Source organism: Paralichthys olivaceus, chromosome 17, assembly GCF_024713975.1.
Source record: "Paralichthys olivaceus isolate ysfri-2021 chromosome 17, ASM2471397v2, whole genome shotgun sequence".
NCBI classification, from domain to species: domain Eukaryota; kingdom Metazoa; phylum Chordata; class Actinopteri; order Pleuronectiformes; family Paralichthyidae; genus Paralichthys; species Paralichthys olivaceus.
The window spans coordinates 19,820,776-20,076,982 of NC_091109.1; the positions used below are offsets into that span (position 1 = coordinate 19,820,776).

At 43.0% G+C, this 256,207-nt stretch overlaps 1 protein-coding gene and 1 long non-coding RNA gene across 6 annotated transcripts; one reads left to right on the forward strand and one right to left on the reverse strand.

The window, feature by feature from the left end:
- Nucleotides 1–42,124: 42,124 nt before the first annotated feature.
- LOC109640516 (uncharacterized) lies at nucleotides 42,125–46,722 on the reverse strand. 2 transcript variants are annotated; one of them, XR_011239014.1, is made up of 4 exons: nucleotides 46,692–46,722; nucleotides 44,907–45,153; nucleotides 44,646–44,699; nucleotides 42,125–42,646 (listed from the first exon to the last, which is right to left on the reverse strand). It is a non-coding gene; the product is annotated as an uncharacterized lncRNA (long non-coding RNA). The 2 variants fall into 2 exon arrangements; XR_011239013.1 differs by lacking the exon at nucleotides 42,125–42,646 and adding an exon at nucleotides 43,862–44,079.
- Nucleotides 46,723–54,792: 8,070 nt separating this feature from the next.
- Nucleotides 54,793–179,694, forward strand: LOC109642232 (cadherin-18). Of its 4 annotated transcripts, none has more exons than XM_069512923.1 (12): nucleotides 54,793–54,945; nucleotides 131,076–131,648; nucleotides 142,941–143,235; nucleotides 147,051–147,170; nucleotides 154,908–155,075; nucleotides 156,046–156,233; nucleotides 156,718–156,971; nucleotides 160,900–161,036; nucleotides 163,840–163,961; nucleotides 165,907–166,024; nucleotides 173,400–173,651; nucleotides 178,791–179,694. In XM_069512923.1, exons 2-12 carry the CDS (start codon nucleotides 131,418–131,420, stop codon nucleotides 179,294–179,296), a joined length of 2,391 nt encoding a protein of 796 aa, XP_069369024.1. In that variant the 5' UTR covers nucleotides 54,793–54,945; nucleotides 131,076–131,417; the 3' UTR covers nucleotides 179,297–179,694. The 4 variants fall into 4 exon arrangements, with proteins under 4 accessions (XP_069369024.1, XP_069369023.1, XP_069369022.1 ...); XM_069512922.1 differs by lacking the exon at nucleotides 54,793–54,945 and adding an exon at nucleotides 96,827–96,980; XM_069512921.1 differs by lacking the exon at nucleotides 54,793–54,945 and adding an exon at nucleotides 114,417–114,685.
- The last annotated feature ends 76,513 nt before the right edge of the window (nucleotides 179,695–256,207 follow it).

Consider the following 256,207-nt stretch of genomic DNA (forward strand, 5'->3'; position numbering starts at 1 on the left):
AGTCCGGACTCCAGAGCCGACAGAAGTTCGTACTGAACAGATGATGAACAGAACGTAAACATGACAGAAATAATGGAAGACGACATATGACGATGAAAACCTGTGAAAAGAAAGTGGATGTTTCTTTCAACCATGAAATAACCGTGAAAGCTCCAGCAGAACCAAAACGTACACATGTGAAGATCAGTGCTGATCAGATTCTTCAGGCGTGCCAGCGAACCATCCGGTAACCTTGGTAACAAATTTGATTTGGACACGAACAAGTTTCCTCGAAAAATCCCTGATTTCATTTTGTCGTCGTTTTACATTTTTTACAATATTTCATCTATGTCCCATCATCCTTAGCTGCACTTTGTGGTCGTTGCAGTTCATTCTAATGAAAACACTCCTTCAATCGTTACAACAAGGGGATTTGATCACTAACCCCCCCCCACCACCACCACTGTTTCCCCAAACACCCCATTTCCACAGCTCTTATGATTCATCCAGTCTAGTGGCACTTGGCTGCATCGACAGACCAAACAGAGACATCGGCACCAACAGGGAGGAGAGGTGGGAGTGGGAGCGTTCGTCCAATGCATAAACATGAGTGAACTGGCACCGTGTGCGGGAGGATCGAACCATTACTACAGACCACGGGCTAAAAGAGAAGTGATGGCACCGCTACTGTTTGTGTTGGATCAGGTTCAACCGTTTGTGCTCCAGTGAGCAGCCCTGTCCAGTCTCATTGTTCACTTCGCTCTCCAGCCTGTTTACCGCTCCAGTAAAACTCAAGACTCTCGATACGATCCCCTTTCTTTCATTACCCATCGATGGAATCATCGGGAGGAGAAAATAAAAAATAAAAAAAACAGGATTTAAAAGAATCATTGTTCGGTTGTGAAATTCTGCTGTTTTGATTTCTGACTGACACGAGTCTGAGCGAGCGTAGCTGTCACAATTCGACAAAGACGAGTTGTCACCGCGCCTTTTGAATCAACCCTCCTATTGTTGCAGGCACTTAACAATTTGTTTAGAGTGAAATGAATGAATGCACGACACAGAGAGACCCCTCTTTGTTATTAGCTCTCGGTTTGCCGGGGAAATATGCCTCCATTCCTAATGAAACCCTGTATTGCAGCGCGGTTAGGGATTACGCCGCTGATACATATGGGCGCTTTAATTAAAACCAGTCACTTTGTATTATGCTGCATCTGAGGTTCTTTTCTCAGAGTGTTTATGCATGTGAAAATAAAGCTGTCACCGCGGCTGCCGAGCGCTCTCTAAGCTGACAGCCTCGCTTTGCAGGAATGTGCTGATCTCCGTGTGCAAAGCTGCACACGTTTGTGGCCACTAACCTTTGTTAACCCCGTTAATTATGCAGGAGCAGCGGTGACGGCCCCCGAGACGCTGGTGTGCGAGTGAACACAGCAGTCATCGCTCTCCAGGAACATGTTTACTGAGCGTTGGGCAATGATCAACACGTTAACTAACGGAGGAACAAAAGCGTTGACGATAATGAGCAATTTGCACACAGCTGCCAGTTTATTAGGTACACCTAGATCATGTAAGTCTGATGTGAATCAATTGAAAAGGTCTCATCGGTGCTGAATGTGTTTCCTGTTGCAGCTTTCATGTGAAGACGGGGGAAATTACACCCTTTATTTCCTTTGTGAGTCAAAAGCCAGCGATGACACTCTTCGTGTTCACGCTCAGCTCATATACTCGTTAATCACTTCGAGTCGTCGCAGCTCCGAACGCAACGCTATCTGTGGAGTTACACAGGGTTGAAGAGAACAGGGTGAAAAAGGCAGCGAGGGGATGAAAAGCATTGTGTTTTCCCTTTGAAGGAATCACATCAAACTTCAGCAAATGTTTTAAATCCATCCTTAAACTTTTTAAAGCCCACGTGGGGAGAATGTATTTATCCTTCTGCTCTGATGTTCCGTCTTTATTTTCCAACTTGTTGCTGCTTGTCAGTGTTGAACAATGGTTGTTACTTGAGAGACTGTCCTCCTGTAAAAACACAAAATATTTTCATTTATGTCTCAATCTCTAGTTTGACGTCTTCATCACAGATTAAATTAAGATTGGATGATGTGTGATTGACAGCTCCGCCCTCCGCTCCCTCCAAATATGGTTACTTCCGTATTTTAAAAAAACAAAATGGCGCTGGACAAAACGCCGAGCTCCAAAGTTTCAAACACTTCGTTTAATGTTAGGGTGACCTCTATCTGCTGGAGTTGTTATGGCTGGAGCAATAATCAGGTAATCCACGTACGTATTATTATAACCATGACAACAAAGTACCTCTAACCCTGAGTATTATTTTAAATCAAATAATAAAGTTTTACTCGAGATGCAGTTTTAAAGCCGAAACCTAAACAAGCTGCGACGCTGCCACAAGCAGCTTCTACAGACAAAGAGCTGAGCACAAGACAGATTACATCATTTTGAAATGTATCACCTCCCCTCACAGCACTTATTGCTTTCTTTCCTTGAAATACACACATAGAATTATTATTTCAATACTGGGGAGACAAATATTTACGGAGAGACAAACCAGACGAGGCGAGTTTATTTGTTTTGCACCTTTCAAACACAAAAACAAGACAAGTTGCTTTTCGTCGGGAGAAAGAAAAGTGGTTGGAAACAGACGTAAATAAGATCTGAAAACAAAACGTCTCCGATAAAAAAGTTTGCTTTGGCGATATCTTGTGATTGAACAAGCGACGACTGTGTTACGTGTCAGAATGTGAGCCCCACCTCCCCGACACGTCTGGAGCTCCTGGATATTACAGCTGCAGGTGACGGACGAGAAGAGACTGGAAACAGATGCATTAAACATCAAATGCCTCAGCAGCTCGGTGCGGAGCGTGTTCTCTGCACCGTTCACACACAGGACGACGATATGAAGTGAAAACAGAATCGCTCTGCAGATCAACAGAAGGAAATACAGATGAATTCTTCCAGGAACATCTGCCTCTTACCTTAAAAACAATCATCTCACACTTCTGCTCCTGTTTACCTGATTACAAACTCAAATATGAAGCGTGTGACCCTGTACGTTGTTCACTTCACTTCCACCGGGAAATCAAAGGTTCCCACTCTGCGTATGTTTTCATGCAACGACTGAGAACATTTTATTTAACACTGGAAAATCCCCAAATAATCATTTTCCATTAATTTAAGATCATTGACTTCTTTTTGCCCCGACTGAAAGAGTTGATGCTCTTATTTTCTTCCCAAAAAGTGACGACAAAGTGTCTCGATCGCCCCCTGGTGGCTGGCTACAGTATCGTGCCCCACCTCCTCCATGTTCGCAGATGGGACCAAACTGAAAAGTCAAAATACACTTCAAAATGTGGTGGTTTCCGTTATTTCTGGTAGTTTTTCATCACTCTGATTAACGTCTGGTTTGAATCGGTTATTTCATGATATGAAAACAAAACAAGAACATGTTGAGCTGGTGAGATATACAAATGTGCAATTACTATAAAACAAAAGGTAAAGAGAAAAGAGAAAGGAACTCTCACTCGTCATCTCATCCATTTCATATTTTGACTTTTCTGGAGGGAGGGAGGGACTGCGGCGTGCTGCCTCGCTGTAAAACCCTGAAAAGTCTTGATGAAGTACAGGATCAGGCTCAGGATCTATTCAACGCGCCTGAAGCAGTTCAGACCTACAGCAAACAAAGTGAATGTTGTTGAGATCCAGCAGCAACTTACTCGAGTGTGAATAATTAACCGAGGCCGAACCACAGCGTTAACTGCTGTGAACACCAGTTGGCCTCATTATCTGAGTCGGAGGTTTGTGTGGGAACTCTCGTTACCGGAGCACCCGGTCCGGACGTGGATCTGCTGAGAGCTTATTGAATTTAGCAGAGCGTCTCCGAGACGCCGTGAGATTTCCTCCCGAGCGCTGCAGCCACAGCGAATGATTCGGCGTGGACGAGGCAGATCCCCCGAAAAAGATTTGAACACAGATCTGTGAAATTGAGCAGATTACTGATGAACCCTGCAAAGCTCCCACACGGTGCGTGATCCTTTAACTCTGCTGTGTTAATAAAACTGTCTGGGAATATTGGAATTTGTTGATTGGGGTTGAAACAGCACTAAACGTTACTATCTTTAAATCAGCAACACGGTTATTCTCTAATCTTGATCTTTCCCTCAGTGAGACATGACTCAAGATAGAAACCTTTAAATGTTGGTGCGGATCCAGATCAGGAAGTGGATCCAGGAATTCGTTTTCAGTTTGTTCAGCATCGAGCGTTTTTTGGGACATTTCCACAAAACTTCACGAGACGGATCCAAATAAAAAAATTGTTTAAATTCAGTTTTGCATTATTCTGCTGAAAAACAAAACACAAATTGACGGGAGCTAAAAACAAACCTCCTTGTTGAAGCTAATAACTCGTGTGTCGCTCTCACGATGAATTAAGATGAAACTTTAGTGGAGGAGTATATTCTCTTCTCTTTGTTTCCTGCAGGTTCATATATTTCCATGTTTTCCTGCAGTTTTAATTTGATCTCCTGCAACAAGCAGACGTGAAAAATGTGATATTGGTTCACGTCAATATTCAATCTTGAGACTGTGCGAGATGGAAAATGAGCCGAAGATTAGAAGTAACATGACGGAGATGCTGAAATAAATAAATCGAGGCAGACTGTATTTATTGAACTCTCTCTTTAAAGGCTGGATGAATTTACCTTGATCACAATCATGGTAATAATGTTCTCAAAGTAATAATACACGACTCTTCAAGTAAACGTCACTGATAATAACATGCTGTGAATCTGCTGACGTCCACTGAACAAACACAAACTGATCAAAATAACATGTCCAGTGTACAATAGTAATGTGATTAACTCGGTGAAATGCCACCTCCTCCATTAAACTCCGGGTGAAACGTTTATTCTGACGCTCCGAGCTAATGTATGTTCCAGTCCGGTCTGGGAATAGAAACAGGCAGTGATGGCTGCCCTCAGGGGACTCGTGTTGAACAGCAGGAGAAAAAAAAAAAAATCACAAGAGGTGATAAACGTTCCACTTATTTATTCTACTTCTGCTTCACAATCCTGAAACATGCGTCTCCACACGTCCGGGTTCACACTCGTCTGTTTGCTCGTGGTCTTCAAAATGTAAAATGTCTCACTCGCTTCTCACATGTCTGACCTCCTGTCTCCTGATTCCACTGTGAGAGCCCCGGGTTCATTCAGCCAAAGGCTGTTGTCTGCCCCCTGATCCGAGACCAAGTGAAGAGGAACTGTCTTCGGTCTCCGCTTCAAATCTCTCCGGACATTCCTTCCTCCTGTTAAACATTTATTCACTCTGACTGAAACTTTTCAAATCAAAATTAAAAGATAAAGTTTGTCTCGTTGGTTTCGATTTGAGGTTTTTGCTCAGCAGGGAGGACTCGGAGTCCGTTGTGTGTAAAGTGCTATTTTGATAAAGCTAAATCACACTGAGAAGGTACAAAGTGATTTTATGATCAGAATTAGACACCGAAAAGAAACGCAGCTGAAAAATGTTAGTTACTAAACCTGAGAGAAAAGTATTTTATTTATCTTCGCCCAATAATTAAGGCAGTTTGTGCAAGAACTGAAAATACCAATCCATCAGAAATACCATTAATACCGTCAACACGTTTTTAAGTACTTACAGTAAAGAAAAGAAAATTCATTTGTTGCGATGGTCGACTTCTCCGGGATCCAGACGAAGACGTGACAGGTTTGTTTTCCTGCTTCATGTCACGGTGGAGACGTGACACGTGACGTCCGTGAACAACTTGATAACAGTAATTATGTTTTCATCATTCAATCTGGGACAGTGACGAGAATCTTTGTCCCGACACTTCGGTAAATACAGACATTTGATAATGTCTGTTTTTGCTTGTGATGCATTGCAGTGAAATAATATTATTATATAATATATTATTATTATCATCATCAGTGTGGGATTAAGTTGTGTTCGAGGTACCTGTTGATTTTTCGGGGTCACGTTGAGGATTCACATTCTACGATCGGAGCAAATCCTCGTTAACGGCCCGGCTAATGACCAAATCAGACCGGTGGATAATCACAGTGATAATCCCTCTGTGATCCCGACAGGAACCAAAGGGTTTACAATCAAACGATCAATAATAAAGATAATAGATTTTTTTTTTTCTCACAGACCAGTCAGAGTGTTTGAAGCTCCCAGTGTCCGCTGCGATCGCTGTCTGCTCACAAACGGATAAATAATAAATAAATGCACAGTAATTATTGCAACTTGACTTTAATTGAACAAAAGATCCTTTGATTCCCGACAGCGGCGACGCTTTCACTCTGTTATTCTATCGCTGCAGCTCAGAAGAGCAGGATTGGACCACGTGATGGAAATAAAACATGTCTTTTAATAGAACACACACACACAATATTTCCCATGATTATAAAAACTCAGACATGAGTAAAAATACTCGCTTAATCAGAACGCATGTAATTATTTACGTTTGAGCTTTTTGCATTAATAACTGTTAATCTTTTAAAGTGTTCTACTCTCATTGTGTGATAGTGTAGTTTAAATCTCACAGAAGTGATTGTCACTGTAACGTGGCTGCAGGTACCACCTCAGATTCTATTTACAGTTCTGATTAACAGCTCCATCTTTTCTGGATCCACACGTAGACGGAGGCTTGAATAATACTGAGACAGGAGAGAGGGAGCTGATATCCTGCTTCTCTCTACAGGTGATCCAGTCAATATTGGGCTCAGTGAAGCCACATGATGAAAAGAAATCCTCTCCTCAGCTTTCCTCCACCAACATTCATTCGTTTCTCCCTCAGTCTCCTCGTCGTGTCCGTTCCCAGCGCTGAGCTGCGACCGGTGCCTTTGTCTTTTTATCATCGTCTGTGTCGGCAGAGAAATCCAAACGCTCGCTCAGTTGATGTTTATATGCAGATTTAACCGACCTCCTCTCAGAATGAAAATATTCATGTGGAATCTCCTTTTTTTTTTTTTTTATTTCACGCGTTTCAACAAAGTGAAGTGAAGAGAAAACCTTTTGATTTCAGATCAAAGTGTAATAGTCTCACACTGGACGGGAGAAATCGACGTTAGCTGGTTGGATCACTCAGGCGTAACTAACCAGCGGGCATCATGATGGATGACGGCACAGGAGCCGATGGTCAGATAATGTCTATGAACTGTGAGCGCTCCGCTGGTTAATGTGTCTGGTTACGCTTCAGTGGATTCAGCTGCTCGTTCACATTAAAACAGAATCAGAGATCAGAGGAGACAGTGGATTAACTCAGTGATGGGATTGTAGGTACACAAACAAATCCTATGTTTGGACTTTCAGACATTAGAGTTTAGTCAGAACCAGAACGACAGATGTGAAAGGTTCCTGAGACCGTGGTCCAAACCAACAAGTCACAATTTAGTCCCACCACATGTTTCATTTTATGTAGTTTGGGTCAAATAGTCACTGATCCGCTCACACTCTTAATCAGTATCTTGCTAAAACCTCGTGTGTTAAACTAAATCAGATTCTGCAGGAGGAAGCCCTGAACTCGAATCTGTGACCACAGCTTCGATCGCTCATTAGTTTCATATGTATTTTGTATTTAGGTCGGGGTGAAAGAAATTTAGAGACCTTCCGTTAAACTGTTGGAGAAAACAGCGGCGGACGAGATCATCTCTAATGACTTTGCCAAAAGCAGCTCCATCGCTGAAACAGAACCTCGCTGAGAGAAAACGAGGAAACTCATGACCCATGTCAGTTTTCTTCACTGATGAGAAGCTCACTACACTTGCTCAACAATCGCCACGGGGGGGGCGGAGAGAGGAAGAAGAAGAAGAGGTAATGGAAGAAATAATTTAGTTACCACAAAATTGGCCACTTCATTCAGGTGTAAGTGTCGACGTTTACAGTGTAATTCTGTTCTGCATGAGGAAAGTCTCATTATCGCTCGGGCAAAAGAGGAGGAGAGTAACTCTCGATGCCGAAACCGAGATGGTTTTTAAAACCGGAGCAAACAGCGCGTCCTCTGCAAACGACCTCACTGGAGACACTTAAGTGGAAAAGCAAATGTTTGTGTCGGGATTGGAAGCGACTTCTCCCTCTGGAACTACTAATCACTTACTTTACGGTGGTTTTACAAACGTTTGCAACTCGTTTCTAGAAACTAATAACTCTGTTAATCTGTCGTGTTCTTGTTGTTTCTCCACCTGCTTTAATTTATACTTCAGATTAATACCGGTTTAATTTCTCACAGGTGATTGTCTGAGCAGTTTTGTCTCTGTAAATATTTGTATTAACTCTCACAGTTATGTGTTATAATGTTTGTGTTAAATATATATTTATTTATTATTTCATTGATATATATATATAAAATGACTGCACCAAATTAAATTCTAGTTCAAATAACAATCAACATCAGTGCAGTAAAACTTATCAACCCCGAAAAATGAATACAATCAAAAGAACAAAATAAAATGAGTCAACATCCATATAAAAGTCTCACTCGTCCTCGTGTGGTTCTGTTTGATAGAAGCCGTGTAAAGTAGAGCGTGAGGTTCCATTGAAGTTTGAATGTGGAGACGGAAACATAATCCTGTTTGAAACGAGCGCGGCGCAGCTCGGCCTCCCCGATATCAAACACACAGCAAACAACTGATTTGCTGCCGCTCCCGTCGATGAAGGGACCCCGGGAGGAAATAACCAGCGAACACCTTCGCAATGTGAAGAAGAACATCAGGGTGCCTTTGAAAGCGAAAAATGGAAAACGAACCGCGCATAAATCTGTTGTGGGCAGCGCTTCACCGGCCGCCCCTGAACGTCAATTGCAGAAAAAGATCTTCCTTTTGATGTGACCAAGGTTGTTCGGGGGAGAAGAGGGTTGTTAGGCCGAGAGGTAAGATTCAGACGAGCCCAGTTTCCAAGCAACAGAAATACACTGAACGTCTGGACCGGTGATGCTGAGGGGGTGGGGGGAGGAGGGGGAGGGGGGGGTGGCGGTAATGAGCAAGGTCACAACATGTGAACTTGTGATAAATCAAGTGATCTAATTGGTGGTGAAGACGTCCTGCAGTCGTACTGAAATGGAGGAAGCTGTGATTAAAGCTTTATTGACCATTGTATTATGGCGCTAACTCGGTACGAGATGACCTCATATTTTCTGCGTGGCCGCGTTAAGCGGTTTTGTCAAATGGACGGTCGTGGTAGAGAAGTTCCCGAGCACACTTTCTAAAAAAAAAATAAAAAAAATAAAGGAAATAGAAAAGGATCGTCTGCCCTTGGATCGAGTGAGCTCGAGTAAAAATAACTGACAAGAGAGCGAACAGACAACATCATGTTGGGAACGGACAAATGATTTGATGTTATTAGAAGGAGTCGTGATCCAGACTTCATTTGGAGCAGCCGAGTTTTTATTGCATCAAATTATAAATTAAAACCAAAGTTATCAGAAACATGAACACTATCAGCAGCGGGATCAGAACGAACCTGAAACTACATAAATCATATCCCACAAAGTATTTTACGTGTGTTTTAACGTATTAGTTTGGTACCATCTGCTAACATGGAGGAGTTTTTGACGTATACTGCAGATACTTTGTGGGGGGGGGGGGGGTATAAAAGGACTGAGTCACTGTCGACGAGTTATAATCGTCAGGATCTAATTTAAAGCTCTGTGATGTGTCAGGTTAATGTTGCATTCGGTTGTTAAATTCCACTTTCGTGTCCTCTTACTGTTACATTAATTAACTCTAACATTAGAGACCTCGCCAGCAGAGGAGCTCTGCAATCATCATTACAGGAACAAGGGGACTTGATGAAAGAGTTAAGCGGAGTTCTTTTTTAGTTTTGTGGATTTGTGTGTAGTCAGTCTCCCTGAAGATAAATTATACTTTGAAGACCGGCGATAAAAGACTGAGAACTCGGAACAAAACGATTCCTCATATTTAGTTTTGTTTTATTCCCTTTCCCCAGACCAACCGGGATGAGGGGGGGGGTGGGGGGGGCTATAACTCAAGTAGAGATATTTGTTTGTTCTCGCTCTTTGTGATTCCGTTGAGTGTAATCTGAATTTAGCGCCGCTCGGGGTTCGGTGCATCCACGTCAGTGACGGAGCAGCTGAAAAATGCAGAATCATTCTTCACAACTTTCGCTGTGGTTAAAAAACGTGTGGACTTCCACCTGAAGTCTTTTTGTTTTATCAGCACCACGGAGGCAATGGCAGCCTCACATAGACGGCAGCAGAGAGGGAACCTATGATTTCAGGACTTCCTCCTGCCTGGTTGAGCTGTGAACCAGCTTCGAGTCGACCAAGACTGACGGAATATATAAAAAAGGTCCTGTGCTATTTGATCCTGCATTAGACGGCCCGTCTGGCTGCACACGGGTGTGCGTATTGTCTGCGTGGGCTGTAAATTCTTTATGACACAAGTTCTCCATTTTTCATTCTGTCGGCTTTTCTTTGCTAAATTCTCCCTTTTCACGAATAAGCGAGCTAACGCTGACAGACTGATTGCTTCCTGTGCTGCAGAGAAGCAAACGAGTATGGGCTCTGTCTGCTTTCCACAGTGTTTGTTATAAATTCCCAAAATGGGTTTCATCCTTCATAATCCTTTGTCATAAGTCTGTAAACACGCTGTGAAATGTGGGGCGCTGCAGTGAAGCACCGGTGGGTTGTTGTGAAGGGTCAGACCGGGTCAAACTCCCTCAGACATTCAGTCATCACAGAGTCCAACTGAGCCATGATGTAATGAACCAGACTGAAAATAAAAATAGGATTTTCTTCTTGAGCATGAAAATATTTTGTCAAATATCTGCTTTCGTACCCAGACGGCGTTTTTTTTCCCCCCCATCACCACCGTTCACACACTCGTCACAGCCTTCAGGGGACATCTGGGGTTCAGACTGAGGAAGTTGGAGATCAAACCACCAACCCTCTGGTTAGTGGTCGACCCTCTTTACCTCCACAGTCGCCTCGAACCCCCGCCATCAACGGGGCCCCCGGCTGAGTGGGGTCCCTGAGAACAGCTGATTAGTCCATGAGACGACAATTTGTGAGAACTGCCTTGAATTTCTATGAACGTTTTGTGTTTGATTACAAACAGATGAATTTGTATCAGGGAACCAAAACAAAATTAATCACCGTGTTTGTTCCTCTCAGAGAAAAGTTGCACGAGGTCGTGAGAATTATTTCTAATCACCACGTCCTCTCTTGCTCTTAGTCTAAAATATCTTTTTATCATCAGAGATTCAAACGTTATTTCTGTCCAACAGAAACATACAAAGTTAATTGATGAATATGTTTTTTCAGTTCGCGAATAAACCACTCATTAAACCACTCATTGGCCACCTCCTATTTTCTGAGTACGAGTGAGCTAACTAGAGTTTTAAGCGTCTGCAGTTTGTTTACCTGCAAAACAAGTTGCACCAGCAAAGCTCGTTCTGCGAGGATTTGCTTCTGTCTATGCAAAACCACTTTGTAAACCAAATAAAAAAAAACAATGCTCCATTGTATTCCGCAGAGTTGGTTTCTTTCTTCTCCAGAAGCTTCATGCAAATCATCTCATTGTGAGATAACAAGCAACTCCAGCGTTATCAGCGTGCACGTGTGCCCCGTGCGCTCGGGGTTGCCACCTGGGTGTTGTAGGTGTGGATCAGTGCGGGAAGCTTTGCCGGCGTCGCTCGAGCGCTGCGAGTCTGCGAGCGCCGTGTTTTCAGAGCATGGGAGTAAATGGCAGATTATGCATGAAGCCCCTTGCAGCAGAGCAGTAAGACAAGGTGACCCCGGAGAACGAGGCTGTGTTTGGAAGATATGGAGATCAGCGTGGTCATCCATGACCGCCAGTCTCTTACTTTGCACACGCGCCTTTTTCCAATTCCAATCCGACGGCTGGATTCAAGATAGGCTGCACCACACGTTTGGCATTTTATTCATACACAGATGGTTATTTGCCTAATGAAGAGAGAGACTCATTTAGGATTATAATTATGGTTTAAATCCCACTGAGAATCATTTTTTACAAAGAAGCACATGAGGAATTAAGTTTATTATAAGACGCACACATGATTATTACATGTTTACATTGACAGTATCACAGCCAGAAGGTTTTCAGTTGGAATTGTTTGTAAAAATCCTGAACGGCAGCGGCTGCGGACATGCGCTGCCAACATGTTGAAATGAGAAGGTCAAACTAATGCGGTGCATATGGCAGAACTAAACTCGCATTACCGTTTCCAAGTAATTAGCAGATATACAGCTGTGAAACATCGCACGTGGAAAATTACAAGAGGCGCATTGAGTCGGTGGATTTGAACCTCGTGTTTTTCTCTCTGGACCGTTTCCGCAAGTGTTTTATCTTCATTATTTACACATTCACCATGTTAGAGGATTCTCATGTCGTCAGACTCTAAAAACATTTCCTTTCTTTGACACTACTTCGGACACAAACCTTGAATTGTATGAAAAGACGAATCGATAACAAAAGTTTGAAGTTGTTGCTACAAAACTCTACATTTTTCTGTGAGTCTGGAACAGAAGTGAGTGGAAATGTCGGAGACTCTTTCAGAGCAGAACAGTGTCGGAGTCTGCACAGTGAACATCATTGATTGAGATGTTGTGTTCATGCTTTTGGGCAGTTCTGTAAATCTCAGTTAACCATTGACAACACTCAACAACCGGCACGCAGCTCAAAATAGTCGGCGGCAGAGCAACAAACTTTCAACAGCCCTCAACTTTATTTCTGCCTTTGTTCCGACACCTCTGAGAGATCATTTCTTATGTTTCTGCTCCCTTAAGACGCCTCCCAGAAATCATGTCAGAGTGTTCAAAGCAGCTCTGGCTAATGCCCTATTTCAGTGACAAGACAGGCAGAGGAGAAGTATTCCGCTCCAAAACAAAGAATCGCTGTGGAGCCTCTCTGGATACTGTCTGTTTGTGGGTTGCGAGCGCGCGAGGGTGGATTCACTGGCGGCGCAACACAGCCGAGCCTCGGTGAAATTTAAACGTCAAGACGGGATCCCCTCACTCGACTGACAACCTTTGAAAGTGAGGTTCTCATCCTTTTCTTTTGTTGGCTACTTAGACCGCAGCCTCGTTCAGTCAGACTCTGTCGAGCATCCACAGTCGCACCGGGATGAGTTAAACCATTTTCTGACGCGTCATCAAAGTCCTCCGCCAAACCTTCACCTGCTCGACCCCCCCCCCCCCCCCCCCGTATTAGTCTTGTCTGAAAATCACCTTATTGCAGTGGAACTCACCACGGGCCCCCCCCCGCTGACACTCTTCTCATGCAGGAGAAAATTACCAACAGTCCGCTCTTTGCCTTCCAAAGGTTTTTAAAGCCAAGTAATTATTGATGGAGGTATGAGTCAAGGGCGGCAGCCTCCCTGAGTGAAGTCACAGAGCGGTGACCTGCGCGGGTCGCTATTATGCAGCGCTTCTATTGTGAAGAAACGGAGGCAAAGTGCTGCCGTGGTTTCTGTTTCGAGATGTGGTGACAAGGGCAGAGCCCCTGCTCATATCAAACATCTCCACAGTGCAGGTCTGCTGAACTGGGATTGTGAACTCAAACTAAAAACCGACCTAAAGGCTCATTTCGCTCACTGCTGCATACTTTCACAGAAACGGACAAATATGAGACATCATTTGAAATGGACGTATCTTTGTTTTTGCATTTAAAGTGAATGAGCCTTGAACATTAAACGCTTTAACTGAAATTCATCCATATATTTGACTTTTTACGTTTTGCAGCTGCAGGATTTATAAAAGTTCTGATACGATCACAACTCGTTAGTTGTTAAACTAACAGAAGCTTTCACTGTAACACAGCGTTTTCATGTGATTCTCTTTCTCTTTCTCTTCTTCCTGTAAGTTGTCAGACAGATTAGGTCACATTGGGTTTTCAGCAGCAGCAGTAGTATTTAGACATTTTGTGAAATACACATATTTAGAGTGTGTGGAAGTTGCAGCAGGAGTCATGACAGGAAATGAATTTTTCTCAACAAGCTTCTCTAAAGCTCACTAATCAACAAATCTTTGCTTTTGTCTTCTACAGAGAAAAAGAAAACCAGAAGCATCAGAGATTTATCTGTGTTTCTAAATTCCATTATGTTTATAACAGTGAATCAAAGCAACATATTAACGCTGGTATGTTCATCCTCAGGGTCTCTGTGTTATTTACTTTAAACCGAGAGACATTAAAGAGATCACAGTACATGCAGGGACGTATTGTGTGAGAGCGAGAGCATCCATCAGATATCCCCGGCAGAGAGACTGCAGCATCGGTAACTAAAGTGTGGAGGAGATGCAAGCAGCAGTGTAGCATGTTCACCGTGTTCTAGATGGAAAATCTCATTTCCTGGACACGCTCGAGACCTTTATGACAAACACAGAATAATTATAATGAAACTTTGCGAGCACACGTCTTTTCATTGTCATGCCAACATGCGGAGAGGGAGCTAATGGGATTTTGGAACCCACGGGTCCTGTAATGGCTGCGACTCCAACAGTTTTTGGTGCGGCCAGGAAATTGTCTTGCCGTGGGGTCTGCGCTCTGCTGAGCTTTGATTTCACAATCAGCAAATCTAGCACCTTTATGATCTCAGCTCCTCTGAACGATTGTTGCTGCACAGACACTCGTCACTCGTTGTGTTTGCTTGTTTCCTGCTGTTTCAGTGTGTAAATGTCAATTATAGACAAGGTGGGTTTTTTTCCATGTGTTTAAACTCAAAGCGGTGTTTCGTGTCCTTTCATCCTCAAAGGGAGATCAGATAAAGCTCTCACGCCATAAAGAGGCCAAACAGATTGTTAGGATGTGACTCGCATGCATCTGATCCTTCTTGACCAGAACAAGCCAACAAAACAAAAGTCCATAAATCCTCCTCTTCTTTTCCGTCATGACAAACTTTATTAGCAGGAAACTTTCTCCTACATTCCAGTGTTCAGTATGAGGTGCACAATGTTTCCCTCCAACTCCGGTTTCCTTCATTCCTCCCTTTTCTCTGGGACGTATTAAATATCTAAATGAACAGCGAAACTCTCTACAGAGCTGTTTTGCAAAAAAGCGAACAAAATTAAAATTCGCCTCACAGTGGACAATAATTATTCACTGAGGGCTTTTCTCTGAATGCCAGTCGCTGCACAAGCGGCCTGAATTCAAGTTGATTCAAATGAAATACCCAAATGAAACTGGTGTGCTTGTGTTTGTGTGAATGTGCCAAGAACATTTTTTGAGATATATGCAAAAGGACGTCTTACTGTAAGCTGGAAAACAGGCTTGTCATTGGGTGTTCTCTCTCAAGCACCTTAAAATAACATACAGGGGGGTGGACATTATATATATATATATATATATATATATATTATACAATCCTGTACAATACCCTTAAACATCTGCAGCTTTGTGAAGTTAGAGTCGTCGGTTTTTGTCACGTCAACATCTGGTGCATATTGTGGGCGTACAGTTTGTATCAGATTGCATTTTGTTGCATGCTGTTCCTGTTATTTCGTCCATGTTCTGGAGGTGGACGTGGCTGCCAGTTCCGTGTCCAGCACAACGCCCACAGAATTCCTCAGGGAACGAGGTTGTGAACGTCTTGAAGATCCACAGAACGTTTCCGGACTGGATTAGAAAAATTCCCCTGACGTGAGCTTTTGGAAACTGGTCCAAACGTCAAACACTGTAAACGTTAAGTTAGAGAGTGAATCCAGTCAGGAGGCGCTGTTGTCTCTAAAGACGATCAGGAGGAAACAGAGAATAGGCTTCATAAGAATTATGATCCAGCTCATCAACACATGGACGTTCTGACTCATTCATTCTAAACCCTCAGTCGTCATTCCTACCTCATTACTTCCGCTAGATTTTAATGAAACTTGCTGGAAGGATACGACGTAAAGAAAAATTCCTGGATCCACATACATCCTGAATTGTACTGGGTTCTTTCTTCTCTTAATATTGCTAGATGGTTTCTTTTTGACATTTTTAACAATTTCCCGAGGAATAACATTCAGAACTTACTGAAATAAATCAGACGTACTTAGGGAGCAGGTTTCTACCAGTGTGTGCAATTTCGTTTGGCTTCGTTGACTTTAAGGGGACTGGTGGGCTTTGGGCGGAGGTACCACACCAACCTTAAACCGTCTCCTGCCTGTATATTTCACAGTTGTGACACTATAATGTATAAAAATCCATCCACAGACATTGACTAACGCTGAAAATCGTCCTCTGTGGTGTCTCCAGAGACACATTATCACCAGCCATGCTGCCGCAGCAGGTAGTTAAGGAGCCAAACAGCCTTTGACCATGTGAAGGCAGAGTGTGAGTATACCAACAACCTCTTCATCTGCATGTCAGCTTAATTGTCATTCAGACATAACAGCCTGCGCTGGAGCATATGGGTCCGGAGGAAGAGAGCGCAGAAGGTGTCGACACATGGGCGCTTCATGAGCCTAACCAGCAGGAAATCTCAGAGGAACCTGGGAAATGTGATTGCACTGAAACTGACAGCTTCCAGGCTTATAGAAAGAATTCAGCTGAGCGATTACACAAAATCACTCCTGAACATCCTGAAAAAGCTGCTGTGTTCATAACAAAAACCCAAAATAAGTGTACTGTGTAAAAAAAAACGAGTATAAAAAGCTGATGTGACGTTGCACGAAAACAACAACAGTGCTCGATGTGTGTTTGCTTGTTGTGGATCTCCACATGCAGGAAGTGTTACCCGGGGCAGTGAACACACAACTAATGAGATCTTACCTGCATCGCCTGGGGCTCTGCAGCTGCATGAGACTCTCTGCACATTATGTGTGTGCACAATATTACATGTGTGAATATAAACCCACGTGTCAGGTATCGTAATTTAAAATTTGAATTGGAGCTGCGGCGTGTTGCAGACGAGGTTTCGGCGGCAGATTGAAATTAACTCCATAAAATATATTTTTTAAATACATGTTGAAGTTGTTGATTGCAGAAACATTTTACGTGGGAATGAACACAGACTGAATAAATTTCCCATTGCAGACAAAATCCAGATGTTCGTAATCACGTAATCACTACTTGAAACTACCTTGAAGTTAGAATAAGAAGAATATCTCAGTGCACACAAGACTTGTGATGTTAGTAGAGTAGTGAATGGCTGCTCACTGGACTATTTCAAACCTTAATCAAAAGTTAACAATGATCATGAGTCACCGGCTTGAAGATTTTCTTGAATAACTTTTGTTCTGAAGGTCATAGAGACTTGGAAGTTGGTTCCAGCTGAACTAATGTGGGGATGCCCAATCCATTGGTACCATCCTCGAGAGGCTACGACCTCCGCAAGGGGTCAAACCACCACATCTCGAAGAAAAAGTACGAGATATTTCTCAATAACTTTTTGTCTGAACGTCGTAGCGACTCGGGCATTTCACACATAGTCAAGGGGAGACAGCCACGCACCCACACCAAATTTCAGCACGTTTCGAGCAAGCGGCGCCGAGTTATTCACCCTAAGGTGATTGGGGTTAGGGCTGAAATGAGGGTTAGGGTTAGGGTTAGGGTTGCAATTAGGGTTAGGGTTGCAGCCAGGGCTAGGGTTAGGGTTGGGGAATGAAGCCCATTGGAGATTGAAGATTTTCTTGAATAACTTTTGTTCTGAAGGTCATAGAGACTTGGAAGTTGGTTCCAGCTGAACTAATGTGGGGATGCCCGATCCATTGGTACCATCCCCAAGAGTCTACGACCTCTGCAAGGGGTCAAACCACCACATCTCGAAGAAAAAGTACGAGATATTTCTCAATAACTTTCTGTCTGAACGTGGTAGCGACTCGGGCATTTCACACATAGTAAAGGATAGACAGCCACGCACCCACACCAAATTTCAGAACGTTTCGAGCAAGCGGCGCCGAGTTATTCACCCTAAGGTGATTGGGGTTAGGGCTGAAATTAGGGTTAGGGTTAGGGTTGCAATTAGGGTTAGGGTTGCAGCCAGGGCTAGGGTTAGGGTTGGGGAATGAAGCCCATTGGAGATGGAAGATTTTCTTGAATAACTTTTGTTCTGAAGGTCATAGAGACTTGGAAGTTGGTTCCAGCTGAACTAATGTGGGGATGCCCGATCCATTGGGACCATCCCCGAGCGTCTACGACCTCTGCAAGGGGTCAAACCACCACATCTCGAAGAAAAAGTACGAGATATTTCTCAATAACTTTCTGTCTGAACGTGGTAGCGACTCGGGCATTTCACACATAGTAAAGGGGAGACAGCCACGCACCCACACCAAATTTCAGAATGTTTCGAGCAAGCGGCGCCGAGTTATTCACCCTAAGGTGATTGGGGTTAGGGCTGAAATTAGGGTTAGGGTTAGGGTTAGGGTTGCAATTAGGGTTAGGGTTGCAGCCAGGGTTAGAGTTAGGGTTGGGGAATGAAGCCCATTGGAGATTGAAGATTTTCTTGAATAACTTTTGTTCTGTAGGTCATAGAGACTTGGAAGTTGGTTCCAGCTGAACTAATGTGGGGATGCCCGATCCATTGGTACCATCCCTGAGAGTCTACGACCTCCGCAAGGGGTCAAACCACCACATCTCGAAGAAAAAGTACGAGATATTTCTCAATAACTTTCTGTCTGAACGTCGTAGCGACTCGGGCATTTCACACATAGTAGAGGTGAGACAGCCACTCACCCACACCAAATTTCAGAACGTTTCGAGCAAGCGGCGCCGAGTTATTCACCCTAAGGTGAGTAGGGTTAGGGCTGAAATTAGGGTTAGGGTTAGGGTTAGGGTTGCAATTAGGGTTAGGGTTGCAGCCAGGGTTAGAGTTAGGGTTGGGGAATGAAGCCCATTGGAGATTGAAGATTTTCTTGAATAACTTTTGTTCTGTAGGTCATAGAGACTTGGAAGTTGGTTCCAGCTGAACTAATGTGGGGATGCCCGATCCATTGGTACCATCCCTGAGAGTCTACGACCTCCGCAAGGGGTCAAACCACCACATCTCGAAGAAAAAGTACGAGATATTTCTCAATAACTTTCTGTCTGAACGTCGTAGCGACTCGGGCATTTCACACATAGTAGAGGTGAGACAGCCACTCACCCACACCAAATTTCAGAACGTTTCGAGCAAGCGGCGCCGAGTTATTCACCCTAAGGTGAGTAGGGTTAGGGCTGAAATTAGGGTTAGGGTTAGGGTTAGGGTTGCAATTAGGGTTAGGGTTGCAGCCAGGGCCAGGGTTAGGGTTGGGGAATGAAACCCATTGGAGATTGAAGATTTTCTTGAATAACTTTTGTTCTGAAGGTCATAGGGACTTGGAAGTTGGTTCGAGCTGAACTAATGTGGGGATGCCCGATCCATTGGTACCATCCCTGAGCTTCTATGACCTTCGCAAGGGGTCAAACCACCACATCTCGAAGAAAAAGTACGAGATATTTCTCAATAACTTTTTGTCGGAACGTCGTAGCGACTCGGGCATTTCACACATAGTAAAGGGGGGACAGCCACGCACCCACACCAAATTTCAGCACGTTTCGAGCAAGCGGCGCCGAGTTATTCACCCTAAGGTGATTGGGGTTAGGGCTGAAATTAGGGTTAGGGTTAGGGTTAGGGTTGCAATTAGGGTTAGGGTTGCAGCCAGGGCCAGGGTTAGGGTTGGGGAATGAAGCCCATTGGAGATTGAAGATTTTCTTGAATAACTTTTGTTCTGTAGGTCATAGAGACTTGGAAGTTGGTTCCAGCTGAACTAATGTGGGGATGCCCGATCCATTGGTACCATCCCTGAGAGTCTACGACCTCCGCAAGGGGTCAAACCACCACATCTCGAAGAAAAAGTACGAGATATTTCTCAATAACTTTCTGTCTGAACGTCGTAGCGACTCGGGCATTTCACACATAGTAGAGGTGAGACAGCCACTCACCCACACCAAATTTCAGAACGTTTCGAGCAAGCGGCGCCGAGTTATTCACCTCAAGGTGATTTGGGTTAGGGCTGAAATTAGGGTTAGGGTTGCAGCCAGGGCCAGGGTTAGGGTTGGGGAATGAAGCCCATTGGAGATTGAAGATTTTCTTGAATAACTTTTGTTCTGTAGGTCATAGAGACTTGGAAGTTGGTTCCAGCTGAACTAATGTGGGGATGCCCGATCCATTGGTACCATCCTCGAGCTTCTACGACCTCCGCAAGGGGTCAAACCACCACATCTCGAAGAAAAAGTACGAGATATTTCTCAATAACTTTCTGTCTGAACGTGGTAGCGACTCGGGCATTTCACATATAGTAAAGGGGGGACAGCCACGCACCCACACCAAATTTCAGAACGTTTCGAGCAAGCGGCGCCGAGTTATTCACCCTAAGGTGAATAGGGTTAGGGCTGAAATTAGGGTTAGGGTTAGGGTTAGGGTTGCAATTAGGGTTAGGGTTGCAGCCAGGGCTAGGGTTAGGGTTGGGGAATGAAACCCATTGGAGATTGAAGATTTTCTTGAATAACTTTTGTTCTATAGGTCATAGAGACTTGGAAGTTGGTTCCAGCTGAACTAATGTGGGGATGCCCGATCCATTGGTACCATCCCTGAGAGTCTACGACCTCCGCAAGGGGTCAAACCACCACATCTCGAAGAAAAAGTACGAGATATTTCTCAATAACTTTCTGTCTGAACGTCGTAGCGACTCGGGCATTTCACACATAGTAGAGGTGAGACAGCCACTCACCCACACCAAATTTCAGAACGTTTCGAGCAAGCGGCGCCGAGTTATTCACCTCAAGGTGATTGGGGTTAGGGCTGAAATTAGGGTTAGGGTTGCAGCCAGGGCTAGGGTTAGGGTTGGGGAATGAAGCCCATTGGAGATTGAAGATTTTCTTGAATAACTTTTGTTCTGTAGGTCATAGAGACTTGGAAGTTGGTTCCAGCTGAACTAATGTGGGGATGCCCGATCTATTGGTACCATCCCTGAGAGTCTACGGCCTCCGCAAGGGGTCAAACCACCACATCTCGAAGAAAAAGTACGAGATATTTCTCAATAACTTTCTGTCTGAATGTGGTAGCGACTCGGGCATTTCACACATAGTAAAGGGGGGACAGCCACGCACCCACACCAAATTTCAGCACGTTTCGAGCAAGCGGCGGCGAGTTATTCACCCTAAGGTGATTGGGGTTAGGGCTGAAATTAGGGTTAGGGTTAGGGTTAGGGTTGCAATTAGGGTTAGGGTTGCAGCCAGGGCCAGGGTTAGGGTTGGGGAATGAAGCCCATTGGAGATTGAAGATTTTCTTGAATAACTTTTGTTCTGTAGGTCATAGAGACTTGGAAGTTGGTTCCAGCTGAACTAATGTGGGGATGCCCGATCCATTGGTACCATCCCTGAGAGTCTACGACCTCCGCAAGGGGTCAAACCACCACATCTCGAAGAAAAAGTACGAGATATTTCTCAATAACTTTCTGTCTGAACGTGGTAGTGACTCGGGCATTTCACACATAGTAAAGGGGGGACAGCCACGCACCCACACCAAATTTCAGAACGTTTCGAGCAAGCGGCGCCGAGTTATTCACCTCAAGGTGATTTGGGTTAGGGCTGAAATTAGGGTTAGGGTTGCAGCCAGGGCCAGGGTTAGGGTTGGGGAATGAAGCCCATTGGAGATTGAAGATTTTCTTGAATAACTTTTGTTCTGTAGGTCATAGAGACTTGGAAGTTGGTTCCAGCTGAACTAATGTGGGGATGCCCGATCCATTGGTACCATCCCCGAGCTTCTACGACCTCCGCAAGGGGTCAAACCACCACATCTCGAAGAAAAAGTACGAGATATTTCTCAATAACTTTCTGTCTGAATGTGGTAGCGACTCGGGCATTTCACACATAGTAAAGGGGGGACAGCCACGCACCCACACCAAATTTCAGAACGTTTCGAGCAAGCGGCGCCGAGTTATTCACCCTAAGGTGAATAGGGTTAGGGCTGAAATTAGGGTTAGGGTTAGGGTTAGGGTTGCAATTAGGGTTAGGGTTGCAGCCAGGGCTAGGGTTAGGGTTGGGGAATGAAACCCATTGGAGATTGAAGATTTTCTTGAATAACTTTTGTTCTGTAGGTCATAGAGACTTGGAAGTTGGTTCCAGCTGAACTAATGTGGGGATGCCCGATCCATTGGTACCATCCCTGAGAGTCTACGACCTCCGCAAGGGGTCAAACCACCACATCTCGAAGAAAAAGTACGAGATATTTCTCAATAACTTTCTGTCTGAACGTGGTAGTGACTCGGGCATTTCACACATAGTAAAGGGGGGACAGCCACGCACCCACACCAAATTTCAGAACGTTTCGAGCAAGCGGCGCCGAGTTATTCACCTTAAGGTGATTTGGGTTAGGGCTGAAATTAGGGTTAGGGTTAGGGTTAGGGTTGCAATTAGGGTTAGGGTTGCAGCCAGGGCCAGGGTTAGGGTTGGGGAATGAAGCCCATTGGAGATTGAAGATTTTCTTGAATAACTTTTGTTCTGAAGGTCATAGAGACTTGGAAGTTGGTTCCAGCTGAACTAATGTGGTGATGCCCGATCCATTGGTACCATCCCTGAGAGTCTACGACCTCCGCAAGGGGTCAAACCACCACATCTCGAAGAAAAAGTACGAGATATTTCTCAATAACTTTCTGTCTGAACGTCGTAGCGACTCGGGCATTTCACACATAGTAAAGGGGAGACAGCCACGCACCCACACCAAATTTCAGAACGTTTCGAGCAAGCGGCGCCGAGTTATTCACCTCAAGGTGATTTGGGTTAGGGCTGAAATTAGGGTTAGGGTTGCAGCCAGGGCCAGGGTTAGGGTTGGGGAATGAAGCCCATTGGAGATTGAAGATTTTCTTGAATAACTTTTGTTCTGTAGGTCATAGAGACTTGGAAGTTGGTTCCAGCTGAACTAATGTGGGGATGCCCGATCCATTGGTACCATCCCCGAGCTTCTACGACCTCCGCAAGGGGTCAAACCACCACATCTCGAAGAAAAAGTACGAGATATTTCTCAATAACTTTCTGTCTGAATGTGGTAGCGACTCGGGCATTTCACACATAGTAAAGGGGGGACAGCCACGCACCCACACCAAATTTCAGAACGTTTCGAGCAAGCGGCGCCGAGTTATTCACCCTAAGGTGAATAGGGTTAGGGCTGAAATTAGGGTTAGGGTTAGGGTTAGGGTTGCAATTAGGGTTAGGGTTGCAGCCAGGGCTAGGGTTAGGGTTGGGGAATGAAACCCATTGGAGATTGAAGATTTTCTTGAATAACTTTTGTTCTGTAGGTCATAGAGACTTGGAAGTTGGTTCCAGCTGAACTAATGTGGGGATGCCCGATCCATTGGTACCATCCCTGAGAGTCTACGACCTCCGCAAGGGGTCAAACCACCACATCTCGAAGAAAAAGTACGAGATATTTCTCAATAACTTTCTGTCTGAACGTCGTAGCGACTCGGGCATTTCACACATAGTAGAGGTGAGACAGCCACGCACCCACACCAAATTTCAGCACGTTTCGAGCAAGCGGCGGCGAGTTATTCACCCTAAGGTGATTTGGGTTAGGGCTGAAATTAGGGTTAGGGTTAGGGTTAGGGTTGCAATTAGGGTTAGGGTTAGGGTTAGGGTTGCAATTAGGGTTAGGGTTGCAGCCAGGGCTAGGGTTAGGGTTGGGGAATGTAACCCATTGGAGATTGAAGATTTTCTTGAATAACTTTTGTTCTGAAGGTCATAGAGACTTGGAAGTTGGTTCGAGCTGAACTAATGTGGGGATGCCCGATCCATTGGTACCATCCCTGAGCTTCTACGACCTTCGCAAGGGGTCAAACCACCACATCTCGAAGAAAAAGTACGAGATATTTCTCAATAACTTTTTGTCTGAACGTCGTAGCGACTCGGGCATTTCACACATAGTAAAGGGGAGACAGCCACGCACCCACACCAAATTTCAGAACGTTTCGAGCAAGCGGCGCCGAGTTATTCACCCTAAGGTGATTGGGGTTAGGGCTGAAATTAGGGTTAGGGTTGCAGCCAGGGTTGCAGCCAGGGTTGGGGATGGAAACCCATTGGAGATTCGGCTGCATCTCAGAGATTTAAATCGACTGCGAAACTGATTATCGAGACCAAAGAAAAAGAAACGACTGAAACACTCACATTTTGTCTCCGAACAGAACGTGTGAGTTAATAAGAAAAAGTTTTCACCGTGACTCGCAGGCACAAAACTAGCTTCCCGCGGACTTTGAAACACTCAAAGTATAACTGTTCCAGGAAAAACTTGACTGATAATATAAATGCATCACGCAGACAGGAACGTCATCAACGTCGTCCAGGAGCTTGTTTTCGAATGTCGAGATAAAATATCCTGCAACAAATTAGATTTTTTGTTCGACCAGACCAGGACATGACTTAATGTGTCCCTCACACAGACTCGGTAATTCTTTATTTCAAAGAGTGAACCCCAAAGATCTTAAATAATGAAGGGAGCTCTTACTATTTCAAAAGGAGCTTTTCACGATTCATTTCACCGAGATACGTCAGAAAGGCGGCACTGTGTCAAAGACGTACATTTTTTATTAACTTTCATTAACTTGATTGAATAATTCAGCCATCGCTCTGATGAAAGCCAAATCCTTCCCATTGCTCTCATGGTTGTCAGTTTTTTTCTTCTCACCCTTTGTCTAAATAAGATTCCCCAAGTGCGTTATGCAACACGGCAACCACATGTGACAAATCAGCTTTTTCATCCCATTGTTTGCCCTCATTTTTTTTTTTTCTTATGCTTTTCATTAATTGTTCAAATGCAAATATTTGATACGTCCATCAATTTCAGTGAAAGTTTTCGGATGATGAGTTTTTGTCCTAAAGAGAATGAAACAATATTCTCCTTGTGTTTTTTTCTGTTTGGAGGGAGGTGCAGCAGATTTCTCAGAATAACTTAGTGCTCGGAGGAGTGAGTATACATCACTGCTGTTTTCACACGTTCAGCCCTTGTGCTGTTCATTATAATTTCATACATCCTCTTTATTGGCTCAGATGTATTTGTTATGCGTTAATATATCCAGGCTTTGTCTTTAAATATTGATTTTCTTCCACTCAAGCGACGTCTATGATGTATTTTCCTCCCTAATTGCTTTCCCCATATGTTGTCTTAGAAATAAAAGCGTGTAAAGTTGAAAGCGCTCCTCGTGACCTTGCACACTCATAATAATCTTGTCTCCGTAGCAACCTGCCAATTATTTTATATGACGTGGAAGTTCAAGCTTTATCCTCTGATTCCTTTTGCATTTATCAAAAATAAACTAATGCAGCCTTATTATTATCAGAGCAGCAGAAGAGATGCTGGTCGCCTGTTTGTTCAGTCTTTATAAATGCTGATTATATTCGACCCTGCTTTTCCCTGAGGCACTAAAAACACATGTGCCAGAGAAAGAAGTGTGAAGTTCCACATGTATACAGACAGATGATTAATTAGATAACATAATAATTAGGTAGATGCGAGATTGTAAGATTAGATATTCCTTCTCTCTTGTTTTATTAAACCCAGTGTTTGCTCACCTGCTGGATTATGTCTGAGTGGGAAAGTATCTGCTGTACAATCCAAACAAAGTTTCCCCCTGTTTTCAGTTTCTCTTCTCGGAGCCACATTGGCAGGTTGTGTACAGGACTGTATAGATTGCATTGTAATAATCGAGAACCTGGTCCGTCCGATCCAATAAACCGGCCTCTGCTGTGTGTGTGTGTGTGTGTGTGTGTGTGAGAGAGTCCAGGTTTGACCTGGTGCTCCACAGCCGCACTATTCAGCGTTCGTCTCTAACTTGATTTTCTCCAGAACGAGCCGGTGTTGTGGCTGCGTCAGTTTGCTGCCGGTGTGATAGATGGCCCAGCTGCTGATTGAACGGATTCAGAAGTGCATTTCTGAAAGGGACAAATGTTTGGAGTTTGAACACCAGGAGAAAGTTTTTTAAAGTCTTAAACTTTATGAAAAATGAAAAATACCACATTTACTGTTTTATTTGTTTACAACGGAACTTGTCCCTTCAGTAGCTGCAGTCATTTCAAGCTTAAGTGTATAGGCTGAACAAAAGTGCTTTCTGTTACACAAACATAATGAGGGTGTAATTAACCTCGGCAACAACAAACAATTAAAAATATTTGCCCTAAATCAAATCTACATTTCAAAAAAGCAATTTAACCAGCAAGCTTTCCCATTTTATTTGAAATACAGAAACTATAAACTAGCGTATCGTCACATTTAACAGCCACTCCTTCACTCCGGCTTAATGAAAAAGAAAAGGGGGGAGGCTGAGAAATGAAATGCAATTTTAATTATTTTGCAAACTGCTGAATGGAGCTAAAACACCGCTCTCATTATCAAGCTGAGTGATGCACGGCGAACGCAGAGCGGCGATCTGCTGCGGTCGCTCTCGAGTTGAAACTCTCCGAGCTGTCTGCTTAACGAACTGCCTGCCGCGGCCCCGCCTCAGTGTTTAATAGATCTTTAACTCACAGCCACAGCTCGGCCCATAACCTCCTAATATCACCAGAGCTTTTAACGCTGCACCTCGGTGCAGCATCTGCTTTTGGCTGGAAACATAATGAAGTCTTGAGTGAACAGGAAGCGTTTGAAATGAACCCATTTTTGTCTTTAATGACCAACTCGAGGCCACATCTCCACTTCCTGAAGCTAATTTGTTATTTACTTAGCACCTCTAAATAAAGTTTTTATCTTTATTGTTCCAATTTAAGATGTGTATCTAGATTTTATTAGTTTGGTCCATGTCCCATCTGCTAACATGGAGAAGGCATGAGACAATTTCCTGTAGGTAACATCTGGAAAAATCTCATTTAACCACCAACGTACTTCTTATTATGATTAAATTTACTGAATCTTTTTTTTCCTGCTTCGATCTAGAGATAGATTTATTTCCACCAAACCAGTCCTCTGCTCTGTTTCCAGGACGGTGCTGGAGGTGTAGCTGGGAGATTTGTAAATGCAAATGCAGAGTCTCTATATGAACGTGCTCGAGAGCGTGCGGAGCACATATGGAACTATTAGCGAGTGATCTATGAGGATTCAGCAGCTCTGAAGTCTGATCTTTATAAATATAGTGAACGCAGGACGTATTCAAACCACTTCACTGTTTTCACATGATTCTTTCCTCCACTCGTCTTCACTATATATCTCATGATGACAAAGAGAGACAATATTTAAAGGAAAACTGAAATATCACACAGACGGAGGCATCCAGAGCCTTTGCTCAGCGCTCAGTCGAAGCACCTCAGCAGCGATTACAGCCTCCAGTCTCCTCGGCTGTGACTTGACAAGCTCTGCACAGCTGGATTTGAGGGATTTTCTGCCATTCTTCTCCGCAGATCCTCTCAAACTCTGCTGGGTGGGTCGGTGGGCAGCCATTTTCACGTGTCTCCAGAGATGTTCGATTGAGTTCAGGTCGGGGCTCTGCCTGCGCTCACTCAAGCACGTTCACAGTTTTATCTTTGTAGCTTTCAGCAGATCGAGTCCCAGAGCTCTGCAGGGGACCTCGTAGTTTGGGTTTTACTCTGAGATGCACGGGAACTTTTGCACACGTGTGTCCCTTTCTAAGTCATGTCCAATCAGTTGCATGCACCGGTGGACTGAAGCGTGCAGGTTCGATTCTCTGTGTAACGTGCACATGTTCTCTGTCTTCCTACACAAACACACAAACATTAAAAGCCTGATTCTGCTTAAAGTGACCTGAACGTGAATAACTGGATTGTGACGGAGATTCTGGATTTTAAATCTTATCGGATGGAAATGTTCCTGTTATTAAATATATCCTTTTGTATTGTTTTTCATTTATTTCCTGAACTCATGGCAGAACCTTCAGTACGTCTTTGCTGCTAAAACGTCGCCTGAGATTATCAAACAATCAGTTTGACAGTCTGTGGTTGATTTACTGTAAAACAAAGAACATGTCTTATTTACTCGTATGAAACACTTTGTCTGTTCGGGTGTGTCGTGTGTATTTGCAGAACATTTGCAGACGTTCTCTTAATTTGCTCGTCTTCTGTCTTTATGCTTCTGTTATCTCCGGTTGCAGAGAGTTGAGGTCTCTGGGCAACATTATCTGTCTTCAAACAAAACAGCCTGAGCTTTTATAATTTGCAAACCGGGTTAATAATTGATCCGTGAACCAGGTGCCGAGTCTTTATGACTCCCAGCCGATTGCATTTAAATGAAAGAAGTATGGAGAATGTGTATCAATGAGAGATGATGCCCAGAAGCAGCAGAATTTATCAGAAACATCCATGAGACATTTAAAATCAGGCCTCTGTCATTGCTCATTAAATTTATATCGGGAGAATTAAAAATTGAAAAGCTGAAGACAATGGCCTCGGGGTGAACCTTTACCTCGACGTGACATCATCCATGAGCTTCCCCGTTTGCCCGGAGAATGTTTGTATCCCAGAGAAACGCTGCTGCTTCTTATTTATACGTGAGGGAGCTCTTCCTCAAACAGACTCTGCTCTCACCATTTCATTATTTACCTGATTCCCATCCCGCAAGACAACATCTTCTTAATCTCAAGTAGAGGCAGAGAAATTTGAGATGCAGCGGAGCATTTTGTCTTCAAGTCAGGTTTGTGGTCAATATTTCAGCAGCATTTATTATTACTTTTTACAAAAAACGTCTCTTCTCGGACAAATTCAAAAGTATTGCACTTAAAAATAGATTATTTTGATTTCTTTAAGCAAATATGTTTGGAGTCTTTTTCATTAATACATAAGTTGTTGTATTTATGTGACCAGGGTGGCTCAAACAAATATTTATAATGCTATAATGATGGAGAATTGTTTTATCACCAAAAACATTGTGTTCATTATTTGTTTAAATACATTTTTCATGGACATTTTTTTGATATGTTCTCTATGAAGTTTTCTTATATTATATATTATTAATATATATTTTAACATCAACCCCTCGTTCATGGAAACACAAACCAAACTGTGGGTTGAAATCTGAGCTTTCTCTCTCTCTGCTGAAAATCTTTTTTATTCCATCACTTTATCTTTGAATAATTTCATTTTGGTAGTTTAAGAAATATACAAGACTTGTATCTTTGTCTTGTGTCGTGTAAATGTATGATTCAGTAACTATATATGTATTTTTTAACACCATCCCCCCCCGTCCTTCAGAGGGGAGGAGATCATGTGACCTTTGTAACGGACGTTTCTGTCCCTGACCTTCAGCAGAAATTGTCAGACCAAGACCAGATCAACCACCATGATTCTTCTCATGGATATTAAGCTCATACTTATACACTACTCATATCTTGGCTCCTGCACAAACAGTTATCGGTGAAATCTACAGTATTGGAGCAGACTTGTCTCCTGTGTCTCTGTGGGACAGATGTTGTGTTGTTGGTTCTCCGTCCTTGCACGCCGAGACAAGGAGGGAAAAGGTCGCACACGAGTCCCAGGTGAGAGCGTCGGTGGCAGGCTGCGTTTGTGCAATAGACTGATGATGCGGGAGGGAAAGAGTCTGACGGAGGAGAGAGAAGTGTGGGAACACATGGAGGAGGAGGAAGGTGGAGATGTGTGGGTGGTGGCGGGCGCTGGGGGTGACCTCTCCTGTCCCTGTAAAGCTGCACTTTACTTTGTAATCCCCCACAGAGCCGCTGAGGGGACGTTCACACTGCACCTCCCTGCAGGAGTGAAGGCCACAGTGGAAATATTCCGTGCTCAGTGGGTTAACTGAGCGATCGCTGCTCATGTATCTGAAATCAGAAACGATCAGAATCCTCATCAGCCGCAAAAAGAGAAGTGCACTGTGCTTGCTTTGCACTTATGGCAAAGGATACTGGGTAATTGTGTTTCGATCAGCTCCGTGTGTGTGTGTTATTATTCTTGTTTTGTAGCACGTTAATACTAAAGTGCAGGCTAATGAAAACCCCCTCAAGCTTGCTCATAGCTAATGATGGGTACTGCACGGGGGGCCTGTATTTATTCAGCCACTTTATTAATGTAAGGGATTATCGTTCTTAGAAACCTTCCAGCTTTAGGTTTCAAATTTGCTTTGTGGCGAAAATAATCTTCAGAAATCTTTCGAGGTCTTCTGGATTTTAGTTTGAGCAGGTAAACAGCCCATTTACAGAAAAGCATCTTCCGGGACCTCAAACACGTACAGAAGTATTTTAGTATATTGCTTGTTTACAGTCTGACTACTTGAGTAGAGTCTTGACCTGGACGTCCGCCGTCAAGCCCCAAAATATTGGCCCTTTCCCCCCCGGAGGCTTATTCACCGTAATGCCGACGGGCTGCAAGTTTTTGGGAAAAATAACATTTCTAGAGTCAACTGCAGCGAAAAGCTGTGGAAACCAGCAACATCAAGGTGTTGCAGCGAGATATCAGAAGACTCAGCGAGGTCGATATGCGGTAGTGAGGAGAAATAAGAGAAATCTCTCGCAGCAGATCAGATCGGTCTCGAGCGGCATAACCCCGAGAATCGGCTGAAAGAAAGAAAGAATGTCAGAGCTGGCAACTTGACATCAAAGTGGAAATCTACCCCTCAGATGTTTTTCTCCTTTTACCTCAAAGGCCACAAGATGTTCCTCCTGTTGGAATGAAAAGGAAAGTTGGCTGAAGCTCGCTCAACTATTGGAAAAAGCCGCAGAACGCACACGGTGAATCTGAACCTGATCACTCTCCATGAGATTGGATATTGATTCGTCTTCCAAATTGACTACGACGAGATCTCTCTGCAGATGATTAGGTATTTATGCTTCATGCTATTACTTCCTTTTCCCCTGTGCGGTGCCGAACCGTCAAGCATCTGAAATCAGCTTATGGTGTGGAAATCTACATTAAATACATTCAATACAAGGACTCTTTATTTTTATAGTATTCTTGTATTTGTTCATGTGCCACAAGCTTTTAAGAACCAGCCGACAGAGTGATGGAGGAGTTCAGCACAGCGCTGCCACCCGGGAGCTTTCTGATGTTTAAATCTCATTTCTCCAGCCGCAGGAAGATTTACTCTGGACAAAGTAACGTAGAAAGATGGTGGGGTCACTCCGAATGTGGAGGATCCATGAAGCTGCTGAAGAAGTCCCGCGGCAGGACGTCACGACACAGCACCTCTGTACACTGGTGAATCATGGATGTGGAGTAAGAATGAAACGGATGTTTCCGCAGGAGGAAACACCTCAATACCCGTAAGTTCACTTACTGCAGGTGAGTGATTGTCTGACTGACTGACTGAATAATATTTGCTTTCTTGCATTATTTGATTTACTATATGCAAAAGAAGCCACCCGACGCTGAATATACCTGCCCTTCAGCTGCTTGCATATTATGAGTCATGAAACATTCTGGCAGGTAATTCTAAGAGACCTAAGGTCCATACATTTTTCATAAGATTCATTTTTCCTGCAGCGGCCTGGTGTCTAAACAAAACAAATTACTCTCCTCTGAACTTTTTTTTTTTATGCCGTTTTCCAAATAGAAGCACGAGGCTCGTTTCTGGTTCCTTGTTCCCACTGAATAAAAAAGGTTCAAGGTTTTAGATCAGCAAACTATAAAAGAGTTAAATGTTCTCCTCCTTATTTTACGACGCTGAGTTTTGATATTTCATTTTGCACATCCACGTCTTTTACTCAGTTTAAACTTCCTGATGTGTATTTTCACCTGGTGGGGTCGGATAATGTCTCACACTTGTTGTTGTTGTGATCATAAGTTACCCAACTGAAGCCATCTTGATGCTTTTACTTTGCCCATTTGCCAAAAACAAATGGACAATATAATATCTCATTAACACATAATTTTCTTTGGGATGATAAAGAGCAGTAGCCTCCCGCTGAACAGATTATATTCTATATGCTACACGCAGCGTGGCTATGCTAATGATCCCTGCTAACTAGCTGCTGGTGGTCATGCAGGCCGAGCGTGCTGCACCCCGAGCTGCAACAGTGAGTGCGTCTAATCAATCATTTAATTGCGCCCGCGGGTAAACAGACATTCATACCAGAAAAAAATAAACCTGGCTTTTATTTGCTCGTTATCTAAGAGATGATTTCGGTTATTCTGGGATTTTGCTGCGTAGTCGACACAGAACCAAAGATAAACGGGTCATTGTTCGAAATCTCAACCAACTAATTGTTTAATAGATAATTACATAACGAGATCATTAATGAGGGGGTTGAACCTCAGAGACACACAAAGGTTTGTTCTATCTGTTATTGTCCGAAACAGAAAGTGGCAACAGATTCGCTGACGCTGGTTTCACAGCGAGTGTCAGTTTGAGGCTATTTTTCAATTTGGAGAAACAGACTTATATTTTTAATGTAAATCCGAAGTATAAAATTGTGTCTGCTCACTCCACCGCTGCATAGAGGCCGAATTAAGATGGAACTGATTCTGATGCAGGTGATTTTTTGCCGCTCGGATGAAGAGACGGTTTGGTTTGTAAATAAACTCCAACTTTCTCCTCTGGCTTATTTTAATTTACTGCTACTGACACCTGACAACATGGAGACGGAGCTTTGGTTTCTCTTCAATTATACAAGACAATCTCTCCGCCGCTCGCTCGGTGCCTCGTGTCTCCGCACAGTCACACCAACGTTGATGAATATCCTCAAGCTGTTTTTGCAATTTTGTTTGCTTATTTATTTATTAACCGAGCAGCAGATGCACAGGTAGGATGCGTGGGTTTGAATGGCAAATGATGAACGTTAAACAATCCCAACCTCCAGGCGATAACTAGCTGGTTTACAGAGTGTGTGATAATGGACATTTATCCAGGTGACTTCCTCTGCAGGGGATTAACTTTCCCAATACGTTAAAAGGAGATACATCTTTCTTGTCACCTTTTATTTGACTTTTGCGTTTATCTTTTTTTGTCATATTACTGCTTTAATGTGACATAGTTCTATATTTATTCATTTAATTTCAACACCATCTCATTTCCACCTAAACGTGGTTGTCTGGGTTCCTCGTCACACATTGCATCTCTTACATTTCCTTTTCTTGCTTTGCTGTCATGACAATTTTAAAACACTTATTATTGATATTATTATTCTTTCCATTGCTTAAGATTTGATGGAAATTGCGTGGTTTCTTGTACCTGTTAATAAAAAATGAGATTTAAGTGCGAAGAAAAAAACCCCACCAACTCCCACGTGGATTTTAGTCATGGAATTAATAATACACCAGGAAGGAAGTGCACATACATACATCGACATACAACTGCGTGTTATTCCTGCAACCATATTCACTCAGAGCGTAAAACGTGGAAGATGCTCCCGTGTCTCTTGTGGCGTCAGTCATAATTTAAGGGGGCAAGGTCACAGAGAAGGAAGGTAAAGAGGAGGTGAGGTGGAAAACAGGCCCTGGTATGGACTCACTTTCACATCTGACCTCTGACCCCCACCACCTCCGAAGATATCTGGTTTAGAATCGCCCGTTTGGTACCAAACAGGAAAACTCCAGCCTCGGATCACACATGAAGCCTTGAAAAAGAACCGTATCAGATCCCAGTGATGAATAAAAAGAAACCAGGCGCCGCTCATTATTCACCTCGGAGCAGTGTCTTATGCGGAGGGAAGCCAGCGCACAGCGTGGATTGTGGAGGGATCCCAGGGAATATGAGCCAAGCAGAATGTGGATTTGAAGCAAGGAGCAGGGATACGGATCTGTGAGTTTCCAGCTCCATCCAATACCCCCGATGAATAAATATGGACCCTGGTGTTCTTACATTCTATACTTGCTTTTCTGCGTGAAGGGGTTTACTGTGTACGAACCATGACAGGGACAAGAACATGTTATTACTGCAGAGAAGTTTAAGACATTTCCTGGAGCGGCCACACATGATATAGAGCATATAGTCATGATATATATATATATATTTTTTTATATTTGTGCACGTTGGACTTTCCTCACAGAATATTTCGAGTAAAGGCTTTCATACATTTAAAAGGAACAAATGAACAATTAAGTGAATAAAACATCCAAAAGCATGAAAGAAATAAAAAAATAACTGGGATATCTGCAATTTTAAAAAAAATAAGGGACACTTTCACGGATCTGAGAGTTAATTACCGAGACAATAAGTGAATTTACTGAATCACTTGCCGGTGGTTTTGATATTGTGGCTGAGCCAATTTTCTGAATTTTTCAGGCTCACCACGTTTAACTAATCTGTCGTCGAGATATTTCTCTGTTGAGCAAAATGTTGCACCTGCAGCCTGATGGACCAGTGAGCTGACATTTCTGTCCCCTGAGCCATAAGACAGTTCTATATTATTTAATACGTTTCCCAAAGCTTGCTATGAATCCTGGTCAGGTAACATCTCATGTGGGATTTTGACCCTGAGGATGATGTGATATGATTTGTGGAGCGACAGTTTTTCCAACATTGCGTCAGGACACAGTCTGTGGTGAGATCTGTGACCCGGATTTCCACTAAGCAGTGGGATGGTGCGTTTCATGCCAGTTCCTTTAAAGGGAACATCAACTGAGGAGATGGGGTGGTAACTCCCCTTTGGGACGCCCAGGAGGTTGATTGGTTGACATCTCCAAAAGGCACAGACACTTCAAACCTCAGCACAGATGTGTTTTATCTCATAGACGGCAAACAGTCGCTGGCACCAAGAACAAAAAGCTGCAGGAAAAACTGAAACACCAGGAACACAAATATTAAACTGCAAAGAAACATTGAAAAGCATTTCTTGACAAATGTATGAAACAAGTCACAACTTGGTTTATTGAGACAAAATTAAATGAGCACATGCTAATTGGCATATTTATGATTTCTTTGCATTTAGTCAAAACTAAAACGGCTTCAACCAAGATTTTAAAACATTTACGTCTTCTGACACTGAGAGAGATGCATCTGTATCTTAACTCTTTCCACTTTATTTTATCGTCGACTTGTTGGACGTTCTTAAACTTTGATCGGGAACTTTTGGTTTCGGAGAATCTACGTTTGAACCCTTTGTGCACCTGTTGGTTTTTGGTGCGTCCCGACTGTAAAAAGTAAAGCTAACTCAAGGGCGACTCAAACAACCTGCCCTACTTTCATTAATAAGCATTTGTCACAAAGCGACCCGGTGCCACGCTCTGCACCGACGCTGGAGACTCACCACTTGCTGGTTTAGGTGACGTGAACCTGAAGACAAAATTGAAATGTCTGCCGAGGTGTTGGAAAGAAATAATCAGGAGCAAGGGGACTGAAGCGCAGGTTTGATTTCAGGTCATCGATTGCTGGGAGGTGCAGATGGATGTCTGCTCGGGCAGCGGCTGCAACCAAGGTGAATAGCCAGTGGACCGGTCAACTATTATTTTCCGGGGGCCACGGTACCACCTGTTCGCTGATATCCTCCATGTTGGATATTCCCCAGCCGCAGCCGCCACCTGCCCGCTAAGAGAAGCTGCTATGCATAATAAATGAGGTGGCCCGCAGCCACACAGGCTGAGCATCCAAACTGAAACCTGCAGACCTGAGGAGGATTCTTCAGGAGAGCGGAAGCTGGAAGTGAAAACTAGACGTCAAAGAGATGAGTCCTGAAGCTTTGGCCCCTGTAGATAGAGAACAAGTGAAGCTACAGAAAAAAACATGTCCTCTCACAAAGACTGTAAAAAAAAAAAACATACTTGAGTTTGTTTTTTCCTGTAGAACGTTTAAAACCATATCGTTTTTTTCTCCATTTGCGTGTGACATCTATACCAGACGCCCACGGTTGATGTTTAAGATGACACATTTTATTTCTGCTGCGGAACCGACGCCGCAGGAAAAGTCTCAATCTCAGATAAGAAAGAAAAAACCGACTGGATCAAGGAATCTAAGGTGCAGGCCGCTAAAGCTTTCTTACATCTCGACGTTTCATACAAGTGCATGTGTGGAAAAGAACGTGAATAAGAAACGCCACAACAGGGACGTGACAGTGACGAAACAATCGCAACTACACAATCCAGGTGATTGTGAGTAAATCTGTTGTAGCTCACTTCCACTATTGCAGCTGTTTTTTTGGCTTTTGCTGTATTCGTGGTTGTGTTGATACCGTTAGCGGTTGTGTTGTGGCTTTTGCATTCTCTGTCAGCACACTCGATGCCGTCCAGGTTCAACAGTGCGACATGAATAATCCATCGTTTTTGTTTCTGCAGTTTATCATCTCATGGTTGTTGCATGTTACCGAGCTGTCAAACGCTGGATGACGTTCTTGTTGCATAATAAATTGCGTGTGGAAGGGACGCGGACGTCTGCAGATCCGTCTCTGGCAGCGGAGACTCAGCTTGTGGCCTGTTCCGCTGTGATAAAGGAGATACCGACGCACAAAGACTCTCAGTTCTGGCTCCAGCGCAAAGATTAGCGCTCGGCGAAGATGGTCTTTACAAACACCGGCCAAAAATCCTGAGTGAACGCATCTCAACATCTGACAGCGCTTCCTGCGCCCGGGCTGGAGGAATGCTGAAAATTTCAGGTGTCGCTAAATTTTTTATTTATTTGCATCATGCCATCGAGCACAGTCACGGAAAAAAATTCCTCGGAAAAAAACCTGCGATGCCTGAACAGTTCCACTTCTGATAAAAATCCTCTTTGAGCTCCAGGTGCTATTTTTGAGGGGTGATTTAAAATGTTAATGGTTTTGGTTTTTGATGGCAGAATGAAATGACGCAGACCAAAAGGAACTGGAGGTTCTTTGTTCTCCACCTTGACAGCTTTATGTTTATTTGATGAGGCTGAACTGAAATAGAAGGAAACAGAGTCTGTGAAGCTGGACTGAGGTGAGTCGATCTCCGTGACCACATGATACAGACCGGAGGAGACGAGGCTTCAGGTAAACGCAGTAATTGCATTTTTATTATTGTTCAACCTTCACGTCCACGAGGATCAGACACAGGATGAAAACCGGATCATGCAGATGAAAAAATCCTCAATAAACACATTTAAAATTCAATAAATACATTTTTGAACGGCCTATTTTTGCTGCTATTGTCCAGCAATTAAATTTTTCCTGCGGCTACGTTGTCTCCAGATAAAATACACTTTACCCACCAGTTATAGGCTATTTACATAATATTATATATTTATGAAGCCATTATATTTTCGTTTTTGTACATATTTCCTTCCTTTCCTTTAATTTTAATCGATTTTATCAAAAAGGGGCAACACAACTTTGGATTTTCTGCCTCTAGAATTTATCAGGTGCATGTTTATGGATGAGTCCACTGATATTTGGTTGTATAGTTTAAGTATTTTCACTGCAGGTTGTATATTTGAATGTTATGTAATAGAACCTGGTCTCACAGTTGAGAGACACACTTTCTGATTTTTCTCCATAAAATCTTTTTCTCAAGCAATTTCTTCTTTGTGTGTTCAATGAACTGAGACTCATTTAAATCCACTGGTGAGGATTTGAAAAACAACCAAAAAAAAAAAAAAAAAAAGAGCAAGGACTTAAATTAGTGCAACCGTCCATCAACCACATGGCCCGGATTCAAACACCCATGACAGCAAAGCGTCCGACCGCCCTTGAACAAGATGCTAAATCCCTTTGAGGAGCAATCAATGAATTTGGTTTTTGTACGGTCTCATTTTTCTGAGGAAGAACACGGAAACAAAAACACCTTTGAAAAATTAATTTCCCCCCCTGGGCATCATCGACAGCAACAGAGACATGAAGTTGCACTTTTTTTTTTTTCCCCCCCAAATTCACAAAATTAGAGAATAAGCGTTTATTGCATTGAAGTTGCATTTCGGCACCCTGCAGTGTGTTTCCTGGTATCAATCGTTCGTCCTCTTATAGCAGGTGTCAGCACATCTTCTCAAATGGTAGCTTTGTCTTGTGTCGGGGAAAATTGTTCCTGCGTCGTATCGAGGGGGGGGGGGGGGGGGGGGGGGGGGGGGGGGGGGGGAACCTGACTATTTCATTGTCATCCTGTCATTCACCCGCAACAAACATGTTTGCGCTGAAAGGATGACCCGCTGTCATCTCTGTCACTCACCGGGGAACCACAGAGCTGCCATTGTTCGTTTGAAAAAGGGAAAAGGACGGAGGACGAGCAGAGTGCCCAGGCTGCCAATACTTTGTATGTTCTCCACAAAAAAAACCCAACTACACAACCCTCATGTCTCGTATACGTTGGCTCGGAGCCGGTATCTCGACTACACAGGCCGATTGGAAGTCAGACATTCACAGATGGTGGCTCGTGTTTAAAGCCTCTGTGCAGTCCAACGATCCAAGTGGAGAAACGTGGAGGTTTTTCTCCCCTGCAGATGTTTGTCCAAGCTGGTTTAAGGTTGTGTTGCATTTGAAATATAAACCAAACAAATGTGTTATTGCGAATCAGACAAATTGTTTTTACGTTGTCAGACAAAGGCATTAAAAAACGTGAACCAGAATCTTTATTTTTCTTTATTTTCCCCTGCACCGCTGTTCAACCCCTGAAGCGAATGTTTCTTTCAGGAGCTTTTCCAAAAAAAAAAAAACCAAACGAGATTTTTATACCTACCGACATAAAAAGAAGGAAAACTAGAGAAGCTGCAGCGAAACAAAGGAAAGGAAATGAAAGACACACATTCACAGTTAGTGGGTCACATTACAAACTGTCTGTTATCCTCATCCAACTCGGAAGAACATGGATTCCTTTGATTCTCCCAGAAATTCTGTTTCCAAAAGCAGTTATTATACTGGAATATAATTTAACCCATAAAAGAAACTCCTCCATTAACCAGGCGGTCGTGGTTCGATCCCCGCCTCCTCCAGTCTGCTGAAGATATTGAATCCAAAATCTCTCAGCGACAACGTGTGTGAAAAACACAACATAGCAACGCTGAACGTGGCTTGTTTTGTAAAACGCTTCAAGTTGTTGACTAAAAAAAGTGATTCACCATAAATATATTATACTAACAGTGACTACTCTGATTTCACAAGACAAACTACACTTCTTTAGGACGTGATCGACTTTAAAGACGATGAATCTCGTGAATCTGCAAAAGAAAGTTATTTCAGCCTGAAAGGCTCAATGACTCTTCGTCTTGTTTTTAGGGGCCGCGCAGAGAAAAGAGTGAAAGTGCAACATAAACACAAAGGCAGCCTCCACAATGAGCTCTTAGCTGTTATATAGAACCGGTTATAGCAGCAAAGTGGTCTTGTAAATTTAGTTTCGGGGCCAAAATAAAAATGCATCTAATTGCTCAATAACTCAGCGATGAAATCCAGCTGATGTCTGCAGACGAGGAGGTGAAGAACAAAGGCCAAGACAGAAAAGAATGAAAACTAAATCTGACGTAAATAAATCAGGAGTTCACCATAAACAGCTCAGCAAGAGAAAAACAAAAACCACAGCAACATTAATATGTTAGTTTGTTTAAAGAAGAAATTAGAGAAGTGAAAAACTAAATGACAGACGTGATTGTCTTTTCCGTGGAGGAAGTTTAAACCTTCTGACATTTTGATAATATATTTATTGTTGTGTTCACATTTCCAACCCCGGTGTCCTTTATCAATAATTACCCGCTGATTATATAATAATTCAGTAAATAGCTTTCTGTGTGGGATGTTGTTTATTGCTTAAAATGTGTTTAAAATAATTTCATTATGCAAATCAAAAAGTGTTTTGAGGTCATTTCAGTAGAAAAGCATGTGCAGTGTAAACACTTCATTATTATTTTCTGGCCTGTGTACAAAACACAAACCCAGTGGAGAAGCCGACAGTCAGAATGCTACGGCTCAGTATTCAGTATTATATGAAGCTGGGCTCTACCCCCTGCAGGGACGAGTGATTTACATGGCGAGCCGTGCATTCAGAGCATGTCTCCCTCCACGTAGACAGATTTATGATGGTGCGAATGTGCGTAGAGGTCAAAGAAGAAGATTTGCACTCAACACCGCACTGAATTCACAAAGTGGAGATACAGAGATGCAGCCGTAAACATCTCGACGAACGTAAACACATTAGAGAGAAGTGTGATTACGACCCCCGGCCGCTCTGTGTGAAGCCAGTGGTGCTGGGACACATCATGCATCTGCTTTCCTGCTAATTGAGGAAACACAGATTGTAATTACTGAGCATGTAGGAGATAAATAAGAAGGGGCCTTCTTAAGGAAATGTAAAGTCTCGTCACTCCAAACAAGACGGGAGCTGTGCTGACAGGAGATTCTTTATTTTCATGGTTACTCGAGTGTCTGCATTCGTACCGGATCATAATTTATACAAGAAATAATTCAAATCCAGGGTAGTCACCTTTATAATTTAACACAGTTTCCATCTTTGTCGGGGAAATGTTGAAACATTGATGAGGGGGTTTTTGTAATATGACTCAATACCAATGCAAAGAAAAGTTTTACTCATAAAAACAAACTGAAATGCAAAAAAAGATTTTTGTTTTTTCGACACATAACTTTAAACCCGTTAAACGTCACCTGAAGGCAGCGACAGTGAATCACCAGGCACACACCCAACAGGCCGGAGGGCAAACACAACACTGCAATACCTGAAAATACCTGGTCCACAAGATGAAATCTTCAGTTTGGGAAATAAACATCTGAATTTATAGTAAATGTTCTGCACGTTCCACATCTCAGGGGTATTCAGCCCAATTTAAAGTTCAATAATCATCATCATATAATTCTTTCGTCAGTGAATTACAAGGAAAACTTTCATTTCATTCAACGCATCACGTGAGGAGGCTTCTCTTCGTGAGGGAACTTAAGTTGGGAACTTGTTTTTTTAAAGCATTAGCCCTCCATCCCCAGAAGTCGTGTGATTTGATATCAGCAAACTGCACCATGTTCCCTCCTGCGATCGGGAAGAGAGGACGAGAGGGAGAAGGTCTAAAGTGAGATGGAACAGATAAAGTGTCTATACCCGATGAAAACATTTGATAGTCTCATTTAGAAAGATTCAGAAGCTTTTAGACCAAATGAACCTCGTTAGAAAACAGTGAATAGTGACCAGAACCACTTTATATTTTTTACCGGTTTTCTCTTATTTCACCTATAAAATTTGCCAAGTTCAGCTTTGACGAAGACGCGAAACTCTTTTTGATTTATTGCGATATGAAATCCATTTCAAAATATGCTGATCTCACCACAGAAGAAGAAGAAGAGTGATTTATATGTACAGCACAGGGAAGCCATCTTTGCACGCTGCTAAATTAATTATCCTCTCTTGATTCTACAATAAAGAGAAAATTGAAAACCAGTGCAGGATGATTTATCACCTGAATGTCTGTTTTTTGTGTGTGTGCTGGCAGAAATGCATTAGTGATGATGCTGCAGGATAAAACCTCTCTTCAACTCTATTGAAACATCAGGCGGCGGAAGCTGTGCAGGCTAAGTGCAGCGCTCGCATTGATGTGACAGCTAATTCACACGGTTTGTAGAGTTTATTAAATGTTGGGACGCATTAGGCCTCGGACGGTTTGATCGTGGGAAGCCTGTGTTCAGCGCCAGTGAAGAGGAGGTCAACTCAACCTGACGATTTTCTGTTTTCGGGGGCAAATTATACGAACAACACGGATCCTATTGAGCGGGAGCTTTCTGATTTTTATTCTCAACGCTCTCACCACAGAGTCTCTGGCCCCGTTTCCGAGTCATTAGTGATGCATTTATGCCGTTTGCCTCCTTTGTTTTATTATCCATTATTGTTATTTGGTCTTTTAAAGCGTCCGCAGCTTTTGTTTCCTCTTTAAAACGCCTCTTGACAAGTCTGTTTCAAGTGCTCTGGGATTGGATTTGACCCAATTGGACTCGTCTTTCTCGCCACAGTCTGTGTTTAGCTCATCAAATCGGAGGGAAACAGTTCGTTTAAGGACAATGAAGATAAACTTCCATCTTTGTTGCACGTTTCACAACCTCTGACCAAAAAGCAGAAATTGAGTTGTCGGTGTATTCGGGTCCTGCGGCCCGTAAAACCCGTGAGCGGCTTTAAAAAGAAAACGATGAGGGAGCAGGACACTTCTGATACATTCAGATTGTTTCAGCCTTAAGGTCAAGTTGCCACGATGAAGATGCAAACACATTTAAAACAGTAAATCTTTGAGAAAATGGCTGCACTTTATAGTTTTGAGGTTTGGTTGTGGAATATATATATATATATATATAGACATGCACGGAATAAACTCTAGGGTTGGTGAGACTATTACTACTTTTCTATTTCTATGTATCGATGCTGTCGGGACATGAGGAGAATTTCAACAATAAAACCTTTATTTTATTTATCACACCCACTGACATGTGCTGGATACTGTGCATGTGAATTCAGATATTCTTCAGCTCACAAAATAATCACATGCGTCGACACAGGCATCAATATTCATTATGTTAAATGATTCAAATATTTATCCTGTTCCTAGAAAACGTGTTAAATCATCAAATTTGCTGTTTTGCTGTTGATCTTGATGCTGCGTCTTTTTATTCGAACTCATTACGTGTGTGTTGTATTTCAGAATTGGCCTCGGACGATATACGTGTGTGGACGGGAGCAGGAACCTATTTCTAGTTTCTCCTGATCCAATGTTAAACAAGAGCCTGTTCAATGAAATCAAAAAGAACTGAGCCTGGATCTCAGAGGATTTAGAAAATATCTAATACACGATACTGAATTATCTTTTGTCAGGTGGGCACAGCGAGCAGCTGTGAACAATTATACACCAATTCAGCTCCATCTTTTTCCTCAGTGCTCCGTCATAAGCAAGTCACAGAGTCTAATTTTCTTCTTTGAAACTTGGAGTCACGGTCCCGCTGTGAGTGAAAGAAAGGCAAAGGGCTTTAAAAAGGGTGGAAACAGATTTTGCACTGCGGCTCTAAAAATTGTCAGCCCGCTCCAGAATGAAAGCTCGTTCGTCTCTTGACACTTTAATGCTCATCTCACAACAGGTCTGTCATAAAGCCGCTCTGTGGAATAAAGATGAAAAGCAACTGAAATCACAATGTAAGTCATACGGAGGATGCAAGTTTCCTCCGCTTCGCCCGCTCTCTGCACGTTCATGTGATATCCGGCGGGAAAGCAGGGATTAGTTTGAGGGTCAAGCGTCAGGTTTAAACTCGATATCGTCTGAATATGTAAATCCACGAAAGTGATAAGTTTTATAAAACAGCAACTTTTGTCCTGACGTGACTTTTGCAGCTTCATTGTTCTCAGGTCAGTGTTTGAGCCCTGCGGACAGGAAGTGATGATAAGCTGTGTGCATATAAAAGTTAAATACATTGAACTCTTGATGCAAAAAACTATTTCAAGTTCATAAAGGAGGTTTTGTCTTCGCCTCCTCTGTTTGCCAAGATTACATAACAAGTACTTGACAGGTCAACAAGTAAACTAAGTATTTCACTCCGTTAAAGTTTTGCTCCTTGATTTCTCAAAGAATGATTCATCAAATAAAATAAAATGAAACAATAAACCAAACTGTTCTTGGGCCAAATTATTGCTCCAGCAGCAAATAACACACAGACACAGAAAAACGATGCAGAATGAAAAGTTGAATATTTCACCTGCACAAAAAAACCCTTTGATAAAGATAAAACATGATGAAGTACACAACTCACGACATTTAAGTGCTTTGAGTTCATTCAGGTGAAGTTTGTGTGTAACTGAAATATCAGAGATACTTTGGATCAGTGCAGTTTTGATTTGTCGCAGGATTCTTTCTGCGTGAAAGGTCAAGTTACCGAGAGGAAGATGCATCGACTGTGCAGGAATACTAAATCCAACTGTGAACTTTATTGTTGCTCTGTTTAATTCCAGTGTCATATTTCTTTTAGCGGCATGTCATTCTTATTTTATTCCTCCAAACGTTCGGAGTTATTTCTTAGCAGAGAGCGTTTAAAATATAAACATTAAAACCAAATGTCTCTCAGGCTGCAGGCGACAACCGAATCACAACTTTGATTCCCCTCGATAAACAACTAATAAGAACTTAATTAAAAGTATGAACAAGCACGCTAAATATAATCTTACGGCTTTATTATTGTGATTCATTTCATTTCCTTAACAGCAGTCTGTGCTGAGAGGTGACGGAGCCGCACGCCCACTCATGCACAAACCGATGTGTCTGGAAAATCAAAACAAATCTGTGCACTTTACAAAGAATCACTTGAATTCTTTCACTAGACATTTGGTTTCTTTAAAATACCGACGATGGTCGAGGAGAAGCTGAGCAGAGTCTAAATCCTGTCAGCTGAAAAGAAAAGAAGAAAGAAAACAGTTTTATATTTCAGTGAGTGTTACTTCTCACTGAGAGTGGACACCCACCACATTATGCGAGCTGGCTGCTAAAACACAATATTTGACCGGGAGACAGCCACAGCAGCTGTCAATCACTTTCCTGCAGCCTCAGTGGAACAACGGGCTTAGTGCAGCAGTTTAAATTAAAGTCCTCCTCATCAAACGTGGGCCTTCTCGCTCACGGATGTGCTTGCGCGTTAAAACACGCGCACGTCTGCAGCTAAGCAGCGCCAGCTTTTTGAGAAATGTCTGTACCTGTGCATTTCCTTTGTGTGTAACGAGTGATGACATCGGGGGGGAAAAAAAAAAGAAAAGCAAAAGGAGGGAGGCATTAAATAACTGCCTGCTTCAGTGTGGAAAAACAATTACTGATCAGTCAGGTTTAGTGTAGAGTCTCATAAAAAGGATAGATCTGCTGAGCGAAAGAGAAATGTATCCTCGAAATTAAAGAGAGGATAAATTTGATTATATGCTAAAATAATCGTACACCTCATCTAATTCTGTTTGAAATGACTTTACCTTAAATATCCCGCTCACATTTCACCGTGGAGGCTGAGAAGCTTCGATGAGAAACTGCATTAACATAAAAAAATATATAAAATATGTGTAGCTGCCACAAATAATGACTTTTGTTTGAATTTGCACGATTTGTAATTCCCACTGTCTCATGAAATGTATATCATACAGTGGGCAGCGAATGGAACCTGCCGGTATGAATAAAACAACCATTATACGCGCAGACATGACAAGACAAACATGCTAAGGGAAAAGTTAAATTACCTTTGCGGGCGAGGAAATGGATTTCGTCCACCGTTGCGTGTCATGTATGCAGTTTTCTTTCATTGGTGCCGCAGCGTGACCCTTGATGATGTCACGGTGTCGTTACCCTGCGTCGCCCAGAGGGAGTCTCCGAGCGGCGAGATTCACCCGCGAGGACTCAGACGGGGAACAAAAGATTCCTCCATTTATAATTAAATGTGAATTGAATTTCTTTGTGAGCGTTAATGTGGTTTTGTCCCCTGCAAACCTGCCAACACAGAGCAAAATGAAAAATGGTCAAAAAGCCAATAAATATTCAACACACACTAATATAGATGATTATTCGGAATAATAAGTTGTTTTTACGGGGAAAAAAAAATCTAAATGTCAAGTATTTACAGTGTAAAGTATTTATTCTTTTTTTTTTTTTTTTGCTTGTTCTGGAGAAAAATGCTATCATAACCCAGAACTGGCCTTTTTTTATTTATTTTATTGCAGCACTCGTCTATAAATCCAAATTTTAATCTGAGTGAGCAGCCGGAGGTTTTGGGGAAAAAACAACTTATATCGTCGACACAAAATGGTTTCCTCCTATCTTTCTGTGAAGAGGGAAAGAAAAGGTTGATTCGTTGGAAGCGTTCGACGGGTGAGTTAATGACTCAGGGCTGACTGATGCTAATTCTGGGTCCTTATGGATCCAGTGACCTCCCGCTGCACGATGCAGACATCTAATCAGAGTCTGAATTACACCAGAGGAGCAAGGTGATGTAATTATCTGTAATCAGCTACCTGGCAGGACTGGCAATGAACTAAGAGCACTGCTTTATTTTGAAGAGTGTCAACACGTCAGGTTTTCTGCTTCTTATTGGATAACTCACCGATATTATTCACATGACATCGGTGCAACAGACGTGGCCGCTGGTCGTGATGACACTTATTGTAAGATCAGAGTGAATATTAGTGACTTGGAGACAAACTGAACATTACTTTTTCCCCTTTTTGATTCTGATAATGTGAAAACTAGATATTGTTGTTAGTGTTTGAAGTCATTACTAATTCCTCTGACCGGTTCACTGGACACAACAAAAGGAAGAAGGTGCATAAACCTTTGTCTATGAGAAGATTCAAATTTAGTTTCATGAGGTGTGAATACTGTTCGTGTCAAACACTGCGCAGCGTTCGAATATCTCAGTCTTTTTATCTTCACAGCAACAAAGAAAATGTGAATCGCAAGTTTTTGGTGATGCAATAATATTCAATAGTAAGAAAAAAAAACACTAAGCAGGCACTCTCGGTCTGGAGTTTACAAAGTGAAACCGTCACTTAAACGATGCACTTGATAAAGGAAGGAAAAAGATTTAAGTGTTTTGGATGAAATAAAAGCTGGTGTGAATTTTACAGGAGAAAGAATTAGCCATGGTTCTGTCACAGTCGCTCTTTAATGGGGTCACGAAAAGCCCTCAACTGGTAAATTACCATATCAAGCATCAATTCAAAGGAAAGGAGAAAGGAACAGAGCCCAAAACTGAAGATATTTGTGGTTAGAAGATCTGAAATGGTGCGAATGTGAGAGTGAAGAGTGTGACGGCGTGTGAACACGCCGAGGGGCCGGACGTGGACGAATTCAGCGTTACATAACACGATGGTGACATTTCAAACTGTCGTCATATTAGATTAGTTGGGTTAAACCCCTTCACCCATAGTTTTTAAAGAAGATCTAATAGTTCAGGACTTTCAGAGTTTTAATTGTTGATGCTACACAGCTCGAAAACATGCAACAAGTGAGCGGCTCAAACAGAAACATACATCACAGCAACAAAACCAGCAAACACGTGAGTGAACTCGAGAGGAGCAGCGTGCCCTGCAGCTTTTATGGAGCCTGAGGAGCGCGGGGCCCAGGTGCTTGCAGTTGAAGTGACGAGGCAGCGCCGCCCCCCCCCAATAAAATGCAACGAGAGGAAGCCAATGGGAACGTGTGGAGAGGCCAGAGGGTCGTCACTGTGATTTCAGACAGGTTTGCAGTCAGGGAGGTTCGCACTTTATATTCCCTCCTCAGAGTCCAGAGCTTGAAATGATCATTTTGTGTTCTGGGTGTTTCACGTGAGCAGAGGGCGACGAACGTGATCCGTCTGTATGGAGTTTAAAACAACAGTCTGCTTTGTTATCTAGAACAGGAAGCTCTACTGCACAGGGAGCTGATGAGATATCAGATCAACATTAGTTTATTTTTTCTGTGGTAATCGTGTTGATGTGAAGTATTTTCTTTACAATAAACCAACGAAACAGTTTAATGTCACAGCGGCAGGGACAGGAAACGAGCTGGAGACGACAATGTTTCTGAATCACTCTTATTGACACTAACGCCTAAACCTCCTGCTGCACCCAGGAGGTTTATCAAAACTGATTTTAAAAACACCGGAGACCACGAACATGGCGACAAATGTTGCAGGTTATTAATCTTTTATCATCCTTTGAGGTTTTGTTGAGACAAACTGTGACTTGTGAATGTGATCTATACAAATTAAATTTAGACCATGCACCTCTGATGACTTCTGAGCAGCGCTTAGTGGTGGCATGTGTGCACACATGTTGTGTAGGCAGCCATGTTTTGTTATGCAACACAAGTGCACACTGGTCAAAGTTTTCCTGGAGGACGAACTTTAGAAAAGATCTGAATACGTGATGCACACAACGTGACCTTTACCACACAAACAACATTCATCAGACATCGCACACTGAGAATGTTATAATAATAATAATATGCCAATTTAATTTTTAATTTATTTCTTTTTAAATCGGACGCACATCTTTCATTTCCGTGTTTTTACATTTCATCCCTTTTTCATGAAGCTATTTGTTGGGCCTGTTTTGATGTGAGCGCGGAAATAAATCATTCATTACACTCCTGGTATTTTATGGTAATTGATAAATCACTGCTGCTTTCTGGTACCTGTGATGAATTTTTGATAACGTGGGAGTTGAATAGCCACAGTATGGCAGCTGTAACTCAGGTAACAGAGTCAGTCAGCTATTAACCACAGGGTTGGTGGTATAATCACATCAATTTACATCAGTTCGCCTGAGCTGTCACACACAGGGACGCCGTGCGTTGTTGTGCTCGCCATCGTTGGCTGTTTTTGATGAGTAAAAGCTGAAATCATGAAAATTACTTTACTCATGCCGGAGCTTTCTTCTTCGATACAGATCAACAAGTCCATCAAGTACCCCCCCCCCCCCACGTATATATATTTCAGACATTTTGACTAATGCACAGTAAAATCTTGGTCTTTCCTCGCGGAGCTGCAGGGAGCAGGTGCGACTCACGAGCCACAAGTTGCCCATTGCTGAAGAAACACAATGGGTCACAGGTGAAGCAGGAAGCGTCCACGGGCTCGCACCTCGCTATCATTAGAGCCAGATGAGCCTCTGCGGGCCGATCTGAGGCAGACAGCCGAGACAGCGCTCCGACCCGTCTCCCGGTGACTAATGGTTCGGACGGTGCTCACTACATCTCCCGGGCAGAAGTGTGTCACCAGTTCCAAAATGCCTCAGGTTGTGCAAACCGGAGGTTCCTGTGGGTCACGTTACCCCACTCTGATCTGTGAAAACACGATAAATCCTGGATCTGTTCTTAGCGGCGTCAAGACTAAGACAATAAATAGAGATGTTGCGATACCATTTCTTTCCTTCTGGATTACGATGCCAAGAACAAACCTGTCACCAGTGCATTTAATAGAATATAGAAACATCTAGTAAAAGACAACAAGGAATATGAAGATTATTGGTCGTCTTTCTAGTTTCGGAGCAGCCATTTTCAATTTATTGCATCGTTGAAATCAGTTTGCTGCTGCAGTTTGTCCTTGTGTCACTTGTGCTCTTTCATTTATTGGTTCTACAAACTTTGTGCAGCTGCCACCCCTTAAAAACTGAACTCTGTCTAATGGTACACATCATCATTTTACTTCAGTGACATACTGCTATATTATATATATATATATATTTGCTGACATTTTAGTTAGCTCAGGCTAACGCTACACAACCGGAAATCACTTCTCCTTCTTCTTCTCCTTCTCTGCCACTGGCTGAAGAGTGCAACAGCTTTTTTGGAGTGTTGAAGAAGAACATCAGCTCGTCTTCTCTCGTGACTGGAGGTAAAATAAATAACTTTTACCCAAAAGTAGAACATTAGGCACAAATTTAAACAAGGGAATAGATCATCATCAAAAAATATCAGTTTTAACTGGACATGGACGCATCAAGACGTTGTAGTGAAGACGACGCTGCTCGGTCCAGAGTGAAATATTGATGACTTCAATAAATTTAGGACTTGCCATAAAATCCAGCAGACTGTGATAACTCAAGTGATGACATTGGTAAACATAACTGCTGCCATACTGGCCACGACCACTTTTATATTTATCTCCCCTCAAACTCTCCACAAGCCATCCTTCAATTTCATTTTCTTTACTGCGAGTATTACAGCCTCACGGAGCCACTGCCACGGCCGCAGACTGTTATTTCAAGTTTTGTCAGTGATGTCTTACTCTTGACATGTTTGCTGTGAGGTCGAGCCTCGCAAAGTGGAAAGATTCCCTGCAGAGGGTACACCCACACATCCTCTGCTGCAGACGAGCCAATTCACTCATCTTGTCAACTTCTGGGACAAGTAAAATTACAAGAACATCTTTCTCGGCCGTGACGTTAATGATTTTCTGACCTTTTTCAAGCACATGTGGTTTTAAGAACATGGAACCTTGAGGCTTTCCAGAATAGCTTTAGGTCAAATGCTTGGGTGTTTAATATGAATTTTTGTTATGACAGTAGGAAAACACAAAATAGAAATGCATTAATATGAAAATGTCATGAAATTGAATTAACCAGGACGTTGGGCTCTGCATGCCCAGGTTGTCCTTTTTACATTCCGCAGTTATCTTGAAAGGTGAGGGAAAATATTTCCTCGGGGCGACAGGGCTGTTCCCTGCAGGCGTCCACATGCACGCACACACAATAGCTCACACACAGACGTAATGTTTATGGATGATACAATCTCGCCATGACCGAGCCGTAGGTAAAGAGAAGAGGATTTAGAAAACCTCAATTAAGTGCGGGTGCAGCGCGGGATGATTCTGTGGGGGAGGATTGCATTCGGAGTCGAGGGCTAATGGTTTTTACAATGGGTCACAAATGGAGAGTAGAAGAGGTAGAAAGAGAAGTAGGTCCCGATGCCACTGATTGGCCTCAATCATGGTGGGTGATTGGGAGACAGGATGATGGAGAGTCCTGCTCCATCCTCACTCATCGTTCCTCCACCTTGTTTAGATTCATTTATTTGTGTCAGGGACATTTCGGCGTCGCAGGTACGGTGAGTGGATGTAGAGACGCGGGCACAGAGGACACAATTTCGGTCGCATTTTGTCGTATTAATGCAGTGTGGGATAAACGTAGAGCACTGTCTGTGCTGAGAGAAGCAGTAGAGCCAAGCTGACGAGAGAGGGAGACTTTACCGAGCGCGTTAACCTCAGAGACCGGTCGAGAAGTGCGTCAGAGTTTAGTCGTTGTGTGCAGACAGTGACCCTGATAGAGCGCAGGGAGGGAGAGCACCAGCGAGCACAACCACACTTGACATCTAATAAGTGTGTGCGTTGCTCAGCTTTATCTTCTTAACCAGCAGTCGTGATGTAAGTTGTTCTTCGGTGGTGTGACTGTACATGCAACTTTAATTTGGAAATAAAAAGGTGGGAGGTTGTGAAGTTTAAAAATATTGATTATAGAAATAAGTGAGTTTAGATTCTATGATTATCTTTCTTGATGATAGATTTAATGCTGTGGGTGCACGATGCAATACATACAAAATGTACGCTCTAATAGCATGGGCACACAGTTTCTGTGTTGCTCCAGGACAATGAGGAGAACTGTAAAAAACATAAATTACATATTAACTTCACGGTTGCAGCCAGACTTGGTGCAAAGCAAATGTCAGTGTTGATGATTTGCACGGATTCAGTGTCAGATTTAATGTTTTTTAATTCATGATGAAAAGACCGAACAGCCATTTCACTGGACCGTGTGAACCATGTGCAAAACACAGAAGCCTGAATACCACAAACGGACGAAAACCGGGCGATGACTCGCTCATCGTAGACAAAACGGACGAGTCATCTGCAGCCCACAGTTGCATCACATGCGTCTTAGGCCTTAATTGAGGACAATTGCGAGATTTGCTTTCACAACATTTCCAAAACCGTGCAAATTAATTTGGCATCACGTTGATCATTTCCTGGATGCATTGAACGATTGTTTCATCATCCTGAACGCTGCGTTCTAATCCAGAGCATCATCAGAGTGAGAGCTTTGCTTCTTGTGACGCAAGGTAAGATTCAGTTCTAAAATAGGTATGGCATTATGCAAATTGTGAGGACATCATCCATGTAAAACATTATTACCTAAAACAACCTCGGGGGGATGTTTTACAAGCGCTGCAAAGTGAGAACACGTGCCCGTGTCGCTGTGCTGGAGTGTGTATCCCTGCTAGCCGTGCATTATCCATTCTGCTGCTGGATTAATGGGGCAATTGATCAACGGCAGACTTGTGTATCCCAGAGAACGGCTGATCACTCACCTACAGCGGGGCCCGACACAGGAGCACCAATCGGCACTGCAACAGCCAGAATGATTACAGACGCATGGCTAGGGCCGAGCAGCAGAGGAGCCGACGCCGCCGACTCCCTCCTCCTCCTCTGACAGATTGACATTGATAGGGGGGGAAGGAGCTGCGGCGGGGAGCCCGGCAGAAGCTGAGGAAAGGTTCAACAAGGCAGAAACCTAACGCAGGTGTAAAGCTCAATCACGGCGCCGAGGGGCATGCTCCGAGGGAGACGATTGCTCCTCCGTGCCTTCACTATAATGATGTACACCTGAAGAGGCATCACAGTTGATCGTATGGATTGAGATAAAGATAGAACAGTTTGCTTCATTGGCTGTAGCTGGAATAGAGCGTGGGACGACGGTTTCCACTTATTGTCGGGCGCATGTGTCCGACCATCTGTTAAAGCGCAAGACTGCAATCAGCCCAGTCGCCTCTGTCTTTTTTAAAAATGTGCACAGTCTGACATGCAGTGAAATGCTTTGATAGACTCTCTTGGGAGTATAGATTAAGAAATGAATATGAATTTACAGTTTACGGCTTTAGCTCTGTTCCCGCCGGCAAATCCAGGGAACACTCGCTTCCCTCCCGCTGACTTTAAAGATCCATGGAAGGGGATGTTCCGGGGTCGGCCTGCGAAAGAGCCATTTAACTGGAAGATGAAAAACACCAATATCAAATCACTATTCTATTTATTTTGCTGTAGTTATATAATTTGGCGGTTGCCACACAAACACACATCTACTCAGATTATTAGTCACCATAACTTGTTTGCTCACACGGAAGCATATAAAACAGAATCCCACTCATCCACCATGTCACAATTTCTCATTTTCTTTTTTCATGTGTTGTCTCGTCTTTTATCGCCGTGTCCTTGTGCTTCACTTCCCAGCCATCACTTGTCTCCTACATGATAAAATATTGCGCTCTCGCTCAGAGCTGAATATTGCTCTGAGATGGACGACAGAGAGCTGGCTCACAGAGCTCTGCCATAATGCAGTGTGGAGTGTGCTGAGACGTTCAATCAATGCAGGAAACGATCGCTCGCACCACTTTATTCCATTCCACTGTATATTAAAGCTTTCGCACTGAGCACGACGGACGCAGTAAGAGCTATGATAATGCAGCGTAATATGAGTAACACTGAAATACAAGAGGGGACTGGATTCAGGTTGCAGATCACAAAGCCTTCAGTCTGGGCTGGGGCAGCGGCGGAAATGCATTTCTTTAGATTCTCGTTGATGGCGCTCTTGTTTGACTATATTCATATATTGACCAATACATTTGGCTGCAACACATCTGCATTCAAACCACGTTGAAAGAGAAACAGTGGAGATGATGTTTGAGGAGGTTTTAATGGAGATTTACTCGAGGATGTCGGGGGACCAGTGTGGTTTCTGCCAAACTAACTGACGACCAGATCACTCACAGGAAACTGGCACAGCCGAATTCCTCTGCGAGCTGTTTACTAATGCAGCCAGTGTTTGAAGTTGGGTAGTGAACTAGTGAGTCTGCCAATTAAAAGCTGCGCTCATCAGTGTCTTCCAAATGTGTGAAATGCTCAAAATGTGAAATCCTCAATAGATTCTAACAGATGTGATCTTTGTTTCAGCTCTACAGATCATTTTAGCCTCTTTCAGCTCATTGTTTTGGTTTTGGTGCCAGGATGTCCGTCAGAATATAGCGCGTGAAGTCCTCATGTACAAATATTGAGTTTTCCAGTATTTCTTTGTGGAAGTGGAAGTAAAATGATTTGTTCTGTATGTACAGTAAACAAAAGGACGAGTTTGACGTCTTCAGGCAGCATGAGATCACAGGAGTTCTGGTACGAATCCTGTTCTCTTGCTCCAGGCTGTAACCAATATACAATGGATTCCATGCTTTGATTTGCATTATCAAAGCCGCGCACTGGTTGAGTTAATGATGCTTGTGCATCAAGGGCCTCTGGAGGTAATTTGGCAGAAGTTATTTTGTAATATTCCGATGCACATTATCTTCTAGCTGGAACTCAAGCCAGATTGTAGAGACTCTCAGGGACCTTCTCTCAAGAAAGTTCTGTTGGTTACAAGTAATGTCGACTTTGTTCTCTGCGAGTATTCCTTTCAGGTAATTAGAATCAGGAACACGATTCAAATTCTTCAGTTTTTCCTTTTACTGGTTTGAATCCCAGTTTGGCTCGAGCCTTTCTGTGGAGTCTGCGCCTTGTTGTGTTGTATATTTTCTCTGGATACTCGGGCTCCCTCCCACAGTCCAACGATTGGTGTCAGGTTAATTGGAGACTCTAAATTGACCGTGGGTGTGAAGGCTGTTTATCTCTGTGAGTGTCGGCCTTGTGATGCGCTGTCGACCTGTCCAGGATGCACCCCCGCCTCATGCCAAAGGCAGCTGGGATTGGCTCGAGCCCTCCTGTGACCCCTGGAGGATAAGCAGTGCAGATAATGGATGGATGAAAACAACAGATACAATCTGACCAGAAACTGGAGATAGCCGTTCACTTTTTTAAAAGTTTGGAACATGTTTGCAAACAGCAGGAAAACACACTGACAAACCTCCCAAAGACTAAACAGTCAAACTGGAACGTCAAGTCAATCAGGAACAAAATCAGATTTTCCAGGTTCCTTAAAATCTCTTTACAAATTGCTCAGCTAGGACTTTAGCAAGAGTAACAGTGAAACGCTGGAACAAACCGATTTAAGGAGCCTGGATGAGACGAGAGTAAATCGCTGAAGGAGGAGCGCTGGGGTATTGAAAGCCAGTTACCATAAGGAGTCTCTGGTATTGATTAGCTGGTTACATGGGAGACTGTTAGCCACAGACAGAGTGTAAACTGATTAGACCAATCTAGATTGACGCCGCATGCTTGTGTATGTGCTCGGTTTAACAGGTAGAGACAGCGGTCGGCCAAACTGAATTTCTCTGAGCTGGAGAACGGCTCCTTATGCTATCTATAATACCACTGTGCTGTGCCGCTGTGCTGCTTCTCATATAGCAGAAACCTCCACCCCCCCCACCCCCCCCCCCTCCTCTCCACCGCCTCAACCCCACCACCATTACATCCTCTCCCAGTCTCGCAGATACCCTCTGCTCTGCTCGCAGCGCCGGCCCAGCCCATCAGTGGACTGTGCCATTTGATCCATGCAGAAGATGATTCACGCTCTGCGATCTTGGGAGTAAGAGCGGCCGAGGAATTCCTCTCACCCCCACCACCCCCCTCCCCTCCATCCCCTCCACATCCATTATTCAGAATCTGTGCCTTCCTTCTCGCTTTTTTCCTCCACTCGCTCTGGTCTCCTTTCCTCCCACTGCTTTTGCTGCTGCTGTACTCACTATCGGCTGCATCCTAGCTCAGCATCAACAACCTGAGGTATCAGTCATCTAGGAACCACCCATCTGGAACTCTAATGTCCGGCTGCACAGGTAAGGACAGAGTGAAACTAAGGACTGCTTTGCCTTGGTGACATTCACAGTTTGTGTGTGTGTGTGTGTGTGTGTGAAATGTGTGTCAGTCGCATGCATCTTTTGAAAGTCGTGGCAGATTCGCTTCCTAACTTTCTGCCTAATTTATTCATGTAAGACTGAAAACTGTTGCTATGGCAGCTTTCTGACGCAGTCGGACAGTTTTGGCACACGAGGACGAGCATCAGAAGGTGTTTGACATGCGATAAAGTTAAATGTCCCCACACATTCTATGTTTATCGTGTCATAACAAGTGCTGCTAATAGACGTATTGTGTGAATGGGTGTGTGAATGGGTGAATGGCAAAACTGTCGTGTGAAGCGCTGTGAGTGGTCATCAAGACGAGAAAAGACAAACCATTTACCGTGAAACGAACCAGTGAAGTTCAGTCACTGGACTCTTGGTGGAGCTCGAAGGAATCAACGGCCAAAACAGAAAAATCTGCATTTTAATTATATTTGGGCAAAACTTTGACGTTTGCAGCTTCAAACCTCAAAGATACGATTGCATGATTTTTGTGATGTTCCGCCGGATTAATGTTTCCAGCTTTTATTTAGATTTTTGTGCACGCTACTCTTTCTCCGTCTCGCCCCGCGTACACACATATCACTATGTGGCCAGAGATTGATATGCGACCCCAGTCTGAGGGAGGCGAATTGATCTGATACACTGTGGCATACCTCCAAGTTGACTTTCTGTTTCATAATGCAGCGGCTGCAGAGCGGGGCTGCAGGAGCGAACAGAAAAAGGAAGAGGGGGGGGGGATACAAGAATGTGTAACATCTCACCGAGACGGGCTGTTGATGTGTCGCTACATGAGACCGTGTCGAGGTGCGCTGGAGCTGAAGTCTGACGCAGGATTGTCAACGCAGCTGGATTTCAAAGAGGCAGATTTCAGAGTGAGGAGCTGCTGCAGTCGAGTGAGGCAGGAGGGATGTAACTCAAACAGGGAGGTTTAATGGAGAGATATAACTCTCACATCGTAATTGGTTTGATTTGGATTTTTTGGTTTATTTAACTGAGCTCCATCAGATTTTATCACACGGTTCGTCCATAGCATGAATTTCATTTGACTATTTTTCAGCGAGTTGGTGAAAATGCAGGGGTTTTTTCACTCTGGCAACACATTTAGTTCGACAGCTAAGCTGCTTATCTGTGTTTTAGGAGGTGTTAATGAATTGCACTTCCAAGAATCTCCTGTCAATCATTCTGTGTGGGTGGATATCTTCTTTGCTTCCATTTCCTGTTGTTTTTTTTCTGTATTGGGGTCAAAGCCAAAGATGATGCCGGAGCTGGCTGAGGCTTCATTTCAATCTTTGCCAAAGAATTAAGATTTTTGCAAAATCCCAATAACCTGGATGTCATAGAAAAACTTCAAGTTAAAACAAGCCTGTGACAATGATGCAGCCATAAAAAAAGTCATGGTTACTTCCCAGTTTTCCTTTTGATTACCAGCAAACTGCTTTTTCTGAGCATTTACTGTTCATCTCGCTGTTTTAACTCCAACAAAACAACCAGAAAGCTTTGAAAAATAATGTTCAGTGAATCCATTATGGTCTTCACGAATGAAAGAACGTCCTGATGTATAAGGTTTGTTTTACGTTTCTATTGCAGATGCTAAAGTAATATTAGCGTGTCGCTGTTACTCTGCGGCTCAGGGCGCCGTGTTGCACCTTAGCTCAAAGTGGCACCGACCAGGTTTCTTTGCTATTTTCTGTCTAGTCCAGCACTCATGTTGTTTTTCAAATAGCAAATGCACTTGTGCCCTTCATGGCAACAAGTGGTTGAAGTTACATGTAGTCAGATGCAGTGTTTGGATGCTAGCTTGGTGAAGTGGAAAATTATCCAACTACAACAACCTCCTATACAGGTGCTTTCACTTTGTGCACAAACAGACCGTCGGTGTGTTTCCATCCAGAGACCAGGGTTCATAATAAGAACAACATAATAAGAATAATCTTCCTGTTTGTAGTTTGGTTTAAGCAACACACACACATGTGTTGGTTAGGATCAGGTGACTGTTGTGATTTTGATTAAATATAGAAATTAGTTTTGCGAAAATTAGTTTTGAAAGTTTTCCTTCTGCGAATGTGCGATGTGTGATTTAAAGAGATCACAACCATCTGCGTGTCAGGAGACAGGTTTCAGATGTTTTATAGAAGACAAATATTCTATTTTGTCATATCGGTATGAGCAATTATAATCTAACAAAGCACATACATGCATTTGTGTAACATGTCGACAGATTGGCCTCACTCACTCGTATCTATGCAACAAGAAGATCGGGAAATGTCATAATGTGAATGAAATCATGCAACACAGGCTGAGAGAGTCATTCATTAACAACAAGCAGAACGCTGCTGTGGTGTGAATGGGGCCATTAGCTGGTCTGCATCTGGGTTTTCTGAGTTAACAGGATTTCATTGTTGCATCTCTTATACGGCTGTTGATTAAAAGAGCCTCCAGCAGATTTGTGTGATTACGCAGCTGAGACCTGACTGAGGAACACAATAAGCACAACGAGGGCAAAGGTGCATGTTAGTGCAATGTTCTTTTGAGTCTTTGTTGTTACTCACGTCACAAGTTCAAAAGTTGAAGTGAGACCAGAATGAGATATGTAAGTACTTGAAGTTTCAAGATTGTGAGTGAATCTTGTGTTTTCACGTTGTGTTGTATAAAAAATACAGCTTCCATTAACAGTCACCGGTAGGCGGCCAAGGTCACACGTGTGTCTATGTCCCTTCTATGATCTCAAGTCTCGTTCTCCCGTCCGTACACAATAGATGTCCCTCAGTTTGAAACGCTTTCTTCTAACATGTCGAGCTGCGTTCACAGGAACTGAAACCTCTTCTCTAGGCTCAGGTTGACGTCTTCTCGACCCTATTTCCTTGAAACAAAATGACTTCTATGGATCTCTCGCGCTTCTCCTTTGGGATAACACAGCGAACCATCCATAAATAAAACGATCTTCAGAATACCTCTTCACTCTCAGCAGCCGGGCCGAGATTCATCTTAAGAGTTCATGGCAAACTGATCATTGACTTTTACCGAAGGAGTGATGCATGGACGTTTCACTTCATGTTTCGTAGGAAAAACTCAATTTAGGAACGCCACGACAAGGCCGTCCCATTTCCAAGATGTATCCTTCCACCCCCGATAAACAAAAGCTGTAGCTGGTGGATCCTTACGTGCCAAACATATCCCAGGATTCATTGCACCTTTACTTACAAAAACCTGGTAACGCCAGTCATGGAAATCCTCTTCAGACCAGACCCTCTCATTTCGGTTAATTTAATTTAAAACATTTAAAAAGTATGTTTTTGCTTTTTTAGGAATAACCACATGCGGAAACAAATCTGACAGCGTTAAAATTCATGTTCCAGACTAGATAACATTTTATAGCTTCTTGCCCCGACCACTATAAATAACAGCGCATTAAAAGTATTTTCAAAAAAGTAAATAAAAAAAGTTAGAGAAGTACACAGCTCCGCATTGTTTTTTACCTTTTTTTTTTTAATCTGCTCTTAAAGTGAGCGAAAAACCTCAAAGATGTCTCCCCGGGGAGCGTCGTAGCACCGGAGCCTCAGAGTGGGTGTGGGGGGGGGAAGTGCCCTTTAAAAGAAGACTTTGATGGCATTTCTTCATCATTTGTCTGCTGGAAGTGAAAAGACAAAAGCTGAGTGAGAGCGAGGGGGAGTGTAACAAAGCAACAACGGTTCCAGGCAAACTCAAGATGCTGCTTTCACTTTGTAGACACCGTCAGCAGCCGAGCCTCAGTGCTTCACACTGGTTAGGCTCTATTATAGAGGTTATCACCACCTGCACATCAATGCACTGCGTTCAGGTTTTTAAATCCAAAGCTTCTCATTTCAATATTTTCACGGTGACTTTTAATTAGATGCTTATTATTCTGCTGTGATACATTTCTATTCCAGGCTAACTGACCTCTGATATTTACAGGCTGCAGCCGGTTTGGTCTGATTTCATTGATCCCCATTGATTCCCTCCACACGGGGCGTCTCTCTGAGTGTGTTTACTTTGATCAATGAGTCTAGTGGGTAAATACGAATGTCTGCTATCTCCCTCCTACTTGAGCCGGTCCATACTAATCTCCTCATATGGTCTGAAGGTGATAAGATGTTGCTCAGATACCAATCCTCTGTTTTCTTTCTTTCTCTTTATTCCTTCGCTTTCTTCTGTCTCACTCTTGCTCATTTCTTCTCAAGAAGTTTGGCACCATTACGACGATTCTCCTGCAGATTCCACAGGAAATCCAAATCACAAAATGTCTGATCCCTAGAAAATCACAGCTTCGAGCTAATATAGCCTGCGATGCCTTAATGTGGCCGGAGGAGCCGATCCTGTTTCCAAACGTTGACTTGCTGAGAGAATCTTTCGAACAGATCTCCACTGAGCTGTGGGGGATGAAATCAAAGCCAAAAGACGGAGTAATATAACTATATTTACACAGACGAGTGCCGGGGGGGACGGACGCAAGCAAATGTTGTTGTCTCAAGTGTGTCGACCATAATAGGACGCAAAGATTTTGATCTGGGTTTGTTTCATTAACATTTCACAATAAAAACCTGACTCAGACATTGACAGATTGAGCTCAGCCATAAACTAGATTCGTGCTTTACAGTACGAAAGGGGCTTACGTCCGTCCACTGTGGGGATTCCACTGGAAGTGACAGTTATGAACACAAGTTTTAGTTGAACGGCTTAATGAGATACTTTAAATAGTCCAGGTCACCGGGGCTTTGATTAAACGTATTCTCTGCAGCACATACTTTAAAAGGTTTGTTATGAAAGTTAATGCAAGGAGGTAACGTTTCTTATCTCCGTCGCAGCTTCGCTTTTGAAACAAAAGACCGTCTCACGACTAATAAGGGAGCGACACGCATATAAACTCTTGAAAGTGGATTTAATGATTGTTGTAAAAGCAAGATTCTTTATGACGAAGCCTGAGATGAAGTTTTTGATCATCTCACTACAACGTCACATTTTTTTTTAAATAGGCCCTCACTTGAAATGTGTTCAGAAAAAAAACCAGTCGGGGTAAGATAACTAAATATTACGTGCATATAGTGCATTTATTTTTATATGCACTAAAATGAAGACGAGGGTGAGCATGTGGTACTTAAGCCTGCCTGACAGACCTTAAAGCTGTCATGATAGGCCGCGACAGCGTGAGGTGATTTTTACGTTCACCGCTGACATCTCAAATGCTGCAGCGGTGCGATAAAGTCTCAGTTTAAATTGCCTCCAATTCTAAATTAGCTCAGAATCTAATAACTACCTCCATGATTTCTTTTCTCCACATGAGAAAAGTCATTATCCGGTATCAGCGCGTTATGTCAGCAATATTGCCAGCGGTAGCGATGCAGCAGTTTGGCTCGAGGTCAGGGGGCTTTTGACGACATCTGGGCTTGTCGGCTGTGAGTCGAGTCTTTTAAACACTGAAAGGACCACAGGGGCATTTCCAGACCTTGTTTTTTTTCCGGCCTCAAATATGTGAAAGAGTGCAGCGAACAACAAACAGCAGCGGTTTCACTGTAATCTGCCCTTAGAACCGAGCCAGTTCCCTGAAGGTGACATGGAACAACTGCATTTGTGAACATGGAGATTGAAAGGCTGCCACGCTGAAGGTGAATCTAAAAAAAAAAAAAAAAAAAAGACAGGAGTCACTTTCTCTCGTCCTGAAAGATTACGCTCGTGAACACAAGCGCTGAGTGTCACTTTGTTTCCAAGGCAATTTAATTTGTGTAGAGTTCTTGTGGATCGATCGAAGTCCTTAAACGCGTGAAGTCGCCCGAGATATTGACGTGAACAGGAATCGCCACGTTGTGAAAAATGAAGGTGTCTGTTTTTCCACTTGAGAAGAACTTTAGTTTTTCCGTCCAGAGGTTAAATCACTTGGGTTTAATTTGACTTGTTTTTGAGTTTCCAACACGTAAAGAGATTCCTCAGTCACAGGAGAGAAGAGTCCCACTCATCCATCATGTGTTTGACACACGCTGCATTTTTAAATAACTTTTCATTTAATAGGTTGTAATTTGAACTAGATATTCGAAAAATCCTCATCTCCTCCATGTGGTTTTATTTTCAACATGTTAACTCAGGTAATTTCACAGGACTGCTGCTACAAATCAGCCCAAATGGCCTTGAGTAGGTGGAGGGGGGGTTGCATATTCACCGGCGGTGTGTGGAGGTGCAGTCTTTAGCCATGACCTATTCTGTTTGGCCAATGGGAAAAAGAAGAGTGCCAGCATGATTAATGGTCATGATTACCTGCTCAGAAAATGTGGTTTTCTGGCCCAGCAGCTTCACTTTTATGACTTAAACCCGGAGCACGATGCTTCATCATGGGAGCAAAAGCTGCAGACAGTGTGTGGTGATGAGTTAACGTATCACCGATAAAGTGTTTACCATCGGAAGCTGAAGCCTCCTGTGGATTGTTATGCCGGCACCTGTGGTGAAGTTTCAATATTGGCCTCGGGAGTTTACAGTCGGGCCGATGTTGAATTTCAGTCTGGCTGTGTGTTGGTGTGTGTGTGTGTGTGTGTACGAGAGCAAAACAGACTAATTAAATTACAGATTGCACTGAGCAAATCAGCCGGAGCAGAGAAGCGCTCTGAGCTTCAAAGGCTTCAAAAAATCTCCTCCAATACCCGATTTGAGTCTCGAGCACCTGCTTCGTACAACAGGCAAGCTGCTGACCAAATAATAATCCCGCAGAGCCTCCAGGGTTGACAACACCACAAGATTGATACTGTGCATTTACCCAACGCCTCGCTGAGACTCTGGCTGTTTGGCGTGTGCATGCAAGCATTAAAGCCTGTGGATCTGTGGGGGCTTGTGCGTGTGGTGCTTTCTGCAGCCCTCTCGCGCTCAGGAGCTGTGAGATGACGCTGCCCAATCATTAACCTGAAGTTAATTTCTGTCACAAACACCACTGTGGCCCTCGTTACGGCTCGGCACGACTCCGCCTCGACCAAACAACTCTCCATCTTGCCTGGGAGCCTTCAAAGGTTAGCCTCTCTAAAAGGTTACGGCGCCCCGTGACATTTTCCTTGATGACTTCTTTGGCCCTTTTGTTTCTGATAAATATCAACTAGCTTGTTGTTGCCACTTGGAATTACTTACTAATTAAGCCATAATGAGGGAATTTGTCGTGGAACTGTTAATAAGGGAAATCGTGATTCATGGAACTTGTCACCGGTCGCGCGTCTTGACGGGGGAATGAAGCCGTCTGTGTTTTGTCGAGCTCTTACAGCACCTGACATAAATATTGAGTCACGTTAATTAGAGCGGATAACAGGAGAGGAAATATATCACATGCTAAATACTCTGATAAACTTCCTTTGCTGTTTTTGGCTCAGGAGCAACATTTCTTGAGATGCAGTCACAGCATCATCCATCACCGAGCTGCTGAAAATATGAGAGTGGCCGATGTTGTTCCAACTGTGCGGGGAGAGAGTTTTGAAAGTGAGAAATCTCCGTGCCTGGCTCGGTCGCAGCTGACTCACCGGTAATGATCAACAACCCTATCAGAGTCCGCAGATACATCACGGTCATTTTTGTTCTCAGGGACCTTAAAATCTCACTTAGAGCACTTTTTAAACCCTTTAACTATGAAGGTAGCGTCCATTAAATCCGTCAGCTGAAGCTTATACCAGTGAAATGCAGCTGCAAATTCATCGAGACAAACGGCAATCCTATCTCCAAGAGCAGAGGGACGGAGGCCTGGCTGCACGGATGCCAGCTTCAAACACTGACTTGACTGAAATGCAAATGAGAAAACTATAAATATATGTATATATATATACATGTAAATGTGTGTGTGTGTGTGTGCACGGTTTAAGATATATCATCGTAATGTTGCAGAAAATGCAGAAAACTATCAAGACGCTGTGCGTGTATGGATCCAGTGTTTCTATCAGCAACATGAAAGTAGAAAGACTTTGCTTTGGCCCGAGGAAGTAAAAGCGCCAACGAGAAGATTATGTCGAACAAAAGCACGTCGTGTCGTAGCCTCGTCACACGTGCAACACTTTCCCTGTTAGACATTAAACTCATTCCAGTTGCATCCCCACTGAAGCTATTTATAAACATATTTTTAAGTAGCCCATACGATGCATCATAAATCCCTTATGAAGCATGCAAGTAGCACATTACTGCACCAATACAATTCAGCATTAACGTGTTTAAAAAAAGTAATTGAGTGTCACGAGCAGCACACAGAGGAGCAAAACGTGCCACGTCTCTCGTCCCGCTTCTTTTTGCGGGAATGAAGCCGTCGTTTTAGTGCAGGCTCAGCTGTTTGTCCTAATGACGGGCAGCTCCTGTGACGCTGCCAGGACGCTGACTGCAGCAGCTCAGCTTCAGCTTTCTGGGCTCAGTGTGCTGCAGCCAGAGCCACGGGAGTGATGGAGTCTGCTGCCACTGGGCTTGAAGTGTGTGTGTGTGTGTGTGTGTGTGTGTGTGTGTTGTAGACACCACCAGTCGAGTTGTGGTCTCACTTCTTCCACTGCCAGAGAATCCCAGTTGTCTGCTTTGAGACGGATTTGAGACAAGAGGTCCCTGGCTTAAATCCTTGCAGTGAAGCATGTGCTCTTGTGCAAGGCATGCATGCTCTTCCAGTAGCCACAAGCCCTGCAGACTGAGGTGTAGATGTTTTTTTACTTAAGAGCTTAAAAGTGCAGTGGATGTGTGATTGCATTGCTGGAAAAGAAAAGAATGCAAACTCAGCAAACCTTCCCCCAGATTAATAAATATTATTGTGTTGGGTTGTTAAATTCTCAAGCTCGTTCTGCCTCCGAGTCATGTCGCTGTTTAAATTGATATTCTGGGAAAGTTTGTTTCTCGTGAAGCAGATTAAAACTGTGCAGAAGACCAGCGGAGGTGAAATCAAAGCTGTGTAGTTTTAGTATTTTTTGATCATTTGTTCTAGTGTTCGGCAAAGACAAACCAGAAATCCTTTGTTTAAATGACATTTTCTTGATTAAAAGTTGAAGAAATACAACATTATCTTCTTCTGTGCTAATTATAATGGTCTCGATCCCTCAACACAATAGATAATATGTGAAACCAGACAGAAATCGTTGGATGTAATTGATGAAAACTGTATTCAAACAAACCTGCGTTCGTCAGGTCACATGAATAAATTCCTGCTCCTCTGCATTTAGAGCCGACGTGTAATCAAGCGTGGGATTACACAACAATCATCTTCTCATTTATGACCCAGTCTCTTGTGCCTTGGTTAAAGCGGAGCCCACACATCATTGGCTTCCACGTTAAGGGCGCATTTGAACAGGTTGTGTGCTGGCGAACATATGCGATGGCGAGCACGTTGATGTGGAAAAGAAGGCGTAGATGTTGCTTTAATGTACAGGAGCCCCTCGTCCATCTGTCCCACTACACGGAGCGTGGCGTTCAAGTCTGTTTGGCGTCTCGCTGTTTGCGTTTTTCTAATCCCATCGTGAAGTGTGATCACGTCTGCGGGAGTCTGGCTCATCTGGGGCAGCCATTTTCCTTATGTCTATAAACATGGAAGTGCGTTAATTAATGTTATGATCTAGTGTCAGAGCACCAGCATGCTTTAATCAAGAGATCAGAAATAATAATCGACATGTCATCCAGGATTTATATGATACATGTGCAGTTCCTGTGCTAATCATAAAGACCCAAAATCAAAAGGGGAAACCTCTTATTCACAAAATCGTGAATCCAGTATTTAGCTGCAGCCTCTTCTGGTGAGATTACAGCTGTGACTCCTCTGGGTGAGTCTCTTGCACACCTGGATTTCTGCGGTTCAGCCTGTCAGACCCTGTGGAGCTGCATCAGATTACATGTAAAGCTTCTGTGAACTGCCATCTTCAGGTTCCTCCACAGAAATTCTGTGAGGTGTAAGTCTGGGCTTTGTCTTGGCAACTCAGGGGGCAATCAAAGACTTGACCCAAGCCACTCCAGCGTTGTGTTGGCTGTATGCTGCGGGTCACCGCTGTAGTAAAAGGTGAACGGCCGCGAATTTTTCTCGCGGTGCAGCTTTTTCTTCAGGCACGTCTCAGGATTCAGCTGCTCTCGATCCCGACCAGTCTCCCTGTCCCTGCTGCTCAGAAGCACCTTCAAAATAAGAAACATCCATGCTACACTTCATCGTATCGTATCAATATGCTTTTACGTTTTCATTATGAATTGATAGCAATCTCATACGCCGCTTACAGTCCGACTAGTTTCTTACTTCTAAAGTTTATCCACACGAAAAACAAACTTTGATATTTTTTGCAGGGGCTAAAGATCCAGACAACATTTTGAATTCAGATAAATTTAAAAGCCGATAGCAGATGCACTTCTCCTCTTTCGGTCTCCACATGTGGGAGAGTGTATAAATAAGTGAAGAGGTCTGAATTCTTCTTCAAGGTGATTTTTTTTTTTTTTGAAACATGAACACACACTTTAATTTATGTTGTTTTATTTTCACAAGACACGTCTCCTGTGTGTCTCTGTCCATCGTCCTGAGTCTTTCACACGTACTTTCCCTCCGTGTCGTTCCTTAAAATAACCAAACAGATCTGATTTAAAACTGCAGCCTTTGGGATTTAAAGAGAAATGTTAAAGTTCTACATTGCTCCAGGAAGTCGGTGGTGGAAACAAAAAATACCTGAGGTGCTCGGCAGCGTGTGCACTCTTCTGTTGGGGAAGAAATTCAACTAACGCCGGCTATTTATTGTTCAAAGAGACTTTCAAACTACTGATGTATGACAGCAAACCTTGTTTTCAGGGCAGAGTGGGGAACCTGTATTTGTCAACATTTAACAATGATGGATTTTAACTTTGAGGGAAAAGTCTTTATTTCAAGACAGATGAACCAAAGATGTTTTTTGAAACATCGGCCGCTGGTACTGGAGCTTGTACTTGTGATGCAATGTGAAGCGCTTCTATGATCATAACTCACATTCTCCCAGAGCTCTGTTTATATGTGTTGGATTAGGTGTTTAAATGACAAATAAACGAATCCAGACAGTTCAAAAATCCTAATCCTTTTTTAAAATAATTTATTGTAGAGCCACAAATACAAAATAATAATTACGAACCCCCCCCCCCAAAATAATCCTCCACTTCAAAGCCCTTTAAACTGTACCTTAATTAAGCAGTAAACCTCCCGACCTATCTACGAAACCCACTTAACCTTTACAATAATAACTATGACACAGTGAAACTCAACACCATTACCACGAGTGAAAAATCTCTAATGAGCACTGATCACAGCTCAGACCGACTGAAAGCCAAGAAGAAGCGTCACGTCGTGTCTCCAAGTGAAATCTTGACAAAACGTTATAAATCAGATACCGCCCTCAAACTGCTGATAACACACTTCCCCGGCTCTGGGGCCATCGCTCTGCGGTTTGAGGACACTTTAATTACCCTGACATAAAGTGGAGTCATTATTAGTGTGTGTCTGTGTCTCCGACAAACGTCTGTGACAGACCGACAGACGTGAATGTCAAGGTTACATCAGTTATGATTAAGAGCCGGTCTCGGGCACGAGGATCCGTTAGACTTTATTCAAATGTTACGACACGGAAACGAGCTGTTGTCGATAAATAAATGTAATTAAACCAATGTCCCTTTGTGACATTCAGCCACACGGGGGTTTTACTTGAGGGCTGTTTTTTTTTTTTTGTCTACTCCAGGACAGAGGGTCTTTGTCATTTTGAATCATTTCCCTGTTCAATTATTGCTCCTTCAAGTCTTTCAACAGCCTAAATATTTCTCACTTTATTACTCATAAAGATCCAGCGATTGTATTACTCATATCCCGGCAGATTGGATTACGGCAAAGCCCTTTGACTCTATCACTGTTGATTCCCCCGGAAGCAGCAGAAGGGACTTTAATGAATCTCCGTCTTAACCAAAACCCTTGTTATGAGGTGCCTTAAGTCGACACGCCGAGGGTAATACATGAGTCAAATGCCCGGACATCTCGGATGACTAGAGGTGGCAAGTTTTGACCCGAGTCGGTAATTTCTGATTAAGCTCCATCAAGACAAAGTTCTTAATCGAAAAAATTGCCCAAAAGAAATTTGATCACTTAGAGGAGGTGAGTCTGTGAATCTGTGAGAACGTGGCAGTGAATCCTGTCTGTTTTATTAGCGGAGACGTTCAGGAGGACGACGAGTTTAAATCAGATTCAGTTTATAAAGAAGAGCAACACATTTCATTTGTAGAAGCGCAGACTGACGTGTAGAAAAGACTGAGGTTGTATATTGAGTGTTATGTAAAATAGCAAGATGGCCGCCCCTCTATCCTCTATCGGGATATTTTAGTTTGTAAAACGTGAGGAAGAGGAAACATGTCGTCCATCTTTATAAACAATTAATGGTCAAGAGAAAGTTTCATATATACAAGCGGAGACTTAAATACAACTCCAAAAGATGTTTGAACATAGGAGGGAACTTTTATTTACATGTGTTTTTGTTCAGAGCTTCTTGTTGTTTAATCTTTAAACAACACTTCAGGTACAGTTACACTTGTTCAAAGTTTTCTCACTGTTATATAAAGTATTTTTCCTTCAAAATAAAAGCCACAGAGTCACAGTAGAAAACTCGGCATTAACTCGTGTTGTCAGACTTGAAGGTCAATTTCTCCGCCTTAGTAGATTCCTACTTGTGTCTCCAGCACATAATCCTTTCATTGTGAAGAAATGAATTCCTCTGACTCACTTATTCCTCTCACTTATTTGCATTTTCTCACAACGTCCTCATTCCGAGCCTGTCCTCGATACAAATGAGCGAACGTTTTCTCTGCACCACATATTTATATCAAAATATTCTGGACACGCCTCATTATCGAGGATATTTCCATCGTTCAAGGAGGAAAACTTTCACTTGTTGCTCGTTGTCGATATGGAAACGACTCATCACAATCTCTGAACTTAAATGTAGGAAAGTGGAGCCGAACTCTTCATCAGACCGACCCCAGTGACTTTACGATTCTTCCCCATGATGCAACATGGCTGCAACGGGAGTTAAAATTCAGCATGTCTGATGCGGGGGTGAAGCCAGCGCTGCGTGAAAACCATCAGCAGCCGCCGCGCCGCTGACCCCCGAGCTCGAGCCTTAATTGGACATGTTTCAACTAATGTTCAGAGAATTTACAAATTACGTCTGATGATATTTAGGCTTTGATCTCCTCCATCGTGAACGTTCGTGGGTTAATCTGTGATAACTCACTGTTTTAACGGCTGATGTCATAGGCAGCCATGTTTTTTTTTTTTAGATATCACCGTTTGGAAGATTTTCCCTGAAACTTTCATCGACAGTAGATTTAATTAAAAAAAAAAGATTTGATTGTGATTGCAAAGAAAAAACATGAAAGTGTGTTTATTATTTATATGAAGTATTTATTCTCTCCGTCATCTCGACCTTGAAACAGCTTGAAGACACAGAGGCGGCGACACTGTTCATGTCTTTGATGAGCAGTAAAGTTGCGTTTTAATGACTTACGCTCGGTATAATTCATGGTAAGGTTTTTCCAATATCACGTTAAAGAAAATAAATACAAGACGGTTCATATTTTATTCGCAGGACCTTGTACTGTCTCCCCTTTTCCAAATGTGAAACCTCACTGCAGTGAGTTTTTACTCCCGGGGTACTTACTTTTCAATCTGATAACCCATGAAAATAATTATTTTACCAACTTTCGAGCTGGAGAATGCAGAATTGATTATCCTTTTTTTAGGCAGTGCGTTTGTTTATCTCAATGGAGTAGGGAGCAGTCATGGCGACAGCATGTCAATTTCAAGATCAATTGTTGGCGTCTTGCCTCTGGCCTTTGCATTGCATTACCATAGTAATGACTTTTTGACCCTTCCCTTTAAAGTGGAGATCTACATTTCTAGTTGCGGAGACAAATGGTGTCTACCTGAAAGTCATTTGGGCTCCGTCATGAATTATTCTCTGCAGGACCTTGTGTATTCACACATCAAACATCATAACTGACCGTCTGCTGAATAGTTAAAGTGACTCATGACGTTGGCACTCTGAATATCCCGGTTTATTACTTTAACACATACTGTAGTATCACTTATTTTAAATAACCCTCAGTACACAGTGTATTTCAAGTAGCAAAAATATACTGTACGTGTGAAATATGTGAATATTTTCCACTGCAACACAAGAACTTCACATTCTGTTAATTCACTGAGAAAATAACATTTATTTTCTTTATCCTGGATGAAGCATCACGACTCACTGGAAGAAGTGATCTGTTGTTTTACAAAAGTAGTTAAACTAGAGTGTGGACGTCCTCTGTTACTCTCTTTAAATCCCAGAATCATATTTATACTGTTTTGCAACCGACCAAGATTAGAAATAAATAAATAAATAGACAAAATTGAAATGAGATGAACTCAATGCACCAAAAGTAAAATATTTATGAGAATTGTTTATCTCAAAATCTTGTTGGGACATTCTGCAGGTACCTTCATCTACAACAACACACCATAATTAGTTGTTTATGCTTCACTGTGTGATCTGAATCTGTAGAGGAACTATAGTAACCTGCTGATATATATAAATATTCAGTATTGAGTATTTCTACTGCAGGTGGGTTAACACACAAGCCATGAATACTAACTCCCTTTCCCTCCTCTTAATTTCCCATAACAACGCTCTGACCATAACAATTCCGCTAATGTGCCTGGAAGCGAAGCAGCCGCCCCAGGAAACTAGTGAGGGGCCAGAAGCAGAGGATTGTGGGTTGTGGATGTCCTGGGCACCTTGTTAAGTGTTAATGTCTGTGACTGCATGAATGTAAAATGGATCATTGCTGGAAAGGAACATGCACGCTCAGCAAACCTTCCCCGGATTAACAAAATGCAAACAAGCAGATGGTTGTTTCAGATTTAAAACCCCTTGACGTCTCAACATTTCACAAGATTTGAACACCTTAAAGGAAAAAAAAACGAGGCCTCTCCCTGTGTTTCGCTCGGCGATGTGCACATACTGCAGATTTCCCTGTAAAAATAATGTCACGCACTGTGCAGCGGCGGCACCAGAGTCGTAACAGAAGGCAGGGGCAGTCGGTTTAGTTTGGACAGTTGAGGAAAGTGCCCGCTGCGAACGGGGAGCGGTGCTCTAATTAAAAGATAAATAAATAAATAACGGAACGCTTCGCCTATTCACAGATGGCTGAAAACCTGCCATGCAAGATGTCCCTCAGGATAGAGACATGTCTCTGCTGCCAGGAAGATATTTGGCATTTAAAAAACTGTCAGCGAGCCTCATTTGCTCTCATCTCGTCCTGCGCTCACGTCCACGGTCGCATAACTGCACGATCGTTAAGGTACATCCTGGCTCAGCTGCGTGGTGATGTAGTTTATGACAGAGGATGCGCTTCAGATGCTTCAAAGACGACTTGTTTGTCTACAGCAGAACCATATGTGAGGATTTAACATACTCTAGCTTGTTTCAGGAATTGCACTGATGTCAAGAAACATGCTCGCACAACATGTTTCATCGTTTATGATCCGTATTCGAGTCATATCCTCGATCGTCCAACCCCTGCAGACTTTGTGGTTTGGCTCAATAGCTGCAAAGATCAGCAAAACGATTTCCCTGTAATTTTAAACTGTTTCACTGATTATCTGTCTCCACTCTAGACGGCGCATTGTCCTCGTCTCTGTGCCACCTGTTGTTAAGAAACCAAAAAGAGAAGCTGCACCTCTCACATCTGTCGAAAGGCATCAGCTCGTGTCACCTTAAACCAGAGCGACCGGCCGATTGATTTTTCTTCGTACGAATCGATGCCTTCTCGTACCTCCAGCTTTGGCAGACGTTGCCGTTGTTTTAGGGAAGCGCTCACCTCAAAATTGGAATTCTGTCATTATCTCCTCAGCCTGGTGTCAGCGGAATCTTCAGTGAAGTTTGTTCGACAACTAAACAAACAGAGTTTACCAAAGATGATGAGTGAGCTTAAAGACACCCAGAAGATTTAGAGGCTTGACGTTTATTAAAATTCCATTTCAGTGCTTTTGTGGTTGCACTCACATCAGGTGAGATATTTTGATTAGTTTGTAAATTATTTTACAAAGAGACAGATTCGGCATCTTCGGAAACTTTGGGCTATATAAACTGAGATGTCAAGTTTGACTGCTCAGCATAAGTTTGTGCTGAGTTGGTATTTTTGAAAGTTTTATTTGCAAAGTACCTTTTGATCAGGCGAAGTAGATTTACTTCCAAATTAAAGTATCAGTGGTAATATGTATAATATGTAAACTGTCACAAGTAGTTTAAAGGACCAGTGTTTAGGTTTAGCAGCTCTAGCAGTAGAAGTGCAATTGAATATTCACTGTGTACACATTTATCCGCAGCCTTACTCCTAAATATGATTAATTCCTCCCAGTGATTCTTTAAAGACTTTAAATGTTCATTCTCTGGCCCTGGAAACTGACTGTTTTGATCAGGATATTTAAATCTTTGTGAATTATAACATTCCCCTTTGCTCAGTTCCTGATCTTCCTCCGGTTTCTCCTCAGAAATCACGGCTGCTGCAGGAAACATAAAAGCTGTTTACGTCCTGTGGGTCTGAGGATTCTCTCCCTGTTAGACCTGTACACCGGCTGGTTAGATGACGGCTTCCTGAAAGCTTTGATTTACTTCGGCTGTGTGTTGAACTGTCATTCCTAATGGTGCGCTGGTCGACAGCCTTGTTTCTGCACACGGCTGCCTGTGTGCAGCCATGTGTAGAATCAGCTGCACTTCGCCGACGGCAGGCAACACAACTTTTAGATTTTAAAATTCACCTCTTTGTGATTTACGAGCGGACCGGGCTCGTTGTTCCTTGACAAAAGCTTAAAATTTGACCATGAAGTGTGGTCAGCACTGAGTGAAGGCCCCATTTCACTAATGAAACCAGATCAGTGAATGACAATGAATACTTTACCTTTACTCACTCTTACATTTGAGAGCACTTACCCCAGGCCTGTATTCACCGTGTTATTACGGAGAAAATCCAATTACTCCCCTTGTTTCCGGGAAATATTGAATAATGTCATTAACACCACATGTTTAAAAAGCAGCGAGAATCGGCTCAGCACAACATTTTCCAGCTGTGCTTTGATAAATATGTTATAAGTTTAAATGAGCATAATAGCTCAGTCCAACAGAGCAATGCACTGTTATTACAGCTATTATGATATTTAGCAGTAAATTAATTTTATCTTTACTATGATGCTGAAACAATCCCACCGTGAAACATTTGTAGTCATTGAGGAAAGTGATAATCACACTCTGCAGCCGTTTCAACACCAGATCTTCATATTAAAAGCTGCACTCAGATGCAGAGAAGACGATCAATAACGTACATTATGTACGTGGCTGATAGTGGAGGAAGTCAGAATCATCACATGAACTCGTCGGGACCACAACATATTTATCTGCATGAAGAATTGCGCCGTTCGTTGATTCACCGCACTCTGGAGTCTCTCGAGTGTCGAGGCTTTGGCGTGTGATGAGGCACAATCTATCAATCAGCAAGTTTCTGTGCTTCCCATCGGCCGAGGCAAAAAGATGAAGAGCACCGTCTGACCAGGGTTCAGAAGAAGTCTCTCTCCCGCTCTCTCTCTGTGTATTAGCAAGTAAGAGAAGAGTCTAGTCGTTATCCCCGTGTGAGTGCAGAATAACCTTCTGTTTAGTAGATTCTGCAAAGGACATTTAACAGAAAACTGAGGGAAAGAAATCTCCCACAGCCGCAGCAGGGATATTATTTGAGGCATCAATGCACGGCCACTGGTTAAGAGTCCTGAATGCATCTCCTCGTAAAGTGCGGCTCTTTTCCTGTTTCAGGCTGTGACGCTGAGTTCCAACAAAAGGAGAGTAATGACGCTGCAGCATACATTCATATTTTAGACAGTAGTGCTCCTCCAGTTTTTGAATTGAACGCGATTTCATTTTCGTTTATTTTTGCTGCGTGAAATACACTGTGTACTTCTCAGTCTGGGCCCTACAAATATCTGCAGTAAAGTACAAATATCTGCAGTAAAGTACAAATATCTGCAGTAAAGTACAAATTCCTCAAAATACAGAAGCATTAAACCTGTTTAAATGTCTAAATACCTGCAGAGGCTTTTTTCTTGCCCCACATTTTATACAATTCAATAGATTTCAGGCTGTACATCAATACATCTCAAGTTGTGTCAAAAATATCAATACTTTAGTATAATACAAATCCGGCATGATCCTGCACACAAGAACTACATCCAAAAAGTTTTATCAGCGTCATTTCACCGACCGTGATTGTGCAACGCTTGAGAACCACCTCAGCGATTCTGCGCCGAAGGATGTCACCGAATTACAAAACGCATTTGACCCGGATAGAAAGCTTCCTCTTTCTAATAGCTCAAACTCAACAAGCTGCCGAATAAACTGCGATAAGTCAAATCCCCGTCAGGGACTTTCCTTCTGGGTCTCACCTTTCGCTTTGATGGATCGTAGCAGTTGAGTTATGATCTGTCAGAGCCGAGAAATTTGGATTTTTCCTCAGCTGCATCAGGTCGTGCCCCACTGTCGCTGTCTGTGTGAAATATTGATGGTAATTATCTCAGATGCCGGTTGGTGGCCACACGGAGAAGGCGGCTGTCGGGGTGAATTGGGTGACAACTGGTTATATCACATACTGTCGCACACGTTGGGGTTTTTATCCACAAAGCTTCACGGTGGATATAACTTTCTTCCTGTTTTGTCTTTGCTGAGGTGCTTTTACACAGGATTTCTCAGATATATCTGATATGTTAAGTACAAACACCAAAGTCTTTCTTCACATTGTTTAGTCTTTAAGATGAAACATAAATGTTGGTACCAATATGAGAGTGAAAGGCTGATATCGGATGATATTATCAGATTTATCTTCAGCTGGCATTTGATTCGTGGAATCATTTTTATTCAGAGCAGACACAATGTTTTTGCATTTCTCTGTTTAATTGCAGTAGACACCATCATTATCATAATTATCATCATTTGACCAAGAGCCCACATGTGATATTTACAAAGCAATTAACACATGTTTAAAAACACCACCAGTGAATTAGTGAGCGATTAAAACACGCTTAATTCTGTTTGTATGTTTTGATTTAATCAAATTCATTTCATGAAGTGGAGGAAGTGAATGAGAATTCAAAATCTTCACCCCTCCACTGTGTTCCCTGACCTCGAGTCTGCAACCGGACGGCCATGAGACACAAAAACACACACAGACCGGAGGAAAAGATTAGAATGACAAAGGACAAAGGCAGAGACAGGAGAGGAGGACAGCAGAGATGGAGATGCTAAGTAATGAAAGAGGGGGAGACTGGGAGGAAGGTCGAATTACATTTCAGAGATTTCTAAGTTAAATAGCACAAAATCAACCATTTTATGTGTTTGTATGTCAAAGGCTGGATATAATCACATTCATGTAAATCACAACAGTTCCTTCACCGTCTCAATCGTGCGTAAACACTTCAAGATAACTGATTACAGCATAAACGGATATCATGTTTGAAATTCACGCCAGCAGTGGTTTCGTCAGAGTGGGATTCACATATTCCTTTAAGTGGGATTCAAGGTTTTGCACGGAAGCTAAGAGTGGAGGTTGAGACACTTCAGGCTGAGAGGATCCGCTGCCTTTTATCATCATAAGCTCCATATTGCTCATAAATGAATTGGTGTGCACGCAAAAAAAAAAAAGCAACACTACTTTCATTATTAACTGGGGATCTCATAACATTTACGGCGAGGCCAAAGCAAATGCGAGTGCGTACAGTACATCGAAACTCCTTTATATTCAGTTAATGGACACCCTCCATCTATTGCTGGAGACAGGTTAAAAGAAGGTCAGGCCTCTATTTTATGCATGTCCAATATGAGTAATAAGGTTATTATCCCCTCACGTGACCCAGGAGTAATGAATGTTCAATTGCTTTGCTTTCGAGTGAGTGTAAGTGGAGGAGCTGGTCTGTGAACGAGTGTGGAGGACGCAGCCTGGAGAAATCAAACCAAAATAACACGGAACGTGCTCGGTGAATATTTAACTTGTTGTAAAATAGAATCTTTCAAAGGTTTTTATCTGCGTCTGAAACTACAAAAGTAATTTGTCAGGTTGACTTGACGGTTCTTCTGTTCGATTGATCAGCTGATTCTAATCTTTACTCTCCCATCGAAGACGTGACACAGTCGTCTGCACCCTCAGATCCTTTGCGACGTGATTAAGCAACGACCTAACACGTGACCTCTCATAATTGCATGCATTAGCCGCCCGAGCACAGGCTGTTGACGTGTGTGGGTGATGATGAGGGGGAGGGTGGGGGGGTGAGTGTGTGCAACTGGAGACCGAGTGGAGGAATTAATAATATCGTAATCAAGCGTCAAATCCGTGACATAATGCAAACACAGTGGGAGCACATCCCCTATCGTGGCTAAGCAGCATGTCAGCTCCTCCCTTCGGAGGAGCAGCATGGTGGGAGCGGGAGCCGCTGTCTGTCAGGATACAACAACAAGGTCAAGTGGCGTTTAGCGGCGCTGCGCTCCTCGAATGCCAGTAAAACAGAACCCTCTGCCCGGGCTGCTGACCTTGTCTTGTTTAATGAAATGTAGTGACCATGCGTAACTTTGCAGCCTGTTAAACAGCCTGTGGACTCGTCTGCATGTGAGCGGCGGCCACTGAGATCCCTGCCCACCAGTCTGTGGTTTAAAACTGTAGCACGGAACAGCCCGCACCAATCAGTGCGCATGAACAGTGTCACTGGAAGGGCGGCTGAGTGCGGAGATGTGAAATGTGGCGTCGATAATAGACAGTGAAACATCATCTAAATGAGAGTGATGCTGCAGGGAGGGAAGGGGCGTGGCTGAGCACATTTTCATTCTTCTGCTGCAGTAACCGCACTAATCAGAGATGCTCCACGTGTTAAAGGCTACCAAAACATTGCCACTGGCATATTAACACTGATGAGGGCTGATAATTACTTTAGAACCCAACGGACGGTGGTGGTACTTCCTGCACGACGGAGCTTAAGAGATCTGTAATGTTGTTAAAGGACTTCGGTTTGTGTGAAACTGCTCTCTTTGTAAAACAATTTAGAAATATCTATAAATTATTCATCTGTTCTTTGCTCTGTGTGTTTCTACGTTTGACCTGTAAAACCATTTTTGACTAATATGATGCTAAACTATTTTCTTTCCCTGCTGTTCTTCACTTTCTTTTAAATTCTTGCCAAGAGTTCGATGAAAAAGTCCTTAAAAAGCCCACATTCCTGTAACATTACATGAGATACGACATGTTTACTGAGCTTCAGAGGTTTTTTATTAATTATTTTATTCCCTGCATCCAGTCCAAGCTGAGCTGAGCTGTTCTCATGCTCCGGCTTTATGTTTAACAAACCAAAGAGGAGTGAATGATCTACTTCATCTCACCCTAAGCAAGAAAATAAATAAACATTTCCCGAAACGTCCAAATATTCATTCAAACTTGTCTGATTTTGGGACATTTACGTATAAACATTTTAAATCTCACTTAGTCAAATGAAAATAAATGGAAGCAAATGGTTTGAAAAATCTAAATCAAAGTGGAAATGTTAATTTTATGCTTCGCCTAATCAGGAAATCTGTCACATATGGGTTATCTTGAGTTGTTTAAGACTTTACATGTATTCTGCTTTGTTTGGCCAACAACTGTAATGCCATTATGGATGTATTAGAAATTGTATACTGAATTAGATTCCAGATTTAAATTGATGCTTCAGTTTTGTCTTGTCCGCAGGTTTGTGAGGTTCTACTTTCGAGGCAGGCAGCTCTGAGTCCACATGGTCACAGGTCCGTGAGCTCTGGCCCCTTCGGCCCGGTCGGTAATCCTTCCCTTAATGTTGCCTGCTGGCATTTTGTGGTTCTGTGGGATGCACTTTGTTAAACATGGAATGAAGCTTCACCTCGGGGAGGCTTAAAGAATTTAATTAATTATGGATTATGAACGGCCTCGATAGAAAAAGGCAACCAGAATACGATGCTTGAAGACTCACAAAGATTTGAAAGATTCCCTGATTATATTTTACAGTAAATTGATCAAATATCAATCATCATCGGCCTCAGAGAACTTTTACATAACGATATCCGAGGTCATTTATTGACCGTTTCAGTTCCCGGTGCCAAGTGACGAATGGTGTGCCACTGCTACTGTCACCTTCTGTCTCTGAGAAGCGAGTATTCCCGCGACATGTGCCTCATCTCATTGCAACATTAGCCTTGAAAAGGACTGAAAAATAGTTTGAATGTAATATAATTTAGCCGAGCATGTCAGTCTCGCTGACAGCTGCATCCATCATTGTCATCAAAAGCTACATCAGTGCAGGCCCCAAGGTTTTGCCAAAGGATGCTGGAATTGTGAATGTCTCACTCAGGTGTCTGAAATCATTGTGCGGAGGCAGAGACGAGCTAAGCGAAAGTGGCAGGGAACACCATGCCCTGCTTATTCTGAACAAGGAACATCTCTCCGACTGCAGCAACCGTCCAGACACACGAGTTGGGAAAATGTCCACAGAATTAAAAAAAGATGAACTTTGGATTTACAAAGCATCATGAGAAACTTTTGAGTTTCATGTATTTGCTGTGGGTGTCTGGGTAAAATGGAATATTTCCATTTAATCCACGCTCTGTTTGTGTTTTGTTTACTGTTGACATTTAACCTCGGTAATGGCTGGACTTCAGTGGGAGGCTATGTTATCATATTTCATTAGCGCAGCTCATTAGGATCAGATGAAGGCCGAGATCAGGGTTTTTTCAGACGAGATTCCTGGCTGCTCGTGTCTGTGCATTCCCCCCCCCCCTCCCCCCCACATCCAAATTAAAAAAAAAAAAAACAGAGAGAGAGAGAGAGCACATCACAGACTTTTATCTGCCTTTCATCATGTGGAGGTTGGCAATTTCACAAACCAGTCAATTACAGTTTATTAAAGCCGTCGCATTGATGCTGTTCCACATCCGACCAGTTCATTAAATGTTGTTTACGGTGTTTCTTTTTCCCAGTGAAAGTCACGACATCATCATTGCATTATTAGAGCGGATCAAACCATCGATTGTAAATTAAGATTGATGACGCATCCGCACTTCTTCGCACACAATCCAGACACGAGGTCAAACTATCCCGGAATCGAACGCTGACGTCTTTTGCAGCGATGACGTCGTTCAGAGTCCGCACAGAAGCAATGCGGGAATGAAGTGATTTAACCAAACGTACGTGACACTTGAACATCAGTGTGATAAGAAACCATCACTGAGGACGTTTTGACTTTTTACAATGGCCCATCAGCTAACACGGAGGAGGCATGACATAAGCGTTTTATATCCTAAAGACTTGGTCATGTTATCTATTCGTCAACTCTCCAAAATAATTTGAAAACCTTTTTTTATATATTTTTTTTTAATTTAGCCTTGCGTTATTCCCCAAGATGGATATCGAGCATCTTTCCATCGTGGTTGTTTTCTCACGGAGCTGATCTTCTCCCTTCGGACGGCGTTAACGTGGCCTCCGCTGCGTCTTCAATTCCAGGGACTTTAGTCTTATATTGGTTCCACCTTGAACTAGTTCCTTAGCCCACTGTGAGACATACGGCAGATTAATGTCCCTCCTTTGAAATTTCAGTCACAAAGCAGGAGCACCGGCTCAACCATGAAAATAAATCAAGAGTTTGCCATCTGTCACTGCACCGAGTGATGTCTTCGTCCAATATCTCGCCTTGATTTTCACCCAAATTGAAAAGAGAAAGGAAAGAGAGAGAGGCAGCAGGGTGGGCCGATATTATCCCAAACGCAGCTGGCGGTGTTGTGGTTGTCTCGGCCCGTGTCATTGTGTTTGATGACACGTTTAAAAAGGATCTTCATCCGGCTGCCTCCCTGAAAAGGAGTCAAATAAAAGTTTAACCAACACTTGAGCACAGTGTGATTCATGGTCTGAGCTCTACGTACATACAGAGCAGATATACGGTGTTTGTTATGGAATCAAACATGTATTCATATGAAATCAATAAGCTCCAGGCGAGGACTGCTTTCTAGGAAATTGAAGTCCTTGGAAAGGATATTATTAGATCTTTCATCCCTATATTTAGCGATGTATGAGCATTGATGATTCCAGTCGATGTGCTCGGACCGGTGGACTTTATGGCTAAAGTTGCTATGGACGTACAAGAAGACCATTTTGCATACGATAGAAAAAGTGTAAAAAAATCACGTGTGTGCTTTTGCAGGCTGTCAGCTTAACGAACGGGATGAGATGCAAATTGACGCTGTCACAAATAATCCCGTGCAGCAGGAGGCATCAGAGTGTAGAAGAGAGGTGCTCTTACCTCTGTGTGTTCCAGGTGCCTGCAGAATTTTCAAGCCGCGCCTGCGTCGGGCTGCTTGTTTCGGTTACTTCAGAGATGCATGATGACATTGTACTGCAGAGGGGAAGACGGTGTTTATTTCACTGCTGTGGCTGCACATTACAGACCGGTGGAGAGGCAGCGGCTGACAGTTTTATGGATCCGTGTGAAGGTTCCCTGCAAACTGAGCGCAGCTAAGGTTTATTTGCTCATACAAGCGAATGGCTGTGATGCCAAACAGACGTCTTGAACGTGGCACGGTGTTTGTCTGCGGGTCTTCGGAGAGATCTGTCTCTCTCTCTTTTTTAGACAAACATCCAGCAAACACAGTCACCCACAGCGTGAGAGTGTGAATCTGTGTTATCATCTCTCTGCAATTCATGTGCGATTGCAGTTGTTTGGTTGTTAATATTCACATCCGAGTGTGTCACTGTGTCGCAGCCTATGAGATAATCAGTCCGCTGCATGTTCCATTATCTGTGAACACGCGAAATCGTTTGTACGATAACATGCGTTTAGTTTATTCTGTTTCATGCTGTTTTTAGAGTTTTATCTTGCAAGTGATGTGGCCATTCACACACACACAACAAACCCACATATATTTCCTCTGCAAGTAGCAGTTCACTAAATTATTAAAGAGGGAGCATCGATTTCATGAATTAGCAAACAAAGGCAAGGCTTTATTGGGTATTTGTTTAGGGGGAGCAACTACAGTATCTGTGTTTCAGCGCTTATCAAGGTCCAGAACTCTGCACCTGCCCAGTTTTTATCGGCCAGTGGGTATTATTAATATATTAGAAGAATTAAAAACCCTGGGATGTTGCATGGTGGAAATTGAAGCTATTTTCCATTTATTTCAAACAAAATCAATGTCTCGGTTCTTGAGATAGTAACGTCGTCACAACATTGGAGCCATTTCCCTCCATCAGACACTAATCAAAGTAACCCTGCCCACACATTAAGCCAGGCTCAAGTTGCCTGTAGCACTTTGTAATTCTGTAATCGTCCCTGCTGTCTTCAAGTACTAAATTGCATGGAGAAATCCAAAAGTGTCTTTATCGAAACCCAACCCCACCTCCAAAAAAAAAAAAAAAAACATGCTGCAAACCAAGTGGCAGCACATAAAGTAGAAAAAGGCTCATATGTTCCCCCGACAACACGTCAGCGAAGACTTGAGCACGTCAGCTTTTGTAGATTTACAAGACATTAGCGAGCATGCTATGACAGTCTTAGGAAGTAAATGAGTGATTAGAGCGAGTTTACTAATCCAAATTTCACACATATGAGTATTTCTGAAGTGCCGTCTCAAAGTAGCCCGAGGGACCAGATGGTGAAAAGCATTTTATTTAGTAAAGAGGGAGGAGAGGGAATAAGAAGAAGAAGAAGAAGAAGCTTGCAGCAGTCGTAGTTTACTTTAATTCAATTTTGCATATTGTATGAATTGCATTTAGTTCCATGGTTGAGTTTGTTAATGGGAAGAGAGGACGTTTTGGACGGTGTTTGCTCCACATGAAATGTATGAAATTACAATAAAGCACCATAGCAGCCATTTTTAGAGGAAAGCTACTGGAATTATATACGATTGTAGATGAGAGACCTGAGTGTGAAATCCATATCAGTGCAATGGAATGGGAAAATAATTCTCCTTAAAATGGTGTTTACAAAGGAGTAAGAAAAAAGGGATCAGCTTGTTTGCTGCAATGTTTGCACACATGATCCATCCATCTATACATCTATACATCCATCAATCTGCAGTTACACCTCTTTCTACTCAGGTTTTTCTTGTAAAGAAATGTGATAACTCAAGAGGTTTACAGGTTAAACGGAGGATACATGAATCAATACAAGTTCTTCTTTCCACAAGCTTGTTTTTTTATCTTCCCAAACAGTTTTCATAAAGTTTTGATGGTAGTGAGGATACTGCGATAAGAACCAAGATTCATCGCAGGGAAGAGAAAGGTGACAAAGGACGAGGTCGCCATCAGCAGCTGTGAAACGATAAACCAAATGCACATCGCATGAACTATTGCATTCTTGGCATTATTCCTCAGGTGCGAACACACGCCAGCGTTCAGCACCTGAGGAATCAACTCTATGGCTGTTTGAATTGACATTAACAGATGGCAGCATTGCTCACCGATTCCATTTTATTCTTCTATTTACCAGCAAAGACAAAGCAAAGTCACTTTGGCACTTAAACGGGAACCACTTTGAATTACAAGAGGAGGTCTGTAAACACCTGCAATTAGTCGTACGTTTGTGCTTCCAGCTATTTTCAAATGTACCTTTCTACTTCATCTGACAAAACAAGCGTATTAATCTTTTCTGCCCGTGCATGATGAGGGTTTTATTTATTAATTTTTTTCTTCCACCTGCACTCGCTTGCTGAATCACAGCCTCTCCCCGCGTCGCCATTCATCTTCCGTCGGTGGTGAAGGTTAAGGACCTGCTCACCTGACCACCACATGTCATTGATCGTGGTGTAACGCGCTGTGTGAATGCATGTCACGCTTTGGCTGCTCACTGCTGGTTCAGCTGGCCCAGTGTGAAAACATTTACAGTTTAAGGGCCCGTCGGGAGCCTTGCTTTACAGAGCTGGCTTCAATTCCCTCTTAGTCTGAATGGAACAGGAGGACTGTGGAGAGGGAGGGAGAGCGAGAGAGAGAGAGATGCTCAGACAGCAGGCAAATGCAATTTGTTTTGTCGATCTGATATTTATGGATGACGGTCCACATTGTGCTTTCTAAGTGACCAGACCTGGTTTGTGGATTTCAACTGTATATTTTGCTGTCGTTTTCACAATAACAATGCAAATGTGCAGAGGCGTTTTGTGTGTCGACAAAACCAGTCTCCTGGAAGAAGACAGGTGCAAGAAGATGTAGTGTGGCTGTGGATTATTCTATTTGCACGACTCCATTGTTGAAAAAGTCAACTTTCTCTTAGTGCTACTTTTTTAGTCTTCGATCTCAATGACACCTGATGTCAAACACACACACGACCTGTGATCTGTACCCAGATCACTTATTGATCATCAATGAACGTAGTGATTTTGTTGAATCATTATAGATGATAGCGATTGTACACTTTGCGGTAATCTCTGGTGCTGCCGGTGCAACGGCTTCTGTTATTTTGTCCACTTCAATTGAATCGATGATGAAAATAAAGATTGACATTTCAATTCTGTGTTAGACTTCCTGCAATATTAACCATAGACTCTGTTTTCCTCTGTTCAGACACCTGACAGAACCATATTTATCTTTAAAACACAACTAAACCTCAGATTTGGGCGTCGATTTTGAATAATTCTCACAAATCAATGAATAAATACATAAACAAATTCAGACATAACACAAATAAACCTCAAAACTACCGGACACTTGACAACAGATTTGAATTTCTCAGTCCCTTAAATAAATTGCCAAGGCTGCATCTCTGAAAATAAGCAGGTGCAATTGTCGCTTTGCACAATTTCCGGTCGAAACTGATGATGTTGCTTGTTTAGTCATGTGCTCGTGTTGGTCCTCACATGCACAACAGTCCATTCAGCTGTCTAAATCTGTCAGGCGTTTATGAATAACATTACAGTCATATGTAATTTTCTTGTACATCAGCTAAATTGGTAAGTTGCCTGTCAGGAGAAACGTGAACTTAGCTAATGAATGAGTGTGAGTTTCCGCTGTCTTATATTCCGTCATGTTGGCTGACAGGTGTTGATCACGAGTACTGATTTTGATCGAAAATACCCAGAATCACTAGAGCTCCTAAACATGGAGGGACCCGGTCGGGTTAATGATGAACGGCTGCCCGAGGAATACAGAGGAGGAGGATACCACCCGAGAGCAGGAGGCAGAACAGTATAAATAAACATGATATTGGACACAAGTAATTCCAGTCACAGAAATCAAATCACATTACCTTAATAAATAAATAAGAACTGCAGATTCACGTGACATCAAGGAGAATGCTTCACCAATTCAATCCATGTCCTATTATATATGTTCAAAGTACCGGTGATGCTATTACACTTCTAAAACTGAAGCGTCGGAGAGGAGAGATCCAGCGGGATGGAGTCTTCAGTGTAGTTTTACTGTGTTGTATTGAGGTATTTTTGTACTGCGCCATGCTGTGTATATCTTCTGTTTACTTTCCGTGTAAATAAAATATGTGAATAAAAGTACAACGACAGTTTGTCTGGAAGTATGAGTGCAATGTATAATAGAAAAACCTTGTTGAGGTCTGTTCCGTGTTCAGTTTGACACAGTCACATCCACTGACGCATTAATGACATTCTCAACGTTCAGGGACATTTAGAGTTATTTACAAGAAGCCAAATGAAGTTTCATTCTTTTATATGAGTTTGTTCTGCAGCAACGACCTTCTGCGTTTGTGGCGCCGTGCCACGTGAGCTGTTTTCGACGTGCGTGCCCAGAGCTCTGAGGAAGTTAACGCCGTCTCAAGACATGAGCCGATGGGGTGCGATCGAGAAGATACTGTAATGAACATGATGGCGAGTGCGTGCTTGAAATGTATGGTCGCTAAGCAACAGGAGCCACTTTTAGCAATGCAATTAATATGGATCGCGAAGAGGTGGCAGAGAGACGGACGTATAGATGGGGTTGGCTTGAGGGTTAAAGGTTACTGAGTAAAGCAAAGGAGAAGTAAGTCGCGCTGATGGCGATGATAATTATGATTTTTTTTTAAGATCGATGATGCCAGGTTGGTTAGATAGACAGACGGAGTTTGTCATTTGCTGTGCTCTCTGCGTTACCCTCTCAATAATCACACTTTTTATTCAGGGCCACATTACTATGGCGCACACCCTACAGGCAGTCTGATTTCTCAAAGGGCCTTTGCATATTGAATCAAATCTAGTGAAACAGAGGCAGCACAACTTAATGGGAAACGTTGCTCCTCCCGACAGGCAGAAAGGCGCCGTCATCATTTTAGCACATCACAAGAGCGAGTCTTCTGCGCGACCACAAAACGTGTTCAGTCACTCGATCCGGAATTGACTAAATATGCAGACGAATGTCATCGTCGATTTGCATTTGAAAGCAGATAAAATTGATTGTGAAATTGAATCCACAGCCGTCATTGACGTTACTGAGAGAAGTTCACGGTGTCCCTCTCATTTTTTGTGCTCTTAGATGTTGTCGCTGCACTGATGCGTAATTAATAGGAAGACGTGAATAGAAAAACCTTACTGAAGACAAACTGGCCTCGTTCTCGTGTTTTAATGCAGCTACGGTTCATTTGATTATCAGATGTCTGCCGAGCATCATGGGAGCAGGTTCGAGTTCGTGTTCGTGTGTCACTCACTGGCTCTTAACCTGTTAAAGGTGGAGCCGCGAAACACTTTTTCATCTTACTTCTTAATTCTCCTCATGTCTCGACCACCATCAACAAACAAAGTTGTCGCAGGACTGTAATAAACACGACCGGTCAACAAATGAAAATCGTTCCTTGTGCTTTGTTTGTTTCGCTCGTTGAGTCGGCGTACCTGTCACTTCAGCAGCGACGAGAGCCAGACGTTAGAGAGCGAGCTGTGGATAAAATGGCAGATAAAGTGCAGCCGGTAAAGACGACGACATCCACTGCAAAACAACAGTGAGAGAAGTTCTTGTGTTTTTTGGGGGGGGGGGGGTGTGTAGCTTTGATGGGAGTTAGTGGGATGTGATGGATGCGTGTTTTCAAAGTGTAGCTTCCAACCTGAGCTTTAATGGTTTCCTGCATTTCCCAGAATGACCCGTGAGCTGCCGTAGGTTTTATACTTTGAAGAGTGCAACCTGTCTCTTCCTCTGCATCCTGGTCTACCGACGCCTCAGACACTGGCAACACACCTCCACCTCTTTTGACTTATTTTCCCTTGTGTCTGACTTGGTGCTCAGCGCGATATGAAAAGTCTCCCGGCACAGAGAAGAGCTTCGCTGTTTGTCATGAACATTCCCCGCAGCTGTTTCTCAAGTGTCTCGCAGTGATACTTTCCTTCACGCGGCAACAGAAAAGGCATAAACCGACCAAAGTGAAGACAGAATTCGATTCCTTCAGACTCGGTGTCAGAGCTCTCCTGACATGTTTGAACTTACACCAACAGACAATTTGTGAATCCCCGTAATCTCGTACTCCGAGATGGAGGCTTAAAGATATTCAGCAAAGCCAAGATGTAAGGGCCGGGTATAAAATGTAAGATATGGAACCTCGTTCCATGGTGATGTTTCTCACTCTGTGCTGTAAAACGCAGTCGATACTAATGCTGTTTTTACCGACAGACAGCAACTGGGGCCATAATTGTTTAGCTGAAATGAAATTAATCAAGCAATTAATCAAGTAAGTGAATTATTCGTGGGTGGAATAATAATATTAAATTTAACGTGGCAGAGGGCGGATTATTCTCCAGGACAGTGCACAGTGCAAATCAATATGAATAAGTAACAGCATCTTATTCAAAGATTTAGAATTTAAGATGCACGCTGCCTCCACGTTGTCTTCATCATCCCACAGTCCCGCTAATGGTCGAGCAAACAAAGAGACGGCGCCCCTCCCGGATCTCTTTGCATTTAGCCCATACGTTCTCTGGCGGACTTCCCACAGCACCAGTTGGCATAGTAACAGATAATTGGTGCAAAACTACAGCACAGCCTCTCTTTTTTCACCCAATTACTTTGTCGCGTGTTAAGTTTCATTGCTGCTCATTCTCGCTGACTTTCATGGTGGAGTTTTCCAGTCTGGCTGCAAAATGCATTCGTCACAGAAGGCGACCATCAGCACGGGAGACGGTTTAAATCTGCCATGCTGCCGTTGAGGAGAAACATTGTCCTTTTGTACAGGGATCAATGATTTTTTTATTTTCGCCTGGCTCGCCTCCACATTCTCTGCTCTGGAGTTCGTGTGTGGGCAGAGCTCAGTTGGAACAGATTACATGTAAAGTAGATGTAAACCTGGATTACGTTCGGAACAAAGGTGTAATTACGTTATCATCAATGTGCACACACACCTCGACTGAAGAAACACTTCTCCTTCTCTGTTTACCAGATAAGGTTGATTGGGTTGTTTTTTTCGACCATTTGCTCATCGGCTCATTTTCATCTCGAGTAGTTGAAAGCTAAATATGCAAAATGCATTTTATTTGCATTGAAAATCTATTTATTATTATTATAAAAACAATAATCTGCAGAATTTCAATGTTTAATCATTCAGAAGTGCATGTTTTTGGAAATCAGTGCATTTAGTTACAAATGAAAAGTTGCCATGACTTTTGTTTCCAGTAACTGACGACATCTCAAAGTAAAATGATCCAACCCCGTGTTTGGAGGAGTCGGGATTTTGGCTTCCCTGCCTTCTAAAAAGATTGAATTCTGTGTGACCCTTTTGTTTTTACTGCTTCTTTCTTGTTTTTCTACTCTTTTTGAATACGTGCTAAAAGTTAAGACGCCTCTTTGAACCTGGCTTTTCTTCAGGAAACATGTTTTTCTGTCTCCTTCTGTCTGAAATCAAATTATTGAGAGAAGAAATTAACACGTTCTTTCTGTCTCTGTCCTCTCTTTGGCACTCTGACTCGTGTTTACCCTGCTCTTCTCCGCCGCTCCCCGCTGTGTTCTTAAACATTGGCATCTGCGTCTCTGCGGCAGGGTTGGGGCTCGGGCCGCTGTGGTGGCGGTCACAGCAAAGCCGTGTGCTCCATGTCAATAAAACCTCAGCTCAGCTTTGAGGCCCCAGGCTGTGAGAGTCTCATCAGACAACACTGGGACCAGAGAAAACCTCAGCAGCTCATGCAAATGTGTTCTGGTTTGGATTCGCTCAGCAGTCGTGTGGTTTTCTGCACAAACACCGGCTGTAAGGATTCTGAGTACACCAGGGTGGTCCTGCAGAATTAAATCATTATCCACTGACAAAATGACAACAGGCAGTGGTCAGTCGGATGATTTAAGAGGTGGGAGATCATTGTTTTGAGACAACAATCAGAGAAACTGGGCCTGTTTGCCTTCCAGTGCTGTTTATGGTGCAGACATAGCTCAGAAAAGAGCAAATCAATGCAGAGCTACTCACCGACTCCCATTACCCTAACAAGAGAATTATGATGTGGATCATCTCCTGTGCCACACAAACCCAATGAGGGTTTCTCCTGCAGGACACATCGGGCTCTCATTTTCTCATTTTTCACCCAGGGGCTCCAAACTGCTAAGGTTGCTGAGTAATTCACCCTCTCTATGACGGAAACTGTGGCCAGATCTGATTTGAAAACACCAGTTAGTTTCATGTCGAGCGGTGTTTGTTCATGCACAATCATTTACTGGGTGCAGAGAAGCTGCCTGACAGACGAAACCAGTGCAATAAATAATGCATTTTGTATATTACATTACACCCGTTTTTCTTTTTCTTTTTTTTTTCACTCAGGCACAAATCAGCTAAAGCTAAACCGACAGACATTATGCACAGCTGGATTTGGTGCTTCTTACTATTTCCATTAATTTATTAAATGGTTGTATATATTTCAGAGGGCATCAAATCAGAAAATGCTACAGTAAAGGTGTCTCTGCAGAGAACACACCACCCCCAACAGTCCCCTTAAACCCACTGAACCTGCACCAAACAAGTTGATGGAGAATTATTTGATCCGCCCCTTTGTGTGCCAACAACTACTGGGACCTTCATGTCTTATCCCTCCACCAAAAATTGTGGAACTCATTTGTGTAGCTTTTGCATAATCCTGCTGACAAACAAACAAACAAACCAATAGATGGGGTAAAAAAACAAAACAATGCATCCCACAGTTACCAAATAAGATTTAACAGAAATAATTACCAGACATTTACTGCTCGGATCTGTAAAATTTACTGTCAGAGAAAATTCCTGACCCTAACCCTTAATACCGAACAGTGGCTGTTTCTATGTTATCAAAAGAATCCAGTTAATTCACTGCAAATATGAACTACAGTACAAACATCACGGCTTTGCATTCTGCAGCATTTCTCTTCCTGTTTGCACAGTATATGAACAGACTAGTTCAAACGTGCATGCACGATTACACGAGCCTGTGAAACTAGTTACACGCAAAAAAACGAACATGGATTCAAATGTTTTGGTTCAGGATCAGACATAAACACAAGACAACATACAGACAGGACAATATCAGGTACAGTTACATGCAGTGTTTAAAGTACTCGACCTGTCGTGAATTGTTCAATATGTTCATAGACCGTATCAAAGTGATAAATGTATAATTGGTCATAGAGACAATGTTGTGCAGGAAACATTGGCATGATAAAAGTAGCTGCAGGACTGCTGAAGGTTAAAGGTGCAGTGTGTAGAATTTAGTGACATCTAGTGGTAAAGTTGCATGTTGCAGCTGAATGACCTTCCAAACATAATAGAGAACCTGCTTCTTGAAAGTGTTTAAATATAAAAGCTCCATTCTAGAGTAAAGATTTGTTCAATTTAGATGAAACACACTAGTGAAAACATTACTAGCATTATTTGATATAACATTTTTGTCAGTAGATCCCTTTCACTCAAATGTTACACACTGAACCTGAACAAACAAAAAATGTACATTTAAGTGTTTAATAAATCCCTTTGTTCCTTATTGTGAGAGAAAACGAAAACTCACATAATTTATTTCTTTCCCCTGAAAGAAAAAGCAAATGGAGAAGCCCGGCGACATTAGAGAGGCAGCAGCAATAAAGCTATTAGCGAGACCAGAGCTAGAATTAGTGTATCGAGCAAACCAGGAGGAAACCTCTTGATTTAACAAAATGTAAAACGGCGGCTCACGGCTTCCGTGTTGTGGCTTGAGATGGCGCCGATTGCTAGGAGATGAATAATTAGAGCAATCCCACAGAACAGCAGCTCTAATTTAGAGTCGTCCTACTGGGTTTGTGGCGTGTTTCTCCACAGCGTGAACAATCCCTCGCTTCCTCTCACACAGACACACACACGTTCAGAGTGCTAGGACTGTCGCAGGTCCTGGGGCTAAGAAGCTTTCTGATTTACTTTGGTAATCCCAGCTGTAAGTCCCCTTGTGACTGTCAGTGTGCACTGCTGATGCTAAATAAGAGAACAGAGCGGTAAAAATGTAATTACTCTAAATCTTTATTTCGTTTGGAGGTAATTAGCAATGTGACATTACAATCTGGGGAGGATTTGTGGGGGTTTTTTTCACGCCACCGATGCAAAATGAAGGAATATTTACTGTACATTTAAGGGCTTAGCAGCAGTGCCCGCTAACTATAACCAATTACACCTGATTAGTCATTTTGTGCGTGCAATATAAAAGCGTACTGCTACAGAGCAAAATCTAATTACTGCTGTTTTTGTAGATGTTTGTTTGGTTAGTTTCTATTTTGAGATGACAAACAATATAATGAACTAATACTTGGAGGATTTGTATTCATTATCAGGATTTAACTACCCATGTTTTCAGGCAACATGCATGCTAAGAGGTTCATGGACATTTGGAAGGAGGAACATATTGTATCGTATAAAGAGTTCCTCTCCCCTGGAGGGGACAATCAGGCGTGCATGGTGGAAATTATGATTGTGAGACTGGGCTGACCAGCATGCACTGCTGCTTTTGTGCTGCACGTCAGGGGAGGAGGCAAAAAAAATCTCTTTCATTAAATTACACTGGACTTTATACGTCATTGGTGATGAGCGCTCTAAAGGCCCAGCCATCACTCCAGCCACAAGACTGAAGCATCCCGTCTCCCACAATATTAGAAAATAAATTAAATATTTTAATTTGTTTTACTGCAAATGCATATGTAAAAGTGAATTAGATCTGCACTTAGACGGGCGAGAGCAGGGGTCTCATGAGGGATGTTAGCACGAGCAGTGCAGGTGCTGCTCATCGCGACACAGTGGAGCTTCATAATGAGCGTTATTACAAAGAGCAGATGTTCGGCTCATGATCCAGTCGCTAATTTGATTAGCAAATTGTCAATACAAAGTAAAGGTCTTCAGGGAGGCGAGATCGAGCTGCATCAAGCATTTATTTAGCTGCCTGGTAACCAACACAGCTTGTAGCAGCCGGGGCCACCGGGTCACACAGCAGATTTCAAGCAGATGTCATGCAGTGGTGCTCGTGCCGTCCAAATGCTACAAGAGAGGTGTCATCACCTCTGCTCAGCGTGCAAAGCCACGCTGAGAGTAAACAGCAGCCGCCCTGGATGCAGCGACCGTCCTGACGAGGAAGACGCCGCGGTGCTGTGAGATGCTGGTCCCATGGAGGATTTTTAACCAATTAAATGAAATTGACTTTGCTGTGGTGTGATTGTCAGTTACACAGCTTGCATTGGATCTGCATCAATACTAATTGCGCTTCAAAGAGGGTAAAAGAGTGAAGGATGCACCGTGACAGCTCAGGACATGAGCTGTAGGCGTGCATCCAAGATGCAGCTGAGGGGAGCGAAATAAACTAAAATAAAAAAAGCACGGTGTCTCAAAATCCAGTTTCACACTTACTCACGTTCATCACCAGAGAGAGAGAGAGGCTCTTATCTGAAAGCCTCCGAGTGGTTAAAGCAATTTTAACAAACCAGCCTCTGGAAAAATAAAAAAGACAAAAATTTGAACGCACTTGGCTTCCATTCGGACATAGTGAATTTCAAGCATCTCAATTACGATCCCAAGCTGTGCAAAATAGGAGATTGATGGTTGTTTCCAAAAGCTTTATGACTCAGTTTTGCAGTTTGAAGGGACGACAACAGGATTCTCTCTGTGTCAGGAAAACACAGTTTCCTCTCCAAGTTTGTTGCTCCCATAGTTGCTACACATAAACCACGTCTGCCCGGAGAAGGCTGAGTAGAATTGATAGAGCCGAGGGTATTTATCCGTGGAGATTCACGACCTGCCATCTGCGGATCACTTTTCAGGGTGAGGGTGTTGTCACTTGGGTCGGACCAGGCTCCTTTAATTTACACTGCATCAGCTCGTTGGGCTGCAGAAGAGAAACGTTACCAATATTCCTGATGTGTTGTAAATCCTAAAGGTCCCGAAGAATGTGGTCCCGGGTCCTTCAGGGCCACGAACAAGGACAACGAAATTCCAGACTTAACTTTTGTAGCTGAAGAAGTTGAACCTTTCAAACAGCTGTATTTCATTCAGGAGAACGATTATATTAGAAGAGTAGAATGGCACAAAGCAGAGCGCTTACCTCTGTCCCCCCAAAGCGGTTCGTCCTTGATTCCATCACGTATTTTTTGTGGTATTCCGTTCAGGGGTTTTTGCATAATTCTGCTAACAGTTGAAGGGCACTCAGACTCTTCCCAATTTCATAATAATCCTTCCAGTTGTATTTGTAAAATCCTGCTAAATATCAAACACTAATGAAAACATAACGCTCTCGGCTGAAGTGAGATTAGAAGCAGGGAACCAGAGGATATATCTTTGGCATTTAAACCCTTGTAGGAGGTAGAGCACCGTGGAAGTGGACCTTTTCACTTCGAGGAGACTTCTCCAGACACTGCTGGTGATGATGATGATGATGAGGGATAAAGCACGAAGTTGGCGCGTCTGATGAAGGGCTTCTGGTTGGACGGTTGAAGGGAGACGAGCAGGAATCAAGAGGTGCAGGGGTGGAGGTGGGTCATGCATTGAACGTGGGGCTGAAGGACACACGACAGAATAGAAGTGATTGGCTGAAGAGGAGAGTGAACTGGTGGAGCTCAGACTTGGAAAGGAACTGCACAAATTTACACTAATCTTCATATTTAGAAAATGCGCCACTCGACCTTCAAGAACTCAGTGGGACACGTGTAAATACAAAGAATAAAAATGGTTGTTGAAGGAAAATCAGAAAAGTTGGTGAAGTTATTAAACAAAGTGCCGAAGTAATCTCTGCATGAAAAGTCATTTCGGCTTTCTTATCAACATCCTTTTCATTTTTTTTTATCATTTCCTGTATCAGCTTAGCTCACCCCTGGAATATTCTGATATAAGTGAAGATGTGTTGACCGGGTATTTGATTATGTGCTGCACAAGGGGTAATGTAATCTCTAACAAGGGCATCATGTTGATAGATAAGAATCTTTGTGTCTGACTGGACTGAACTTACAGTTTTACAAGTTAATGTGCGGAACGACTTTGCTGCAGCTGACAGCTCCATCACTAATGAGGATTGGGCTTTGTTCTGATTGATGCATGGCGATTCAGAATCAAACAATCGCAGATGAAATGGATGGCTGTTTGGGAGGTGGCAGGAAAAACAGCTGAATCTGTTTGTGTTGGAGTCATTTAACGAGCAATTAGTCATAAAGCTTAAGCCTTAAGCACAATTCAAATGGACAAAATGAGAGCCTGGATTCCTTTTGCATTTTAAAAAGACCCTGACTAACTTCTAAGACGTTTATTTTCACGCTGAAATATGAATAGACTTGATCCTCCCACAGGAGCAGAGTGGTCATCATCAGCGGTTTGTGCACCTGCATGGTTGTCAGGTATCTTTGGAGGAGGTTGTTATTCTGCATGTAAGACCCTCATCACAGAGCCCCTGATTCAATTTCTATTTCGGAGTCAATGTGACGTGACTTACACTCGTCTGAGAGTGAGGATTACGTGTTATGGCCGTCATACTGGATTCCAACAACGCTGAGGTGATGGAGACAAATATCTCAGCTCAACTCCTGCAGCTGCTGCTCATCACGACCAACACAAACACTAAAACCAGAATATTATTGTTAAATTTGTTGTGTTATATGAACACGATTTTGACAAAATTTGTTGATCCTCTTTTATAGCAACTGACGTTTGTTTCCGCAGCAGGAACATATCATACAGAGCACATCTCAACCACCTCATCGGTCTCTCCATCATCCCCGTGCTTCTCCTTTAACAGCACCTGACAGTTGTTTATCCGAGCCTCGAGTAAAGGAGCAGCAGCGGTGAGAGAGCCTCGGTAAATACCTCACCCTGAGAATCATGCAGCAGCAGCCAACCAGGAGCATTTTCAAAGCTACTGCATGAATACGGATGATGATGATGATGATGATGATGATGATGATGGTGATTGTTGTTGTTAGAAACTTGCATTTTTCCTCAGCAAACAAAGGCGTTGAAGGATTCAGGAGAAACTGATGGTGCACTTGATTGTATTCAAGTGTGATTCAAAGCTGCGCCGTGATTGCGAGGCCAAACAGGCTGGAGGAGGAGGGGGGGGGGGGTGACCTTGGTGTGTAATGTGCAGTAATTTTACAGCCCCCCCCCCCTGCACGAGATCTCAGTGCTTTCATTAAAATAGCTGCCATTTTCATCACAGCAGATGCCCCTGCACTCAGCATATGTGCAGGGGCATAAATCCAGATTACCTACTTCTTGTGCTTCTTGAGCCATCTGCTGTGATTTAAGCTGTGGGCAACACTTGGATTTGTCACAACTCCTCCTCCCCAAGAAAAAGAAAAGGATGGCGACGGCTCAGAAATCACTTGGCCACTTCAGCCACTTAACAAAAAGAGCAAAACACAATGAAGGATTTAATTTGTTTCATTTATTTTGCCATAAATATAAATATAACATTGGTCCAGTTAATATATATCATCATCACTGATTTAATGGAATTTGATTATGTTGAAATTGTTTTTTACTACAATGTCGTGGAATAGTTTCTATATACAGTGGACGTCTCGACTGTGAATCAAGCAGGTGACATTTTACGTGTTGGAACGGTATTTAATTTATTGTTTGTGAGTAATAATGATATATTAAATGGTACAGAGACGCTCAGTCGGGTTAAGGTGAAACCCGGCAGGGAATTTCCTCCTGGGTGATATTGTTTTATTTCATTTTAGAATTGTAAATATAAAAATGAATGATCAATAATGTGAAGCATGATTTAATGTTTTCTTTTTTAAAATTGTATATAATAAAATAGAATGGAACTCAGTAGAATAAACATATCTCATTCAAATTCACTAAATCCTGACTTTTAGAAATTACATCTAAAGATCCCTGAATTATTTTCTGAGAAATCAACGCGATGTGGAACCACAGTAAAATGTAATGGGTCCTTTCCAGTTTCTTGGTAATCTGTCCAATAGTTTTTTTGCATAATCCATCTCACTAACAGATGGACCAACAAATGCAAACACAAACGCTATTTCCTTCTTGATGGAGGTATTATTGTCCATGACCTTGTCTTCAATCATATCTGACAACCTGGAATCATTTGAAGGATGAAAAGTCCATTTAACTTACAGCTGCTGGAGTGGCTGTGGTTTTATTCTCCCGACTGTAAACTGTGTCTGAAGACGAGCCAGTGAAATCTAAAAGAAAAACAATGGCTCCTTATCAAACAGCCTGGAAAGCTGGCTCGACGCCAACATGTTGGGATCTCAGCTTCTGTCTCTCCTGGAGACATCGCCGGTCCCCAGCTGAGGACTTTATTTGCAGGTGGTGCGTCTCTGGCGGACGAACGTCAAACCTGCGCAATTGTGAGAGAGAATCAAAAAGTTTTAAATGTCAGCTGGAACGTCAATGCACCTACGCCCCAACAACAGAAAGAAGAAGATGTAATTTGGTTGGTCCGTCTCTCTCTGGACGGAGCGTATGCTCGCTGCAGCGCCGCCGATTTGGAAGCGTTTGTGTTTCTTGTTTGCCTGTGGGTCATACTTGACACCAGAATTTTATTAAGATTCATACAGCTAATCAACACACTCAGTTTGAGAGGGGTGGGAGAGACGCTTCTCCGTTTGCAGCTCCACTTTGTGATTTAGTTTGATGAGATTGGTTTGTTTTCTATTAGATTTCAGGCAGCTCACCAATGAACAAACTCTCGTATTCATATTTAACGGGTTTCAACCAAAGCGGAGGTGCTTAATCATTGTCAGGCCGGTTCCATGTCTTGAAACTCTGCCACCTACAGGCAAAGATGACAAAAGATGCTTCAAGAACGTTTGAGCTTTTCGTCTTTTAAGTAACTGCTGCTGTGCTCATCTTGAATGTTGGAAATGGGCTGTCTGCTCCACCTGTGGTGAAGCTGGTTGAAGGTTTCTGTCTGAAACTGTAAAGTTGACCTGCAGAAATGTGGCAGCAGCGAGTAAAGACCTGCGCAAAGAGCTGTGTGCCTGTTTCATCAAAGTTTGGTGAAGCTGGACTCGAACTGGACGATCAGTTGTTGTAAACAAGCTCCTCCAGTTGCTACAGAACGCTCGTCACCCGTTTCTCAACATTGAATGCGTCATGTGTCCAAATCCAAATTCGACACTGCACTCCCTTTGGCTCTTTTTGGGAATACACATTCCAAGTGTGAAGCCTATAAGATAAACACTTGTGTAAACATGCTTTGTCTTCGCGAGGGTTAGGGCTGTGTCTTCTGTTCTTTACAACCTCAGTGGGCAGCACAGGTTTGGCCATGAACCCGCAAGCTCAGACTTGGTATTTCTGAAACATCCTTGCTTTAGCGCAGCTTTAATTCAGAATCCCAAGTTTAGTATAAAACTGTCGGCAACATTTCCCGGAGCCAGGAGGTCTTCTGGATCTGCCAGGGCCCATTGAGGATATGGCACTTCTTCAATGTAGCGCGGGCTGGGGGAGCTCCAGACACCTTAGTAACCCTGGGCACCGTGATGGAGCATCTCGCCTTGCCAGGTGGACATGCTCATTGCTGCCTTATCTCTTCAGGGCCATTCCTGCTGAAGATCACTAGGACTGACAGAGCACAGGAACAGGCATTCCTGCAGAAATGTCTGGAACAGGCAAAGCCTCGGGGAGATTGTTGGCGATGCAAGCGGTGCAAAATTTAAGGTGTCTGCGCTAAATGCCGTCAGGAGGATCCTAAACTGTGCATCTGAGATTCAAAATCTAACTCATTAATTATCTCAGCCAGGATGTTTCAAGGATGCTTCACTGATAAGTATTTCTAAATGGATGCTCTCTGCCACGTTCTCTCGGGCACTTCCTGCTCTAATGTATAGTGGTCATGGAACAATTTAAAGCACCCTTGGGACGGGATCGATGAGACAGCTCGTTCGTGTCCTAACGCATTATATTTGACAAGTGATTCCATATCTCAGGATGGATATTGTTTGACCCAAGCAGCAGAAATGTAGTTTGTTTCAGAAGGAAATAAACATTTACATTGTTCTTATCCTTGATTAGTTTGAGTTTCTATAGTTGTGGTTCATTGCTGCTTATCAGTACCTCATGTTTTAGATTCACAATAAATCTTGAATTATCTAACACGGTGACAGGACCACCAGTTGGTCAGAGATCCTATCCTGTTACCAGCAGATTACATGTTAACCTTTTGCACTCGTTTAATCTATGTCTTGCTTGGGATAGTCGAAAAAAAAAAAAAAAAAGATTTCAGCGGTGTGGAGATTTATAGAAAAAGATGCGTTCAGGATTATTTATGAAAGAGCGACCTCCTCGTGTTTGTATTCCCAAGTTGAGAACGTGGGATTAACCAGGTATTAACATAAAGCTGGTGAAAGTGCATGGTCTTACTCATGCTGCGTGTTATTTTCTAAACCACAAGCCTGCTACTGCTACTACTGCTGCTGCTCATGTGGGACTTTAACATCACTGCTACTGGCAATAACACTGGACGCTGGAGTCAACACGCTCTGCCTCTGTGCCTGGAATGAGAATTTCATTGCACATTATACAGCTTAATGAGGTAAGAGATTAAGATGTTGCCCTCACACTGCAAAGGCTATATTAGCACGTTGGATTCACTATGACTCCGCTCGGCTGCTACCTCTCGTGGTATTGTTTGGGCTGAGAGTGATGGAGCGGCCGCTGATTAACTCCACAAATCTCCAACTTGAATGTAATGCAATCTACCTGTGTAATTTGGAGATATTAGATGTGGGGTTTTTTTTTTTTTCACTGCGTCCAGACAGTTTTGATTTGATTTAAAACGCTAAACTGCAATGATGAGCTGCAAGTGCTTCCTAAAGAATCTGTATTTATGTTGTGTTGTCTGCCAAAAAGACATACCCCTTGAAAATAGTTAGTAAGCTTGAGGTGAAATCAAATCCTAATTTTTTATAGTTTGTTATCAGGATTTCTTCTGCAACAGATCTAGTTATTTTCTGTAATTTACCTTTTATACATTTTAGTTTTCACCATTTTCCATTTCCACTCTTTAGTTTAGAAGCAGCTCCTCTCTTTTTGCAGTAACCTGGGTGTCACAGAATTAACTCCACAGGACTGCGACATTAACGACCTTTGATAACAACGTGCTCTCTGGTTTTTTTTATTTCGGAATGCATGACTAATTTCTGACCTTCAGATTTTTTTCAATTAAAATTCAAATGCTTTATCATTTTATATATTTTTGTACTTTAAAAACAGATCTTGCAACAAAAAGGATGCCAAACATTTTGAAGCATGAGACCTCATCCTGTTATCATGTGTCCTTAGAGCAGAGAGCAGCCTCTCGCAGAGCTGTGGCTGCCGAGCGGAGAGGAGGATTTATTTCAGCGCCCATATTAACCTGTGAGGTAAAGGCCTCTGCCTCCTCAGGTCAGGATTCTGACTATTGTCTGTGTTGCATCACAGCGCTGCAGGGCTGCTATGGGTGGGCAGTATTGATTGTGCTGGCTGTAAAGGAAACTAGCATGGGAGCTCACAACCAAGAAGCTGTAATTCTCTCGTCTTGATCGGGATGCTGTCCTGAGAGAGCCTCTGGTTTTTAACTGTGATGGCTTGAGGTCTGAATTTCTTGGAGCAGGGGGGAAGGGCAGCATTGCGGTCTCCTCCTCCGGCCCTTATCTCTGATGTGTGGTTCATTGCTCTTTCTGACACAGTGAGAGGTGACCTTATAGCATTCTTGGAATCAGCGTGTTAAAGAACAGCTCTCTTTTGATCAGAGGGGGCTGTGAACCTGACTGCCCTCAAACTCCTGCATCGATTACATGCTATTAAAAGTTTTACGGCCTCTGCGAGTTGGGCACTTAGGTTAAGATATACAGACTTCTCAAAAGGTCAACTGGAGATGTAGAGATTTGCAATGGACCCTTTCAGGATATCCATATAAATATACTGGTGGATCCAGACCACTTTCCGGGAGTTGACGTTTAAACGCTGCGTGTCAGGGTGGGTGAGGAGCTTAGCCCACCTCCATGCTGCGGCACGCCGGCTGGAGGCCATATTTAGCAGCAGACGCTGACATGCTTGGCCTCTGCCAGCGAGACACACAAGCTGGATTACCTGGTGATACGCTCCTGATTCTCTAATGCTAGATCTGTCTCGCAAAGATTAGCGCAGAGGAAATCAACCGCATGCGAGGCCCAAGAGTGACACGTCTTAACTGCACCCCCCACCACCACCACCTCTCTGTTTGTCCGGGTTCTTTTCTTCAACCACTGAAACTAGCTCCTAGTAAATAGCTGCTGGAGCCAGTAGCTTTTAAAATATTCATCACGCTATTTCCAGCTTCCCCAAACATTGCTCTCATTAGATAATGATTTTTTCCCCACGAGCAGAGGAAAGAAGGAGGAGGTTGTTTGTTGGGTTACGACAGAACAAAAGAACCACAGATATGTCAAATGGTTGCTTCATCTAGTTTGATCCATGCGTGGACGGTTTAAGTATAGGTTTAAAGTGAGTTTACAAAACATATATTATCCATGTAGAGTTTGCTTGCTCTCCCCATGTCAGTGTGGGTTTTCTGCAGCTTCCTCCCACAGTCCAAAGACATGCAGTCTGGGATTTGGCTAATTTTAGTCTCTAAATTGACAGACGTGAGTTTGGATGGAGGTTGGGCACACTGCCTCTTGTCCAGTGGGTGCATGGATGGATTCTGTTGACTGTGAATCTCAGGAACAGTTTTAGCACCAAGTATTAACTTCTATAACCTCACTTCAGTGATATTGAATCATTGCATCTTGTTGCATGTCGGTGAATCATAGTCTGTCATCAGTAGTGATCAGAAGTTGACCATGACTTCATGGTTTTGTCTGAAAAGGATCAACAACAGTTTACATACAGTACAGCAGACTTTTTATTCCACTTGAGTCTGCAGCACAAACATAAAATGCACATGCAGAATGTGACAAATTCTAATTTAGTATAATGCTCCTGATCTGAGAGTGATCAGTCAGATGTTTATTGCTTCCCTGTAATGATTAAACACATCAATTCTTTTTTTCTGGCGCTTTGTCTTCCACTGCAATGGAATAAAAATGAGCAGCTGTCAAGCCCTGCTCTCATTTATGATCTGTCATTTATGTTAGCACTCGGCAGATGTTGGGTCAGACCATAATCATGATAGTGTGCTGGATGAATGTGGGAAAAAAACACATTTATAAAGAAAAAAGAATAGTTCCTTAAAGCTGGTGAGTCACGGTACTGCACATTCTTAAAGACAAATCTGCACCTGATACTGAAAAACTCCACGTAAGATATAATATTTAATATTCTTATCATTAAGAATTTATGGTTATGTTGTCCTTAAACATTTTCCCAGATGAGCCTGAGTCACAGCTGATGTGCAGCATGGCCAAACTTCTGGTTTTGCTTGTGTATGTAATGCATGTTCCGTGAATTCAGAGTGTACTTCAGTGTTATAGAACATAATGAGTGCTGCCTGCTGAGGAACACACTGTGTGGGAGACTAGAAGCTGAAGCAGGACCCGCATACAGATCAAGAGGCTTGCAACATTTGAGAACAGTCTCACTTCTCAGTGGGAGAGCGTCTTGTTGTTCGCAGATTATGGAGCCTCGCTCTCAAAGGAAAATATTGGGCCAAAGCTGCCGTATAAGAGGGAGTATAGGATTCTTTCTCAGGAGTTACACTGATAGATTCAAACAGAACCCAAACAAAAATACATGCACGGACTTGATTTGGTTATGAAGCAGGTTCAAATTAGTACTTTTATTACAATAATAAACACAAGGTTAATGTTGTGGAGCAGCCGTGGATAAAGGCGACAAGTCATCCAACCCGAGGATACAAGTCCATAACCTGTGGCTTAACGGAGTTTGGTCGTCATGGTAACAGTAATAAACACACAGGGTTGGTAATCCAGTGCGGACTATGGGTCATGATAATTTGCAGAAAACCGCGTTGGCTGTTTCTACGTAGCACATGTGTAAGAATATATCTTTTTCTGCATTTGCTGCAGTGAAGTTTGTAATAATGTGGAGATTCCTCTTTGTTTTTAGCTGTAACTCATGACTTTGTTATGTTCACGCTACGAGCACATACTAAGCACAAGGTCAGAAAGCACAGCTGGTCTTCACGCTGCAGGTTTCATGGGGTGTGTTTCAACAGACATTGGTGCCGTAACCCCAGGGACCAACCAGCTGTCACACAAACTGCTGTACCACACTGGCACCGCAGGTCTGGGGAGTGGTGTGGATTGTCAAGATGTATTCGTGCAGGAGCGGAGAGGTTGTCTACCTGTAATTAGAGGGCACATCGTTGGGTCTGACACCTGAACTTTGGGCATCTACACTGGACTCTCCCTGGATTAGTGCAGGTTTATTAATTTAGGGTGGAAAACAGAAAATATTGCAAGACAAGACTTTTCGTCTAAACCCCTAATGAGCTGACCATTTGTTTTCCCAGGTTTTGTTTGTACTCTTTTCCACAACCATATTCATCATATTTAGAGTAAACCGCTGTGAGTAAACAGGAGAATAAACTTCTGTTCCCAGCATGCATTTTCTTTGTTTTTCCTCCTCAGGGTTGTGCAGGTGATGAAGCCGGTCCCAGCGCGTTGGCAAGTAGAAGAAACACCTAAAACAAATCGTCCATCTCTGTTTAGAAGCAGGAGGCAGTTTTTTTCTGCTGGTTATTAAATAGTTTGAGCTTGTTTGAATTCCAAATGAGGCAGGTTGGACTAATATGAACATTTCATTGAGGCAGAGCTGCTCTGTTGGCAGAATTAATCTAATTAGTCGAGTTTCTTCGTCAAGAAATTTGAAAGGGGAGCCTCTCATAAACATTGATTAGAATATTTAAAACTATATTTATACAAAAGTTAGGTTTGCCAGAAGAAATTGGGTTTTTGGTTTTTGACATTACTCAGCAGGAAAATTGTGGCGTCTCAAGGTTACTTTGTTTCGTGTTTCTTTGGCAGTTGAAAGTATTGAGTGATTTTCTCTGTTTCCTGAGATTCTGTGTTATCATTTTCCTTCACCACTCCCCATCTGCGTCCCTCTGTCCTCGGAGTCCAAGACAATTTGAGTGACACAGGTGTCTCTACATTGCCCCCTCGTTACGTGAATGACATCTGAAGGTGTTGGTTTCCTCTAAACAGTCTGGGTTCGGGCCTCGGGCTCCTTCCCCCTTGGTCTTGTTCGCAGCGAATCCCTTTCCGACAGTTAGGGGGTGTTGCTGCGTAAAAAAAAACACGCCTGTCACTTCATGTTTCATCAAATGCTCTATACTCGGCATAATGAGAGAGAAGCTCTTAAAGCCACTACCAACATAAAGCTTGTTCCCATGCAGCGATGCCTTAGAACTAACTCTGTTTAACCATCTGAGAGGGTGTAAAGGATATTGAAAATGACCCTGATGCCTTTATCGTTCTTTTATAGTTTTGTTGCTGTGTGTGGGACACAAGCTGAAAGGGGAACTGACTGGGACTACAGCGGTAAAAGGACATTATTCTAATAGGTCCCTTGAATGTTACAATCCCCCATGTGTCCCTGCGGTTCTAAGAAGAGATTGCAATTTTATCCGTCACTAAATGTCACCATACTTTTTTGTGGTACATAACATCCACTAAAAGCCTCAGAGTGCTTACTTCGCTGTGGGTTATCCTTTTCCAAGCATCAAGCGCTGCATTTTCCTCCACCTTAAAGAAAATCAGCCACATTTGACTTTAATGATTAGTAAAATACTGTGGAATAACTGTCGATATCTGCGCTCCCCGTTTGAAATCAGTACATTTCAGTACATATCAGTACATTTCTTGATAAACTGCGTTACCCAAACAAAGTGTATACAGGTGCAATATAACATCTAATTCACCAATCTTATATTTCTATCTAGCAAGGTTAAGGGGAAAAATTGGTCTGGTGAAGCTGAACTGCAGACAGAGCCCGTGGCAAACACTGTCTGCTGGAGAGTGGAACCTTTTGACCCGTGACTTTCCACAAAGTCCATCTATAAATATTACTGCACCTTTTTCTCATGTATGTCCCTGAAGAACCTTCTTTCTCCCCACTGAGCGTCTAACAGATGTGTAAACACATTTAAGGGTCTTGCTCTATCTGCCCTGTGCCCCAGCATGCATGGCCAATCATAAAATGTAGTGTACACAGAATACCGTCGGGTGTTTGTTTGTGTTGAGCAATTGTGAGCGTATTTGATATGAGCGTGATTGAAAAGCAGATATAAGGGATAAAGAATGAGGTGGCCAGCAACAGTGGTCCCTGGCTGGATTAGAACTCAGTAGCTGTGTCCAAATTCAGGAGTCGCATCCTTTCCAAGGCTGCTTTCGACCATCACACAGTTGGAATTTAACATTTCTCAAACTGCAGAGATAGAAAGTAGGCACCTTCATTTTGAGACAAGTCTTTGTCTGTAGCTATAAAAGATGAATCACGATCTGAGTTACACTAAGTTTTTTTTTTGTGTAACATGTTATTTGTCTGTGTACTAGAACCACAGTAACACAGGTGTTCGAGTGATGAATAACTCCATCTCCCTGGTTCAATGTGCATCCTTGGATGAGCCCTGTAAAAGTAATTGTCAGTCAGTAAATCTGTCGCCTTCATCACTTCAACTAGGTGGAAATTTACGACAGGATTCTGATGGGTGATTTCAGTTTATGTGCGCTGTCCTCTCAAGCTCACGAGCGAAAGCGTGTGTTGATTGCTCGTTTGGTCTTTTCTGAACATGGTTATTGTCTAAGCAAAGGCAGCATCCTCCTGAGTCAGCCATGACACATGCAGTAGGTATGTGAGTGGGGGGGGGGGTTACCTCTCAGGCATGTGCATCTTGACAGCGAGGAGTCATGCAGTCATGGATACCCACGTCCGTCGGCTCTCCCTTGAGGTTGTTGACCCAAGCCCTAACTTCTTCCTTCTTAATGCATCAGATGCCAACCATCATACGCCATGCAGTCTCTCATCCAGCTATTATTGTGGATGATTCAGTGCCCTGTGGACGCCGTGCCTGCCATCGCATTATAGCCCCGACTTGGATTTCACCCGCAGCTGCATTGCTCAGACCCAGTATTGATCACATCAATGATTCAAAGAGCAAAGTGAGTCACACGCAGCCATGCAATGACAATAATAAACAGGCATGCTATCATTAATACCATTAAAATTCTATTTGGACGTTGTACGTGATGACAAAACACTCGCACTTGATTTGTAAAAGGATTCGTTTACGGCAGCGAAGCGGATGCTTTCAGAGGCCAGATGGAGTTTTGTGCCATTTGCTGGAACTGTGACTTCTAAGGAAAGTGACTGAGTCCTTTGCACAAACAGCAGGTTTGTCCAATTCCATCATTGCTCCGATAACTACTGCACCGTGTCAACAGTCCTCCGGTAGCTCAGGGAAGTTCTTGAGTGTATTTTGAAGGTGACTGACCTAAAAACGAAAAAAACTCTACACCCACTTTATTTGAGATGATGGGGGTGTAACGGAGCTCCACCTTCTGAACCTTCATGAGCACAAAGCAGGTACTGGGAAACAAAAAAAAACATGTATTTATATTCCATACATTACTACATGTAACACATGATGTATTTTCATCATTTCACTGAATATAAAACATCTTGAAGTGCATTAATTTTATAAATAGTTTTGCTTCATGTCCAGTCAATGAAATGATGAAACTCATTGCGTCTTTGCAGCTCCATATTTTATTTTGGTTTGAATTAATCTATATATTTCTACATTTTTGAGCATTTCATTCCCTGCAACTGCTTTATGTTTACTTCAAATAGTCTTGAAGTCCGAAGCAATAATACATTTTGTAAATCTGACAATTCAATGGTCATTGTTTGTTTCAGTTTAGGCTCAGAAACATCTCGGAGTCAGACAACGAGCAGCGCTCTCCTGTAGCATCAACAGCGTCGGTTGGCTGGTTGTAACGTATGTGAACATCCCGGGGCCGTGCTGTCGGGCTTATCTATGTTCAGCGGTTGTCACGTGACCACGAACACTCGTGTTGGATGAATGGAGTCTCATTACAGAGCAAATCCACAACGCAGTTTATTGACTTGGTGACGGACAGCGGGGGGGGTCTTTGCTGTTAGTGGGAGGTTATATTTGTACATGAAAGGTTTCCTGTTCTTTGTGCATTTGTTTTGTTGTCAGTCTCCTGATGGCAGGCCTGCAGGTAGTACTCCCTCACTGCAGTATGCAGGGTGTAGTTGAAATAACATTTTCTGTGTTGGAGTTTTATGTTGATTCCGTTCTTAGTCATTTCTTACCCCATTGTTTGGGTTATTGATGTCTTTTATCAGTGTGTATATAATTTTAATAATATCGCTATTGCGGTGTATTTATTTGTCTTGTGTAACCTTGGTTTATACAACAGGGCTTTCAGCAGATTGAAAGAGTAGCAGAGACACAATAAAACAGAATAAAGAGTCATTAATAAAAGAGAAACAGATAATAAAACAGGGAAAAGCTCAGTGACTGCATCGCAAATCCAGTCAATCAAACTCTTGTGTTGGTGAATTGATTGTGTGAAAATCTATGATAATGCGGTATTTTGATTATTTTGACAAATAAGCCTCTGAATGAATCTAAAACCGCCCAGAATTTGCTAAATTCTTGTAAAAGTGGGTCTCATGATTCCACTCGTTCGGTCTCTGTGTGAAATAAACTCTTTAACTGAGTCCTGATTGGTTAGAATGGGTCTGTAAATGAGATCCTTATGCATGGGAGGACAAAGATCCTCGGGGCGCTGCCAGAGGCAGAAGCACACACCGGTGAAGAGTTTCCAACATTAACCTGCTAAACATGTATAGTTTGTGACATACCGTTATAATTTTATTATCTGCCTGCAAATGTACCATTATTCATGAAGGCACGACTGCAAGAAAGCAAAGTCGTGCACCTGCAATGTCACCCAAACATGCTTCACACCACAGTAACTGTCTAATGGTGTATATCACACCATGAAGTGTTAAATAATTCATTCACAGCTACATTTCAGTCTTGTCAGACAGGAACTGTGACTGGGAAACAGGTATTTTCCTCCCACAAATCAATGGCAAAGGGTTTTTACAGAAACAACAATGTGACCTTTCATTCGTTAGTAAGAAAGTTAAAAACAACACCGCGACTCGACATACATGTTTTTAAAAGTCAATAAAAACTCAGACCCTTCTCTCGGAGGATGGACGTGTGCTGTGCAATATTTTTGGAATGTTGGGCTTAAATTCTAACTCAGACTGTGCGAGGATATCGTCTGAAACGGAAAGTCTGTCTTCACACTGCACCAACCCTTCAACCCCTGTGGAACATTTTGGTGAAGAAGAAAAAGTTGAATTCTGTTATGAAGTTTGCTTTCACAATTCTGTCTTCACCATATGTTCCATTCTGTGTGTGGCGGACATTTCTCTCTGGTCCGTTGGTCATGACAGGAGGAGGAGGAAATATTGAACGGTCAGGAATGCTGCTGCTGCAGCATGACCAACCTGGCCTCCACGTTTTCTGTCCATGTTAATGCATAGAGTCGCGTTGGACAGTACATGTCCGTCTTTACTTCGGTAACATTACCCCATTACCTGCTTTTCACAATTCTTCTTAGACTTACTGTGCAGATGCAGGTGGTCACATAATTACGGCCAATACAAAAACTGGTAGCTAGAAATATCTGGTGTATGGACACCAAATCTTTTCACTTCAAGACTATAGAATTAGTCGGATTGGCCCCTGGTAAGGAGAGTGTCTTAATCCACTTTATTCAAAATGTGTTATTTGGAGTTCACGTCGGTGTAACCCAGTCAAGTTCTGGCTTGCTCTGTTTCTTTGAGGGAACAGATTAGGGACGGCCCCTGCATAAAGCCGAAGCCATTAGGTTAGAGGATCACTATTGTCTGAAATGTCATTTGATGCCATTTGGTTTCACCGGATCTTTGGGGCAGGAACGATGAAAATCAACCGAATATATCAAGCAGAACACAAACTGTAACCATAGATCTCTGTTCCCATTCCTGCAGTTTGTTAATGATCCCACTTCGCTCGGCGTGCAGACATGTAGCAGGGACTGATTGGAGCTTAGCAACATGTGAAAATCATCCCTTTGTTCTGTGGTGGAGGTGAAGACGGAAAAGCAGGACAGAAAAAACAGCATTCCAGGAATATCTGCTGTTCTTTGGCTGCTCAAAGACGCCCTCATCAAGGTTGTCATAGTGTCTCTGAGAATCCCACAGAGAAACCTTTGACCCCGTGGTTAAGCCTCAAGGTATGATGGGAATGCTGGACCACGACTTACTGTGCATCCGAGAGGATTTCAAGGTCACTGCAAACCATCAATATTCTCCTTTTCCTCTTCTCGTACTACTGTTGCTCTTACACACAGACGTATAAAAGAATCATCGTGAATCACTAGTTTTGAATATGAAATCACCGACTTCTGCAAACTGTCTGTGACTTTTTATTCATTCTTTATTCATTGAAGTAATTTACAAAGCAGAACTGCTAAATATTTTCCATCTCCAGCTTCTCAAAAGCGAGGATTTTTTTTTATTTTTTATGTCTCTTGCTTGATATGTCTTTGTAAATTGATTATCATTTTAGTTTTGGACAAAACATATTTGAAAACACCAAGTTGGACTCTGGGGAAATGTGTTGGGCATTTTTCATCCTCCTCGTGTCCTGAAAATAGTAGTTATTCTTCACTAAATGGTCTTTGGCTGCTATGGTTTTGAAAGAAATGAATTATGTTCACTGGCAGTGTTTTGTTCTGAATCCAAAACGGTTTATTCTTCCAACACACACCGTTGTATGGAGTATTGTTGTAATACACTGGTGGTGCATAAACGTTTCTAGTTTCCCCTTTTCACCATTTCCGTTCGTAATGTTGTGTTTTCTTGTCTTGATCTCCTCAGAATTATTCCTTGTCATTCGCGAGTCATCCTCAAACACGTCTACAATTTACTGTCACTTTATTATTCGTGTGCAGAGCTTTTTATAAACAGTCAATGGCGGCAGAGGGACGTTTTGAAATCTTTGCGTTCATCCTACCTGGTTTATCTGCAAGTGAAGATTTTGTAGCTTTATCCCTGTTTTCAACTCGCTGTTCAACAACCACTGGTCACTTATTTATTCAAACGTTATTCTTATTGAACACATCGCCTGTCCAAATCTCACCAAAATCAACGCTGCGAACTATCCAAACGCAAAAGGGTGAAGTTGTTCGGTCAGTTATACGTTCCACATACAGACAGACGTTTGTGGAATTAGATTTTACAGACAGAATCAACAGACACAACGATTATTGATTCAGATGGAAAATATAGTCGTTGCAGTCAAAGTTCAAAACAATCAGCCGTTGATTTACGAGAGTTTTCTATACTTTGAAAGACTTGTCCCACTTCTGTAATCGTAGCTCTTGTTTTCATCAGCTCCATTGTGCACTTTGCGCATTAAGAATTAAAACTCTTGACAGTGTCTCTGTTCACACCATCTCCTGTGTTTTAGTCATCACAACGTTAACAGAGCCGAGCCGCTCGCTGCCACTCGATAAATGGATGTGGAGGATTTCTCTGTTTTGTCACAGGATGGAATTTTATTTCTGTATTTTCATGTTTTGTCACATTTCCAATTATACAGCTAATGTCACGTCAGGTGTGATTTGCAGTAACCATGAGCTTCTCTCGTGGTTTCATCATTTCCATTGTGAGTAAATAAGCTTCATGTCAACTTCCCCCTCGTGTGGAACAGATTGAGTGTTGACATTTTCCCTCCCTCTCGCCAGTGCTGCTGTTTGGACTGTAAATCACATCGTGTGATTTCATAATTAATGAGAATATGACGTTTTTTTTTATAGTGAAATATGTTGTTTTCCAGTTTACCATTTGAAACTAACATACACGACTCAACCCTCAACTCAATCCTTTTCACACAGAATTTCCTTAAAATGTTAACTGCGGAAATACTCATCGTTCACATCTGAGTGTAACGACTGCATGAGGCATTGTGCATGAGAGTATCGGGCTTCGAGAGGCTGCGTGTTCTTTAGCGGGACGCCTGATGCATTCTAACGAGGAAACAATGAGAGTTCAGAGTCGGCAGCGAAAGCAACTATTTGTTTGATTCCTGTGCAGCGATTTGTTTTGGCTGGGTAACTGCTCAGGGATAACAGTACTCACAGTAGTCTCCGCAGAGGGAAGAGTGGTATATGGATTTTTAATGGCGGGGCGCGGTGTAACCTTGATGCTCATCAACCACATAAATTAGATGTGTTGCAGGAGGCAAACAAACTTCCAGTCCAACCCAGCTGATATGAGCCTCCCAGCGCCAGCGGAGCCCAATGCCGCCGCCATTTGTCTGTGTCCACGGCCGTTCCCGTGCACACACCCACCCAAACCAGCAGCTTGAAATGAGATTCAGTCAAGTGCATAATCCCTCAGTTCTGCTTAGCTGTGATTAATTGACCAAATGTCTCTTATATATGGAGAGTCCGTAGAACCACTTGGCGGCGTTTGAAAACAAAAAAAGGGGAAAACACCCACACTGGATATCTGGTACACCACGAAAACGTCCTCCCTGTAGTTAATCGCTTTCAACCCTGCCCACAGAACACATTGTAGTCTCAGTGTATCGTTAAAGGCTCTTCAGCAATTAGCCCCCCTGGCAAAATGATTTACTGACCTGTCATTAAAAACCCGTCAAGAAAACGGACATCATGCGGAGAAATGGCCCCTCGGATCGATACCGGAGTAACCCTTCAAGCACTGTGCAGCCTGTTGTTGTGGAGAAGCATTTGTGTTTACAGAGCTTCACACTCAAACATGCAAGGAAGTTCTCCAGGCCCCTCATTAATAAACCATCAGTGGAATCCATGCATTTTCCACCATAACAACCTTTTTACCACTAGTCTACATTTGCCCAAATCATTGCAAACTGTGTTTTTATTTTCCATCTTCAAACCCGACAGTGTCAAACACAGGTTTTAATTGAAATAGTAGCTTCACCTACTCAAAGAATGAAAACAAATGTGAACAGTAAAAGAATGTGATTAGTGCAGTAGTCCATCTATATGCAATAAATAGGATGTCTCACACACGTTGGCTTGAGGAAATTGGATATCTCTGTTCTGAATATAGACAAACAGCCCATGAATCACCTAAGTGCCGGTAACCACAGGCAATAAATGACATTTGCACAGTGGCATAGCGAATAGTGCACAATGAATGGAGCTGCACAGTAACAGTGGATACGGCAGGAGCCGACTGCAGCAATAATTCATGCTGGGAATTCGACTTCATTTGAGCCTCCATTGTTCAAACTATCAGTTCGCTAATTTTAAAGACTGTGTTTGTTAACGTATCAGGTACCAAACTAGTTTCAGGCCCCCGTGGTCATCTGGTGGTTCGGCACGGAGGCACAGCATGGCAAAAAGGTTCCCTGGTTTGAACTCCATCTCGCCTGAGGCCTTGACTGTTCTTTGTTTGCGTGGGTTTTTGTGCGGGCACTCCGGCTTCCCTCTGCAGTCCAGACAGATTGGGGTTAGGTTCATTGGAGACTTTGAATTGTCTCTACATATCTCAGCCCTACGATGAGACGGGGACCCGTCCAGGGTGTCGCCTCTCGACCAGCGTCGGGTGGGATTGACTCCATGTCAAATTTATTTTAGTTAAATAGCAGTTTAATCCCTCTTTCTCGGTTTAGCAGCATCAACACTGTGGACACTCACATGATCGAGAGGCCACAGCAGCTCAGTGAATTACACGTTTAACAAAGATGAGGTAAGAGGTTTAGCAATTCATCCCTCCTCGTATCGTCGCTGGTCAAGTTCACTTCAGGCCACAGGGAAATGCCCCGATGCTCCCGACGGGCAGTTTGCCACCGGACACACTGAGCTTCATCAGTCAGCATTTGCCTCAAGAATCAGCCCAACCTCGCTCGGCCAAGGCTAACGCAGTTAATCCGTATTTAACGACGATTTCCAAGGTGGTGGAAAAAATATCTGAAAGGTATGAAATCTAATTTTAGAAGGAAGAAACAAATGAACACTCAGATGCCGTAGAAATATTCTTCTTCAAAACCAAACAAAATATTGAATTAGATGAAAACTTATAATGTTTATTAAAGTATTGGCACATAATACCTGTAGTAATATAAATGGTAAAGATTTGAAATGGGCAGCATTATAACCCCAGCCACTAGTCGACTCTTATTATTTAGTAACATGCTACTTCAACACTTTATAAAGAAATGCAGATTTTTCCACATTGTACCAAACTGAATAGAAGTCAATGCGTTCCTTTGATTTCCTCCAGATGTGGGAAAACTAGATAAAACCAAGCCAGTCACCTGTAGCTCATCTCTTAAAAAGACTAAAATCCAGCGTTAACATCTGGCAGTTCTATAAAAATCTGAACCTCAGAGAGTGTGATGCTGTTTTGGTTTGTTACCTTTTGTTCTTAACACACTGAGCACATCCACTTTAAGGTGTTTTTGATGCCGCGTTTCCAACTCTGCATGGCAGCAGGAACCAGGCCTGGATGATATATGAAGCCGGAGGCAGCGTGCCGAGGATCCCCTGACGTCTTTTAGACCGCTGCCTCTCCATGTCCACGCCCCCATCTCTCATCTTGCTCGCCTCCGATGTCTAATCTGTCTCCTTAGCAGGCACACTTTAGTTTATAGACCTCCAACCCCCTCTCCTCCTCCCCTCGTCCATGACGCACCACCCTGCATTCTCTTCTTGTCTCCTCCGTGGCCTAATTGATGGGTGAACACTAACAAGTTGCCCTCCCTCCATCTCTCCATCGTGTCCTGGTCCTGAAGGGCCTCTCTCCCTCACTCCCACGCTGCCCAGCGCTTCATCCTCCACCCCCACCAGCCCCTTTCACTGCTCTGTTCATTATTCATCAAGTTTCCCTTTGGATCCAGGGAGAGCAAAAGCATGGCTGGATAGGCAGACTCAACAGCTGGCCCCAGGGTACCTGAGTGATGGGAGTGTGTGTGTGTGTGTGTGGGGAAGAGAGGCAGAGGTGGAGAGAGAGTGAGTGAGTGAGTGACTGACTAATTGATTGACAGAAACAAAAAGGGGGTGAAAAGGGAAAGAGTGAAAGTCAGAAAAATAAAAGCGATCCGCTGAAGACGGGTTTCAAAACAACGCTAGGAAACAAGGAGCAGCCGAGCTGAGAGGTGCAGGAGGTGACTGTGTCTCCGAACCAAGAAAAAAAAATAAAGAGGCGAGTGTCACAGAGCCAAGAATCTGCGTCGCATAGAGCGAAGGAATGAAGGTTAAAATAGAGTGAATGAATTGAAGCAAGTTTTAAAACACCACAACACACAGAGACTAGAGACTTTAGAGATTACACAGCTGTGATGTGACGTTTGCTAAATCAGGACACTTTCATCATGCGTTATTGTTTAAAATCATAGAATCATCTTTCCTCTGAAGTCTATTAAGCCTCTGCAGCAGCAAAGCCTGCAGCTTAATATCTGGTTCAAGACAGCAGTTAATTTTCTGATTAGAAGTATGGTTCACGACTCTTATACTCTCAAATGTATAGACACTACATGTGTTAGTATATATGTGAAAGAGAGAACAACAAACGTGGGTGATGTGTTAGAACCAACGTATGAGCACCTGCAGTTTAATCCCCAGAACTCTTTACATACAGTCAGTGGGCTCTGCCCTTACACCCCCTCAACAATCTGCTGTTTACTGACGTTTTAGTAAACTTTTGAACAAACTTCTTTTTCAATTATCGATCCAATCAAAACAGACCTCTGCTCTGTAGTGACGTAGTTTCTCATCAGTCGAACATGTATTGAATTGCAGCAGTTTGGAATGTGTGATTTACACGATATCTGCGTTTGTGATTGTTGCAGTATATTTATTTGGCGAGAGTTATTTTTTAACATCATTTTAAGAGTTTCACTAATGTATGCAAAATTTGACATGATGATGGTTTCTCATCCTTCTCTGATACGTTTGGTTATATTAGTTATTCGAGGCTATAAAAACAGAGTGAAGTGTCATGATTGACGGCTCAGACGGCAGCAACTGTCTGTTTACAATTATTGCATATTTTGTCATACGTATTTTTCTATTTTCTGCCTCTTCTTTCAGTTTGGTGTCACTAAATCATTTTGCTGTGAGTCATGTCGACAGTCTTCTTTTATTGTGGCATGAAGGTGAACACAGAGCTGTTAAAATAAGGTTTCGCACACACTGTGATATTGCTCGTCCTCGCCACAGTGTGATTGTGAGTCTGTGCATTGGGTCCCCAGTCAGATTATGACAAGACACTGAAAATCATTGAAATGCCCCAGGGGAACAGACCCTGTGACAGGCTGTCAGTGACTCCAGATGTGTCGGCACTCGGGAAGGAAAGGGATTTTATAGACGCATACAATGCTGCAGATACAACTTTGAATTTCAGAGGCCACTGAAAAACATTCGGAAACAAACACCTCTCCTACGCACCTCAACCACCGATGCACTTTTATTTAAACTTAATATAGAAAAGAAGAAAAAGCTTTCGATTACTTATGATTATGAGAAAATGACCTTATAAACTTAACACATGTACAAATCTCCCAAAAAGCTCAAAATACTTTGCAAAAACAATCTTCAGAGCTTTACTCAGGCAGAGAAGGGCCACACGAACGAACTCAACTTTGTGAATCTTTATATTATTTTTCCCTGGATCCTGCTGCTTAGATGTTGACCTCCCTCCTCTACCTCCTCTTAAGTCAGCGGAGTAATTGGTAGCCGCACTTTGCTGATGGCGCTATTAAGATTGTGGAGGATGAAAGTAACGCTCAACTCTTCCTGACTCTCGACCAGAGAGATACCTCGTATTTAAAACACCCCCCCCCCCCCCAAAAAAAAGGTTGGCTTGGAAGAATCTCTCTGAATATTTCAATGGATTTGGAAACCAATTTTTTTTAGAAAGATAAATAACTCATGTCTCATACAGGTGTAGGCCTCCAGACACAGAGGATCGGTGGAGGAAATATCTCGCCTTCAATTATATTTGTTTCTCAAACGCCAATTTATTTTAAAAATAAATAGCTGAGGCTCAAATTACCCCTCGGTTTAGCTCCCTACATGTTATTCTTTTGTTTTAAAGTTTGCTAAATATTCATATCCTTAATAAAGTCAGGAATATGACTGAAAATGTACCGACAATTGGGTCCGGACATTATCCGGACTTTACCCTTTCAAATATGAAGAACACAGCAGTCCTGTTCTGTGCAACGTTAAAGTGAAGGGTGGCATCTGCGTGAAGCATTCACCAAAACTCAAAACTCTGCTGCAGGAATCACATGTTTTTTAATGTCAGGAGAATATCCGGAGTTCAGTGCTGGTTTGGAAACAGCTATAGTGATAACTTAAACGTAATGCAAATGACTATTCCATATAGGAATGTTTGAAGCTCATGGTTCAGGACAAAAACACTCAGTTTAACGCTCGGGGCTGAAAAAAGTTTCAAACCTTTATTTCCAAGTTTTTAAATGAGAAAAAAAAAAAATCAGTGCAACATTTAGAGGAGGGTTTAATCCCAACAGTCTCATGCTTGGATGAGTCAAACTTTTATGGCTAATTAAAATGAAATTTCTCTATTTTTCTTGTTTTGAAGCACATCTTCTCTCCCTCTTGCAGAACAGCGCTCTGCACAGTCACTGATGCTCTGTAACCTACTGGGACAGTCAGGGAAGGTAGGCTGTGTTTGTGTCTGAGAGAAAATGAGATGGGGATAACATATCGCTCCCTGATCCCTATCTTCTATAATCACGTGTTAACAGAGAAAGACAGGAGCAGAGGAGGAGAGGGAGATAATGGAGAAGGTGGTGGAGGTGGAGGGGAATCACAGGGAGGCCGGTCCGGGCCGAGGATTGATCTGAGAACCGACCAATCCGCTGCCTGCCTCGGCCTGAGCCGCCGCAGTAGCCGGGCAGGATTGGAGGATGCTTCGGCGGAGAGATCCGCGCACACGCACTGCATGGGCTCGGCTCGTCCTGCCTGCCGCGCACACACACGCATACACACGCACGGGGGGGAAGGAAGGGGGTGAGTATCGGCTTCTCGGCGAGCAGCTCAGTCCAGCTCTGCCCCGGAGAGGATCACAGCGGCGGGAGGAGAGGAGTGAAACAGGGACGATGGACCAGGGGAAAAAAGAGGAGAGGATGAGGAACAAAGTCAAACACGCGCACGCTTTTTGCCATTGAATCAGCTGGCGCGTGAGGGAAGTGCGCGAGGGCAGGTAAGACGGATGAGTAAGTTTGTTAAATGCATCATCCTGCAAGTTTTCATTTGCGCCCCGTGCGTAACGATGGTCCGTGGCGCGGGCGTGTGCCACAGCCTCTGATTGACTTGTGTTTGATGCAACTGGGAAACAAACAGAGGAGTCTTGTGCGCGTTTGCGTTTCGTCCTCGTGAAAATTTGGCAGCAGAGAGGCAAAGTAGATTTGCGCGCACTTTCTCTCGGTCATGTCTTTGGCTGCAAGGAGCGCGTATTTTTTTTTTTAAAAATCTGGGCTCCTCCGACGCGCCTCGGTCCTTCCTCCCGGGGTGTCGGTGCCCACAGCGGCTCGGTAGAGTTACGCACGACGGGCAGGGCTGCTGGAGCAGAGTGGGAGTTGGGGGCTATCCGATTCCTCCGCTGCGTGTTGCCGCACCGGTGTAGCCAGACTGAAATTTACGCGCACTGCAGGAAACAGGAGTCCACTCATTGACTGCAGCCGAGCTTTCTATCGCTGCACCAAAACGCACAGACGCGTCAGTCATTGCATTCTGTGAAATGCTTTGACAGTGTGTGTGTGTGTCTCTGTGTGTTTGTTTGTGTGTGTGTGTGTGTGTGTGTGTGTGTGCCAAGATGCGTGAGCCAAGTGCCAGATGCTCAGCTGTCCCTGTTAATGTTGCTTTGATTGGCTTCTGGTGAGCGCAGGAGGAGGGGTGGGGGGGTGTATGGCTGCCAGTCTCAAGCGTTGCGTTTGTTCTTTGCAAGGTGCTCACCTTCTCTGATGTGTTTGCAAAATGTTTAAGAGGAAGATGTCAAGTGTCATGTGACTCAGTGGCGTGTTGTTGGGCCACAGTGTGTGGGGAAGAACAAGCTGTGAACATTGAACAGAGAAGCTCCACCGGGCTGCTCTGGGCTGAGGCATGGATGCAGTAAATGTTATTTACACGTATGATGGATAAATCTGTGCCGAGGGAGAAGTATGGATGTTTTCTCTTCCCTTTAATTGGAGCTTGGGGAAGATTTTGGTTTTATTCCTTTGAATCGGAGATTTAGCCGTGTAGCGGACAGCAAGAGGCAACTATCAGTTAATCCCTCACCTAGTTCCATTGGATAGACTCACGTCCATCACACTGTTCCATAATCACTCAAGGATTTAAGATTACCAAGGGGAAATCACCAAATCTTCACAGATGCACATTTTCCCTTGATTTATTACCTTGAATGATTCATCAACTGTTCAAGCAACGGTTGGTTGGTTTCAACACTCGTCTGAACACCAGGAAATGAAGTGACATACAATATGTAACAAGCATAAGAGACAGACTGCAGGCCCCTCTGCTGAAAACCCATCACGTCAATCTCAGTGGTAAATTATTCCTACGTATGAGTCACTACCAGACGCTTTCCCCTGCACGTTTAATGTGCAGCCACGAGATAAGTGACCCAAACTTCCAATTTAATCACGGAGCAGTTACAGGAGCGACCTGTGTTGAAGGTGAAAGCCTCGACGTGGGATGTGTTAGCTTAAAATACAGACCTCCATGGACGTGGTTCTCTGAATTTGACAGTTGAAAGAATGTGGACAGGATGAAAACTTAGCTGCAGTGACAAGGAAGAATTAAAAAACTGCGAAAGCATAAGTAGAGTATGGATGGATGTTGGCCTACACTCAACTGGGGTGGCATGGAATTTGCTTAGTTGGGTAAATGGCTTAAATGTTAAATTTTAGAAATCTTCTCCGCTGGTCAGATCGTCCATTACTAACTTAATCAAAAGACGGAATCACTTAACCTATTAGTCTTCATCTGGTTCTTCTAGCGTCACCGACTTGCAGGGTTCCTCTCTACCAAAAGCTGGAGTACCCATCTATCCTCACAGCAGACGCCCGGCAGTCGCTCGGAGTGAGCTGCAGAAGTTCTAAAAGGATAAAGACGCTCTTTGATATAATAACATTTGTGTTTATCCAGGCCTGTGGATGTTTTCTTGTTTGAAAAGGGCACAGAGTTAATTACACCATTATTATTCTGAGTAAACACAAATTCAGGGAAACGGTCTGTTTCTCTTCCAGACTGTGGTGTTTTAATATCAGTGGGTGATGCAGACACAGCAATATGTGCATAAAGGCCAAACTGTACATGTTGATCACTGGACTCCCTGATTTGACACCAGTCGGTCGACTCTACCCTGAAGTGTTGTGTCAACTCAACTGTGAGCGACTGTGCAATTATCAGTCAGTCGTGGCAGCATGTTTCCAGCTGAGGAAATCATCTTACACGTTGCATAATGCCGAGCGTCATTAGTCAAACTGGGCTAAGTTGTAGACCACACACTATGGTTGTTTTGATTCTGCCACGTTCAGATTTTGACCTCACTGTCCAATCAAGGCCGAAAATGGATCCTCTGATAGTTATCAGGGCGTCTCTGTCACCGTCCCTCCCCCCCAGCTGGAGCTCATCATATTAACATCATGCAGCAAAATCCTTCTCCAGATCTATTTCAAAAATCACAAGACACTCACGGTCCAAGCAGAAATGGCTCTCTGCAGGTGGCTACAGGGTGATGGAGGCCGTTATGTTTTTAAACATATCACTAGAAGTCTAGACAGGAACAAGAACAGTGGCTTATTGTCCCAACGGAGCAGTCAAAGGGCCATTGAACAGATAAATCATGCTTTCATCCAAACATTAACAGTCTCTTCACAGGCGGCAACAGAAAAGTGGTCATCCACTGGATGCGTCTGCCAAGAGAGAGACCGACAATTTAGGGCTTTTTTCACGCGAGTAGCTTTGAAAAGGCGACTGGTGATGATCAGTCTCATCAGTGATGCCATCTTCCTCCAAATCCAGGAATGAGACAAGGTGAAATAATCCCCTGCTTCTGATGCAGCACTGTGATGTGATTTTGTGGCGTTCAGAGATAAATGACGCATCGAATTTTTGTCATTAAATTTCTTATCAGACATGCTTCTCTGGTGGGAGCGTGAACGCTCAAGCAAACACACACACACACACACATACATTTTGACACCGTATTTTGAATTCATGCATTAAAAATAAGAGATTACTGAGCATTAGTAGTGATTGGGTAGAGGAGAAATGGCACCACCTTTAACTATCAACATTTTTTTGACACGTTTTCTACATATTATTGCTTTGCAAAAATAATTTACACAAAAACCTTATAGGAAATCTCTCAGCTTGCTACTTTAAGCTAATTGTATTTCTGCTTCATCACCGCTGCTCCAATCTACAGTGAAACAGCCTCACTGATAACTTACAGCTGCACAGAATTAGACATTATTCACACAATCGATCTTGAAATGAAATGTTTTGTTTTTCTGCAGCATCTCAGAGGGAATCGTAGAAATGGAGAACTTCTGTGTCTTGTCGTTTGAAACTAAAAGATTCAATGTGAGGACGGTAGCAAACAGTTTTTAGAACATTTGATATCTTCCTGTATGTCCCATTTGTTAAACTCAGGTGAGATGAGGAAATGCAGTTCAAAGTAATCTCTACAAATGTGGTTTGGATCTTTAAGTATCTCATTTCAGGATTTTTCCTGTTCAGTTTGTCTAAAATCAATCTGGAGCCGAGCTGGACATGCGCACACAGAGAACAGATTTGAGCTGGCAGTCAGAACAAGGCCTTACACAGACCATATGGTTCCATCGGCTTAAACAGGCTGCCAGACGAACGGTAACGGCCAATCAGGAGTCACGTGGTAAGAGCCAGAGGGTGTTTTCCATGAACTCATCAGCCAGGTAGGTGTTGCCGAGGCACATGGTAGTCAATCTGAAAGTGATAACACCTTGGAGGCATTTCACTTGTCTTGGAGGAGGAAAAAAGTTAATCAGCAAACTCTTGTCCTGGTTTAATCTGCGCATTCCAAACACATTAATGCACAGAGGAAAATAAAGTCCTCTCTGGCCTGTTATCATCTCCACTCTTTTTTATTTTGACTTTCATTGCGTACAGTGGGGCACAGAGAACTCTGTGGTATTATTGCACTGTGGGTTTCTTCAGTGAGAGCAACATTAGAATGATTCATCTCCTGCCCTCACTGGCAGTGACGAATGGGCGGCAAAGCGTTTCCTTAAAAAAAAAAAAAAAAAACAACCCCAGCATTATAAAAAGGAAGTTTGATCATGGCGGAGCATTTTTATGAGACTGCAGCATTTTGACCTCAGCAAAACACAATAAATGACGGTCGGTCGCGTTAAAACCCAGAAAATGTCATAATTTTCCATGAATCATAAATATCCAGCTCGTGATGGCTTCATCCATGATATCTACGATGATAGTTTTCAAAGATGTGACTTGAATATACGTGTCATTTATGATAAGTAGATCAACGCGGCCTACATTTGAACAACACGCCGCCATCTATAGAGACATCGCACTGACCTGCTCGAGATGAGTCTGATTTAACATGAAAATACCAACGAAAAAAAAGAGGCTTGAAATTAGTTTTGCAGGAATGCTTGATCTAAATGCAGACAAGAGAAAGATGCAGTGGCTTTCAAGTTTGATGTAGCAGAAAAATGTGTTAAGTGAAAAAGGAAGGAAATTTCTGCTGCAGTGGGACACAGAGAAGAATATTCCCTATCTGCATATTTGTCCACAGTTTTATGGGTAGAGTGTCTCTGCAAGCCCATGAAGACAAAGCCGTTTGATTGCCAATATGCTGCATGAATAGTTAATGTCCTATTAGGGAGGGGGTGGATTTCCATGTCACATTTGTGAGTGTTTGCTCAGAGACTCTTCCCTGTTTTAAATAGCTCTTAAGGATGAACCGTCATTATGTAATCGCTGTGCGTTTCTGCCTGGGATCCTGCAGGCTGCCTCTGAGTATTTATTTTGTTCTCTGCTTAAAAGCGTCGGGGCGGTGGATATGCCTTTTGGTCACATTCGGGAGGTTTCAGCTTCTTCAAGGAGACGCCTGTGTTTTTATTCACCTGGGCACATCCTTCATCATACTTATCCCCCTCTAGATTTACATTCTGAGCTTTAGGCATTCCGCTAACACTTTCATACCGTGAGACGTACACAGAATAAATAGACATTCAAGTCGCTCAAGGAGAGTTAAGCAGAGCATGTTGATACAAGTCTCAGATTAAACTTGTTTCCTGAGTTCTGGTTCAAAAAGTTGCAAAAGAAATCTGAAAAACAAATTACCTTCACTTAATATTTCACATTTACTGCCTTTGTAAGTGTCGCTCTCAACGCACTATGGACTCTAATACAAAAGCCATAGAGTGTGCTGTCATGTCATCGGTGCAAAGAGGAACCCTGATGTGTCTCACTGATAAAACATTAGTGAGCTGTGGGCCTGTCAGACCCGCTCAGCCTTCACGTGCTTCTCCGGGATGTGAAAATGTGAGATAGATGTTAATTGGACCATGCCAACGATTTATGAGAGGGATGGGGAGAGGGGCGGGAGCTGGACCCGGCGTCCCTACTGATTCACAGATCTGAGGTGGATGAGAGGCAAGCCTGGGGGAGGGGGGGAGTTAAGACGACAGTGAAGATTTTAATAATATCTCTTGAACATTTCTGCAAAAGCTCGGGGTCAACACTTTTATTAAAACGCAGCAATAGTTGACCTTAATATGGTTGAAGTCTTTCAGAGGGTGTGTATGTGCAGTCGGTGCAGTGAGTGAGTCAGACGTCCAGGACGGAGAATAGTGCAAACACGCATCTTTTCACCATTCGCACATTTACTATATTTCCCAATGAATGGAGGTCGTTGTTTAATTCATGCGGCCGCTCCGTCGCTGTGAGTGTTGCAGCTGGGTGGCGTCGTGTGAAAGCAGATTTTCTTAGAACCGTCTCCAGAACTGTGATTGAACCATTCACTTTGTAACAACATCTGGCTGCTGCCATGCCCCGGGTACTCTGCTGGTGCCAAACCATCAAATCTTGTGCCAAAGTGTCAAACAGCTTTCCATGTGCTGAAATGAATCTAAACAAGTCGGGAAACCTGGGTCAGAAGCCGTATTTATTAATCCAGACAAGCAGTTGCTACTCAGACCCGAGTTTATTTATGTTCGTGGTGATAAAACCTTTTGTTTGAAGGACATTTTATAGTGTCAGGTGTGAATGTGGTTGGAGATCTATTGCTCATAATTTCTATAAAGAGCAACTGAATCCTGTTCTAACGTGTTTGAGAGACAGAAATACAAACTCTCCAAACCATCGAGAATTCATTTTCACTAGTTTTTCCTCCGATGGCCACGTCTTGGATACTTCTAGGATACAATCTTTAAACAAGTTTTATAATCAAAAAGTACTTACTAAGGCAAATGTTCACACTTGTCAGATGAGGTTTTCTGACAAGTTTAATTTGTTGGGGATTTATGGCTTTTCAGAGGCAATAGAAACTTGTGGCGGAGTTAAATTCAATTCAGGAGAGTTAATTTGTCCAAACAAGATGTTGACTACACGATCAAAGTGCACAAACTGTCGACTGCACACCTACACACAACAACAATCCAAAAATACCAAAATTAAAAAGAGTTAAAATACTCAGGAGTGCAAAAAAACACAGGAGTGAGTCAGCCGGCCCATCGCCGGCCAACAAAGTCCAATACCACAGAGGCACAGGCAGTAAAGTCTAATTTACAAACGCAGTTATAAAGTTCATAAACAAGTCAGACTGACCATTTCTTTTATTACGGCTGCTCACAATTCTTACGGCTCCTGGAATACAAACAAACACTGTTTATTTTGATTAACCATCAACTGAAAGTAGTCAGACGGGAATTTAATGGACTCGACTTCGACTAGACATTTGCACATTTGAATTCACTTGATCCTGATTTTTATTTGGAAGAAATAAATCCTGCATTTGCACCAAAATCACATTATTTTCGCAAGTTCTGTCATAATTTGTCTCGTAGTTTTCGTTTTAATCCGGCTGACGAACAAACAACTGCAGATGAAAACACTAAGTCCTTGTCAGAGATAATCAAGAAATAAAATGCAAGATTAATGAATGAGAACTGCAGTTATTTAGAGGGCCGAATATTTAAATCTCTCTTCAGAACAATCTGTTAAAGTAACACAGTGAAAGAATAAAGAAGGAACAAGAAGGAAACAAGAAACACTTTAGGAAAACTCCACCGGTGATTTAGAGAAAGAGAAAACAAAGTGTGTGAAAATCACAATCTCAGTTCGAAGTGAGAAAGTCGTGATTCTCATTTTGGGGCAGAAACAGGTTTCTGTAAATAGCTGATTGTCTTTGTTTTTCTCATGATGCTGCAGCAGGTTTACATTTTGACGGCGTTGGTATTAATGCATCGAGAGAAAAAACAGTGTGAGTGCGATAACGCAACACCCCCCCCCCCCCTCCACACACACACAGAGCCTGGCCCACACAACATACTGTGTTGTCTCCTCACCCTTCCCCTCCTCATCTCCCTGCCGTCTACATCACCGGCTTTTTCTTTATTTGGACAATGAGGTGGCATATTTGCCCCCCCCCCCCCCCACCCCCACTCTCTTTCCCATGAGCCTCTGTTGGCACCTGAAGAGCAGCGTGGCGAGCATCTGCGAAGCCCCCAAATCTCCCGCACTTCAACCTCTCACGAGGGAATCTACCTGGCAGCGGGAAAGCAAGCTTATCTGTGTATGAAATGCTAATGTGAATAGCCTCAGCCCTACTTTGTGGATGAGAGCACAGGGGCCCTCTCCTTGTTGTAAAACCCACCTGCTCCGTGTGTTTCAGCATGTGTGAAAAGTGCGAAGCCTGCCAAACTGCCTCGGCCCGAATTTAGACTTCGCAGACATGAAGAGAACCAAGTGCTGCAGGGGATGTGAATACATTTTCACTCTCAATCCACCTGGCTGCTTTTTCTCTTGTTCTGTTCGGCACCGAGCGACCTCAATCCCAAAAGCACTAGAGGCTCGCCCAAGTGGTGCAGAAAGGATTAGTCACTTCATTGATTCGTTGAAATTTATCAACAATTGCTACAACTCATTAATCATTGAAGTCATTTATTAAGACAAAGCGCTTATTAAATTAGAGGATTTAGTGATTTTATTGTTCGAGGATGACAAAACAAAATGAATTCATGTCTTTATAGGAAACCATTTGTAAACAAGTGGTCCAACCTGAGTCACAGTATAATTACATGTCCTGAGTTATACCATCAGACTGATTTCAAGCCTTATATAAGGTGATTCGGTTTTAATCACCCCCTCTCTTAAGTCAGACTCGGCTGATCCGACTTTAAAATTTCCTTAAACACGTAACCGTGAAGTTTTTTCCATGATCTGTTGCAGGGCTTGCCCGTGGTCTTTCAGATACCTGATGGTGAAATATCTAAAGTGTGCTTTAGGAACATTTCCACCTTGCAACAGTGATTTGGAGTTTCCACGTTCCATCCACGAACATGGAGGAGGTGAGGCTGCGTTCCGCCACCAGGGGAAATGGAGATGCTTCGGCCTCTCATCTTGAAAAACAATCTTTGTTTACGACATTTTGTTGAGAGAAGCGTTAATGTGGATAATCATAAACTGACCAAAATTAAGTGCGGAACCAAAGTTAATAAATAATCATTTAATGTTGTCATGAATTAAATATCAGCGGGTTTTAGAGTTTGTCAGACAAACCAAGCAATTTGTCCAAATGTTTACATTTTACAGATCGACTCTAATAATGGTGAGTCAGAGCGCTGCATTCGAGCGTTTGCAGTTTGTCTCGTTCACATCACTTTGACGGACCCGTGTCTGGATGTCGTGCGGCAGCGTTGCGGTCGGAGCGGAGAGATGATGATGATGATGATGATGATGCTAGTTGAAAAACTGCGTCCTCTCTCTCCCTGCAGTGGCCGGCAGATGGGTGCTGTCTGCTCCATCCTGTGTGATGAGAGCTCAAGAATTCAGCCATTAAACACACAACAGATGGGACATTTTCCTTCTTCCGCCCAGCTCTCATTAAGCAGCCAGACAACATATAGCGGGGAAGACGAGCGAAGGCATGTTTTTCTAATTTGAAGGGGAAAAAAATTGAGGATGAACTCCTCCTTGACAAATATAATTAAGGTTGTTTAGCTTGGCATGTAAACACGAGGAGATGAACCCATCGGAGGCTCTCATCTCGGAAACCTTTGGCTCGGCAAGCTGTGTGAGGTGCACTGAGTTTTGGGTTTGTGGTAATCAAAGCTGAGGGTGAAGACAGATGGCGTTTGGACGGTAGCGCACTGGAAGGACAAGTTGCTGTTGACTTTGGGAGACATGGTGGGAGGGGGTGACTGACACACCATCCTGCCCACATGACTCAGTGGGAGTCATTACTGCAATGGGCCTAATTACCTTCCGGCCTAATCTGTGTTTAAAAGCCTGCTGCTTATTGCTTTTAATTACCCACAAGTGAATTGAAAAAGACTGAAATGCAAGGTTGGAGAATTTGTCTGTTGTGTTTCAGGATTTGTTTATCCACGAGGGAGATGGTAGCAATCTTGACACATTTCTTAAGAGTTAGATCTTGAAGAAATGATAAGTTTGGTCTAGCTCGGAGAGTTAATGTGTTTAATTATCACAATAAAAGTCATGTTGTTTTTGCAAACCAACACTACTTATATCGATATATACTGTTATTTTATTGTATTGCTGTTTATGAAATTGTATTAATTATTGATAATGTTTTACTGCCCATCCTTATCATATAAAATATCATATATATCATACATGTACAACATTATATTGGCAATTTCTTTACAGATACATTGGTATTTGCATTGGACCCAAAATATTAATGTCGTCCGGGCTGTTCTTTACACAGAGGCCTTCAACTGTCCTCATACTCAGGAGCACAAGTTTATCTGACAGCCTGTTTTTTCCATTTTCGTTTAAAATGTCATGCAGACGTTTGTATTGTCTGTAGCCTTAAAGCTAAATTATTTTCACTTTCAAGGCGAGAAGACAGGGTTGAGTCTCAGCTCCTCAGATGTCTATTTGACAAGAAGACAAGTCGAGGGTAGTGGGGTCGTGATTATTAGACGATCTCAAAGTTGTTTTCTGTCTCGGGTTATGTAACGTGATGAAAGTCGTTTTTTCGCAGGTGTTGGAATATAGAGCTGAAGTTAACTTGGAGTGAGAGAAAAAAAATCCATCATGTGCTGCTGGGAAGCTGCTTAAATTGAGGTATAATGTGTTTTGGTTAAATGGAGTGGAGTTGTAGTGTAGAGCAGTGGCAGGGAGGAAATGAGATTGGTGCCATTAATTTTGGTTCGGGGATGCTTGAAGGTGAAGCAAACGTGTGACGAGTTGCTGGTTCATATTTCCGACAAGCAGCTGCAGCAAACCACAGATCTGCTGCCTCACATTCTCGAGAACGTCAGTAATGTTTCCCTCATTCATGATTTATCAGGTTAATCGCAGTGTTCATTTTAATGACCTGACCTCCCTGATCCGTGGATAAAACAGCAATGTACTTATATTTACCAAGAATTTAGAAACCTCCATAACGACATGTTTGCATCAGGTAACATACTCAGTCGGGGTATACTGATGAAGCTGCTGCGGTGATGGTGGCAGAAAAAGGCGGTGCCTGCAGGAGGTGACTGAGGTGATACATGAACAGATATTACGCCGAGTTTTGCACCTGAAACGTTTCAGATCTCACGCTGAGTGAAAGTAGCTAAAGTAACAGCATGAGACCATGTACTCCGTTGTAGGTACTAGTCAGTGCTTGGCTCCATTTGTCATCACCTCCGCCCAGTGTGTTGTGTTTTCACCCCTTGTTGTTTTGGTTGTAAGAAAGATTATGCAAAAACTAAGAATATGATAATACCTAACCGTGTACAGTATAGCTCACACAGAGATGGGAGTTGAAACAAGCGTCTCATAAGAAGAAGACAGTATTTGTAGAACCGGTTAAAACAATCCAGTCAATCAGTCTGAGCAAGCAGTGATTCCCTTTCCTCGTAAGATGGCATCGTGGGAAACGCTACAGTCTGCCGGGCTAAACCCCCCTGAGTCGCTGGCACCGCTCTCCAACCTGTTTGTCTCCTCCAATTTCACGGAACCTCGAGGGTGTGCCACACATTCAGAGGATTGTCTGGCTCGAGAAGCTGATCGGACTAATCTGCTTCCTTTCACAAACAACGGGCCGAGTCGGGTCGGATCACCCAAAAAAGACTCCGTGCAAAAGCAGAACAGGTACAGATCAATCACACGCGCTTTGGCAGCTCTGACAAACTGACATGACCGTCGGTGAGTCAGGGAAAGAATGCATGTCGAGTTCCAAAGCAAATACGACGCCAACCGTGAATATTTATTACGATCACTGCTCATTGTTTAGATGCAGGAACCTTTTTTTTTTTTTTTGCTTTAAAAAATAAAATAAACATAACCATTACCTTCGTTTGCATTTTCAATATGTTGCACAGGGTGTGTGATGATGGTTCTCGTGCAGAGCTGAAAGTGAGCGAGTGATACAGATAAAAATCCTCTTTTGTGATGTGTCTGATATTTTTACAGGAAATATCTCTGTCTTACAATTCAAGAAATCTCACCCTGTATGTGACTTACATCTCAAAAACCAAAGGAAGTGCAGCGTTGAATTTGGACGGACGTGATAAACTTTGAGTTGAAACGGGGGAACAGTGTAAGCGAACATTGTCAATCACGGTTCGGAGTTCTGCGTAGTGAGTCGAGCTTCACCGATTTTGAACGGCAGCGGTGCCGCGGCTTCAGGGTCCAGCAGCAGGTGTTTACTTGCAGCGGCTCAATTACTGCAGGTCACTTTTAACAGTCACAGAAATAAACCTGCAGCCAGAATCTGCACGGGTCGAGCAAACAGCTAATTCAGAAACAGGCGGGCTTAGAGTGGAAGTAACTAGGCAGAATCTGTTTTTAGCTAATCCTTTAAATCAAACACCAGACATATCAGAGTACGTCATGCACCCGTGTTGTTTTACTGTGTTTTGCCAAGACTCAGTTCCGATTTTCCCCGTCTCAGTCCTTGAACTCCAAAATGTTCAAAGCCATGTCGCCTACAACAAGAAATGCGAACGAGACCAGAACACGCAGGATTTGTCTCGAAGCGTGTTTTTCCATTCAGCTGCATGCAGAGCTCCGTCTGATTCAGCAGAACACACGTTCGTGCCCAGGCCTCGGGAACATTTCACAGCACCGTTGCAGACAAACACGGCAGATATTTTGCCGTGTCACTAATTTTCTCCTCCGCTGTTTGTATTTTCCTGTACTCGCTTTAATCCTCCTGTTTACTCACCGTAGCTCAGCGAAACATTACCCGAGACTACAGGCAACACACCCACCCTGTGAACGGGTGGAAAATATTTGTATTTGTTCTTTTTCGGACGAGGCGCAAAGTCAACAGACTCTTTGTGCCGTGGTTGTCTCTCCTCCCGGCTGCTCCTCTTTGAGCTTGATGATAGACAGAGGTTCGGCGATATGTGCTTTGACCTGCCCCGGTCCTGCGCTATCTGGTGTTTGACATCGGCACAGAGCTGATGCTGTGAAATCGAATGCACTGGGTGAGCATCCAGCAGGAGGCCAAAACATTAGCTATTAGAAGCGAGTGACGGGAGCCTGTTCCAACCTGCATCTCTGCTGCTCGCTCGACATCTCTCCCTCTCTTGCCGTCTTTCGTTTTACTTTATCTTTCTGGCTTTTAAAGTGTTTCCCCTCCCGCGGTGTCATCAGTGGCTGCGGTTACGTGCGAGAACTGTTGACTATCCTACAGCTGAAATTTTATTCCACTTGGGATTGTTTACGTGACCATGCTGATTCCCTGAGATTTACTTTTTTCTGTCACAGTATTTCTGCAGAAACGAGAATATGAAACACAGCAAATATTCACATTGTAGGATTCTGATTTTATAGATTCAGATTGTTTTTGTCTGCTCATCAATAAATCTTTACAGTACAAGTGGCATTGACCCGTTCATATACATTCATGCAGCTCTTCTTCTATTACACACACAGCTGGCACAGTCATCGGGGCAGTGTCTTGCTCAAGGACACGTCATGCTGAAAAGAGGAGCTGGGGATCAAACCACCGACCTTCTGGTTGCTGGAAGAGAACATACTGTATTTGTTGAACATATGAACACAGGTTTAGTGCTCAAGTGAATATTTCCTGCAGAAAAACAGTGGGAAAGTTGTAGCATGACAACCATGTCGTCCAGTTATATGTTTTTATTGAAAAGTATGAACAAAGATTGTTGCACGTCTGTAAAAGCAGCATCAACAAAACCAACAGAATTGCATGTAAACACAGCCATCTTGTGTGCACCCTGCCAAAGATCCTGGTGGCTGCCGCTGTGCATAACCCATCCTGTTAAACGCTGCACATATACAAACATGCCTTGGGCAGCAGGCTGCTCAAAACAATATCATCAACATAAAAGGGGCAAATTATTTCCATTGACAGAACCAGATGCTGTTGATTTCATGGCTCCCTGAAATGTATTTTGCTTAGAATCAGCGTGATAATCAGACAATTAGGAGACTGATTGAAGAGAGCCCCAGGAGGCAAAAGTGAAACCACTGGAAAAGATATTCTCATTCTGACACACGCAGCCTGACTCACTCAGGTACCTACAATTTTCTCACCAGTGCTTTGACTTTGCAGGGAAATTGGTTCCAAAGGTAGAATCAAGATATTATTGAATCATAAAAAAAATGATTTTGAACCGAGAAGAAAAGCCTTAAAGAAGTGCACTCTCTCATCTTTGCTTTCGTTCCCCCAGCTACAGCAGGATGTGGGTGTAGCTGCACCTATGCAGATGAGGATCTTTCTCCAGATTACACATGTTCGGTGTCTGCCTGAGTATTTATCCTCCGCTGCTTTAATCCAAGTGGATGTTGAACAGACTCTCACAGCCTGAGCCAGCAGCAGGTATTGTCCATTACAACAGCTGCACTTAGTCAACAACAAATATAGTTGAGCTGGATAATTTGCATGTAGAGATATATAAAACATGGGGATTAGTCAGAGGGTTCTAAGAACATCTTAATCCATATATATGTAAAAATATTTATATTCATAAAAAATAAAAAAAAGTCAGTTATTATCCCTCAAAGTGTGCGACAGTGGTAAGTTGCATTAGCGTCTCGTTTTAAGGTTTCGCTCTAATGCTGTCACATGCATTGTACGCAGCAGCGTTTGAAGTCTGTCAGCTCTTATATCCCATTAAGTATCAAATACATGTGTTTGTCCTTTTCGTTAATCCCCACGAAGCTGCCACTCCGCAGCACTTCGAACGTCGGGCCCCCCCGCCTGCTGCGAGTCACTATTTCACCATGTGTTTACTTCCTCTTGTTATTATGATTATTGAGGGAAAAGGAACCTAAATGTAATTTTTTTTAAATTATTTACTGTGTTGACCTCTGTCATAATTCACCGCAGACGTTTGAAGCACATCCACTGAAACAGAGACAGTTTCCTCATAAAAAGAAGCTTTTCAACATAATCCACCACCCTGGATGACGAGAGCGAGGGTTTAACTTGCTGTTGCCTTCACGTCTTCACCGGAAGACCGTGTCATGTTTTTACCCCTGATCCAAGTCTGCGAGATCGAACCTCTTTTTATTGTTATGGCCGTGGAGATGATGTGCAGATCAGAATCCAGGCCACAGGTTCCCCAGCTCATCAGGAGCAATGAGGTGCAGCTGGGATCTCCATCAGCAGCTGAGGCTGGAGGGTTTATAAGGACGTCTGGTTTCCTTGTGCACTTGGTTGTTTGCTGTCAGAGAGTCAACACCTTCAGTTGGTTCTCTGAGTTTGTGTTGTTGGTTTTGCTTATTCTGTTAATGTGTTGTTTGCTCATTGTTATTTACCCCACTCCTCTTTTGTTTCTCTGTGACTCCCACTCTCTTTTGGTTTGATTTTCCAGGTTTTGTTTTTTGAAATCTAACATTTCCTTTACACATTTTCTTGAGGAGGTTGCTTCGTGGTTTGAGCCTGATTTACAAATGTATCAGCAGTTCAAGGAAGGAACTAACTATTTGGATTTTGAATTAATTGATCATTTTCCTAAATAAATCCAACTTCTTGGTCAGACCAGTCAGTCGGTGTCGCGGTCAGAAGCAGTCATGTCTCTGTAGCTTTCAAGATAAATCCTCAAAATCTAATATTTGATGTTGTTGAGGTTGTTTTTATTAACCTCTTAATAGACTCTGCTTCAAACAGACAGGACAGGCAGTGGAATTCTCTGCAGCTACTTCAGGGGAGCGAAATGTTCCCAGTAGTACTCACATAAAAAGAAAGAAACGAGCGACGTGAGGAATCTCGGTCCACTGAGGGGTCTGATGTTTTCATCTGTGACTTTCAGGGGGAGCCCTTGTAATAACAATGGGCGGACGTGTTTGTCACACAGTCAACGCGGCTGAAAGTTCTCTGAGATGAGAATATTTTGTCACCCGGCAGGTGTACAGTTGTTTTAAAGTACAATCACCAGAGCCTGTATTCTATGCACCTTCACTACCAAAGCAATCTCCAGCTCGACGTGGTCTGCTCTTAAGGAAGTCCTCAAATCGTCCTGCACAGAAGCTTTAATGAGACTTTCTTTCGTTGTCAAATCTCATTGAAAGGCGTCTCGGAGCAGCAATGTCAAACGATGCAATTTTGTCTCATCAAAAAAGGAAAATGAGCGAGCAGCGATTTCATGCTTCAGCAGCACTTAAATAACAACACTTAAGTTACGTCTTAACTCTCCATAATGTCTCCTCGGAGTTTCAGGGGTGCAGTGCACATTTAATGCAAAGGTGGCGCCCTGACGAGCCGAGGTTCACTCGCCAACACAGAAACCCGACGAAGCTCGCAGTTATTATTTACTACCTCAGTGCCACCTTCAATATATAATTTTGATTTAGAAAAACTGTTTCCCTCTGTCTTTTCCGTCCCAGTGCGTTCTAAAAATCACCCTCCGCTCCACGTCTGAGTGGCTTGATGTCTGCGCTTATCATAGTAAATGTATTTCTTCCTGCCACACTTATTATTCACCGTGCCGCGGCGCACGCTAAGCCTCGCGGTCTGCCCCGGTTGTGTTAAAACATCCCAGATGTTTTAATGAAGCCAGCTCATCCTTTTGAGTTTCAGGGCCGACGCTGCTCTGCTGTGATACGTGACTCTGACCTCACGTGGCAGCGTCGGTCACCAAACAGTGCTGTGACCTCACAGGCATGGACGACCCCTTAACAGCAACAGCTCCTGAAGTCCAGACTAGTTTGTGTCATCTGCATAATGGGGGGGGGGGGGGATGGTGGGAAGACTGAAGCAGAATTTTTGAAGTTTGAAGTGCACATCCTCATCTGAAAGGATTTATGAGTCGCAATTTAATTGGAGGGAATTAGCGGACATTTAGCTTCTTCTTCTATCCGTCAAATTAATCTCTGTGTGTTTCTCTTTCCTCTTGTCTCTCTCTCTCTTTCTCTCCCAGGAAATCCAGAATGGCTCCAGGGATTAACCTTTGCTCTTGGTAGAACTACCCAGAAGTTCACGTCCCTTTTTTGCGGCGCATCTCACAGCCCGGGAAATTCCATAATGTAAACGCATCCTGCTCTTTTTGTTTTTCTTCGATAAACCTTCGGCTTTGGGCCATGAACCTTAGAGGAGCTACCAGAACCACGGTTTCCTTCGTTTGGATTTAGATCCCTGTTTTGCCTGGACTACATCACGGACCTGCAGCGGTGGCTAGTGGTGGTGGTGGTGGTGGCGGTGGTGGCGGGAGGACCCCTCCACCTTGGAATACAGGGATAACTTTACAAAAGCGCGTGCCGCCATGAGGATATCCGCCACCTCTTGTATCTGTCCCTTTCTGGTGTGCCTCTGCTTCATCCAGAGGTGCTACGGTGCGAGCCACCATGTCCCGTCTAAAGTGCCCTCCAAGAACCAGACCAAATTGGCCAACGGGGAGACGGAGGTGCACCACAGACCTAAGCGTGGCTGGATCTGGAACCAGTTCTTTGTTTTAGAAGAACACATGGGACCAAAAGCACAGTATGTGGGAAAGGTAGGATTTTACTGAACTGACTGCGACTGCAAAAAAAAGAATCTTTTGATCCCAGGGAACAGCTTACTTGGCATTTTTGTGTCTCCTCTTGTTTGTTGAGAAGTGGGTTACAGCAGGAACAAGCTGTTCCATTGAGGTAGATTGCCACATTGGCACTGTACAGCTTTTCCCTCTTCTGATGTGGAGATCCAGTTCTCATTCGTCAAGGTGTTTGTGTTCCTTTTCTGTCGTTACAAAGTCCGACCGGATTCCCCTCATGATAAATGTCCCAAAAAAAAAAGTTGAATTCTCTGTAATTAAGGAGCCTCTCAGCACGTCGGCCACTCTGGGAAGCCGACGACACGAGACTGGATTGAGTTTGAAAGTGAGAGTGGCCCTTACATCACGCTATCTTTGAACTGAAATATTAGATTTGGTTTCTCTGAGGGAAATGATCCCAGATTTGATCTCTTTGTGGAAAATGAACCGGCGCTGTAAGAAATTGAACAGTGGTCCAATGGGGACATAGCGTCTCATAGTTAGAAGATTTTCCGAATGTAATTCCAGTGTCATTCCAGAGTGACTGATGGCCCTCACAGAGGGAAAGATAGCAGTGGGTGTTCTCCGTGCTTCTGCAGAGGTGACGGTGTAGCGTGGTTGTTGGCGATTGGCGGTGGTGACTTTTCTGTTAGCTCCACAATAAGCCACAGGGAGCTGGTTAAGTCCTCTGCTTGCAGATTGCCTGCCCTTATCTCCTGAAATGTGAAAATGTATTTCTCTGCTGCAGTGATCATTATTCTAGGCACTCAGGCACAGACTAATCCCCTCAACTGCACTCAGAGAGAAAGAGAATGAGAAAGGCAGGACGCTCCTCTGACTGCATGTATGTCTGTATTTCAACAGCATTTGAAGGGAAAATGAAAGGGAGCGATGATGTTTGGGGGGAAAAAAAAATGTGAGAGGGAGGAAAGAAAAACACACAACGAGAGCAAATACCACTTTATGTCTTTGTTTTAAGAAAAACCTTGCAAACGTCCTCGTGAGCCTGACAAAGCAGCAAAGAAAGGCTATTTACCGGTGAGGCATGTTTTTGCTAATAATATTTGACGCATGAATGAGCCGTAAAATCCCACAGCGCCAACAAAAACAATCCCTCGGCGTGCACGAGACTGCGTCCCGAGTATCAGACAATACAAAGATTTGTTTTGTTTTTTTCAGTTTACCGATGCACTAACAGTAACAGACGCGGTTATTCCAACATCAAATTCATCCACTGCTTTGAAGTTCACATTGTTTGGTTTGCCTGCTGCTTGGCTGATCTGCTCCTCTCCTACCTTACGGGTGTTGTTGTTCTGTGTGTGTGTGTGTGTGTGTGGGGGGGGGCTGCTGCTGCTGATGAATGCAGAGTAAACATAAATAGCTAATCCTGGATGATAATAAAGCACTGAGAAGAAACATAAACATTATTAAGGAATCAATTTGACATGCATGTTTAAAGAGATGAGGTCTCCAGATGGTTCGCACAAAAAAAACATTTAATTATGTGGGTTGGGACTGGTGTGCTGTGTCCTAATGTGGCCAGGAGACAGAATGACCCTTAATTAGACGAAGACAGGAGAGGAGGAGGAGGAGGAGGAGGAGGAGGATTAATGCACTCAGCACATACTGGGCTGTGTTGTTTTGTTTTTTTAAGCGTCCTCCCTTTGCTTGATTAAAAACTCTGGACATTAGCGAGCTGCAAATGAACATTTCCACCACAGTGATAATTGCTTTCATCTGAAAAATATGACATTTTAAAAAGGACATTTCATGATAAGATATGTCGTTTTAATTGGACATTGCAAGGTCAAACACAACACATTAATATATGGACCTACGTGTACTCTCTACTGATACTCTCGCATAAAAGAACTTCTGGGAGTAAGTGAAGCGGCCAGTCAAGAACATTTTTAATCCCCCGAGGTGTCCCGTAATCCCCAGTGACACCTTTCTGGGGGGGGGGCTGATGCATTTGGGAAATGACAGCTTTGTGCATGAGTGAGACGCAAATGCTCAGTAGGGGACAGGGCTCGTCCAGATATACCAGACAGGAGACAACCCAGTCTCCCTATGGGAGGTGTGGATATCTTCATGTCACTCAGCTCAGCGTGGAGCTTTGAGGGGTTTCCGGCAGGTTACGGACAGGATTGTAATTTTCAGAGGACGCATGCAAATCCGCCAAACTCTGCATGAGTGGGAGCTGCGGTGAACCGTCTGCAGCCGTTTGTTAAACAGAACCAGAGCCTTGGTCAGAAATCCACGATTTCTGGTTTCTGCTAAAATATAGTGAGGTTTGACAGAACGGCTGCTCTGCACCAGCAGGAACATCCTCTCGTCTTATCCTGTGTTAATTTGCAGAGCAAAGTTGAAACCTCCAGGAAAAGATACCTGAATGTTTTATTCTCGCATCTAAAAATGGATTGCGCTGTGACAGAATCAGGCAACTGTCTCGTTGTATTTACAGTAATAACTCAACAGTGGGAACGAAGATGAAACAAAAAACAGAACTGAAGGTTTTTTTTTTTTAAACATAAAATTGCTCCTCAGCCACGCAGGAAACAAGCGCATGCATTCTGGATTATTCTCATTTTTAAACCACTCTGGTGTCACATGAAATAAGAAGTTTTTGGAAAGAGCAGCATCCTGAAAACAGTGGAAATACCAACCAGTGTGATGTGCACATATGTGAGTGGAAGAGTGTCATTGTTTACATGTGGGGCTACAAGCACAGCTCTCGTTTAATTACTCTTTTGATTAATGTGGTAATTAAGAAAAATACTTAGCAAAGCCTGTGGCAGTTTCCCAGAGCTCAAAGCCCTTGTCTTCAAATTGCACGTGACTGCAAATTGTCTGTGAAATCCTCAGCACTCCTGCAATCACACATGGGCTGAAACATAAAATGTGTAGATACAGCACAGAAGAATAAAAGATTGTATTATTCGTAATAATCCAGCAAAAAAAAAAAAATCCACAAATGATTTGGCCCTATGTTGCAGACACAAGAAAGTCCGTTCTGATCCATCCAATAGCAAACGGCTAAACCTTAGAAAGAGTCAAGGTCAATATCGACATTCTGGCAACCTCCAGTGACCACAAGCAACAGATCACGACGAAGAGACACCAGATCTGAGGCGTGCGTTTTGTGCAACGTGCTGAGGAAATGTGAACAGCCGGCATGTGGTATTTTTAGAGCGATGCAGTTTCAAGGCCGACAGAGAAGCAGAGACACTTAACACAGTGAATAAATGATACACCTCCACGCTTTATGCTAATTTACCCTGTCAGTCCAAAAAACTGAAGATATTCTTTCCAGAGTTATGTCGGAACAGAAAAAATTAAGGTGAATCCTCACAGATTTATTATTTAGTTGTGTTTGAGCCGCTAATCAAGACCAAACTGTAAAATCTGTTATTAAACCAAAACATCAGCTGAAAGACGGTAAAGACCTTTCTACAGGAAGCTGCAGAATTTCGGCATAATTCATATACTTACATACCGATTTAAAACCACGAATCATTCACTGAGTAATTCTTCCAGCACCAAACATGTACGCTCAGAGGATGGAAATGTATCTGTGCTGCTGCGTCCTTGATGCAGTCACTTTTCTCCCAAACAAAGGTGGAAAAACCTGAAAGCCGAGCCAGGTGAATTACAGTTTAATGTCCTTCGTTTCCACAACTGCAGGATATAAAAACAGAAAACCCACACACGTCAGCTGTGTGTTCAGGGACGTGTGTCATTTTCCAAAGTGCATTCCCCTGTCCTCTGGCTGAAACGTTCAAACAAATTAGCACTGTTTAGACACTTGAGATTAAACCTTTCTCCTTCACTCGCTGGCAGAAACGTCATGTTTTCCAAAATGCCGATCTGCTGACGCTTCCACTACCCGTCTCATTCTAATGTTAATTTTTTTTTTGCAGCAGTTAGAGGCAGAGCCATTTAAACGAGTGTCAAGAGTCGCTTCCGGGAACTCTTAATAATCTCATTACTGAACATCAAGAAGTCAACCATCCTGCTGGGAAGACAACAATTCATTCCTCGTCTCCCCCCCCACCCCCTCCCCCTTCTTCTCCTCCGCAGATGTCAAAATAGAGGACAACTATTAGGGCGGATCTCTGTGATGTGCATCAGTGGCACGTCTCCAGCTCTCCCCCTCATCACTGTCTGTTGATGTATGGTCATTAGGCTGGCGTTCCATCATCAGGGTTTACTGTGACTGTTACAAATCAATCGAGGAGAAGGGGGTGCTCAGAGGAGTTGATTGGTGATATGTGGTGATAATCAGACAATCAAGCATGCCCACATAAAAAGTGATTAAGTCCTCTCGAGTGAAGTATAAGAGCTGAGATTTAATCAAAAACGAACCCGCCCCCCTTCACTAATTGCAAATATGAAGCCAAGGCACTGATCATCAGCTCGGGCACGTCTCCTGCTCATTTCTGTTTCTCCTCGTCGTGCACACTGTTGATGGAGTAAACGCTCCACTCCCTGACTCCCACCTCCAGCTCCCATTTCTGCATCAGCGAGGCTGCGTCCAACATCACAGTGATGCAGTTCTGATGAATCTTTCGTTGCAGGAGTTGTGAAAGCAAAACCAAGAACACGCAGATAAACACAGAGGCCATTTGTAGCATGTGCACACACACACAAACACACACAACTCGTAACGAGTGGACATCACCGCAGCAAAGCGGCGTCCTCTCAGAGCAAACGAGGTCTGGCGAGGCACATACATTATGTGGATCTGAACGAGGAATACGACCGAGCTATTACAAAGGGAGTTCACCAGTAATGCAGTCCAACCAGGCACATACATTATCCGGATCTGCACAATGAAAAGGAAAAACAAGTCGAGGTGCAAAATAGATGAAGGTCAAACTGTGCAGCAGCTAATAATGTATCAGGATGGCTCTCAGCAGAGCCAGGGCTGTGTGGTCACGTAGTCATTTTTCTGAAAAGTTGGTATTTTCCTGCTCTGTTGGAATTCTCCAGCAGTTTTGTTGCCTTCACCTGAAATGGGACGCAAGTTTATTTGAAGTGCAGCCACTTCTGAGCGTTTTGGATGATGATCACGGCAGCGTCAGGTCAAACAGCTCCGTCTGTGCTCAGCATTAAAAATAAAAAAGATTTGGCAGGGATAGATTGTTATGTCTAAATCAGGAGTAAATTCTGGCGCTTGTTTCCTTCCGGCCTGTGAATGGAGTTGAATGTTTCAGCTGCTGAAAGGAGAACAGGTTCACTGGTGTTTATGGTCGAGTTTACTTCATTTAATTTAATGTGACTAAATCTTCATTTAGGAGATACTTATTACACCAATGTAAGATCATAAATGTTTTAATATTAACTTAACTTAATAACACCCCATTATAAACCTGTATTTGTCAAATAAAACATTCAATCACCTCTAATTGAACTCTGCTAATGGGCGGTTAATTTAAAATGTGTGGCAGCTTGTTTAGATTATTTCACACAAAGAGAAAAATAAATGCATTCAATATTAAAAATATGTGTAGGTTGCATTAGAAACATGCAATGGCTTAAATGAAAACATTTTAAAATACAATACGTACAATACCTTCAGTACAGGTCATATAGAAAATCTGACATACTCAAAATGTATTTATATATTAGTGTCACAGCTGACTACTTATTCTTAACAGTGTAAACTCTGACTCCCTGAGTTAAACTCACTTTAGTCCCATGTTACAGCTCTGGTCTGATTACACAGCTGTATTATATTTACCCAGCACCGGTACCAAAGTAAAACATACCGGTGAAATGCTGCGGAGCTGGTGTTCGGGTGGTGGATTTCTCTCAGGTTAAAAGGATTATTTTCCTCCTCAAATCTCCTCTCTCTTCCTAATTGACTTAGACACCTGACAAGTGGTACAACACAGCCAAAGACAAACTGTGGGGCTGTAAGCACCAATTAGCTTGGAACACAGTTTGAGCAGGAAACACTGAAACCTCCCAGATTGCTGACAAAACAAAGTCAAGATACACTTCCGCGGTTGCTCCTCCGGGCGATGTGATGAAATTATAAGTGAGGTTCACCTTGAGATTGTTGAGTGTTTTTCTCCGGCGACTTTAAAGCCCCCAGACTCTGCTGATCTCTTTAAACTCCTCAGAAATGCATTGCCAGCTGCCAGCCGCCAGTCATCTATTCCACTAGTCTTTAATAAAGTCGCCCAGGAGACCGAGAGATAAAGACAATCCCTTGTTTTGATATCTTGTGGAGGGAAAGGATTCCTCTAAGTCTGTGCGGGGAGATGACAAAACAACAAGGTGGCCGAGGTTGTAATTTCACCTTGATCGACTTCTCTGATCAGACTCCGTCTTTTATTTCCATTATTATCAGTTGATGGTGTGGGCCGGACACGGGAGCCACCCTCTTCTTTTGGATCACGGTCCCGATGTTTGCGGCATATTACAAACTAGAGGCGGGAAAGTCATTACATTTTCTGTGTGATCGGAAGTAATGAAGTATATATAAAATATCCCAGAGCTGAAAACGCAGCAGCAGCACAGAAATCGAGCCTTGTTTTAAAAATCATGTGACAGAAATTCACCAGGAGCCTGTTTCTGTTCATATCAGCTGTGACTCAGTAGTGAAACATAAACTGGCCTCAGACAGAGGTCTCTGTCCAACTGAGTTTCTTCTTTCCCCCTCCTCCTCCTCCTTCTCCTCCTCCTCTCTTTGCTGTCCTCTGGCATCCAACAGTCACAGATGGTTGGTAAACATCAGAGAGCTGTATGCAGTCTACTTACAGCCGGGGGAGTATATCAAGTATTTATCAATATTACATCTATAAACTTGTATCAATACCTCAAGCTGTTGTTCTTTCACTTATTGCACTAATTGAGACTAAACAGTCTGTAGGTGTGAATGATTGATTGTCGCACGGATATTCTTCAAAACGGTGAAAAAGATTTGTCCAGATAATCAACTGACGATAAAATACAGTGAAGCTGCCGTGAGAGAATGCAGTATATACATATTATATATTAAAGGTGTAAAGAACATTATGGCAGTGAACGTGTTGCCTGAGCGACGCAACCTTAAGCCGAAGATAGTCCACGAGGTTCAACTGTGACTCATTGCTCTAAGTGCAGGTAATTACTGAAAGTGACCTGAGCATTTGTAAAGTGCTGCTGCCCTATAGAATATTGGCAGTGCAAATTATGGGGATCAAATTGATATAATAATATATAAAAATAAAGTGAGTGAAACCTTTAGAATTATTTTTTCTGTGTCATTAAACCCCATGGAGGCTGATAGAAGCAGGTGAACTCCTTTTCAAATTATATCAGAGCTACATCGACTTTTTAAAAGCCACTCAAAACATTTCAGTCTCGCTGTTCACAGAAAAAAAAGCATCTGCTGACGTGAAACAGGCCTCACACACAACCTCGCACGACTCTGGACCAAGAAGCGCTGATTTGAATAAAGCTGGGAGCGGTTACCAAGTGATTTCCAAGAGTTTACATATTCATCAGTCCACACTTACAGAGACAAACTCGGTATAGGAGGAAAAAGATTTCGGTCTGTGGCTAAGCTCCCTGGAAGTGGGCGTCCAGTTAAGATGACTCCAAAGGCATCGTGCAGAAAAGCTTGGTGAGGTTAAAAACAACCCGAGCAGCAACTTCAGGCTAAAATAATAACTGGAGCTGGTTATTGCAAAATCGTGTTGCACGCAGCGTGGAAGAGGACGCGTCTCTTCGAAAACACATCGCGTGTGCCTGTAGAGTGACCTCAGAGAGCCATTCACAGAAAAAACTATCAGAACACGTCTGAGCTGTTTTGTCGGCAGAACGGTTCAGTTCTTCTTGAACATCGTGCAGGTTCTGATCTGCAGCGAGCGCAAGCTCTCGTTTGAAGTTATCGCTGCCGTAGGAGGTTTGGACATTTAATAAATCCAAGGGTTCTGCAGCACTGCAGAGATTCAGGTCTGTTCAGACACAGAAGATTGTGATTGTGTTGTTAAACGTTAAAGCGAGCACATTTTGATTGTTTGCTTATGAAGGTATTCGAGATAAACTCTGGTTTTTAATAACTTAAGTCTTTTGAACTGATCTGCAGTTCAGCTTTACTCTTTGTTCCCACTCACCAAAGTTACAGATGTTCAGGGTGAGGAGTGAGAATGAAAGAGGAAACATTCTCCATATTCACAAAACTGGTTTTGAAGCTGCTATTTCAAGAAAAAACAAAATGCATTGTGTCACTTTAACAAGATTTTGATCCACTGAGAGCTTCACGACGAAGGCATAGTTTGTCTGTCGTGACAACACAACGGACCATAGTGCAGCATTATTATTATTATTATTATTATTGAGTGACTCAGCGAACACACCAGCTACACCTGGAAATACTCACAATCCAACATGCGTCCTTACCGCTGGGCAACTCCCCTGATTCCAACCTCCTGTATCTTCATATTGTTCCGCTCTCTGCTGCTCTTTCAGCCCGTGATGTTTGTGTAATGGTCCTCAACCTGTTGACACTTTTATCACCCATAGATTTGGGAAGGCAGCAGTCGCCATATGCATCATTGGTTCGCACTTTGCCGATCTTGATTTATTGGCTCTTGCCAAGGAAGACATCGGCTAAATTAGAACTCTGACCGGAGGCAAAATTCCATTTAGGGGCCGCGGCTCGTAGAGTGCTGCCCGGACTGAAGTGGATATACGTTCTCGTTGTAGTTGTGGAAGCGAACTGCCCTTATGCACCAACCTTTGCTCTCTGTATTGAAATGATTAGGTGTATAGGAAGGTTTAGAGGATCAAACTAGAACCCAGTACTTCCCCACGCAAAGAAAATGGGCATCAAAGTAATTGGGCCTGCACACACGACCTCAGATATGCAAACACGGCCTGATTTCTTCCTTCGGTGGCCGAGTTTCCTTTTTGCTTCAATTCAGCAACTGATTAACAACCTGATTCAACAGGATCTTTGACTCCTTATGTAATTACAGGCTTGATATTTTCCACGCAAAGGACAGTCTGCTCTCATCAGGACTCAGGCGTGCAATCAACAGAGGCTTTCTAATTAATCATTTATTTGCGAGTCCAGGCTTTGATTAGCTGTGGCCTGAGGACCTTGGGTGTTCAACTTGTTAAATAACTTGTACTCTCTGTGTATGGCTGTGCATTTCATTGAGTTTTAAAAAAATATATATATTTATACATTCATACGTCCTTCGTCGTACTCAATATTAAATGAATAGAAAATACACCCTGGTTGTTCTGAGCTGAACCGCGGGATCGGCGAGAGTTGTTCCACTGCTCGTCTCCTAATGGACTTTAGAGGCATACACGTTTTCTAGTCATGTCGTATGTCAGCTGCCTGATGGAGGTCTAGTGAAGAGCTCGCAGGGCTGACATCACAATTCATTATGTAACAAACACACAGAGAGAAAAATAAAACGTGCAGCGCTCCTTGGTCGATAAAAATCTTTGTTTAATGGTCTAAATAAAGTCGGCCGATATGGTGATTAATTTATTCTAAATTTGGGCTAGTGTAAAAGTCGACTGTGTCCCAATTCAGCAACAGCAGCGCTCAGATGGATTCATGACAGGCTCACGGTGGGTAGTGTGCCGGTTGTGATGTGTACAGGAAATCATCATCGAAATCATTTTGTATAATTTAGATGGAGATGTGGAAAAAATATATCATGAATCACTAGATTAATTCAGCTACTGTTTCTGTTGACACACTTGGCTTTGTTGAAACTTCAGGGTAAAACTTTGACTCACATAGATGAGAGACATGATGGAAACATGTTCAAGATTAAATGTGAATTTTCAAAGTTCAAAGTGACTCGGCTCAACCTGTGGCTGCTGGTTCTTCTTTGAGTCATGAAAACCAACGAACTAGATTAGATATAAACAATGTGGACGGACTGGACTCTTCTATTTTACTGTTTATAAACTAATTGGCATTCAACAGAAAATAAGAATTTCAATTTAACTTTATTTTCTCTCCCCTGACACATCCGGCTGCTTTGCTAACAAGTCTTCCATGCTCAGCCACACTTGTATATTTATATTATAATGGGAGCGACGACCAACATATCATCTACATACAAGCGATGAATTATTTATTTCGCTGCACATGAATTGCATAAATCCTGTTTGAGACGATTGTGAGGTGTGCTGTGGAATTCAAAGGTTGCGCTCACAGCTCATTGATGTGCACCTACGAATATGAAACGCACAAAAACCACCACCGGTATGTAAAGTGTTGGGTGTGCGCAGTGAAAATGGATCTGTTGTGTGGAGCCTTGGCATTTCCCTGAGGAAATAAAGTATTTCTTTACATGTTTTATTCACGGGTGAAAATGAAATAGTTTAAATGATGGTGTTACAGTGGTGCCCTGGTTTGGAGATTTCTGTGGTATTGTTAAATATATTTTAAAGTTTAAAACTGCAGACCCAGCTGAGCGATTGGCATGAAAGTCTTAATCCTCTCGGTATCAATTATGGCTGAACAAGTGGCTCAGTTTGTCCTTTATTCCTCCCTCGCCTGGTGAGGAAGAAGGCAGCGCTCCACCATCTTTAACAGTCTTGTAAGGATTTCCCCCAAAACTTTAATCTCTAAAGATGCATTTCTTCAGTGATGCTCGGGTACAGACGAGCCTGAGAGCAGAATATTCAATAAAGTAATGTCTGATTTGGATGTTGGTAGTTTTTTGAAGCTGAAGAATAGTCTGGGGACGAGGGTAAAGCACAGCACTGCTGCAAAAGGATAATTGTATACATACACCATAGTATTGTAAATACACTTTGTAGATTATATCAGTGTATAGGAGGTACACATGACTCGGGTCGGGCATCTTTACAGTGCATTAGTTTCAAACAAGATGATAGAAGTTGATGTCGCATTAATTTCTGTTTGCATTTGTTTATGTTGTATAATTTGATATTTTAAATGCACTGGTGTCAGATCGGTTCCGTGTATCTGCTGATAACGTGAAGTCGATATCGAGGAAGGAAAAAATGGTATCGAAACATCTGGAACACGGTTAATCTAAATTAAACCGATTGTTGCCTTTATGTAAACGAGTCCACCGCTTGCTTCTGCACTGATATGAACACAAACGTAGTGGAAGTTCTTTCACCTGCAGCTGTTTCACACAATTTCACTACAACCAAAATAAATGCAAAAAGCCACGAATCATCCTCTGACACCGTGAATCAAAAACAACCTAAGAAGTTATTTTTTGCTCTGTATTCACGTCCCCCCCCCCCGTCTCTCTGTGGTTTTTTTCCTCGCAGCTTCACTCGAACTCGGATAAAGGTGACGGATCCGTCAGGTACATCCTGAGCGGGGAAGGAGCCGGGACTATATTTGTCATTGACGAGGTGACGGGAGATATTCACGCCACTAAGAGCCTGGACCGGGAAAGGAAAACGCATTATGTTCTGCATGCACAAGCCTTGGACCGCTACACAGAGGAGGCCCTGGAACCAAAGTCGGAATTCATCATCAAAGTGCAAGACATCAATGACAATGCACCCAAATTTCCAAATGGACCCTTTGAAGCGTCGGTGCCTGAGATGTCTGAAGTGGGTGAGTAGTGCTGCAGTGTAAAATGGGCCCTCAGATGATCGCTTTCCTCATTCAGGCTTTAATTGAACGGCTTGAAACGTGCTTCTAAGCTTGAGTGTTGTTTTCTTATTGATTCTTCATGTTTATAATAAAAGTATTGCAGCCAGACCTGAGATTTAACATCCTGGGCACGTGATGTTTGAACTCATGAGCGAGAGCACCTGCAGGATGTTTGTGAAGAAGGTATCAGTGGTGCAAACATGTTATTAACCTGTGCAGCGCTGGTTTGTCCCTTCTGTGATAGTGTTCTTTAGAATGGCTGATCTTCTGTAAGCCCGCCCAGTTCTCTTTTTCATCTTGGTTTTGCGGGGCTGTGATGTTTTCCCGGGTGGGCAGGTCTTTATAAAGCTCTCAATACTGCCTCCGCAGCAATCCCTGCCACGAGACAGCGGAGTCCTCCACATCATGGTGGAAAGAAAAGCCTCTATCCACCTCCTCTGAGACAGCCGCTGCCCGGCATCATGTAGCAGCCATGTATTTTTCATTTCTTTATTCTACTGTTCTGTTTTTAGCTCGGCCGAACAAAAGCCGCCATTCGCCGGCCCTCTCAGCGCAGTGGCTCAAAACTACAACGCTCAAATATTTCACAGCGCCTCCTTAAGAACAGATACGGTGGCCAAACTGCTGTCAGTGGGATTTTCTACCTCGAATGCACTAGAAGATAGTGAATCTGTGGCGCTCGACAGTTTGGTGAAAACATTCAATTTATATCTGTGTGTGAAATAATCCCGTCAGCTGCTGAAAGGAAGTAGAAGTACTTATTAAAGAAAACCAACAGCATCGTCACTTTCTTGCAGCGAAAGAGATGTAAATGTGCAAAACCCGATTAGCTATGCAAACCCTGACAGACCTGTAGGCGCCCCCTTTATAAGCAGTCGATATCTCCCTGGTTGCGCTCATGAATATTCATCAACGCACGGGCCTGACACACATACAGCTTTAGTAGTCGGTGCATTAGTCTTAATTTGCACTGCACGTGAATGTTATATTTTGGGTGGTGTTGCTGCTGTGAGACACAAACATGTCTTCCTCTATTAAACCTTTTGAATTATTAGCTGCAGCTCTTTAGCTTCATATAAAAGTAACAGTTGCATTGCTAATCGGTGCATTGACATCCCCCGTGCAGCTCCAGCGAGGCCGCTCCTTTCAAAAGTTTCCGTGTCGGCTGCAAACTTTATCGTGGGTTGCACCAAAAAGAATCAATCACCACTGATGACCCGTGGGAGGAAATCAAGGACTGTGAAGGGGAAAATAATTAGCCCTTTTTTTTTTCTTTCCCACCCCCTCTTTTGCTCATGCCTGTTAGAGTAACTCCTTTTCGGTTCGGTGTCTGCGGCGTCAAATCGGCTGTAACAATCAACTGTCCTCACACTCCACGGCACTAATCCCCCAGCATTTGTCAATACTGGGGCTCCCGAGTGCAGGAAGGGGCTGTCTGGGAGTGTGGCAGCTAATTGGTTGTGATGTTCTTTTTTTTTTCCTGTTTGAATTGATTAGCTGGACCAGGTGATCTGACGCTACGTTTCAAAAACCTCCTTTACCGTCATATTTTCTGAGTGGGAGATGAAAGCTCCGTCAGTTTAGCACCCTTGCATGTGTCCCAGTAGATGATCTGGAGTAAATGGACGTAGCTCTGCTTTCCTGTCGGACTAGTCCACCTCTGTTTGATTGTGGTGGCTTGTTTAAATAATGAATTATAATTAATTGGGTGTTACTGCAGCTAATTTTCAGAAATTGAGCCGGTTGCACACATGTATTAGAGTTGAACCCTTTGCAAATTAAACTAAAATGGAGATTCAGGGATTATTTATTTACTTTCCCCAGTTCCCCTCTCAACTACATGCTGCTACTCATCATACAACACCAATCATTTTGTTGTATTCCCCCCACACTCCCATATTTTCTCAAATGTTCTTATTGCACATTTTGTTTTGCTTTTTAAAATGAAAGTCTGTTTTTATTTCTGGCCACTTTTCCAAGTATTGACGTCTCTCATCCCATTAAGATGACATCTTCTTCCAGCCCATTGAGTCCGAGGCAACATCTTGCAAACAAATCTCTGCTTCGTTAGTGAGGAAATACTTTAGCTTAGCTACTTTAGCGAGAACCCACTGATTTTAAAACACTCTCAGACTCCAGCCGTGATCCCTGTAAAGGCTGCATTATGTGTTGTGGTCATGACGATGAGTTCAGAGTCAGCAGTGATATATCTGCATCAAAACCTGAAAGAGGTGATGAAAGTAGACGATTCACAGAATGTGAGTGGGTTTATAATAGAGAGGATGATCTGGGAAAGTCCAGCCGTGTGCATATATCATGTTTTGAATTAAATTAATCCTTAAGACTCTTTTTTTTCAGCCGCCGGCTCAGAATGAAAAGAGTTGATCTCTGCTCCTACAGGGTCGATATAAATAATCCTGGTTTCTATATAAAGATGAGATTTGTGTAAGTGTAAACATCAGAAAAGATGTTAAAAGGTCAGAGTGAAGAAGATGTGAGGGTTCCAGCTACAGGTTATGCTCCTTCTTATGAGACAGACGAGTCTTGTTGCATGGTGGTCGCTCCGAGCAGAGTCTTATTGAGTTTATGAAACTGATTTGAAATGTTCATGTTCAGCAATCGGTGCGTGTGGACTCCTGAGTGCTCAGCCTTCAATGTCTTGAACCATCGGACCTATTAAGGATGTACCCATCACCTCAATTGTACCAAATAAATAATGCTTGAATACTTCAGTTGAAGTGCACGTCATCTATTAGAAGGTGTCTTAACGCTGAGATTTATATTGTTGCAGTCACATTAATATGAAAAAATGTACTGATGAAAACAGGTGGCACACAATTTCCTTACTTAAGATGTTACAACGGAGCAATTCAAAGTTCATCAATTAAACGATGCACTAACTAATGAGCTTTCCCAGACAGATGATTCGGGAACCAGCTCGGCCTCCGAAGCAAACCGAGAAATGATTAAGTCCAAATAATTCCCTGTGCAATTTTACCTGCGAGGTTGACAGAGATTCAAACTGCCCGAGCATTCTGTGGAGCACACGGTTCATTATGGCTGGCATTTCACTCTGCTCCTTCAGGTTCCCCCACGAAAAAAAAAGAAAAGAAAAAAAGAGTCATATCTGGCGGAACACAGTGGAGCAAGTTTCACTTTTAATTTAGTTTAATCCCCAAAAGGAAAAAACAGCAGCTCAAATGTCCAGAAGAGTTACAGTCCCCTCCAAAAACATGTCTCCTAACATCACCACACTGTGAATTCTTACATATAATAATCCATTATATAAGCTTGTAGTGCAATTACAATGCACGCGTCGCACAATTAGAATGGGTTAATGAAGCCTGTAATGCTGTTTGAGCAACACTTCAAGTGGTAAATTGAACCACAATGGTTCCTACACAATATTTTAAATAACATTGTTAATGATGAACCATCCCTGCAAGTGTTTGGATCATCTGTCGAGGTTGTCGTGATTTTTGCTTTATACCATCAAAGCAAAACATGCCCGGTGATTATCTTTCATTCGACATAAGTCATTGCACATTGCAATTAGATTTCACACAAAACTCAATCATTACATGTAATTATTAAATAATGTGCTTTTTAATGAAGGTCACTGATGAAATCTGATGTTTACACGAGGGTAACATGTTATCTTTGTACGAAGGCACCATCATACTGTCATTAGCGTTTGAAAACCTTTGTGTGAGAGAGAGAGAGAGAGAGAGAACGTGACTACCAGAGAATAATGTTGATGTTTCCACTTCTTTCAGGCACGTCGGTGTTGCAAGTCACCGCGATGGATGCAGACGACCCCACCTACGGAAACAGTGCCAGAATAGTCTACAGTATTCTACAAGGACAGCCATATTTCTCCGTTGACCCCAAAACAGGTGTGGCATTACTGCAAACATTTATACACAAAGCGAGCGCTCATAGATTGCGGCCGCGGGAGCAGTAACCTCCTCATAATCTGTGTTGTGGATCTCCTAAAGCGACGTGTATATCACGGTGTCAAAATCTGTCCAGCATATGTTCCTCACAGCGAACACCCGGTTCTGTTACAGCAGCACGTCTGACATCATAAAAGCTCAAGCAGCCACAGTAGAGTTATGGACTACTCACGGAGCTGCTGTATTGTTGAGCACGCAGCCCCACTCTGTGGACCATAACTAACTCCTCAGGGGTCAGCAGAGACATTTGTGGAGAGGTCTTCAGAAAACCATTGTTTCCTGCCGTCGGAGAGGGAGAAGCCATAACAGGCACAGTACTCAGTGTTTTCAAATCCATCTTTTGTGTGTGGGTCCGTTATTAGATCTATTAATTGTTAATAAACCCTCTGAAGTGCACGTACCTTTTATATGATGGTGTGCGTGTTTCTGATCTCTCTTTGTCTTTACAAAGTGAGCGTGTAGTTGCACGCGTGTGTCGGAGGTTTTGCTCACTTGCCTCCTCTGCTGCTGCTGCTGCTGCGGGTTAACGTGAACAACGATCCACTTGTATGAATTGATTCATTACTGTCTGGAACAACCGTCGGCCCCTGTGAGACCAAGCCGCCCATGTAAAACATGAAGTCTTTGCCGAATGAGCAACACAAATGAATTGCTGAATATTTTGACTTCACCTCGAGGGAAGCGGCAGTGGGGATTGATGGAGCTGTTTCACAGCGGTGAGGTGAAGCCGAGGCGATGCAAACTGGACGTTCTCACGCAACACGAGAGCAGGCTGCTGCCACTGAAATTCATTTTAGGTCACATTTCGACTGTAAAAAATATCCTAGCGTGATTTTCATTCCTGTGCTCTGTGCAATTGGACACATTGGATGGCCTGTGTTGCTGGAGCTGACTCTGCATCTTGTCTGCAGTATAATTCAGCGTGGGGCGTGCAGAGGAGGAGGGACGCGATCGAAGGCCTGGCCAGCTGCGCTCCCTGCACAGCGCCGTTCCTCCCACGCATTCTAATTTATATAAGTCGGCTGCTGTTTTCGCCACTGGCAAACCAGCCTCCCTCCCTCAAATTAGGGCAGGGTACTCCAGTGGTCAGTGGAAAATGAGCGAATGGAGGGAGTTGTACTTGCATGAGATCTTTATTATGCTGAGCCGACGTCTTGAAGCAGTCGTGCTGGCATCCTGCCACATTGGAGCATCGTGCCGGGGAAGCTGAGGCTGCTCCTGCATCTGTCTCACAGTGCATTAGCTTACTTACACCTCCTTATAGCCACATGCACCTGGCTCCCACCATGCTCAGACTGCAGAGACACCAGCACAGGGAGTCTGTATATTGCGAGCAGATTAACAGTGCACACACACACACACACACACACAAATCCACCTCCTTCGATTTGACCTTGGTCTGGTGGCCTGACGCAGCAGCGACTGATTCTACAAGACCCATGAGCCGGAGGGTTCGAGGACAGAGGGTAATGGCACAGTTGGCCTGGACATATGGCACTGAAGGAATCCCCAAAGGACGTCTCAGACTTGACCCAAATCCTCGGCAAGCAACAAAGAGAACCGTCGTCTTTCTGGCTCATCGGTTGTGGTAACGTCATCTCAAACCTGCCGATGACAAATGAACCACAATGACAGGATATAGCATTTATAAACCTTGCAACATGAAGGAGATGATGGAACAGGCTGACTTGGTAAAGAAATCATGAACTTGTGAAACTTTTCTCAAATACCTGTTAGTCATCCTCGTTGCCTTGCAGCTCCGAAAATTAAACCTTGTATCTTAACGACCTTAATCAAACTCTGGAACATCTGCTATTATTGCTTCAAGATGTTTTGACTTTATATCTTTTATTAACCTGAGATGCTGAATGACTGTGAGGCAAAAAAAATATTCTCAAACCGAAGCATTGTTTGAAAATGACGTTGTAAAATCGAATGGGTTTCCTGAAACACTTGACATTCACTGAAACATGAGGTCTTGTCTTTAATTGAGAATCATTGACATTGACTGGGAAACAATTAATTGAATTTAACTTCTAACATAAAATAAAACATGCAGGCCAGATTGATTCTAAACTAGCCTGAATAACTCACATTATGTTTATTATGCTAATTTCTCAAGTGAGTATTGGATTTATTTATACTTTTATATATTCATTTTATGTGTGTTTCATTATGTTTGATAGAGTTCTTGAAAGAGTCATGGTCACAATTTAATAGAAACAAATGCGGCTTCATATTTTGTTTATTTCATATTGATAGAAAGTATTTATTAGACCTCCTTTTAGAAAAAGAGGCCAAAAGGTAAAGAGCAAATGTAAAAGTGAAGATGCTGACTGAGGCAACATTTAATTGACATTGATGATCACAGGACTATTTGCTAAGAAATGGAAATTTCTCACAACCAGGATGTGTTTTGAGGAAATGGAATCCACGAGCAGAACACAGGAGCGAAGACAGGAATAGATTTAAAAGGTTTAATGTACAACTTCTCAGACAGAGTGAATCAATACCGGGACTGTTCTTTGATTCTGGTAAACTTAGAGGATCCAACAAATTTAACTCAAGAAATCTGGATCCAGTAAAATGAGGGTGCAGACAGGAAGAGGATAGATTCAGGCAGAGCAGCACGAATCTCCGCTCTCCCTCTCTACCTCGAGGCTTTGCAAGTCCAAGTTTAATATACTCATCGACGGTGGAGCTGCAAATTCATTTGTGAACTACCAGAAATTGTTTTGGAGGAAATATTTAAACACACTTATTCGCTTTGATGCTCAAGAGTCGGATGAGAGGATCAATACCACCTTTAAGTCAGTATGCGAATTGCAAAGTTAGGTGAGGAACGTTAGCACCGGGAAATACTCGCTGCCAAGGTAACCACAAATAATCTGGATACAACAGCCTCAAGAACTTGTTAATAAGTTATTTTATTCAACAACCCTATTACAGATGATGTGTTTATCATACAATCAAGATAAAATGTGGAAGTAAACTTTTATCACCCTTAAACAGCTCGCCAAGTATCCCGAGCTTTATATTGAGCAACTTGTCAAAGCCTCCACTCTGCACAGACCTGTGTTCAACCAAATATCAAACTATTCTTTTGAAGCTCATGTTGCATTTTTATAAAGCCAAGAGTTTCCAACCACAGTCACAAATCCTGGCACGCTGTCCTTTGAGAAGGATCCAAAACCTCCTACCCGCTTGCCCGTGTCGCACTTGTCTGGGGATTTCGGTCAAAAACAAGAGCAGGTGCACGAGGACAACAGAGGGATGGACAGACAGGCTGGTCCTCTATCTGCTCACTGAATATAAATCACACAGCAGAAAAGTAAAAAAATGCCGGGATGCACGTTTTCCCTGGTTTACCGGCTCTGTCACTTTTTGTCCGGGCAAAATTAGGAAACCGGTCTTGTAATGTGCAAAGCTTAGTGTCATGCTAACCGTGTTAAGAATGTTCACTGCAATGGACTTGATTACATGCTTTGCAAATTTCAAAACTGCAAGCCTCGCAGATTTAACGAGAGCTTTCTGTATCTCAGCAAAAGCACATGGCTGCATTTATCCTTTTTATAGTTGGGTCATAACTCCTGTCTTTCCCATCACTGCTGTGCATCTGTCACTTACCCGCAGAGACATCGAGGGTGTTCCTCCTGAGTCTCATAGTCGAATGCCCTCCTACACCGCCACCTCACATCTGTACTCTCTCACACACACACACACACACAGAGGCAGGCCCCAGCACACTGCACAACCCTTAAGTCCCTGTTTCATCCTAAATAGGCTAATTTCTCTGCTGATCTGGGATTTGGGAGAGTTTATTGAAGGAGCTGACACAGATCAAGATGTTTTCGCAGTTGGGTGGATTAAGTCTTACTGCCGGTTCGATCAATGGAGGAGCTGTCACTGTGTCAATCAGCTGCACTGTAGCCTTGAGCTGTCCGGCCAATTCTACTCAATCAGATATATGATCCAGTTTGTGAAAAGAAGACTATTTAGACAGCGAAAAAGACATGTACGGATATTATTTGTGATTTTTTTACAGCTTCTGCTGTTGATGATATCTACATTTTCTCCAGAAATACTCCAAGAGGGCAGACATACAGGGATAACATCGTATTGGATGGGGCAAAAACCAAGATTCCTGAAGCTGGAGATTGAAGAGCGCTTTAGTAATCTCCTATAATCCTTTTTGTTCACCCAGGAGATTGTCCTCCTTTAGAAGTTTCCAGCCAGACAAAGAGGTGGATAGTGTGATGGTATCAACTCTAATAGACTGGGGAGGTTGAGGAAAAGGCTAACCACCTCACTGTGTCAAATGGGCCCAGGTTCAAGGAAGTCAGCTCTTTCTCAATTATTTTCTAAATTAACCGACTAGCTCCGCAGAGATTTAGTATCGAGGGGTGTTTCGGCTCAGAAATTGGTCAGGAGAGCGAGTTCAGGGGTGAGGCTTTCCCGTCAAAGTCCTGACATGCCTTTCAGGTACTTGCACATCCCAGAGAATACCCCTGTGGCCTTTTCTGTGTCGTTAAAAGAAATTAATTTGAGAATGAGTGATTGTACGTTTGTGTCTGAATGGTCAGAATCAGCAGATCCATCGTGCTGTTGTGGACGACGGTGGAATTCCTGATGCATAAAAAAGAAAATCTTTTATCTTGTGTTCAGTGTTTCTGAGGCCACCGCTGTGAAATATTGCTCAGGAGCGATGTGCATTCATGTGTAAAGGGGTAATAAGAGACTTGAAAGGTCAGATCATCTGTTGTAGTGTTGTTTTAATGGAAAGTTTGGCCACTTGCAAAGGTCTGTGTGTTTTCAGGACCCCAGGTTAAGTAATGTTAAGACTCCAGTTAATAACAAAGGACTTAGAGTTAGCGGAGGCGGCCTCATTAGAGGAAAGTGGCTGCGAGCACTTTGATGAGTTTTAAGAACTAAAGAAAAGCAGCAGAACCACTCTGAGTCCTGGCATTTGAAAAAGAACAGTGTGGCAAGAAATAGATGCTTCTGCTTTTTGGAAATCTTTTTAATATTTCATTTTTCTCGCAACAAGAACACAGATATTCCAGAATATTTATACGTTGGACATATATATTCACATCTCGGCAGCTTTTAATTCACAGAGAATCCCGATAGTTCCCGAAAAACTGTGTTAATAATTTACGTGCAATTAAGTCAAAGTCGTGACATTTCCAACAAGGCAGCGTAGTGTTAATCTGTCTCATCAACTCTAACAGAACAGTCTGTCACTGTCTGCTTAGCATTTGAAAGGCATAATGTAGTGAGGTCAGTCAACTCCATTTAATTAGGATCACCATTTAACGGGAATTGGAGCTAAATTATAGAACCACATTCTAATAGCAAACAAATCTAAATGCAGCTTTAACTGAAATATATTTATATCATAACAAAGGAAGCTACCTGGCAGTCACAGCAAGTGTATTGACTTTGCTATCCTTTGGAATAAAGCCCAGAGTGTGTGTAGCTCGCTGCCCCACTTAACGGTTGTTCTTTTGCGAGCAGAACTAACGCGCACAAAATGACACCACAGAAGAAGTAGACACTATCAGAGTTTGGTACATTAAACAGCCTGAACCTGAATATAGCTGAGAGAACCTCACAAGAAAGTGTCTGAGTCTGTTCTCTCTTCACGTCAAAACATCACTTAGCATGTCTGTGTCGCCTCGGGGGAAGAATTTGAGGACATTGTCGCATTTTGCTTTCTTAACCAGTCGTCCCCGTTCTTTTTTATAGAAGAAGTCTAGAAGCATCAACAACAAGCTTTAAATGAAAAAGACGAGGAATCAGTAGGTGTATTTCGTTTTCTCAGCTGATTCATAGATTCAGTCCTCGGGATCACGGGGACTCCATGGGACCTCAGCTCTGTGTAACAGATGATGCGTAACCTACGATCCCCTGGATCTTAATACTGTTGGCTGCCTCGCTCCTTGACCCAGTTTTAATGATTATTCTGCCTGAGGCGAGTGGATTAGTTTCTTTCTATAGAGTCATGAAGAAAGAAATGAGCAAATGACCTTTTGTAAAACACAACGATACCTGCTTCGTTGATGAAATTATGAAATCATGAAAACTGCGTTAATTTGCTCCAGAATTAAGTTGTTAAATTTAAGCGGTTGAGGTTTGAATTCGAAATGAAGCACAAGTACAAATGATCATTTACTCAGTCTGAAAAGCTTAATGATGTGTTTGAGAAATGTAAACATAACCTGTATTATGCCATTAGTTTGCTAAAATGTTTGCAATAAAATCCAGCTGTTTTTAAAAAACCCATGCGTAAGTGTTTTAGGGAATATTTCTCTTCTGAAGAACTGTATTTTTGTTTCCTAGGTTATTTTATTCACATCTTTCTGTGTTGAAGCTGTATGTAGTATAATAACCTTCTGGATGTGTTCACAGTTTGTAATATTTACAGGCAAATGTTTGCACCATTTCCTAAGTGAACTGTCTGGTGGAGGGACGGTGTCGCACATGTTCAGTTAATACAATCAGCCCAGGATTGAGTGTTATTAGTGTTTTTTTTTTACTCAAACCAGGATTAAAGAGTGATTTGACAGAAGGAACTCATACGGTGTTCGATTATCTCTTTGTCCGGTCAATATAAACCCTTCCGAAAATAATCGTACGAAAGGAATTGATTCATTTTCTAAAGCCACTTGCTGTGATTTCCACTTACAACAGGAGGTAAAGGCAAAGTCCATTTCATGTCATGATCAATGCCGTGTCGCGTCCTCCCGGGTCTCACTGCTCTAATTCAACCACTGTGCATTATTGCAGGGTTCACAAGTTCACAAGAACACAAGTTCAGCGGTTGCCAGAGGGTCTTGGCTCTGGGGAAAAGGGAGATTTACACTGAACACTGATGTAACAAATGGAACATATTAAATCAGGCTCCATGTGTTGATGTGGTTTCAGGAGCTGAGGTGGGGAATTAACCCTCTAGCACAGGAATAGACACACAAAACTAATATAGACTAACAGACATGTTAAGACTGCACACAAACACACAAAGCAAGACGTACACCTATTATATCCAATAAATCACCGACCACCCAGCAACACAGGGAGCAAATACCGTGTCCGTCTCTTTTCGCTTGTTACCCTGTTACTCCCGTGCAGAGTTTCTCTGCAGTGGGCCGAGGTGCAGCCATATATCACTGAGTTAGCACTGTGAAAGTTCATGTTATTGTAGTGATAAATGTGATTGAATGGGCGACTTAGAAAGTTGCAATCTGCTCCGATCCAAGGTTGCATAGTCATTATAAATATGATAAAAAAAAAGAAAAAAGAAAAAGAGTAAAGGCTTTATCTTGACAATGAATGAGAATCAAAGATGAAAGAGACACATTTGTACAGTTTGGAAGGAAAGTCTGACTCTGTGCTGCGCGAGTCGTCCGTAACTGAAAGGTTTTCGTTGATGAAATATTAAGACAGTAACATCTTGACAGCGATAAGCATTTTATTTTCACCCTCTCAACAACAATTTCTTTGTGTCTTAATCTAGATGTATTTTTTCCACTTTGCTTCGCCACTGACTTGTTCCGTTCCTTCTCGAAAGACTATTATGAGTTGTTGTTTCCCACGGCCTGGTTATTCTTTGTATGCTGATGTGAATAAATGTCTGAGAGACCTTAATGAATGGTTCGTTTTCCTTCAACCCTGCAGGAATCATCAGGACCGCCTTAGCTGATATGGACCGGGAAGCCAGAGAACATTACACAGTTGTTATTCAAGCCAAAGACATGGCAGGCCAGGTCGGAGGCCTCTCAGGCTCCACCACCATCAACATCACTCTGACAGACGTCAACGACAACCCGCCACAGTTTCCCCAAAGTATGTATAACACTGTATGAAGAGGACATTCCATATCACGAACGCTGCTGCAATCATTTTGGTCTGCATCGTAACAGTTGGCTATCGTGCATTAAAAAATAGAATCAGATTCGAAAATGAGATTAATATGAAAGTAGGTAGCATTGGAATAACGTCCAGACTCGTCTGTAGGAGCGAATAAACATTTTGCTTGCTAGCTTTCCAGGGATTTCGGTATTGGAGCCTCCCCAGTAACAAAGGCCCCAATACATTTAACATAAAAGATTTGTTTACAGTGCACTCTCTGGTTTTGCAGCTTTAATGAAAAGAAGCTCTTGAATATGTCATTATTTGCAGAGACAAAATTATTTAACTTTTCTTTTCGTGCATACATTGATCAACCATAAGTCAGTCTTAGATGCTTGTTGGGAGCAAATCACAGATTATTGAGACCTCCCCTCACTCAGCATTTCCACTATGATGTATTGCACTTAATTACCGTGTGGCTCACTCGTCTAATATTGCAGTTAAATCAGCTAAATTAAACGAGCATTCATCCAAACCCTCTGTTTTGCAGACTGAATCTTCCCCGTTTTAATGATAAATGTAAGTAATGATTTAGTTGTGGTTCTTTGCTTTTCAAAGTGCCTCATCAAACACAATCCCCCTCCGTCCAGGGTTTTTCATTTTGTGCTGCAGCGGAAAAACTATTTCAAAACCATCAACACTTTCTGAATGATCGCCTGCCTCCGAGTTTGATCTGCTCCATTGCAGCGCTGTCTACCTCAGCTTAGCATTAAGCATCAATTGAACCACTGCAGAGTATTTTTAATGACATTCCCTCTGGAACAAAGGGTGACGGATTCAAATTGCCAAACCAAGCCCTTTTTAAGATGACATTCAGACAGCGATGTGGAGCAGATAAGTCTGTGTTTAAAACTGTTTTTTCACTGCTTTATCTAAGTGGCTACACGTCAATATTCATCCACAGAAAATTACCAGCTGTACGTCCCTGAATCCGCTCAAGTAGGTAAACCGGTAGGGAAGATCAAGGCCAATGATGAGGACCTTGGCGTCAACGCAGACATCAAGTACAGCATCATTAACTCAGAGGGGGCCAACATGTTTTCCATATCCACGGACCGGGACACGAGAGAGGGAATCCTCAGCCTCAAAAAGGTAAACACGCGCTCTCATCAACACAGAAAAGAGATCTTTGGGAAATTTCTGTGAAAAATGTGCAGGGAAATGTCTGTTGGTGTCTGAATATATATGAAAATATATGAAAGAGTTCTGACCTCTGGCCGTGCTGTACAACGTTTTGATGTGGATGCAAATAATCTTATATTGTGTGCTTTAAATATTCTACCTGCATTAATGCACTGAAAAGTGTTGCAGAACTTCAATGCACGAGGAGTAAAAGGAGAATGTCAGCTGTTATGCAAGTAAATTCAGTTTATATAAAAATAAGACTTTATCAAGTTTTATGCAGCAGGAAATGATAGATGATGTTTTACGATTGGCAACTTTAAACTTCTTGTCGACACACATAAGCTGATCATGCAGATTTGCAGCAAACTATAACTTGCACGGTTCAGATGAAGTGTAACCACCTCGTACGACTGTGCTAATCACACATCCCCATGGCCCCTTTTCCCTACAGCCCCTGAACTACGAGAGAAAGAAGACCTACACGCTCCACATTGAGGGGACAAATACACATGTGGATCCTCGTTTTTCCTTTCTTGGCTCTTTCAAAGATACAGCCACCCTTAAAATAACTGTCGGAGACGTGGACGAAGCCCCTGTCTTTTCTATGGATTATTATATCATGGATGTGTATGAGAACGCACCGAGTGGCACGGAGGTGGGCGCCGTAACGGCTCGAGATCCCGACAGCAGAAACAGCCCTGTCAGGTAAGACGCTTACCGCCCAGTGTACTTGTTCACTCGAAAGTGAAATGATTACAAATAGTGAGAGGCAGAGCTGCTCTGTAGGTGCACAGTCACATCGGTTATGCATCACTGGATAGAGCTGAAGATGTGTCGGGTTAAGTAACGTAAAAGTAAAAGGGCAAAGCGAGAGTGGTTGCTAATAGTGATGCGTATTTTAAGACTTAACATTCGTTCAGCTGTGACCAGCAGCCAATGAATGTCACTTTGTCAACTAATTGGTTTCCAGAAAAGTTTAGAAACGTTTCGCAGTCTTCACCAGATGGATGAATATTTGCAGTATATGTATTTCTATTTATGTAGTAATACTTATGTTATAGTAATGCTTACATTCCTGACTTGTATTCAGTTGCTTATTTATGCATCCTTGGAGGTTTCATTTATTTTTTGGCATCAACCAGTGAGATCTCTCCTGCTGCAAAAACAACTGAGGTGCTGTGGTTCCACCCACTGAGATTTAAGTCAAGTAATAAGATTATTTCTGCCTCCAAGAAATGTTTGTCTTCCCGAATCTCTCATGTGCTCATCATATCGCTGTAGAAAAGCATCTAAAGACGACTTGACATGATAGTGTTCATCATTGTGCATATTTGAAATAATGCACGGTGCATTTTGAGAATCATTGGCCTACGTTTTGTGTCTTTATGCACCACATGACAACTAAAAGTACAATTTCTTTACAATTACAATTACTTTGAACTCGTCTTGGGTCAGTTTGAAATAAACAATAATGTTAAAGAGATTCCCTGCCCTGTGCTAATTAGTGTCCAGTTTGTTATGGATATTGTTCTGCATTTGCCCCAAATGATTCTCCTCGAAAAAAATCTGTGATATGCACAATAAATCTGTCCAATATTTCTGCATCATCAGATATATTGTTATTTTGTTGGCAACCCCGTGAAATAACCTGAGGCGATACAACAGCTTAGCACATCTGTATGCGCTCTAAACACATGCTTGTGTACTCTTGAAAAAAGATTGATATTAGCCTCGGGCGGTGGACTAATTTCATGTTTTTGCTCTGCACAGGTACATCGTTTCATGACATTACGCTCAACTTTGCACCACTTGTGTTAATTTAAACTGAAACTCCTCATGAGATTGTTTACTGCTGATGTTTTAATAAGAAGCATTTGCTTTTGCGTGGTGTAGGACCATAGTTTAAAGCCTCCGCACACCCAGCCAGGTTTTATTTTAATTCCTGTGACTGATGAGACCTGGTCAGGCTGAAAATGGGTGGAACTACAGTGGGAATTTATGATGTCACACAACTGTACCAACAGGAGTAATAACAGGTCAATGAGGGCGCTGTAAAATTAACAAGAGTGGAGCTGTGGAGCTGTGGAGCTGTCAGTCAAAGCCAATCTATGCTGATGAGAGGTCTAATCAGAAAGGAGCTGCGTGGGTGGACTATAGGTGTGCAGAGACTTCGTGCCATCGGCTGCAGAGCTGCACTAAGCTCAGACGTATTATATGCTACTGCCCCCTATGTTTTAGAAAGGTGAAATCTGCGCTTCCTCATGAATGATGCACGATTTGAAATGGCAGGAACACATGGGGTTGAGAAGTTTCTTTGATTTTAGGACTTTGTGAAAGATTTGTAGTAAACAAGACGGAAATCTACATATGAAAGAGATCCCTTCATCTCCTAGTGGGATACCTCCTCTTCGTCCATTCCTTCAGTACATCACTGCCAGTGTTCCCTGCACAAAGGGACGCGAAGGCACCGGGAGGTATTTCAACGACATCCACTTGAACCCGGGCAAAAAATTGAGCTCAACCACTGTGCCACTGCTCCCTGTGCCTGCGTGAGAACGCAGAATGCAGCTGGGATCAGTGCTTGGCTCCGCTTTGATCTTCAAAAGTCTGCCCATGCATGCATTGAAATAAACATGTCGTTGAAGTGACATGTCAAATGCTGCTGTGAAATTGACATCTAAATATCCAATCAAAGCCGTGATGGCTCATTACCTCTGGTTGCTCTCATATATTATCATGATCACCAGAAACAGTTGTGGAAACGTCTCAGCCTCTTTGTATCAACTAAGACTTTTATCTCTGGTAGTAAATACTTTACATGACATAACACCAAATTCAATACGTTTGACTCATTTTGTAGAAATATAAATGTAAAAATAAGTGTCTGCCTCTAAAGGCTCATTGGTCGTGGAAAGGAAGGCTTCAACTTTTGACGGCGCAAATTGGATTTGTTTTTTATCCTGTGGATAAAAAACAAATCCAGTTGGGAGAAAGATCATTTGGCTTGAATCATGTATATCTTTATGTTCAGTCTACGGTTGCTGCGTGATTCTATTTCTTCAATGCATAGTTTCAAATTAAAAGCAAAATAATTTCCTCTGTCGAAAGTAAACATTATAATGTGTAGCTATCTTTGTCTTGTTATCTGCAGGAACGTGAAAATAAACCATCAAAGAGCAAAATGCACGAGTGGCTGCAATGTTTTTAAGCTGAGCTGGAAATTACCTTTTACAGCTGAAAGCTTTGTTGCTCTTATGAGCCTCAACATTTAATAAATCACGGCAACATTTCTACTGAGGGTGCTGCATACACTTGTGAGTAATCTGTGCTTAAAAATTAGTTTTATTTCAAATCAATGCAATCCTGGCATTCATTTCCCTTTATACTATTTCTGTCTTCCAAGTCAACTTGGAGGCTCCTATGCTCAGGAGAATGAACACTGAACCAAGGTGTAAATAGGTCATTAGAAATGAATTAGAAAATAAAAATGTCTATGCTCATTTTGTGCTTGAGCTCAGCTAAAGTCCTTTCTGCTTTGCATTCCATTGACTGCTTAGCTTCTAGCTTGATGACAGCTTTGCTAGAAAGCCATTACAACAGTGTCAACATTGCAGGCAGAACATCGTCTTTTATCATTAAATATTGAAGATAATTGCTCGACTTAGAAATATGTACTTCAGAACATTCCGTCAAGACCTTGAGTCCATTTAAAAGCAGCTGGGATTATTCTTTTCATGTATGTGCATTAGCGGTGTTACTAGACTTTCAAAATGGAAGCATTAAGAACATTCCCTTCGGCTTCTTTCATTTCACCGCACAGTTTTGATTTATGATCATTAACGTGCGTTTTATTTGATAGTTTGATACATTTTTGTTAATATGGAAGTAAATGGATATTTGTTTTTCTTGCTCCTCAAGTAGAATTGGTGAACTAAAGCAGGGCCAGTAAAGCATTTAGTGCCTGCATGGAGATGAGCATTTAATGGAGTTGACTGCTCGGCTTATGATGAGCGATACCACTTGTATCTTGCATCATCCGCGGCTCCAGACGGAGCTTTCAAAAGTTTGAAGAAACAACTTTGATGATATCAGATATTTGGAGTTTGCCTGCAGAATGCTAACTACTTTCAGAATGCCTGTGTTACAAAGTTTGAACATCGAGTTTAAAAGACGCTGGCTGCATTGGGGGATTCGAAGGTCATAGATCTTTTGGACTTGGCATTTGCAGTTTGTGCATATATTATGTGTTTCTTATGAGTACTCGATTTTAGTTTGAATACCAGGCTTCCAGTTACTGCTCCACGTTACACAGCTCTGCATGAATATATTGTAAGTTGGCTGTGGTTGGAATCAAATCTTTGAATTTACAGTTGCACTCCGACCCACATCTGTCATGGACGTCTCAACAGAGCTTGAGCCACTTTGCCCGAAAACATCACTAAAATTAAAATACACCTCAATGTCGAAATCACTGTTTTTACATTTTAAACCTTGTGAACGAAAAGATAAAATATTTCTGTCCTTAAAAAAATCAGTAGAATCTTGTCCCTCGTCTTCTAGGTGTCCACCACTGCATTTTTTAAATAATCCACCTGAAGTGGACACATTGGATAATAATATCCTTTCCCGACAGGTATTTCATGGACAGCAGAGAAGAAGGGAAGAGGTACTTCAGAATCGACGAGAGCTCTGGAGTCGTACGGACGACGCAGCCTCTGGACAGAGAAGAAATGCCGTGGCATAACATCACGGTGATGGCCTCGGAGGTTGGTAGGTACCAAGGCTACTTTCCATTAAGCAAAAGTTTACAAGTGGACGAGTAAATGCCGTGCATCTTGCTCTGAGAGTGTTTGGGAGGTGGAGTGGTTTTCTTTGAATGTACTGACACTTAAACACAGCATTTGAATTTAGCAAAAAGATTCAAGTTCCATCATCATCTTGGAAAGTTTAAGAAACTTTTGTGTAGTTGCTAACCCACAATTTCAGTTTATCTCATAATTTCCAAGCTTTTCTTGTATTCGTACTGACAGAAAATTCCCCATACACGACATTTACTTCAAATACTGATCCACCAACTACTGACATGAACATGTGGTGTACTCCTCCAATGATTGACACCTGAAATTCTTTAATGCAGCTGCTTGAAAGGCCTTTAAAAGAGAGTTCACAACATGAAACAAAGTGTAAGTGCCATTGTTCTACCCAGACGTTTTTTTTCTTCTCCTTTCCTACAAGATAACGAGACACCATGAGGGGATCATATAGTCAGAGAGAAGAGTGCAGGTTCAAATTCATGGAGTGTAAAACTGGAGTCAGAATCAATATCAACAAAAGAAAAGGTTCAGTAAAATGGAACAACTGTGTGAGTCTGTGCTTCGCCCGCCTCCGCTACCGGCTGAATAAAATCTGAAGCACGTTGTCGGCAGATATTCACTTTAATGTGTTGATCAAAGACACTTCACTGGGACACTGTAAATGTTGATGGACACACGTTCACTGTGCAGAAAACCCAGGGAACAAAATATTTAATGGCTGTCACCTGCAGCTCCTTCAGATCCGTCCTGGTCAAACTTGATCCTTAATCAGTCCTCTTACCTTTTATTTAAGGGAGTATGACAGTAACTACACTGTGCATACAAACCATTTTCTAGCACAAATGTTTTACTATTACTATTTTTCACAGTCACAGTGTAATTTTTGTTTAATTAAAGGTTTAAAATGCATTATTTATCTTAACTATCCCCCTGCAAAGAGTAAAACAAAGCAACACATTTCTTCTTCTTTGGTGATTTTAAGGGCTTTTATCATTTTGAATAAGTAATTTGGTCAATTTCCAATCTTCATCAGTGGATTAAATTTTCACAAATGTCCAATTTGTGGAGTAAAACAATGTCTTAATAGAATTATTAACTGTAACCAAAGACCAAAGACATCAGATGAGTTAATAGTGAGATTAACAATCAAAGTCTTCAGAAAACTGGGATGAATGAGTGTATTTTGCATTTTGATTAGAATGCATTCAAAAAGCTTAGTGCATTTTCCTCTTAATTAACTGAAAAAAATCAAATCAGTCCCAATTGTTTCAATGTCCTCTCCTACATTGGAAATTAATTAAAATCAATGCAGGCCCGGCTAACTTCAAGAATGGCTATCAGGTAACTTGGGTAATTTGTAATCACAATTAGACAAATCTCCTGCCAACCGGCGAAGGTGCTGAATGCTAATGTGTCTTTATCTCCTCACCTCCTTAGTATTCAAGGCCGCGGTTACATGCCAAGACACCATCCAAAGGCACAATGATCCATTTTTACCTCTTTAACCATGTTTCAGTGAACAAGGACATGGTGCTTTAGACACAAAGCACTCAAGTGCACAGTTGACTGCCAACCACCCTGCAGAGACTTTTAGTTTTTTCAATCAAATCCTGTGAAAAACCTGAACAGGCATATATGTATGCGGCAGTGGGAAAAAAGGAAAAGTTCAAGGCACCAAATACTGAAAATGGACCTAAATGCCATAGAAAACTCGACATTTTTCAGGGTTCAAGCTATTTGTTTACTTGCAGAAAACCTTCAGAAACCGGGCCTTACAATTCTTACTTCCAAGACTTCTCTGTGTAAAAAGACATTGTATGAACACACTGTGTCCTTGCACCCTCTCGTGCATTATGAGGACAATATGCTGTAGTGCAGGGAGCATTGCTGTGAATTGGTATCAAACTGTTGACAAAAAGACAAATTACAAAATAAAGAAGGTTGTTGGTCCTGCAGCACGATGACGATGATGATGATCAACAGCATTAGAGGAGAACCAGCCTGCAAGGGATTTCTGTAACAGACGACATTTAAATTAAAAAAGGCAATAATTCTCATTTGTCATAATTAACATAATTTACATGGTCGACACTGTAAGTGTGAACGGCTGCTGGATTTTATATGCTTCAGTTTCAGAAACACTTGAATAACAGCTGGAACCTTAAGACGTTTTAAACCTTTTGACCTTTTTGACACAAGATGACGTAAATAAAAAGCCTTAAACATTAATTTCATAGAAAGACTGCCGCCCCTGCACGGCTCTTTTCTGTTCAAGGAACGTCTTGCTGAGTGAGCATGCTATTCTTCAGTGCTGTCCTGCACAGCGCAAAATATACTCGCACCTGAAAGCCTCCCAGTAAATCTACTCCTCTTCTGCTGGGGGACCGAGGGACCGTGCTGGGTGAGGGTTAACCGCCCTGAACAGGGGCTCCGTCCCATTCCATAAAGCAAAGTAGAATTCGGAAAAGACTTATGCAGTATGATGCATTATCACTGCACACACACCAACGGGGACAACACAATGCTGCACAGTGATGATCAAATGTGCTTTAATACACAAAATTGCCTTTTGCAACTCTGCATCCCTCAGTGCTTTTATAGTGACGCAGTCTAAGACAAAGCCCATAAACAATCCGACATGAGGAGCACAGTGTGTCCCAGTTTAAAATTACAGCGTCGGTGCTCCACTTTGTTATTACGGCTCACATTTGACTTTCATCTTCTCCATCACATGCGCTCTCTCTCTCTCTCTGCTACAGACAACCCCAGCCTCCTCAGTCACGTCCCTGTTAACGTCCAGGTCCTGGACGTGAACGACAACCCGCCAGAAATAGCCACAGACGAGGAGGTCATTGTGTGTGAGAGCTCGAGGCCAGGACAGGTGAGCGTCGAGTGCCCACCCCAGAGGAAAATGCGTAACACCCGTGTGTGTCTCTGTGTTTGTTTTCCCCTCTCACCTCACACATTCAAATCTCTGCACACCTCGGAGGGAGAGAGTTGAGAGATCAGTCCTTCCTCTGAATATATGCATTCTGTTCTGAGCTATTATTTCCCTCAGAGGTTCGGCTCGCTCACTGAGAGCTGTATAGACATCGGAGTGAGCTGCTTAATCATCCCTCATTCAAAATGAGTATCTCATCAGCAAACCATGACAATTCTAAACCGAAGCTCATTCCCATTTGCTGTCTGCAGTCTTTGATTCATTTGAATTAAGAAGGTTTTTGAGCTATAGCGCAATCAGCAGCTGGAAATGGCCAAAAGACTGTTTCAGTGAAAGGATGATGGGAGTAAAAACCGGGGCGACGAAGCTAAATACATTTTTAATAGATTCAAGCTAGTGGAAGAAAAGTTTGAATTAAAGTTTACATTCTATTGGAATTACGTTTGCAGTGTAGCCTGAGGATTCGTGGCCCAGTGGGATTAAGTGGGAAGAATGATAATGTGCTGAATGAGACAGTGGCACCATTCAGACGACAAGATGTGAGAAAGAATAGAGCAGCTCATTAATGTTTTAAGATCTGTTTGCATCTCAGTGCTCGTACCACAGTGCTCGATATTTTTCTAATTAGTTGCCAAGTGTCAATCCAAACCAACAGTTCCAATTAAAAATTAAATCACTTTTATAAAATAAGAGTTTTTTTTAATCTGCAGGTGAACAGAGCTACAATGCACCACTGAGAACAGAAGATGAGTGATTGTAATTTTGAACAGAAGGTGGAGTTTTCCTGTAAATAATAAAATCATCTGTATTTTTGCATCTGAGTGAAATCTTCAACAATCACAGCACTGTTTTTCTTCGATGATCCAATATGAGGCTTTAACATCTCTGATGATTCTCCACAACAAGGATATTCAAACCGATCAGGCTTTAATGGCTTAAAAACCTGCACCAGCTAAAATAAAAAGGCTTTAATAATTGAATAAGGATTTATTAGTTATAGTTTGGCATTTAGAATGAAACCACCTTTGAGCATCTTAAGCTTGGAACTATACTAAAAGGTCAATAACTTCTTAGATAATTCATAATGTTCTAAACCAAAAATTGCATTATGGTGAATTAATTTCCACTTACAAACCAAACCAAGATGTGAGGTTTCCTGAGGCTTTTCCAAGCAGCAGCCGTCTGTGTTGCTTCCTCTGGTGTTCCAAGCATCCCGTAATGCTGCTTCCTGTAGAATAACTGAGTGTTTTCTTTCTTTATCGATGGAAAACAAAATTATTGCAACTCAACTCGACACCGAAAGAAAAACAACAGTGCTCTGTTTCAACGAAAAGCTCCAACCAGTGCCGCTCCATCAACCGTGACATCCACACAAGTGAGCCCAAGCACAAACAAGCCCATGCTATCACTGCACAGTTAAACACAAAGGCTTGTGCGAGTGTACCGGCGGCACAGCGCTGCCTCGAATCTCACATGGAAGATAAGAAGTCCCCATGGTGACGGGGGATATTAGGTCATTTTTCTCTCAACACCGGCTCGCTCCCCGCTCTCACTGTGCCTTTTACCAATTAAGGATAACAAGTTGACATAAGTGGCAGCGAGGTGGCCCTGAGAGCTCCCTTGTCATTGTTAGATGCCAGCCAAATGCCAAATGCTCTGAAAGGCTAGTCCCACAACCAACCGCTCTCTGTCGGGAAGGTGCAGGATAATATCTTACAAGACCAGTTGGTGTCGGGTCAGCGGAACCATGGCCGTGCACAATTATCGTCGACAAATCATGAAACAACTAAATCGACCCCTTCTCCTGCATGTGAGTAAAGTGGATCATATAGGGATGTAATGAGGGAGGTGGAAATAATTTGTCCTCTTGTCTTCTGGACAACAGGTGATCCAGACCGTCTCAGCTGTGGATAAGGACGACTTTGCCAATGGACAGAGGTTTTCCTTTGCTTTGCCAAGCCAGCTACCTGTTAATCCCAACTTCACCCTGAAGGACAACGAAGGTAATTAAAGTGATCAATATGTTTGTTTGCATTTCTTATGTGTTTTGCACTCTGCCTACGGGGCAGGGCTCCATCCTCATCGCTCACACTCCCGAGATCCAATAAGCCGCAGTGATCTCCTCATACCTCGGAGGTGCAGTGAAAATAAGTGATCCGTCAAATGGTCACGGCGGAGATCTCGGGTCTTAAATGCCACTGGGATCCACTGGGAGTTGTGTCCTCGTGGAACATAAGAGTCGTTGAGGTTTTGGCGTGTTTTCGAAATACTGTTGTCAAATGGACTCCCCACCCCCCTCCCCCCACCGTACGCATTATTATTTTGAGCCGGCGCAGGTCCAACAGTGGGCGTTACCATGGCAACCGTCTCAGGTGAATACCGAGCCCGGGGTTGGTCTGTAATCACAGGGTTTTTTTTTTTGTTGTTGTTTTTTTTAAAAGCTCTCAGCCAGAAGATCTCACGGTTGCCCACTGAGAAGACGAGTTCACAGCTCTCCAGACGAATCTCTGAGCCAGAGAGAGGCAAACAGATAGTGAGAGGGAGAAAGAGGGAGGGAGAGAGAGAGAGAGAGGAAAGAAAAACCTCAATGTGATGATAAGAGATAAGTCTGTTTGGCCCTCGGATCGGTCGCCTTCCTCCACAAGCCTTCCCATGCCCACTTCAAGTGCACGGAGGCGCAGAGGCAAGTGGCAGCGAGAGACGTTCCTCGCCCTCTGCCACCCTCCGCTCGTAACGGCGAGATGAATCAAACAAGGATCGACTGCATCGCTGCTGCACGTATCTCCTCAAGGACAATAAATTAACATTTTTTAAAAGTGCAAATCTGTGATAAATAATTTATTTCGTAGTAGTTTGCCTCAGTTTTACACATATTGACCCAGTAGAGCTCTTCTGCAGTCAGCTGTTGGAAGTGAAATGGAAGTGTGATGTGTGTATTTCTGAGGAGGAGACAGAATAATTACTTCACTTTCTCTCTCATGTTTGATCGTGAAACATTTGTCTTGGGTTTGATCCTTCAGTGTCTGTTGCAGGAGTTTTACAAAAAAAAACCTTTTTACCAAAGTGAAATTTGAAAGATTCAGAGTTCGGTTAAACACCTGGTCCGAATGCTGCAGCCGTTCTTTACGTGAACAATATAATGGAAATAATAATGTCCTCCATGGCAACAAATTGTTTTTGGAAGAGGCCCGCTTGCATCATTGCAGCAGACTTGAGGTCTTCCTTGTCCTCTGTCCTAAAACACAAGATTTCAAATCCAAAAAATATCTCCCACTCTCTTCGAGGTGTTTTTGTCAAAAAAGATTTCTCACAGTGAAGCCATCTGCCGCAAAATATCTTGAATGCATTCCGGAAACCAACCTTCTTTCTTGAAGGATCTATAGGAATATGTTTTCATCTTCTTTTGATGCAAAGCTGTTTGAGTAATAGTGCCATCACCTGCTGCTTAACATCCCACAGGATCTTGTTTTTGTCAAACTGTATCTGCCAGATAATCCCGTGTGGGACGGCCCGATTATGTGTGATGACACGGAAATAGAAAAAGTGTCATATTTTAATTGTTTGTTTCTGAGAACCTGAAAAAAACAAAGGGAATTAGTTCATTATGTAAGCCACAGTGTGGGATAAGTTAGGGATGAGCAGAAGGAGAAAAGAAGCAATGCAACAGAGATTATTTTTTTACACCCTGAAAAACCTTTCGTTCCTCCTGAGCTAGAGCACAGGAGTGGGATTTAAACAGAAAACACTCTAACATAAAGGGAGCCTTGTATTTCCTTGTGCACCACCCTTCCTTTAACCAGGGAGGCTGTTAAAAGAGCATGCTCTGATTTAGAGGATGGTTAGTTGACCGGGGGAGAAGGGAGGCAGCTGCCCGGCAAAGCCTCTGACCACGGAGCAGCTAAACACCGAAGGCACACTTAAGATAGCTGTTAGTCTCCAGAGGCGGTCGTATTTTAACAAAAACCTTCTTTAAGATCTCTTTCTAAAAACTCTGGACAATGCTCGAGTGAACCCATGTGAGGATAAAGTATTATCCTGAGGATTCACGTGTGGGAACGCACAACTGAAAAAGCATAAAGAATAAAAACAATCCCAGGATTAAAAAAAGGTTCGAGCCAAACATGTATAAGACGTCGACTTGGAAATTAAATGAGATTCGAGAGCTTTTAAAAAATAATGGCAGACGCCTGTGAACAAAAACTGATTTCTGCAGCAGGATTTATACGTCCTGCAGACTCTACCCTCACCTGAGCGCTCTGCAGGATCTCCTGTCGTCATGAACGCGTCTAACTCCGACAATCTCCTGCTGCATTCTGCTCCAGAAAACATTCGGATGGAATTGTGCAAACATCCTCTGGAGTTCATGTCGCACTTTAGAGACAGATGCACACTCAGCAGCAGCAGCTCATCAAATCATCATGTTTCGCTTCAGGATTTTCCCATTTTCCTCGACCCTCTTGCTCAGTTTGTGTTTGTGTTGCTGTCACTTGCTCACCTTGAATAACTCGTATCACACACAGTATTTTTATATTATTTCCTGCATCTGCACAATTCCCTCTTTGTAACGAAAAACGCGCCGGTCTCCAGTCGCTCTGACCCTGCGTTCTCCCTCGGAAGAGACGTCAGAGGAGTCACATAGCGTTTGACTGCCACCGTGCATCAGAGGTTATTTTCTGTGTTCACGATATCTGGGTGAAGGAGAGAGAGAGAGAGAGAGAGAGGCACAATGCACCATACTGTTGACTCCTGTGTCTGATAATTAAAGTAAGCTCTTCACACTTGAAGCAGCTTCGCTCATCGCTGTTGTAGCAGACCAACAGTTGGTGGCTGCTCCGTGCCAGCGTCTAATGCCTCCCTCTGTTGTTGTGCAACTGACGAAAATCCCTCTCAGTCACTCACATAGCTAACTCTCTGGTGACCTCCTTTCCTGCTCAGTTAGAGTTTGCTCACAGTGGATCATCGTGGAGCTCAAATCTTTTTCTGTCTCGACACTCGGTTAATTTAGCAACTGTGATTTGTAAAAGAACCCGTTTTCCTCATTGCAACCATATCAGATTCCTTTAAAGCTGTGATCTTGTTACAGTCGGTGCTTCTCCTGCAGAGACATGTATCAGCTGCAGCTCTGTAGAAAACACAGATCCCACCTTAAAATTAGATCAAGGCCTTTTTTCCTATTGGCGTTGAGTGGCAGAGATCTGCACTTTGAAATACTGAAATACTGATTAAGTGACTTAAACAGCTGTTTTAGGGGAAAACGTCCATTTTGCTAAATATCCACATTATTATGGACGAGTGTCAGATGTTCTGTATTGAGCGCAGGTCAAACTCCTGCAGGAGACATGGAATCTTAAAAGCTGAATGCCGAGGCAGATGCTCCTGCTTAGCAGCTGTTTAGCAGCTTTGTGACAAACCTGTTCTGTTTAAAGGCCTTTAAATATATTCACCTTGACTGATCCTACTTTACAACGCTGCTTTCATCTCGTCAGCGGTCACATTGTGATGACATTTGTTTCTAAAAAGGCGATTAAACTGAGGCTATGATCTCTAAATAACCCACATACATAAATAGATGAATTGGTTTCTGAAGGCATCTTCTTGCAGGAGACCTCATAATATTACAGTTAACCAGCTGTTTTGAAACAGGAGCTCTCAAGTCATTGATATGTGGGACATTTAATTAGCCTTTGTGTCGTTCACACTTCACTTGCAGTGTGTGTGATACAGCGAATTTCCCAAACGGCTGTAATCTGCTGAAACAGCACGATCTGCATGAAGAGGATCTGTCCGTCCCGCGCCGGCTTTGTCAAACAATACAGAGCTGAAAATTATCACACCCTCACTCTGAGATGTTTGATGAGATTTTCTATTATTATTGATTTCAAACACAATATTGTTTCTGCACAAACATTGGTTGACGGTTCGGACGTGGCTGCTGAGGTGCTGCTCGTACAATTTGTTCCTGCGCACATAATAAACACACATTCCGGTACCTGATTGTTACTGCAGAAGCATACACACGATAAGAACGTCGAGCACACACAACACGGCCTAATGAAGCAAACATACAATATGGTGACAGTGTTAATTCACTGAAAGCTGTTCCCTTCCTTTTTTAAACCCGGCCACTATCTGTTGTCAGTTTCTGGCTTGTTTTGCTAAACTAAGCTTTACTGAGTCGGACTAATCCCTATTGAATTAGAGGTTTGTTTCAAAGGAGATCGTTATGTTTGTCTCCTGATTGTTGTTCTGCATGAGATGCTTATTATTTCTGCACAAAATTATATTAGTATTTGTACAATGCTGTGCCAGTAATCAATAGTCAAAGCCGCCCTTTATTAACGCCAGGAGGTTCAACGATATCTGTTTCTGCTGCCCTGCTCTGCCTGGTCCAGAAGGTACAGGCAGCTACATTTTGCTAATATGGACTAATTACAGGCTCCATCTTGGCGCATGTCAGTAATTTCAAAAGTGTAGTTTTCGTCCAGGAGGTTTTGGCAGAACGTTAAGTGTTAATTGCTGGTGCAGATGCTAATGGAGGGGTTGACATTGTTCAGCTCATTTCAAGTGACGTCATTAATCTGAAAATAGCCTGCCATTGTATTTTATGACAGGATGTCTAGAGGGCTCGTCACATGATGCCATATTTATTTAACTACACCATTTGCACATAGTTTCTAAGTCCAGGATCCTTTTTCATGTTCTCCCTGTGTTTGTGTGGGGTCAGGTTAATTGGAGACTCTTAACGAACTGTAGGAGTGAATGTGAGAGTGAATGGTTGTTTGTGTCTGTGATGAAGGGGCGACCTGTCAAGGGTAAACCCCGCCCTTCGCCCAATGTCTACTCTGATTGGCTCCAGCTCCCCCTGCAACCCTCAAAAGGACAAGTGGTATTGATAATGGACGGACATATTGTCTATTTAAATGAACCCATCCACTTTCGAGCCAATATCCTGGATCCATGATCTTTATTCACAAGTTCACTGACTCAATAGAGCCATACAATTATAATTAACCTTTTAGAAATCTATCGAATCAGAGAAATAGATGTAGATTTAAATACCTCACACACTCCTCATATCCTCAAAGTGTGACCCAGTGTTCAGAGCAGTGTAGAGGAGACATCGTGCTGAATCCCATCAGTGGCACCTACACACACGCACCCAAGTTCACCAGGAATCCAGCTAAGAGCATGTGTAGGCAAGTGTGAAGTCTGCAGGGATGCGTGTCTATTGTTGATCTATTCTGGGTTTGCATGATGCAGAGAATCTGCTCTATGGCACATGAGGTGTTTGCTTTCATTATATGGAAAAATACCTTTATTATTACTTTTGTAAACCGGGGTTTACCCGTTTGAACACCCTCAGGTAACTCGTTCATAATCATTTAACCTTTAAAACCCAAGAGGGAGTTGAATATGACCCTACAGATCCGTGGGAATTGGGTATGAAAGGCTATGACAGGCTGTGAAACTGTTCCCACGTCAGTCCTACACTTCTGCCAGTAAAGTTTTATCTGATGCTGTGAAAGCTAAACTGACTCTATCCGGAGATGGAGAAACAGGGATGCACAAGTTATGCAAAAGTCGTGTAAGTGATACTCATGCTAATGCTTTTGGGAAAGAAAAAAAAACGTGAGGCCATTTGCCAGTTAGTGGTTCATGCTCTGGCCTAATGAACCAAGTGCTAAGGGACTTCTGCGAGGTTGTTTAGAGCCCCACACACACATGCATATTTATAAATCTGCATTTTCTCATGTGATAGAAAACCAGACACCAGGAGAAAAAAAAAAAAAAAGGGAGAAAATTACTTGCAAAATGACATTTTCAATGAAGCGTGAAATGCTCTTAAAAGCATATTTCCCCTCCTGGAGGGTCACCTGCTTTGCACCATGAGCTGTCACAACACGGTTAAACTGTGGCTGCGCTAACTCGCGCTGTCTCTCCTCTTGCGTGGAAATGCCACGTGGCTGCAGATGGCCCGACTCGCTGCGGCGTTAATCAACAAGCGCGCAGCTCTTTACCACCCACCTGCGACGAGAGGTGGTTTAATGTGGAATTAGCATGACATAATGGATGTGCACTTTCTCACTGTGGTCTGTACAAGGACCTGTGCGGCTGTGACGGTGAACAACACGTACACACGGGTTGTTTGTCTCTCTCCTCCTCAGCTTCCATCTCTCTCTCTCTCTCTTTTTGTCTCACACATGCATCCTCCACTCCCCCTCCTCCTCCCCCTCCGCTCCTCATCTCTTCCAACTCCCCATCTCTTCCTTGTTATTTGCATCCTTCACTCTCCGCACCCTCGAAACCCCCCCCCACCCATCTGCTTGCTGATACGGTGATACTGCGAGTCTGACTTAATAAAGCTTGAAGTACATGTTGTCATTCCAACTGTCGATCATTATAATTATTCCGAGATGGAGCAGAGATTGGAGTGGGAGGCGAGGTCTCAGAGCACCGCCATGAAAGTACAGCGCGGCGGAGGTGGGTTTTTTTTCTTTTTCGCTGCGTGGAAAGGAAAATGGTTGCCCTGTGCACGATTCAGCATTTTTTTTTGGACTTCAAATATCAGCATACAATATGTCACCTGCGAGTTTCTACTGAGGCCCAAATTAGTCGTCGGAGTACTGGAATCACTGAGGCATGTAGTTTAGGTTGTACAAATACAATATCTGTGGTTTGCTTAATCCATACAGAGAATGTAAGCACACAGCGGAATAAAAGATAAGTAACATGTCGTAAGAACGTCAATATACATTCTGTTGTCGTACATAACCTGTCCGCTAAGAGCTTTTTCATCACAGTCTCAGATGAAGCAATAGAGAAAACACAGACTTCACAATTTGCACAATAAGCTTATTCTGAAGTCATACTTTACAAGTATATACACTTGTTAGAGCAGTTTGTTTATCCACCTCCTCTCTTCTGCTGACTCTCACCATAAAACCTTCCTCTGGAGCTCTCTCTCCCTTATTCGCCTTTTCTTCTCTATGAAGTCAGCCTTTTTTATTTTTGTTTATCTACATGACATGTTCCATTACGAGTCGGGTGTTTTTTTTTGCAGAGGCCAAGGTGAGCTGCTCCTTTGCAGCTGCGTTGAAATAGTAAACGAACACATTTGAAATTAATTAGCACAGGCACAAAGAAATCTACCGGTGAATAAAAACAGGAAAAAAAATAAAACTTTCAGCTCACAATGGTAAATGTTATGAATCCTTGTTTGTGTGACAATTTGTACCTTTAATCTAAATGGCTGTCGGTATAAATATGTAATTGCAGGCTTCGGTGGAGGAGTGATGCAGTTGCAATTTAAAGGAAACCATCAATTAGTGTTTTTAGCTAAGGGCTCTAATTTTCCCTCGCATTTTGTTTTCATTGCAGACAGCACAGCCAGCATCATTGCGAGGCGGAGGCGTTTCAACCACCTGACCCAGGAGCTGTACGAGCTGCCCATTGTGGTGTGGGACGGTGGGGAGCCGTCGCTGAGCGGAACCAGCACCTTGACCCTGCGGGTGTGCCCGTGCCAGCGCCACGGCAGGATCCGGATGTGCCAAGGCGAAGCGTTCCTCTCCTCAGCAGGCCTCAGCACAGGGGCTCTGATTGCCATCCTGCTGTGCATCGTCATCCTGCTGGGTAAGTTGAGACAACCGCTGTGGGGACTGCAGCAGGGGGTGGGAGCTGCCCGGGGGCAAGTATCCTGAGGGCATGGACGGAGGAGATGGACCATAGAGGAGAAGGAAAGGGTTTGAAAGGGTTTGACAAGGGCAGGGGAGGAGAGAGGGATGAATAGACACGCAAGGACACAGGTAGAATTCAGAATGAGGTAAGAGGATGCTGGCGAGGGCAAGGAGAGAAGAAAAAGCAGAGGACATAAAGGGCAGATGTGAAGAGGGACAGAAGGAGGAGGCTGGAGGAGAGGTGTGGAGAAAGGAGGTGGTGAGGCCAAAGAGGTGGGGAAACGGCGACTACAGGGTCAGTGCGATTGAGAACGGAGGCGCATACAACTGAAAGAATACCCAGAATAACCCCACGGCGACTGGAGAGAGGAGCCGGAGTCTGAGAGCGGTTCATGTTCACACAGGCAGCTCGAATCACAAAACCAGATTAGACCTCGAATCACATTTGTTGACAATTTGAAATTCAATCCAAATCTGTTGCGATGCAGCTGAATCCTCCTCCTCCTGCTGCTGCGTGGCAAGTGTTTGACATCGCATGTTGTGACTGCGAGAGCGGAGGACAAGCGTGGAGGAATGTGGTGACAGACAACACAGATACCACACTTGTTGATTTCATGTGTGACGGACGTGTCGCGCACCTCGAATACAAAACACCGTCGGAAACATGGTGATGTAAACAGCGCTACTTCCATGTTTCCGGTCCGCTGCCGCGGCGCCCACAGAACATGTCACAGTGTGCATGCCTTGTTACTATGGCAGCCGGTCTTTGAGGTGACAGCAAATGATTACACACACACACACACACAAATATGATATTGTTGCTTTAAACTTGGAATTCGGAAATATATTTAATTCGAAAATGTCAAAAATTTGGCACCATTTCTTCATCAATATCAAATTACTAAAACAGTCTCCTGGCAGCTGATGCACGGCCAACGTCTTCCTCTTCAAACCAAACGGCAGCAGGACACGACTGGAAGCAAACCGGCTAATGACACGACTGCACCATCGCTGCCGTCCCTTCCTCTGTTTCGTGATTGTCTGTGGATATTAGTGCGTGAAGGTTATGCATACTCATGCTGGCTGTCTGCCTCCTCCACGCCAAAGCCTCTGGCTGAGTCGAACAAAAGGCCATCGACACTGTTTGGAGCAAACGCTCGAGTGAGAGACTCGCACGCTGAATCGCTAATCATCCGCACAAGGCTAATTCCATTTAGGGGGGCGGAGACGCAGCGAGAGACAGGAGCTGATCACACCTAAATATGTATTTTGTCAGGTTTTGACCTGCGTTGCATTCAGGTTCACACTTTCCAGTTTGCACACAGCTGAGCTGCCGGACAGAGGTCTGGTCACACAACACCTCAGGAGATGTGAGATATGTCACAGTCAGAATAAATCAGACTCCGGCTCATTTAACAGCATTTTATTTGACTTCCCTGCATCATTTTTTCATGGTTCACCCTCAGCGGTGCAGGTGTATGTGCAGCGGGTGTCCTGGAGGCGCAGAGGCATGAGTAGGGACTGCAATACTCCCTGTTTAAAACCCACTGGGGACCTTAGCTACATACCTCCCTCTTCCCCTGCGGTTTCCATCTCTGCTCCACCAGGTTTAGTGTTGAACCTCAGTGTTTCACATGTGATCTTTACCTGGATTCATTACCAGCACAGTGGCATCCAGTGGTTTATTACCACGCTTTAGTTAAATTAGAGAGAATGAGAAACTAGTTCTTCACTGAGGTTCTTTAAGGTTGATGTGTTTTCATCCAGATACAGGTCACATGTTAATGCCAGGGGTTCTAATTGAACAAAATACACCAAACACATGTATAAGACAATCACGGGTAGTAAATGAACAACTCGTTTATCGTTTTATCAACGATATGTTTGATTCTCTAGCAAACCCAGCACCACACAAACTTACACTCATAAAACCTTGGAATAGTTTTTGTTCAAACTACAATGTCCCCACATACGGAGGTTCGAGTCCTCTGCCCCAATTTCATACTTGTCTGAGCTTATTTGACGTTTAAAAAAAAAAAAAAGTAGTCATGTCGGCACATCAGCATCTCTATCACTCACACGTTCAACAACAATAACTTAAAATATCAAAACTTTTCACTGGATTTTACTTGTTGAGTTTCAGGGAATGTGGCAGATTCACATGACTAACTGGGTTAAAATGAGGAGTTTTGAAAAAAGCATAAATGTATTTCTGGACTCAGGTGACTTCGTCGTATCACTCAATGTTTTTCTTGAATTAAAAGTTTTGCTCTCGTTCAGCCTTGAGAAGTTACAAGTTGTGAACCTCTTATTTGGTTTAGACGCATTATTTTTAAAATTCAGGACACTCTCCCAGTATGGTCTTCAATAACCAGGGTGCCAATGCAGCATAAATAAGATTCCTGCAATGGTCGCTGCAGCAAATAGATATTTGGTTCCATAAGTGCAGCAGTTAGATCCCAGCTGGCCTTGGCTTGCAAATGAAATGACCTGAATGCACCATTGAGGGAGCATTAATGTGCATTACAGTGTGGTGTGTACTGCGAGTGGGAGCAAATACAAGTAGATCACAAGCTGAGGAAAAGTTTAATAACATAGAATAATGATAAAAGGAGGATTTACTAAACCTAAATACAAATATCCAAAAGATGCACAAGGAAGTCAATAACAAAGCACCTTTGCATTGTGTGTTATGTTGCTTTAAACATACCCCACGCATTCACCCTCTCCAACCATCACATCTGTGGACATTTCATTAAAAACACGAGCGTGGGACTGCACCGAACAATCAAATATATGTCGATTGTAGTGGAAATTACACGAATATCAGAAACGCACAGTAGCTTCAGTGCAGTCGATGAGTGTAAAATTATATATTGTACAGTAAAGTGGAATTTTCGCTTACACAAGCAGAGACAGTGAGGACGCCTCTGAAAGACAGTAAAACAAACCTTTTTAAAACCCTGACAGATTTATAGTCCATCAGGAAGCACTCAGCCTCGTGTATATGGGACCTATAGAATTCTGCAGAGCTGGAGAGAACGGATGAACACGCACCACAGGAATATTATGACGAGCATGAAGACGTGGAATTCAACGAAACCAGCACAAAAACACGTTTTTAGTCAATGGGAGTGAAAGCATGTCCCTTCAAATCTCAGAGAATCATGTGTTTTTGTTTTTATATCGTACTCACATCATCTACATCTGATTTCTCATGTTCATATTCATGAATACGAAGTAAAGAAGTCATAGGCTACAGTCAGGTATCATGTTTAATTACCGGAGGAAACAAATGTATTACCTCCGACAAGTATGTTTTCATCAACTTCAAGGACGGAAGAGTCATGTCTGGCATATTTCCCAGGAATTATTCTTGAATCTAGATGTCAGATTTGCCGTATTGGCGGAGCTATGAACTCTTCGGAGCGCTATTATTTGGAATACTTGGGTTCCAAGCTCAACTGCTGGCTCGTACGTGTCAATATCTTCCTTATACCCAGGGCTGGATTATCAGTCAGGCAAATTGTAAAGCTGCTCCATGGACGCGGACTCTTAAGGGTCCCACAGGATCAGCTCTTTTGTCGGTAATCCTGTGTTTTTGCCAGACTCTGCATTGACGCTCAGTGGGTGTCACCGCAGAGTGAAAAAGGCTGCGTTCAAACAGAGCAAGCAGTTCTTACTTTTAATTTCTCTGCACCTCCTTTTTTGTCTGTGTTATTCAGAGCTGCCACATTGTGAATAGCATCGCTCTCTCTCGGCCGAGTATATATATATATATGTAAGTAGAGGCTTTGGTGCTCGAGCTCATGCACCTTTAGTCTAAATTTAAATCTTTTAAAGTGCATTAGTCTGTTTACAGCTGCCAGAGTCACCACAGTATGTATATAACAATGGATTACTTGTGTAAGTACAGTGGATCAGCCAGATGCATCATCGCATCCTTGAAGTCGTGGAAGCTGAAACCTCCACCTCCTCTTAATCTACCACCTCCACCACCTTCCTGTCTGTCAGTCAGGTTCTCACCTCGCATGTGTTGTAAGGAGCCTCCTTCTGAGAGGCTGCTGTACCACAGGAGTGTGGGGGGGGTTTTTTAGGATAAAGGTGGAATGTGGCAGTTCCGTGTGCGATGCCAGGATGCCCAGAACATTTATACCACCTTAAAAAGGACGAGTTATTTTTGTTTCTTTGAATCTTTCTCCTGCAGCTAACGTTCAGTGCAGCTTCATTATGAAGCGCGGCCGTCTCTGCAGGAACACTGATCTATGTGGCTCCGCTCTGCTGATGGGGCAGAATGAACTCCTTTTAGATATTGCACTGCTGTAAAAAAAAAAAAAAAAAAAGTACATCCCACGCTGACAGCGTTTTTATTAAATGGATGTTGGTGTTAACAACTTGCAGAGGGGTCATCATTAACCCAAAGTCGCATAACTCTCATTAGCTGTTGGAACAAGTTCCAAGCTGTAGTATCTCATCAAATATTACTTGGCTCCATGATTTCATTAACAGTTGGGAAAGTTATTTCAGACTGTGAGCTACTTATCAGCAGAGTTTTTGCAGCCGTGCCATATTTATCTTTGATGTGGCTCAACTGGCTTTCCATTACAGGCTTCACCTAAAAGATGAGGCGATTACACGAGGCGTACCTCCGCACGATTTCTCCCGACCCGACGTCGGCTCCTCGGGTTGATGATAATGTTCACATTGTCGTCATCTCAAGAGCTCGCATTCAAAGAACCATCGATGCTAATGTCGGCTAATGTGGTTATTGATTTACAGCTCCGCGACGCCCGGCCAGTTTTAGTGTCCCGATGAAAGATTGGATAGATGCGCACATAAAACGGGCTCGTGTTCATTTGGTTTGCTGTTTACGAACCACTACATGTTTGTCTGTCATGAGCGATGAATTAACAGACAACACACACGCATTGGAATTTACATAAAAGAAATGGCTGAGCGTGGCGACAACATGCAGTTGTTCCCATTATGTGTCGTTCGAAGAGTCAGACTCTCATTTTATCATGTTTTCCAGAATTATATTTAGAAAATAACTGATAATTATGACGCACAAAACGTTTTCCCCTCTGTCTTGCAGCCATTGTGGTTCTCTTCATCACCCTGAGGCGGAGCAAGAAAGAGCCTCTCGTCATCTCCGAGGAGGACATCCGAGAAAACGTAGTTACCTACGACGACGAGGGCGGAGGCGAGGAGGACACCGAGGCCTTCGACATCATCGCCCTCCGTAACCCAGCAGCCGCCGAGGAGCTCAAGTTCCGGCGGGACATTCGCCCAGAGGGGCGGAAACACTGCGTCCCGTCCCGCAGCCGCCGGAGCCCGTCGGTGGAGCTGGACGAGGTGGACGTGCACGAATTCATCAAGCAGAGATTGGTGGAGGCCGACATGGACACCAGCGTGCCGCCCTATGACTCTCTGCAGACCTACGCTTACGAGGGTCAGGGCTCACCCACGGGATCCGTCAGTCCTTTAGACTCTGCCGGAACGCAATCGGAGCAGGATTATAACTACCTGGACGACTGGGGGCCCGAGTTCCAGAAACTGGCAGAACTCTACGCAGAGGCAGAATCAGATATGACAACCTAGTGTGTGATTTCACTCCTGTTCAAACCAAATCTGTTTGAAGTCTGTTTTGCAAGTTTTCAGTGAACAATACAAACAAACAGAGATGCTTTCAAACTGGTCTGGTGGATTTCTGTCGTTGAGCCGCAAACACTGCTCGATTTTTCCTTTTCGTCGCGTTGGATCGTGGGTCGTTCATGCGGAAGTATTGAATCAGATTTTGAAGATGGAAGAACAACAATATGGGGAAAAAGGAAAAATGATATTTTCCTCGGTGTATATTTTTTATTGCTCAATAAAGTCCTGAATCCATATGAGTGGATATGTGAGAAAAAAAAATGGTACTTTGTCTTCTTCCTCCGAGAGTGGATCTGCAGCGCTGCGTGCAGTAAAGATTACAGAGGTGGGAGGCATTACCAAAGGTGTTCGTGATTCACCGAGCAGAGGATGATGCTGAGCTCGAACACAACCTTGAGTCACATGAATATAAGTTTAGTGTCAGTATTTATTCGGGCGCATTTTTAGGAAAAAATCAGCCGTTTGTGGAAATAAATAACTTTCTTTCATGTTGGTTGAGAAAAGGTGAATAAATCCAGAATAAATCAAACACAACTTTGAGTGGATATTTATCAAAAAATCTACCAATCAGACATTTTGCCTCCACACTAATTCAGTCGACTGATATTCAAGAGCCACAAAACCAAAAAATGCAGCCTTGGTTTCCTGAGTCTCCTCATGGTCAACGTTCCAATTTACTGGGTGATTGAGGGTCTCTGTCTCTGTAGGAGCTGGTCTCTCTGCATCGGTTCATTAATTTCCTCGTGCGTGAGGCTTTTTGCGACGGGACCGCAGGGTCGTCCCAAATCGAGTTCTCTACACTAACACATTAACCGTCACTGGAGAACTTACCTTACTTTAACATGTACCTTACAACATTTCCTCTGAGTAAAGGTAAAGAAGCCTGATGGCTGATTCCTATAAACATCTGTAGAACAATAATTTAGTATCTTGACTTTAATACATAAGTGCTGGTTATGTCACAATACATTTTGTGGAAGGGTAATCTGATGTAGGACCTGATCACAACACATAATAAGCTGATAACGATGCCCTACTTTGTTCAATGATTGTTAAGAGTACGTTAATCTTAATCTCTGAGGATTCTGCATGTGAATACACAGAGGAGAGAGAGAGAGAGATTTACCAGGCAGGTAAACAAAGCTCATAGGCAAAGGTTGTTGACAGAGATTAGCTAAACTGTCACCTACACACAAAAAAAAATCACTTTTCCAGTCAGATCGTAAATGAGAGGGCGGAGTGTTCACCCTGATATCTGCTGTCTACACCGAAATGCAGGCCGCTAATTCATTGTCGGACGAAAGCCGAGGGGCTGTGACATTTGTCCAGTCTTAACTCTAAAGAAAGGTTAATTGTCACATGTGATTTCCTCTTGAATCGCTCCTTCTTCATAAAGAGGCATATTCCAGGTCCAAGTGCCACCAGTGACGTCTTTACGACTCTAAATGGAAGAAACTTCGCTCGCATCCATTACAGAACAAAGCGTCGCCTCACATTCATCACTTACTGTGTCACACAGACAAGAGAAGCTCAGCTTCAGAGTCATGTCGTTCAGGTGAGCTGGGAGTGAAAGTTATTTTCATTTTGTGCCATCGAGCGTTTTGTTAAAACAGGGTCACGTCTGGAAAGTTCAATGGCTGCCACACGTTGTTAACATCTCATTTTGGAACTGAACTCCTCAGTTCTTCTGTGTGACGATGAACAAAAACACAAACGGGATCGATTTGACTCGGTGATGAATCGTCTCCAGCTCGTCGTCAGTGTCGAGTTTGGTTCACAGATGCAGACAATTAAGGTAAATAAAAACAAGGGTGGGTGATGGATATTTTACACCCTGCACTCACACCTCCTGGATTCACCACACACCTCCTTCTTCTCTTGCTCATTTATTCCCTCTGCTCACACATTGATGTTGTTTCTTGTCTTTTTCACAATTGGATCGAAGCAAAGAGACGAGCGTGGAGACTCGATAGGTCCCAAAGACGAACGTAGAAGAAACTTAAACTGACTCTCAGTGACTATTTCTTTGTTTTTCTTTCCAGCCATTTGAATTATTTGATTATCAGACGATCGCAGCAGCCGTCACTCAAACCCACATGATTTATCATCCTTGTCCTTTTCATCCATTGTTTTTATATGTGCCTCTGCGCTGGAGACTCCTGTGGCTGATGGCATTCTCATGAACACAGTGTTTCGGGAAAGTGAAAATTCTTCAAATTTAGACAAAGCTAAGTTAGATTTACTGAATGAAAAATCACGACAGACTTTAACATAGACACAAACAATAACGATAAAAGATTGAAACGTTTTCTTGTTATTGCTCTCAGAGAGCCAAGAGCCGCTGCGTCCGTGCCTCAATTCATTCATCGCATTTATCGGCAGGATTACGTGGAGCCTCTGAAATTGCACATCCTAGTCACATGACGTCTTCAAGGTCACATGTTGTTTGAGTCTGGACGCGCGTGGCTGTAAAATCTGCAGCTTCCCTGCAGAGGCGTAATAACCACACCGCGGTAATTCTAGTTTTTTCCCCCCAAGTGTTCATTGTGCCGGTGTGGTTGCCAAGGGAAACGCAGCTACAACTTTCTCCTGAAGCATCAAAACTTCTTTCCTCAGGCAACAAATCTAGCAGCACCCGCAGGGTTGTGTTTGTACGCACGTGGAAACGGGAACATTTTTATAAAAGGCAGCTCTTCATTCATGCACCTGGTGAGGGCTGCAAAGTTTTTGAATTCTCAACGAGGCACCAAAATACAAGAGCCGCAATTATCCCGTTTCTGCACCAGATGAAACAGATGGTGTTAACAGAAAACCAGAAGAAGTTTAGTTTTGGTAAAACGTTTATCTTTAAAAAAGTTTCTCGACAAATTAAACAAAACATTCAGACTCAATCCGGCAGAAAGATGGAAAATATTCTTTTTATCAAATGTTGGTTTTCTGTTTTGTATTAAATCAAGATGTGTATATTTGTATTTCCGACTGTTAGTGGATGATGCTGGTGATATAATCGTCTAATAGATAATATGAGTAGAATCTTTTCTGTGATTTTATCTAAAGAAAAACTCAATATCTGTTGCCATATAAATAATTTGTATTACCAGAGCAAATGATCTTTTCCGATGTGATATTTCCTGTATTTTCTGCATTACATGATTATATATTATATTGATTTGCGGGAGCCAAACAGGAAGTGAAGGCTGTTGCTTTATTTTGGGTCCAGTCAATCAATATTTAATGTTAACTCAGAAACTTGAGCTCATATTTTAGAACCACAGCACAAACTGACAGTCAGCGAGCAGCCTCGGAGCAGGAAATCATTCGCTCCATCTAAACGATTTAGTTGCGTGATTAGCCGGATTTACTACGTGTAATTAAGGATCCTATTCGACTCGAAGGCACTGAACATGACCCGTGATGAACACTGTGGTCTGTGCACTCCCCCTCCAGTAACGCTGCACCAGAGTAAAGACGGGAAATCAACATAATTTCCACAGCTGATGCAGCGTCGTGTTATTGTGCGTTCTTATCTCCTCCGTAGAGGAGCTCAGTCTGTGTCCAAGATAAATCTTTGCGGAGGAAAAAATTAATCTGGAGTCAATTAGTTTGTGTCGTGTTTGTTTAATTACTTCGTTTTAACTGAAAATCAATTCAATGAAAAGGTGGAGGAGGTGTAAACCATCCAAAAGAGCACCAAATAGCACTTTTGTGCAAAAAAAAAAAAAATCAGCACAGGAGAATGGTGAGATAAGTGTTAGACGCCAAGAGGTTTACATGGATTAAACCATCAGCCCCTGAATAAAGATTTCTTCTTTATGGAGCAACAATCTATCAAAGCTGCGCCCATATGTTTTCCAGATAAGGCCGGGGTAATATCTCACGGGCTGTGTGAGGATATGTTGGGGAAATGGCTCCCAAGGTTTTATCTTTTGTCAAAAGCAGCAGAGTGGATTTTCTTTCTGAAAACACGACTGCGAGCGGTTCCAGTGATATTGTTACTGTCTCGGGAAGAGCAGCCGTGCGTCACACAGCTTCATACAGTCTGTTTACTCACTTACCAAAAAACAGCTTTAATTGCACTTTGCATATCAGGTCAAGGATGCAAGAGTTTTCATGTTTGTGCCTCTGACTGGCTGAGGAGTGAGGAGCGCGTGTGCAGAGGTAGTTTTCCTTCTTCTTTCATTATTTTTTTATTTTGCAGTGGGTTGTGTAAGACCTTAGGGCCGGTCGAGCCAGCTGCTTCTACTTCTCATACCGTTTGAGGTCAGAGGCTTCTAAGAAGGTTTGAAGCTTTCGCAGAGAGTATGATTTAATGGAGGGCAGCTTTGCATATTATAAATGTTCATGACTCTCGAGTGTGTGAAGGTGAATTGGAAATAAAAGATCAAAGAGCCTAAAAATCCTTTCAAATTCAAGCTTGCGATCATTAAAGTTGTTTAAGCCCAAAGTTTAGGGGGTTGCAGGTTTGTTTGTGAAAAAAGTTCTAATTTCAACTTTTAAAATGCAAAATAATAAGAACCATTTCTTCTTCTTCTTCTTCTTCTTCTTCTTCTTCTTCTTCTTCTTCTTCTTCATGACGATTGATTTCTGGATTTCTTTTACTTCATGTCGATCAGGGAAAAATGCAGCTGCACATTTGTTGACGAGCATTATACATACATCCTGAAACTGAAACCTCCACGAGAATATGAAATCAGATTCATGTGCCGTTTTAATGCACACGGAGCTTAAAACCTACGTCTGTGTTTGAGGTAGAATGAAAAGACTGACAATCACTGTTTACAATTTGAGATTTTTAAACTCACCTCATAATATTTGACAAAACCAATATTTAACTGTGTTAAAATGTGTATATGAACTCTGGGGATTTTGAAAATTAGCCATTCCTCATTGCACAAGCCAGAAATGACATCATTTCCACGCGCCTGCAACGTCATTTTGGCCGTAACAACATAAAATAGTTGGGAGGTGCTCGACCTGGGAGCTCAATAAGGGAGCATAGACATTTCTAGACTGTTGGTAAAGACGAGACATTCTGCAGGAAACGATGGAAACTTTGCTCTGGGACAAAACAACCAAGCAACACAACTCTTTGTGTTTCTTGTTCTTCACCTTTTTCAAGCAACATCATATTTTCCTTGGTCGCATCCTTTAGGAGCAGACGAGTTGTGTCGATGTCATCGTCCGTTGAGCAAAGCTGCAGCTTCTTTCTGTGACAGCTTCGCCTCTGTCCGACCTCACAAACCTCACCACCCCGATGAGGTGCAGACAGCCGGAGGTGTCTGATGAATAAAGCTCGGTACGCTGGAGAGGAGTTGTGTGATAATTTTGATGGATATGCATTGTGGCTCACGCTGGTGTGCAGCCCACTGTGGGCACCCCCTCGCAGTGCGTGCACGTTACTGATCTCAAAACCTTCAGGGCAAGAATTCAGTTACCGTCCTCCCGACTTCTTTCCTTTATTCCTGTGCAGGCAGGAGGCGAGATCACAAAGCCTCATGTTAAGAGCAAATCCTTCACCTTCATTTCGGCCACATGCAGTGAATGTGCATGTCTTTGTTCCACCTTGCAGATCTCAGTACGACACGCAAAGGTTCATGTTCACTTCCTATCGCTTCCTGGAAAAAAAAACATTGGGTCCAATCCTGAGAAGACGTTCGAGAACGACAAGGATTTCAGCTTCTGATCAAGGAGAAACCAAATGATCCGGATCGCCTCCGTGTCTAGTTCAGGACATCAGTGGTCCAGTTTAATACGAGCTCTGAGACTATACATTAAAATTAATTAAAAACTTTCTGCAGCAACCTTTGACTGATGCCACAAACAAATCAAATCTGTTCCAAAAACTCAAATACAGATTTCTGCTTTGGCTCGATATAAATGAATTCTTCAATAGGACAGTGACGTAAACTAAGTGAAAATTCTTCTTGGGATCAACAAATATTCTTGAATATCTCGTCTTCTGAACTTGATGTTTGTGAAATGTGCTAATTGATGAGCGATGGCAGCTGTGAGCAATTCTCACGTGGCCACACCCCAAACAAAAGAAATGATTAGCGTGCGGAAGACAAACATTAACAATTCATCTGCGGACCCCCGGAACTCCCCCGCTGCTCTGACAGGCGGAAATCAAAACAGCTTAAATGATTAAACGTGAAATGAGCCACATGCACGGCACACATGGAATCACTAATGTATAAGAGCATAACTGGTGAAACGTCTTACTGCACCGATTTCAAATGAGGTGCGCTTGATGACTTCGGGCCTCTTGTGGGCGAAATGTGGCCCAGTCAGCACAGTGAGTCTGATCAATTAAACAACTGTAATTAGGGGTTCCTGCTTAATACCCACAAACCCTCACACCAGCTCCAAACCTCACCAGCTACACCAGGGGAAGCATTTGTGTGACGTACCAGATAAATTGTTTATGCAGTAAATCATGCATAGAATAATTCACACAGCAGATTATCTGTGACACGGGGTTTTGATAGATTAGTCGAGGCCCGGGGCGCGGCCAGGAATTATTCATTTGACGGAATGAAGCACTAATTCCTCTCGCCGCGATGCACACTCCACACACATTTAGATAAAAGATAATTCTATATAAAAGTCACATTCCTGTGAATCCCTGAGAGGTAAAAGGTTTTAAAATGTAAAGTTTGATTCACACATGATAATGATTTTCAACCTCTTGTCTGTTTCACACTGTTAAAAATAAGTCGAGTGGACAAGAAATCAATAGTTCTCATGATTTACTGTCCTGAGTCTATAAGATAGTTCTGTTCGATTCCAAAACGAAATGCAACGATTTTGAGTGAGCTTTGGGTTTATTCTTACAGGTAAATGATTGTCGAAGTATATCCTCGATATTGTCTTTACCTCCACATCTATACATTAAATTCTTTAAAACAACACAGCAAATGTAAACTATTAGAAACACGGTGCAGAATAACATGTTATTCACAAATTAAGTTAAAAACATGAATATTTTATGTATGAAAACACCAACAGATGATATTTATAAGGTTAAACTAACAGATTGTGATTGAGTGTATGCTCTTTGAACTGTTTCGCAATTTTATAAGTTTGACCCCGATAACGCAAAATGGCTCAAATACAATGTGCATGAATTAACATCTCCTCATTCGACCAGATATATCGATCAGGTCAAATTCAGTGGCTCAGCCCATAAATAATTTCTCCAGCTCTTATCTGCTCTTTTTACAGAACCCATAGGAATTGAATCTGCTTTGCTGCAGTATTGATTTAACTCAACCACAAGCTTTCACTGTATATTTAGAGGATGTTAACTAATTTAGGAGTCCCTGGGTCAAAGCTGAACACAGTGTAATAGCCCCTCAACAGCTGATCCACAAGAACGGCCGTGTTGCACATGTTCGGAGACGCTGGGGAGATCCTCTTTCCCCATCAACCACAAATGAGCATCGCCGCAGCATCTAATAGCAGATAACACCGAACCCCACTTGTGAATGAAAGGAAAAAATTGCTGCTGCGAGACACGAGTTCTCCCTCCTTGAATTCTGGCCTAGTTGGAAAATGAAAAAATAGAAATAAGAAGGTTTGATCGTCGGCCCATTTATCTCCAGCGAGGGAGGCGGGGGATGGCAGCGTCTCCTCGTGTTCATCACTGACAGATTTGCTCGGGATGCCAGGTGTGCTCATTTGTCTTTGAAATAATTGGAAATTAACGGGATAATGAGATCTGTGGGGAAACGCCGATGAGTGTTTCTGACATTCAGCTGAATGAGGGACAGAATTTATAAACCACTTTGATTTGCCTCCACAGGGGACAAAACCACAGACCTCTCTCAGAGTGATGCGCGTGAAAACAAGGGGGGCGTAGCAGGTCAGTTTCTGACAAAGTCTTTCGGTCACTGGAAAGAAGAAACGCTGGTGAAACATCTCGTCGAGCCGCCGCTCCTCTCGCTGCTTCTTCCTCGTGTCCTGCCAGCTACTTAACGGTTAATTGCCTTCACCTGGAATCCCAGGAGCGAATCAGTCAGCGAGAAGAGAAGTCCAATAAAAACCAACAGGCCCCCGAGCTCTGCAGACCGTCATTAAGGGTGGAGCTCTGCGCCGGCTGGAGCCACCAGCTGCCACTCACTTTCTCTGAGCGCTGGCAAATCTCTGGGAAGGAGCATCCGGTGCCATGTGACCTGAGAGGATTCGTAATCACAAATATGTGTATCAATGAAACAATAGACTTTATTGTAGTCGGGATTATTTTTCCTTTTTTCAGTAATAATGATTATAACTTCATTTACAGAGCACATTTTTTATTTTACATACAGTATCATTTAAAAGCAAAGTCAGAAGAAACTCTCTGTTGACAGACGTGACCTCTTTTTTGTTTCCTTCACACATGAACAATGCAGCGGGAGATTTTTCTGCTCCGACGCCTTCACAACAACACTAATAAAATAGCGTCTGTTGCTTGTCAGAATTGCATCAACACCAACAACGCCACTTGCTCGGGATGAATCCTGCGGAGAGTCTCCTGCTGTTTTCTCACATCGGCCCTTCTGGACTCTCTGTGGACGTCGGGGGGGCTGCAGAAAGTCTGGAGGGTCTAACTCGGATATTAGCGCTCACACATGCAGCTTTTCTCCTCTGGATCTCCAGAGTTCAGTCGCAAAGAAAGTACATTTTAAAATGTTTGGTTGACACAAAGGTGCAAAGTGTCTTTGCCCTCACCGTTCTATTTGTAGTATTTGTACTTTTATAAGTAGAAGCTGCTGAGCAACTCTGCATTGCTAATATAGATTATATTAGATCTTACCCCTAAACTGTGTTTGCACTGCGATGATATATGCAGAGTTGAGAAGTGCAGCAGGGACATGCACAGGACGGATGTGTAAAACAACAACACGCCAAAGGTAATGCAAAGGACCCCTGTTCACTGCAGTGTGGTGATTATGTATATTTATACATGTAGGGTCTCGTGATTACTCCGTATTATTGTTGATCTGGAGATAAGAAGTAGAAAAAGCCTGAGAGAAGCCTCGAGGGATGAGCTTCTACCGCTGATCCTGTTTGGTTAGAGTGTTTAACTGAGGCGAAGAACAACACTCACACACACGCTGCGTCGTAAAGCTAAAGAGCTGCTCGCTGCTTCCAAAATGAGCGAGAGCGGCGAGAGATGAGAACGGTAACATGAGATTAAGACGGAACACCACACCGGTGGGGGGGCAGGACGGCGACTGAGCTTTTTGGAGAGAATGTCTACTAAACGGATTTGAGGAGGATTTTTCAGGAGGCTTCTTTTTTCGCTTGAAGCGTCTGTCATGGGAACATCACACCAACAATGTTCTCACAGCGACTTCAAGCACTCGTTTATTTTGCAAAACCTCACGGTGAAATGAAAAACTAGTCCAAAAGCAAAACGGACAATGAATTACTACTTTTCTACAGTCGGGAGATTTCCCTGTGGAGAATATATATACGATTATTTTCATTATCATGTGAGGAACACAATTGGTTCTCCTGACTCAGATTCCAACGCTCGGGGGAAATGTTTTGCGACCCACATGTGAGGATGACATATTGAAATCATACGGCGGCGTTGAATCTTGTCCCAGTTCAACTAAAGCTAATATGCGGAGCGTGCGGCGGCGGCGGCTGCCTCGTAGCACCGCCGCGTCCCAGCTGACTCCACGGATCTCAGAGGGAAGTTTATTTAATTTGATGCTTGAGACGGAAGAAACAAATAAATGAAACCTTGCAATACAACACATTTATTACCACCCCACCCCCGTCAAACCCCCTCATATCCAGAGTGGAGATTTTTTTTTTGTAAAACCAAAACAAGTGTAGAGATGCTTCAGGTAAATTTGATGTGGGTTGGTTGACGGTGGTATGAGTTCTTCTAAGTGCTTTTAATTCAAGTTATTTGGTAAAATCCATGACGTGAGCACTAAACACATTACGCAGGGTGGGACAGCAGAACAAAGCAATAATGTGTATTCCACCTTACGGTCATGTTAATTCATAATGTGTTTTAGCTGCATGCAGTATTAACAAACACATATTGGAGTCCTCGGGGCCTGAGGGTCCGGGGACGGACGCTGATGACTCAGTGGGAAGCTCCGGGAGCTTAGAGTCTGTTACATAAACTGGAAATTGGTCTGAGTCATCATAGGAAATGAGGAAGGAGTAAAAAAAAAAACATTTTTTTAAATGTGTGGGTGCAACAACTTAATTTGTAGCTCTAAATTAAAAAAAAAATCAAATTAGTCATGTAAAAATGCTAATACAGTTTGCCTGTGGTCTTTAATTTCAGCTGAAAATTGTTTTTTAAGTCACAATTTATTTTATTTTAAGACATTTTTCAAAAAGCAAAGGAGATCGGTTTACTTCACTGAGTGAAATTCAAAATATGCTTTGCAACATCACAGAATGACAAGTTGTAAAGTCTGTAAAGTTTATTTTCTCCCTTTTTAAAGCAAACAGATTATGGAAGAGAAGCCACAAGAGGAAGGAGTAAGACGACAGAGATCGTGGACTGATAGAAAGCTGCCAGACGTACGTCTAAACGCAGCTGATGTGTTTCATGTCATTCAGTGGATTTCAGGCTGTGTGATAATCGGAGTGATAAACATCTTCCCTGGTCTGATTACTTCATTAGAGGCTGTTTCCTCCGCTGCAGGACGGAGGCCCCCCACTCAGAATCCTACTGAGGAGCTCATCATCCCTCATCGAGTGCCATCAAACACATGCCATGAATTCACTTTTATTCACACACCAAAGAAAAAAAACAAATTGAGGTGGAATGGGGTTTGAAAATGTACAAAAACTGAAACTTCAGCTCAGAGTGAATGTGGCGCCGTGCAGCCGTCAGTCATATCGTTCAGGAGAGGGAGGGAAATGGTGGCTCATGAACCCGCACAACGTCAGACACCAGCTTGATGTTTGTAATCCCTGGTTTTTCTTTACGTCTGAAAACAGCAGGCACAAAAGTTCATGTGTGAGGGAAGTGTGAAATATTCCAGAAGAAAGAGAATAAAGGATGAGAGAAAATATGAAGCTGTGGTTTGAGTTAATCTGAAGAATCAGTGTTTGACGTCATGGTGCATGTACGTAAACAAGAAATGCACGACGGCAGGGTGTCCACAAACTTTAGCCGAAGTCCGATTACCCCACACTCTGGTAAAAAAAACTAATTAAATGAAGAGTTAGTGTGTCTCCGTCCAGCGTGTGTCCCCTGAGACAGCTCCACTGCTCTGCTCTGGAGCAGAGGATCAATCAGCTAACGGCTCTCACCTGCACTGATTGATCCTCAGGTGCAGGTGGGGGTGCTCAGCCACCTCCACACTGTTTATATCCATGTTCGAAATACATTCGGTGCAACACCTTCATCCGTACTGTTCGTGGTTGTTTACCGGATTATATTTTAACTCTCCTGTGTTTTCTGTGACTGTTGTAATAATAATAAATTCATATTTCTATTCCTGCTTTATGTTTCTCGTGGTGTCACGTCAGGAGTTTTTTGGGAAGCCGATACTCTTCCACTTGGCTGGAAACACGACGAAGCGACTCTTTTATTACTGCCAACATTCATTAAGTAAGACTGGTAGCGTTCAATGCCTCGCCATCTGTGCTATATGAATAACATCCACATTTCACAGCTGGTGCTCGGTGGCTGTTCTGTACGTACGCTCGGGTAAATGCATCAGAGAAACAAACAAACCAAGAAAATACAAACTGTGTTTATTCAAGCAGCAGAATAGGAATATTTCAGGTCCGTAAAGCCGGATATACAACATTACATTAAGCCTCTGTGCTGTAGTGTTTCCTCTTATGTTCAGATTTAGTACAAATTGGTGTTTTTAGCTGGTGTTTGAGTGGGTACTCTGTTTTCAAAAGGGGGGCCACACTTTGTTTATCTGAGTCGCTGTTTAGTTTTAAAGAGGGAATATTAGGACTTTTTATTTTTAATCAGTGGCTTTGTGATGACAAGCGAGACAAAAATGAGTTTGTCCTCCCTGGAAAAAGCAGTTTATCACGACCCCACAGTTGCATAAGGGAACTCTCGCTGTTAATTATAAAGGGAGCAAAGCAGGAAGGGAGATGAGGTTCGGGCGGATGAGAAAAACTCAAGGCTTTTATTTATAAGTTTGTTTCCCTTTTTAAAACCTGTTGTCTGTGTTTGTCTCTTTTGTCAGTGACTGTTCTACAACCTGGATCATATTTATCACTGGAACCAAGACGATAAAGATCCTCTCACTTCAACAAAATACTCATTTTGACCTCTTCCAGGAATCACAAGCTCCAGGCTGAGCTTGATGAGCCAGAGGATAGAGAGGGACTGGAAAAACTTTAGTGCCACGTCAAGAGCGAGGCGAGGACCCGAATACTGATACTGCCACGCGGCAAGGACGGCACAATGTGTGGAGTTTAATAAAGCAAGCAGGCAAAAGTGCACACGCCAACAAAACTTTAGGCACGAAGAAATGAAAGCACATGGAAAATAAAACACGGGGGGGAAATCCAAAGGTTTTAAAATACAGATCACAGAGAGTGTTCACACAAAGTGAGGGGAGTTGAACTTCAGGACAGGAGTGAGACAATCAGACAAAGACAGGAAGATAAATCAAGGACCGAAGTTTCAAAGTAAAACTGGAAATGATTCACTCAAAATGCAAAGATACATCTAATGTCAAAAATATAAAAAGTCCAGAAAACAAACTGTTTTAAGACACTCAGGATAAATTTGCAAATATTTTTTTTTTGACATTAATGCACGTGTCTGTGAGTGACAGCAATATAATGATATAATCAATGCAAAATAGTTTCTGATTCTTCTGAGACAAAGCCTTTACCTGTGTGTGTGTGTGTGTGTCTGTGTGTGTTCGACTTTACACTCCATCATATCTCTTTGAAGTCATCACAGCTCGGTGCGATTCAGAGTTATTACCATATCTATAAAGTAAATTGATCCAGTAACGAGTAGAGAAAGAAACTACTCCTGCCCGAGTTCAAACACAGTGGTACGCTAACAGCTCGGAGCTCCCCTCCAAAGCACTAATGTGTTCGCACACCCATGGGGCCTCGTTGCAGCGAGATTGAAAGCACCAGCAGTGACTCCTGTCCGGGCACTTACGTAAATGGAAAAAAGGCCTATGGTCACACTTTGCGGCGTGTAGCGTCTTAATGGTGCTGCGATGATGAGAGGTGGGGGAAGAGCATTCATCACTGGAGCCCCTGTTGCCAGACTCATCACCGCGTGTGAAATCACCTGCAGCCGAGAGCCGGGTTCAGTTCAGCGTGTCGCCAAGAGGATCACGCCGTGTACGTGAAAATGGAATTAGACGTAAAAGAAACGTGGCTTCGTATTCTGTATCCTACACTTTTTGTCTTTTAAATTGGCTTTTACCAACAAACACATTCTTTATGTATTTTTAAAAGGTAATTACGGATTACCACAAAACGTGATGGGAGGATTCAGCGTGGGTCGAGAAGGAATCGATACAACACAGGTTTTTAAAATAGAAATGTTCCCCTGATTCTGCTGGTGCACTGTTGACATACACACACGGCACCACCTATGTGCAGTTAAGGTGTAACGTGAGATATAAGAGATATAACGTGAGAACAAATTTTGCCTTGTTGCACCACTGGTGGTGAAAATTTCCTCTTTTTTCGGGGGCAACACCTTTGCAGATGAGAATCTCAGTGACACGTGTGGTGAATAACGAAATTTCACGCCAGCCTGTTAAAAGACCTGTTTGTTGCCACCATCCATTCACCGTTATCACATGAACAGAACAGGGGAAAGACAACAAATGTATTTTTCTTTTCTTTATCTGAAGGAAATAGAATGCGGACGGGCGGGTGGAAGAAACCTCAAGTTTAAATGAGCTAAATACATCATGTTGGAAACACATGTTTCTATGTCACACGCAGTGCAACAAGCTGCGGCAACACATTAGAGCAGGTATTTGAAATACTGTTGAATCATGGTTCCATTTAAACCTGGAGGCCCAGAGCATTTAGCCCGGCTTTAACCTTGACCTGCATGATGACACTGGGTGTGAAAGACGTGTTGGCAGTAAAACACGTCCAACTCTGTTTTCAACTGGTAATAAAAAGACATAAATATTTATGTCCATATTCGCACAAAGGCGTCACGTTGCCCCTTTCATGTTGCCGACACGCCGCAAACTACATGTAACCCCTGCGTTTTGATATGAATGAAATTGTCTTGTCGATTAAAAAAGACAAAACAGAACAGAGAACAAACCTTGTGCTCGGCTGTAATAACAGCACATTTGGCAGCCGAGGCCATATTGCAGACAAATGGTACCAAACTGACAATACAGACGGTCGAGTTATGTGAATCCAAAGCCCCCTAACGCTCTGATAGCAGCTTGGTTTGCCAACAATTCACTGCTGCAGGTTCAGAAACACATTTGTACAGAGTATTTACATCTGTCACTGTTTTTATATTATTTCTGAGCTATCCTTATTTTTACCCGGGGCGGGGGGGGGCAGAGGCTTTCACACGACATTATTTCCAACGGAACGTGCGACCGCGGCGCTCAGGTGGCCGCATTGTGTTGCATTTTACGCGAGGTTGTAGCGACACGATGTCTCATTAGACCTTTAGCGCCCCAGCTCGCCGCAGTCCCGTCCAAACACAATAGCCCGTCTTATTATATCTGTCTCTGGCCCACCAGACCACTCCGCGGAGAGCGCTGGGAGCCACAGTCGAGCTGTTCAAGATCACGGGCGACTGGGACCTTTTGTGCATTGTAACATCTGCACGCTGGCTGCCTGCGACAAGGTCTGGCAGCGTCATCTCCGCCGAAAACAGGATTTCTTTCTCTCTCTCTCTCTCTCTCTCACCTGAGTCCCTGAACTCTCACTGCTCTGCTCCGCTTTCCCTCTGATGTCTCTCCTCTCTTTGCTTCCTTCCTCTCAACACTCATACCTGAGCTATATATAACTGCTGATTCACCAACCTTACCTGGAATTACTCAACCTTTTTCTTCCTCATTATTATTTTTCACCCTCACTCTTTTATTTATTCCCTCCGGCTTTGAAGGCTTTTTATTTTCGTCTCCTTGCTTCCCAGCCCTAATGCACTCTCGGGCCTTCCTGTCTGGATGTACCCGTCTCTTCAACCCCCTCCTATGCAAGCATGTCTCTCATCTTTAAATCCTCGCCGCTCCCTTTTTTCTCGCTGTCACACATATGCTTGCACACACACCCTCTTCCTCCGTGTCCTCCATCACCCTGCCTGCAAAGCTAAAGCTGTCTCGCTCCCCACCTGCACCGTCCTTCGAGAGCACTGACTTACGGTACAGTATATTCTGCCGTGCGGTGCAGCACGGGAGAGATAGTTTTCTAACAGGAGACGGAAAAGACTGTCATCGAGCGCGTTACTGAGCGGCTTACGATGAATCAACTAATCCGATATTTCAGCAAAGTCTTCATGCTCAACTGCATTGATTCCTTTTAGAGAATGACAAGTAAGTGATTAAAATAAGAGGTGCTATGAAAAACATTTTCAAAAAGTAAGTTTTGAAAGACGACGAATCAGCCAAGGTCAAACATAGTTTTGATTAATGAGCTCTTAATGGGTTTGAACACCAGAGAAGGTAAATTACAGCAACGAGTGCAGACACTCAATCACGTTTATCCAAAGTTACAGCGGCGGAGATTTGTTGTGACACACCCCCGCCGACAGAGCCGGTAACCTGGCGGGATGACAGATCACCAGGGCTCGAGGACAAATGACGAGTTACTTCTAACTATTTGTATCTAGTCTGAGGATGATGTCAGAGATAATGAAGCTGTAGCTAAAACTCTTTATGTTATGATGACAGAATTAGAGCAAATCCAGACCAATAATAACAAGTGCATGAATAAAAACAGTGATTTGATTGTGCAGCGACAGGCGGTGGTTGTAGTAATTATCTCTCTCTCTCTCTCTCTCTCTCTCTCTCTCTCTCTCTGTGTGTGGTTGGAGGGTCAATAGTAGAGTTAGAATGTCGATGTTAGAAAACAATCCACCCGGTGCGACTGTGTGTTTTGTTCAACAACAAACTGGTGTTGCAATCTGTTGCAGCAAAAGTCCAACGGGTTCAAACAACCAAGTGTTTTCTTTCCTCATCCGTTGCATCTCGACCTCTGCCGTGTCTCACTGGAGGTAATGAAGGTGCATTAGATGCTGATACAAATGATTAATTCATAATGTTGCATCACCACCAAGCAACCAATGCATCACTCTGCAGACACGACGCTGTGGTTACGGTTTCATGACGGGTGCATGATGTTTTTTTAATATATAACTCATATGTTTCCTGCCCAGAAACCACAGGTGTATATTAGCTTTGTAGCTGACTCCGATTCAACGGATCTGTTGTGCTGTAAAAAATAAATAACTGATAAGTAATATCAAACAGCTGTGATGAAACAAACTCAGGAGCCTCAACGGCGGGGAAAAGGATTTTAATCCAAAACCGCTCTCGTCAAATTCTGCTAACATCTAACTGAGCGTTATGTGTGTTCACTGGAAACGACTGTTAGCCACTTCAAATGCTTTTCTGCTACCAGCTCTATCTCACAGGGAGTAATACCCGCAATTATTTTCATAATGAAGCGCCGCAGTTTACAGCCAACGCAGAGAAGATGATGAAATGAACGAACGGGGACTCCGACCCTTGTGGAGAGACGACCAACAATGGAGAGGGACGAGGCTGCTCTGATTCTGGGAAACATTCATTTTGTTTTGCTCTTTATTTATTTGGTCATTGTTGTCTCGTCCTGCATGAATGTGGAAGTTGGGGATGTATTTGATTTGCTCATCAGTCAGAAACACTAACCTGACTTTTAAATGATCCCGACAGATTGAACCTGTATGTACCCTGCTCATTGCTCCTCTCTACACCTCTGTGTGCCTCCATCCTTACTAACTACATATTGTTTATTAACCTTCAACCCGCGTCTCCTCTGAACTTGGATGTTTAGCACAACGCCACACTTTGGCAGCATCGAGGATTTCTTCCCAAACCGACACACTGAAGCGTCACATCACTAAGATTCAGGCTCTTTCAGGCACAATTAGCAGAATGTGTCCCGTTACTGATGTGAACCAGAGGCTGACACCGATGACACTGAGTAGACCCGAGCTTGTTTGTGCTTCAGCGGCGACGTTATCAACCAAAGCACATAGTGGCAGCAGCTTCCCTGTGCACTCCCTGTCATTATGCTGCAGATTCTAAATGTGCACGCTCTCCGCTGCCTGTCATCCTACTTTTCCTGCACACTCCATGATTAATGAGTCATTGAGTCTTGGGTGGTGGCGGTGGTGGTGGGGGGCATCTCAGCTGGTGTCAACGACACTGAGTGTGTGTGCTTGCACTCCCAGCACTCCATCACAGGCTGCTCACCGCTTTCCCATCTACGCCGGCTGCACAGTCCAAACATCACAGTCCAGTGGGGAGGAGTCGCCTGCAGAAGACGTCCCAGCCAATTACCAACTTGGAGGGGGTCGTTAGAAAAACACACCACTCCCACGTGCGAGGACCCAAATTAATAACATCAAGCGTGCATGGTGTGAAGAGAAAGGTCTATTCATCTCACTTTCTTCTGTCTGGCAATGGCACCCAGTGTCTGGTGGTAATAGCCTCCCTGTGCCATGCAGAGAGCAGTCACATGTTAATGAATACTGCCATTTGCATGCACAAGCAGCTTGTGAGGGTCTATCAAAGCAAATTGCTTTATCTGGGATGAACGTGACCCCACCAATGACTGGGGTTTGTAAATAAGCCATTATCCTTCTCAGACATAATTACATTGTTTACGTCAGTATGTTGCACGGCCTCGTCTAGACGTCCACCTGAGTGTAATTGATAAACTTAGCGTGAATGCACACAGGCTGCAGAGGTTACTGTGCTGAGAGCTTGGCGAGCGATCTTATCAATGAGGGTGTGAAGTGAGGGTGGTGGGGGTGGGCACACAGGCTGCCATGGCAACACTAATGTATGTGTATGCACAATATTTTCTGGTTTGATTTCAGATGCTGTTTTGTATAACGTGCACTTCATGTAGCAATCAGTTTAATTTTGTTTTTGTCCCGATTGTACATGTGAGTCACACGGTTTTGCTGCAATTTAGATTTTTCCCTGCATGAGGGAAATTAAATAAAACATCACACTCCTTAGAAAGAGGTGACGTCAGGTCTCTCTGCAGTGTTAATGATTTCACCGCACATATTGTACAGCAGGTAGATTTATTTTTCAAACGTGGAGAGTTGTGATGTCACGTGAGGAACTCTTTGCACCACGGACTTTGGGGTTTTTAACTTTTTTTGATTCACAGAAAAACAAATACAACACACTAGAGCAAAGCATACAAATATGTTTTCCTTGAAGCATTGCTGCAGGCTGTGCACACATTATGTGAACATACCAGTATAACTAATGTCTCTACAGCCACCTGGTTTTAGCAGGACTCTGCCTTGTACATCTTCAATTAGTGTGAGAGCGAGAGCAGGGATCCATCAAATATGACTTCCTGAAAACACACACACACACACGGGATGAAATTTCATGCAGTTTGTAAAATGCTGCAGGTGTGAGTGAAACCTTTCCTCCGCACGAAAGCTCCCCTTTTTCTTTCTGTCAGGCAGAGAGAAGAAGAAATGTCTCTTTTATACAATCCACTTCTTTTCTCTGACACCAACGTATTTTGCAGACAAGACGGCAACAACTGTGCAAAAGAAATTGATCTGTTGGAGCGTCACACAAAGCACATTGTATGTCCTTTAGAATAATCTTCTTTTACTCTTTGAGCTTCATCCAAGTGAAAAATGAGGAGGAGGATGATAGAGAGACGGGGAGGCAAGAGAAGAAGAAAGAGGGGAAGAATGAAGCGTAACAGTCCAGTGGCCAATCTGTGGCCCCACATACCCATAATGCACTGCAGCCACAGCTTGACTCTGAAATGCAATATCCAATTCAGTGTTTAAACTTTAAACAGCCACAAATGGCTCGTCATAGCTTTTGTTTTCTTTTCATTCACACTTTTTCTTGTCAACAATCAAACACACTTTCCTCTGGGGTTCGTAAACTAAAGCACTTTAACACAAAACACGGCAACTCCTTGATTTTCATCACACATCACGGATTTATCTGCAAAAAGTGGAATTTGCTTCTAACATCAGCCTAAATATAGTGACTCGTCCAATTTAATTTTACTTTTGGTGAAACGTGTTACGAGAAAACGTTATCCCCTTTCTTTATCCGGCGTTATCCATTAAGACGATTTGCCGAGGTGCGCCCTGTTTCTTACAAGTGAAGAGCTCACAGTGTTGCCGCACATCCAGATGCTCTCGCAGATCCTATTACAAGCCTGTAGCTTCACAACAAAACCCTTCGTGGATTAACCTGAGTGAAACCTGCCTAAGTGAGGAGGAAGGAGCGTGCACGCAGCAGTGGCATGGCGTGGCGTGTTGCCATGTGTTCTCAGGCGCTGTGAATGAATGAATGACTCATTGCTTTATCAGGTGAGTGTCAAAGTGGGGGAGCGCAGCGGGTCGAAGGGAGCCTGACGGAGCTGGTGTGCTAATCAGCATGCTATCACTCAGCCCGTGTGTTTAGAGGCTTCACCGCTAATTAGATGTTCCCTGCTTCACTTGTTGATATTTTCTGACTGCCACTGTTGGAAACTGAAAATAGCCGGATCACAACGAGCTGCATGTTTGGCGGTTTTGAGGAGGCAGAAGCGAGCATTGGGTTGAGGAGGGGGCATGATGGGTATTAGCTGGTGTTTACATGTGCAGGGTGGAGAGGGAGCCAATTTCTTTCCATCAAATATCGTCCTGAATTAATAACTCCCTCAAGTTGAGTGCTGTTCCTCACTTTGTTGGCTGTGTAATTGGATGCTTGTGCACAATCATCCATGATGGGAAATTGCTATCTTGTGGAGCAACTCCTGCACTTGTGATGGGTAACGTCACCGTTATTCTTTGGTCCCTTTGTTGTCATCATTCAATTTAGTTGCTTGCATTTCTTCATCTTTCACGCTTTAAAAAAAAAAAATGTAATTATAAAGCTTTTGTGATTCCAGCACTGATGCAAATGTTCACAATCACAGAAATATCTTCTGATGGATTAAAAAGCTGTTTTGGGGGATAATAGCTGTTCTTTTTTTCTTTTCCCTCAATATGAAAGATCTTTGTTGCTCTACATTCATCACTCATTCAATTCCACTGACTCTGCACTGAAATCAACATGATACTCTGCCACATAAACATCTGTCTTCAATGCGCAGATGTTTTTTCTGCGAACTCTTTGAGAAGCAAGAGCAAAACAACGCCTCTATATAAAGGGCGGCACAAAAGAAAAATGGCTTACAAGTGGCTGAGAGCAGAGATTATGGGTCAGAATCCTAGCAGGCAATTAAAAACACGAGTATGCAAAGCATGCAGCCTGATGTTGTCTGTGGGAACTGAAGTGAGGGGGAGAGCACGCACACGGTGCCTTTGTGTTATAAACAAAGTGATAATACCCTGGTTGTGCTTCACCTGCATTTAATGTCTGCGCAGGCAGCCAGATATGCTAATGTGACGCGTATGTGAGGAGTATGAACAATTGCTCAGCCAAGCCCTTCTCCCTCGGGGAGAGTGTGCTCGAGTGGTGTTCGACTTCCTAGTTTCTGCAAACAGTTTCTGCAGCCAGGGTGCAGTGAGCATTCTGAACTAGCGGGTAATTAAATGCAAAAGTGGGATTAGTGCAGTGCACTCCGTTCCCTGTTTCCGTGTGGTTCTGACAACAGGATACGGGCCCGCTAAACCCAGGGATAAAGAGAACCGCTGTGTACCACTGCAGCGTAGAATACATAAGATTAGGACACACGCACATTTGTGCAAATAATTACCGACCTCTGCTTTTTCCAATCGATTCCTCAACCTTTTTGTCACCGTGCTTCACTCCCTTTTACGTCTGCTCCAACAGGAGAAAATGGTGATAATGCGAGGTCACTTTTATGCTCAGACTGCACCGTCACAACTGGAGCCTGGTGTGTGTCGCTCGCCTTAATCTACAGAAAACAGCACACAGGCTTTGTCCGCTTTTCTTTCTTCCATCACAATTGGCCTCAAATAACCTCAAACTGCAGAGGAGGACAAGAGTAAATTCAAATTGGCATGAAATTCCTTTATTACGAACCTTTTTCTGGAGGCACATCAAAGACGAACCAGGACTGCGGAGTACGAGGCGGCGTGCACCAGATGTGGCTGATAAGAGCTGCGTCTCTGTATCCTTGTAAAAAGGTTATCAGCCCAAATGAAAGGTATCCTCTTACATCTTTTTTTGATTAGATCATAATGTAATTGACACACTTAGCAATTGGGAAACTCTTGATTCGGGCACAGTGCACGATGTGCTGGGTTCATCAAATGCACTAAAACAAATGAGCCTTCTCTTAGATGGGCCATTCTGATAAAATTACTTCTGGAGGGTCATTTAAATTGCACGCTGCTGGACCATGAAAACCACTTATCTATTTTAATTATTGCCCTCCATGGTCTGACTGTGGCTGACCGTGACTTTTAACCTGAGATGACTTTGTTTGTTTCACACCAACGAAGAACGGAACAAGGTCAGTATCCATTACTGGAATATCAATGGTGGGTCCTGTCCTTCCTCGTGTCGGGCTCAGTTCAGGAGATCATTTCCAGTCTCAGCTGCATTTCCTTGTATTCGTCTGGACTAGAGACGCAATAATAGGACGACGTATATACACTTAAAGAGCCTCTGTTGCTCAGATCTTTCGACGGAGGAGAGTCTTGGTGCAGCTCACACAAAAAAATTGACCCGTGGCGAGTAAAGACCTGCTGCAGGACCCTGAAGCCACCGCAGCTGCTCGCCTGTTTATTCATATTGAGCGGATCGTGTGTCCAAATTGCATTTGATCCGACACTGAACTTCATTGGGACCTTAACGATGCACATTTCAAGGGTGACGCTCATACGATGAACGGTTCCTGAGATTAGCGAGCTGCAGACAAACTGCAGATTTCCAGAATTAGTAGAATAAATTACCTGAAACAAACTACGCAGCGACGCTACTGCTAAAGTTTGACGGGCAAAGGACGCAGCAACAATGGATGGATGCCTGTAAGTAAGGTGGTTTTCTCTCCGTCCAGTTGTGCGAAGGAAAGTGCAGACGAGAGGACGGAAGTCATCAAAGCATATAATCAGTAATCAAAATCCATGCTGGCTGTAATAGCCTTTGCCTGCTGGTAGATTGAATTTGAATGCGCCATAATAAGTGCATTTGAAAAGCTTTTCACAGTGTTTAATGACCTCGGATAATTAAGACGACACTCTTTAAATGTACGGAGACGTTTCACCGGTTACAGTCGAGACACGCCGCTGGAGAATGGTCGTATTCGCTTTAATGGATTCATCATTTTCTCACTTCTGAAAAACTTGTTTTACAACTTTGACTCACTGTGGATTATCACAATTGTTATTCATATATTGTATTATGATAATTATTCTATTATTCATAATAGACTATGTATGCAACGTTTTTCCAACAGTAGATTAATAACATTTTACGAGTAATTAAGGCAATTTTCTGACGTGGACTGTAACTTCGCTCCATTTTTAATTTTTTTTTTTGTGCGGCTCAGTGATTAATAGGAGAATAGTGTAACTTATGCATTAATACAAAAGTTCTGCTAAAATATCCCAGTTCAACAATTAGAGAAAAGTTAAGATTGTTTCCTGACACAAAGGGGAAATTGTTCCTTGCTGGTGGCTGCAAAGATTAACCACTAATTAATTGGCTCAAGTGTCAGCCTGCATCAAAAAAAAAAAAAGAAGTTCTTTCCAGGCTTTATAAATGATTAGCATAGTAATCATCTTAAACTGGTGCTTTCAGGTGACAGAGTCCACGTGTGCCCTCGAGTCCGAAACGTCCTCCTGGGCCACAGGACGTCCTGTGCTCGTGGGCAGCGATGACGGGGAACAGCTGGCTGCGTTTCTAAACTTGGCTGAGTTCATTTTTCTTCTGTGTTTTTTTTTTGCTTCCTGCTCATTCGAGGTCTGAGCTACTTTGCAGCACAAAGTGTGATAAACAAAATTGGCAGCACCGAGGGCAATGAGTTTTTTGGGTTTTTTTAATTTGCAGAGGGGAACCCGTGAACCTGTCCAGCTGTGATTGCCATTTTTAATGTGCACTCGTTGGAGAATCTATAATCAAGTGTTTGTTCCCATTATGCAACATCATGATGTAACAGCCGCACGTTGCAATCTTGTGTTTTCCATTTTGTGCTTGCTGGTAGAATCAACACTTTACAAACTGGGTGACGCTGTGCCAAGAGCCGCAGCATCTGCTTGGCCCTGCTTCCTAAAAGCTTTTTAAGGATTAGATAATCTCATCCCGGAGTCTTACACCCGGATTAAGATCATCGTCGCCTTCAGATGCTTTTTAGCCACTGTCACGGCACGACTCCAGGGATATCCATCCCTCAGTGTGACTGAAACGTCGCAACTATTTTACCACTTTGTTCATTTAAGTTTTATCTGATGGGGACGGACGCAGTATGTTCTGAGAATTGCACAACAATTATCCAATGAGGTGAGTCAGAATTTATAGCTACAGCTAATTTCCAGTGCCCGTCCTGAGAAGGAACTTCTGAAAAAGACACAAAACATGTTTATAGAAGGGTCAACTTTGTGTTTGACTTTATAAAAGCAGTAATATGACCAGATGGAGCCTCATTACTCATAAACGGACACACACTCTACTTTTACTAAACATTCGCATTAAACCAAAGCACCACAGTTGCAAATGTGAATGAGTAAATATCAACGAATGTGCGGAAATCTCATTCCTCTCTTTGCCTCTGTGTTTGCACTGCTGTGAAATACATTTCTCCAAATTCATCTCTCTAGTTTTACCCGTAAGAGGCATTCATTGATCTGGATTCACACCCGCAGCAAAATCACCTTCAGGTTTCAGTTTTCAACTTCGTGACATCCTGGAAAAAAAGCCGCCTCATTGCTCCTGCTGTTTTTCTCTCTTGTGTCTTTGTGCGTTTGTTTATGAGTTCGCTCACACTCACTGTTCCCTGTGGATCCGGCAGCTGAAAAATGTAAATTCTACGAGTGTGATTCACGACACTCGAGGCCAAAACAATTACTGTACATCCTCAGCTCCTCTGCAGGAATTGGGAAAAAAAAAAAAAAAGATTTGTAGAAGGAATTCTACCCCCCCCCCCCTGTGCACCAAGGTCAGTGTGAACCAGGCTGAGCGCTGCTTTCTGGAGGGCACTACCGCCATGTCCTTCCAATATAAAGCTTGAATTAAAAACCCATTCAGGCGGCCACAATTGCATCCTCCCACATTATCAGCTGCCCGATGTGATGAGTGACCCTGTGGTCGTCACCCCGGCCGCGGAGACCATCGATCCTGCCGTCACGGTGTCTGGCAACACTTCGCCTGCTGCTTCTGCATTTATTGCCATTGCATCCCTCAGAGGAGTGCATTAATGAGCGATGTGGGCAATAAAGCTGTGACATAAACACACACACACACACACACTGACCACGAGGAGCTGGTGATCATACGATGTGAGTCACCGGAGAGAAGACATCCTTTGTAGTGGACGGGTGATGAAGCCGTGGCAGAGATGGAGTCGAGAGGCAGAGGGACTCTCAGCCTCCAGAGTCCAGGAAATCAGTCGCCCTGTGAACTCAGCCCTCCCTCTGATTGGAGGGTAGTAAGCCAGGTGGATGATGGGATTGGGGGTTGAGGGGGGGTTGAATTTGTAGCCGTGGCTTTATCAGTCAGAGCATTGGTGATGAAAACAGCCCACTTCGCGTTTCAGCTCTCGCTAATCAGACAATTCCGAGGTGGACGGACGTAATCAGCGCGAACGTAATCAAATATTTTCTCCGCACCGATACATAATGATACAGCTGCTGTAATAATCAAACCCACTGTCTCTGCTGGACGCAAGATGTCTCCTGCTTCACCGAAGACGCCGGTACCAGTGTACTGCTGCGGGCCGGGTAGAACACTAAGGCCCGAACCGAAATGAGACGGTGTTTGCTGTCCGGCCAAAAAGCTTAAATGGTCTGTGTGGAACCAACCTGCGGGATCTTAACAAGGACATTAATTTTAACTGCACGTAATGACAACTAGTGGCCGGTAATATTGCCCCCATATAAACACACAGCGGCTTTAATAATACATGTGCTGGTCGCATTAGGTATTGTGCACGCGGTAAATGAGAGAAATGCTCCGACGTTCATCATGTTCAATTTCATACTGCTCATTGCTTCGAGTGCAGCCTGGTTACAACCCGGGCTGGAGTATAATACATCATTAGCATCCCCTCAGCGTTGCGGCGCCGGAGCTGCAGGCCAACGTTGAACCTGCAGACGGATGCAATCACAGCAATTTGAGGAGAAACAGGTGTTTCATTCCGACAATTTCAACACAGGAACTCAAGTTGATTGGAATATTTCACAATCACGGACGGAAATAGAAAAGTGGAGATAATTTGATGACAACACACTCGAGCGCAATGTAGGAGAGTATCAAGGCAGATACAGGTGTGTGCCGCCCTAATTAATTAACCAATTAAGCATGTCTGAATAAGTAAAGGGCTGTGTTCTCTTTGCTTTGCTTAGCTTCACATAAATTAACGGGCATCAGGCTTTTCATGTGCCGAGGCCGCGTCCTGAGATTCTGATGTGGAAGTTGTCCAGATTAATTTATCCATCACAGGGATCAGTCTCGCCGCTGCACATCTGACAGGTTTTTAAAGGGCAATGAAAAGGTACAACGAGCTGCAGCAAACAGGGTCAATCAGTTCAGAACCATAAAACGGTTTGTTGTGATGGATTTGTATCAGCGGGTTAAACTTAGATGCAGCCGCAACGACATACAGCGGGTTTAAACGTTTTTTATTGATTTTATTCGGGGGGGGCGGGAGGTGTGTCCTCAGCTGCTCGTGAAAATACTCTTGTTAATTGAATAGAATTTAATATGAAACCATTGGGGCTTTTTTGCATTTTAAATGGTGGAAAAATACAGAAAGTGTCCGTTCAATCAACAGCTTTCATCCTTTACAGTTCACACGTGGTCTAACAGTTGTTAATCGGCTGAGACAATTCAATTTCTCACTCTTAAGAATGTGATAATTGCGGGTGGGGGAGCTCTGAGCGAAGTTACCACCTTTTTATGAAAATGATGAACGCCAGACACACACACACACACACTTAAATAGCAATTGCAATCTATACATTTAAATTAAATGAAACTAATCACAAGTGTATTTGGTCTCATTTTAAAATGATCACATTCTTTATTTGTCTCAGAAATGCACTAACTTTTCTTTTCTTTCGTTCTCTTCAAACATGACATCGTGTCCCTTGACGTTAGTGACGGAGTGTCTCTAAGAACCCAGTTTGACGAGCCGCCTCTCTGCAGGTTTTCAGCTGACAAACGCAGCATTTACACTGACATTTCCGAGGTGTCGTGTGGCGTTTGATTGATGTGACTCATGTCTGCACATCACTACCACTGGAGAACTTGTGATTAGCGGGGACACGGAGTGATTTTCAAACATACACACTTTACACATCAATTAAGAGTTATCGGTATCAATCACGATGATTCTCAATCATTTCAATCAAGTACATGTAAGTACTATTTTTACATACTGTTCAGCACGAACTTAAAGGAAGCAAAATGTCTCTTGAAGTATATGATTCTCCGCCTCACAATTTACGTTCTGTGCCGATGCAGAAAGTAACACGATTATTACATGTGGAGGAAACTGAGAGCGTGTGGATTAGCGTGTTCAGGAGTCTGCACCCTGTTACAGCTCTGCGTGCTAACCATCGATCTCACCCGACACGCACGTCTTATGTTGTGGTTTCAGCTCATGTCAATAAGGGACGTGAGCCAAACCACGCGTGTACATCACCTCCTAAATGCTGCTATCAGCTCAAAACTCTTTATTGATTTTATATCGAATAGAAAGGCTTTGAGATCCAAAGAGTTTCTGACCCTTACTTTGTCTTCATGGATTTCATATTAGGCTGCAGCACCATTAAAGAACAACGTGAGAACTCCTCCTGAGTTGCTGCAGAATCACATTAGGAATCTAGGTCCTCTCGGACTTGCAGGGGTTTTTTCGTTGCAGAGGATGCGACAAAGAGCAGCGTCGACTGCGGAGTTTCTCACATGAGAGGTTCTCGAGAAAAGTGACAGATTCATGAAGTTGCTGGAACCACGTTGAAGACAAGAAGCCTTAATGATGTAAATGACATCAGCCGAGGAAGGATGTGTTTGACAGTTTCTGCTCATTCTCAGCTGCCTATTAATTAGTGTAATAAGATGATTATGTCACAATAAGTGATTTTAATAAGGTGCTGGTTCACAGGGATGTAAAAGATGTGAAAGTATTTGCACCTGTCATTAGCAGCTATGTTTAATTTATCCAAACCTCGACTAAAACGTGTATAATTCATGCAAGTCTCACCAAATCTTTTTTTTTTTGGTTTCCTGCGGTTCCCAAAGTAAAATTTAAGACCTTTTAAGACCCTAATGAATGAAATTTAAAACGTGTGTCAAGTATAACAAATATGAAGGAATATCAAAGTCCCAGAATGACTTACATCTCCTCATAATTGATGCTGAGGAGAGAGAAACCCTCAATATGTCAAGTTATCTCAGAAAGTAAAAATCAGAGTAGATGATAGATAGATAGATAGATAGATAGATAGATAGATAGATAGATAGATAGATAGATAGTGGCTGTGTGCAGGGTGTGAGGTGTCAATCCCTTTGTCAAACGCTTTAACTCTGCGGCAGAGGCGAGGAGTGTCACGCACATCTGCAATGCGACCTCCTGTAATAACTTGCTAATTAAAAAATGGCACGCACAATTAGAGCTCAAAATTCATGATCCAATAAAGTCAGAGCATCAAGCATGATATTATCTCCCTCTACAGGAAAAGGGCAAAGGACACATATATTACCCATAGCTCAGTAATTATGAAGATGAGAACAGCCCAGCATTTTAATAAAGCAGAGACCAGAGTGCATCAATATAAAAGATGATCTTTGCTAAGTCTCCGCATGGGTGGGTGGAATGCTTTCTGTTTTGCTCTGCGTTTCTTTTTTTGTCCCTGGAGAAATCACCTCACAATCAGAGCCGCGATGATGTGAAAACACAGGCCGGTAACATATCGGCCAAAACAACTCAGCAGAGCAGCCGAGTTCAAAGAAAAATAAACATCTGAATTGGATTGATGTAGCTCGGGCAATCACAGAGAGGCTGGGACCGGAGTTTGTGCGGTGAGGTAACCGAGGAAATGCTTCGCTTCCCGCTCTCAGAGAAGCTACATCGGCTTACTCAATGTTTCCAATTGGGCGAAGTATTCATCTTCGATAGATTTAGTGCGAGGGAATTGCCTGCAGGTATGTGATCTCCCTGAAATTGCTTTGTTTTGAGGGTGGATTTCCCTCCGGCTCACACACCTCAGCCCGCGCACGACTCGTGTAGTGTTTGTGTTTGTCCGGCATAACAGAGATTTTCTCTCCTCAATTGAAAAAAAGAAATTGCACGGGTAATTTCAAATAAAACAATACCATCCGTCTGCGGAGGAAAACATGCATTTGATGTGTTTGTTACTGAAATATATATTGTTCATTAAAGTGGCTTTGTTCACTTAAGATTTTTTGGGATGTTTACTTGTGAATCTACGAGTCAGACTGATCACATTAACGTATTTATGTTTGCATGTTTAAGTGTCGGCTATTGAATCCAATCTAACGTGTTGCTACATGCTACAGCAAACAAGCTGCTGGATTCACAGAATTCAATCTCTGACACCTTAAGAGTGACGTAAACAATATCATGTAAAAGCAATTACTGTATGTAAACAGAGCTTCTTATCTTTGACAACAATTAAACACACCAACACATTGAAACAGGCTAATTTAACTTTAAATCTTGTGTCTTTGTAATGTCTGAAAGGTGTTAATTTGACTTGTGAAGACTTTAGATGTGGGCGTTGCCTCGCTAACAAACCACTTCCTGTTTAAACTTAATATGGACAGTATATCCACAGAAGAAGACACTTTGCACATCATCCCTCACGTCTCAGTTCTGGAGGGATTCAGGCAGCAGATTAACAAAAAAGAAAAAAAAATCCACTAAACCCCTGGAACAGTTACACATCACATTGTTTGTCAGTGACATCTGCTGCGAGGACGAGATAAGAGACAACTGAGCAAGAAAATAAACATCGAGGCCATAAGTATGAGGTGAAGACACATGAACTGCTTCTCATTTCAGGTCCGATCGCTCAGATTACCTCCGGCCTGCGAGTGTGAATACAGATATATTCAAAAGTTTTACACTTCCCAAACTTTGATTCAGGCGCCACCTATTGATTTAACTTTAATTCTATCAGTCAATCCCACACTCTCTGTCTCACACAAACACTTTGACAACATCTGTCGCAGTGAACTTGTTAAAAAGGGAAATGACGTCTGTGTTTCGAGCAGAAGTGAGTCTCAAACTGATTCAGGTGGGTTTTTACCAGAAGAACCAATTTTGATTAGTTGCGTACCCTTGGCTGGTTGATGGGATATGTGTGTGTGTGTGTGTATATATATATATATATATATATATATATATATATATATATATATATATATATATATATATATATATATATATATATATATATATATATATGTGTTTGATCACTAAGGATGAACCGCCTGCTTATTAAACCACAGTGTTTTTGGGTTCTCTCAGATTTGTTGAATTCCAAAGCTGCAGCGAGTGGGTGTGGAGGATTTGAAGTTGTTTTAAAGGCACTTTTGATGGAGTTGACAGGAAACACAGGACTAATGGTCTCTAGATGAGGAGAGGAACATTTGAGTTCCTTTGCATTATTTTTCTCGGAAAGAACTCAGTGGTCACCATGATGTCAACGTTGGAGCTAATCAGCTACTGTTTAAAGAAGAATTGGCCTCTGGGTTTTTTCACATTTCTGAAATCCTTCTATCTACTAATTCGTCACATCATATAAGTTGATTTCATATTTTAAACATGGAGCACATGATGTTCACGTTCTCACTCCACAGGGATGAACTCCACACATGTGTTGATTTTGTTCCTGATGGCAGGTTACTTCAGAGCTGGAGGTGCCGACAGAGACATACAGGCCGTCTCTCAGCGTGGTCTGTGTTCAGTAACAACACTCTGATGTCGAGGTCTGAGTAAAAAAAAACAGCTCCAACACAGACTCTGGCTTTTTTTTCAACAGCGAAACACGAGGCCTGGGGCCCGAGGCCTTGTTATTTTAGCAGAACTAAACCAACCTTGCTGGTGTGAGTGTGCACGATGACTTTCAAAGCCCGAAAGCTGCCATTTATTTTTCTTTCCTCGTACACGGTGAACACGAGTAACTCATAATTCTCTGCCTTTCAGCATCACACCTCTTGAATAAAATTTCTGCTGCACAACAAATTTTAAATACCTGCTCTCTGACAAGGTCAAACTGAATTGAACAGAAATGAAGGAGATCTCTTCTTCCCCCCTATCTTCTGTCACACCGTGGTGTCGTGTCTTCCTTTCAGCTGCCTGGTTGGCGAGCTGCAGAACTGACTGAGTTTGAAAATCATCATCTTGGGGAAGATAATGGGAAACCCAGGGGAGTCCTGCTGAAGCCGGGAGACAACGCTGTCTGCACCTCACAATCATCCTTTGGTGAGAATCCGCGCTGTTCTCTTTTTCATCGTCTTCAGCCGAGGCCATCAAACACAGAACAGAAGAGGAGAGACAGTCGTGCAACAATTTGTCACTTACCTCGCCGCAGAATCTGGGAGGCAACAGCGCAGGAGTATTTTATCTTCTGAGGAATCGGCACACGCAGACATCTGCTGATATTTTAAAGCAACGTTTACCTTCAGTGCTAAAGCAGCAGCCACCGGCTGTTGGTCGTGTGTTGTTTGATTCGGTGCTTTTCTAAATCCTCTTGATAGTTTGCCAAACTCAGATGACTCTTTCTGACACAAACAGATCTACAGCTGTTCTTTGTTCATGCTGCATTGAAACTGTCTCTTTGTCTGTCCTCACATTACGGTGTGATTACAGTGGATATTGCAGCAGCAATATGTTTTTAGCTGCAGGGACGCAGCAGAGAACATTTCTGGAAATTACTTCACACGACTCTCTGCAGACTGATGGTTAATTAGATCGGATAGGACTTCATTAATAAAATATCCATCTGTGCATTTATCAGATTTACTGCTTATAAGGTTGCGAGGGTCTGGGGTCGATCCCTGCTTCGGTTGGGCGAGAGGCAGGGAACTGATCCGTCCCAAACAATAATTCAGGAACACATTTGCATCTCTGGATGATTTAATGCTTTTATAACAGGTCGTGAAAACACAATCAGCCACAATTAACTTGAAACTCAAACCAGAAGCAGAGCTCTCATCACACCTACGTTAAAATCTTACCTGTTAGTTTTAATTTGAAAGTTCTTCTATTAGTTTATGAGGCACAACATGGGCTTACACCAGACTACTCATGAGAAATGCTTGTGGTTTATGGAGCAGAAAGGTACCACAGATCCTCCGGTTCTTCTCTTTTAACTGATCCACGGAGCAGAACCAAAACATTCGGTGATGCTGCTCTCAGCCGTTACGCTCCGAGTCTCTGGAACACAACCTCCACAGGATCTGAGAGGAGCTGATATTCTTGAAATATGAAAAACCAGCTCTTTGGTCTGGTCTCTATCATTATATTATTTATTTTTCATCATTGTTATTTATCTCCTTCGCATCTTTTTAGTTGATTTTGTTCTGCTCGTGTATATTTTATCATCTTATCTTTCTTTTGTTTTTGTCTTTTCTGTTGTTGGTCACTTTGGTTTGCATTAGTCTTGACTGATTCAATTTAACACTTAACTGCGAGACTTTGCTTAGTTTAAGAAAAAACAATAAAGCATCAACAACAATGGTTTGGACTCAGATCCTTGACACTAGTGTTGATCACGGTGACTGAAGTGACAGCACCATTGTGAACTGATGTAATAAAGTCGTGCATTGATTTGCGATCGATTCATGGGTTTGGGAGACGGAGCGGATCTGCCTAAGCTGAGCTGGTTGATGCAGGATAAAGGTTCTGTCTCCTTGTTACGAATTAAAAGCAGGAGAAGTCAATGAAGTTGTCTTCTTGATTGAACTTCCACTAAACCGTGGTGTTGAGATTTCCGAGGGTGGATTTTCCTTTTAAGTGCTTTGACTCTGTTCTTATCCGCAGCGAACTACAATGAGCTGGAGCAGGTGGAGGTTTCGACATTTTGCTGGAGCACTCAGCTAATGGCTGACTGGTGATGGGCCTCCTCAGCTCCCACGGAGATTCAACCTGTGACCTCTGCAGGAAGCCCCCCTGCAGAGAGAAGAGTAAAGCAGCAGTGCTTATAGCTAAACCACCTCACTCAACCGTATCGTTCACATCCGTCAGTCTCGCAGCCCAGCGGAGACTCCTCAGCATGTCAAACTTCATCTCCTCCCTGGCTCATTTATCGTGGTGGTGCAAAGTCTCTCGGACCCCTGCTCCTGCTGCGCCGCTGCTCGCCCCGACATTGTTACTGCACTGTAACCAGCCAGATAGTTCAACACTCATGACTTATTCATCGCACAAACACAATTCTAAACAGTTGCTCAGCGAATGCTTCTCAAACACTTCCTGCCGCAACTTCCTCTGCAGCCGTCACTGCATCGCTTAATTGGAATTCCTCTTTCCACGTGTCGTTCGGTCGGGGTTCAAGATTCAAATCTGCAATTAGCTTATGACTGTTAGTGGTGGCTGCAGCGACTTCTCCTGTCGTGAGACATGAAAGACATTCTCTGCCGGCAAGGTCAGGGCCAAGTTCCAGCTCCCTTTGTCTTTTTACACCAGGTGGGAGTGAATACAAACTCAAGCTTTCACGCTTTGTGCATGAAAAAGAGACGTAATTGTTTACTCTGTGTGCACAGTGGGACGGCTGGGAGGGCCCATCCTTGTAATGGAGTGAATGCTGCAACAGAGACGGAGAGAAGAGAGGCTTGTTTGCCCCTGAATCCCTGGAGGGAGGCTGCATTCATGCCTGATGGATGCTCATGCTTTTGTTCTCAGGCTAACGGTGATGTTTTTCTACCGTCTAGCTGCCATCTGTATTTATGAGACTGCAGATTTCTCTCTCTCTCTCTCTCTCTCTCTCTCTTTTCTGCTACTTTAAATGAAATGAAAATATACCTGGCAGACTTTTCCAACTTCGGGAGCAGGAACTGTGAGCAGCATTTAATTCTGCGATTTCAGATGTAATACGTGGTTTAGTCGGAGTTCTAAGAAGTTTTATGAGTGAAATTTATCCTTTGTGCTGGAAGGAAAGTGTAATGAGAGCGTTAGCTACGATATCTTGTCATTAAAATGCAATACAAGCACATATGCATACCATAGCAGGCCCTGAGCCGCCTGGTGTTCTGCCATAATCACATCATATATTGCAGTACACAAGTATTTCTACAGAGACACATTTTATGTTGTTCTTGCTCTGTGTTGCACTGTATTTAATGCAGAATTAATGAATGGTTATCACATTTAAATTCTTACATACTTTACACAAAGGCAGAGACTTATTTGGTCCGTTGGAAGTGCCACTATAAAGAGAACTGCTAACTCTCGGTATCTCCCCCTGATGAAGCTCTGGGTTTTTACCACCAAACTGATCTTCAGCGAGTGAAACACGGAATTTATTGGATTAACTTGACGAGCCAAGAAAATGATTTGGACCTTACGAAATCTCCTCGACTGCCTCGGGCATATTTTTATTTTTTGCTGCAACCTCCGTCCAGCACAAACTGCACTGAGTGGTTTCATGGGCTGTGTAACGTCCTCTGTGGCTCTGTGAGATTTGTCAAGTAGGAAAAAATAACCTGAGTGATGTCACCAACATTATTTTGGGAAAAGCTTTCATTTTTGATTATGAGCAGCAAAAAAACGCCACCAAGGTCCTGTTCATCAACTTTAGATGAGGCCACATCGTCGTCAGATGAGTTTGATGTGGACGATCACATGTCCAGAGTATTTTAAGGACCACTTGTCCAAAAACTGAGCTTTTAAGATCCAGAATGACTCAAGTATGTTTGTCACGGATGGTTTCAAAGTTTTTGTTATCAACTCACGAAGTGTAGGATGCAACATTTTTGGAGTTTGTAGTGACCCCACGTTTATAGAACACTACCTAAATACTTTCAAGTCATTTTAGATTATTTATTAAGATGACGATACACAATTGAAAACTAAGTAATTCAATTTTAAGTAAAACACTTCCATCAAACAACATAATCTTTGTTAAGTTGTCAAAGTACGTATTATCACTGTTTTGTGTTTATCGCTTTAAATGAGACAGGCCTGTAGCTGATATCTGTAACAGATAGAAATATTAAAAAATATACTTGATGAGTTGATAGAGGGGGAAGAGTGACAACAGGATTTGTCAAAAAAAATTATCATTAGAGCCAAAACCTGGGTTTCACTATCAAGATCTCTACTGGCTGATTGGAGACTGTGATGGCTTGACATTGACATTTACCAGGGATTTCTCCCATTTCCATTCCTGAGAAAATACAATTCGACCTTTAAATACTCAATTGAACCTGCAGAAAAGGATAAAATCAGTCATGTGGTGAGCGAGAGAATTGGATATGACAGCTGGTTAGAAAGAGGAACATCATTAGTCGCTCCTGGTGCGTCGGGGAGATTTGTCCGCAGCCTGATAGCCCCGCTGTCAGAGAGGCGATGTCACTGAACAGATGACACCACATTATAGCAGCACATAGGAGGAATTAATTAACATGATCTTATTGTCATCTCGACACGAAAAGTAGGAAAAGAGAAGAACATTAAAATGGCCACAGATCAGTAACTCGCTGATAGAGTACCCTTTAAATGCCTCTGAATTCTACTATCTCCACTGTCATTCCATAAATGGCATCATTTGTCCAACGTGCCATGTATGACAACGACGGCAGCAGCCCCCCCCCCCCCCCCCCCCCCCCCCCCCCCCCCCCCCGCGGTTGGGTGTGTTAAGGCCATCAGAGAGTCAATTGTGACATTTAACAAGTTGCGCAATCTGCGTCTCGGGCTCATCCACCGCACAGATGTTTCATGGCACAAGCAATCTACACTCATGACTAAAATCCCAGTTTAAAAAAGATGCAAGTGATCAGCATCAAAGGGGGGGGGGGGGGGGGGGGGGGGTCCGTGCCCCCTTGGATTTGAATTCACGCTCAAATGCCAACAGCATGTATCTCTCACCGCTTTTAACAGAATGAGGGCAACAGCGCTTTCAACAGTTCCTTTTCGAAGATGGAGCCCTGCTGCGGCAACATGCTGCCGTCTGTCAGCTCGCGTTGTTTCTTATACCCCTCCAAATTCAATGTGCTGCCTACTGGCTCAGGTAGACATCGTATTCCTCCAGAGGAAGACATCTGAATATGAATAAAGCAGCTGCAGGATAAGGACGATGTGATCCGGTTCGCCAAACGAGGGTCTATCACTGTATGCTTCACACAAAAATGCTAAATGAAAATAGGAATAGTTGAGGAGAAGAAAAAATCCTCAATGGACAGTTTTGGTGGTAAAAATGACAAAAATGAGGATTCCTGATCATTGAGCTGGAACGACCAATCAGACGAAAATGTGGCAAAGTGAAGTGGAAGAGTGAGAAAACTTCCCTCTGCTGATTAAGCTGGAAGCACAAAATGAAAGATCTACGTGATGTATTGCTTTCCTGATCTTCCTGAGGGCATAGCATGCAATCGATATTGAGAAAACGGCTGCCTGCATCTGGAATTGACACCAATGAGATTGAATCAAAATGGTGGGCTGCATGTAAGAGAAGCGAAACAAGGAAGTGAAAGACACTGAAGGATCTAGATCATCACGGCAGCTTTAAGATTTCTGTTAATGAACTTTGGGTTGTGTTGGATTTTCTCTTGTACTGAGATTAGGCATAGGTAACCACACGGTTAGTTTAAAACCACAGCATGGAATAGGTTTTGTGTAGAATGTCTGCTTTAGAATTAAAATCTTTCATTTATAAGCTTGAAATCCTGTCGTTTTAAAATCCTTCATGATTCTTCCTGCTAGATACTTAAATAAATTAGGTGCTGACAGCAAAGAGGGCAAGATCACCCATCTAACGCTATCCCAGACTTCAGTATTTCTCCACATGATCCTACAACATCTGGCTGCGGCTAACAAGCAGGACAAGTCGGTCTTCCTTATTAGCTTCAGGTCGGACATGGCTGACGATAGACTGTCAGACATATTTTACCAAAGCCCAAGTCAGTGGTGGAAATTTCTGCTTGCGCCTGACGCCAGCGAGCGTGGAGGAATCTGTCAATTGCTTATTCAAATGGAAGACTGGATCGGTCGGCTTTTGCGCGGACAGAAATGTTATCTTAACAAGTCATTGAGATTCTGGATGGATAAGACGGAGCCATGCTCTCTGGAGTTATCCATAATTAAAGGTTAAAAATCCGGAAATAGAAATTCCACTGAGCTTTTTGTTAGATTGTCGGATGGCATTCGATCTCAATTTTCTACATAATTACCAGAGGATTTGTCCTGATATAATCTGACTTTATTATATATCGCCTCACATTAATGTAGTTTTTTTTCTGTTGGGAGGAACAATCGGGTCTGTTACTTGTTTCCGGTGGTGAAATGTCTGTTCCAGTGCCTTTTAGCTCCCTGCTGTGCGGAATTCTCCTGCTTATCATGGTCAGAGACTCGTGACATTTCGGGGCCGAGGCCAGTGCTGCAGCTCGGTGAATATTTGGCCACAGCGAGGGAAAGAGCCGGTAATTCCAGGAGTTGGCAGCGAGGATATTTGGAGACTTTAGCTCCTGTAGGCTGATTTGAAATAAGCTCTAATCGCACAGGATCAATTACGAACTACCTGGGATCACGCGGCGAATTCTAATGACCGCTGAGATTGTTAAGAGGTTTTAATCTTGCACAAATCACCTGTGCTTGTATAGTTCCAGCACAGTGGCAAAGACAAATGTCTCCTGAGAGTAACTGAACTCCTGGTTTGTTCACAGTTTCACTTCCTCCTAATTTGTACCTTTCTGCCATCTTTATAAATGGAGAAACTCAAGGAATCACACAGGATTACATTATCGCCCTGTGTTTCGCAACACAACGAGGTTGGGGGAGTAATTCATTAATCAAATGAGATTCCTCCATAATGCCATTCCCGTGCTAATAGGGTTACGTCAGGCGCTGCCAAGGTAGAAGCAAGAACAGGCCACCACCACGGGGAAAAGTTCCAACGTCAGCAAAATAAGTCATGGAAAGGTGACATTGCTCCTCTGATATCCGCCAGGGGAGGACAAAGGATGCGAGGTATTGAGGAACCACGGTGAAAAAACCGAAACCTTTAGTGCACATTGAATAAGACGACCGTCCGTCCCCAGGTGCTCGGTCTGATATGCGGACTCTTGGGTATTGCAGGTGATAGCGACTCAGAAGCAGGAGAAATGAGAAAGTGAGTAAGGATCCGGTGAATCCTTGTAACTGAGTGTGACTCTTTACCTGAAATGTGCCCCAGTGGAGTGTTTGGATGACAACATTAGAGTGCATGTGATATTCCTGAGCAGCTTTGAGGTAAGGGAAAGAAAACTGCACCTGAATGGGTGGGAGTTGCTTAAAACCCCCCAAAGTACATGAAGGATTAAAAGAATAATAAACAACTGAAAACATCTGCCCTCAGCCGAGCCAATTAAAAGAGGATGACACTCAATGCTGGATTCAAAAACACAGAATAATCTCTTGATACTCAGCTTATCTCAGTCTCGGAAAATGCCTTTTACATTTGATCGCATTGACATCACAATAATTGGGATAGTGATGAAATGACAAAGAGCGGGGTCACTCAGATGAGAACGACTTTTAATCATGTTCTGCAGCAGACATTCCTTCATCTGTTTGTTATCTGCACGAGATGCATGTCTGACAACGTCTTTCTGCTCTTGTGTTTAAGAAGGAAGACACTGAATTTAATAAACACATCCATAAGTTACTTTGAGCAAAGCTGTTGGAAAATGTTCTGCGTTAATAGAAGAAGTATTTTCAACTTTACCAGAAATACAAGAGGCCTCTTTCACATTTCTTCTCGGCCAGGAAGCACAGACGAGGTGCGACAGCATGACTGTGGGAGAGCGTGCCAGCTCGAGCTAATGTTAGACAGCAGTGCTGTTTCACACCTCCTCACACATTGCCAGCGACCCGCTGAGCAATCCGCCGAGCTCAATGCTGAGCTAAATTCACCTCAGCAAATGATGCATTCATTTGGTGAGAGTTTATCTCGATGTGACCACAACTCAGCTCGGGCACTTATTACATCGGGAAACAAATGAGATTCCATACGGAGATGCACTGTCATATCTGAGATAGTTTTTCAACACAGCGGAGTCCCGCAGGGCTCTGCCACCCACACATCAGGTCATTGATTACGGCTAAGCATTTATTATAAGCATGTCATTATACCGCCTGAAACGTCCCTGCAGCCAGATGTTCATCACTCCTTATGCCACTGGATCCAAAAGTGCTTAAACACACAACAGATTGTAATTGCATTGCAGTTTTCCTTCCGCCGAACCATAAGTGAGGACTTATTTTTACATTTGGTTTAAATATATTTGTTGTTATGCTATAGTGTTAATATAAATGTATATTAGTTGTCCCCCAGGGAGGCAGGAGATGTGGAGGTGAGTGAAAAACAGTGGTAAATGATGGTTAAGAGAACAGACTGACACATTTTCTCTTCCACTGCACAAATATAAATCCGAGCATATTCACATGCTTATTATAAAACCCGACTGGACAACAGTTTGTTATTGAAGACCTTTATCCCGCTTAAATCATGTAATTTTCATTCTTTTGATATCAGCTCCAGGAAAAAAGACCACAGAGGACACGGAAGCAAGACATGGAGTCAAAACAAAAATATCAGCATATGCTTAAGTATCTGTATCCTGCCTGTTGCTTGTTTTCAACACATTTGTTGGTTGTGTCTGTCTGAATCTAGGCTTTCCCCCAAACACCAATTATTTTGGCTTTTTTGGTCTCCTTCCATTGTTTGTCTTCTGGGCATCCATGCTAACACTGTAACAGCCACGCTGCCAAGGGTGCAAGAAAATCATGACATTTTTCTCAGGTTAATTATGTAAGATTTATGTACTGTCATGGAGACGCTGGCACATTTGCATGCCCCGGGATCCAATTCTGCGACACACTTGCAGATCAGAACCGAAAACAAATGTGTGCCCCATGCATGTTTATGCTTTTCTTGTAAATCAGATCTGCGCCGCAGGGGACATTGCACATCAGAATTGGGACTCTTTGAATTGCAGCATGAATGTAGCTGTCGTTACATTAGTTTACACACTGTCACAGTTGGCATAGAGACAAGAAAAGGATGGAGTAAACACATCAATATTCATTTGTGCATTCAGCATTCATCCATTTCTGTGCAGTGACGCCACCTGGAAGCTGCCTGTCTGTCAGCGACGGAGGGTCCTGGCTGTATTTGGACAAAAGCTGAACCCTGAGGCAACACAACTCAAAAAAGACATTTAACAACATCCCACCAGCTGGCGTGCTTCTGCAAGCTCTATCCGTTCACTTATGGAGACTTACTTATGAAGAGAAGTTAAGTTACGACCTGGCAGAGAGAAACAGAAGCACAAGGAGAGTGATAGTGACAGAGGTCAGTGAATCCTGAAAATCTACAAGCAAAGTAAAAATATAAATTCCATGCACTCTGAGTTGGTGCAGCTGCTAGAATCTTTCTCTATCCCACTTGTGTTCAACTTCTCCTTTATTTTGTGTTTTTGAAAGTTTTCACTGTTGAATCTTTAAACGTGGGTTGAGAATATTAGCATGCATTTGCATTGGCGGCGGGCATCAATATTCATTTCATTGTGCCAGTGTGTCATGAATAGACAGAGAAAGAGTTCCGTCTTTGTGTCTCTGTTCGAGGGTGGAACATCGACTCCGGTTAGAAGAGCGGCTCTTAAGTTGCTGTAATTGTGACTGGTTAGCGAGGGCAGAATGTTTACCCTTAAAGAATTTAGTTTGGATGTTATTTGCTTTCTCTGTTGTGCTGGCGTCTCACTGGTACAAGCCCTGCGGGATTCTGATGAATATTTCAGCAAGAAATTTCCTTTGCTGGTCCGTCTCTTCACAATGAATACAAATTAACAAAGTGTGAAATCCTGCTGCCTGCTAAACTTGGGAAATTATGACTTTCAAAGGGCCGTACACATATGGCCATATGTTCTGCGAGCCGAACCGTACCTGCGGTTGTTGATCTATGCCCGACGGAAGCATTTGACAAAAACTACACAGCCTTGATACTTTTTTCCTTCTCGGTTTCTGGGTCACGCAGTAGAGTCGGGTATTTTATTTGGGCTGACACATCATATCAGAGGTAAGACTGAGATTCTTCAATTACTGTTAGTGAGCCGTAATACAGAGGGAGGATTGGGGACCGAGAAAGAGAAATAGGTTTCACTCCAACAGTCTCAGATTGGCTAACACACTTCCACAGTGATATTCAATAGGGCTGTATCCTTCTTAAGAACAGTCTTGCCCCAGTTTTACTTCTTGAAGAAGTGCCCTTAACTGCCTTCGCCAACAAAACCCTATTTCCCTCTTTGTAGGTATAGCTCCTGCAAATGAGGCCCCTGATATGTTGAAGAGTATAAACTGGATACACCCAGTGTGAGATATGAGCTCCACTTTGATAACTGATGAGTGAAGCCCCATCCTATCCGCTGGGGTCACATTGTCTCATTAATTGCTTGATAAGTTATCGCTGTACATATGTGAAAACAGCCGGGGGCCTCTACGATTCTAGTTGGAAATAATACCCTAAAGATAATCGTGTGTGTACAAATATGTGTTGGAGGTACTTCCCCTGCACAACACAACTCTAAACAAAACCATATTTCGTCCCCTTCTCTTATCGTCCGGCACCAAGGCAGGTGACTCATTAGCGTTCCCTGGCCACCGACGGATTAAGAGCTTTGCAGGTTAAAAAACGTGCCGTAATCAAATTATTCAAATGACCCTCACTCGGCTTCGACCTTCATGGTCGCCATTTTGGAGACAATTACACCAAGCGAGTTGTGCCTGAAACCATTTCATATCAGAGGGAAAAGGAAGCGAGAGAAAGAAGAAGAGAGAATCTGTGTGAGGGGCAGGGGAGGCAAGAGATACCAAACACAAAATGTCTAAATGGGGAGTTAATTAAAATTCCTCGCTCAAAGACATATTTTTTTCCCCCGGTCGAGGATAAGGCGAGTGCTCACGCTGTGAAAGGAAAATATGATATCTTTTGGCTTATTGCCCTCGCAGCAGGCTCGCTGTGACCCTGCAAACTTGAAAACTTGTCAGATGAATGTCTCCTTCAGAGCGTCATCGCTTATCCACCTGCGAGTTTAAGTGTCAGGGAATTCATGACTTACACATCTTTTGATACTGTGAGAAGCCTTCCGGAATCTTAATGCATTGGATTATTGTTTTTTATGTTTTGTGTTAGCGGTTGACATCCTGTTCCTACCTCAGGGATATAATGAACCATGTCTCCATTCTGAAGGAAATAACAATGTTTTAATCAATTCTGGTGACTTATTATCTGCCCTCTTCCATCTATCCACTGACTCCAGAGATCCGTCTGCCCGTCTGTGGGACGCATGTGTCGAGAAATGTTCGTCCTCGCCGTCGTTAGCCTCGTTTTAATGGCCCGGGGAAGAGCAGTGTCAAATTTGATGAGATTTTGACGTGCGACATGTTCAATATTAATAAAGTTTTAATAAACAGGCAAATAGGGAAGCATTTCTTGACAGAACGTCTGTGGATCGAGTTCAATTCAATTTATTTTACTTACAGTAGATTCAGGTTGATCATGGAAGCACAACTTCTTCATTGCAGATAAACCAGGTAGGATGATTGAAATGTTTACTATATTTACTCTTCACAATAAAGGCGAAGCTTTTTGGTTTGCCTGGTTTATGTGCAAGCTACTTTTTATTTCCACTTGCGCACGCTAACTGTGAGCTGTATCATTTGTATCAGACATTCTGCATCTAGCGATGAGTGACACAACAAGGACCGACTCTCGGGATTTACCCCGAACCTTTTGTGTTTCGTGTTGCTCCTAATCAAGCTCCCAGAGCCACTGTCTTCGACTGCAAACACAGACAGGAAGCTGAGTTGTGCAGTGAGTTTGTTGCAACACAAACTATTTTTATCTTTAATTCTGCATCTCTTCATCTGTACATATTTTACTGCCAGTTGCCAAAAAAGTTGAGTATATACGAGTGTGTGTGTGTGTGTGTGTGTGTGTCTCCTGACGTGATTGCTTTGTGTTACTCCGAGCACTTGGGGGAAATTTAAGAACCGATCCTCGGTACATCTCATCATTTCTGAGCAGCGCTCCTGTTGGCCTCCAGGTAATTAGCGCAGGGCCTAGTGGGGGAAGCCAGCGTGGGCCTTCATCACTAGACATGATAAATATTGACTTAGTCATACTCTTTCTTCTGCAGAGTTAATTAAAGCGAGGATTGTTTGTTTTTCTGGGGCTGCCAACTTGAATTTGATGCCCTGTATTAATAAACGCCCACCGTCCTCGCTGTGTGTACGAGAGCCACCCTCGCCCACGTCGAGGGGAAATCATCAGAAAGTGTGTTTGTGTGATTGTTTGCAATATTTACACATGAGCCAGTGTTTTAGACTTTTCAGAATAAGGATATTTGTGTTCAGCACATCGACATCAGCGCAGGCCCTCATCACCACAAGCTGTTTGCCTGCTTTACGCGTTGGGCTCTTTCATCATGAGAAATCCTTTTCCAGTGTTGCATCTGTCACGTGTCAGGAGCATCATCAACACAAGCACTCCTGATAATCTCCTGCTGTATTCTCACATGCGCTCATTAGGACATTATCCGGAGAATGTCCGCAGAAATTTATTTGGACGTTTGTGTTTTCCCAGATAATTCCTGGAGATAATCTGCGAATGTCTGAGAGCAGTATCAGCTTCATCATGCAATCCCGAGAGTAGAGCGGAGGAACATGCACAAAGTATTGTTCTTGACTGGCCGGCACGGAGCCCTGACCTCAACCTCCTCCAGCGCCCGTGGGGACGCCGATGGTGATCGAGCCCTTATCTCCTGACGTTAGTGGCTAACCTCAGTAATGCTCATGTGGCTGAATGTGAGCAGCCAACTCACGACGTGTTGTGGACAGCCCACACAGAAGAGTGGAGGCTGTTATAGCAGCGAATCAGTGCCCATTGTTTTGACGTGAGATGACACGCTGGTGTAATGTTTGGGCGTCCACACAGTTTATCATGTTCTTTATATAAACACATAAAATTAACACACTGAACAAAGTTTGAGTGATTTATCTCAAGTGTCGTAAATATGTTCTCATAAAAAAAAAAAAACACCCACAAACATACAGGAGTCATTGAGATGCTTCATTATTCCACAGCTGGGCTGTTTAATTTAATTGTATTTAACTAGTAAAACGTTTCACAACCATCCTAGAATCTGTGTTCACAGGGAAAGACGTGTCGATAGTAGTCAGGGCAGTTTGACGTGAAACACGATTAAAACTGTTTGTGTTGAAAACATATATTGCATTTATAATTTTAAAGAAATAACTTTATGTAAAGATGGACGACATCACAGATGATGAACTCTAAACTCGCCCTCGTTGTTCTTCGTGTGGAGACAGAAGAACCCCTGCAAATTTGCATCCATACAAAACGACTTGTGCCCAGCTGCTCTGTGCAGCTGCAGTAGAAAACCAGTGGAGTAGACGAGGAAGTGCCTTCAAACAAATCGTGAAGCCACCAGACAGCAGAACACGGTGCTTTGTTTCCCCTCGGGATCATCAAACTGCACTTCTTCACGTCCCTGTTTGTTGTTGCCGGGTAATTGAGTTGCTCTGCTGTCACGGTGTGACTCATCAGCGGCTCATTATTCCAGCTGCTGCCAGAGGAAGAGGCGACAACGTCACCCGTGTTCAAGTGTGGTCATTATAACGGCCGCGTACCTGGAGATGAACACAGGGAGAAGAGAAATCTGCGGACGCTGTCAGGAAGACAGCCACTCCCAAGTCATAAATGATGAACTCATGCGTGGCTAAAATATTCATCAAAAACATGATACCATGTTCTCTCCTCTGCATTCATAATTCAGAGGGTCAAGTGATTTTCTCTTTCCACTGAGTCAAGCCAGAGGGTTTAGAAAAGGAAGCTTTTCAAAGGTGAGTAACGTCTCATAATTCAGGGTTTATGTTCCAAACCAAACCCTTACTTTTAAATTACAAAAAATATAAAATAAAATCGCTCTCCACATCGGCTTCAAATGAAATCTTTAACTGCGTGAAATCGGAAGGACGAGAGACATTTACAAGAAAAGCCCAGGAATAAATGTGTGTGTGATCCAGGAACTTTGTTGGATAAGTGGGTGAATCTCATAAAATAATCCATTTACCGTTTTAAATATTGATGAATCATTAGAACATCCGAGCGTGCGTCTGTCTCCAGTGCTTGAGCAGGGTGTGGAGCGTTTAGCACCGTTCACACACTCACTTCATGTTTGTGTCTTGTCTAGTCATCTGCCAACATATGGAGGGATCCTGCACGTCTCATGTGAGAGCACGGTGCTGTCAGCTAACACAAACTCACACTCTACATATATGCATATTTAATCAGTGTAATGCATATCTTATGCTCTTCCCTAAATATTAGTTTCCTACACAAATCTGTTAAATAAACAAGCAGAAATGATGAGCGGGGCTTTTGACATTGTTTTATTTTTCATATTAATATTTTAAGATTGTTTTCTTAATGCGCTCACAGATAAGAAGAAGTTTCATGACCATTACAAAACCAGAGCTCCAAATCTTAACCCAGCTCTAAAAAAGACAGAGCAAACATTCAATCAAATATACTTTATTGTCCCCGTGGGGAAATCTGTCCTGTGCTGCAGCAGCTGCAGGACGGTACATTCTACAACAAACAATAAGAACCAGTACACAAGGACACATCATGTAAGACCCAGAATAATCAGAATAAAAAGCACCAGCCCTTAACACAGCACTACAGATGAAGCACTTCAGTGCGTTTCTGCTCCCTCTGCACTGAGCAAGAAAATCTGTAGATCTCCTTCATGTCCGTTACTTAACATGTATGAAGACAGTGCACAAAATGTATTAAAATGCAAAAAAAACATTCGAGGAATCCGGCGATTCAGTGGTTGCTCATACATTAGATTCTCTTTAAACGTCGATGCCATTACTGGTTCCATTTCCACCCTCCAACATTTACAGTTTACTTTACACCACCTCCCTCTGGCCTCCTCAGAATCCCCTCCGCCCCACCACCCAGCTTCTTCATCCCCTTTAGTCATGCGTCATATATTCTCCCCTCTGCAGAATGATTCATTTTTCATTTGATCTGGACACTGGAAACTGAGCTAAATCCCCAGAGAGGTTTGCCTTCCTGTCCCCTCAGAAAACTCCATCTCGCTGGCTACAGATGCTTCTAAAGGGCTGCAGACATTTCCCAGCATATTTAATTTATACCGCAGATCACAACTGGGACTAGGTGCTGGATGAGTGACGTCGCCCGTCTGATTGTGTCAGTGGCCATCAGCACTTTATTTTCGGATGCTGCACGTGCACGTTATCTTGTTTGATGAGGAGGGCGAGCGTTCATGAAAGGTTCGGCCCCTGCGGTCTATCACCTGATAGCGAAGACGCAGAGATAATGGAGGGGAGCAATTAAGATTAATGTGAGGATGCTGGACAAAATGTGTGATTAACGCCACATTCAGACTGTGGCTCACTCCAGGAATAAGACACACAAATAAGACTGGCTTGTTTGTAAGTATACAGCAGCAGTGGTGAGAGGGAATCCTCCAGAGTTCCCACTGTTGGCAGGGTTTTGTGTTTGCTTCTACAAATGCACCAGTCCCCGAATGATATGCAGCCGCCAGACACTTAGATCAGTCATAGAATAACACCATCAAACATTCAATCATGCTTGAATGTATTTTTAATATTGAATGTCAGAGTTATGATAAAGAGTGGCTGGGATCTCCATTTGTGGCTCTGGCAGTGCCAGGCACTTCAGGTAATGGATATTAAAGTCTACACAGGGGAAATATCCCCGTACCTAAAGCCGAATACAAAAGTTTCTCTCCCTCCCTTTCTTTTTCCTCCGTCTCTTCTCTCAATACATTAATAATGACATCATTACTCATACAAAGCAACAAAAAAAAAGGAATCCACATATTGTGACGTCTCCCACGCCTGCAGTGATGTTACTCCTGAGACAGGCCGCCAGCCACCTGCAGGAATTCTCCCTTGATCAACCACAGGACAGACGCCTTTGATACTGCCCACCCTCACGTATCCCTGCAACGCCCCCCCCCCACACACACATTTCACCACTACCGACAATACCAGATGGCATGAAATCCCCGGAGAGAAATCAAAAAGAGGGAGAGGTGCAGGGAGAAAATCCGCCTTTGTTAACCCGGTGGCTGGCAGGAAGCTCGGATCGTGTCGTTGGAGTTGACCCGCGAGCTAAATAAGATAACGAGCGCGATCATTCCAGTGGCAGAGGAGGGAACTGGACCTTGGCCAGTCAGGGCATGCTCACATTTGCCTGGCATGCACCAGCCCATTAGAGACAGAGAAAGTGAGCAACTATCCTGCACAAGCCCACACGGCGGGGGGGGGGGGGGGTTTCTGCGTACTGCGCCTTCTCATTAGAGAGAGGTCGGCAGAAGAAGTCTGGATTAGCACTCCCTGTTGCTGCTGCACTTGGGTTTGGCTCTTGCAAGTGACCAAGAGGAGTTTATTGAAGTAGAAAGGAAGAGGAGTGAATCTACAAAACGCAGGAAGGAGAGAAAAAGACTGAATGAACAGCCGTGGCTCCTCTTAAATATAACAAGGGATCAAATGTTTCCATAAAGGAAAAAGGGTTTGAAGAATAGTTAGACCCTCAATACTTTATTAAGTGGGTGATTTATAAATGTAAATATATATATTATGGCAGCTCCTCTTTGGGGTACCTCAGTGAACTTTCTCCTGAGTTAGCAGAGTCATGAGCAGTTCTTATCCAGCAGAACTGGTGGCAACTCACAGGACAAGGAAACAGTCTGTGGGATCAAATGAAACCGACAAGAACAGGGACTGAGAGGAAATAGAAAAGAGCGGAGGGCCCGACAAGGAATCAAAAAGCTGTATGAGCGAGTCATAGGCCGGCGCCGGTGGGTCAACCGCTTGCTCTTTTGGCTTGCCTTAAAATCACACCGAGGAAATGAGAGCGAAACGGGGAAATGAAGAGACAGCGAAAGGGAGGAAGTGAAGGCATGGGGGGGGTGCATGCAGGTGACAGGCTGCCACGGGGAAAGAGGAGCAGGGCTCGGGCGATGCCCCGCAAGGTGAGAGGCCTCGTCTGACACAGCAGCAGAGATATGGGAGCTGACAGGTCGAGGGTGGGGAGGAGAAAGAGGAGGGAAGGATTCCTGCTGAGGACGAGGCCGACAACTCAGACATGACACCTCCAAAAAGCTAATTTAGCGCCGCTGAAAGATGATGCGTCTCACTTTCTCACCCTGCTGCTTCGTACCGAGACACTGACATAATTACACTTCCACACAGGACAGCTCAGAGCTCGCGGCAGGGTTTAATTTTTTCTGGGCATTTTTAACGTTGAAAAGGTTTTTCTAAAACACAGGACTGTCAACACACTGAATTTAAGGAGGATCAGAGGAAGTTTGTTTTCCCACAGTGACGTCCTCCAGTGACTAATCTCGTCCTCGCACTCACGCGGCGACGATATTTCATTAATGGATCACGAATTAAGGGCATTGGTTAATCAGACCCCCGCCGAAGTGTCACTCCTCCCTGTGGACAATCTGAATCCTCATTTCTCTTTCTCGCTCCCCCTCATTCTATCTCTCTCCCGCTTTCTTTTTCCGTCACCTTGAATCTGTGGAATTGGCGCGCTCCCGGGGGAGGCAGGGTGCAGGATGCAGGGTAATGAATTGGAGCACAGGGGTCACGGCGCCACCATCACCGCTTTCCATGCACGGTAATGAGCCAAGGTCAACAGAGAGGAGGCGTGGGGAAGAAACCTGGAGATACACCATGGCACTGTGAGGCTGCCGCTTCCCAGTTAACCTCATTAACTGGGCGCCGTCCCCAACCACCAGCCTGGCCTTTGTGCACGCAGCTATCTGCAGGTGAGGAGGATTAAACCTGATTTAATTAGTGCAGCTATTAGTGCTTTCCACAAACCTGTTAATGTGATTTAGTCGAGATGAATTCACGTGGTGATGGCAGATTTCTCATCTGGTGTCAAATCGTGGACAGAATTTGCAGAAGGCGTCTTTGTGTAACTTTCATTCTCTAATCAAACATCCAAACAGCCACTAATTCCATCAAACAGCTGCTTTATTTCGTTTTAAATGAGATAAATGCTCTGCGTTCTCTGCAGGTACCGGTTTTATTTCTTTATACCCAACCCCATCTCACTGTCTTTCTCCTGAGATCACTGCGCTTCTGTTTAGTTCTTTCAAGATACATCATAACAACTTTCTGGACAGTTAATGATTTCTCCTGCAAAATAGAAGAAATGCAAAAAGACTTTTGTAAAGTCCAGAGAGGGCACTTTAATCCAGCAAAGACTCTCACGCCCGCCCATACTTTCCTTTACCTTAAAAGTCCCACGGCTTTGACAGATATTGTTCATACTTCAAAATGAAAAGCGGCAGCGAGAACACAGGAGACCACATTTCCTCACGCCTTTCTTCTGCTCCAGCTCGACACTTCTTCACAGATGGAGTTAAATTATGCAGCACAAACTGTCTGCATATAATGTTCACAGAGTGAGGGTGGGTGGGTGGGTGGGTGGGGGGGATGAAGGGGCGCTCTCGCTTTCTGTGATGAGAGGCCGAGTCACACTTTGCATCTGGGCCAGAAAAAATGTATTTGACACAGCGATGAAGTGAATTCACCACACCCTCTACTGTAAGGAGAAACGTCCCATGAGCACATGAGCAGAGACGCCGGGTCGACCACGTGACCGCTCGTCCCCGTCTCCTCGTCGGTCCCCGTGCTTGTGTGAATTTTTTCCAGATTAGCCGATCACCGCGAGCCATCGTGATCCAATAGAACTTCCTCGTTTCAGGAAGATGTGTGGGTTTCAAATTCAAACCACTTTGATGTGCATTTCTATCACGTGCAGCTCCGATAGCCTCTGAATGAGCACGAGGGGCTTTCACACGGCTGAAAAGTTGAAGAACAATTGCGGACAGACCCACCGATTATCTCCTAAATGTAATGTTTCCCTGAATGAGTCGCAGCGGTGACTCTTTCTCCCCGTGATGGCCACCGATAGCGACACGGGAAATCTCAGCCCCAGAGCACATTTGCATTCTAATAAGCCGCTGGCTCTCTGTTAGTTACTCTGCTTTTCTTCTATTTTTTTTTTTCCAGTTTTGTCAAACTTTTTCAGACAGAAAACAAATTGCATCTCAGCCCAAACAGAGAGGTAATAATCTGCAGAACAAGTCGCTCACTCCGAGACGCTGACATTTTTATTTCATACTTCACTGGCGGCTCGTGGCGGCAAAGAAACTCTGCACCACTCAACGGGCCAGGAATTAAGTGCCTTGTCATGCTAAGCAAAGATACGTGCAAAGTCATAACGGTTTAGCCGCTGCTTGAGTTAGCATATTGCAGCAGGCAAAGTGACGCATCCTCAGCAGGTGAAAATAACTGGAAGCTGTTTGCACTGTAGCATGTGTGCTATTTTATTCAAAGTCCTCTAAAATCCTGAAGAAGGGACAAACTCATATTTATTTTAACTCTGGTGAAAATAACTTTATTTATTGTGATGCTGCAGCATTTAAGAGCCCCAACATCTATTTACAGACACACAAGTGTTTTTACTTTTATCATCGGGTCGGTTGGTCGGTTGGTTGGTTTATCAGCAGGATTACACAAAAACTACTGAAAGGATTTCCATGACATTTGGTGAAAGGCTGGGACCCCCGCCAGGAAACACTTAATTTCAATTCGGCACGGATCAAAGATTTTTTTCTACTTTCTTCTACATGTTGTTTGACATTTCACCAATTTCAAAAGGAAAAATTCAAGGATCGCCATAAATCATAAAATGAAATCAGGCGTATTTGAAGGAGCTGATATCTTTGAGTGTCTGCTGACGGAGGTTTGCGCTCAACTGAGCGACGCTGCGGTTCGTAAATTAAATTACGACTCTTTAAGACTGTGTTTGATTGACAGTTCCATCATTCTCCTGCTCCCCCTGTTCAGGACGATGTGAACCCTCAACCTTTTTATTGGCACATTGATTTCGGAGACCTCATGCTAACCACAGTATCAACTATTCAATGGAACGGGAGAAAGCAGTAAACGTTTAGCAACATGAAACATTTCCTCGTTCCAATTTTTGAGAAACAAAAACTGTTTCTGACCCAAATATCAATTATCAACCCCGTTTTGAACGAGTAGGAACATTCAAACCAAATCATTACCTCATCTCAACTCCCATTGTTGAGGGTGCAAGGTAATTAAAATACGAAACATGTTTTGTCTTCCAAGCACGAGAACCTTTTACCTGGTAATTATTTACTATTTGCACATGTAATTGATTGCACACAGCAACAGCTTCACAACACCACCGACAATGTGAGTGGTGCTACATCACCTGCTAAAATTTCACTTCACAGCTCCTTTCTAACGAGCCGGCTGGAGCTTACCTGTTCTCTCCTGTGCAGCTGTTTTACTGCCGCCTCTGAATTGTTGCCCTGCCTGCGTTTTCCTCCGATCCACCTCCACCTCCACCCCGGCACCCGTCTGCAGACTCCCAGGGAACTCTGGCTAATTTGCATTGATCACTCCCTGTGCTCTCATTTGCTGCCCAGCGTGCTTTACGAGGAGTGATGAGTTGCAGACACTCGGTGTCAAAATGCACCTCCTCAGTCCGTCAGCTGTTCTTAGTCACCGTCATGTGCAAAAAGGGGAAGATTTACGTGACCTCGTTCTGTTGTCGCTTAACAACACAGCATATGATGAGGGCAACAACACGTCCTCCTGAGTTTCGTCTCTAACGCTGATTAACAGCCAGGACGCTCCAGCTGCTGACGGACCGATAAAGATGGACGACGTGACGGCGCCACAAAAGTAAAGCCATATCACCCAGACGCTCCCATGTTAGTGGATGGGACATGGACCAAAGCAAAAAGTTAAATATGACACTGACGTCAATACTGCGGCTCCACACCATGATCACGACTGCACAGACTCCAAGATGGCTGCTCCCATATCCAGGATATTTGAGTTTAATTCTTATACAAGGGGAGATGCTTCTTTATTTGAAGGTACGAGGCCTCTCGCGCTGCCGGATTATAATGTAGCTGTTGTTTTAAAGTAATCTGTCTATATGAGCATTGATCAAATGTTGCACAGGAAACGACTGAGTAATTACTGCACGCAATCATTATTGATGATTCATTTCTCCAGCTTGTTATTAGCAGGATGAGGGGGTGTGTAAATACAGTTTCAGCTTCACAGTGAGTGAATCTACTGATGAACTCCTGGTCCTTTGTCGAGCAAGTGTAAACCGCTGCTCTCTTATATAATTATGCAGCAGTTCAACGGTGGGATCTGGCAGAAGTTAACTTTCCATACACACATCGCATTATTCGAACAACGGTTTGTAATTGCAACAGCAAATTATCGTGTGATCACTCGAGCTGTCTCCTGAGCCACTGTGAGGCAATTCATTATAAATTCCTGTTTGTTATAGTGATTCCAGACAAAAATAGTGTGAGCACGCTCATAAATATTTTATCAGGCAACCAGGAAACTGCGGTGACAGTAATTACTGATGGACGGCACTGCACTGTATCAGTGTCTGTGAAGTTTCCGTTCACCATCTGGTGATAATACGACACAGACCATGTGAGGGAGTAAGACGTAATAAGTGAAGAAGAAACACGTTTCACTCTGTACATTTTTAATTAAGTGGCAAATCTAAGAAATGTGTAATTGGGTCATTAAACAGATTTCTAGATTGAGGAGGCAGGAGGCATCAACATTATATACATTTTAATTTATCAGCATAGGAACTATTTGAAATTATATTTGTTAAAACTTTACGTCGTCTAAATTAAGTAATGATCTCAATTCTTTACAATGAACCTCACAGCTATAATCTAAAACAGTTATCTAATAAGATGGTGCTGTTGTGTAATGTGTGTTCATGGCTTCGAATCCAGGATTATTTTATACACAACTCACAACGTTTAGAACCATTTCATTTGGATTTGTCATTTTTCTTATTGATTAATAAAGTTGTTTTCCCTCAAATCTCCCGATCAGATGAAATAAAGTCGTTCATCTTCTGACACCTTGGCGGATAGATTTATTTATCGACCGATGCTACTGTGACAGATAAGTTATCAATGCCACCGATGCATGATGATGATTTGATTTCCCAATTTGCAGAAGTGGATCTTCGTCTTTAGCTGAAGCTACACGAACTTTAATAAAAGTGGTTTTATTTTACATGCGGTTTGGGGTAAATGTGTGTGTGTGTTGGCAGAGATATCTGGGACGTTCACTTCTTTCTAAGTTTAAAGTTCAACATTTTCAAACTCGCTGCCTCCGCACGATTCAAGCGGCGTCACCTGAGGCAGTTCACCGGTTTTCACTCAGCTCTGCAGACACCAAAGATATAAGAACAATTTTATTTATAAAGTACCAGTCTCCTACCAAAGACCTGTAACCAGGCTGTGTGTCAAATCAGTGGGATTCCACCTTTAAACCACGAGTTTGTGAAACACATCCCAGTCTCCAGTTGTCAAACTGATGTTATGTTCACTCAACAACAGCAAAAACAAAGACAGGAAGCCATAACAACGAGGATCAGCTCCTGTAAGCCTGCAGAGAATAAAAACTAATTTTTATATGAAGTATCAACCTGCCAGTACTCTGCTGTACTGCTGAGGCGGGGGCGGGGGCGAGGGGGTGGAGGGGTTGGGAGGTAAATGCCCTGCTGCTCCGAATCCAAACCTGTCGACACTGCAAGAACAACATTTTATAGTTTACAGCAGGGCCCATTACCCATCGCAGTGTGAAAGCCACACAATGCGACATGGCACACTTGGCACATCCCCGTGGCAGAAAGAAAAACTTTAAATAAATAAATAAATAAATAGTACGAATATGCAGAAACTGTGTAATATACACACAAAGCTTCATATTATTATTATTATTATTTATTTAAATGTGTACAACTATGAACAGCAGCAGTGGATGTGCTTATGTTTACTATAGAGACTGGATTATGTGAAATTAAATTCACCTCACACAGTAACATTACTTTAAATGCAGAAATATAAATATTTATATATATATATATATATATGAACATTAAAAAATTGAATATGCAGACTGCTGTTCCACAGTTGTGAAGATTATGCAAAATGTGTGTCAGTGTCACGCCAGATATTAACAGTTAAATTTAACCTGTGCACAACCACATGCATTCATTAAAGGGATAGTTCACCCCAAAAATAAAAAATCCACCACTATGACCAAATTCATCCTTTGCAGAGAGAAGCCAGATGTTTGCGGTGTGAGTTTTTTGACCAGTGGAAAAAAGCAGCTGAAGTGAATCTGCTCTTGATTTAGTCGAATGACAGTTCACCGACCTCACTGCTATTTAGACATATTTAAACTCTTTTAATTCTTTGCTTTCCTCTAAGTATCGTATATAATGATCACAGGTTCACCGCAGCGCTTCTCACACACGTCAGTTCCAGTGGATCAGAGCATGCACTTAATGTGTTTCAATGTGGTAAAGATAATGTACCAGTTGTATGGATAATATGATAATATGATAATATTACGGTCTGTGCACATAATATTCTCGCCTGACGAAGCTCCTCTCTCTCTGCTGCTTTCATCACACAGGGCTCTGAGAAGCTCAGAACAGAGGATAAATAAATAATAAAAAACAGAAAAAATCAATGAGCCACATCTAGACAGACACAAGCTATTTTCACCCAGATTGTTATTCTCGGTTGGTATTTACAAAACTTCCAAAGACCGAGACTATGAGCCCAATTATGGTTAGCCTGTTAAACCCTTTGCCATTGATTTCTTTTCAGGCTCCATGTGCCAGTCCTGATGTGGGTGTGCTGAGCTGGAATCGGTTCCCCCGAAAGACTCTGAAATGGAAAGCCTTGTTTCAGCCTCTGTGCACCAAATTAGATTGCGTCCTTGTGTCAAGGGGAGTTGTTTGTTTTTGTCGAGTTTCTCTTTGTCGAAAGGTCAAACGAAGCCGGCCTATAGGAGTGTCCCGCGCAGCCTTTTGTCAAACATTATTTATGGGTATTCCACAACAGATGGGCGCAGCAGAGGCCCGGTTGAGACGAGGACACGAGGCCGCTGCTTCTCTGCCACGTGGCATTTTGGGAGGGTTAAAGCAGGAGTCTAGTGTAAGTGTAAAAAAAAAAAGGAAATGTATGTGAAAGCACACAAAAGATCAACTTCCTTTTCTCTTAAGTAGAAAACAAAAATACAATACAGGCAGAAAAAAAGATCTGGCACCGCCACGGATGCTGACGATATGTTTTCTTTCCTTCTCCTGCAGCTGCGAGGGTGGTAGAATAAATCAGTGTCAGAGTCGGAGCTAATGTGAAGCACGTGATGGTCAGTGACAGGATGAGCGATGACTGCATTATTGAGCTATAAACTGCAGTGCCAATTTGACAATAGTAATGGTATGCTTCCTGGACAGATTTCCGTCAGGCGTGAAAGGAACCTATATGTCAAACTGGGCGATATCTACAGGATGTGGTGGCGGAAACAAAACAAAAGTCGGGCCTGAGTTTTTTTGGTTTGAAGGCTTGAGATTAAAATAGTGACTGATCAACAAATCTGCCAACTTCAATTTCCAGCCAATCATGTTAATCTACTGTTCGTGTGGTAAAAAATGTTTTTAACTAAAACAGGAGGGTGAATACACAGTGAATACACGGTCTCCCTCTCCCTAAACATTTCAGTTTTTCAATAAAAACAAAACTTTAACGTAATTCATTCACTACGAGCTGTAAACTCAAACCCTGTTTCATAAAATCTGTATCTAATGAGCAGTGGTAAATTGTTTTTGTGAGGAACATAGAGCCGCCCCAGATTTAATTTTTAATTTTCACATTTAAGAGTTTTGGGGAATAAAACATTAATTTTAAACATTACATTTGTTTGTTGCACAATAGCAAATTAAATGCACGATTAATGCATTTATGTTCAGCCACTGTAGTTCTTTCAAAAGTTTGACGCATGATGGGATGACTTCACTTTCTCAATTTCTAAGCTAAACCACAAACTAGACTTTGAATAGCACGGGTTGAATTCGATTTCTGACATTTCTATGAAATGAAATCAACTTTTTTATATTATGTATTTAATGCATCCGTCAACTCAAGCATGAAAATCAACCACATGATGATTTTCCAACAACCGGCGTTTTGCACATTCACTAAACATAATGATCTTGAAGATGTTCTGCTCGTGGCTCTATGGCACAAGACCAGATCCAGCCCTCCGTCAAGTATGTGACAGAAGGGAGGATGTGACTGAGTCAGAGCTGAGCCAAGGCTTCAAATAAATATTGCTGTGTCGCTTTGGTTTCTACTGAAGAATCAGTTTCAATATTCCTGCAGCTTTTGCTCTGAAAAGAATCGGTAGAGAGGTTCAGAATCTGTGAGCAGCCACCGTGAGTCACGTGGGTAAATCCAGAAATCTGTCTGTGGCTCGTATATCTCACGGAGGTTTATCAACTTCACACTTGGCATGTGTGTTGTTAACGTCCTCCTCTATGTCCTCTGATAAGCTACGTCAAGCAGTGGCCCACAGACCTCCGTTGCCACCGCACTGGCAAACTGAAAGATTGAAATAAGAGAGAAATCATTATTACTTGTGTTTCCGTGAGGTTTTATGGATATTCCATGTTTCAGGGAGGCTGCTCTTCATCTGTGCATATGTCAAAAGGTCTGAGCCAACTAGAAAAATAAGTGGCACACAGGGTGACATAAAACCATCATTTCTCTCTGCCTGCCTGCCACGGTGAATTAAAAGGCCAGGTGGTGTCTTTTCATCCCGGAGAAGCAGGTCGAGAGTTTCCCCACACGAAGACTCCCTCCGCTTCTTAGCCTTTGAACCGCCACCGCAGTGAATGTCCTCCGGTATCTTTAGAGCGGCGAGGGGGCTCGATAACGGAAGCAGGGATCATGGAGGGTGTGAGGGAGTTTGAGAAATAAACCATATTGGGTTGCATGTTAGGAGGGCGATAAATGACATAAATCCTGCGTGCCAGTCAACATGCGATAACAGGTTATGGTGGGAAATAAAAAAAAAAAGAAAAGATACAGGCGCGAAAGGCCCAGAGAATAAAGATAATTATTTCTGATAAGGTGGAAATGGGAAAAGGGTAAGTTGATAAGCGCAGGCAGGGTGACTGAACACTGTTGACACTGCACAGCCAACGACGGCTGCCTGCTGCCTGGATCCAGCTCTTTGTAACAGCACTGTTTGTGTTTTTTTTTTTTTCTTCTCTTTAAATAATCTTGCACCGTTTTGCAAGAGTCAGGTATAATTGACGAGTGGTTATTTAGCAGAACGGCTTGAACAGACTATTAAAAGAGATTCAATTTGTAACAAGGAGAAAGAAATGTCAACGTGCCCTGTAAACATTATTATTATTCATTTCTGAATCTGAAGAAGTGGAAATAAAAAAAGACCAAGGTGAAATAAATATCGGCTATAAATATTTAAATCACCTTTGGACAACATGTAAAGTAAAACAAAGCGATTTTGATTTTCCCCCTGGTGGTTGGCTGCGGTACAGGTCATGAACCCCACCTCCTCCATGTTAGCAAATGGTTCATATCTGCACGTAGATGCATGTTCAAGTTTTCATGTTTCCAAAACGTTTGACATTTTGGCAAATCCCTCAGCTTCTTAGTGCTAATTCTAACTCAGCTACTAAAACTGAAGACATCACATCAAGCTAAATTGTGTGAAATGTTCCCAGATCCATTTTATCATCATAAATATTTCAGTGAGTAAATATCTCACTTCAGTTCCCGGCCTGGTCTGCAGTAAAACAGTGGGTTGCGTAGATTTGAGCGTCTCCCTCGAGTCAACACGTCGTACCGCAGCGACTTGAGACGCGGCACGACGCCTTTAAGTCAACCGGTGGGCTTCATCAATCACGACAAAGCCGCAATCAAACCGGTGAATTATGAAAAATGGAGCCTGTCATGAGGACGTGCCTCGGCGTGTGGGATGCTGCCGAGTGTCAGAGTGGGAGACCACTTCCACTTCATCAAAGACGTTTCCTCTCCCGGGAATTTTTTTAAGATTCAATACCCGATTAAATTACTGGTTCAAATGCAAATCTCCTGCAGTGCAGCCGCATCATGAGTGAACTGTACGTGAGTGACAGAACTGGATCTGGAAAAGGATTTTGTGTAGTAAACAACTTCACCTCAAGCTCGGTCTTGTTGAGACTACAACTATAAATCACCACAGCTGCTCTTTTCTTTCCCTCCAGACAGCAGCTTTCATCAATCTGCTGAGCTCAGCTTGTTCGTACACACTGAAGCTCCGCACTCCCGGTGAAATTAGCGAAGAATAATCTCGTAAATGTAATGATTTCTTTTAGCTAATGTACATTTATTAAGGCAATTAAGCTAAAAGACATTCCTGTGATTAAAACAGTTGAATGTGATTCCGTCTTGTCGCATGAGTCTTTCTGCAGCGTGTAAAAGAAAGAAAAACTTTTCTGCAGGACTTCTTTCCAGTTTAAATGAGAGTTGAACGCTCACATCCACTGATACTTGATATTTTACAGGATTACGCAGACCAGCTCTAATTACTCACCTGTGGGCCGACGATTTCGTCATTCACATCAAGGCCGACCACCGCTTCCCTCCTGCTGCAGCAGATCGGTGCATATTCACCACGTTTCCCTCAACGGGCTCCATCCCGTGGTTCTTTTGGCGAGATCCGTTCTCCTGAGAGCATTGTCATCAGCGTGTCTAGACTGCGGTGACACGCTCGCGACAGAGAAACCTCACGCTGATCCAATCTCTGATCCAATTACGGCAGATCGCACAATAAAAGGCCCGGAGCGTAAAAGAGGGGACATTATGTCTCAGTCCTCCCCTGAGCTCTGTGCTTTTCTTTCTCTAATATGTCGAACAAATTCCAAAAAGAAAAAGCAAGGAGTCGATTGTGTTGGACAATGATTGACCCTGGTAAGTAACACTTAAAAAATGTTTTTCTGTCAGGGTCTGATTTTCACCATTTTTCTCTCTTGTAACTAAATGAAAACTTTTTCATATCATCCATGAAATGTTCCAGAGCCGCTTTCAGACCTGCACCAAACTCCGGATAATGTCCTGAATTTACGTGCGAGAACAAGAAAGTCCGAGTCAGTTGCTTAGCACGTTCTCCGAAATTTCTTCCGCCATGTCTGAAAACAGGTTTTGGATGAATCTAGGTTGCCCAGAACTCTTTTCTCTCGTTTTCTGGATGCACATTAATCTGGATTACCATTAGATAAAGTACCACCATTTGAAGTTTTCGCCAGAAGAAGATAAAAAAGAGAGAATATCATTTTATTTAGGTCTGAATCCAAGTGTTAGTCAGTGGCGCTTCAAAGGGTCTATATCCTCCTTCTTTCAGCCTTTTCTCACAGTAAAACATGCTTTACTGAAATCAGGGGAGATTAGAGTGGCTTTAACAGAGTCAACTTCAAAGTGAGCATGGGGGGAGGGGGATACTACTATAATAATGGGGATGCACTTATAAACTGGTATTAGTTTACACGTTGTAAAGCGGGAAGTATATTTAGGACTGATTAAATTCCCCAACACTCTTTTGGTATCAACAGCCCCACAACTTACTTTGTGTCCTGTGGCAAACTGCAGAAATCTGAGAGGAAGAAGCAGGACTCCAGCTGAGAAGAGCCAGCCAGCGTTGTGAATATCAAGACTCTGTCTGGCTGCAGGAAGTGAAATGATCTGGAAGAATCCAAGCGTCTAAATGCAAAAGGAACGGTGCGTCAGTGCTTCGGACAGTCCTTCACGAAGTCAGAGATAATTACTGCGCAATACAAACCCTCTGCAATTAGATTCAAAGATGCCTTTAAGAAAGACACGGGGATGCAGCAAAGTTTAAAAGATGATCTGCTCTGAAGGAGACTTCAATTTTTTTAATCTTTTTTATTGCTTCCCCCATGGGCGTCAAATAATCGACCGAAAGCTGAGCGGATCTAAACGCCGTCACTGTGGGAATAACGCTGAACTCAAGGGCGCAATGAAGAGTCGATATAAAAGAATTGGTGACAAAACCAATTAAAGATTTTTCTGGTCATTATGATGAATAATCCAACTCGGCAATTTTCAAAGTCTGCAGAAATTCACTCTGCACAAGAACAAGCGACGTGATGGAGAATTAAAGAAGCTAACGTGACTCTGATATCTTCAGCTCCGTGATTCTAATGACTTAAAGTGATGCCAGTATTATCAACTTAATCTTTTCTGCTCCTTATCACACAGCCCTGGATATCTAACAAATCTATGTGCAGGATTTGACTGATCCAGAGCTTTGAGCACAACCTAGATTCATGATGCCGTCAGGGAGAAATAAACCAACCTGAAAAAACTCCTTCTGAGGAGGTGAAGATGGTTTTGAGATTTCTTCCATGGTCGTCCCCGCACTGACACACATTTTGAGGTAATCACCGGTTCCCTGTGTCCAAAAATCGTCTTTAGGGTTTCCATTCATTTAAACTGTCTTCTCCCAGTTTGATATCGAAGTCTGAAGGGAATTACTTTTCTTTCAACTAAAGTTTTGAGGCTACGACGATCATAAGATATGATCAAAAGCTTCAGAGCTCGTGGATATCTGGTCCTTGAGTTGAGTTTGTTTTATAAGAAACTGAGTTTGACAGGTGATTTCATTAAATTGCTGTTCGTTGATTTATAAATGCTGTTTACGTGCACGTCCAGTGAATGGTCAAATGATTCGTATGGGTGCGGTCAGAAATGTTGTGTCGTGTCAGCGGCAGAATATCTTGATCAGATTAGTGAGAATCGGTGATTTCCGGCCCCTGATGGCATCAACACAACATCCTGAGAGCCGCTGATGCTTCTTATTTGTCTCTAATACCTAATGTCATCTTGTATTTAATCTGTTGTTCCCCTGCATTTACATACTGTCACACTGAATCTCTATCAGCCGGCCCTATCAGCTCGCAGTGTCGATTAACTGATTAACATCATCTGGGAGCTTCCAGCGGACGGGAGGCAGCTGGGCTCCGACTTTATCAAAGAGAGGAAAAATGTTTCGCCTCATCAGCCGCGCTCAGGAGAAGCTAAAGGTGCGAGCGCCGCGCCACCGGCCCGCTCCTGGTCCAGAGAGGAGTCTGGGAGGGAGGCCAGGGAACGTGGCGGCGGCGCAGGGCACCAGCTGCTCACAGACCCAAGTCACAGGTGTGATTTCACCTGGACAATTAGCTCGGGCGTTTCATCAGCCGAGCTCACCGGAGCTTCCTTCTCATTAGGAAGCTGCACCTACACCACTGAGGACGGTGAGTGGCTGGAGGGGTTTATTTATATTCTGTAAATGCACCTGAGGTTTACTGGTGAAATCTTTGGAGATAACTTCAGGTCTGGTCCAGTGAGGAGCTTTGACGTGTCGGGCGGGTTTCAGGTTTGGTAAAAAAGACCCGTGCAGGATTTTAAATGAAGCTTAAGTATGGAAACAATATTTTCTACAAGTGGACAGTTGTCCGACAGAGGGGGACGAGTGTTCTTGTGGGTCCATGAGCACCTTTTGTCGTTAAACACCAATCTGCAGCTCTCGGGCTCCGTCAAACCTCCACTCAGACAAAAGGCGTCAGGGACGAGTCTGAAAATCCATTCTGCCCTTTTTTTCAACTTTTTCCACCGCGAGTGTGATTCCTTTTGTGTGCCCGCATACATTAGGCCTCAACATCCATCTCCACTGGCACTACTTGTGTGGCACAGGGGAACACCAGCTGTGCCCCCCCATCTGCTGCAGAGATAGGCCCAAGCATTTAGACCCCCGATACTCTGGGAGAAAAACAACAGCAGGCTAAGAGGCAGGGATTACAGCTTGTGTGTGTCTGGCTGTCTGTTTGAAGGTTGTGTGTAGGTCTTTGATATGTTTATGTGTGTGTGCGTGTGTTTGTCTTTTCCTTTCTTTCGCTGCATTATGAGTTTGGACACAGTAGCCGGGGGCATCACGGCTCACATTCCATCTGCAGCCGTCGGTAGCGTGTAGCTGCAACACACTTTGATCGCAGACATTTTAATGAAGAGCATACAAGCAGCCTTGAGGCTCCTGCACTGTGTACATGTTTGTTCTGTGTGTGTGTGTGTCGCAACGTCGAAATGTTGTCTGCACCGGGGTTTTTTTTTTGTTGATATCTCTTCGCAGCAAATTAAATTCACGACGTAATCGCCCGTGTTTTCGCACAGAACCGAAATCATAATAGCGCTTGACAGACGCGGGGTCCCACGACGGTAAAGAGACTAAATGTTACGGCACCAATTCTGAGGAATAACTATCATGCTTGAGCTGTCAGCACGCAGCCTTTCAACTCTGCACTGGAGACAACAAAAACACACACACACAAAACAGCTCCAGGTTTCTCCACTGGCCGTGAGAGATGTGCACGGTGAAACTAAATCATGAATAATTCAAGTGAAATAATTTAAACTTGCTTCTGCCGTTTTATGGACGTATACTGTATTTACTTGGCACATAGCGGTTCTGCCTTTGTTGTGCAAACGCAGCCATATTCTGTCTGATTGCATTTAAATCAACAGGGCATGTAAAATTTAAATTTCTTCAAAGAGACTCTGGGAAATATTTCAAAGGCTTTGAACTTTGACAGCTGACACGGAAGAATAGCAGAAGGAATGTATGACTATGTATGAGATGCATAAGCTGGCAAGAGCAGGAATTACAATAGTGTGAGTTCGACTCGAGAACAACTAAACTAGCTAGCTTCGGTCGAGACGCTGATGTCATCAAGACGGAATTTTTATAATCAATAAAACGCAGCGTCAATATCGTTCAGAGCAAATTTAACGTTGAGTCAAACCTGAACATCGGAGGACAACAGAAGAGGAACAGAACATCTCCATCATGTGAGCGTCTGAGTAGTGTTTGTCAACGTCCAATACATCATCCAAGCCTGGGTGTTGATCGACAGCCTCCTCTCGTGTGTGTGTGTGTGTGTGTGTGTGCACGCTCTGATTAAACAGATCATGCATTTTACATGTCCTACCTGACTACACGGCTGCAGCCCGGTGAGCTCTCCATGCATCCTGAATATTAAAAAGTCAAACATGCACATGCATGTGTTTGATATATTATGAGGGCGCGCAGCGAGTGAGATTTTTTGAGAGCTCACTTGAACTCGATTTTATTGATAAAGAAAAAAAGAGGCCAGCTGTAGATGCGGCCCGAGCATTGTTAGCATTCAGGGAGCTTTGTCCAGCTTGGCTTTAGATGATGGAGCAGTGTGGATGAATATCAAACCTGACTATACTCTGTTCCCCTCTAAAAGCAGCGGGCTCCAATTATCAACCTCTGGGAGACTAAACCAGATTCAACACTCTCGGGAGGGGGCATCGCCGCAGTGTCGATTTGTTTTTTCAGGATAATAATTAATTGGTGCAAACACTTAAAATTTTAAGAGTTTCGTTATTTGGTCATCAGAGTGGAAACCTGGCCCCAGTCTGATGAAATTGGGTTTTTGGTCAGATTCATTCATGTTGGCTATCAACTTTACAGCCTTGGCTTTTCACGCAGCACGTGCCTGTAATTGGGGAAAACATCCGGCTCAGACCCAGAATATGAAATTACTTGTTGGGCTCGGTGAGTTCTCTCTCAGGTTTGGACAGAAAATTGTTGCCCGTGCCAAACTGTATTGGTCGTGCGTCTTTTTCCGAGTTTTATGCACACACAGAGGAGGCCAGGGACATGCACGCATATACGTTAACGCAGATCTGCTCATCACGGCACAAATGTGTGCAGTCAATTGTAAAATGCAACAGGACAGCTTTTTGCTAAAGTGTTAACATTTCAACTCGCGGCCATGTAAACACTCTCGCTCCCTGAGCCGGGCTGTTTTTTAAAGAGGGTTCTGCTTCATGAAGCTCACGGTCGATTCGTACTGCTACATGGAAACACTGGGTCACAGGGTCTGAGCAGAAGAATGCTGATTTCCCTGTAAATATAAACGCTGCTGGAGTGGTTACGGTTTTAATGGAGTGCAGATGAACGCATTGGACCTCTGCGTAATTAGCGGCAGTGTTTTTTTTTTTTCTTTTCATCGATACCCACAACAAACCCAGCGGAAAAGACTAATGAGAAGAAAAATATAACTTTTGAAGTCTTAAAGCTTATTTCACTTCTAAATTATGAAATAGAAATTACACAGATTTTCCTCTCTAAATTATTTTGATGGTGCAATGCACCTTTTTGACTCTAAAGTATTACTGTGGAACTTTATATCGGGTCTAACACAACAGGAACACTAGTTTCCTTGTGTAATTGAAAGCAGCACAATCAATTGCTAGTAATTCAATGTTTACGCGGCGCTGCAGCCGCGGCCCCTCAAGCTTCAAACATGCGAGCGTTGTACACAACCTCTTGCCATGACCAATTAAAGCCAGCAGTCGTTGTGGCGTTCACTGAAACTCCGACACGGTAAACACATACCTGAGGTTAATTGGGCTGACCCGTTGTTTTCCCTCTCGTTGTCACTTTCTTCCCTTGATCCGCTGATGTGTCGCCACGGTGACGGAGCAACAGGATTCAGCCCTTTTTACGCAGCGTCACCGACGGTAGCATGACGCCGATGTCTTGATCGTCCCCGCTGAACAGACGGCTCATTAATTTCCACATCAGCCGTGTAGTTTGGAAATCAGCTACGGGGAAGAGACGTGTCGCGTGTTAACCGTGAAGTAAACAAACTCATCAGAGGCTTTAAGAACCCCTGCTGTTCACAGTCGTACCTGCAGGTGTCATAATAACGACATTTCAGCAGAGTGAGACATGAATTCTGAGTTTGACCTTCACCTGAGTTTTGTTTTGTATTTTTTTTTTCAATGAGCGGAATCGACTTCATTTGATTTGTTTTTTAACTTTGGTTGGTTCGTTGTTCGTCGGAGCCGCAGCACATTCTTTATAATCAAGGATCTTTTATTAATGTTGTCATGAGCAATAAGAAAAGATCTTTGGCTGGATACTTTCACGAGCTCAGCGTGCACTCACAAACATTTCTTTATTAGATTTTAACCTTGCAGTTATAGTGCCAGGTCCTCGTGCTCACATTGTACACAAGAGTTTTATTAATTTAATAAATTGGTTATTATCTCCTCCAAGGACGTTATTGTTTTGTTTGTTTGTCTTTTTGATATTTTACAAGGATTATACAAAATCTACTGGAGGGATTCTCACAAAATTCAGTGGACGGATGTAGTATCGGGGAAGAAGCCATTAAATACTGGTGCGGATCCGGATCAGGGGGCAAATCTAGGATTCAGATTTTACTTTGACGAGAGAAGATGCTTTTTCTAATGAATTGCTGGAGAATAAAAATGGATCTTGGTGAAAAAGAGATATTTGTATTTTATTAATTATCATTAATTTAGTGCAGATTGATTGAATCTAAGGAGCTGGTTTGACGTTAGCGAAGGTCTTCACTCTGCTCAGTTATATTCTAGTTGTTTTTATGTGTTGGTCGGTTTATTTGTTTGCAGGATTGTACCAATTTCCACCAAACTGACGGGGAGACGGGGTCCTGGTGAGAAATAGTGCTTTTTTTTTTCATTCTGTACACATTCCTCGTCTGGATGAAACAGATTTGCTGGAGTCGAATTAACACAAGAATTGAAACGAGGAGACGTTGATGTTCTGTAAACACCAGTTAATTAGCGGCCATCGTCCTTCAATCAATTTACAGTTGAGCTGACGATTGAAGCGGACCTGCTGCGAGTAATTCAAATTCAAACAGTGATGTCAATAAAAATGCCCGTCCGGACTGAGGCATATTGCACCCACCTGTCAATCGCACCTTTTCAGAAAGCTGCTGGACCATCATGCAGCTGTGGAATGGTGTGGGGGGGGGGGGCATATTAAAAAGGTCATATTATTCGAAACTCAAGGTACTTTGAATGAAATAAGAAGCTGCTGATTCTCACTTTGCCTGGTTTTGGACAATAACAGAGAAAGAGAGATGGAAAGAGAGAGAGAGAGAGAGAGAGAGAGACAGCATCCGTAATCATCTATAATTTTTGCGGGAAGACGAATCAATTACAGCGTAATATTATAGCATGAAATATATTCCTACGCACCACTATGAATAACAAAATGAGGAGAGCAGTGTAAGTGGTTGGGTGCCTGCAGTTGAGTGGTGGTTTAATACTAAGTGGTTATCCAGCACTGTGGATGTGTCATCACAGAGAACAAACACCATTAAACTTATTATTCATTGCAGTGGCTTTGCAGAAGCCCCTGATGGCACATTAACAACCGTCTACTGAGGGACGCATCACTCTTCAGTGGCCCTAAAGAGGGGGATGAAAAGCGTTCCCACTGACTCGCCCTTCTCCCCCCAGACCATTACTGATAATCATTATTTTCCCTTTTGTTCATTATGATCCACGCGCCTCCATTAACACGGGTTCCAATGTCCTCTTCCAGCGTGTTTGGGAGTTGTTGTTTTTTTTTGGGGGCGTGTAGCCTCAAAGTGCCTCTTTCACCACGCTACCTCAAGACTCTCAGCGGGGGGGCAAACATGATAAGTGACAAATGAACACTCACTTTGGATATCACCCCCATCTCTGTTGTCATTATCTCTTTTCGTGCCGTCTCAAAACCACTTTCACTCTCGCTTCAGATCCCAGTCAATCACAGGGCTCCAGCTCGCCGGCGGGGGGAACACTGTTGTGCAACTATAACGCAGCACGCTAGTTATTCCTCTCCCTCGCTGCAGTTCTCCTTCTCCTCTAATGAAGGAGAGATTATTTAGATGAAGGTTGGCACTGTGGGAGCTGAGCGTCACTCACATTCTGTTGAACCTCTGTTTGTCACTCCCGGCTTATATTTGGAAAATATTTTTAAAATGGAGGAGATAAAGCTGGTGTTCTGTTTTCTGGTTGTTGTTTTTATTTTTTATTTTTTTTAATATAAATACCATGAAAAGATCAAACCAGGGTTCGCTCCTCCGGTTGATAAAGTGTTTAGTTGGAAAACTAGGCTTCCAGAGACGATACCCTGCTGCCGCCACAAGTGGGCAGTAAGTAAGAGGATGCAAACCACAGACTGTGAAGATGGACATGACAAGAAACCACATCGTGCTGAAGATGATGGCTGCCTGCAGTGGAGAGACAACCACACGGACCAAACCAAAAACTACACGTTTATGTTTTCATCCAATATATTTCCATCCCATAGTCCCATCATTAATTTTATTGGCTTTGTTGATGCTTTAAAAGTATAATTCCAACACATGCCCTCGATTAGTCACATGATTTTTCTCCCCGTCTCTCTCGCCCGGAGTTTGCCGGTGGGAACGCAGCGTTAAGAAAGGCAGTCTAAAAGTAGTGAATATAGAAGATGCCAATCTCCTCTTGCCGCATCGCTGCCTCCTCGTTGACCATGAAACCCAATCTGGACGCTGATGAAGCGCCTGTCAATGCCAGGGGCCCGACAAAGACGTGTCTCTGCCTCTTTATAAATCACCCACCGCCGCCCGCACCACCTCCCCTGCTGCTGCGGAGTGAACCTGGGGCTTTTACCTCTGAGTGAACCTTCTGGCAAAAAGCAATTTGTCAATGACTCATCTGCATTCAAGCCATATCAGGTGTGAGGAGCCGGAGACTGACAAGTCCATCAGCTTATTCTCCAGCAGTCTGCAGAGTCCGCTGTGGGCATACAGGGTCGATGTGAGAAGGAAGGTCCTCTTGTTTTCATTCAAGCCACTTGGGGGGAAACAGCAGTTTAACTCGACAGGTTTACACCACGTTGTTGTTTCTCTGTGATGCACAAGCAGTGCCGGGAGTCTTGATCTCTGCATACGTCTGTAATTGACCCAGTGGGCCTGCCGCTGAAGCTCAACGTGGCACCTCAGCACCCTGCTTCTCCCTGGCAACACCAGCCCTCATCCTCCATTATTCAGTGTTTCCTCTCAGCGTGCACTTGAAACGAGTGCCTGTTCAAAGCCGCAGCATTTAGATCATGTTGTTCGTCTGGTAGCGCAAACACGGGAACCTCTTTGTGTTGACAGTGTGATGAGAGCATTTCAAGTCACGCGCTAAGTGCCCGGTTACACAACTCAGCATTTGTTACAGATGTTCAATTTCAAAACCTCGTCTATTATGGAACGTTATCACAATGGAATAAAAATGCATCGTAACAAATTGACGTCTGGAGGATGTAGTTTTCCTTCCATCCATCGACACCGTATCATTAAATACCATAACCCAATTATTACAGGAATAGAGCGGGTGGTAAAATTAGCTGCGTGACTTCCCTGCTCTCTCTTCCCATTTCACACTGCCCTTTAGATTCAGACAAAAAATAACTTTTCAGAAAAAGGTTCATTAGTCGTGATCATGTTTGGCTTTTATTTTCTGTCTGGACATCCCTGTTCTTTACTCTGGTGGACGACTAATGATGCTCGAGGAGCCCTCGGAACTAAATGATCGCTTCGGTGTTTCTGCTGCATCTGAGGAATTGAGGAAATTAGTCCAGGAATGAAAAAGCTTTGCAAAACACAAAACTGTCGGTACTTGCACCTTGTGGTTAGTCCAAGAAAAGAAATCCCTGCTTTTACTTTTCACCATCGCTGTTCCTCCATCGTAACATTTCCTGCAACTTGAGAACCACAGATCTGCTTCCTGTTTGCTCCTGCACGTGCTCAGTGTACGTGAGCGGTCGAGTGACGTGTTCAGACGTGTCTGTAAAGAAAGAGATGACACCATCTGAAAATGAATTTGTTGTGGATTTAAAATGGAGTGAGGATGTAGTCTGAGTTCCTATAAAAGGTTCCCAGGGTCTTTCATTTTTTTTTCCAAAATCTAATATTTGATTTCTCTCCCAATATAAACTTTATTAAGCCAAACCAAATATTAAAGTTCCTCATCGAGTCAACAGTATTAGCTGGACTTCTGCTCCCCTGTTCCTGAAAATAATTATTGAAGTGCTCCTCATTTACAGAACAATTAAGACCGTAATTATCAGGCTGTAATTAAGATGCATCATCATTTCCCATGTTTCACTGCACTCAGCATGTGGGATGCTGGTTGAAATCACTTCTTAGTAATAAAAATACATTTAAAACAACACAAGTTTGCTGCACGATGTTTTCACAGTGAAGTCGGTGGCTCTGTGCTTCACGTCGCCTCCAGGCACCGACACCTGTGCCTTTTCTCACGGTGACTTTCTGTGCCAGAGGCGTAAAACTCACGAGAAATGTCAGCGCCGACACGTCACGTGTTGGCAAACTGTAGCAGACACTTCATTATGTCTGAGGATAACATCTCATTCAGCCTGAGAACCCGAGGTCAGAGCAGAAAACGAGCGAGGCCCCAAACAAAACAAAACACACACTCACAAACAGAAAAAATAAAAAATCCATTACAGGAAGATGTATAAATCAATTCTGCGTAAAACAAGCCCATTACGTAACAGCTCACTGTGCAGTGGCGATATGCGCTGAAATGGATAGTGACTGTCATAAACAAAAACCTCCAGAGGAAACATGACATCCATCACAGCCTGGGTACGCAGTGTGAGATGTAAAACTCCGAGCGTCTCCACATTCCCAGTCTAAAAAAAGAAAAGATTCCCCCGAAGAGGAACTTGTAAAGACCGCTGCCGGTGCGGCGACGAGAAAAAAAACCAGGGGAGCCATTAGGGGCGTTGGAAAAAAGAGAATCCTGTCTGTTGCTGAAGAGGAACAGGACTCCCAGGAACTGTGACACAAACGCTATTCGAGAAATCAGCGCCTCGCAGCGGGGCTCGGCCCACACGGTGCAAGAGAAAACAGTTGTGACGAGAGGACGGAGGCCGAGTGAAAACACAATCAGCACAGAGCCGGTGAGCGGGCGGAGACAGACACAGTCTTAATGAGGAGGGAAACAGTGTTTGAACAAACACAGGGAAACACCGGTGAGTGACGCCCGCTGCCTCGCTGCTGTGATGCTTGTCAAACACAACTCGTGTTTCACCAACAGGGAGAATAGTTGATGGAGCAGCGGTGACACTGCAGCTGTCACAACTCTCAGTTGGAGGTTGGAAGTTGAAGTGTGTGAGTTTGAGACACTCACATATCCATGATCAACATCCAACAGGCAACACTTTCGTACTGAAGTATATTTGGTTTGGGACAAATGTGCAAAATGTCCTTTAATTAGAAACATTCTACAATCACTGTGCTTTGACATTTATAAGGTGCTATAGAGGTAAAGTTCATCGTTATTATTATCGAATTGATTATTAAAAAATATTGAACAAACTGAATATCAAGAACTATTAATTCTATTTTAATAAAACAACAAGATAAGTTTTCATTAAATCCAACCTCATTTTATTTGCATTTTTCCACAACAGTGATTTAACGTTGTCATGGCATCAAAAATACAGTCTGACATTTACTACAACAATAACGAATAAAACTATATTTGCACAAACTATTTAAGAACTTTTGAATCATTTAAATTACACACAATTAAAAAAAAAAAAACTATGAGCATCTGCTCCAGGAACAGGACGTCTGCACTAAATCCAACTCCAACAAATGTGGAATTAGCCTTTTTGAAAGAGCTGCGAGTCTGAGCACACCACTGCTCCTCAATTAAAACTTGAAATGTCATGTCTGCTGCTGGAGAGCGTGAGCATTGCAATCTTGCACTAAGCAGGCAATCTGTCTGTGAGCGCCCCGTCTCACCCCGTCTCACCCCGTCTCTTCCTCCTCCTCGTCCTGCTGCACTATGTCTCCTCTCACCATTCTCCTCCCTTCACCCATCCTGTCTTCTCTGGCGTATATACCGAGCCTCTCGTTTTTCCCTGCCTCACCTTTCTACCCCCCGAGCTCCCCAAACACACGGACTCAACAGGCTGCGTCCCGTCTCATTTTCTCCATTCTCAGCCTCTCTGGCACACAGCGTCCGCAGAGAGGCTGAGGAGATGGAGGCGAGCAGGGAGCTGATGGAGCTCACACCCCGCGTTTGAACGCACCTCTCTTTCAACATCTGGGTTCATGAATCACCGAATTATTGCAGCGAGTGGAAATATTACTCCCATTCAGAATGTATATAAAAGCACTGATGCATGTGTTTCTATTTGTCCCTGTCTCACTTTCTTATTAATCTTTCTTTCTATTGATATAATGAGGTTTTCTTCAGATTCACAGCTGAATGAGTTGAGCATTAAACGCTGCATCGGTGAATTCATGCATTTGATAAATTCCTTAACGAGCGGGACGGGGAAGGAAAGTAAAGGGAACTGTTTTCTTGCCTTTCTCTAAGAAATAAAATATTTCAGGTAATGTCGTATATTTGACGTGAGCTGCAGAGATGAGGAGCTTTCCAACAACATGCAGGTAAAAAAACCAAAACAACAACAGCTTGAAAAGGGCTCAGCTCTCTTTTCTGTGACACACACCTTGCAAAAGGATCTCCACTGAAAACCCTCTGCTCACCCAGCTTCCACTTACGCTCCCTGTCCCACATCCAGTGGAGAAACAAGGCTGACCTTTCATTCCTGTCACAAAGTGGAAAAGAAAAGCATCACACAGGGGAAGCATTCCCTGAGCTGCTCGTACCCCAATCAGGCAAACGTTTTTTTTTGTACAGACCGCCTCATACCGACGCTGCAATTAACTCAATTACACCACATGAGGACGAGTGATTTGATTACGCAATCATTTGTCAAACAACCAAAACAATGAAGCTGTGAGAGTTATTCAGAGAGAACTACGACCCCTTCACTTACTGTTGTGGATCTAAAATCTATTTTCTGGAGGGGAAGCATCTGTGACCTGCCAATCTTCAGATTTTTCTCAGAGTCAGAGACTTGACGTGAAGTTTCTTGGTCACTGTCGTCCTCTCTGTACTTGGCTGTCTTTGTCCTGACCTCACACCTGACATGACGCTGGCAGCACCGAGCTATTAGTTCTGGTGTTTGACCCCCAAAGGTTCAAGTTTCTGTCTGATCGGACACGAGAATCTTTTTTCCCTCATGTGCCTGAGTCCTTTCAGTGTCATTTGGCAAACACCAGGCAAACTGTCACATCGACTTGAAGCTGCTTCCGTCACCCACTCGAACAGAAGAACTGATTGATGGAGTTCTGCTGAAATGGTCAAACTGCCAGCAGGTTCTGAACACGACCATCACGGTCACCTCTCTGACCAGGGTCCGTCTCATCACTTTTATAACGAGGAAGAATCCTGACACTTCACCATATTAAAACCACGTAGCACCCGGGAACGCTTCATTTCCCTCCTTGCCTTCCGTGCTGGCGTGAACTGTGAATTGTGGGTCCTTGTATACGTACAGGTGTACAAATAAACCAAACAGGATTCACCTGACAGTAATTTGGAGCAGCACAGTTTTTAATACATTTGCATGAAATAAAGTGAAGGGCTCTGACACCACTCTAGATCCACCTTTCAAATATCTTAATATGCAAAATCTTCTTTTTATCCTTAATACATATATCCTTTATAAAATGTGTCTGGTACAAATGTCAGTAAAATGTTGAAGTCATGACTTTAAATTGTAATTTTCAGACCTTTTTGTGTCATTTTGTCTTCGGCTTCGACCTCCACTGAGAGAATTCCTTGTTTCCCGTGACTCACACGCATGCACACATATATGTCTTGATATTTCTAAATGTCCTGAAGCAGAATCAACGTACCAACAAAACTATAGACGCCATTCTGTCGCTATATAACTACAAATAATATGCTATAGCGCCCGCAGCAGATTTCATTAATGAAGCCTGAGAGCAGAGAAATCTTTCCCCATTCAAATGACTTTTGAAGCATGACTGTTGTCCTTGAATACTAATGCAGATTTCCCCGAATGTGCAAACCAGGGAGGGTGAAATCAGTACGTTGCTCACTCCTCCGAGGATCTCCTCAGGGCACGATGTGTCTTAGTGCTGTCAGCCGATGACCTTTGTGTATCCCTCCCTGATTTCTGAGTTTGTCGAGCTGTGCTGTGTGTCACACTCCGCTGAAAGAGGGCAATAGTCTCCATGCTAAGGAGACGCCGGTGACAGCGCGAATCGCATGGGGATCTCCGGCGTTTTTTTTATGGCGCATGACTGCAAGGCATGATTTAGAATGAACCTGCGTCCTTGTATGTTCGCGGAACGCTGTCACGCAAGAGTTTCTTAGCATGCTCTGCTCATCTAACCCCACCGCGTGATGAACAACGGGGGCAAAGCTTTTGCAAAGATGCATGTTAACCTCTGCCATTTGTGAAACTGGGTGTCACACTCCGTAACATAGCGCGGCTGTGACTGGTTTATTAAGGTGCATTAATCTCCGTGTCTGCCACATTCACCGGTGGAGGTCAAATATCAGGAACCTGACCTTGGTCGACCGGCGTCATCAATCACAATCCGATGAGACAGAAATAATGTCACATGGAGCTCAGTCGTCGATCTACATATCAATCATCGTGCGCACGAGGCCGGTGTGACCCCTGATAGCTGTTGTCATTGATCACGCCCGATGATAATGTAGCACACACTGTGGGATTTGGTCGAATATGGGAAACGAGACAGAGCGCCGAGGGGAGGTTTTGTATTTTATTTTGCAGGAATATAAAGACACTGGACAAATTCAGCCAGAGCCACAAAAACAATGAGCCCGGCCCCAGACTTGTCAGGACCCGGAGAAGTTGTGCTTTCTCTATGAAATCAATAGTTTCATGGCCATTGGAGTGAAACTTTTCTCTTCTCTCTGCTCTTTCTTCTTACTGGGATTGAGATCACTATCGTATGAAATGGTGCACTCTCCTGTGACTTTGCCTGACATTTGTAGTGTTTTTTGTTTTTTTTTCCTCTTTCTCCTTTTTCTTTTTTTTCTTTCTCAGGAAGCTGTTTTGTTCTTTTCCCATCTGGTTCATTTCATCATTCGTTTAGCCAGGACTTGCACATATATCCACTGAAGCAGAGGCATGTCACACACTCACAGGCCCGCACCCAGAGGATGATACGATAGAAATGATCAGTTGCAGCATTTCCGCACATCTGGCACTTCTTTATTCTGTCCCTGTCTTCTCCTCGGGCGTACACGGCATCATAAAACACAGTTCCTGTGTGGATATGTGCAAATTATAAACACTGACACATGCATACACACCTTGCAGATATCCTCATTCACACATAAGCAGCATGCATGAGAACATTCTGCGTCACCATAATAAGCTTCACACACTTATCCACCGACAACAGCACACGCACAAGTGTCAGGCTTTTAAATGAAAGGTATTACTCCCAGTGTGTGATATCAGCCGATGCCCCGCGGCAATGAGAGAAGTAGGGTCTACAAAAACTCATATTGTTATGGATAGTTATCTTCATGAGGTGGTCTGGCTTTATGAAGTTGTAAACCCTGGACTTCATTGAGCGAGGACAGTGTGGAAGTCAAGATAAGGAGGAAAGAATGGACTGGAGCTTAAGTGTTTTGCTGTTTATTCAAGGCTCAAAAGGGCAAAAGGAAGAAAAGGATGAGATATTTTTAACTTTAAAAACTGGACATATTGTTATTATATCCACCTTTTGTAATTATTGCGATGGATTAAAAATAATGTGGTTTCCTCCGCCATCTGTCTGGCGTCAGCTGAGTAAGTAAAATATCCATCGTCTGGTCTGTTGAGTCGTTTTCAGACACAGAAATCTCCGCAGGGTTCAGGTGAGAGGTGGACGAGAGGAAAGAATCGACAACACAAAGAACGGCACGACACTGGAAGCAGTTTGCTTTCGCGTGGGAAGTCACGACACGCCGCTGCAGAGCCGAGGAAGTAGAAGATGACATTGATTGTTGCCACTTGAGTTGTGTTTTTCTCGATGGCGACGCTATTCCGTTAGATTGCTCGGCTGCATCCTCTGCACTTAAATGTCCTGAGTTACTAACTGCACTTGCAACTTTATCTGAAATGTATTAAGCTCAATTTACCACAGAGGCTGTTGTGAGGTCACTTCTGTTTACTGTGGTGGAATCTCACAGGTTGTATAAATTTACAGCTATTATCAGAGCCGAGGTGTTTTTCTAATAAATGCAGACGGTTTTACGTCTCGTTGGCTGTTTGAATAACATCGTGTTAACGTTCCTAAAGCAAATCTTAATAATCACGCAGACGCTTTATCGTCTGTTGTCTGCTACGACATTTGTTCTAAATGAAAACATGATGCAGATGAATAGCCTCAGTTTTCAGGAACTGCAAACAAAAGCTGGAAAACTGAATTTCTGTAAAGTGAAGATGAGAGATAAGACTTTATTAATCATGAAGAAAATACTTGTGCCAGCTTGCTCCACATTGCAGAAACACAACATGTAATAGAATACAGAGGATAAAACAATAGAGTATTACGACTAAAAAGTAAAGTAAGTAAATGCAGAACCAGTGCCTGATGGAAGTAACAGTGGATAATGATAATAGCAGTAAACATTGCATATATGATATTGGCCATAATATAAAAATACTGATATTATACATAAATAGTAATACTTCACATGAAAAAACATAGTAATATTGCTCATGAGTAGTAATCCTGCACATGAATGAGTAAAGTGTTTATTTATTTTAGTGTCTGGTTATCAGTCGTCCTCCCTGCAGACGGGTGGGATGAGTTTTACTTCTTTAAATTTCAAATAACTTTTATTTTTTTAAGATTCAGAAGAAAATTGGTTCTAACTGTGGTGGGAAAAAAACAATTATCCAAGACAGAGGCCCACAGCTGCTATTAGTGAGGAGAATGAAGCTGCATCTGCTGTAAATGTCACGGCCGGTGGTGGATTGGCTCTCGCCCACTCCCACAGCAGAACTGTCTCTGGAGTCGGTCACCACTTCGTTCTGAGGCGAATGCGGTGAATATTGTTTCTCAGCCTCCAAACAGCAAATGATTGTTGTCACCAAAACTCCCGACAAACAAACTTTGAGCAGATGTTTCTTTGTTCGCTTCTGGTTCCGCTGCCAAACTAATTTGTTCTTTTTTATGTCTGAATACACATTTGATAAAAAAACGTTACTTAGGTATCATCAATGAAATCACAGCAACAATAATATATTTTTAAAAAAGTAACACGTAACTTTCCTCTCTGTCGGAGACGCTGCCGCATTTTTCATGTTTTTATTTCATTATTTCTTCATCTCATTCATTTCCTCTTTTAATTTTTAATGTTGCAATTCGAGAGCCGCTGCATCCTGTTCCTGCAAACCTTTGTCTGATATTCCTCTGTTCAATAAAGTTTTATGAAGGGAAAAAGCCAATATATAGTACGCACTATAATGTATATCACTCCTACTTTTATATCGACATCAATCCCATTAAAATGTATTATATGGTTTCTAATAAAACACTGTGTCCACACCGGTGCAACTAATTCAATTGGAAAATACAATCATGACATCATTCAGAAACACTGACTACATTTACAATCCTCCATTGACCCTGGTCTCAATTATTTCATATTCAATCATGGTGTTTACATGAGCTGCTGAAAAGAATATTGGATTCTTATTCCTGTTAAAGTCTGATTGTGACTCATATCATATTTTTCCGCCCGTTTCAAACCGCACGTGAATTAAACTGAGTAACAGAAAACCTGGAACACTTTCACCACCGAAGCACAAAAAAACGTTACCCAAGTAAAACCTGTTTTCACTGCGTGAGTCAAAGTGCTGTTCACTGTTTTCTCAGTAACTGTTTCACAGGTTGAAAGCCTCCTGCGTTTCGTTGTCTTGGCTCCGTTGCTTTCCAGCCAAACCTGATCATCTAATTCCCCACAGTCTGACAGGTTTGACCTCGCAGACCAACTGCCTGTCTACCAGAAATATTCCTCTCTCTCACACGGACCGGAATAGGTTACACAAAAACATGTTATTATTCTTTAAAACGTCGCCCCCGTGAAGTACAGGGTTACATTTCCGTTAGTTGCCGACACTTACCGCCGATGCAGCTGATGGAAAAAGGAGTGAATCCCTGACACTTATATTAGCCCCTGAACTGATAAAGCCAACGTTTCCAGTAAATATACATATCCCGTCTCTGCATTTAAACTCAAATTCACACCATCAGCAACAAACATGGTTATAATCAGAGTTCCTGCTGTATTTTGTGCCTGTTCACATTAGTTGAGATTTCACCCTGTACTGCAATGCACTGGTCTATTACCCTTATTGACCACATGGTTAGACGTTAGGCGTGCAGCTCACATCCACCGTTAGCACGTGTAAAATGTGATTTTCATCAAATCCGGTCAGGTTCCATTAAATTCATTACAAGCTACAGACCTCTACGATATCATTAGC

Coding starts and splice junctions, on each gene's coding strand:
- LOC109642232 (XM_069512923.1), top strand. CDS start 131,418: ATGAGGATATCCGCCACCTCTTGTATCTGTCCCTTTCTGGTGTGCCTC. Junction 147,171..154,907: donor CTCCGTTGACCCCAAAACAG/GTGTGGCATTAC, acceptor TCAACCCTGCAG/GAATCATCAGGACCGCCTTA. Junction 173,652..178,790: donor GTGCATCGTCATCCTGCTGG/GTAAGTTGAGAC, acceptor TCTGTCTTGCAG/CCATTGTGGTTCTCTTCATC.